At 42.4% G+C, this 246,026-nt stretch overlaps 1 protein-coding gene across 3 annotated transcripts; it reads right to left on the bottom strand.

The window, feature by feature from the left end:
* Positions 1 to 37,885: 37,885 nt before the first annotated feature.
* Positions 37,886 to 233,054, bottom strand: GLI3 (GLI family zinc finger 3). Of its 3 annotated transcripts, XM_010581788.1 has the most exons (15): positions 232,883 to 233,048; positions 180,006 to 180,248; positions 175,576 to 175,578; positions 131,588 to 131,693; positions 107,659 to 107,864; positions 102,428 to 102,574; positions 94,566 to 94,767; positions 77,223 to 77,439; positions 75,652 to 75,768; positions 74,198 to 74,338; positions 48,519 to 48,668; positions 47,763 to 47,927; positions 44,957 to 45,247; positions 41,357 to 41,684; positions 37,886 to 40,178 (listed from the first exon to the last, which is right to left on the bottom strand). In XM_010581788.1, exons 1-15 carry the CDS (start codon positions 233,004 to 233,006, stop codon positions 37,888 to 37,890), a joined length of 4,731 nt encoding a protein of 1,576 aa, XP_010580090.1. In that variant the 5' UTR covers positions 233,007 to 233,048; the 3' UTR covers positions 37,886 to 37,887. The 3 variants fall into 3 exon arrangements, with proteins under 3 accessions (XP_010580090.1, XP_010580092.1, XP_010580091.1); XM_010581790.1 differs by lacking the exon at positions 175,576 to 175,578 and having other exon boundaries at positions 37,888 to 40,178; positions 75,652 to 75,765; positions 232,883 to 233,054; XM_010581789.1 differs by lacking the exon at positions 175,576 to 175,578 and having other exon boundaries at positions 37,888 to 40,178; positions 232,883 to 233,054.
* Positions 233,055 to 246,026: the final 12,972 nt, after the last annotated feature.

Genomic DNA, 246,026 nt, shown 5'->3' on the forward strand with positions numbered 1-246,026 from the left:
TGGAGCCCCTCTGCAGACACCGAGGTAGGTCAGTGAGGAAGGCGGGGGAGGAGGTGCGCCAGAGGAGGTTGATGCCCCTGCAGCCCGTGGTGAGACGGCAGGCTGTCCTCCTGCAGCCCACGGAGGGGAGCGGGGGAGCGGAGGCCCCCGAAGATGGCCGTGACTCCATGGGAAAGCCCGCGCCGGAGCGGCCTGTGACTGAAGATCGGCCCGTGGAAAGGACCCATGCCAGGGAAGTTCGGGAAGAACTGAAGCCCACGGAAAGGGCCCATGCCAGGGAAATTTGTGAGGAACTGCAGCCCGCGGAAAGGACCCACGTTGGAGACGTTTGTGAAGGGCTGTCTCCCATGGGAGGGACCCCACGGTGGAGCAGGGGACGGGTGAGGAGTCCTCCCCCTGAGGATGAAGGAGCGGCAGAGACAAGGTGTGGGGAGCTGACCCCGACCCCATCCCGTCTCCCTGCGCTGCTGCAGGGGAGGAGGGAGAAAGAACCGCGAGTGGACTTGAGCCGGGAAGGAGGGAGAGGTGGGGGGAAGGTGTTCTAAGGTTTGGTTTTACTTCCTAATATCCTTGTTTTGATTTGATTTGTAGTCAATTAAATTGATTTTGTTTCTTCCCCAAGTTGAGCCTGTCTTTTGCCTGCGACCATAAGTGGTGAGTGATCCCTCCCAGTCCTTGTCTTGACCCACAAGCCTGCCTTTATATTTTCTCCTCATCCCACCGTGGGTGGGGGTGGTGGGGGGAGAGTGAGTGAGCAGCTATGTGGTGCTTTGTTACCATCTGGGCTGAAACCACGACAGGTGTGGTTGACACATCTGAGGGGCAGATTGCCATTCAGAGGGACCTGGACAAGCTTGAGAAGTGGGCCCATGTGAACCTCATGAGGTTCAACAAGGACAAGTGCAAGGTCCTGCACCTAGGTCAGGGCAACCCCTACTATCAATACAGGCTGGGGGATAAAGGAATTGGGAGCAGCCCTGTGGAGAAGGACTTGGGGGTACATGTCCTGGTTTCAGCTGGGATATAGTTAACTGTCTTCCTAGTAGCTGGTACCGTGCTGTGTTTTGAGTTCAGTATGTGAAGAATGTTGATAACACTGATGTTTTCAGTTGTTGCTCAGTAGTGTTTAGACTATAGTCAAGGATTTTTCAGCTTCTCATGCCCAGCCAGGGCACCTGACCCAAACTGGCCAACAGTGTATTCCATACCATGTGACGTCCCATCTAGTTTAGGAACTGGGAAGTGGGAGGCAGGGATTCGCGGCTCGGGGACTTGGCTGGGTGTTGGTCGGCGGGTGGTGAGCAATTGCCCTGTGCATTATTTGTACATTTCAATCCTTTTATTACTACTGTTGTCATTTTATTAGTGTTATCATTATCATTATTAGTTTCTTCTTTTCTGTTCTATTAAATTGTTCTTATCTCAGCCCAGGAGTTTGACTTCTTTTCCTGATTTTCTCCCCCATCCCACTGGATGGGGGGGCAGTGAGTGAGTGGCTGCGTGGTGCTTAGTTGCTGGCTGGGGTTAAACCACGACAGTACAGGTGGATGAAAAGCTGGACATGAGCCGGCAACTTGTGCTCGGAGGCCAGAAAGCCAACCATATCCTGGGCTGCATCAAAACAAGTGTGGCCAGCAGGTCAAGGGAGGTGATTCTCCCCCTCTAGTCTGCTCTGGTAAGACCCCACCTGCAGTACTGCGCCCAGCTCTGGAGTCCTCAGTCCAGGAAAGACACGAACCTGCTTAAGTGGGTCCAGAGGAGGGCCACAAAAATTATCAATGGGCTGGAGCACCTCTCCTATGAGGACAGGCTGAGAGAGTTGGCGTTGTTGAGCCTGGAGAAGAGAAGGCTCTGGGGAGACCTTATTGCAGCCTTTCAATACTTAAAAGGGGCTTATAAGAAAGATGAGGACAGACTTTTTAGTAGGGCCTGTAGCGATAGGACAAGGGGTAATGGTTTTAAACTAAAAGAAGGTAGATTCACACTAGATACAAAGAAGAAATTTTTTACAATGACGGTGGTGAAACCCTGGAATGGGTTGCCCAGAGAGGTTGTAGATGCCTCATCCCTGGAAACATTCAAACATCTTGTTGTGGGAAGAAGATCTCTGACTGCCCATGTCCAACCGACCAAATCCTCCTGGATAAGATACTGAGGACGTACTAGAAAGGGATGCATGAGCTGTGCTTCTCTCCGGCTGAAAGGAGCCCCTGCAGGATGTGCAGCTGCTTGGCAAGCCAAACATGGTAGCGTATCTTCCAACTTCCTACGTCATGGCCAAGAGGAAGGCAGCATGGTTAGCAGTTGTGGCAGCTGCTTAACTTATTTTACACCTTTAAATTGGTATTTGGAGTGTAAAGAAGGTGTGGCCAAGGTTTGCTAAATTGGATAAAATAAGGCTTCTACAGTCATGCTGTTAGGGGTGTCTAATTCCTTTTGATCTCAAATGCTTGTGAAAATCAGAGCCTCCTTCCATATTGTGGCACCAAGGCAGTCTGGTTTTCAAATGCAATGAGCACTAAATAGCCCAGTTGAAACTAAGACTCTCCTTCAGGCTGTTTATATAAGCTATCAACAAAAAGCTTCCTTGGTACATGTAAGGTTCCCATTTGTTCATAGTTCTGCTCCTTCCCGTAGCCTTTTCATGGCACACACATATTCCACATGCATCTCAGTACAAAGTGTGTGCATGGACTAATGTTTCCAGTGGAGTCCAACACCCACAGCTTGAAACAGTGCTCATCTTTCAACATGTCATTTAGTAAGAAACCAAAAGAGAGACATATTGTCCTCTTAATATTACTGGGTTCAGCCTTGAACCATGGGGAAAAAAAACCCTTCTATACGTAAACAGAGGGATTGGGGTTGAGCCTGAGCAGACAGGATGGAAGAAAAAGAAGGACCCATCTGTATTTCTGGGACAATAAAATGGTACCAGTGGGAAGCAGGATCTACTGACTACCTGGTTGTTGGGAGAGGGGGCAGAGTTTTGTGGTGGAGGCATGTTATAATAAGAAGTTCAAGGAATCCACTGTGATTCAACAGCTGGTTCAATCAAACCAGCTGAAACTGCCTTCAATACCATCCTGGACCAGATTTTTCAGAAGAATTCAGCAGCTTGGTAGCTAAGCCCTTTTGCAAAACATCTTGCCACTTATTGTCACAATAGAAGCTGCTGGATGCTGACCACTTCAGAGGAGCTGGACCAAACGCGAGATGCCAAGCACTTGAAACTCTGGCATTGAGCTCTGTGGAGAATTTGATCCATTATATGCTGCTCCACTTCAAAGTGGGTAGCAGCTTGTGACAACCATACAGCATCACAGCAAATGTCACTTTTTGTGCAAACATTTAACCCACAGAAAGCGGCTTTTTAGCGTGGTAGTAAATTTCACCCAAATTTCAATTTGCTTTGATTTTTTTTAGAATTTTCACTGAATGGAAAAGAAATATTGGGCTTGGGCCTTTCTGATGAAAATATTTACAAAATTTTTCAGGGTAACTTGGGGTGCAGGAATGACAGAGGAAAGTAGCGTTTCCTCACCAAGTCTTGTTTACTGTTTTCTGATACAACAAAAAGAACATTATTAGGACAAGTTTAAAACCAGAAAGAGATACAAAATCTATTCTTCTGAGATTTTCTGTCATTTTCTGCACAGATTCATGTTTTAACTTTGGGAGAAGAGAAAAGACACACACCTCAAAGGAAAGAGGAAGACAGTTTAGCACAGACTAAGAGCTGCAGTTCAACTCTGCAATCTGGGTTCAGGCCCATGTCCAGCTTTCAGTATAATCTTTCTTTGGGTATTCTTTTTTTTTTTAAATCAAAACCAGGAATTATACAGCTGTTGAGATAAGAATAATTAAGAACAATGCATTTCCTTTTAAAGCTCCTCAAAGGATAACCTCTAATAAGATGAATTGAGCGTCTCATTCAGGCCACACACAAATGATGGCTCATATTTAGTAACAACATTTTTTGGGGCAAAGATAAGCTAATTTTGCTCAAGAACAGAGGGTGGTCTTTAAGCCTTGCATTTGTCAAAGAAACAAGCACTTTTTTATCTATTGCATATAATCTTCCACAGCTCAAGAGGAGTAATGTAGGGGGAGAGACACTCAGGCAATGTATTTATGTTGGAGCACAGGCCTGAACATTTGAACAGAGCGTAAAGTTAAAGAGACAATGAGCTAGACTGTGGAAACCTTGCTTGCGCTCCGAGACTTATGTGTGCTGATGCTGTAGGTGCCTAGCCTTGCAATTAAGTGCTAGATGATCTGTGATCTGGGTGCCACAAAGCTCATCTGGATTTGTAAGGAAACGGAAAAGCAGTTTCTCATAGCTAACATCTCTATTTCTTTTCTTAATGCCCTCTTCTTTCTATGGAGAAGATTCACTACTGATCTACACAGAGCGTCAGCAACATCATCACAGTGTAAGTGAGCCTGCAGGATGCAGGGGGGATCCCTGTGGTCCTCTGCTCCCTCCCCAAACCTGCTGGGATCTGTGCCCTGTGCGTGGCACTGGATGGTCCTGCTCTCACAGAATGCAGAAAGGCGCAGTCAGCCAAGGAATTAGGACCCATGTCTGGTATGTGGTCCCATTACGAGAGTGGCTCACAGTTTGCTCTCATGCCCACAAGTGTGAATCCAGAGAAAAGCAGTGAGGATGCTCCTCAGTAGCCTTTGTGCAGGGTGTTGGAGAGCAGAGCACAAACTAGTGCTGGTTCTCCATGCTCGTGAAACTAGCCTCATTTAGAAGAGTTCATGAGGGAAAGGCTTAATATGCAGAAAAGGCAAGACATAGTGCAAAACATGCCACTGACAGGTTCTCCTCCTCCCCTCGAGACATTTCACCTGAAAAAAGAGAAGTACCAGCTGGAGTTATAAATGATTCCAGCTCCTAATTGCCAAATGCTTCCCCTCTCCCCTTTGTATCTGTTACAGATGCATCATCCACATATGAATGTTTCCTGGAATTTGGTTCCAGAGATTTGAGCCTGTGAAGTTTTGGGGCCAGACTTACTCAAATGGAACTCCCAGGGAGCAGAAATTGCTTCTCTGTTTAAATCAAGAGGCTTATCAGGGAATGTTTTTTTACAGCTGAAAGTCAAAAGATCTGACCAGTCTTCTCCTTGCTATTTGCTGCATAGCTTTCAAATTAAAAATTTAAAAAAAAAACCCAACACAACAAAACCAAGAAAAAAACCCTCTTTCCAGCCCCCTGGTCCTCCAGACAGCCAAGTCTGTTCCTGTCACCACCCTTCTAATTACTGGAAAGACCCCACTTGACTGGAGAGATCAATGCAGGATTGTTTTACACCAGCCCAGATATTTTGCCTGCTTAAGCAGAATCTGAAAGAGTAATAGAGTGATCCATTAGCCAATCAAAGAGCATTCAATCAAGCAGTGCTCTGCATTTATCCAGCATTTTTCACCAGCAGTGATTAAGCATTCATTGATTACAAGCATTAATTAGGTCTAATCACATGCCTGCAAATGAGGTGTTATGAAAACATGAAAATGAGTGCTGTGTTTTAAAATGGATTTGGGCAGTGAAGAAGGAGATGGGCATCTCATGGGAGTCTCAGGAGCCCCTCACGCACAAAATTCATAAAGACAAGGTACTCATCACCCCCCAAGAATCAGGCCCTGCTAGTCCATCCCAAGCAGGGCTGTCAAACATTAAAGTCTTTGATTTTTGTGTTTTTGCTGAACTCAACCACTACTCCGTATTACCCCATTATAATGAAAGAGAGCGCAACAGGGGAGAACAGGCAAGTGAGCCGGAGGCCTGGGAGCACTGAGATCAGTGGCACAGCTGCCCCAGCCAAGGACCACACACTGAATGGGGAACTGCCAGGGTCAGGAGTAACTCAGAAGCAGTTGTAGAGTTTGCCAGACTCTGTAAGATTACCTGATGCGATCTTGCTGTCATTTTTAATCCAAGGGTTGTTTTTCTTCTTTTTTTTTTTTAAAGGCAATTAAATTTACACATGCCTATATGTATTTAATACGTTTTAGCTAAAGGCGAGGTCACCCAGTTTGCACCTTAGGTTGAATGGTAGCTTACAAAAGCTCTGTTAGCAGCTCTATACCTGTCTGTGCTTTCCATACATACTGGGTTTGTATTTGATGCATACGTAGCACGCCTGTAAGACAATGTCTAAATACATAAAAGGGCTTTTCTCTCCCAAGCCTGATCCTGCTTTTCACAACCTCAACCTTCTTGTTTTTCACACTCCTCCATTCCACTCTAATTTCCATTGTTTTATCTCACCCAGCTCTTTCTGTCCCTCCCCTCAGCAGGACACAAAAGAAACAACAGGCAAAGCCTTCATTTTGCAATGTTGCAAAATTGGGTGGGTTCATAGGAAAATATAAAAAAAACAAAAAGGAAACCCAATCCTTTCTCCCAGCACCCATGGCTTGATTCCAAGGGCCAAGAGAAGAAAAGACTGCAAGGCTGCATTCGCAAGGCCTAGGATGGACACCTGGCTGCATGGCTGCAGGGCTGCCAGATTGCTCCCAGGGAACAGCATGAATCACGAGTGAAGCCTGGATCCTCCACACAGCATGCACACACTTAGCTTTATGCACTTGGCCGGTGTCATTCATGTCCCTACGCCTACTCTTCTGCTAAAAGTTAATCAAGGGCAGGGAGGTGGGGAGACCCGACGTGGTTGCATGAGTAAAATCAGTAGGCATGTAAATGCCGCAGTAGCATGATACAGATCACATTCCCATCCCAGTCTAGCCTGCTCCACCCTTCCTCCATGGATGGGGGTGGAAAGTAGATGCTCAGACTGACATTTGCTCAAAGGCTGTTCTTGGTGTTCAACATGGCTTGCACCCCGCATAATTTACATGCCTAGCTTCTTTTGCATGATGCAGCAATCCTTTCAGCACACAGATGGGAAGGCTCACAGCCCTAATGTCACTGGTCCCTGCATATTCAGAAAGACCTACTTAAAAGAACGTTGCTTTAGCCTTGACTTTTCTCTTGCCAGCGTAAATGAGAAGGAAGGTCAGGGGGCGTAGCACCACTGTAAACCAGAACATACGGCCCAGTATGTGGTGGAAAGGCAATCCCTCAACAGGGGTGATAATGATTACGATGGGGCATATTGCAATTAGGATACCGGAAACAGAGCCTTTCAGCAGAGAGGGTGCTGCATTAGCTCCAGCATTAAAGTGGTTGCAGTATATGACAGTAATTTAAGAGGGAAGGGAAATCTGGGCACCAAATGGTACTGCAAAGGACCCTTTAAAGCCTGTGAGCTGTGATGATGTGCAAATGGCAGAACACAGATGCTGACATCCTTGTAATACTGCAGGGAAGCCCAGACCAGAATGGGTCCAGATAAACTGCTGACCTCTTACTCCTGGAGGTGGTCCCCCCTGGACTCATGGGTAAGGCAATGGGCAAAGCAGGTCACGGAAGACCTTGCTAGTGCTGCTGCTATTGCTCAATGGATGAAGTGTTTGGGAAATGCATGCTGTTTCTTGGCATGGTAAGTAGGGTGGCAGCATCTGAGCCTCTGCTTTCTTCTGTCAGTGTTTAATGACTCCACAGGTCTCAGTGGAGTTGCCTCCATGTAAAACTGGCACATCAGCAAGCCAAATCAGGCCTCAACATCTGTAAAGCTGGATAGGTTCACAAGGATTTAATTCCCTCTTAAGTATGCACAAATCACATGGGATGACACTGCCTAATTCCCTGCATTTCTACATAGCACGGTACTGTCCCTATTCACTGGGAAAGAATTTCATATTTGCATTTTCCCAAATGCGGTAATACTGACATTGCTCATCTTCTCCTAACACTCAATAGCAATAACTTTTCTCTCTGTCTCTGGAGAAAAAGGCCCAGATTTTCCATATTGCATTGTACTGTCTATGAGGATCCTCATCCTGGTTCTACCACCTCTGCAGTGAAGTGGAGAGTAAGTAGAAAGTGCATCTAACCATCTGCTTAAGAACCAGAAATAAAAGCAAACACAGGTTTTTGCCTATGGCACTCATAAAGCTGCAGGCCAAGCTGAAGTTCTGCCTGCAGATATCTATTGGTAAGTGCCACCAAGTAAAACAGGCATTGGAGAACACATCAACATCAAGCAATGGATGCGTCAGTTACTGACTCCACCACCAGCTCCAAAGCTGGGAGTACTACAGAGCCATTGGGGACCGGGACTTCTTGTCTCGGGTGCAGTACTAATAACCTGGCTTTTCTTTCAAGAGTCACACTAGTCTCTCCCCATGGATCCATGCTGAGCAGATCTACCAGATCAGTTATTGGCACCATGCGCCACTAAGGGTGGTAGGTCTTGCTCTGAGGGTGCAAGAAGGGTTTTCCCCTTGAAGAGACCTAATAAGTTTTTAGTTGTTTACTTAGAAGGCCGTGTGTCCAGGCAGCCTCAGGAAAGAAGGGAATGTGCAGGAAGTGCGATACACTTTACTCTTTACTTAGATGACAGTCTAGCTCAAATGCAAGAGTCACATTTTAAATGCCCTAGGGTGTCCTTCTAAGTGCCAGTAGAAGGCATGTCCCAGCTCCAAGCTGATGCCTGAGGTCCTACCAGGTACCCCAGAAGTGCCACATGCCCATGCTAAGGCAGCTATGTCTACTTACATGGGTTTCACACTGCAACAGCATTGCCTAGGTGTCGAAGAAACAAGTGGGTTACATGCGATACAATCAGATCATTTCAGGGCAGGCACCTCTGTGATTTAAGGATGTGACCCTGCTCTATTGGTTTCTCTGTCAGTGCAAGAAACAGTCTTAAAGGATAGCATCTGACATTTGCCAATGAAGGGGTGACACTGCTACCCAGAAGAGACTTTCTGAAAGGGTTGTCTCACCAGAGGGTGACCAGGACCTGCGCAGGTGTTACCCATCCACCCGCAGTCAAGCTTGCTGGTCCCCTAACCAGATTTCTCACACGCAGGAGGGCCAGTCTCAGCATTTAACCTGAAGGAGAACTTAAAATTTCTTCTCAGCACAGAGACCCTGATCTGTCAGTGCAGACAGTGGCAGACTCACATCCTCCTGTTTGGAAACTGGTGAGGGGGTCATAGTGCCACATGGAGGCAGAGGTGCATCACTGGGGGGACTGCTGTGCGATGCTATCAACCCAGCCTTCATAAAGGCTGTGTTGCACCTATGGCACAAAATTCTGTACAAACATGTTTGTGTAAGAAATCACACCTCCAGGCCCATGTTTGCCACAGCATGCTGGGGTCGTGTTTCATTTCACCCAGGAGTAAAAGGCTGTGCTGGTCTGGAGCAGGGTCATTCCCAACTGTCAAGAGCAGTAGAGGAGGGAAAGTTGGCTGTGGCTTTTGCTTTGGGTCCAGCTCCCAGAGGCTGTGCAGATCCTGTACCATTAAACAAAGCTAAGCTCATGAGCTACACTTGTGTTGCTATTGTCTTCGCTGCTGTTTTTGTTGTTAATACCTTGGCTGCTGCTATTATGTCTGGTGTTTTTAGTGTGGGAGCCAAGAAAACAGCATTAACTGAACAACCTCAAGACAGCAGAGATTGCCAGGTTGAGAAACCCTCTGATGCTGGGAAACAAAGCGAGCATCTCTCCCCACTTCAAGGCTGTGACCTGTGTTGGCTTTAAACCATGGAAACCCACACAGCCCTGTGGCTGAGTGACAACCATGGTAAGTACCAGTGCTAACAGCAGGTGCTTGGTTTTTATTATATTGTTTTGTAAACCACACCTGCTGAAGGTGAGAGCATAAGCATTGGACAAACAGGCTACTTGAAAATACATAGCCACTAGAACAGGGGAAAAACAGTTGGTGTATTGGGGATTTTTTTAATTGCTCTGAATTATTCGCAATATCAGTGGTTTCCTGTGACATCAAGCTTCTGAACGTTGCCTGATTGCCATAAACTGCGGTCCATCCAATTTTCCATTCCCGGCTACGCCCAAGCCACAGTTCATCTGAAAAGCTGCTTCTGCAGAAGACATGTACCAGCTGGCAGCCAAGTAACTGATAAACGGGGGTGACACAGAGGCACCTGGTACCAGGCTCTCAGCACTGGCATGGATGCACCCATGTGATTTCTTCCATTGAATTTCAAGAGAAATGATGGTAAAACAGCTAATGAGTCAAAGGGAGGAAGTGAGAGCAGAGGCTAACTACGAGTGTGTGAAAGAGAGAGCTCTGTGGACTGCTCTGCCTGTGCCAAGAGCCGGGGAGAGTTTCTGTCAGCTGGTTGGGAAAGTCGAGCAGCTGGAGAGTAAACTACTGTCTTGCCTGCGTATCTGTGTGTCCGCAAGCACCACTGCCCTCTTTTGGGTGGAATCAGACCTGTGCTTCTGCTTCATCCATCAGCACATGCTGCTGCGTCGCCTGGTTGCAAAGAAGAGGGACCGCTCCTGCAGCGATGCTGACAGTGGTCCTCCCCTGAGAAGAGCTGAGCAGCACGATGCCAAGGCGGGGAGGCTCTGCTCAGCAAGGGTGGTGGTTGACGGCACCGTGGCCGTGGCATTACAGATGTGGCACCTCAGTCTGCTGGCATGCTCTGAGCCAGCTGTGGCAGGCTCCTCAGACAGGCTCCAGCTCCCTCTGTAAGCTGTGCCACCAAAGCCGCAGTTCCTTCAGGCAGTGCTTTTCCCCATCTCCGGCGCTGCTGTGTCCTGTCATCTGCCGTGCAAGAGGAACGGAAGAATGGCTAAGCAGTTTTTTGCTCTGGCCTCACTGCAGGCAGGTAATTATTTCAGGTGTTGCACTCTGGTGCCAAGTTCTGCTGAAAACAGTACGTCTGAGACCTTCACCATGGAGGTGTCGAAACTCGGTACGTCAGGGCTAGGCGCACCTCAAGCCGATCTCGCCTCCTTCGTCCAAGCGCTTTGCTGGAGGGCTCCTCCGCAGCTGCAAGGGCTGTTGTTAGCAGAGACATAACTTCAGGATATGGGTCGACCTACTGGTTCAATGTATTTGGTGGCCTGTGTCCAGCACAAGTCAGATCTTGGAGGAAACATGAAATGGTGCTATTTGTCTCAAACAAGAGAACACATCCCTTTGAGAGCCAGCTCATGCCCCCAGAAGTATCTGATTACACTTAATTCAGCTTCCACAGCTACGAAATTTTATCGTGCCCGGTCACAATCTGACAAAGTCCTTACAGTGACCTAGCCATAAAATTTGACTTGATGAGTGACACTTTTTATAAGACCAACTGTTTCATTATGAAACTTTTGAGGTTGGAAAAAAAAATCCCAAACAAATAAGAACATGCCACTCTTAATAAGGCCGTCAGTGCATTTTTACATATCCTCCTTGTAGCAATTGTGGCTGCGTGTAAAAGGCAAGCATGCCTTGTGATCGTGAGAGAGTGGCTGAAAAACATGAGTCACACAGTTGAACCTTGTGACTTGGTAGAACTAAGGAGGTCTCCTTAAAGGCAATTTGTGGAAGAATTGGAGAGAAACGCAATTTTTCAAGGTCAGCCAAAGGCTAATGAGCGCTCTTTCATAGTGCGATTGTATTGCCTGAATTTCTGTATTTCAAAGCCAGTCTAACTACTTTATTGCTGAAGCACTGTAACTGAAGAGGCTGTAATAATATTGACAAGTAATCCTGCCAGAATCTGAGATGGTATTCAGCATAATATGAAACATTTTCTCCTTGCCTGGACGAGTATGGAACAAAGAGTTAAACAAATGTGTGGTTCCCCCGAGTACCACTTATCTTTCTTCCCAAAGGGCATGTGTACAGATGCTTTGTAAGTTGGGTTGTCAACAGCTGAGGCTTGTGGCCAGATTCACATGTTCTCCACCTTTTTGCTTGTGAGCTGCAAGAGACTCATCTCCAGAGGGACAGTTTTTCATAACTTAATTAGATTGGCGCCATTCACGCAGCTACAGTTTCAGGTTGGCTCCGCTTTACTTCTGCTCCAGCTCTCCAGTTCAGGGGATTACAGTAGCACTGAAATTGGTTCTGAACTAAACGTTTGGCAACTACCTCGGGTCAAGGAGGCAATTCGTGTTACTGCTGTTGCTAAATTAGAAATAAATAAATAATCAATGTGTGGCCCTTAATGAGAGACTAAGAATGAGAGACAAAATGTTTTTGCAGCTCTCCACTCTGTGTGTACGTAGGAATATGTTGCATTTTTTTCCCATGAATGAACAACTCGAGTCTAGTAAACCACTTCAGTTGAAGGAGAGCAATCTCCAGTTGCATCCTCTTAGCACGGATTTACACCGTGCTTATTTCAGTATAGCTTTAATCGGCTGGGAATCCGGATGGGCTAACCAAAATCAGCCAAAGAAGTGTTCCTACTGGAGTTTTCAATGGTTTAACTGAACCAGTTTAGGAATGGATTGCAGTAAAATCACTGAGATTTTTAGCATGGAGACCTTAGCCTTGACTAGCTGTGTGCTTCATACTACTAAACTGCAACTCAAGAAAAAGGAGATTTACAAGCAGTGAGTGTAGACTGGATGAAGAGAAAGAGCAGGGCCAGCTTTCCAAACGCTACACATAAAATGGGCGCCTCCTGCCTGCGATGTGCAGATGTTCATTACAGAGAACAATCTACAAGTATGAGTGGGCTCACTTCCACTCCCTGTGAGCCACAGAGACACACAGGCCGCCCTGCCCCCCAGCCCCCAGGCTCCTTGGAATGGCTTCTACTGCACACGGGCCCGCTAAGGTTTTCAGGTTTTACCTGGGCAGCCAGTAGCTGGAAAGCTGCACACTTGTGACTTCTTTACCATCTTCAGTGATGGATTGCAATCCATCCCTAGCAAGCAGTTTTGAAGAAGTCAGCTGATAAATGGCACTTTAACAGGCGCCAGATGGAATAAATTAAAAGGTATCTGGTGAGCCCTCTGTAAAGAAAGAAATACAGGTGTTTGCAGAGATGGAGAAAAATGACCACTCCTAGTAGAGAGCTAATAAGAGCAAAAAAAAAAAAGTGTCTTTTCACATCACTTCTGAAAGCAAAGCAAAACACAGACAAATCCACAGTCCAGATTTTCTCACCTGGGTATAAACAAATGCAATTAGACCTTGCTCTGTCCAACTCAAGATTTTTGGTGCAAAAATTCTTCCTGCCACAATGCTTACGAGACTGGGTTTACCTATTTACTGTGGGTACTGATTGCTTTATGACTTTCACTTTCTCTGTGATATGAGCCATTTGTGAGCTGGAAGCAAACTGCAGAAGTTAGTTAGTTGCCTGTCTGTAATACTGAACAAATACTTTATAAATGGATTCAAGCCTGTGTTTGGGGCAAGTGCTCTATTCGGGCTCTGAATTTTATAGGTCATTGCTGGATCTGCACAAATGATCACATGCATCATCTGCACCAGTGCCTGAATCCTGACCTTAAGAGGGACTGTTGCACTGATTTGGCCGTAGAGGTAGGCAGGACTTTTGTGCTACCCCACTGCTTACCTGGCACACACCTGGTCTCCCTAGGATCTCTCTGTAATCATGGTGGGGGAGGGGAGGGAGGAGGAGATAGGCCCCTCCAGAGGGCAATTCAAAGCAGATGCTTAATTTAGGTACACTGAATCATCCCCTGCAAGAGTTTTTCTCTTTCTCCATGGACTGGGGAGAGGCTAGAGAGATTGGCTGAGTAACTCCGCTGACCACAGTTGGTGGTGTGAAATCTCTCCTTGCTGAAGCCAATGAAAACATCAAGAAACAGAGCCATCCATGACCTCTCTAAGTAATTTATTCACCCTCATTCTTAACACTTGGTGCCAGCTCTCTCATATTATCTGGTTTGAGTTCTCCTCCTTGAACTGTTGCAATGGCTTTCTCTGCTAGATGGAGAAAGATTTAGTAGGGACCATTTCCGTCCTTCATGGAGAAATCGAGGTGCCTCTGAATCTTCTTTGTGATGACAGAAATAAACTCCTCTCCGAAAGTCTCTCGCTCAGATGCAGTTTTGCTATTTATTGTGTGGCTTTTTGGCAGGTTTTTAACACTCCTTTGGCAGTCATGGCTTGCAGCCGCAGCCAGTGCTCCAGGGCCAGAGAGCAAGGCTACAGTGCCCTGTTTCTCCTCTGCCCCCCACTTCTTCTCCATCGCACCTCCTGCTCCCAGACTAGAGCAGAGGGATATTGGCTTGGGGGTTTTCTGCTTACCTACAGCCCAACCATGTATTACAGCCTGGTATTTCTGAAGCAGAGCTCTTTGCAGGATGCCTCTTGAGACCCCTTTGGCATAGCTCTCAGGCAGAAGACGACGCTGCTGAATTTAAAAAGTTATCTGTCTCCTAAAGGACTGGAAGATATTTTGCCTTCTCACATAAAATAAATTCCTTGCCACTCCTTTCCAATACAGAAGTAATAGGTAACTATATCAGTCTTTTCTGCATCAACATTACCAGTTTTGCAATTTCTGTTTGTCATTGCTAGGATTATTTTTTTGTTCTTAATGTAAACTCCTTGTTCTTCGTAAATATGGGGAACCTAAATATGTTCCCCAAAGAAGGACTGTTTCTATCATCAAGGCCCACAACTTCCCTCGCTGCACTTCTGTATTTCAGAGTGTCATCAGTATTGTTTACTTTTTCCTACTTCTTTGTTACATATTTAGTTAGTAATTTCCATTTGCTGCTGAATTTGGATAAGTTTTAGGGAGGGGGACTGACTAACTATCTCTCTTTTATTTTTATTATTCCTGCACAATTTTCATTCAAATTTCTTCTATTTTGATTTTGCATCCTAACTAATTTGGCTTGTAGTTTTCAGAAACTTTGGGAAACCTCTTTAATACAATAGTTGGGTATATTAATCACTACTTGCAAATCTCCTGTCTTTCGCCATACAGAAAGTAATATGCCACAATTAACAGTCCCAACGCAACCAGCCACTTCCAGTTCAGGAATCAATCAATCAGCTGTTATCTGCCTTAATGAGATCCATAGTAAAGTCACCTCATTCTGTGTGCAATTGCTGTGTAAGTATTATCTGCTAGTTTTAGAAACTGTAGACTGTTTTACCACTGTATCAATGGGACCTCAAAAATATTTTTCTCAACCTCAAATCACCTATAACACCACACGTTTTTCTTTCCTGTGTAAAAGACAACTGCTGAAGGAATAAATCAGCCTTTTCTTTTCCTTGGCCAAGTGATCCTGAGAGCAATTTGTATTTCCTCTTGGGTTTTCTCTATGAAAGCAGTCACCCAAATTCAAGATTCTCTGCTCTTAGTGAGTCCCCGGAAGGCGATGGCACCCAGAAAACATTTGTCTTATTGCTTCTTCCATGCCTGATGAAATTACAACATCCTGATGTTGGAGGTTTTTCAGCCAGGCTAATGCCATTTTTTTATCTCATTTCCCCTCGCCAGTTACCCCAATTCCCAGAATTAATCTGTAAGCATCTGAAAAAAAATTGTTCATTCATTGAGTTCGTTATCAGATCAGCTTGATTCATTTTTGTTATGCCAAATTTGAGATTCCTCTCTACTTGCCTTGAGTCACTGATTTAAAATCATGCAGAAAATAAAACCGGGCAGATCCAAGCCCCATGGTCTGAGATGCAAGGCACCCCACCTGGTCTTCCTGCTGCAATGTGTGTTCAACAACACAAACACCATCAGCTTCATACCAGCCAACGCAGCCCCACTATTTTCTGTCATCTTTAGTGTCATGTTCAAAAAGAACCAGAAATCTCTGTCACTATTGTTTGAGTACTTTTCTTCTTCATCCCCAGTCTGGTATTCCTGTACACTTCTATATGCAGAGGATACCTTTGACACAAATAGTTACAATGCTTTGTTTATACAAAAAAAAGTAAACACCACGGATGAAACTTTTTGAAGCATTTCCCCTCTTTTTTTGACCTGCCTAAAGAACGTAAACAGCTTTGGCGCTGGCTGGCAACAGCTAAGTGGTTTATTAAAGTGTATTTGAAATGAATAGTTTTGTACATTGAGTTTCTAAGCTGTTACGAAAGTCCCAGTGAACACCATCTTTCAACATTTTAACAACAACAACAAAAAAATCCAGCCCTACAGACTTGGGGTTTCAGGCTAGGCTTCTTCCTAGCATAGTGATGCACATGCTGCTGCAATACATATGATTAAACTAATCCAGCTGTGGAATAAGATTTTTCCTTGCATTTATCTTTTAACAAATACTTCTAGCCAAGTAAGACTATAACCTAATTGCATGAACTTATAAGTGAAAGAAAAAAAACACATACATGTTTTGTTTAAAAATAGCATAACCAAGTATTTTACTGATTTTGAGATCTATGTAGGCATTTCTATCATTATTTGTACTTTACAATCACAACTGAAATTGTTGTTGATTTTTTCCTTTTACTAGTTAGCAGTTCCCTGCAGTTGTTTCCATGCAAATGATGCTCAATGTGAATAGGAAAATCCAACTTTAAAACTGTCTAGAAAGGGAAAAAAGAAACTGTATGTTTCTTATGGAGTGTGATTCTGCGAAAGTTTCACCAGCCATCTCTCAAACTTTTATGTTTCTAGTGAGGGTTTGTGAGTGATGGTTTTTCGTGTCTCCATTTTGTGCACTCAGGTTTGTGTGCACAAAATCAGGTAAAGAACCTGATTTTTCTGAAGGCACTAACTATCTAACTTCTTGCAGTTGGGTTGCTTTAAAGTGTTTCGAGTCCCATAGAGCTGAAGCAATCAATAACTATTAGCCATTCCATTGTTTTTTTGTTTTTAAACAGGCCCCCATTCGAAGCATGTGAACATTTTTGTTTTCCATTCTTGTTTGAAATGAAGCCAGATACCAAAATCTGGAAGTCCTTTGCAAGATAGGGCTTCCATTCTTCCTGCAGTTCTCTGGTTACTTTATCATGAGTGCCCAAGACAAAGCCGTGAAAAGAAGACAGACGTACAAATGCTAGAAAATTAATTGGGCTTTTCATCGTCCTTGAGGAGTTTTAACCATTGGCAAGTTATGCCTATAGATAGTGGATTTATAGTGATTTACCTTTAGCCTGGCTTTGGCCCCCTTTACCATAGTACCTGGTGCTTGCCTGAGCACCTGGACTCTCGAATGAATCATCCGCACTGGCTTCAGAAGTAAACCTTCTCAGCAAAATAGCAGCAATATCCGGACTGGCCATCGGTTTCTATTCCGTTCAGCCTCAGCTGATATATTTCATATGTTTTTGTAGCTGAAGCTGGGCCAGGACTTCTCTAGCTTTGACAGGAGGGCTAAATGAGAGCAGGGAATTTTATGTGCCTCTTCCCACAGCATTCCAGTAACTGTGCAGGAAGTCATTGATCAATGGGATTTAGGCAACGTGCACAAGAAAGGTACGTGTGTGTGGCCCGGTGGCCTTTGCAGCATGTGCTATGACGACACCACCCTCTGATTCAATAAATGGAGGGATAAGAGACTAGGTGGTAAGCCACACACACCATGTTTATGATGCATCTCTGTAGCCGAGCGAATGCAGTGTGGTCTGTTTTTAAAGCTCGTTCTATAAGGATGCATGTTTCTTACTAACGCTATGGTTTAGATGTGGTCATAGCAGAATGATTTTCCTGGAAAACTGCTTAATGAGTTGTCACACACAGAGGGCGAGTTCCCTGACCTGGTGGCTCATCCTACTCTGGGAACAGGAATGGGATCTGACCTTTGGCAGATCACTTAGGTTTGTCTTATTCTCCTGATTTGTACAGCTCCTCCATGCCATAACCCAGGAGAAGATGTGAAAAGCCATGTCATCTCTTCAGCAGGCTGCAATGCATTCAGGCCATGCAGTGCAGGAAGGGTAAAAGAGCTGATCTGCCTGCACACTTGAGCCAGAGTTGTTAGCAGTAATGGTTTTGCAGGGTAGCTCTGCCCCAAATGAAGTCAAACTCATTCCTAGGATAAGTTTACTGACCTTACTGGAGCTGCATGGAAAGAGTATTTATCCTGTTGTCATATTGCATATGCTGTGGATATAGAGAGTAGGCCAAAAAAAAAAAAAAAAAATTACCCAATAAATGTATGTAATTTGTCTGTAATTGCTTTAGGGCATTAAACTTCCCATGGAGAGGTCTTCCAGGCCTCTCTCTACCTGCCTACATTGTACCAGGAGCTGTTACACTGCAAAGGAATCATCACTGCAACAGTTTGTGTGCATTAGCGTGGAAGGTGTCAGTTTGATTTTTCATCTGTCCTGTTCCTCAGTTTCCCCACTTGGCCACATTGCATGGCTCAGGGTAGGATGCAGCTGTGGTGGGGCAGACAGGGAAGGGGTTGATGTCAGTTCAGCAGCTCTGTTATTGCATGACTCGGAGCATAAACTAATGAAGTAAATCTGTTTTCCTTCTCTCTCTCTTTCTTATCTGTGATTTTCCACATACAGAGGAAATGGAGAGGGGGAGGCAGTGAGAGGTTGTTATCATGCAGTGATGAGACAGGCTGTGGAGAAAAAGATGCTACTCCTTCAGCAATCCCAAATGTGCTCGCAAATCTCAGAAGAGCTGAATATTTCAGCTGAAGGAGTCAGCTATGAAATAATCTTTTCCCCAGACACCAAAATAGTTGTCATTATTGTACAGCATCCACAGTCCATTGAGCTGAATGGGGGCAGCCCGTGCAGAGCTAGTGTTTCAGTCCGTCCACCTGCAGCCCAGTAAATAATGGCAAGGATAGTTTACTGTTACAGAGGGATCGGAATTGCCTGGCTGAACGGTCACAATCCAAGAAAATGTGTTTTAATTTAGCTAAATGAAAAGTAATACATCTGGGAACAAAGAGTTCAGGCAGTACCTACAGGACAGGACACTCTGCCTTGGAAAACAGGATTATGGGGTCATTGTGGTAACTACCTCCACAATAGCTGCTAGTTCAATGGGGCTAAGAGGGCTCAGCTGACTCTGGCAACCTAGAAGCAAATAATGGGACTCAGGGATGGCAGAAGCATCGGCAGGAGCATCCCTGGGCTGCAGCACTAGGTGGTGGTCTCACCACTGGGTGTCCACATCTTAGTGAGAACATGGAAACACCAGGGAGGACCACTGACATGGTGGCTAGGAAAATAAAAGCCTTTTTGTCATGCAAGTGTTAAAGCGTGCAACCCAGTCAGCTTTTCTAAGGCAAGGTTTGGTATGTCTTTGTGACACTGCATCACAGCATTGCAGTGAGGGGACACTGAAGTTACTCTAATTCAGCTGTGACATGAGACCTTACTTCCTAACAGTGGGTAATGCTGACCAGGCAGGAGACGGTAAAATCACCTCGGGGATTACCTTAACAGACATGCCTGAGTCCACCGTAGGAAGGAAACTCTCCAGCATAAGTATGTAAAGTTTGATTTGGATTATTATCTCTGAATTCTCATTCCTGTCCCTTTCTGTCTTGGTGGTGGGAAAAAAAAACCCAACAAGAATAATCTGCTTTCCCTCGATTTGCTCATCGCTGCAGCTCTGCACTGAGACAGTGACAGTGCCCAGCTTTCAGCTTTAAGGTTTTGGGCCACAACAGGCCAGAGGCTTTTCTTCTCCAGTACAAAACAGGCAGTATCACTGTCTTTTCTTCACCTTCTTCTGAAGCTTTGGAAATAGATGGCGTGAATGGAAAGTGTGAGCTGGCACAGTACATCTCTCTCCCTTTGGGACCTGCCTGTGGTCCTGCCTGTGATTGCCACCTCCCTGAAGACTTGCATAGTTCGGGGGAGGCTTGCATTGCCCTGCAGCATGGACTCTGAATCACCTGCCAAAATCACTTGGGCACATTGCATGACCCAGCTCCCTGCTTTGGTCTCTCCTGGTCGTTACCTGTGGCACGGAGCAGCTTTGCTTTCAGAGGACTGTGCTGCCTTAGTCTAGCTGAAGCCTTCAGGCTCAATATCGGCACTGCTGAGCAGCCTGGGCAGCACAGGAGCTCCTATCAGTTGATCATAACAGGCTCATCTTCAACCCTGAGAGCTGGGAGGTCAAAACATGACATTGAAGAAAGCATCTAGCCATATCAAACAACAGGTCCAAAAATGTGGTTTTTCTCTGTGACTAAAGGACACGAGATCTTAAAATACGCAGAGAGGGATTAATGCCACCTAGGCAATATTCCTGGGACAGAGTCCTATTTTATTGCCATTAGCTTTGATCTCTGTGTTGTCTCATTTACTACTTCTGGAAGACAAGGCAGCAGCTGACCTTCTTTCCCTTCAAGGAGTGCAGAAAGATATTTCATGCTACGGCAGAATTTAAATCTTTGCACGTTGCTTTGTCCCACCACAACCGCAGACTGGCCTCACCTACAGAGTTTGCACTACAACTTATATTTGAACTTTTCCAGCTTTGGACCTTGGGTTTTGGATCCACGCTTTAGCAAGAGGAAGGCCAGCTGAGATGAAGGGGTCTGACTCCTGCTCCAGACCTTCCCAAACCGTGGGAGTGCTGCTCTTGCACAGCTCTGATCTGGGCCCATCTCTAAATATATCCATAATGCAATAAAATTAAAAAAAAAAAAAAAAGAAAAAGAAACCAAGAAATAACTGCAACCTTCCATCCAACAGTGGTTGAGTTATTACCACAGTTACATCACAGCTGAAACAGGTGCAAGGAAATAAGCCTCCCAAAAGTTTCTATTCAGGAGGGAAATGACTGAAGAAAGCACAGGGAAAGGAGGAAGGCGAGGCGGAGGTAAGGGTAGGAGCCAGGGGACAGAGCGGAAGTTGTTTCTCTTGGGATGTAGCCAACTTAGTAGCTGTCCAAACCCAGGAGATGTCTTGGATGCTCCTTCTGTTACTGTCTTTGCTTTTTCCATTTTCAGGCTGCCTGCTAGCAGAGTGCATGATAACGCCAGTACTGTGCTGCCCTCTGAATACCCTACTGCCTGGGACCTCCACAGCCCACTGAACCACATTTAGGCCTGATGCAAGCAGACACACATCCTTCCGAGCAGATTTTGTGCAATTTTCAAGGAATCCTTCAAGGACTCATCAGCTCAAGTAATTCTCTCTGCCCCAAAACTATGGGGAAGGGAAGCGATTATGAAAAATCTCATGTTCCTCCAGCAGCTGCAGTCACTTTGGGTGGGATTCATCTGACTAAACATAGATGTCTCCATCTGAGCTAGTCACGCTAGGCTCCCTTTATGGAGGAGAATATGGGGAAATACAGGCACAGCTATGAGTCATCCCCTCCCCAGGTCAGTGTCTAAAACAGGTCAGGCGAATCTTGCCCATTTCTCTTCTTTGCTTGTAAAAGGAGCTGCAATGAAGAGGCCAAGTGTAGGTCTGCAAAGTTAGATGAAGCCCATCCTTTATCTGGTGTCCAAACCAAATTATTTGATCTGGGACCGAAGGGCCAAGCTGTGAGGAGGGCATTGCCAGCAAATGCCGAGTAACCACAGCAGAGTGGGGTAAATTGGCTCAGCCGGAGCTTATTTCACTGTGGGCCAGGAGGCAAAGAGTGCAATGCTGGAAAGGAAATGGCCTAAGAAAAATGCCTGTAAAAGTCACCGTGGGATGTCACCCTAGTGCCAAGACTATGTTTGTTTTGAACCAGAGCATGTACCTCTGCTTTTCTGTTTGCAGGCTAGAGTTACTGCCTTCCTGACACCACTGCAACTCGCTCCGTGACCAGTTACTTTCCCGCTCCCGGCCTCTCTTTCCTTCCCACCTCTCCTTTCCAGACTTCAATACAGCGGGCCCATCTTCACATCGCCACGGAGCATGGGGGTGCTGCTGAGTGCTCACACCCCCAGGCAGGCCTGGGGCAAAGGACGTTCGCCATCGATGGCGAAGCTGTGAGTCTAGGGCACTTCCAAGTGCCACGGACACTTGGGCGTCTTCCAGCTGCTGGCTGTCTGCGCCCTGTGCTGTAGCTGCTGATGGCTCAGCTCTGCCCGTGTCCCCGGCCCAGCCGCCTGGCCTAGCGCTGAGCTGTGTGTTGAAATAGAGGAGCATTTCCCATGCTACGTATGCATCAGGGACGCGTGGGGAAAGGAAGCGCAGCAGTTGCCAGAAGCACCAATGAAATTACTTTATGTTGTTATCTGATAAGAAAAGTAATGAAGCAAAAATGCTTTGAGCATGCCATGAGCCAGCTCCTCTGTCGAGGGATTACTGCTGAGGACCCTCAAGACCTTATGTGCACCCATGACTATAACCCATGAGTAAGAGCATGAAGCATGCACAGAAGGTAAATAAATGGTTAGAGGGAGCTGCTCCAAGTCAAATTCCTCCCCCACTTTTTTCTTTTCCTTTCTCACCATTGAGAGACAAACAAAAGCTCAAGTGATGTCATGGGGCAATGCGTTTGGCAAGTTTCTTGCTGCTGTGTCCCAGTACGCGACAAGCCCATTTACTGTCACTGTCTTTGCATTTGCCAGAGGTGGCACATGCAGAAATTACAGCAGAGCCCAGCCGTACAAAGCTGGGTGCAGAGGAGAGATGAGGCATTTCGGATCTACTGCAACTGGTTCCGCTCAGTGCTAACCTGAAGCTAATGCATGGGCCAAGTGCCAAATTTCCAACTCCCTGCTGTAGGTCATTGACTGCTGGAGGGGCCTTTAGTTTCCCTCCCAGAAAAATCAGAAAAGTGAGTTAATTTGTTTAAAAACAGACAAACAAACAAAAAAAACCCACATGTGTTTACACATATGTGTTTGCACATGCAGGTGATGTACTTTGGAAAGACCTAAGGAGTGGAAGTCCTCAGAAGCTGATGTGGGAATTTAGGACCTCTCCTGAACTCGGGGCTTGGGTTCCTCAGCCTCAGCAGCATGCTGATGGACAATTTTGTGCTGGGGCTTTTCAGACATGCCCCTTCTCTAGCTGCTAGGCAGAACTGGGGTGTTGGTGCCTTTAAACCTGCCAAAGGATTTTGTATCAAGGCAGCTCCTAGCTCTGTGCTTGGATATTTCTGGGAAAGCCTGCTGGGAGGTCAGGAGAGGTATGTTCATTAAGTGCCCTCACTTGGAGTTAAAGGGCCAAGCATGCTTCTGCTTCTTCACCCTGCTACAAGAAGCTCACTGGGACGAACAAAATGGTTAAAAATGCATGATGAGAAAACAGACCGGTAATTGCATTACCCCCAGGGTGGGGTGGCTGCCGGTCACAGGTATCGAGGTACAGCCCTGGGTGAATGCCGGTTCTTGTTCCCTCCCTCCGGCCACGCCACGGTCCCTGTCCGGGAAAATAACGTCTTTGCTCCTCATTCATTAACACCCTGGCTGTGGGATTTGTGTGGTCGAGCCAAGCGGCACCATCTGACCTGCCCTGTACGATTGAAACAAGCTGTCCCAGATAATCACCTCCCTTGCCGGAGGTGCAAGTGCATGGGGTGGGATCCCCAGGGACCCTGCGTGCCTGCGCCCCGTGGCTGGACTGGTACCAGTGCCTATTAATAGAGGAAGGGATTAGGAAGGAAGAAAATCACAGCACTTTCCCGACAGTGCCTAGCTTTGCTCAGGCGGAAAGCCTGCCCCGTGCTGCTGGCTCACTGCAATGCATCCCCCAGTCATTGTACACCTTTCTTTCTATCTAACACCTATACTAGGACATGGGGGGAGGGGTGGGGGGGTGTTCTGGCTGCAGAGAGCTGAGAGTCAAGCCCACGCAGCTCAACCCTCTGTGGCGCACGAGGGGTGTGTTTGCCTCGCGCTGAGGCGACCAGCCCGTGTGAATTTGCTCCAAGGTGCATCCTCTTGTCCCTTGCTTTCAGCAGTTTGGCTAAGAAGCTTGAAGCTTTCCTGGAGGTGATGAGGGGCAATAGCTGAAACCGTGGATCTGTTTCCTCCACTGAGAAATACATCCAGAAATGTTTCACTATTTCAGTCCACTGAAAAAAAGAGCTGGACTGGACCCCGTGCAGCTCTGGGCTTGCAGCGCTCCGAGAGCCAAGCAGGCATGTAGGCACTCTTGCTTTAAGAACTGATTTCCTAAGTAAGTGAACTGTCAACTCCCGGTGGCTAGAAAAATCTGCAAACAATTTCTAGTCACTGAACAAAGCAAATCTTTGTACTGTGCTGTAATAGTTCATTATTAAATAAAGGCTCCTTTGTTAGTCTATAAGAAACGGTGTGTACTCCACCACTCTTCACAATGTGCCTTGGTGTGACTTTGCAATGCCTATAAAATTGTGTTTCATGTCCTGTGAAAAAATGACATAGTGGGTTAATTTCAGTAGGAAAAGCACAGGGTGAAGCAAAGAGCATAGCACAGCTCTGATGATTGAACTTTATTGTTGATGCATTTGATTCATGGTCATATGAGAGGACCCGGACACTGGACTTTCTCTTATTTGCAACAGGGTAAATGAGGAACAACATGAGTGAAATTACTAGTGAGGAGAGTGAGGAAAAACTTTAGCAGCTGCAATTCCTACAAGTTGTGTTACTTACTGGGCTGTCTTTTTGCAGTTCCAGGCTTAAATGAGTCAAAACAGGAATCAAAGGGCGTCAGTGTTTTCCCATCCAGAAAAGCAAATATGTTTCCAGCTCCTTCCCTTCTTTCTTTTGCTCTGCACCCAGCAAGCTCCTGGTAATCTGCCAGTTTTGGCCCTACAGCTGCAGAGCCCTGTTACCCTGCTCAGCCTCGGCTTGTGTCACGTGTTGGTGTCGCTTTGCGGCAGACCCAGCCATGGCACAGGCATGGCAGCCGTCAGCCTTTTGCCTGTATGAGAGGGGCTGGGGTGGTGGGGGGCAGACATGCATCCACATGGACCAAAATGCTTCCCCTGCCCCCAGCTTTAAGGTGTGGGAACCCCCTCTCCCTGCCGGCACGCAGGCCCTTAGGCTTCAACTCTGCTAAACTCAGTGCTTTCCTTCGCATTTCATTCAAACACATTTTGTCAGGCTGTGACCTTTTAACCAAACCTGTCAGACCATCATGTGAGCTTGCATCCTCTGTAGCTTCTTCTCTTGTGATGTTTTGCATGGGGTTGACAGTCCATGAAGAGGGCTGCAGTTTTCCCGCTCCTTTCTTCCCCCTGTCACGCCATCGGGGCCATGTGAGATCCCCAGCGCCGGTGCTTCCCACTTAGCTGGAAGAGGCGGCAGCCAGGGCCAAAGTGGGTGTTGGGCAGACGGCTTCTCTGAGCCCTGCTCACTTTCAGCTCTTGGCTGGACTGTAAAAGGGGCTTTTCCGATAAATGTCCGGCCCAGCTCAGGCTGAGGCTGCTAACTCCCGTTGTGTGGGTGATTCATATGCCATCTAATAATAGCAGCTCCTGGCCATGCCAGCACAATAACTGACCACGGAAAACTCCACACTGCTTTGGGCTGCCGGCCCATCAGCTTTCCCAAGCTGAGCTGGCCGCGGCTGGTGGTTTGCCTTCAAGGCAGCACTGCGTGGCTCAGTGAGAGGCTGCAAATCGCCCCGCGGGTGTTGCTGTGAGCGGTGCTGCTCCTCCGGCCGGGAGCCCTCCGTGCCAGCAGCAGTGCCACCAGCCGGCTCTTCGGGGAGCAGGGGGAAAGCAAACTGCTCCTCCTGCTACTTTACATACAGCAGTCACTATTAATTACCTCTGCTGGCCAGCAGCCAGCTCAGGTAACTGCACTCAGCCTAACTGTCACCCCTGGCCCTTCCAGGGCAAAACCGTGTTTTTTCCTTACTTGCCATCCCCAAACGCTGTTTAGAGCATCTGCAAGAAGCTGCTACATGGCTGCCAAGTTCCTCTTGGCGGCAGAGCTGCTGCTGCTGCTGGGAGGCAGCGGGAGGTTTGCTAGGGATGCCTCATTCACTTGTCTGGATGCTCCCGGGGAGAAGGGATGATGGCAGGGCAAAATAACACTCGTGTCCCCTGGCCAGACTCCTGCACCACCTTCTGTCGTGCTCCTGCGGCACAGCATTTGACCTGGCCAGTGTTTGACCAACTAAAAAGGAAGGCAGGAAGGTGGTGGTGGAGGCTGGAGAGGTCTCACCCCTGGGAACGTGCGGCTGAAGCCTTGCCAGGTGATGGGTCGACAACTTGGGTGCAGACCAGAAGTGGGGCTAAGGAGGGAGGGAGAGGCACATCAGTACCCTGCATCAGAGCCCCCGTTAGTTAATTAAGGATCTCACTTCGCACAGGGACAGCGGTCCGGAGCAGAGCCCACGGGGCGGGAGTGGGATGCCCTGGCCGGCGGGGAGTCTGTGGGCAGGTCGGCTCTGCAGCCGGGACGGCACCGCACAGTGAGGCCGGACTCCCACAGCGTGGCAGCACCGAACTGCTCATGCTGCCACGGGACCTCGGTCGCAAAGATGGCTCTTTCCCTGCTGCTTCAAACGCGTGAGCATCACTGTGGCCCAGGCGGACAACACACCTCTAGGGGAGATGGGGTCACCGCTGACCCCTCAGAGGTGAGCATCAAATGCTGGAAGAGGATTAATGAAAAGCCAGAAAGCCAACATGTGATGGAGACATGCGTGAAACTGAGCGAGATGCGGCAGCACAGTGAGCAGTACTGCGGCACGAACCAGGCACCTGGCTCTGTTCCCGGATGGAAGGATGGAGGCAAGGCGAACGCCTTCCCTCCTGCCATCGAAACCTGCAGCTCTGAGCCGGGCTGCCCACACAAAACATCCCGCACAGGTGCCCCAGTCCTTCCCCACTGAACTTAACTCGTGGGGACAGCGCCTGGCCAGGCTGTGCTGGATGTGTTCTCCTCGGCCAGCATCGCTGCCGTGCCCTCGGCTCCCCGGCTGCCAGGTAGGACCCCGGCTTCTCGGCAGTCATGGGGACAGGGCCATGTTGCCACACCACCCATGCAGCAGCTGGGGGATTTTCCTGGGAGGCAGCTGGCTCGTTTCGCTTTTGCCATTTGTTTACCTTTCAGGAAGGTTTTCCTTTCATTCCTGCCCTGACCTAAGCTAGAGCCGGGGTTTTCCAGCCCTGGGAGCAGGGTGGCATGGGGCAGCTCCCTGCCCCAGCTGTGCTACCTGAAAGCCAGGAGCCAAGGTCCAGCTATGCCAGTACCAGTAGTGGTGAGGTAGCTGTGCTGCTCACCTCCCAGGTGTCTCAGACGTGCTTTTTGGAGCCCTCCTGTATTGCAAAAAGCATGAAATGGTCCCTGGGTGGAGGAGGAAGAGCTAGCCCTGGGGGCCAGCTGCCACAGCCCTGAGGATGTCATACATGGCTGCAGCCTTCAAGGACATCTCTGATTTGAAACTGGGCTGGCCCCATTTTTGCTGAGTGCATGTGGTGGCTCTAAAATGACTAAATGCTGTTCTTTGCTTTGCTTTTCTTCCTCTAAATTTGATGTTTTTGTTGCAGTGAACCAGCATTTACCAGCAAAAAGACTTTGACCAAATACTCATGCTCAGCAAACACACCACAGCGGCACCAGCAAATCTAAGCAATGCCACTATCTAGGGCACACTGGGAACAGCATTTGGGTTTTTGAGGCTCTCTGTTTTTCAGTGCAAGACCAGCCAGGCATGAGCTGACTTTCATGTGCCCATACGTGTCTCTTTTAAAGTGAAGAAATTTGCATCCAAAACTGATGGAAACCCTAAAGTTTTCAGGGCGATGTTGACATAAAACTCATCACCTGGTGTAGGAGTGGGCTGTCACTCTGCAGCCTGCTCTCCTGAAGGAAAATACTTTCTTTGAGAATACGCACAAAGAAAGAAGGATCAAATTCAGCAGTGCTCATATTTAACTGGATAAATCAAAGCCTTTAATACTTGCTTCGGTATTTCATTTGATTTTTTTTGTGACCAGCAGCTCCTCCACAATGAAAAGTCCAAGGAGATTTTGTAATTTCCCAGGCTTTCTGCAAAATGAGGCCCTTTGCACCAGTGCTTCTAAATGAAGCTTGGCAGAGAGGGTTTGCACACAAGCTGCTGAAACTATGGGAGCTGCTAAAGGCAGAGCTGAGCCTGCCGCAGGCAACCCCAGATGTGTTTCAGACAGAAGATGCAAAGACTGTGATCACAGATCCCAGTCAAAGTGGACATCTCACATCTCAAAAGAGGCCCTGGCTTCATCATCAGCAGAGAGGTTGCTGGGCAGAGGAGGATTCTCTGTTGCATTTTGCTGGCCAGTGCTCCAGCCCACTCTTTCTCTGCTGATGATGCTCCAGATAAAGCTGAGCTGGGCACTTTCCGGCTGCCCATGCCAAGCAGAGCTCAGGTGAAGAGCTGATTGAAACCCAAGCTATTTCAGTGCATGAAGGTAAGTAAGAAATGCTATACTGGTTCAAGACTGCACTCCAGATAGCTAAAAAAGGCATTGCTGCCTCCCTAATTGTGTGGCTAGCCTTTGCGCAGCTTCAAGCATTTTCTGTAATTGGGAGAAAACAGCAGCAATCTCCAAGGGACCAGCTAAGGAGAGGAAAAAATAGCATGCAATATTTTTGTTTATCCCCTACGCCACAGCCCAGCCTTGAGAAGAGGAGGGAAGGGCAGGGAGAGGCATCCAAGGCAGGGAAAGGGCTGGATGCAGGGCAGGTGTAGAAGCTGTGCCACTGGCTCGCTCACACTGTGCCAGCCTGCAGCGAGGCCACGTGGTGGGCATGGGTTGGGAACACCACACTGCAGACTTCAAAGTGACACAAATTTGAGTTTAGCAATAAAAGAAACAAGCGTGGCACGGTGCGTCCCCAGTAATGGTGCCCAAGGGATCGCACTTGCTGTCTGGGTCAGCAGTGGGTGCTTGCCTGCTCCAAGGGTGATGTGAAGAGGAGACAGCAGCCCTGGGGGACCGGCCACGTTGCTTCTCCCCGCGTGACTGCAAAGGAGAGCTTGGCATTTAGTGTTGCTGGAAGGGAACCAACCCCGATCCCCACACATGCTGTGGCACACTTGCCACATACTGTGGCCCTGCAGACCTCCACTTTCTGCTGCCCCAGCCCCCGGCCTCACCATGGGCACTGGGACCTTCTCCCACTGATGCTGTGCCACTGGGTAGTGATGAATGCAAGGGATGCAGTGCAGCTGAGGAGGCCTCCAGGTCATGCAAGCAAGAGCCTGATGTGCAGCACCTCTTTTGGGGAGCTTCTGACAAGTACTTATTTGCCACTGAGCTCCACAACTCTGAGGGTTCAGTGCCTGATGACTGCTTTCACACAAGGTATGAACTGGGGTTTTTTAGCCCTCTTTTACCTCTGTAACCCTCTGATGAGAACTCAAGTTCAGCTTCTGCAGCAGGACGAGGGATGGGCAGGGGTAGGGATGTCTCTGACCATTTTTTTTCTTTGAAGCTCCATCCAAAGAGCCATATTCTGGCAATGCCATGGTGTGGGGTCCCACAGCCAAAGCTGAAGGAGTTTACTGAAAGCAATGGACTGGGGGCTGAAGTGGTCAGGAATGAGACATATCTGCCCTTTCCCAGCAAAAGCCTTCTAGACAGATGAAGAATTTAACCAGTGAAAACATTGCCATGACCCTTTGGCACTGCAGGATATGCTGTAGGTCTTCAAAACAAAACTGCCTCAAGGCAAGATAGGCAAATTGAGTTTTTCCTATGGCTTAGGAGTCCTGGCTGCTCATGTCATGGAAATGGGAAGTCTTCCAGCAGCAAAGGTGCAGCAGGAATGATCCTTAGGAGTGGGAAGCACATGTTTCCCATGGTCCTCCCTCAGGAGATGCTGTCTGGAGCTACGACCCTTTCTCTACCCAGCCCTATAGGTGCCTCTGCTTTGGGGTTTTCACTAAGGGTTGCTATAGGTACTTAAGTACTTCTGTGTATCCAGGCCTGAGCATCTCCCTGCTCCCACTCCCCCTCGCTAGCATGGGGCTGGCAGCACCGGGGCTCTGAGGACAGTGGAGGATGCTCAGGTACAGCAGGAGTGGGGTCGTTCAGCTCAGCTAATTAGTGCTACTATTTCTGTCTTTGGCCTCTTCTCAGTTTGTATCCATCTGGGGCTCTTTTCAGTCATTATAGAGCTTTCCACTCTCTTGTTTTGTTTTTTTTTTTCTCTCTCCTCTGTCTTCCAGATTTTTGCCACTGTTTCATGTTGCTGTCCAAGTTATTTGTCTCTTCTGTCTTGCTCCGGTCGTGGGAACATTAGTAATGTTTTTCTGCAGAGCAGGGTGGCTTAGAGACCGCCTCGCAGACCTGACAGCCATCCTAGCGCTGCTGGCAAAGGCTGGAGCAGCTCAGCCAGCCCCTGGGAAACAATCCTGTTTTTATGGTTCATCACCATCTGATCTACCCACTGCTTCTCGCTCCCGTCTGGGCCCAACTGTGCTGCCGCCGCCATGCTCGGCCACGCTGAGCCGGGCCGGGAGATGGAGTCCAGCCCGCTTGCTCCCTGCTCTCCCGCCACAGCCACCCTGCATGTGGCTGCAAAGGGAAGCGTGACTCACATGGGCCTCCCACCCATGAGTAACAGTGTTGGTCTACCACATCTCTGCCAGCCGGGGCAGCTCAGAGGAAGGGTGGCTGCTTCCCCGACGAGGCATCAAATAGGTCACTCCGTCCCCAGGACACGGGTGAAACAGGGGACCAAGATTGCAAGACATGGCAGCTATGAGCAGCCTCGCATCAGATGCAGGGGATGTACCCCATGAAGGGGGCAGGCAAGGAGGTGCACGTGAAGGCAGACACAGGGTGCGGGGATTCCCGTTAAATGCCATCCCTTCCTTCTTCCTTGCCCAAACCCACTCCTTTTTTTCCAGGGAAATGCATGGGGCCACTCTGAAGCCAGCGAGGGAAGATGGGTGGAGATGGTGGGAACACGAGGGGTGGAAACACAGAGCGGTTATGTGCTTCTCGGGGTGGAAAGAGGCCCAGGTTATTAAATAGCAGGCAATTTTAGCAAGAGTTATTAATACTAGTTGTTTGTACTGGGAAGTGGTGCCTAGGGGCTCCCATTGCACTAATCATGTAACAAAGCCGTGTTCCTAACACAAATGGCTTGTGTTTCAGCCTGCAGAGAACAAGTCGTCTCCTTCCCATTACCCTCTCTGAAAAAAAAACCAGTATGAAGATTGCACAGTCGAGCCCACAAAAACTGGGAAAGGAAAAAAAAATGACATTGGCCTGTCCTACAGTGCCATCGCTTACACTCAGTCAGCCAGGTAACTCCACCACCACCTTGGGCCCACACTGCTTGCTTTTCCCCCACAGCTCCCCTGCTTCATCCCCAACCCCGGCAGGTCTGGCCCTAGCATTATTGGTGATTTTGTGTTGCCCTTGTGTTTGGGTGTAGTAATGTCACATCACCTGTTTAGGATAGTGGCGGGGCTGTGGGGTAGGTTTTTCCTGCCTCGCTGATCAGTGCTTTATCTGTCTGTTCTGGTTTTTTTCAGGCTTTGCAAACTGCAGTTCTCTCAGGTACATGTCTTTCTGAAGTAAGAAACCAATTTAATGAATTCAATTAATTCATTTACAGCCTTGGCACTAAAGCACAGACTAAAGGTCAACAGCATCTGCTAATTTTGGACGGTACGAACCATGACTGCCCTGCTATTTTTTGTTTTCCTGAGCACTTGGCATTATTTTGAGTTTTACCACATGGAAACACAGGTCCTCCTGCCCCAGCTGCAGCTTTGCACATGCAGCTCTTCATCAGCCCGGTCCCAAGCCAGGCTGGAGGACCAGAAATATGCCCTGCAGCCCAGCCCTTCCCCTAGCAGTGCTCACCTCTGCAAATGCTGTGGCCCTGGTGCCTGACCTCGCACGGCCTAGCAGCATCTTCAGCTGCGTCCTCAACGCAGCACACAACCATGGTGACAAACAGGGCAGGGGTCCCCATGGCATCTCCTGCCTTCTTGACATTCATCCTGAGGTAGATCCAGCTGGTGGAGGAGATGCAACTGAAAAACAAGCATGCACGGGGATGGTTAAAGGTGGTGGCCTGACAGCATGGTCCAAGAGCACGGAGAGGGGCTGGCAGTCCACGCACGTGGGCTCCCTTATTGGAGCAGGTGTGCAACCCTGCTGACACTTGTTTAGCACGACGCTCTGTGCACGCACATGTGTGCATGTCTTTACTTGGTTAGCATTTAAGAGGTGGGAGTCCCTCATCTCCCACTACCTGCAGGTGGCTGGTAAGGCCGAGAAACACCGCGGTCACCCCTAAGCCCCTGGCGGACGTGCTCTGTGGTCATCATGGATCCTGCTGCTGACGCTCCCCATCCCCACAGGCCTGCTCATTTCCCCGTTGCTCTGTCGTGTTTTTGCCCGAGGTTTGTCCCATCCCTGCTGCTGACCTCCTGTTGGTGGAGGAAGCTGGGGGGAAGCCACTGCCACCCCCCCGCCCCCCCATCCCCCAAAGAGTAAGCTGGTGCTGGAGCACTGCCAGACTCTGGGAGGATTTGGGGTTGCAGCACATGAGATAAGGCATCATGGCCACCATCAGGCCCTCTGTCCTGCTGCAGGGTCTCCTTCACCCCTATCAGACCGCTCTCCGGCCTCTCCTCCTGCCTCACTGGCTTCTCAGCTGGGCATGCTACACCTCTCCCTTGCACCCTTCGTCCCTCCCAAATCTAAGTTCTGTGCTAAATGACAAACACTTAACAATGGCTGAAGAGTGACCCAAAAAATCCAAACCAAAACAACAACAAAAAAGAAGTTAAGATGAGCAAATAACAATGCAAGGTTACCTCCCTTGGCCTCAGGAATGGCTCACCTATTTTGGCCAAGGAAGGAGTAAAGCAGAAGCTGAGCACTGACAACTCAAAAGAGTGGTCCAGGTCTTGCTGAGGTATGAGCAATGAAAACAAAACGTCTTGAAATGAGAACGGCTCAGTCACCTTCAAACTAAGCAGCACTACAGCTTCTTCTGTACTGTTTGCCACAACTAACTTGACATCACCCACGACTGCTATACTCAACAGGAACACTCACTAAGTATGTCCAGCTTTGAAAAAGACTGCATCTAGTTCTTCTGCAAATCACGCAATAACCCACCAGAACGGACACAGGCTAACCCAGCCAGAGGAGCTTCTCCTCATCCTTCTGTGCTTCTTCACAGGTGGCTGAGCCTTTGCAAGAGACCCTCAGTAAGCGAGGTATGAAAACGCAGCTCCTGTCCAAACAGCCCAGAGTCCAATGCAGCTTGGCTTCGACCTCTGAAACAACTGCTCTTGCAGCAGAATTAACCAGGTCGGTCTCTCTCCTCCTTTCAATCATTTTATCTGTGTGACACTGCATTTTCATTTATTTCTCCACCCAGCACCCCTCAGCCATTTTTCTTCAGAGAGAAGGTAAACACCGTTTTGCTTCCCTGTTGGTTTTTAAAATGTGAATGAAGTGAAGCAACAGGCTGGGAAGCATAAACAGAAAAGCGAGCGACCATGAGTGGAAGTGATACACACACTGATTGCAACCAGGCTCTCTGGCCAAATGAAAATATAACTCCCTCCCCCAAGGAGATATTTTAAAGGCTGAGAGCTAAGCACTTAAGTACAAAGGCTTTTGTGTTTTTATTGACATTGTAAGAAACATTTTTTTTTCTTTGTTACAAAAGAGCTAAGTGGTTCTGAAAGCAGAAGTACAGTTTGTATGTACACAGTGCTACAGACCCTTCAGATCAACCTAAGGCTCGAGAAACATCAGATCATAACTGCAGGTTTATCAAATGAAGACCACTAAGGCCCGTTACAGCCGAACACTATTCCTACTGTACGTAAATGTATTTACACATTTTCTTTTTTTTTAAAAAAAAAGGATTACAAGCTTTATAAAAAAAAAAAACAAAACAAAAACAACTGAAAAAAAAATGAACACATTTTTATCTTACACTTCTGCAGGACTGACAACAGTAACTGTTCCATAGGAGACATTCCACCAATCCAAGGACAATAACACGTGAATACCAGAGGTTTACAAGACGTTTTGGACACTATTAACAGTGGTATGTGCTATTAGCTGAATGGCGAGTACAGCCTCATCGGGAAAATTTGGCAACACATCTTGGTCCCTCTCTTTTGCAGGATCAACGCAAAATAAGGCACATACATTGCGAGAATATAAACACTGGTGTTCAGAAGGACGAGCCATTGCGCAACAGGCATGGGCGAGCTGACCGGCCATTTCATCAAGGGGTGGGGGGGAAGCAATGACTGGATGCAAGCAAGCCAGCCAGCATCTTAATGCACGTACCATTTGGGGCCATTCTCCAAGGAGAGCATAACATCATCTGCCATGCGGATGTACGGGGACATCATACTCACCAGCAAAGCCCTGCTGGAAGCCTACTGACTTCTCTGCAAAACCACCTTTCCTCCACGGGGGTGTACCTGATGGATGAACTCCCACTGGTGACTCCCATTCTGTGGAACGTAAAATGGCCTGGAGAAATATGCATGCTTCATGCAGGCTGAGTGAGGCGGATGCACCCAAGGCCAACAGTAACTTATCTGGAAGACCCCCACAGAGCCATGAGAAGAAAAGGTGACTTAGACTCAGGCTGCAATGCTTTAAAAATAGGAATTTCACAACATTTTCTGCATTTTCTAGTACTCTAGGGTGAGCAGTGGGTTTCCAACTGCTATGGCAATGACAGCTGATGGCCAGATACATAAAAGCAAGCTTTGGCTCTGTAACTGGAAGAGCAGGAGAAGAAGGGTGCCAGTAAACGTGAGCAATGTTGGTGGGACTTTCCCCAGACTGCCACACATTGAGAAGGAGGCTGACAAGTGAAAGCTGGTGTCCAGCCTAATAGTGCCATGCTCAGAGACCCCAGTCTACCTTATCAAAACAAAACCAAAACCCAACACAGCTGGGCTGCACTGTATTGCTACCTTCACAGGTACCAAAAACATAAACCAGAAAAGCATGAGAAGATACTAAAAGCTGAAAAGTGACACATGAATGTAAGAAGTGGCACAAACACTTAATGGTGAAAATGATAAACCATTTGCACAAACTCCCTGGGGACATGGTGGAGTATCTGGTTCTTCAATTTCACCAAAGCAAAACGGGATGCCTTTCTGGAGCATGTGGTTTCGGCCGAGACACACTGTTGGCCCAAGACTGGGTAAGTGAGTGACGAAGGTTTGTCAAATCCAGGAAGGCAAATTAGCTACTCAAACAATCCCTTTTAGCCTTGAGCAATATGAATGGCTCCTTCTAAGCTCTGATGGATCACATCTGTTAATAGCCTCCCAGCTTCAATTGGACCAGCAAATACAATTACGAACTGGAAAATTGAGTTTAAAAAAATAGTTTGGTTCTTTTTATATTTTTTTTTTAAATGTATTGGCTCTATAACAATAAAAGACTTCTCTTCCAAGCCACCTACTCCCAAGCTGGTCATAAGTTTCCCTGTTGAAATTGTTTATAAACATGTAATTGATGGCTTAATAAACAGCCAGCGATTGGTTACCGAGAGAACCAGCTGAAACACGTCCAGCACAGCCTTTCCTCATGCATACGCTGCCGTTTCTCCGCAGTGGTGTGAGCCGTATCGTAGCGCTGCAATGTACGGCGAGGCCACCCACGCATCCCTCCGCCGCCGGTGACCTGCCTGGCCGGACGCATCCCTCCTCACCCCTGCAGCAGGGCAGGGGCAAGGGCTGCCTACAGGCAGCGGGTCTCTACAGGGCTGCCGCCGGGCGATGGGAGCACAACAGGGAGCAGCTTTGCCACGCTGCAACAGCAAACCAACCACTTGCCGTGGTGAGCTGTGCCCGATTCCCCGTGCAGCCCAGGGACCACTGCAGGAGGGCTGTGATAGCTGGTCATGGGCAGGGAGGTCAGGAGGGGAACCAGCAAAGGGCAAAGAGCAGGACAGGGGAATATGCGTGCATGAGACAGAGGAAGGAAGAAATGCTTACTAAAGATGCGGAGAAAGACAACAGCTGGATGATGATAAAAACTATAGGATATTTACATTTGTCTCCACTTCCAACATTCCAGCTCACAGTGCAAATCACTTGGTACGTGCTATGATAAGCCCAAATATGGCCTCAGCACCGGATTCCTGTGATGTTTTCCTACTGATTTACAGCTTCTTCCTCTGATTCTAACAGCTGATAATGGATCAGTGTTACCCAACAGCTTCACTGAGGTTGTATTCCTATACATTCCTCAAATACCATGCCCTGAATCAGCTGGTATTTCACCTTTTTTTTACAGTCAAAAAAATGAGTGCTATGGTCTTCTAGCCTGCAGAAATCACCTTCTGGTGCTAATCCTAATTTTGACTGGGCTAAAGTTTATCTTTATTTCAAAATTGACCACACTCCCTTTTCATTGTATGTCTACTCTAGCACCAGCTCCTTACAGACATCAAATCCATGACTGTAAGTGCCTGCACCATTTACATCCTGTAGCAGCATTTTACTAACAGGATTTAACTGAGAAGTCTGGAAGGGCTGGACTTGCATGCAGCTTCTAGGAGTGGGTGAACTTAAACCTTGGGCTTGTAACTGTTCTCCATCCCAACCTGTTTACCCAGGAGCACTGTGTATTCAGGGGTGCAGACATGGAGCCCAGCACAGCAAAAAACATGCTAGAAGAGCTAGCACTTATGGAGCAAATGCCATTCACCTCTACCAGCAAATAGCTTCACGACCACAGTGTGCTAGTTCCAATTTTTGCTGGTGTAACTAAGCTTGGGCATTGACCCACTGGTTTGCTTTGAAAAGAAAAGAAATGCATGTTGGTGTCACCAAGAGAGAGAGGTTGGGCTGGTCTTTTTCAGTTTTAATTAGTTTACCAGACATACTTGCTGTTCCGCTTGTTTCTTTGCTATTTTTAATGGCAGTTTAAATGTCTTAATTTTGTAAAGCCTGGATAAAGTGGAAAAACATTTAGGATTCTCAGATTGTTTGCAATCACTTTGATTTATTTGGCTAGTCTGAGAACTGGGCCACTTGTTTTCTACTTGTTTTACATGCCACGACCATGATGCTCTTGAAGCCGTAACTGTGTGTTATGTCAATGGGTATTAACGTATTTGAAAACATACAATCCATCCCCGAAGCTCTATGTGCCAGAAGGGATGTACAAGACAGTTCTCCTGGCAAAGGAATTGTTACCTTGAATAAGAACCAGTGGCTCAGCAAATTACATCTCAACAGTTTGCATTTAAAAAAACCCCAAGTCCCCAGTATGGAATACTGCAATTTTGTTATTTCACTGTATTAAATACTCCATAAGACCCCGACAGTCTCTCCACAAATGCGGTATGCAATGAAGGCCTTATAGACTACCCAAATCACCAAACATACCCATAATTTTACTATCCAGTCATTTAAAAAAGAAGGCTGGAAAACAGAATACCAAATACTGCAAAAGATGAGAGTTGGACTAAGAATAGATTTCTGGTTCTTCCCTTCCTCTGAAATGGATTAAACATGACACAATCTCAGTATCATTATGCAAGGCAGTGACAGCTATCAGTGTGTGTGTTTACAAATGTGTTAAACATTTGCTAGGCATCAAAGGGCTGATGGTTTTACATTTTTTATTTGCCTGAACCTCCTAATTTCTTGTGCTCCATGACTCTGAAACTACAGCCTAGGGTACCATGGCAGTGCATTTCTAAACTGGTTGTCCACCTCAGTGCGATGTGTCCCATGCATCCAGAAAGGATTTAAACACTGTATGCTCACTTCACATTGTGCCTGGTTATTTTGTGCCTATATGTTTAAGGGGAAAAGTTGCAACAGTTTTACAAGGTCTAGATTCTTTTGAGTAACAGAAAATTGCAAAGTCATTTCATCAGACCTTTCTTTAAAAAAAACAACCCAAAACAAAACAAAAACATGCACTTCACACGTTTACATTGGTTTACAATTAAAAAAAAAAAGAAAAAGGAAGCATACAGACGTTCAAAAAGGGGGAGAGAGAAAAGAGAGAGAGAAGGGGAATGGGTGTGGCAATACTGATTCAAAACTGAAATGGAAGACAGTTTCTCCCTAGAACACTTTAGGGTTTTCAGAGTCCTTATTCCATAAAAGGAATATACTTGAAACACATCCCATTTAGGTGAGATGAGATTGCTAAAATACATACACAACTAAAAAATATGAGTCTTTTTTTTCATCTGTTATCTCCTAAGGGTTTTCTGGGTTTTGTTTGTTTTTTTTTTTTTTTTAAGTCTATTGCATAACAGCAAGAAACTTGCTTTCTTCTGCAAGTGAGGTCAACAAAGAGCTCATGTCCCCAATAGCCATGTTGGTTGTGCTTACGGGCATAGCTGGGAATGTAAGAGACGCTCGGGGAGTGGTGAGGCGTGAGGAATTGCGGGAGAGATTCTGAACGATACTCGGGCTCAGGGCTCCTGAAATTAAGCTGACATGGTCCCCATCATCTATGATAGCATCGAAATCAATCTGCACACCCTCTAGGCTGTTGCTGTCAATGCTGTCAACTGTGCTCGACACTTGGTTAGCCCCCGGGGAAAGAAGCTCAGATGCGTTTGCAGTAGCAGTCCCCTGCAGCAGGCAGTTAGCTTCTGAACCAAAGAAAGAACCTGTTTTCATAGCTTGGTGGCTAAAGCCTGTGGTTTGGTCATATAACTGACCAGAGTAATTCTGCACGTTAGAGCAGAACTGCTGTGATTGACCTTGCATCTCCATCTTAATGGTGTTTACCCTGTATGTCTGGTTGCCATCACTTATATGTCCTTGCTGTTGTGCCAGGTTGTTTCTCAACATGTTTTGCCGTCTGTTGCCACTGTAATTAGAGCACGGCTGGTAACTTTTGGCCACCAACAAACCTGAAGGCTGGCTACCAATGGTGTGAGACACCAGTGGACAACTCTGCGGCCCTTGATACAGGCTGCTTTGTGAGGTAGGACTAACCTGCCCTAGCATCATTTGACCGGATTGATTGACTCCCTGGTAATGAATGCCATCTCCGACTGGTTGGTTTTGCAAATATTCCTGTTCAATGATATTCCTGTTCTGCATCCCATTTGCCATACTGGTGGCTTGATCACTGGATGCCATGGGATGGCCGAAATTTTGTTGGTTCCCACTCACTGGCACGTTGCTGCTTCTTAGCTTCTGCCCTTGAACTGCCATGCCACAGGAATTGTCCATTGCCCCAGACATCATTGCTTGCCTGCCGATGCTTTCACTGTAAGGCTTATTGGGCTGCACACTGAAAGAATTACCGGCTCCGCTGCCAAGAACCGTGTTTTGCTGTAAACTGTAGGAACCATCGTTCTCCACCAGGTTCTGATAGCCATTTTGCTGGGCCACATTGCTTCTCTCCAGGTTCTGCTGCTGAACCATCATATTGTTATACAGTCCAAAGGCCCGCGACTGCTGCACCGCTGAGCGCTGACCGCATTTCAGTTTCGAAGGAGATAAGTCAGAACTTCCTGAGCTTACTTCATTCCACTGAATGGGCAAGTCGCTCTTGTTTGCCTCGGAACCTGCCTGCTGACTGCTCGGTGGAGGGGCTTGGTCAAAGTTGCTGGGGTTGTTGTTTCCTAACACTGAGCTGTGATGCATTTTGTTGCTGTCTAGGACATTGTTCAACAAGTGGTCGTACATGCCCTGGTTCTGGGAATTCAGATACTGAACCACGTCATCTGGCAGGAAATCCTCATCATTCAGACTGCCACCCGCTTCCATCGAAGCAGCCTCCAGGGCGACGTTCTCACTGATGCTTGGAGGACAGGGGGAGCTGAAGCCGCGGAAGACGCCACCCTCAGAACGGGTATAGTTCTGAAGAACAAGGTTGCGCTTTTCCATGGATGGAGGCAAAGCAGGAGGGTTAAAGCTGTTAAGACTGTTGAAACGCTGGACTCTAGGGACAGAGAGGTTGTCGGAGGCCATTCTTACTGGATCACTGGCTCTCCTCGTCCCATTTCCTAGAGCATCATGAGACAGAAAATGCCTCCTGCTGTAACCATTTGCCCCACCGTCACTACATCTTCGAGGGGCATTCACTGGAGGCAGTGGAGATACTCCAGACTCCCTGCAGTCACCCAAGAGTGCCATCCTTGTTTTGAGGCTCATCCTCTCCATGTTAGGCAGTGGAGTTGGTGGGGGTCCACCAGTAGCTGCTGCATATTTAGCTTTCAGCCTGTATTGCTGGGCCGGGGTGAGGCTGAGAAGACTTGGCAGGTCATCACACTGGCTCGCTTCACTGGAGCGCCGGGAGGCATCTGTTGAGATGGGGTCATAGGAGTCTGCAACACTCACGTTCTGCGGTCTTCCCTCCGCCTGGGAGGCATCGCTGGACCTCCGGCTGGAGAAGCAAGGTGAGATTCCAGAGGACCTGCGGCTGCTCAAGTAGGCTGAACTGATTGTGCTAGTATTGCTGTCCCTCCTGTTCAGCATGTTCAACACAGTGATGTCCGTACTTGAAAGTTCATTCCTGTTCGGCAGAATAGTTATGGATCCTCCTACACTGCAGCTGCTGTTCGACTGGGTACCTAGAGGTAAAATTCACAGTTAAACAAAGGGGCACCACCCAGAAACTGGTGCAGAAAACACCCAGTAAAGTAGTAAGGGGAGTGGAGGAAGAGCCTGCATCATCACAGCAACTCATAGCAGTGCTCTTTCAAGAAAGAAGTAGGGATAAAAACTGTGTCCTTAGGTTAAAAGCTAATTCAGAGACTCAAGAGTAACATTTCAGTGTGAATCCCAACACAAAATTTATAGGCCATAGCCACAAACTGTCATCAGCTGGTGTAGTGCTCCAGCCTGCAGTGCAGCTATGCTGACTGATGTGCCAGAAAGACACATTCATAAGGGAGCTTTTTATAGGCAAAATATAATTGAACAGGCATTTACATGGAATGGCAAAATATACAAATTGGAGGCTATTCAAGGTCATTTCTAAGACATCTTGAAATATTCTTGAACTAACTCCTAACAACTGCAAAACATCTTTGCTGGTTTCCTTGTTTTGGTTTGTTTTTAAGCAAACAGAATACATTTCTTAATTTTATGTAGTTTCTTTTGATTGAACGGGTTTCACGAAACCTGAGCTGTCACTGCTGGGTGGAGTGCAAAAACCTACAGGCACGTTGTAGGCAATGTAGAGGCAACAGGGACATACATTTTGGCAATGAGCAGCTCCTTGTATGAAAACAACTATTCAGAGTTCAATCTCGCCTTGCTCCCAGTCATGGATATCTGCCCTTTGTAGCAGTAGTATCTGTACATATGATTATCCATATGTGTGGAAACGGTTTATTTAAAGGGCAGCCCAACACATCTATGCAAAGGGTGCCTTGCTAAGGCCTCATCTGAAACACTTCCATACGATAAACTGGCAGGTATTTATTTCATCTGCCTTGCCTCAAAACAAGACAGGATTATGATGATCTCAGGTCCAAACCTTTAACTGTAGGGAATATTTAAAACATGATGCATGGCTCCCTTTCTGGCCCCTGTTCTGTAAAACATGGGACTATCAGACTTCTCTCAGGGTGGGTAGTAGGACTTGTGATGAGGGGACAAACAGAAAGTGATCAATTTATGAACCATTGTCACAGCTCCCGAGTTTCATAAGCTGCACTACTCTTTTGCAAGGGTTGCAAGATTGAGCTGGCAAGCAAGAATTTAAGGACAAAAAGTGTTACTGCTCCTGTTATGTGTATCTCACCATTTCCTATGAGAGGCGGCAAGGTCGGGGCTTTGGAAGGTGGAACGGGGTTCAGTCTTGGAAGCATTCCATTAACTTGTTTCAACCTTTCTAATTTCACTTGCTCCATCCATTTGGTCCCTGTCATATTCCTCCTGGCCTGTAAGCCAAGTGCTGTGGTGGCTGTGGAAATGGTAGAATCCATGATTGGGGTTTCGTCGATGACACTGAGGTCTCCTACACTACCACCACCGGTCAGAGTAAGCTCGATCCCATTGTTGGAATAGTTGCTGATGGGGGACTGTTCGCTGCTGCATGTAGACTGACCACCAGGGCTTGGCTGAGATGTCTGTTGGAGTGAAGTAAGTAACAAAAGAACATGAGGATTAAGCAAACAATGTTAACAAGAGCACTTGCATCAAATGTGGGTCTAAATTGAGCCAAAGAAAACCAAATGTAAAGAAAAGTTTAGCATTAAATGATTACGGTGATCATTCATTAGGAGGCTTTCTAGATACTGATTTTAACTGCAGTGAATGCCATTGCAAAACTCGAGATTAAAGTCCACTTTAATATCTTGCTGATAGTATACATTATATCTACACAGGACATTTATTTCAGTTATTCCCATAATTGCTTCTACCACTTCATGTCATTCGTGAGCATGTATGTATGGATACTTTAACTTGGATATGTGCTGTTCCCAATTGAAGCTGCAGCTCAATAAACCAAATCAGAATTCAGCCATGTTACGAGGTCTAATTTACACTGCTAGGCTTGCAGCAAGCAAACAAACAAACAAGACTCCAACAACACTGGAATTTGGGTTTTTTTAATTAGACTTGTGGCTAAAGAACGTACGTGTTTTCCAAGCTTAAGGCTCATTGTTACGAGCAGTGGTTGGCCTGAAATGTTGGCATGTAATGAAACAGGGACAGAGCGTCAGTGAAAAAAAATACTAGATCATACTATCAGCGTCCTGTGACCCTAGCAGCACTAGGGTCTAAATTATACTTCCTCTTATACCTAACTTATACCACCCCTGCCCTGAATCAAGAAGGCGATTATCTACTCAATCAAATCCTTTGTTTCATTAGAATTTAAGATTTTAAATTTAAGAATTTAAGCACACAGTACAGGCTGCTGCTAATCTACAGGGATATAAACCCGCCACAATAGCTTCTTCTTTCTTAACAGACAGTGTTCCCTGCTGCTCTAGCAGAATTCTTGCTGTGGGGAAATACGGGCTTGATTTATTTTTTATACTCAACAAGTTCTTGTAAAAGAATGGGAAAATTTCTCTGACAAACTGAAACACTCAGACAGACTGACAGACAAAACAGACAGCAAGACAGACAGAAGTCTCTGGATGTAGTATCCCACTGTAGGTTGTATCAGTGTGATCACAAATCAGCGGGGCATGCAGTATCATTTTGCTCCCAAGAACAGTTTCATGTAAGTAATTCACTTTTGGGGTTTCTGCTGTGTTTTTGTTAATTTTCTTCTGCCAGCCTGTGATTTTTATGTACATTTCACCGACAAATGCTAGCTAGATTTCTGAGGTAGCAGTGATGGCTCTCACTTTTAACATCAGTGAATGAAGACACAGATTCACGGCACTACTGTAGCTTCATATGTCCCTGAGGAGTCTATTAAGATGCAATAACTACTTTATTATTTCTAACTTGAATGATGATATTTAGAATTTATGAGGCTACACTGAGCAAGTTCATTTGCAAATCCTGGCCACGGCACATTTGGTGACAAGAATAGAAATAACAGTGATTATACAGAAGAGAGTTTGTGCTTCTGGACAATAGCTCCATGCCATATGAAGAAGAGTAATAATGGTCAGAAGCCTGTTCTTGTAGCCACGTGTCAAAATCACAGTGAGGCAGGTTACAGAAATAAGAACTGTGTTATGGGGAACATACATTTCTAGATGTGCAATACAGAAAAAAATGGATGTCTCATCTAGAGGGGAAGGTGTGAAGACATTTCTGAAGACATTTCACCAATATAAGATTTTCACATGTCAAGTGTTGCAAAATGCTCACAGCACATTACATTTGGGAATGAGTTTGATGGATTGCACATTACTAAATAAAGGAATGATTGGACAACAGGCAGAAGGCTAAAATAAAGACATAAATAATGTTGCAATAAGAAAAACAGCAGAGAAGTTAAAATGCCCTCACCTTATTACCCACTGTCCTTAGGAAGTTAGAACAAGACATTTAAGAGCATTAGACAGAAAAGACATTGGATTAGTTAAAAAATAGAAAATATATCTTAATTCATACAAGCAATGAAAAGCAGGAAATACAGAATTGTTTTTAGAAGATATTTTTCAGTGAGAAATACTTAATACTATGTAAGCAATCAGCATTAATACCCCTCTCCTGCAAATTTTATTTATGTTAAAACCATCTACACTCAACATGCCTCAATAATGCTACAGATTTACTTAGCTAAGCAAGAGAGGAATGGGTTTTTTTCCTTCGTAATCTATGGTAGCTATCACCAAAGATGGCAGAGGATCTCCTTTAGACTTCAGTGGGAGTTAACCCTGGGGCCTTGGAAGTTTCTGAATTTAGGATTAATACTCCACAGTTTGGGTATAAGCCTTAGGCACAATATAGCAGTTAACTTGTATTTCAGTGAGTAATCACTTTGAATGGGAGCATGATTAACAGTACAAGCAGAATTTGGAGGGCTCATATTTGTAGTTCCCAAGGGTTGGGTCCAGTTGAATTGTAGACCCAGATTTGGAAGAGGATGGAGTGACTGCCTTCGCTAGTTTTAAGCCTTGTGGAGAGGATGGATGGCACACGAAATACAGGCAAATGAAAGAAGAACTTCTTTATTTAAGATAGCATGTCAAAAAATGGAATAAGGTCCTTTCAATGTTCAAGGCTATACTGGTTTAATGAAATACATTAAGGCAAACCAGTGAAAAGACCTGCAGAGACTCTTAGTTCAGCTCAATTTAGTTAAATTGGAATTAGGTTAACTTGGTCAAGTTAAATTAAGTATCAGATTAACATAAGAGGTCACATCACGATAGAGATCAAATGTTATCAAAAGATCTCCTCCTGCTGTTTTAGAAAGTCAATTTATCCTGCTTCAGTTTGATCCATGACCCGACAACCTCAAGCCCCTAAAATCTGATTGTTTCCCCAGGTTCTCCAAAAATTATCATCATCAATACCATAATTTTAGTCTTTTGGACTTGGTTTTTTTCGCATTCTGGTTTTGAGCCTGCAGGATTCACGTTCTCTTAACTTCTGTAAACAGGAGAGTGGAAAAAAATGCCTTTTTAAAAATGAAAACTGTGATTTTCTCATAATATGCTGATTCCAAGAGATGGAGCTTTAAGAGAAACAATTATTGTGAGAGTTGCCAACACTGCACTTACTGCATATTGTACAGACTAGATGTAATCTTTTTATTTGCTATTTCTTAGGCTTTGAAAACATTTTACAATGTAAACGAAAAAGAAAACCTCACAAAACCTAACCTTGTGAGCTAGAGTTTATGGGCTTGAGCATTTCATAAAGGGATTATTAACTGGTTGCAAGAAGAAAAAGGACAAAGGGAGCGGCACAGTGTGTTGCATACCATTGGTTTTTCTGACTTGACCGCTTTCACTTGGAGGCATTCTTCACGCTTTGAGGTAGTGTTGCTGAGGTCCTTCTGCTCACCAATTGCACCCTGAGTCTGATGGCCTGGTGACCGGGTCTGAGAGTGGCTGCCTGGGTCTCTCGGTGGCGGAGGCCTTGGGTGGATATCTCCCCGCTGCTTCTTGGTGACATGTGCCTCTGGGCCATGCACGGTCTTCACGTGTTTCCGGAGAGAACTGGGGTCTGTGTAGCGCTTTGTGCAGCCTGGTATCTTGCAAACATACGGTTTCTGCCAAGACAGGAAAAACACTTGAATTAGATTTAATTCCAAGTGGGACTCCTGAAGAGCAACTTGGAGCACAGCTGGTGTTACAGTTACACGCTTTCACGGTGAATCTGTTATCTCATTTATGGTCTTTACAGTGACTGAATCACAGAATGGTTTGGGTTGGAAGGGACCTTAAAGATCACCTAGTTCCAACCTCCCTGCCATGTGGAGGTACATCTATCACTAGACCAGGTTGCTCAAAGCCCCACCCAACCTGGCCTTGAACACTTACAGGGATGGGGCATCCACAACTTCTCTGGGCAACCTGTTCCAGTGCCTCACCACCCTCACAGTAAAGAATTTCTTCCTTACATCTAATCTAAATGTACCTTCTTTCAGTTTAAAGCCATCACCCCTTGTCCTATCAAGTTGTGACTGCACCTAGTCAAACCTATTAATTCCCCTTAGTTGTGAAGGTACCCATTAATGCTGCATAGTTTACAGAGGGCAGAGCCTCTCATGATATGAACTGGCACAGCTCTGATTTATCATAGCAGAAGAATCAACAGAGCCATGGCAATTTATGAAGACTGGCCTAATTTTCTATCCTGTCCATTGCCCTCAGCAGTTTGATACCCTGTTTCTAATATGCCCAGTTCCTACTCCTTGACATTCAGAGGCAAACAACCCCCTTCAAAACACGTTGGGACATTTGTTCAGGCAGAATTATCTGAGGAAGCATTTTTTTCCTGGCTCCTTCAGATCACCAGTATAATGTCAAAGCACAGGATACAGTACCATAAGCATTTTCACGATGCAGCAATATAGGCGCTACTACTATTAGTGCTGCTAGCATAACTAATCACTCAGTTTTTTTTAAAGCTTGCTTCCTTTGTCTGTGAATTTCTCTAGTTCACTAAGCAATGTAGAATAAAGTAAATTTACTGTCTTATAATTTAATAAAGACTTTGTTCTTGTATTATGAGAAGATTAGAAAGAAGAGTTGAGCCCTTCTTCAATTGCCTCAGGAAACAAAGTATCATTCACTCACTTTTATTACTGAATTGTTACCAAGAAACTACTATTTTAAAGTCTTATTTATACTAGCCCTCAAGAAAAAAAAAAAAAGGACCCTCATGCGGAGTTCCTCAAAAGGGTTCTCTGTCTGCTTACACGTGGCACTGTGGAGCCTTTGACAAATGTAGTTTTTTCATGAATGTCTAAGGCCTGAGCCTGCTTCCACTGATGTCAGCAGGAAAACACTCCCATTGACTTGAATATGAGCAAAAATGTCAATCATGAGCAATTTAAAGTTGATGCTGAGCTACTGAGGCAGGTTTTCTCAAGATGCCATGGAAGTATGAGTCAGCTAGCTCTCTTCTACATGTGTAAGGCACACTTGCATCAAGATATATCAGCTGCTTTTAAATCTGTCTGTAGGTTACCTACTTACAACCAAAATGGCACTGCGAGGAAGTGCTGAATCAGGTCTGCGGTCTCCACAGGATTCATGGCAGTCCATCAGTATACACTGCCTAAGAATATTAGCCTGTGTCTTTGTGAAATAATGGTGAAGGAAATTTTTCATTTGCCCTTGCGGCTGTACCTACCAGAAATGATGCGCAGCAGAAAATTTTTCTTGGTGACTTACTGTTAGACATGAAATCCTGATCTTAAAAAAGGCAGTATGGGTCATGTCTTTAAGTTTGAGAGGATCTTACTCATCAACTAGGCAATAAACAGATTGGTTCAGACACTGAATGAAAAAAAAGCTCAGTCAGCTATTGGTGAGACTTGGTGAACTTCCTTCTACCTTGGTGACAATTCACAAAATTGCTGCTGGGCTTCAGTGCAGTTGTTAGTTGGGCTGCTGAGAGCACACACTGCAGGCACAGGGCAAACTCAGAGACGTGCAACGCTCTCTGCTTCCCTTGTGACTCAAGAGATGCTGCAGGGACCAGGGGACTGGAAGAAGATGGATGCTCCCAGGAGATTCTGCCAGCCCTAGTGAATGCCTGCGACAGACAGCTAGAGAAGGATACAAGCCTTGTGGAAATGGATAGAGCTGCTATGGTTTCCACACCACACAGTCACCATGCTGGTTATGTCCTGCCCTTCCAGTACTTCCAGGTTTAGGCTAGAGGTGAAGGAGTATAGGGACAGGTCAAGGAGGAGAGACTGGGCTCCAAGATATGAGACTGAGACGATGTCACTCCCTGTGTAACCTGAAATAGGGCAATAAAATAGGGACAAGGCAAGAAGAGGCAGGGAAAAACCATCCCAGCTTTTCAGGGAAACCATGTGTTTCCATTAGACCCCTCCTTCAAACCTCTCTTACACTTAATAAAATGACCCGCAGCCTCTCTAGGTGTGTATGACATGGAATGATTGTGCTGGTAAAAGCCATTTAGAACTTACATTCCTTTCAGGTTGCTGAGGGTTTTTGTGCCTGTCCTCTGTAATAAATTGCTATGACCACATTGTAAGTCTGTTCAGCGCCAAATTTTATTATTCTTTTGAAGCTGTGCTTACTTACCTCATTGGAATGAGTCCTGTTTTGGTGCTTGGCCCTGTCGGACGCGTTGGAGAAAGCTTTGTTGCAGCCTTCATGTTCACACACATATGGTTTCTCTCCAGTGTGAGATCTCAAGTGCGTTTTCAAGTTTTCTAGTCTGGAATAGGCCTTTGTACAACCTTCAAACTGCAGACAAGTAAGTCTGGATTAATTTTAATCTTTGGACTTGCAGGAAACAGTAAAAGCTGACCTATAAAAGTTTAGAAACTTTCCAAGCCTTCATAACCTTGCCCAATGTAACTTTGTTTTGATTTGTTGGATTTTAATTTTACCCAGGCAAACCCCATCACAGTTCAAGTTAAAATGCTTCCAGCATTATCTAAATCTTCTCTTACAGGAGAGCACAGTATTTGTGTACATCGTCTAAGACAGAAATCCATTGCAAAGTCATTAGGAGGCTGGTGGCCAGCAATAATACCCAGCTCTGTAAAACGAAGTGCTTTTAAATAATTAAGCAAACTCAGCCCTGTTTAATAATGTCTTTTGGGGCTTCTTTGCACTTTAAACTTGATGAAGTGGGCCAAATTATCCAGTGAATCCCCCTTCCTAAAGCTCTTGTCATCTGGGTGAGCTCGATCAGGAAGCAGACATGGTATTCTCTTCTCCAACAAATGTCTGACAGACAAGAGATCAGGGAATGCAGCATCTGCACTGCTCTGTTCTCTGCACAGCCCCAGCAACCCTGTCCAAGCCTGGAGCTCAGCCCCCTTTACTCACAGTGCATTTGTGTGGCTTTTCCCCTGTATGTCTCCTCATGTGGACCACCAGCATATACTGGGCTTTGAATGGTTTCTGCTCCCGGGAACAGTCCAGCCATCGGCACACAAACTCTTTCTTTTCACCGTGTATGTGGTCATTGTTTATATGCTGTTTGGGTAGAAGAGAGATTACAGCTTTACAGAAATGTAACATCGTCATCAGCCTTACCGTAACTTTGCATTGGAACAGCACCAGAGGCTCAGGTGTGAACCAGGATCCCGCGGTACTGAAAGAGTAAGAAGATTGTCTGCGCTCCAAAGCAATCATGGGGTTCAAATTACAGATCCCATTGGAAGTCCACTAAGGCCCATGAATTTGTTTCTACTGACATCAACGGGCTTTGGATCAGGCCTCAGGGATACAGGCTGTTAAATGCATCCCAGACAATCTCATGCATGGCACCACTTGCATGATTCACATTGAGTAATGCTTTCTCGGATCAGGGAAGCCTTACTTAAGTGCCACTCAACACAAATAAGGTTTGCAAAATCAGGCCTTTAAAAACATGTCCTGCAACCTGAAAAATCAACAGAACTGTAGTTTCCACCAAAACTTTTAAGTCACTCCCCACTACCCATATTTTCTTTCAGTAAAGGTATTGGGTTAGCGTACGCGTTGTGGCAGGCAAAACAAAACCCTACACACTGCAGTAACAAAAAACTCCAAGCACGAAGCATCCATCAAGCCAGCTTTTGCCATTGGCAAGTACAGTTCTGCCTGAAAGTCTCTGGGAGTGACACCTGCCCCAGGCCTGTTGACACACATGCACATGTCTTGCTGTGGCTTCATCTGCGTGAGTGCATCCAGAGAGAGGCTGGGGCTGTGTACCTTTCACTCTTCCAGAAAAGTAGCTTGCTCTGTTCCCTTCACTAACATCCAGTTCAGCAGAGCATTTAAATATGGACTTAATTCTCGCTGACTGTGTTTCTGACCAGAAACGGGCAGATGAATCAGAGCCAGCCTCAAGATTGCTTTGTTTTTTCAAGGTTTAACTGTATGAATTTTTTGCACAGCTTCAGAAAACAATGAAAGCGCCCTGCACCTGGCCTTTCAAAGGTTTATGAAGGCTGGAATTTCAGCAGGAGCTACCTGACTCATCCTCCTGCACTCTCTTGGAGAAACGCTGCCTCAGAGACTTCCCCGGTGCTGTACCTTCTACCACAGCTTGCTAGCTGTGCCACTAGATGGCTGCATTTCTCAGCAAATGCGATTATTCCATTAAGGTACTAGACAAAATCCTTCCAGAGTTTATATTTGAACACAGGACAGGGATGAAATATGTATCTACTCTGTAAGTAGCTCACAGAAAAAGCCAGCCGTACAGAAACTCAGTAGTTCATACTGGAACACAAAGAAGATAATCCCAATCTTTTCTAAACTCCTGAAAAAAATCAGAAAACCAAATAAAATCACTCATGTTCACCATTATGCGGCATCACCGTGGCAAACACATGTGCATTGCCTATAAAAGATGACTGCTCTTTTTCTCTTTCTGAAACTTTATTGCCATTTCTTTAAAGTTGTGATGGGGCACAGAGTGCATGAAAAGAGCAGATGTGCTGGACAACGTACAACATGTAATCTGCAGGAGTTTATGTTTCAAGTGCAGATGTCTAGTCCATTTGTAACTACACACGCCTGTACCAAAAAGCGTACAGATGCCCTGCGCTGTGAAATGGCATTGGAAAAGTCCAATGAGGTTAACGTGCACTCTTCTTTCCTGAATGAGAAAGAAGTAACGGGACAAAACTCAATGCATTGAAGTAATTCTTGGCCAAATTTTTCTGTAAACATTACAGACTGTGAGTTAACATGGTTAAACCTACATGGCCAAGAGGGAAATGAAAATTGAGTGTGTGACACAGGCTTTCCCTTTGATACAAAAACTTCAAGACTGGTTCAATCAGTTCACAACAGCACCTCCCTTTACCTCCCACTGTGTGGACACCCATGGATGCTCTCTTAGAGAAATTCTCAAAGGACACTTTTTCTCTTTGTCCCTGCAAACGAGCTTCCTCCTTGCCCTCCAGACCTCTAGCCTTTATCAGCGTGAGCATCCTCTAAAACTGGCCTTTCTCATGGGCGTAAAAATCCCTTCCTCACCCCCTCCCCAGCCCAGGCTCACTGCAGCAGCTGACAAAGCTTGCCCAGGATGGTGACTTGATCATTCGCCTCTCTCTCCGTCACTCCACTGGCTCACCTGTCAAGTATCTTATGATCACCCTCAGGTCACTGCACAGCTGTGTCCCTCCATACTTGTCTGCCCTGCTCTCTTATCCTATCACTCCTTTCCTATCCCCTCTGCTCTTCCTACAATCAAACCCCTCTTTGCGCCATTTTTTCCCTCATTGCTCTGATGCTCCAAGAGGCCTCTGAGAGCTCACCTGCAAAGCCATCTCATTCTCACTCAATCCCTCTGAGTATCCTCACTTTCAGGTAAAGCCTAGAAGAAATGAGCCCATGACATCATCTGCTAATCTGGGTAATTTCTTTTGCTCCCAGGTGAGCTGCTCAATTGCTTTTTTGCAGAGGGGTGATATTTTAGCAGACCTATAAATGTGCCCAAATACTAGAAGGCTGCTCTGGAAGAAGACACTTGCTAGACATTAAATCAGCACAAGTAAGAGGCCAAGAGCAGAAACCAGCAGTGCGCTCAGGTAAGGAGATTCACAGCATTTGTAATCCTGACCATGTAGGCTCACTTGCTCAAGCTGTGATTTGAAAACTGATCAGTCATCTGCTATGGACATGTAGGCAAAACTATACACATATAAAACAGGACCTAAATCTACATCGGGATTTTTTTATCATTATAATTTGGCAGAAACAATGTACAATATTTACAACACGTTTAAAGGAAGAGGGAGGTCTCACTGTGCAAACAACGTCAATTAGAAAAGTTCAGAAGTTTGTGAACTCTGGCATTCAAGTTCTTTGACTCAGATAATTACCTTTGGATTTTGCACGGTGTTTTTGGCTCCCTGGTCTCTATTATGAGAGGGAATGAATAGTTTTGAGCTTGTAAAACAAAGAACAGTCAGGAATAAGAGTATTATGCAAAGCAGAAGCTTTGGTACAGTACAATAAGGATTTATAGGGTTTCAATTTATAATCTGTTTGTAACCTTATTACACCCATGAAATGTCACATTCCAGGGACTAGATCAGAAGGATTTTTTTTTTTCTGGTGAAATTGAATTTTGATGCAGTTTCAGGGTGTGAAAAGGCTTCTCTTTTAATTTTGTAGACCCAAACCTGCAAGTTTTACTTACGTTGGTAATCCTTATTACAGTAAATAGGCACATGAAAGCCAATGATATTACTCCCTAGTGTCAGGTTTGCTAACATAAGGCTCTGAAGCACCAGCTCTGTATTATTAAGAATTTTTGACCTGAAAAAAAAAGCCCCCATTAAAAGCTGGAATTCTACTAGCTATCTCCCACTGCACACAGCTCCAAAAAGCTGCTAAACAGGAGTCATTTGCAGAATACCAGTCACTTTCATGCCACTTCAATGCTCATTACCAAACCTCAGTCTGTCCTGGCTCATTTTCTTTTCTTTAAAAAATGTTGCTATTATCATTTGGCTCAAAAATACCCTAAAATGAACAGAGGGAGCTGACCTAAATACTGATTTTTGGTCTCAGAATGCCCTGGCTTTGAAGGAGGAAGCTCTGAGATGAATTTCAGTTCCAGAGCAAGAAAGCCACCAAATTCATTGAAATCAAGGCTGAAGTTGGCCTGTCATCTTTACTGGGGAAGCTCAAAAAACAGACAGCACAACCTGCAGTGTCCTGGAAGCATAAATGCTTACATGGTAAGAGATGCTATTTGAAAAGGGAACACCTTAAATCATATGTGTTCTCATATAATCAACGCACACCATACATGCTACTCCGTATTGCAGCAGATGATGTGAGGTAACACTGGAAGTAGGATCTGCAATAATCTTAGTGTTCCATTTCCCTCCTCCATGTGTTTTTTAGAAGAAAGCATATCCTAGCTGACTGCTTGCTACCCATTAACTATTCAATACATAAACAAAAGCCAAATGTGCTCTCACAGTAGTCAAACAGCAGGAGGAAGGCCTCTTCATACTGGTGGAATGAGTTAGGAACAACACAAAAAGAATGATTGTCACCTGCAACTGAGATTGCATCTGAAAGCAAAGTGTTATTTGGTGGATAAAGCAGAAAATATTTGGAAAATCTCCTGATTCTGCCTTCTAACCCAGACACGCTACCCTAGCGTATGCTAGGAGAAAACTGGGAAAAGACCATGCTGTATTGGTATAATGTGCTAAGTTAGTGGCACAACGGAAGGCATATCACCATTGCCAAAAATTGGTTTAATTTCAATTATACAATGACAACTTCGGACATTTATCTTCTCACAATTATTTCCCTGTATTTTAAAGATTTAAAAAGGAAGCGCTAAATAACTTCTCACTAAATCTCACTACTGACAACAAGCAGAAGCAGCATTTAAGCCACTTTCTAGCATAAATCTCCCCCTGGACTGTACTGCCACAGAAAGTCCCTCAAACCAGCAGAGCCACTGCATTTGCTGTGCAGGAGATGAAGTGCGAATGGCGAAGAGGCATCGCAGTGGAACGGCTGCTAAACACAGCTCATCCCACAGCTGCACGAGGGAGTCGCGGAGCCCATGGGCTGCAGAGAGGAAACGTGCAGAGATTGTGTCCGGCAGTAACAGACTGGATAGCTCTGAGACTGGTTTGGAAGGGGATTAGCTGTCCCTGACCCGCAAGTCCTGCAGGGAACATGCTTATTTATGTGTTTTGCATCGGGGATGTAGATTTGTCCTTAAGCCCACATGCAGTTAGAAACAGGAGGAGGGTTCCTGGTCATCAGGCCCATCCCTCGCTGTGGCAAGCGCTGCTACACATAATCCTGGTCACGACAGGAGCAAGCTTCGTCTTCTAAGTACATTGGTGATCTGCTCCCTCTGCTCCCAGTGGAAGGCTCTTCTAGGAACTCACTCCTCTGCTGGTTAGCAACTAATTTCTAGCTTTGATTTATTCACAGCCAATTTATATTCATTTGTTCTTGTGCCAACACTATCCTTTAGCTTAAACAGCTCTGCTTCCCCGCACAGTGTTTATTTCTTTCCCTCCCCCACCCCAACTAACTGACACACAGCACTCCTCTCTCTGCCTTCATTTGTTGAATTAAATAAACTGGTTCCTTCTGGTCTTCTTTAGGATGACCAAGTCCTCTTTACCGCTCTTACCCTGCCTTGGGGCTTGTGGTGTGGAAGTGTCTGTGTTCTGCCTGTCATTTTGTTCCCAGGTTCCTCATTGCCACTTCCAGGAGTTCATTAGTCCATCCCTCCTCAGTGGTCCTCTCAGCCCTCCTCTTCACCTACTCTAGTATCACTTCAGCCTTCTTGACCAGAATAGTGGGAAGTACACCAGAGCTCGCCAGACTTGGCGTAACAGAATTCACACATCCCTGTCCTCACTTAGGTATAAGTACAGATCTCTTCTTCACTTTGGACTTGAGATGATTACCAAAGCATCCTAGTACTTCATAGCTTGTGAATGTACCCCTCCTAACAAGAAACCTTGGGAAAGAGTATCTACTACTACGGCCACAGCAGAGGTGGAGACTTAAGGCCCAGGAAAGCTAAAGCCCACATGCATAGAAGTATTTCAGTCTCTGATTCCCAGTAAAAGTAGTCACTTATTCATGAGTGGTGTGCACACTTTCCAGGTTCTTGACCCACACAGCTTCCTGAGATAGCCGAGTGATTGTAAAAAGAGTATCAGCATTCAGAAAAGTGACAGGGCAGCACTTAAGCAAGTACCCATGCTTGCCTGCTCCCCAGGGATGCAATCCACAGCTCATCACTGCTCCCCACTGCTCCTCGCTACCATTTTAGGTAGTCAGGCAACTAAGAGATGACATCAGGCAGGCCTCCCTACCATCTCATTAACATCTCGATAAAGATTAACTCCACGATCCACAGCAAGATGGACAGACAAAAGCTTTGTAAAGAAGTCAGGATATAAAGGAGGTCCTGGTGAGGCAGGAAATATCCTGCCACAATAGAAACCCCATTGTGATGAGGAAAAAAAACCCCTGCATCTCCATGGAGTGAAATCCCCAGCAGACTTTTTGGACACATTACAATCACTGCAGTCGTGTCTCTCTCTAACCTCTGTGACGCTCTGTTAGAACAACGCATACATTTTAATTTCCTCTTACCTGCTGGAAAATAGGTAAGGATCCCATCTGTCCTTTCCCTAGTAAAGATCATTTGCAGGCACAACCAGGCTAAACAACCACAAGAGACTAATGTCTCCTCCCTGCTGTGCAAGTCAAGAGTACGCTTTTGACCTGGTGTCCTTAGCGTGATATAAGTACTTAAGCCATTTTTAGTTCCTGAGACGGAAGAAGCACTTAAGCTGCTTTAAACCTTTATGGTGGCATAAACGCTTAAGCTGGTTGCAGTTCCTAAAGCCAAGTCGAAGCTATAGCTATACATGAAGAACTCTGCACTTTTGCATAGGCACATGCCCGTGGAGAAGCTCAGATAACTATCTCCACTCCTGCTCCCTTTCCTTTGGATGCATTTATTGTTATTCTATTAGAGTTCCTGTGGCTGTCTTGCATACTTTATGGAAGATTTAAGAAATGCTGTTGTGACAGATCTCTGCTAACGCTGATTAGCAACATGACAATTTATACAATCCACTGATCTGGCCCAAAGCAGGTCAGCACCTCGACAGTCTTGACACCTTTGCTGAAATGGAATACCCACTGTTAAAGTCAGCTGGATCTTAAAAGCACTGCACAGCAATTTCCTCTGTGTATAATGAATGCACTAAATACTCTGTCTGCACACTGCACTCCTCACCTTGCAGTGTTTGATCTTGTCATTCAATCTCAATACTTAATTTTCAAAGTTTTCCACTACTAACAAATGAAGCCCCCCACTCCCCCTAGATTTGGTCATGATTGTAAACCTAAATGAGGACTAGTGGCATACCACATTTCAGTAAGCAGGTATTTTGGGGTTACATATGAGAGAGAAGAGTGTGACTTTTTTCAACAGTATTAAAAAAATACGTACTGCAAATGTTTATAACTCCAGTGTTATAAAACTAAAAAGGTTTTACCCATTAAAAAAAATCAAATCACTAAATAAAGAAAGTTTCAGTCAAAAAGACGGTTATTTCAAAAGGCAGTGAAGTATGTGGAAAACAGGAAATATAACTTACACTATTTTACAAACTTAATATATGAACTCTGTGTCCATGACTGTTAATACTTAATTATAAGAAAAAATTTAGACCTCAGTCAGCACTCCAGCTGAATTCATGCTTGAAGCTCATTTATTACTGTGCCGTTCTGGACTCCCATCTCTGTCCCTTGAGAATTGGCAATAGCAGTCAATGAAGAAATGGAGGGATCAAAATTAGAAGCCCAAGTCAACTGAAAAATAATGATGATTTATAACTTGAGACAGCCCACAGAAGTAGATGGACGGCGATGACAGGCACAGGAGAAGGGCAGCATGGAAACCAATGGCTGGAAGAGAGGATGGAAACAGTAAGAAAGGAGGAAAGTGGCGGGTGGGGGGGATCACACCATGTTCTGGCCACGCTGAGACACTGCATGGTTCTGCCCTGTAACAGCTCATCACCTTTTCTTCGCAAGATGTTGCCGTACTTCCAATATCACTGCCTCAATAGTTCATAAACTGCTTATTCACCTGCCTCAGTCTGAAGGGCTTGGGTTAATCTGGCTATTTTGACTCCAGCGTCCCAGGGAGCAGTCTCATGTGAAGGGCAGACTGAGGGGAACCTCAGAGATGTTGCAGTTGGGGTCAACAGCTGCCTTGGGCCAGCACAGCTGCCACTGGGAGAAGACCGAGTTTACAGTCATATTTCAAAACCTGTTAAAGATCTGGGGCCAGTGCAACACATGGAAAGAGACTGTTCTTGTCTCATGAGGCATACAAGTTCAGAAGCAAGGAATGCACAAAGACCAAGACCAGTCAAACCAATAATAATTAATGAACATTTTCATTTTGTGGAGTTTACTATAAGCCTGAGCAGGAGTCATCTTTTTGCCCCAAATGCTGTTTAACCAAGCCATGGTGAATCAGATGATTTTTTTATGTATGGGCTTGGAGAAGTCTTGTTTTCTAAACGTGAAACTGTATTACTAATAAACAGGAATACGCTAATTCAAAGGACATAACCCAGCAGGACTGTTTCTTTCTCACCTCTTCATTTCAGCTGAAAATATAGGTCTGTTTATTTTTTTTCATCTCTTTGCACTAACAACAGCTATAAAAGTTCTCAATCCCCAAGCTAAAAAAAAAAAGATGTTTTCTTTCTGCTTCTCCTTTTGTTCTCTTGCAATAAATTCTGTAGTTGTCTTCGTTGCCTATCAATAGGTTAAACATATCCAACTTGTATGTTTAAATGCTGAAGACAGAGAAGTCCCCAAGGATACGTCAATCGTTGGCTCTTGTACAAAGAAAATACTGTATTTTGCTCAGAAGAGCTTTCTGTGGCAATTTAAACACAGTGAGACAGACACAATATCCTGGAGAGAGGAAAACCTGCCTTATTACATTCCTGACCCAAGAGAAAGGATCTGCCCTTAGGACATAAAAAGAATCAGTGGGGGGAAAAAAAGAGAAAAGTTATCTAATCCTAAAAATAAAGACAGCGGTTCATAATACAGCATGACCTCCTTTTAATCTCTGATATAGTAGTTATACAGTATGGATGTGATATAATACCAACAGGGCAAACACAGCTTGCTCGTCAGGCTGGGAACCGACTCCCTCGGCCTGTATCTATGTTTCCAGGTTTTGGACAGCTTTTTGGTAGGCTTTGGGATATTCTGTGGAGGGAATGGAACTTATGGGATATTGCGGGGCTTCTTTCCCAGTAAGAACACATCTTGCTCTTGTTTCATTTAATATACATATATTCACGTATACAGTACAGTTAAGTCTGTTAGCAGCAAAATGCAGCTCCATCAAGGGCAATGTTTTACAGCTCTCCCTTGATTTCCTGTGTAATAGCATGCAGCTATAAAGCAACGGGCAGAAATTGCATCTTTATTCCCTAAACCTGAAAGTTTAATAAATGAGATTCTGCCAGAACATCAACATAAATGTTGTGGACATTAATTGTTCCACTTTTACAGTGGTAGGAAAGATGCTTTGATGACTCTCAGCTTTGTTTCTTCTCTGATGTTCTCTTCCATAACTGTCTAAAATCAAGTGCCATCTCTTTCCTGAAGGTTGCATTCTTGTATTACTAGCTGGGAGGTTAATAGGTGAAGCTGGTATGTTACAGGAATTCCAGCTTTCTTTACTCTTTTTTTTTTCTGAGTGTATGGAAATAATTTTTCAATGTATGCTGCTGTGATAACTGGGCTTTGCCAGTTTCTCCAGGGCTGATGCTCTGCATTGCATTTGCCATAGTTCAAGCAAGGTATCACAGCTTCCATATTTTGTGATGTTAACAAAAAAAATAAAGCTCCACCTCTCTCTTCAACCACCTGAATCTGTGACCTGCCCAAGGACAGGGCTAATTGCATTTGTGTGAAGGAGCTGCAGCAGAGAAGTGAAGGAACTGGAAGTGGAAACCACTGGAAGTGGAAACCACAAACCAGATGCTCAAGTCAACTGCTCTCAGATGGGGATGTTTTGGTTATGTCTCTGCCCTCCAAGGGTATGCCCTGCTTGCCTGAGAACTGCTGAAGCAGGGAAAGATGGAACAGGGTTACCATGAGGATGACTAAGTTCTTGGAGCACTGGGATAGAGGAGCCCACAGGGAAGAAGTGCCTCCCCACTGCTCCCGAAAGAGTACAAGGGGCCAACTGCAAGCTGACCACTCCTGGCATTTCTTCCAACCACCTTCTCCTACCTGTCTGCCGTCTGCATTACTTCCCTGCTCTGGCTGCCATCCTGGTCGCCCCCGCCACAGTACACTCCTGCGCACAAGTCCTGCAGTTTGTATTAGCGCTCCACCCTGCTGCATGGATGCTGGTAAACTCTCCTCCAACTTCCACTCACTCCAGCACCTTTCTTGGTGCAAACTGTGCGTGTTTGGATGCACATTTTGAGAGCTGCACTGAGCATGTTAACTGCTACGCTAACAGCAAGAAAGCCTTTTGCTGGAGGGTAATCCCTTCTGGAAAAGGCAACCTGACAGGTAGAACCCCATTACAACTTTCACCTTCACCAAGACTTCAGCAATGCACCAAAATCACTTCAAGAAAAATAACCTTACATATCCATGTTTGGCTCACTTTTACTTCGTGTTTTTCATGCTCTTCACATTCAGGTCCCCAAATTACACCCACATTTTACCTGTCTCCTGTGTTAAGGTCACATGAGAAAAATTTAGGGTAATTTGGTGCCTGCAGCATAAACCAAGAGACTCAAGACAGACTAGCAAGGAGAAAAGCAGAGGGAGAAAGAAGCCAGGCAATATGTGCACCAGTGATGAAGAATTCAAACTTGGCTCAAATGGACAGGGTTGGAAGAAAAGACTGAACAAAGGCTGCTTGCTGAAGGGTTTAAGACCCACTGCTGACTAAGTGATGAAACCGTCATGTTGGCCTTTACGATGCAATAGCAGCTGAAGGTGGTCTTCTCCCAAATCCTATACCGTAGCCCTGCACTGATGATCTTCAGCCTGCTCTGCCTGCTTTCCTTCCTTTTTTCTCCATCACACATGCACACAAGCTCTCCCCACAGGCTTTCTGAGAGCTGGCTACAGGCAGGAGTGCTACAGCTTGAGGTGCAGGAAGGATTCCTGGCTTCAGGAAACAGCTCTACGGCATGACTGCGAGGAGGTGCAATGCCTGTTCCTGCCATAAGCTCACAGGAGAGGAGATCCTCATTGCAAAGAGCTCCACATTCCTCTCAAATCTGTTACACATTCCTCTCTCAACCTAGTCAAAGCACAAACAAGGGCAGAGTTTTTCCTACAGTTGGATGGGGAAGAGGGTAAAGACTGGTCTGAAACCAAACATCTGTCCTTCTCTAGGTCTGAGATTACCAGTGAACATTGCCTAGAAAATGCACTGTCTGATACCTTCTAGAAGTGACTGAATATGGAAGGAGAGAAAACCACTTGAGGCTCACCTTCAAAATTTGCTGCTTCGTGATTTTTGCATTTAGGGATAAAAATTCATTTTACATGCAACTGCTACAGAATTTCCAGGAAAACCAAGTTAAACCACATTAAAACTCCCTCACACTCAGTACCCAATGTGAGCAATGGCTGACTTCTGTCTTTACAAATCTGAACTCACATACAGCTGTGTACAATCTTTAACAAAAACGTACATGAAAAACAGGCCTTACCTTAAAAAAACCCACAAAATGGCCCAGCACTTAGCACTGCTTACAGATGTTAAGTGTAACACACTTAAAAGCATATATTCTATTTCTGGATCTTTCTCACTGGCAAAAGAAGACCACAGAGGACTCCTGCCAGCACACTTGAGAAAGAAGTCATCATAAAGAGGCATTACAACAAGGCATTTCATCTTATTTGCAAATAGTATGAAGAAGGAGAATACCGTCCTGATTTTGTAGGCAGCACACCAGCACACACGAGGCAGAAGAACTAAATACTTTGGATGTTTTCCCACATTGCTGCGGAAGACAAAAATCTATAGGCCTCCTTCCTGCCACCATAACTCATCCGACTTCAATGGAAATCAGACCTGCTGTATATATTAAACCTGAAATTAACTATTCTCCCCCCATATTGTTTGGCTTTGATAAATTCCAGCCATTGCTCCTAGCCAAGATGCACAGATCTTGGTTCTGCGAGCTGCTCTGCTCGAACAGGCTCTTATGGCAGCCTGGAGCCTGTTAAATTCGATTGGGTCCAAACGCACTGAGCTCTCTGCAGGAGTGGGGCTGTAGCAGCTCTTATAGTTAGTTATTGAGCTGTGGGTTCAAACCACGCTTAAAGTAATAATATTTTCCTTTAAAAGAGGGCATGTTCACAAGAAAATAAAATGGGAAGAGATTTCTAATCTTTACATTCCACAGCACAGGCCAGATTGGTGGAGCCAAGAAATAAATGTTCAACAGTAAAGATGCCTAGAGCAGAAAAAAATGGAAGTAAAAAAGTACCTAGCAAAATATCCCAACAACTGTCATGCACCAAATGAATATATAAAGCCAGAGCTGTTTTATAAAAATTGTATGGCTTTAATGACAAAAATCTGTTAAAATTTACACTGCCTTTCAGTGCACGGGTTTGGAAATACACTGCAAGCAGGTTAGTACCAACAGGCTCTTTTGAGTTGAAATGTAACCCTATATTACAGCAGCTTTATATCATTTTATATTACCAGAGACAAACGGCTTAATCCCGTGAGCCAACTTATGAATCTATGAAAGGCTATAGCAAGATAGAATAAGGAAAAGCTAAAAAGTACCATTTTAACAAGATTTTGAAGTCTTCCAAACTCCCAGACTGGTACAATGGGTCATCTATCTAGGCAGGAGGATTAGCAAAATACTTGATCCCTTACAAACAAAGTTAAACCATTGCCTTCTTTCACTGAAAATCCTACAGTCCTAATGGGGCAAAATAGTAAGGTAAATGTCACAACTAAATGGGATCTGCTCTTCAGGGTGTATTAAGCATATGGCCACTAACACTAAACATGTTGACAGGAGTTGCTGCACAATGTGCACTTTGCGTAGGTCAACCTTGGACCAGATTTTGTAAAATCATGCACTTCTACTCTTAGTACTTTGTTAACGATTACAGCCCAGCTAACACTGATCCACTTAAAATGAAAGAAAAGATATTCCTCAGCAGGATCTTCCTGTGTAAATCAATCAGTAAGTCTTTTTAATTTTTTTAAAGAGAGTCCTATGCTTACCACATGGACATACTCAAATTGCCTGTATGATAAAAATACCAATGCTTTGTCTGCAGAAAGAGACTGTTGAATAGCAGGATTTTTTTCAAAAAATGCACTTAGTGTCTCCTTACACATAATCTACAAAAGCTACAGTTCAGATTAGGAGATAATGCCTGATCCACTTTTTGCAATGAAATGCACAAAAAATCCTAAGAAAGCTGGAAATGTAATGACTTAAAAGCGCACAACACTTTTCACAGAAACTACAAAGAAAAATGATGGCAGTGATAAGCATTACCAAAATCTTTACTAAGCAATGTATGTTTTAACATTTGTTTCATCACAGAGGAGATCCTGGTAGAATTAATCCAACATCGGTAGGTGACAGAAGCAGCAGTGTGTTAAAGCCACGACATCACAACTGAACTGGAGAAAGTATTTGGGGCGCCTCCTTCCTAACATCTCTAAGAAACATTTCTAACAAGCTTCAGCATGTGCAACAGTTTATTGCTCCTCTGAGACCTCCCTTGGCTTTTTTCCATGGGACATCCATTTAGAATTTACTTTTCACATCTGTGCTAAGCTTGGTTGTCCCTGTCACATCCTAGCAAAACTGCGGTTAGCAAAGGTCTCTGTCACATGTTACAGGTTAGTTGCCCTTGATGCTCCAGAGAGTGGCAGCAGAGATACCTTCTTTCATCTCTCTCTTGCCATGGGCTAACATATTTTATTCTCTTGTAGATGGTCTGATAGACAGTCTTGTGTTGTAGCTAGACCACAGACATATGTTTGAGCTGTTGGAATGAAAATTGTGCAGAATCTCATAGTAGAACACGGGGGTATCACCTAACAAACTTAGAAAAGAGCCAAGGTCAAATTTTTTTCTGCCCTGCATTCCACCCACTAACTTTAATTGACTTGCAGTGAACTTACAGGTGCTTCTGGTAACTAAAGATCAATCCTAAATAGTCTGGTTTATCTCAAAGATTCATCTTTCCTCCCATATACTGTTGTGGCACCACCTGAATGGGACAGACTTGTGCTGGCAGTCAACCCCAGAAGTCTGCAGGAGTAAACCAAAGGGCAGTCCTGTATCTCTGTAATTCTCCCCCATCCAAAAACTATCAGAGCTGGAGCCTGGCACCTCCAGAATGTGATATAAACCACACTTCTTTATTCAGGCTTGTTTTACTAACCATAAATTTTGGAATCCCTTTGGCAATTAATTTCCTGGCTGGTAATTCCTTCGCTCTGATCCACGCAGAGAAAGTGGCTGCACTGGAGGGAGGTGTGTGAGGTACACACTCTGGCTTTGCAAAATGAAGTGGTCTCTTGATTTAAATGACAGCAGCCAAGCCTGAAAACTTATTTGCTCTGTATAATGAAGTAAGCTAAGCTCACTGTTAAACAGTCTTTAAGCTGAGTGTAATGTGGCAAACGGTCAAATACTGCAGGTAGAGTTTTCTTGGTTATCTGTGGTAATATTAGAAATAGTTTAGACACAAGAAAGATATGCAGAAACTATCCTAACAGCAGTGAGATACAGAAATATACATTGTATGATAACTAGCACTGTAATAGTTTAAAGGATAAAGCCTTTATTTTACTAACTTTAAGAAAAATTACACTAACCAGAAAAAAAAAAATCACTGCATACTCATAGTGTATTAAGCTTCTATATTCTCAGCTCTTGTAGAGAGGTACAAAACTCTTGTAATCCCGCCTAGTGCTGGTAACTGGCAAAACAATCTACAATGCACAGTCCAGAGCTACAGGGATGCCTCTCCCTAGCAGCCAGGCCAGGTGGGCTTGATCACTTTTGACATATATATATTGTTTAAGGTCTTCTGAGACAAAGGGACAGAGAAGCTGTGTGGGCATAATTCCTATTAGTGGCGAAACTCTCGAAAACATTTTGACTAGGTTTCCTTTAGTTTTAGACAAAGGCGCTCACAGGAGGAAGAAAGTTGGTACCGTGCTCACATGTGCTGGAAAGAGTGAGATACTATCTTTTTAATTAACTCAGCCTAAAATGATGCAGTCTTAACTGAAGCGCTCCAATCCTGGATTCCTCAGATCAGGAAGCATCAGAGCTAAATAAATACAGGAAAGCCACTTGTCCTTCACACTCCAGAATGCTAAGCCCCCCCCACCCCCCCAAAACCATACTGGATCTCCCTGGATGCATCCCCTTTCCACGTTGTCCTGACATGGAGGGCCTACCCATAGGTGTACCTTAAACAAGGATCATAAATAAAACCAGTGCCAAGGGAACAACCGAAGAAAAAAAGGACGATGAGCATTTTAGGTACAAATACTTGTGGAGCAAGCTCTTGCCCTCACTGAAAACACTCTGGAAAAGATCCCTGAATTCAAGGGGTGTTGCCCTTACCTGGCAGAAATCACTGCTAAGGTGCTAACTAGAAGCAAAGGACGGACTTAGCTGTGTTGTGCTTCTCTCTGAAAATTTAGTGAGTGCCTACCTGCTGCTGTGCTGCTGCTGTTCTTTTTTTTAGTGCTTTCTTGACACATGTAGGAGAGGATAAAAGCCTAATGGGTGCGAGTGTCAGCACAATATAAATTACTGCAAGGAAAAACTTGATGCATGGCTTGGGATCTGAAAGAGGAATGTCCACCATTGTTTGTGATTATGGATCACATCACAATCTAATAGCAATTTTTATTTAATCAATAATTTCCATGCTGAACAGACAGCCCTGTTACAGAGAATCGACAAGCAGCTACTGATAGCGACAAGGCTTGTTATTAATCTTTACGCTGCCAACATATCAACCAAACTACTGTAAAAAAGCACCACCAAGATGGATTTAGAAGTAGGTCTTTCTTTTTTCCCCCCTTTCCTTCTTTTCTTTCTCTCTTTTTTCTTTCTCCCTTTCTTCCTTTGCCTTTCTTTTCTTTTTAGCTACACAGCCCCATTACCCTTCTCCCTTTCCAGGTATGTAATGTTTCATACACTTTATATTCTAAGTTTATTTGAAAAACCTGGGGCTTGAATTACACAAAAAGGCAATTCATATTAAGCAATTTCACAAATCAGTGGGACCTAGCCCAGTGCTCAGTGTTAGCCATTATAGGCTAATAAATCATACTTTCTCTTTGAGATGTCAATCGCCAAAGTGCTTTGTAAAAATGTTGGCATCTGTAATTCAGCGAAGCCTTTTCATCTTGAAATAAGATGCTCCAGACTGATAACAAGAATAATCCTCTCTTGATCAAAAAAAAAATCTGCATTTTACCAATTAAAGCTGCTGCCAGAAGCCAAACGGAGCAGCACTGAGACTCCACTGTAGTTTATCTCTGCTAAACACAAGGAGGGATACAGTTAGAGCTTTGTTTCATTTTCAGCTTGACTACTTTATCTCACGGAGAACTGCAGCATCTCAGCCCTGCGATACATGTAAGAATGGTATATGCAGACCTCATACCTACAGTGCAAGCCACCAGAGGACCCACTCCTGACAAAACCACCACCCATTCATTTTATAGATTAGGTACCAGACACCTTGAAGAAAAGTCAGGCTCACACAAAAGTTTAAGCACTGGAAAACACTAAATTTGTTTCACCATGATAAAAGGCTAATCTGTTTTTTTTTTTTTTTTCTATTAAGAGGTTACACAAACAACAGAGACTGCAAAAATGAATCCATGCAGCCCAGCCCACTCAAAACCAAATGCAGAAGCTGCATTTGCGCCTCTATTTAGCTTGCCTGTCCCTGCCTCCGTTCTTGCATGCTGATCTGCCACTTCTGTCTGAGAAAAAGCACTTCCACATGCAATAGCTGGGCCAGCACTCATAGATTTCTATTCTTCCAGGCATCTGGTTTTTATGGGCAAACCTTCTGGGTTGAATATGGGCAGCTATGAGGGAGAACATGGCACTTGTGACAAAGATATGAAGATGGGCTGGATAAAATCCTATTCACTGTGAGACAACAAAAGCAGTGCTGAGACAGACGACACCGAACAGGGACTCCAGAAAGCTTGAAGTAGATCTTCCACTGGTTCACCATAGTAACACAGGCTACAAACCAGCAATCACTTAGTCAGCAGTAGCAAGGCAGGAAAAAGCTGCACAGAAAGTGCAGCTCTGTCCCAGTGAATCTGCTTTGTCCTGGCCCATTGGTGAGGACTGAAAAGTACCTGGAGTCAATGCACAACCCCAACCTTCCTTGCAGCTCGGAGGCAGCAAAAAAAGCAGGCAAGGACTTCCCTTTTCTCTCTTCTCCATGATATGCCAACAACAGTCAGGAGCCAAAGAGCCAACTCAGTTTGCAGCTTTACTCTTGCCTACGCATTTGTTGCTCAGTCAGCGTGGGCTCCCCTGGGACTGGGCTGGCAGCTTCTTATCCTGCACTTCTCCCCAAAACTGGAAGGCACCTATGATAACATCACTAACCTGGAAGAGTTCACTAGCTCAACTTTCAGGCAAAATAAACACTTCAAATAAGTATGTATATCCACAAACCACCTAAATAGCGCTTTGTGATTAAAAGCACGGACAGAGGCTGAACGCTGCTCCCTGCCACGCACAGCCCTTTCCGCTCATGCGCCCACTTGTTACGATTTCAATCTAAATCGCTAGAGTAACTTCTCGGGGCACAGGAGCAGCACTGTTCACCGTTACCTACACCAGTGAAAAAAAAGTGCTATTTAAATGTCACGTCATAGTTTAGGAACCTCTTTCAGGGACACCAATTCGAGGACAATGACTTTGGCAACTCATATGAACAGTAGCTGTAGCAGCAGCAGACTAACAACAAGTTTTCCTAATGCTGTGAAAGAAATGCTAATTACAGAGGAATTAAAACAAAAAAATGATTACATTTCTCTTTCTAAATCCCCTCTTAATACTTCACAGATTAGGGTGGATTTATTTTTTTGTAAACCTTTCTCTATGAAAAAAAGAAATCCCCACTTTATTTTTTTTTCCCCTTCTCCTCTGTGATTCATCAAAAGCCAGACTGTAGGTAGGGGAACTGCCAATGCGCTTGTGTAGTGGAGTGCTTAAGAGGACCTGAGCCAAAGCACAGCTGGCCTTTGGGTCAAGCCCAGAGTGAGTAAGATCTCTTCACAAGGCAGCAGTGCTGACTTTTAACACGGCTGGAAGGCAGAGGGCATCACGGTGGCTGGCGCAGAGCAAGGATGTGCTGGGCAAACAGGAGCCGTGCCAGACCCCGAGGGCTACTGAGGCTACAGAACAGCAGTGAGGTCCCTCTGTGGTTACTTAACCTTAAAACCCGACAGCACTTAGATGGTTACCTTTGATGGGGGGTTAAAGACTTGCTTCATTTAAACAAGTCTGTGTTAGGTACCCATACAGAAACCAAGAGAAAATGAACATACACTTAGGGGCACAGATCTGCTTACTAGCTCTCCTACGCCATGTAATGAATTGCTGGCCTATAAATGATGCTACCATTCTGGCACAGCTCAAAACTATGGGTTCAGCAGCCTATAATCCAGCACAGTAAGGTGGTGTCTTAATTATAACTAAGCCTTGAAACAGGCAGCGAGGAAGAGATTTCAAAATCTAAAAACTTCTGGATAGATGTTTCTCATGATTATTTGCTATAATCTCTCTCTCTCCCTCCTCTCCCTTGTTTCCTCACAGCTACAAACGTCAAATATACTGAGGGGATGCACAAACTGGAAAAAACCTTTTCATGGCAGTTGCTTCCCTCTGAAACAACTCCCTGCCTTCTCCAAGTTGCCCCAACCTTCAGCCCAAGCCCTGGGCTTGTCTCACTTGAAGAATGATTTCTTTTGTCCACAGCGTTGCTTCTCCAAGTATGGATTAGGGTCCAGACCCCAGTAAGTAAAAAATAAAATAAGATGAAATAGAATAAAACCACCAACAAAAATCCCTTTGCTGTTGTACATAAAACATTCTCCTTTGTCAGGAAAAAAAATGATTACTATAATGGATTTCATGTTCTTATCTATTCCTTACTCTTTTCAATTTAAAGGAAACATTTCTGAACCTTTCACAGCAGTAGCTGTCACTGCCACGCACAATGAGCCTGTGAACGGGCTGAAGCCTCTCTGTGTTACTGTACTAGAGCCAAATAAAACTATAATGAAAATGCACTGAAAACTGCCTCTGCAAGGAAGAATTAAAAATTAAATAAATCCCTGCACGTATGTGGAGATGCACGCAAACTGGGATGTGTAATTACAGCCCTTTGGGATTGTGAAGGGACTTGCTTCACATAGCTGGGACTTCACCTGCATCACGACCAGTTTGCAAGCACACCTCCAGCACGCAGAGAAAAGAAATCGCTAATGCATGAAGGATAATCTGCCTTTTGGGGCAGCTGTGTGTAATTGCCTCCTTTCAGGCACAGATGCCTACCTGCACAGCTGCGAGTAGCACCCTGTTGGCTTTGGCAGCTCGGGGCTGTTTGCTCACGGGGCAGTTTCTCCTCCTGCAAGCGGTGGGCAATGTGCGACTCTCAGGGTCATCTACAGCTCTGCCGCTGCAGCTATTACTCAGGGGAACTGCTCTCATCTGGCTTATTCTCCTATGGCAGCTGGATCTTTTTTTAGAGAAGAGGGGTGGAGCTCTCTCCAGTCCCTACCTACCACTCTTCTACAGCAGAGGAGTTGAGGAAGAAGTCACAGGCCAAAGGCAGCATGGTAGCAGAGGGAGTGAGACTTTCAAGTCTATTGACTTTGAGTGTCCTTATTTCTGGGCATCCAAAACAACCCGCTCCAAAGAGGTCTAGTCCTTCAGAGAGTGATGTGGTCCTCACCTCCCAATCAGACATGTTCTTCAGTGCTTCGAGGTGCACATCATTGATTAAGGCACCTCCTATCACGACAGATGCTGCAAAACCTGAGCTGGGGCAGGCTGTGGTCACAGCCCAGGTTTTATGTGGGTCTCCATGGATCGCTGGCAACCTTCTGTCGGCCAGAGCTGAACCCACCCTCTTCTGTAGGAGAGGAGGGCAAAAAGGTTAAGAAACTCAAGTCAGGGAACTTCATGTAATGGTTCTTCTGGGTATCCTCAGTGCATCGCGACTACCTTGGGAACACGTGGGTACCTGAGAAACACAAGAAACTTTCCACTGGTGCGGTAACAGAGCCTGGTGGAGCATTACAGCAGCTGCCCTGGGGATTGCTGGGGGAGCGCTCCGTCACCGGGGCTTTGCAAACAGGCGGGAAGACCTCAGCAAATGAAATCCTGACTGTAAGCCATTGCTGTCAGTTTAGGGCTTTTTGATCTCATCTAATCAAATGTAACAACAATGAGAGAATTTTATTGCTGTACAATTACGGAGAAAACACTAACAAAAAATAGCTCTACAGTTCTTCAAGCATGTTTTTGAATAAAAATAATTATCATCAAGGCTACACAGCAAGGGGGATGAGAAATAGGCAGCACTGCGTTCTTCTGATTGCCATTGTATTAATATTTAACAATAACTTCAGTCATTTCCTTGAAGGATAATTTCCTTAAACAAACTTTTATCTTTAGTGTCTAGCCCTTCTGCAATATTTTATTCTTAAACTGATTTCGGGGGGGGGAAAAGACAAACTGCAACAAAAAGCAGATTTATAAAAATATACAATATCTTATTAGCTTCTGGGCGCTCAAGTGCATTTATCACATATTTAAAACAAACTTGAGCTCAGCTAAGCCCAATTATAATATCTCGCTGGGCAGAGAAATTAATTAAACAGCTGAATGATAAAGACCCCAGCAGCAAACTGAAGCTTTAAAATAAATAAGGGTTTTTTTGGTTTTTTTTTAAGAAGAAGAAGGGAAAGAAAGAAACCTTTAATACACTTGTTCAGGCAGTAACATAAGCAATCTCTTCAGGAGTGCAACGCACTGTAAATAAGACTACCTGGCAGGCGAATGCAGTGGCGGCTCTAACGCAGCTCTCCAACTTTGTGATTTGCTAATGTGCCACCCCCCCTGCCGCCGCCTCTTGCACCAACTTCAAATAACCCTGGGATCCTAACAGTGCAGCTCAGCGACTGAACCAGAACAAGGGCAGAACTTGTCAGGATTTAAGAGCTTTCAGCAAAACCCTTCAATTGCAGCCAGTACCCTATTCCATAGAAGGATATCAATTATAGATAGTGACTTGCTTTAGCAGGGCAGTCGGTACTGTCAGACGCTAGATAGACAACCATGAAGAATCATGAATCTTTCTATTAACTGTAAGAAAAGGGGGGGAAAAGGATGGATAGGTGCTATAAATAAGGCAGAGCATCTGAATGGTTTAACACCTTGCCTTTTGGTGTATGTATCATGAAAATTTAACCATGCTGAATTATAAGTGGCACATATCACTTGAAAATAAGAGCTCCTGCTTCAAAATCATTCCAGTGTCAAACCCTTCTGGGTGGGTCAATAACGATTCTTTTATGTAGCTTTTCAGTTATTTATTCATAGCAGCCCAGGTTCTGTTCATAAATTCAGTCAGAAAACATTGTCTCTTGGAGCCTAAGCACACTTTCACTAGTGCCCACATTTCACACTAATAACAGCAGGACTTTGCTACAGAAAGTAATGCAGAAAAATGTGATCAGATGCTGACTATTGTGCCCACAATTGTAATTTCTGCTCTAAAGCTATACCACATATTCGGACACAGATTATCTTTCTATTTACCATTCCATACATGCTATATTACACATCACTTTGTAATGCAGATATTGCTAGAATCTGATTCATCTACAGTTGATTTCAAAGTAAATTGGGTCCCATCATTCCCCAAAAGGTAATAAAGCTATCCTCATGCGACAGGAAGACCAAAATATACACAAATTCATATTTACCTCTTTTGAAACACATGCATACGTGCTTGCATATACACTCTATACATGAAGGGAGTAATGACATCTATAATGTGAACTGTGTGCATTGCGTATTGTGGAAAAGCTCTCCTGAGCTCTGCTCAGCCTGGCGCAACTAGAATTCACACTGAGGTACCTAATACTTTAGGAAACAAAACTAACAGGTAGAAATATACTTCCATCTTTTCCCTAAACACTGCAGTTCCTCTAAGATTCCAGTGCTTTGGGATGCAAGGCTTGGCTAACAGTCTGTTCTGTGCCATCAGATGTTTTGGGTCTGATATCTTACTATTATGCACGGCTACAAACAGTAGCTTTATTCCCCTGAAAGAAAACTCCGCATTCATTAAAAGACTTACTGCTAGCCTGTGTAGATCCTGAAAATTTAGCCTTATCAGGATGTGTAAGAATGCTTTTTAGGTCTTTTTTCTGAAACTCTGCATTTTACAAATTTCTTCTTCTCAGCTGAATTTCCAAAACCCAGGGAACTGGTTTAGAGAGTTGTACAGGTGAAAGAATACTCTAAATGCTTCCAAGTCAAATATACAAATGCATTTTCCTTTCTACTGAATATATGCTACACACCACGTACTCAACGAAGTGGGTGACGGGGAAGGGTCTTCGTGCAATCCTTTGTGAAGGCCTACACAGCTCACTCTCAGTTTCACTATACAGTTCACTTGACTACCCATAGTATGGGCAAGTAGGTGTGTGTATGCAATATGATGTAGTATCATGTGTAGTGCTGTATCACACCCACCCAACACCCTTGAACACGTGACTGTAGCTCTCTGCTCATGCTCATCATCCTTTCTGAGTGCCAGGGAATACAGGGAAGACAGCAGACGTTACCGGGATGAGTCTTGCTAGGGCAATTTAAGCCTTTATTGCCTTTATCTATGCCAGTTGCCCCTGCCTTGAAGATTACTATGCCACAGTAGAAGCAACAAAACAGGATGGTTATCTGTACTTTTGATTACCTACGTGGCAGTCCAGCATCTTATTCAAAAGCCCCTTCAAGCTCGGCTGGAGCAACTGAGGCTCTGCTGAGTCTGCCAGCAGGCTGGGAATCACCCGCAGAGCAGCAGTGCATGCGGCCAGGAGAGACAACGTGGCAGAGCTCTGCTGCACGACTTGAAGGTTAATAGCGTGGTCCTAGCTACAGCCCTACCTGTACACAGGCTAGCTCAGGTACCTCCAGACAGCACTGAACAGCCTGATGTACACGGCCCTGGAGGTGCAGAGTGAAGAGCTCGTGCCCATATCGGGGTCCTTCCTTCTCTTGCGTTTGAGCAGCGTCTAGCACCGCGGGACTCTGGGCTTGACGAGGCCTCCAGCTGCTACTGCAGTGTAAATATTACTGAGTAAAGGATGTACTCATGCCACTGAGACACACGCTCTCTCTGTGCCTAGTTCAGGTGCACACATGTACACGCCAAGTTAGGAACTCATGCAGTGCAAAGGCGCTGAGGTAAGCGCATTTACAGCAGCTTGTATCTACTTGGATTTACTCGCCAGTATTTGGGCAGGAGGCATACACGAGCCACATCAGTGGGGAGATTTTCAAGGACCGAACTGCTGCTCGGGGACTGAACGCTTTCTGCCGGAGTCACAGACCTAAGCAAAACCGGGACTGCCTTCCTGTGAAGGCCTACCAAGACTCAGACTTCATTTCCCTAGTTGCTGCAGGTGTACATCAGAGGGCTCTGGCAATCAAGGGCAGACAAAATATGGGAGAGACAGACCAGGGTGAAGGGCCAGACTTTCAAACAGAGTTGGATGTCTAAAGCCCTTTGCAATTCTGGACAGAAATAACTCGCTCAAGTCCCCACAGCAGGGCTCTGTCGGAGCAGCAAAAGAAATCACAAACCAGGGCCCCATCACTGAGTCACGCTGACTCTTACAGCGTGATTTGTGCTACTTGAATGTGATGGTTGCGATGATGAATTTATTGTCTTCAGGGTATTGAGTCAGGACTTGCACCTCGTAATCTTAAATGCCATCATAACATATCTGAATCCTAAGCCCTGCCAAAAAGAACTCCATGTATCATAGAAACATTTTTTATATCCCCTTTTTATGTCTAGAGAAACCCATTTCAGATGTTGCCATTGTGCAGAAACATAAGAAATACATTTTTTTCAGAGGAGTCTTGCTGCTGACCCTTATAATACAGTCAGATTTGCTATAAAAATCACACCAGAATCAACAAACGCATTTTAAAAAAACCCCAAACAACCAATCACGCTGTCCATTTAATTCACCTTAAACTACAAAACATTAGCTAGTAGCTAACAGGCACAGTGGAATTCAATTAATTTTTACATCTGAAATGTCAAAAAATCCTCTTCCTTTTTTTCATTACCAAGGGCACCTTTATTCTGCAATTCTCTTCTATTTCACATATTTTGGTGTAAATTATTTATCAACATCACTAGGATCATTTCTGAATATTGAGAAAGGTTTGCCAGGCATCATAAAGCTTCAGCCTTACAATTATTAGCAGATATAAAGACTGTGCCTGTGCAGAGCCCCAGATGATGTCAGTTGGTCTGTTTGCATGGAATCAATTGCAAGACCAACACTTGATCTTTTAAATGTGTCCAACCCTTTGCAGCAGCTGTTTATATGGCATTTCTTCCCCAAAAGATACTGTGACACCAACAGAGTCTCTCCTTACATTTCATTTTGGCCTATTAAAAAGTTAGGGAATTATTTGTGCAAAACGTGTCCAAAGGATTCTTAAAAAATGCCACAATTCTGCCATTATTTTAGTTTTGATAGTCTTTCACATATTATTATTTTGTTACTGTTACTACTACTACCTAATAATAACAAGAAACCGAAAATACAGCTTGATGAATAACTGCAACACCAAGAGGCTCTCACACTCCAGCAAGTGAAAGCTGGCATTGCTTTACTAAAGTCAGCTTTGCAGCATCAGTTTACCATTTTGCATAGTGTTTGGAAATAGATGGTGGGGTTTTTTTATTTATTTTGGGTGGAAAAGTACATTTTTCAACAAGCTATTTCAGTAGTACTGGCCACATTTCACAATCGATTTTGCATGATCTCCAGGAAAGTATTAAACAGTTTTCTACAATAAATATGATTCTGACACACTGATCATTTGCTGAAGATGTTCCTCTCTAATCTGTACTAGGAATTCCTTTTTTTTCAGAGTATTTGCTATGTTCTATGATGCCGGTAATTAAGAGAGGTGCTGCTAGCTAAGGAGGTTGGAAATGGGGGGACACTGTACTTGCCAGGTTATATTCTAGGTTTTGACTGTTCATTTTCTAGCTTACAATATTACAAAACAGTAAAAATAATTTCTTTTGGAGAGGTGGCAGAGAGGAAGAAAAAACAAGGCAGATACAACTAATATTTGGTGTAGCATAAAAAAGACCATAGTTTGCTTTTGCTAAAAACATGAAATAACTCAGTCTCCATGCATTTAGCCAAATAACCCCCTTCAGTTTACACTCAACAGTAAATTGATACCAACCCCCCCCTTAGGGAAGGGGAAGAAATCCCCTCACCCATTTCTACTGTTACAGTCCCTTTGAGGAGAAAAAATCAAACTTGGCTAAAGGTTAATAATAATTCATGTCCAGCTTACTATTACTCAATAACTATCAAAGTCTCTAACTCAAAATAGCATTTGCTGGCTTACAGGATCAGAGCCATTACAATCTCTATTGAAGACTTTATTGAATTTTACACTAAGCTTTAGCTGAATGAACAGGTCAAGCACTGTGGCTCTGAGTTTTCTTTATTCTCAGAAACTCATAAACCCCTCTCCAGTTTGCAGCGCTGTTAGCTAAGAAACTTGACTCAGCACAGGGTCAGAGAACCCAACCCCTATGAAAAAGGTCACATAGTTTTAAAACCCAGTTCCTGAATACCATTAACTTACATGCACTAGCTGTTCCTGCGTGTCAAACTCCCGGGAACAGCCTTCCCAGTGGCAGTTTGTCTCATAGACCACTTCAGGCTCCTGTTTGCTTTCATCTTTGTCCCCTTCCTCTTTTACCAGGGTCATTCCTTCTGGCTGTTCCTGGAGAGAGGAAAAAAACAGGGGTGAGAAGAGAGAGGAAGTTCTGAAACTGAGGAGGAAGAAAAGTGAATTTCTTCAGAATTAAAAAAAAAAGGGGGGGGGGGGGGGGGGATTATTTTACTCTCAGTTCGCTATGTTACTCTGTTCTACAAAATACAGAAGCCCAAAACAGGCCTGGTAAGCCAGAAGTCATTTGCAGACTATACGTGTAAAATAAATTTTTCCTCCCCAGAGGTACTCACTGCAGAGAATTTCTAAAAAAAAATCCCTTTACTTTTCAATTAAAAGCAAATCATAAAGGCTTGGCTTCTCTCTCCTATATTTAAGCAGCTTGTTATTTGTACACTTGCCCCTTATTATTCAGTAGCACCACTAGTGAAAAACGCACTATTCAATACAGTTGAATAATTGGAATCTGACTTTAGTACTAGGGTTAGACATAAACTGGATCACCGGCAATCCAAAGTGTGCTTTCATTGTTAATCCAGTGACAGTTTCGCACACTAAAACCTTTCCGAGAACAGACCGGTAATTTTCATGCTACTTGTTCGTCTGTTCTTGCCCACCACGTGTGCATGAAAGGTGTAAGCAGAGGAAGAGAATATTTAATTTTGTTTTTTGACTTTTCACCTTCAGTTCCTCAAGGTGCCTTATTCTCCCCAGCTTGTTATTCGCTGAGGGTAGGAGTCAGATGTTACCGTAAGCATTTGGTTCACATTATGCACTCATGCTATTTTTCCATTTCGAACCTGCTGAAGGATTTAGACAGACCTCTGCTTTGTTTTCATGGATTCACTCACAAGATCGAGGCTCTGATTCTCATCTCCCCCGAGTGACTGTAAATCAGGAGTTGCTCTACTAAAACCAGTGGCATTAACTGGTATAGGAAGTATAGCAAATAAGACTGGAGCCCGACACTGAGGCCTCAGTGCAGTACAGTTTTAAGACCTGGTAAAAAGTCAAGGTGGCATATGTATTTTTGCTGAACAGAAAATACATCCTCAGCAAAGACCTGAATGTCTCTTGTTGACTTTCCCATGGCAAACAGAGGGTTGAGCACGCTCTGACTGATCACAGGAGCCTCTCCATCACCCTCTTTCCTCTCTGCCCTCATTCTGCAACAGACCCTGTACCCCAGCAGCCCCTCACTGCTCACGTTTAACCCTTGCTACCGTGCGCTGAGGCTGCCCGTGTATGCACTAGATGAAGGGCCATACGAGCGCAGGAAGCCTGAAAACACAAGCTATGGGGAGGGCGCATTTTCCCTCTGGCAGCGAGATGAAAGGCTTATGACTGTAACCTGACCGCCATACCTGCACGCTTCCCGCTCCCGGGCTGGGGAGGTCCTCATCGGGCTTTATCTTGGAGCGCTTGTTGTGCATGGGATCTCCAGTGCTGCTCACTGCAGATTCGCTTGTGGGTTTATTCTGCTGTAGGCAGGGTTTTTTTTCCCCCCAAAAGAAGACAAAATTAGACTGTGATAAATATGTAGCTCCAAACAAAAATATGCAGCATCTGCTCAGCAACTTTATTTGGAGAAGCTACACTGTTAATTATATAGGATATGCAATTACATTGTGCTTCAATTACATAGCATTAACTTGTGGAAGAGCTGCATCGCTCAACCTTGTAATGGAGCAGGGAGGGAACAGGAAGGATGGCATTTGATGTAATTCCTTGCTACAAACCAATGCTGTTTTTGTCAGGCCAGGGAGGGGTAGGAGGAACTTGATTTTCCACATAGTGACAACTTCAGAAAGGCAATTTTGAAAAGCAAAATCACTGTGTGCTCATTCAAATAAACACAAGAGAAAGATTTATTTTTCACAGTTGGAAGAAAGGTTTTGCACTTAACATCTGCCCACAAGATCTCAGCTCTTTTACTGCATTTCCCATTATAATGGTGGATAGGAAGAAAAATTGAACACTAGCGTGAGACTCAGCCAAAAAAATCCTAGATGAAGTCCTGGATTCTCCCAAGTCAATAGCAAAACTACTGCTGACATAAACAGGCCAGAATCTTGTTTTTCTCTTACTGTGCTAGACTGAACACCATTATCTACACCTGCAAATGGATCTTGTAGGAATCCAGAGATCTTTTAGAGATATCTGAACTTGCACGGACCCCACAAAAAATCAATATGCTTCCTACAGCAGCATGTTCTGCTTCTACATTTGTAAAAGCTAGCTAGGAGATAAACAGCTCCCAGACTGATAAATAACCTATCCCAGGTCATCTGGAAACAAACAGCACTAGTTAATAACAGGCAAAGCACGAACTGTGATAAACTCTACATTATGGGCCTGATTCACTGCTGCACATGCCCAGCTTTTAAGAATACACCTTGGTTTACTGAAATGATTAATTCAAACTCAGTAAGTCCAATTTTGCACAAATCAAAGAAAAAAAAACTTCAAACCTCTGCACTATCTTCAAGTTCCTCTGTTGCTCACAGACTGAGTTACTCGCACCTGTGTCAGGAGGGCAGAATAGGACCCTGTGTCATATAACAGTCAGCCTGATTTGGAGGTGAAATCTGCTAATCTTTAAAATGTTAGTGTTTTGATGTGGTTTTCCCCCTTTTCTTACTCCCTACCTCTATTAACTTCCTGTGTAAGATCCAGGAGAGACAGCTTGGAATGAGAAGCTGCTGCAGCACACTGAAATATTTATGAGGACTAAAAAGCACACTACCAATCAGGAACTGTGGATACACTCCTGTGATTTATAATAGGGGACTGCAAAAGCTATAGCTGCAAGAAAACTGTTATCGAAGGGTCTCGGTGACAGTGGTGATTAATTGCCATCAAGACAATGTCATTTATTTAATTTATTTCATTTTTAAATTAATGGGGTGCAAAGGTTTCTTCTGTTGTCTCTCACCTGTGTGGACTCAGAAGGTCCAGAGCTGACCTGGACAGGGTTCAGGACACTGGGGATGCCAGGGATAGGTCTCTGGGTAGGAAAAGTTGGAGCAGGATGGATGAGTGGAGGACTGTGTCCAAAGGCTGAACCTAGGGTTTGCTGACGACTTATAATTTGCTGATGCATTTGCTGGAGGGATACCGGTGTAGGAGGGTATGTGAAACTCAGAGCAGGGCTGAATTTGGGAGAAAAAGGAGGGAAGAGGGAGGAAAATGATGAGGGTCGTTACAGTATGGAACCATATAGATTAAACCTTTAAAATATATTTGAAATATTTACATTAGTTGAAGTCAGGTCCCTCCCTCCCTCCCCCTCATATCTTTCTTCGTGCCCCAAAGGAGGATAAATCCTGGTTTTAAATCCAGAGTTGGCCTAGATTTACTAGTGAGTGCAAAAATGATACCATAACAAAACATAACATTTTTTCCTAACATTTACTAGGAAACCACAGAAAGCTGACTGAAATAAAATTCAGAAAAACTGAAATAAAAGGCAAGCAGTTCAATAACAGCTATTTATTGCAATAACAAACTTTATATAAAGAAAAAGAATGGGTGCCTACATGCTTTATAGTACTTTTATTGATAATGCAGTTCCCCTATGTTCACGTGTATGAAGCAGTTCCTTTAATCTTGGCTCATGCTACGCTCTTTCATATGTCTCTAGATCTTATTACAAGAGGAGAGAAAATCAATTGGTTAAATGTGTTCTGAACACCATGCTTGTCATATCACTCATTTGTTTGCAAAGATGGAAAGCTCAGTTCATCCAGAATGTCACCTAAAGAATTTCCATCAGTGCCGTTTGGTTACAGAAACTGATGGATTAACCTTTCCCCCCTGAAATTGGTGATCAATGAGTTTCAATGTAGAAATATTCCAATGGGAAAGCACTTCTCCTTCTTCCAGTTAAACAACATTAAATGTCTATTAAAGCCCATTATGCATGTTAATACCTGTCATCACTTCATTACTTCACCGTATTTCCCAGACTACAGTGACTTTGGAGGAAATTACACTGCCATCTAAGTACCTATTTTGTGGGTAGTGCCAAAGCATTCTTTGTGTCACACTCGAGAAATAAGTGGTGTGGAACTAAATCTTCACACACAAGAGTATGAGAGTCTCCTGGCAATGTTTGCCAATAACTTACAATCATAAAGGAAAAAAAAATATTTCAAAATATTTTAAAAAGGAGGAAAAAGTGTATTCACTGATTTTTTTTCCTTAAAAAAAAACAGCGAACAACCACAGTCCACAGCCATATAAATTTAAAACATCTTAAAAGAGAGGGGTGCAAGCATAATACCTTTTAAGAATCAAGGCTTCTTCTAATGTCAAAAGGGTGGATTTAGTCCAAATTTACAGTCTGGAGTCTTAATTGCTGTTGCTGTTAAGTGCATTAACTGAAAATACCGTGATACAAAAAGCTAAAATCATTTCAACCATTTTAAGTAATAATTCTACAGAAATTCTGTGTTCATTAATCTGACTATACATTTTGTCTGTTTGACTACAATCCATAAAGAGACAGCTTCAATGTGATTACATTACTATTATTCCTGGTGAGAACTCTGCATTACAATAGTTTGCCCATTTAGGACAGAATATCATTAAGAATACCCTGGGAGAATTTTACTGGTCTTTGAGGAACTCTCTTTTCATTTTGCATTGTATTCTTTTTAATAAAGGGAGGCAGAAACGTAGTGAAAACAGTAATTGTTCACAGCAAGAGTTAGGGAGAAATCAGTAATAATATTCAGTTACTGCAGCTCTATAGTCCCTTCTAGTGTTCCTGTAAGCAACCATGAATGATTACAGCACGACTTAGCTAAGGTAGCCACTATGGATGATTGATAGGACATTAATCAAAAGATGCATATCAGACTCAGAATTTGTTCACAAGCTTTCTTCTAATAGCTGATTTCATGTTCAGTGAGCTCTATGCCAGTTTGTTCAATTTATTCTTCAGTGTACAAGCCATTCATCAAAGAACACAATGATTTAACACCCCTTTTCCTTTTTAGTGAACAAACATTGCTAAGTGTAACTACTCTGGCCTGTTCATTAAAAAACATACAATTACAATGTCATACATGAGGCTGAAACAATGCCTCCTTACTATACGCCAGCATTTTTTGCTTTGATATATATACTGTGAGTTCATCTCATATACTTCGAACACTAGACGGCACCATCACGAAGATGCTATCAAATTCACCAAGATCAACAAACGCAACAGAAACAATTTGTATGAAGTATTTTATTTTTCTGTGAGTGGTTAACACCTAGGACATCTTCACCCTTCAGCTGAATCAGTTTAAAAGAAAAAAATAAGTGGACTGATTTCATTGGGAGCTCCAAGCACACAGCAGCCTTGGAAATACAGGAGGGTTGGGTTTTTTTTTCCTTTCTAGGTGTTTAAGCATGCACAATACCTAGCTTTGCAAGTCCAGGTCCAAAACTTTGGTAATATTCTTCAGATCCTACATGGTAAAAAGACAAACTTACGATTCAGCCACAAGACATGACTGACTTAAGGCCTCAGCTCAGAGATGTAGATCCTGCCCATCACTGCTCTGTGACTACAGTTACATGAGAACCTGCACCTAACATTAATTTTTCAACCTATGCAAAGCAAGAGTACAGGAGATGCCTCCCAAACAGTTTGGGAGAGGCAGAAGGGACTGCTGTGATCTGAATATATTTTTATCTCAGCTGGAGGCTGTTAAGGTGCCACTGACTAGAGACTTGGGGACTTGGATGCTGAAGAGGAACCTTTGGCCCCGAGTAGGAAACAGACTGTAGAAGCTCCAAAATGTATGTACACACACAACTTGCACTTAATGCAGCTCACTTATATTTACTGGAGTTTGGCAATATTCTCCACTCAGTCCCTCCAAAGATGGGAAAAGACTGCTGTGTCAATAGGGTATTTTTGGTCAAGCGTGCCTCCTTCACATTCTCTACCCCACATAGAGCAACATAAAAAGTGATGATGCCTACCCAGTGGCAAAATACCTTTCTAACTAAAGGACAAAAGCAGCTCTGCTTTAACAAATATAGAAACTGGTTTCACTGGCCTGCAGTGATGTGCCTTACACCAGTACAGTGCAAGTGCTTAAACGTTAAGTATATTTGAAATTCCCCTCCCTATATAAATAAAAATTACTTCCACCAAAAGGATAGATTTTACCTCATAGAGATGTCCTCTTTCTCTACATATGCTTTAACACCATATGGAGCCTCCAGAAGGAGGATGCTAAGCCAGGCATTGTTGACTTTTGTCCAATTTGAAAGCAAGCAAACTTGCAGGGTACAACCGAGGAGACAGACATCATCTTAGCTAGGGGCCCTGACTGGAAATCAATGACACCCGCAGCAGATGCATTAAGACACAGCTGGACAGATGTGCTAAGGAAAGGAAGAATCCTTATTTCTTTATTATCTTTCTTTTGCCCTGTGCTCAGCACCAAGGGTTGAGTCTGAGGTACTAGGATTTTTCTACGGAGCCTGGCAACCTGCACTCCATTCCTTCTGCCTCCAAACTTCAAACACCTCAGATTGAAATGAAAAGGAGATCATGAGGGAGCAGAGGAACAGGTATCAACTAGCCAGCACAGCTAAGGGGAGTACACAGAAATGGTGACAACAGTTCAGCCACCAGGGTGATTTCTTAAATAGCTCATATAGCTGCCTTCAAATAATTCTCTCCAACTGTTTCTGGAGAGCTCTTCATAAGGCAAGATGACCTGGCTGGGTTTAATGTCACCCTCATGCAAGATGCTGTCACAGGGCAGCCTGGACGATTTTTCTGATCTGAAAAGATCAGAAGGATCTGAAGAGAACAGAAGGTGGCAGGTCTTTCTCTGCCTTTCAGAAACCATTCAAGCTGCTCAACAATAAAGTGGATGTGGGCCAAAAAGAAGAAAAAGAAATCAAAGCTCGCAACATTGCTGACATGTAGCACCCTGTTGGGGAGACCTGGATTCCTGCCCTTCTTCCCGAAGATTTTAACACACTTTGTTCGATAACTCTTGAATACAGGTCATGTGAAGAATCCCCGTAGCCCAGAGGCCCTTCAGATCCCATGGGAACCCTCTGCCTTGACTGGCAGCCATATGCCCTCTTGCTGGCCCCAACAAGCTCACATTGCTTTCTAGCCAGGAGGCCAGCATCAGGAGGAAGGGTGGGCAGCAGCACCACCTGGCCTTGCCCAGCTGATCCAGCCACGTCTGCTCAGAAACATGCACCAAGATGGGACCGGTGTAGCTCAGTAACTGTCTAAAACTCATGCCGAGAGGCAGTAAACAAGACCTGAAAGTAATCATCTTTAGAGTCCAGAACTACTAAAACCAACAACCAGGTTTTTCAAAAGCGATGAGTGGTTTCAGAGGCCTCATTTTGCAACATGTTTCTTTTAAGATACCTTAAAGGGGCTGCATTTCAGACAAGGGGTGCTCAATACCTCCAAAATCCAGATGCCAGAAGAATGCAAGATGCCTGCCCCAATCATTCACATTGTGCAAAACACCAGTCACTTCCAAAAAATCTTGGATTCACAGAAGTGTAAGTGAATTATGAATCTTTTTCTTCCATCTTCCTACTGAGAAATGAAAATCTACTCCACTGGAGGGAATCTGACTTGTATTTCTGTTATAGACTTTTTGTTTTAAACAAAGTAGAAAAGGAAAAAAAGAAAAAGATGAATGCACGTAAGACCACTAATAAACTACATGCAGGTTATCTTTTTAGTTGTTAAGTTTTATGGGGGATAAGGGATAGAAAAACCATGTAATACGTCTGCTTAAGCATTCAATAACTCATATACACTGACAGAAAAGCCTATCAGTGATATCATTTAATTTTCCATACTGTGGGCTTCTGTGTCTGTCAGTCTCTCTCTCCCTCTCTTCTCCTCCTCTGCGAAGTCTCAAACTCCCTTCATCGGAGGTAAAGCAGGGCAGTAAACTACATTGCAATTACATGAGCACATCAAATTTTAAGGAACAGACTTCAAGAAGAAAAACAGACATTATAATCAAAACCAAACTTTGTGGCTACTTTGTGGCTGTCCTACTAACAAGGTCATCCAGTTTCTGGTCACAGCTGCGGAATTTACCACAAAACAGCTGTGAATTCGAGTCAGGAAAAATTCCTTCTTTCCTATACATTGCATAGGCGTGCCTAAGGAGACAGGCTGACGCAAAAATGCCAAGGAGATCCCAGCTCTGTGAATACTGTGAAGATAGTTTTGTTACATCATGATAGTTTTCTTTTCTTCACAAAAACTGTGAAGATAACTATCTTGTGTTCTTGTATCACAAAATACATGCAGTTCTGCAAGATCTGATGCATATAAGTCTTGCAAAAGTAACAGAGTGCTTTCCCCTTTCTGGTTCTGCTTTGCAAGGTGTTAGGAAAACAGCTTTTCAAGCATGTAAACTAGGGGGCGTTCAATGAAAGCCATAGGTGAATGACTTAAAAGAGATTAAAAAAAATCATTGGGGGACTTCTGGAACAGCTGCCCCAGGAAGCAGACATAGCCAGCAGGTTCACATGGGACTAGACAAGTCCAAAGATAACAGGTTCATAAAGAAATACTAAAAGGAACAAGCAAGAGCATATGCTTTGGGATCACTAATCTAATGATTATTGGTGTTGGGAGAGCACAGAGAGAACAAAAGTCAAAAAGCAGGCAGGTTCATGTGCTTATTAAATAGCATCCACTGTTTGCACCATCAGAGACAGACTGTGTGACTAGATAGTATCTAACACCTCTAGTTTGACCCAGTGAGACCTTTCTATGTTTTAAAATATCTTTTTTTCTTTTTTTTAAATTTCAAAAGGATAGATTTGTTTCTTTGGGATATCTTTATTTATTCACATAGAACAATGTTATGTTTACCATATTAAAGTTTTCTTTCCTGTCCTCTATCCTAATTCTTTCTTGCAGCAATTCAAGACCAGCACTTTGTTATTCTACCCAGCACTCATCATGCATCTTCCCCTTCGCAGTCTCTTCCTTTCTTTTCTCTTTTGCATATTTGAAATTATTACTATACCCTCTTCCTGTACAGTCTTCTCATCTTTAATCTGGATGAAATAGGTCAAGAACTGGTCGCAGTACAGTAACGTGTCATAGTGAGACACGTTGGCTCCATCTACATCACCGTGCAGAAGAAGGCTTCAGGCCCTTTGGCCTGAAGCGTCTTTGATGTACGGGTGGTACAGTCACAGCCCAAGTGCTTGCTCCATGAGGGAGGGTGCACCCTGCACTGCAAGGGAGCACACAGGCCCTTCCCGACTGGTAGAAAAGCCTTGGCACTCCTAGATCACTCTGTAGCCTCCATCAGTTCTTCCTGCCATCAGCGACTGACACTAGGCAGACCAAATGATCCAAGTCCCTCCAAAAAGGACCTCAGTTCACAAAGGGAGAGGTAATTTGTAGGTGGACTGTCTTCATGTTCAATAAAGCTGATCATCAAGTATTAGGATAACACCATGGCTTCTTCTAGCTCATGCTCAAGTAGGTACAGATGTCACTACTTTGTCTTACTCTCCCTGAAGAGTTGCGTGAAGACTGAGAGCAAGTGAAAATGAGAAACCAGGGTGCAGAAACCCACTAATACCCATTGGATGAATACCTGCACTCACTGAATTCAATGGAGTTTTTATCCTTTCCTTACACCAGGCCAGGATTTCACCTTTAGTTTTTGATTTGGATTTTCAAAGTCCTTCTTTATTGTTTAGGAATGTTGTTAAGGGGCAAACAAGTACCTTTCCCATTTTACAAATGTACCCAGCTACTCTTCAGGAAAGCACCCCTAATAACTCTTAAATACTTCTGAAGAGGGACTGACTTCAGCAAGTCCTTAAGTCCTGTCCTAAAACCTGGGCCCTACAGACATTGCAATCTTAACTGAATTAAATAATAATACAAGTCATAATTAAGTTAACAGTGATCAAATACTGCTTTTCACATGCTCAGATGCTCTTTTTTTATAAGGAGTAATGTAAGAAAGAGCTTCATTCATCCCACAGTAAACTGACATGTAGGTGTCACTGTCCAAAACGTGGGACATATGTAAGGGTGGCTGGGAGTTGAGCCATGGTTGCTGAGGGGGTCTGCATAAGCTGACTTCATAGACAGAAGTTTATGTATATAATTTGATGGAACTAAGTATATGTGTAATATGCAGCCAGGAACATTGCTCAGTCAGATGTGGAAAGCTGCAGTCAGTCAGCAGGACAGACTCGTAGTCTGACCCCAACAGAGATGTAGAAGAGAGAAAGCCAATGAGTTCTCCTTGGACAGGGTCCAGAAGCGAAGCAGCAGCCAGGACCATCAGACCAACCTGTCTTCCATTGTCTGAGTTGGCAGAAACAGGAATTTGTGTACGTTCTTTGTAAACAAACAGTAATGAATAAAAGTAAGTTTCCAACTCTGTCATCTACTTCTCCTCCTGATGGAAACAACCTGCAAGAGTGACTGTTGACAAATTACTCAGGTCGCATGAGTGACAACGCACTCAGCAACCTCGCAGCCCCGAAGAGCTTTGTGAAACTCCTACTGCTTCAAGTATTTTAGATGCAAAATGAAAACCAAATGGCTTTACAGGAAGGGAGACTTTAAAAATGTAATTCTGTTTGGATCATTTTACCCACAATATATGTAACATTTTTAGTAACACGAAATAAGAGTTTTGCTTTAAATCTTATTCTTTTCCCTCTACTTTCTAACTGACAACACTGAGCTGTGAGTAGACAATGCAGACAAGTCATCAGTTGCTTTTATGGCTTGTCACTTAAGTACAGGGGAAAACCGTATCAAACTGTGGCTATGAAACCAGACATGTGGTGTGATCTTAAAGGCAGGTATGAGACTTGAAATCCTTTGAAATAATTTTTCAAAACTGTCTAGGTTTCATGAATATCCCTCTGCATTTGTAATGTTGACACATTTCATTAAAAATCACTAACTTAGAGACAAGTCATCTAACTGAATTTGTAAAAAGACGTATCCTGCATCTAATAAAGTATAGCATATATTATACTATTTTTTCTTCCAGTTTTCATCAGATAATAGTCATGGTTTTACAATTGTATTTAACTCACATACATCATTGCCTCTTTTTTCACTTTTCTATTACCAGTTTAAAATTAACAGAGTCTGTGGTTTGTACTTTCTCTTCAGCTTACCATATTATCTATTCTGTTTTATCTGCTACGCTAGGTGAAATTTTTCTTCATGAATACATTGCCATATACCAGAGTAAAATGGAATAGTTTCACTGAGAGCAACAGAACCACACTGGTTAACCTTATGTGCTCAGACAGCACTGACAGCTTTGTCCTTCTCACTAGGATATTCCTGTTCAGGAATCCTTAGTATCCAAACTGGACTTTGTATTAACAGTACTTTGCATAATTCATCTGTGCTCCCTCCATGCAAGCTCATGACACTTCTGGCAAACATCATTTTGAATTAGATTCATGGCTAAGCATTTTTTGGTTTCTAAAACTGGTATCATTAATTACATGGAAAGTGCTAATTAATTCTTGCTTTTAGGGTCTGAAAATGAAGTAATGAAGTGTTAAACTACAGCACACTTCTCTTAGCTCCAGAACTTTCCTGGAATTAATAATGTGCTGGCTCCAATGACTTTAAACTCGAGTAACACTGAACTAGTCTGGAGCAAGTTGCTTCAAATTGACTTTTAATTACAAGATCTGTGACATACACAATTACAGGCATACACACAATCACACTTGTATATATGTATATCTGTACATATAAATGTGCATGCAACGTGCACCTGCACAGTCTATACTCTTTATGTTGCTTGACTTCTTACATTATATACTTTCTGAAGGCAGAAATCTTGCCATTCATGTGTATTTGTGGTGAAAGACATCCACCACTTTCTGCTGCAAGATGCAGGTGATCTCCAAAACAATCTCCCTTAATGTCACCATCCTATAAACTATATGAGCTTTCTATAGGAGGCTAGCTGCAGAATTAAATTTCAACAGAGCCTGAATTAGATGCAACTTTCTGTAATACTGATGAATTTCATTTTTATTCACTTTGTCGCACTTCTCTGCCATTCACGCTTCCTGAAAGAGGGTATAAAATGAAGCTATTATGGCATGATAAAGCATTATATTCTCTTCTGTAGGTTAACCATACACAGTACAAGACCACGGAGAATAAAGCTCTGTGCTGCGCATGTGATGTGTCTAGTTATAACAGAACCTGTTTCAGTGGGGTTACACCTGGTCTGAATTTGACTCAGTCTGAACTGCAACTAAGCCTTCATTTACAACATACTACATGCAATTAACTAGAGACATTTTAATGCAAGAAAAGCTTTCACTCACTCAGCTTTGCATCTTACTTAGGCAGATCCCAATAAGAGTGATAATAAAACAGCAAAATACCTGTAATGCTCACATAATTAACACACTTTTTATCCTGTACATCCTATCATAAGGAGCTTCTTGCAAAACATTGCTGAATATATTGTGTTCTACTCTAAATACATCCTTTTTAAGATCCATTTCATTAAGCAGCATTTGATTGTGTCCTTTTACACAGATTTAATTACATAAATATACAAACTTAAAACTTAAAGTTTAAAACAGAAATCAGATGTAAGAATTAAGCAGTTGGTTTTTAGTAAAAGTTAGATACAAATTTTCAGATGAGGTCGTCTGTTTTTTAGTGCAATTGTCAGCAATCTAGGCATGGATTCAAGCAAAGAAAAAATGAAATCTGCATATATGGCAAAATTATCTTAAGCAGCATGGTGAAGAGCTTAGAGGTTAGAGCCAAGTATGCTGATGAATGATCAATACTGATAGCAAGATGCATATCGATACTGAAGGGGAGTCTGAACTAATCATACACTGGTTCTAAATTAGCTGAGCCAACTCACGAGAAGCACTTGCTTGTCTCAATGCAGAATTCAATGGAGGAATGAAAATTTGATCAACATGAACCTATGGCAAAAACATGTTAAGACAAATGGAATGGGAAACAGAACACATAAAATCATGGTGCATTTGAATTGCTGGTCCTCTTCTGGAATATTATTGCATGTACTAGAGGGAGACTGTTTCAGACAGTATCGGCAGAAATGACAATGCAAGAACTCTCTAAAGAGCAGACTGAAAACAACCATTTGCCTCAGAAAGGAGATGAATAAGAGGAGACATAATAAGAATATATAAAATATTGAATAAAGAAGGAAGCCTGAGAACATGAGGGCTCCCTGTCTTATAACTATAAGACATTCTGTTAAATTCAAAACCTGGATAATTTAAACCTGATAAAAGGATACTCTGCTTTTTTTATACAGTGCATAATTAGACTGTTGGGCGCTCTGCTGGAGATACTTCCACTTTTCTCTGTGATAACCTTATACTTCATTTGTATATCTTAACTCTGGTTTTATTTTTCTCTTTGCTTTTCACTCCGTGTTTGCCAAGGGAAGCTGGAGAAATTAATACGTGGCCACTTGTCTCTAGATAGAAAGCAGTTCAGAGAGATCGGCATTGACTAATTATACAACAAACGCTCTATACAAGGAGCTTATATGAGGTGAGGAAAACATTGAGAACCCAATACCTGCTTGCAGAAACACACACTCTTGGTCTTCCTCACTGATATTAATCCACTGCCGCCTAAGCTCCCCCTACAAACCTAACTATCCCTTTCTAGTGCTCTTCGTGAAAGTACCCTCACCACCCTGACGCTCAGCTCTGGGTCAGCCCAGAGCAAAGTGATAGGAGCCAGAACAGCCAGGATCTGGCTGTAATTAACCACACTATGTTAATTGCTCCTTCCTGTTCTGATGACATCAGGGAAGCAGGGGCAGAGCCTGGGGGGGGGAGGGGGAGTGCTACTGCTGTGCTTTCTCAGTTTCCTTCAAACCTTGGAGGAGATCCCAAAGGGCTCCCATGCTCACATGAAACTGAATTTTAACACATTATGAGATAGCTAAGGTCTATTCACAGTTACATCTGCCTAGACCCAAAGAAAGTCTCTTGCAGTAGGCAGAACTACTCCTGAGTTAAACACCTTGTAGCTGACAGGGAATTTTGCTCATTTTCTGAAAACTAACTTTGTAAATTTGGTATCACTGCCCTGCTAAGGGACTAGAAAAATACAGAGGTTCTGTATTTCAGATCATTTAGAACATGAAGTCCCAACCTTCTGTGTTTATTAAAGACCAGCTAATCTTTTGTAAAGGTTTTGAATTGGTACTCTTAATATCATGGGAAGTGATTACCCCCTCTATACTCACTCTAGGCCATGCTGCCTCTCAAAAAGAAGTGCTGCTGAAGTGCAAAGTCTAATAATTGTCACAGGTAGCAGATATAACATTAAGTACATCCTGACAAAAGATTAATAGCAGGGGTGCTGCACTGCAGGACTGAGGCAGGTAACCAAATGAGTAAATGTCAAATGAAGGATTATCCTCATTTGATGCTATTTCATACGTCTCCTTTCTGCATAATCTCTCCCAGCTGAGACCTAAACCAGGTGTTTTCAAATGCACAAAGTAGAAGCTCTACCTGGTGTGCTAAAGGACATCCACTATTAGCTGTCAGCAGGAGCAACATCTTCTTTTCAAGTACTCAGCCAGTAGTCAGGATACAGCATTACACTGCCAGCTGACAATGACAAAGCGCCCGCTAAGTCAAGCCCTATCTGGATTGTACTAAACTATTATTATTTATTTTTTGAACTGCAGTAGTACCCATGTTAAGGACCAAAGCCCTTCTGTGCTTGGCTCTGTAAAAACAGACCCCAAAATGTGGCTCCTTTCAGCTGATTTCACCCTCAACATCCCACAGTGCTCACATAGAGGGTCCTATGCTGAAAAGCTGTGTAAAGCACAGGATGTAATCCTTTAGCTAGAGGATGTACTTTTTTTAGCCAACGCGAAGACCAGCGAGGTCCTGGAGACACTTTCTTAACACAAGTAGCACCTTTGCAAAAACAGGCTAAAAGAGCATTGAGCCTGCAAAATCAAACATACCAGAACTAAACCTGCCTGTGACTTCATGTGCTGGCTCATCAGCTTTTAGTTATGTGACCATGCACCCCTTTTCCCCTCTGCAGGATTCATAACTCGTTCAGTGCACAAGATGCACAATAATCTTCAGTGAGAGACCCTCTTGGTATTTTTCTTCTCCTTGCCCAGAGTACTGCCCATAGGCCTTCCTTCCATTGTATTTAAACCATCAGTGAATACATAATTACTGATACCCTCCTGAGCTTCTCTACTGTGCTCATCACTGTATAAGCTAAGTGCTTCACAAAACAGTAATGCTTTCAGCCTCCCTCTGAGGTGAAGGAGAAGGACTCATTTTGCACAAGAATGTGAATCAAAGAAAGGTGAAGGTAAAAAGTGCCACTCATTGTGGTTGCCCAATTTCAGACATAGAGACCAGATCTCCCAGGTTACTTAACAAGACACAGTGCATGAAATGCTCAAAACAGCTGTCAGTAGCTTCAAGCCATGGCTGTGAGCAATTTGGCTCCTCTGCAGAATTAAGGGCGGCAGGCTGGGCCTCCAGAAGAGAAACTGTATGAGGCTGGTGGTCACTTCCGACTAGTTCAGTTTGGCCAGCATCAGACTGGGGTCCTGTTGCAAGAGCAGGGTCCACCCCAGGCAGCAAACCACCAGGTAAGAGGCTCTCTCCTCTTCTACAGCTTCCTGGGACAGGTGAGGCAGGGTCCTGAGGCTCTGACTGATCCAGAGAGGATGCTCAGCCTGTGCACTGAAGAAGGCAGGGGCCCTGTGAAAAAATACTGTGCAACCCTGAAATTAAAGATGGTATCAAAGCAAAATCACAAGGGGGCAGTACCTTCATTCTCCTTAATGACTGGCTTCTGCATGCTTTATTTTGCAGCTTTTTGTTTCTAGCGCAGTCCTATGTTGTGTCATATAAAAGCATTTTGTCCCAGCTTGCTTAACCTGGACAGTTCCTGGTCTGATTCCTGTCTCCTCTGAAGACTGCTTTCTTTTTCACAAGACTGTTACGGCTGGGCAGACAGTTTAGCCTCCGCAGGCTTCCCAAGGAGGTACCAGATTAACCAGAGCTGCAGCTGCAGGGAAAGGTTCTCTTTCCCCTCTGTGGGCCCTGGACTGGAACATGCTGAATGCTTAGACTACTTAACACATGCTAACAGAAACCTCTTAAGGGCTTATCATTTGGCTGAATGGAACAACTTCTCAAGAACAGCAAAGATCGCATCTATAGCATCTAGGCAACATTCCTGGCAAATTTTAGCTTCTCAGTGAAGAAGTGAAAAGAGGTCTTTTATTTTGTACAGGAAAGTCTCTTCTTCCCTAACTTCCTTCTGACAAATTAGTAACTTTGCTGATGCTTTTTGGAAATACTCAGCATTAGATAGGTATCTGCCATGAAAAATGCTGCCAAGTGTAAACTGGACTAAGTTAAAAGTGATTGGAAACAAGACCTAAAAGTAGAAGGATTGTGTAATATTAAGTACAGTTAATGCTACTGATGTTGCCTAAAATACAAATCCTTCCTGTCTCGCAATTCCATCTAGTGGCCTGCTGAACCGTACCATTTTCTTGCAGCAACTCCTATGAGATTTACCTGCAAGTTTCCATAAGCTGGGATTTTACACTAGGAAAAGTTTTTTCTACCCTTTGATCACTGTTGCAGACAGGATATTAAATGGGATGAACCTACAGTTTGATTCAGTACAGCAGTTCTTGTGCTGAATGCATTATTTACAAGACAGTGAGCTGCAATAAATTAAGTTTTACTGGTAGTCTTGTTGCTATTTAGTCTTGGTACTTATTAAAGCAATGAAATGTGGCTTAGGTTTAATACCTTACATCACTGTTTATTTTGGTGTAACTCTTTTATAGACAGGTTCACATGGGAGAAGTTAAAGGGCATCAACAGAGGTGAGTTGCAAAGCTGGAAAAAGAGCTAGCTCTCTCCCTTTTCCTCCTTTCCACCAGGAAGAATGGAGATGTACATTTCCAACTTTTCACATTGAACAGGCATATTCTTATGAAAAAGAAAAAAATTACTGATTCAGAATCACGTGAAATTTTGGATTATGCATTCCTGGAAAGTATGACCAGGAAGTGCTGAAAGATTCAATCAGCCATAGACTCAGTCACATAAGCCTTGCTTTCTTCAGTGATGCTGGTTCACAAGACTCACTGTTCTACTCCTTAGCATTCTTACTCAGTCTCTGTCCATAACTCACTCCAGTTCCACAACTGTCTTCAACAAAACTATTCATCTGACTCTGGCTTTGCAGGAATGACCCTTAGGTTTGTGATTCTATGTGTCAAAACCATATACCAACCATTTCCAGCTGTGGAGGAAGAGTAAAAGGAGGGAAGACTTACTCCACTGTAGAGACTATGCCAACTTTCATGCACTATTTGCTTTACCAAAGTTACAAGCTATGAAAAAGGAGGTTAATAATTGAAGTGCCATCCCATCTTAATGGCAGTGGGGATAGTACACCTCTACAGAGTACATGTATTTAACAGATGTGGTCCAAAACTGCTGCCAGCTATTAACATAAATCCTATTCCACATTATGGAGCTTTGTAATTGGGATCGTGGTTACATAGATTGCAGAGTTGTATTGCAGAGCTATGATATCATACCTGTGAAATACTATACAGCTACTGAAGTACATCAGAGCTGTGAAGCACAACCATTTAAAAGAAGTGCTTAAAAAAAAAAAACAACCAACAGCCCTTATACTAATACCAAACATTTACAGTGCTGTCACTTTCAAAGTTTGGCAGGCTCATGGTTTCTAACACACCAGTTGTATGCCCCATTTTCTCCAGAAGCGCAAATCCCCACAGCCAGTTTTTGAAGTTGTAAGTGTGTCATTTTTGCTGGAGAGGCATGTCTGAGCCTTGCCAAAAATGGGTCTTTTAGATATCAAGAAATTGCTGTGGGGACTTGCTTCTTTGCCTCATTGCAAATTGAAGGTAGAGGCTGCTTTTAAGCCAGGGACCAGCAGCACTCTTTGTTTGAGTGCCATAAGTGCAAAACCAGTATTTTCTGAGACTTGGGAGGCGGGGGATTTTTTTGGAATACCAAAACGAACTTTTCTCAGTTAGCATATAGCAATGTCACAAATACAAGAATGTTCTGCAGTTGCATCTCCATTTTTTCTGCTGCTTCTCTTAATTTTCTTCTACTCCCTTTTTTTGAAGTTCTTGCTTTTATTCCCTCTCTCTGTGCCCTGTTTGCTTCCCTTTCTTCTACAGCCTCTGCCCACCTCTTCCCTTGCTACTCTGCTCTTCTGCCTCCAGAACAACCATTTTTTGCTGTTTTCTCGCACCTGCAAGTAAAGCGGTCAAGTGAAAATCACAGCATTTCTGATGGTACTGAATGATAACAGTACTTCCTTGGTACAAAAAAAAGATAATTTAGCCACAGAAAGTCTAATCTTTGAATATACAAACTGGCATATGAAAAAAAGCTTGGATACCAAGAAGGATCCAGGGAACTACAGGCCTGTCAGTCTGACCTCAGTACCGGGGAAGATTATGGAACGGTTTGTCTTGAGAGCACTCACATGGCAAGTCCAGGATAAGCAGGGGATCAAGCCCAGTCAGCATGGGTTTATGAAAGGCAGGTCCTGCTTGACCAACCTGATCTCCTTCTATGACCAGGTGACCCGCCTAGTGGATGAGGGAAAGGCTGTGGATGTTATCTTCCTTGACTTCAGCAAGGCCTTTGGCACTGTGTCTCATGGCTTGGACAGGTGTACTCTTCGCTGGGTGAAAAACTGGCTGGCTGGATGAGCCCAGAGGGTTGTGGTGAATGGGGTGAAATCCAGTTGGTGGTGGGTCACAAGTGGTGTTCCTCAGGGCTCGGTGTTGGGCCCTGTTCTGTTTAATATCTTTATCAATGATTCGGATGAGGAGATTGAGTGCACCCTCAGCAAGTTTGCAGATGACACCAAGTTGGGAGGCAGGGTCGATCTGCTTGAGGGTAGGAAGGCTCTACAGAGGGATCTGGACAGGCTGGATCGATGGGCTGAGGCCAATTGTATGAAGTTCAACAAGGCGAAGTGCCGGGTCCTGCACTTCGGTCACAGCAACCCCATGCAGTGCTACAGGCTTGGGGAAGAGTGGCTGGAAGGCTGCCCGGCAGAGAAAGACCTGGGGGTGCTGATTGACAGCCGGCTGGATATGAGCCAGCAGTATGCCCAGGTGGCCAAGAAGGCCAATCGCATCCTAGCCAGTATCAGAAATAGTGTGGCCAGCAGGAGCAGGGAGGTGATTTTTCCCCTGTACTGGGCATTGGTGAGGCCGCACCTCAAGTGCTGTGTTCAGTTTTGGGCCCCTCACTACAGGAAAGACATTGAGTTGCTGGAGCATGTTCAGAGAAGGGCAACCAAGTTGGTGAGGGGCCTGGAGCACAAGTCTTATGAGGAGCGGCTGAGGGAGCTGGGGCTGTTTAGTCTGGAGAAGAGGAGGCTGAGGGGAGACCTTATCGCTCTCTACAACTGCCTGAAAGGGGGTTGTAGTGAGGTGGGTGCTGGTCTCTTCTGTCAGGTGGCTGGAGATAGGACAAGAGGAAATGGCCTCAAGTTGCAGCCAAGGGAGATTTAGGTTAGATATTAGGAAAAATTTTTTTACTGAGAGGGTTGTCAGACATTGGAATAGGCTGTCCAGGGAAGCGGTTGAGTCACCATCCCTGGAGGTATTCAAAAAGTGAGTAGATGGGGTACTTCAGGACATGGTTTACTGGGCATGGTTGATGGTTGGACTCGATGATCTTGAAGGTCTTTTCCAACCCGAATGATTCTATGATTCTAAGTTCTAGCCAAACATTTTAATTGAACGGTACCGCGCATCTATGCTTTACTCTTTGATGATTGTAATGTAGGAACATTTCACTGTCCATTGTATCTATGGCCAGAAGAACCCAAGTGACTTAAGTCACAAACATATCTCAGAGCTTCTTTGAAAACAGATTCCTGAGCACACATATACACACTGTTACTGCTGGTCAGATGAAGTACTTGCACTGGACAATAATATGTGAAGAAGTCCCTTGTGGTTACCTTTCTGAGCAAGAAAAAAAAGTATTTTGTATTTTAAATTAAGCTCCAGCGAACAAACATTATAGAAACTGCAAAATACACATATTCACAAAACAAAACAGCTACTTAAAGATGTGAGTATACAGTCACATTTGCATGTGTGTATATGACACACAAATGAGAATATACAAGATAGGTAGAAAATGCTATTCTTACCTTATTGCACTTGCAGATAAGTGGCCATACGAACCACTGGCTGAGGAACTGCTACGAGAATTATTGAGAATCGTGACCAAGGAATTTGGAGACGTCCGTATCATGGTCTGAAGGTCAAAGCTGTGATCAGATAGGGGAGATATGGACAACGTGCGCTTTCGGCTTGGTCTAGCTGACAATCTCGGACTTGGAAACCTGGCGCCTGTTATGTAAACACAAATAATTATCCACCAGGGTACTTAATCGCATTTATTTGCTATCAGTGATGGGTAGAGGGAGTCGCAAGACACCAACATGCTGTGACAAGCCCACTCTCTCCACTTGTGATCTACTGGCTACGATTGAGGAAAATTAGGAAGAAAAATCTATCTTCCTGTGGCTTACCTCAGGGGAGCTCTGTTTATTAATGTGCAAGCAAAATGATAAATTGCTAAACAAAAGGAAAAGACTTTTATGAGTTATCCCTCTCATTTCTGGTGATTTATGAATCTGATGGCTTCTTAGACATTCACATCATTAATTCAACCATGAGCAATGAGACAGTGGTTCAGATCTGGGCTACCAGGAAACCCAAACTTGGATCATGTTAATACATACAGCCAAAGCTAAACTTGTAAAATACAGTGTAGAAATGAAGAGGCAGCTTTTCCTTTGTTGACCACAATTCTGCCTGGTTGGTACTTGATGCAAAACTAAAAATCAGGACTGAAAAAATACTATGAAGGCCAGCTCTATCAGCGGAAGTCAAATTTGCAGCATTAGACTGAGAAACAGTACGCTTTATTCAAATTTGTTCAGGATCCCATGATATTCTTGTGTTGGGGTGTACAGGGGCCTACTATTGCCAAATTTCTTTAAAACTAGAGATTAAGCTTTTCGAAACAGCAAAGAGAAGACAACCATACATATACCATTTAAATAAATACATATTACATTTCTAGATTTTCTGTGCTGCTCTGAAAATGTTTACCTCTTCTGGTCTGTTTCACCATGTCATCCCAACTCTCTGCAGTCCTGACAGAAGAGATATCACCTTAAAGTTCTTCCCTTTATTTAATTATTTTTAATCTTGGTTGAGACTGAGAAGGAGAGAATTAGCTTCCCCACTGCGTACTGAACTATTTCCTTTAACAGTACTGTCACTTCTACCTTTTTAATCCCTTTAACCTGTGGTAAAGGACTGAGTCCTAATGATCCTGACAGCCAGGGTCATGCAGGTCTTGGGTTCTCCCAGAGTCCCTGACGTTCTCTGTAACTTGCTAACAATTCACAGTTGGCCACAAGCCTCCACTATAGGTCTGCCTTTCCTAATTCTTGCTCATGTCTTGGTGCCCAGGACCATTTTTCAGCAGGGTGTTTAAGTTTACGTGCCTAACATTAACCAGGAGAAGAGCACAACTGACTCCAATTAGACTCACCTCAAGGACAGAGCTGGATTAGAATCTGCAATTATGTTTTCCTTACACACCTGAGTAGGTTGCCCTTCTTTCTGTGCATGCTATCCAAGATTTTCATCTGGTATTAAAAGCTGCCATTTTATTGCTGCTGTGACTGTGTGATCAGATCTCCATCCATAGCCCTTATCCTAAGCTATGCTTAGATTTGCTTCAACTAGCCAACGTGGGTGTCAATTCTCTTTGGCATCTGGCTAATACAGAGTTGTTTTTCCTTCGTGTTCTGTCTCTGCAATAGGCCTTAGCTCATACTGCTTCAGTCTTTCAATGAATATACATGCTCTTGATTCATCATTTAAAACTTAGGCATAGCCATTTATTTCTTCCTAAAAGCTACTACATGTTATTTTATGTAATCTGTTTTATCTCTTTTTATGAGCTTGCTATTGTACTGTGTCTGCTTGATATTTTGTTAGTCCTGTGCTTATGTCTTTCAAAGGCAGAGATCAGCAGCTATGAGAAGCTGCAACATATTTAATAGGGAAATACAAGATATATGTCATGGTAAAATAAAAATAGTAATACTTTGCACTTACACCCTTCATCCACAACTCTCCTCTGCTGACTGTTCAGTGAGCATGAATGAGAACAATGCCTCTGAAGTCACTAGTGGTGACATAATTTGCCTCAGCTGAGGATACAATTCAAGTGCTTTATAGGTGAATAAACTCTGTTATTATGGTTTTACAAGGGGATAGCTAAGTACAGGTGTTCCTGGTTAAACAGCAAGTGAAGGGGACAAGGGAGACCTGCTAGACATTGGCTGACCAGCAAAATTAGATATTACTCAAGCACTGCTACCGCAGTATTCTGTGTTACTACCAGTCATCCTAATGGTGTGCTATATATGACAGCAACAGTTTGCAGTCATGTGAACATAATTACAAACCCCCTGTTTTCCTCAAACTGATGGGCAGAGACCTCATCATGTGAGCAAGAAGGCAGCAGAGATGCTCAGAGTGGACAAGCAGAGCTCCCTCTCTTTTGATAAGTAAGACCTAGTTAAATTTCTGTGTTTACAACTAAGAGTCACCATGTGCTACTGATGGCCGTGTATGAACAGTTTCAAGTGTGATTTCCAGGAGAAACACTTTAGAAAAACTACTTCTTACGGATCTGAAGTCCAGTTTTGAATCTGCACAACTGCAAAGGGATTGCCACTTATTTGATAAATTCATTACAAGCCTGCTAAACATGGACTGATGGCTACTGATGCTAACCAGACAGGGGGTGCATAGGTTTGATCAAAAAAGTGGAGCAACTGTTAAGAATGCTAGCACCTGAGCATCTCTCCTTTGAAGCTAGACTGGGCAATAAAAACAGGAGACAACAGTTATGTTTTGCTGCCTCTGCAATTAGACACCATCTATTTTCTGTGCCCCAACCACCTAAGCGGACTCGTTGGTACTCTTGCATTTCCGAGAGGATGGAACAAGCGTTACCAACAACTGTTCAAAGCTCTTATGATCTTGAAGAGAAGCACGGTCCACCCTCGACAGATCACACAGGAGGGCTTCAGCCACAACACGCAGCAGTCTCAGGCTTCCTCTTCCCCTCCAGGCAGCGCCTGTTTCAAGCCTCACCTAGATCTGGGAATTCGGCAGTCCCCTCCATCTACCTGGGATGGGAACAACCTCCTAAGGGCCAACAGTCTCCTGCAAAAAGGGAATATTTCTGCTTCACAGCGGGAGCCAATGGCTGAGGCTGGGCAAGAGCTCTACAGAGTCTGACCACAGGAGAAGGGGATTCGGTTCAAGGGAGGCCACGACTTTCAAAATTGAAAATACAATTAAATGGAATTACTGTTTTTTCAGATCTTTGTGGTTTAATTAGGTTTCACATGCCTAAAAAGTCTTAAGCATGAGCTGACCACTGGTTACGCTGCAGGACATTTTCTAAACCATTCATTTAGCGTAACATCAGTCTTAGTTAGTATATTACTATAAAAAGGAATAGGTCACAATTTGTCAGTGCCTCTGAATACTTTGAACCAAACTTTTCAGCCTTACCCAGGCATTTATTTTAAAAACAAACACTTCAGTATTTATTTGGGAATTTGAGATGTTCATCTGCTCACAGTGTTCTCCCACTGAAGCATTACATTCCCTGCTCAATAATGCTTTAAAACAAAAAAATGCAGGAGCACTGATTCACTAAAAATCCATTTACCTCTGTGCAAGTGGTGAAAAAAACCCATCAGCTTTGGCAAAACATGCAAATGGAAGCTGACAGTGAAGATTTGTTTAGGAATGTCCCCTTTTTGGAGTAGACATTATAGTAATAAAAAGTCAGTAGTTGATAGTAAAGACTTGAGTGTGCCGACAAAAAAATCCATCAGGTGTCAGAAGAAAAGATCTTATTCCTCGGGTGGAGATCAATTCTAAAATAACAGATATCTGTCTACATCATAAATTTCAAAAATGGAATATGCCATCCAGCAAATTTGCCCATGAATTTGATTTCTGAGTTGAAGTTTTTAGCATTGCTTAATCATTTATAAGGCAATCTTCAGACATGTATCATTTATTCCATCCCTTTAAATCAAACTTCTCTGAACATGTCTCAGGCACTAGTTTTTGTTGAAGGCTGTGAACATGGGAAGTTTGATTTTGTTTTTACATTAAAGCTTTTTTTCTTTCTTTCTTTTCCTTCCAGTTTCTGCTCACAGATGTGTAAACTTTCTTTTCACTTCATGAAAGTTTGTCATAATTTTTGTCTTAGTTTTCAAAATGGTAAGTCTGTCATCAGTATAAGAGGAAAAGGAATGGCTTTGCTACTCCACCCTCATTCCCCAACTGTGCCTGAAAATCAGAAATCAAACCCAATCCGAAGCTTCTCACATTGGCTTAACTCTTCAGGCTGGCCAAATTCTTTACATCAATTGGGTTCCTATCAGTGTCTCTAATGCCAAAGGGGTAGGTCAATGCTGAATACCTTTGAAAAAGAAAAACCTCCCATTCTGAGTGAACATAGGCAAAAGTTAATCAGAGTGAGAATATTAATACTCTCAGGGTCAATCTAGCAGCCTCAGTGAACATGCTTGTCTTTCTACTGAACACCATTTAGAAGCAGAGTAAAACATACTCCCCAAGTGAAAAATGGAGGTATCAAACCCAAAAGGCTGTGATTTTTGGAATTTTTCCAAGTGCTTATGACAGTTCTGGCACACAGTATCTTTACAGCCACAACAAGGAATTTCAGTTGCTGCTACTGTGATACTGTCCCCTGGTTATTTTGATATTATACTTAAAGGTAGCACATCTGACCCTTTTAGATCAAGCAAGAAGACGGGAAGACTTGGTCAGGGATTCTGGCCACCAAAACTGTAGAAAAGCTTCATAGCAGCGAAGAAAATTCTGGTCCACTTTTCAAGCCACACAGGACAGGATGAGGAAAAATGACAATCAAGCATAGAAAATCTTGGCTGTATTCTTCCACAATACATTAGACAGTTCATGGACAGTGAAGTTCAGAGCTTCAAGAAGTCTACTGCTCTTTAGCCAAGATCTAATTTTCTGATTAATGCTTCTCCCACTCATATCATCCCCATTTTGAAATCAGTTTTCCAGCAACACAGAGCAAAACAAAAGGCCCAAAACTGCACAAACTGTATGTAACATGCTTTTCAGCCCAGTGCATGCCGGTGTTGGCATTATTATACGTACTACAGGAGAGGGTAGAGATGCCAAATTACTGTGCTAGATGCTGTACAAACACATAATTAGGAGACAGACTTGCTTCACAGAAGAAGAACAATGTCTTGTTTGTATCTATTTGGTTGTTGTGTGGAATAAATGAGCAGCAGCCTTTGAGCGAGTTGAGTCAACTTGCTCAGAACTTGATAGCAGATAATGAGGGAAACTACCAATCTCTCTTCTGTTTCCTTTGACAAGACTGGGCAAAGGTGAAAGAGTACTTTTAAGATCACCATACAAACCCTTAAGAAGAACAATCCAAACAAATGGCATTGCTGTACTTTGTTATTAAATGCAAACAGGGACATTTTTTTTTTTTTTTAAAAGTCTTAATATCGGCTTCCTGCTAATTGTTTTGTTCCTGTTTCTAATCTAAAATTCTGACAAAGAAGAAAGGGGTTTTCTTTAGCATGATGAATGATAGGACATTCAGATTCCTACTTAATGACAATTAATTTACTGTATATCCATGCAAGTTAAGATAGTTTTAATTAGTTTTTACAAAGTAAAAGGGTAACTTCATACTCTATTTAGATAAAAGCAGCTATTGCCTGACTAAACACATTCTCATCAAATATAGAAGGTGAGCTGAGTGACCCTACCAGGATTCATTCTTATTTTAATTCTCTATTTACTGTTTAAAAATAACCCATTTGCATAATAGTGCTACACATTTTTTGTCTTTAACTCTGAAATAATCCCTAATTGAAAAGTTGCTGCTATAATGAATCTGAAACGTGTGATCTTAATTTTTAAAAACAAACACAAAACAAATTAAAGAGCGCATTTCAAATATATTGTAGCTAAACCTGGTGACAGCAAATATCCTTATTAGAGATACTGTTAGGTACCTTTTATGAATGGGCTGAAGTTATGGGCAAAGGTCAAAACATTTTCCCTTAAGAAGTGATAACATTCTTGGGATGCAAAAGCTGTAATTCTATGTAGATTAAAGCATACACAATCTCTACTAACACACGAAGGTCCTTTACGCAAATGCCATTATTTGTATGAGTACTGCAATGTCTTCTGTTTTTCTTAAGTTTTCTGGCATACATCTGGGTATCTATCTTCCTATAGACTGAACAGACCCATTCAATCAAGTCTGCATCCAAATATGTGGTTTGGTACTGCTACCTACACACATTCCAAAACTCTCTCCCAATAGAAACCAAAAACATTGAAAGCATAAAATATCCCTGCTCATTGCAGGTGGGTTTGGACAAGATGACCTTTAAAGGTCCCTTCCAACCCGAACTATTCTATGATTCTATGATCCTTTTACTTCAATGAAATCATGTCCATTCATACAAGCTGGCTATTTGTCCTCGCAACTGGAACATAGCAGCAGATCTGCATTACCTGAACCATGCATAACAGAGTTTCCATTCTGCAAGGTATTATTAATATGCATCAAATGCATTAGCAGTGTACCTCATCTCTCCCTATTCCCCTCAAAATTCAAATCAGGAGGTATCATATTCTTAAGCTTTCAAGCACTGAAGCCTGCACATTAATTTCTGGTTTTAGTCCAGACTACTTATGTGGGTTTGTTTCTGAAGTGGGTTCAAGGTATGTTACATTACTGTAAAATCCCTATGCATGCTACCAGTGCAGTGAGACTGGTACAGAAACTGAATTTAAAAATCCTTCACTATCAAGGTAACAGAATGAAAATAGTTTCCCTGCCCAGTTCCACAACTATCTGTCTTGCCCGATTCTTGTAAAAATTGTTGGTCAGTCAACTACTTCACACTCCCTGGCATGTTATGCAGGGGTAGCTATCCATATTCTCATGCGTTCCAGAGTTGAACCTCCCAAATCCCACACTCCTTGAGATCCACAGCTATGGCATGCAGCCAACAGCATGGAAGAGAAACTTCATGCTAACAAAGATTTTAAAAAGCTGTAGGACAACAAGGTGGTCTAACGCTATTGTGTTGCTCATACTTTCAAGTAAGAGTCAACAGTCACCACCTTTTATTTCCCTTGTTGGAAGGAACCAAGTACATCCCAAAAAGTATGTAAGCATCTTATGACCAGAGGGGAATGGTCTGCATAATCCCTTCTGGCTGATCAAAAGCAGCAGTAGTGAGCAGTTTGGAATGGGGTGCTCTCTTTTCCTCCTTCACTAGAGAAATGGAGACAGATTAGAGGTCTGAAAGATGCTGAAGTGGGAAAAGAAGGCTATTAATATTAGGGAAAACTAAGTCAGGATCCTTCAGAATTCAGCAAACTGCTTCTCCTTAGAAGTGGTTTCAAAGCCTATCGGTATATGATACACAACTTGTAAGGATGGCTAACACTCTCTGAAAATGAGGGGAGCACGCTCTCCTCACAGAAAAACAGATGTAAACTTTTTATTAACAGGGAGCTCATCAGGGAAATACTCACCCTAACGATGAAAGTGAGTTACTGATTGCGAATAGAAAAGGACATTTTCAAAAGCACTCAAGCCCTGCTGGAAATAAAATTTATAACCTGTTTTCAGGAGCAGTCCTGTTCCTCTCCCTACTTACTTTCAAAGTTTACTTTTAGACTTGACGTAACCCTTGTACATTTGGCAATCAATGCTTTGGCCCTCCAGCCTCATGAGGAGGCTTATGTTGACTCCCACTTCTCTATCTGCGTGGAGGCCTTTTGGGTCAGACCAGGAACAACTCACGTAGTTCCCTTTGTAGGACTGTCTATATTTCTAGAAAATGTCACTTACTATCCATGGCGTGAAGATACTCCATATGAAAAGCACCAGCTCCTGCAGTGGCACCTGAAGGAATGATGTCTGCATATGGGCTGCGCTGGCCTGCCAACAGAGCCATCTGATGATAATATTCAGCTGGACTGACACCAGCATGTGGAGCTAAAAACACAACATAAAAAGGACCGTTAATGATGTAAGATAAACAGGAAGGAAAGTTTTATCACATTGCTGGTTTCTCTGGCTATTAAAACAGCTTGTTTATTTTTTAATATAATGCAATGTCTGCAGTATGCCACCACCGGTCAATGTATTTCAACCAATGATACTGCAAAGACACCATTCAAGAAACAGCAAGGCATAAAATATTAACGAGCTCAGTGATCTCATATTTTTGTATTTATTATTAAGTGACTCAAGAAGTGACAGGCTGACAGCAATGGAAACTAGTATAATTTATTTACTGACATAAAAAAGCAGGAAAACCTTTCTAGAGCTTTATTCCCATTTACCTTATCCATGGCCCAAAGGACTCCATCTCTAAGGTAACAATGTGGCTGAACTTCCACAAGCCTACAAGTTTCTGGAGTCTGCTTAGAGGACAAGAAGATTTTCGCTCACAGTGGCAGTTTATGTATAAGTTTAGGAGTAAATGAGGACAAAGCATGTTCTCAGGACAAATACTAGTTGTCCATGAATAACATAGGGGCAGTTTTCTGGGAGGACAGACTGAAGTCAATGAATGTGGCCATCCCATCCTTCAAAATTCACATACGTGTACTTGACACATGAGCATGTTTGCAGAGTCAAAACCACAGACCATTCCGTCAGCGAGATCATAAGCGATGCAGTCCTCTGATACTAACTTATATTAGCCTTTCTCTCCTGTAAAAATAATACACAAGCTTTCTGTTCCCCTGCAGTTTTCAAGCATGCCATCAACTAATGGGCAACTCCGGACAAACACAAAAATCCACATAATTTTAATATCATCTCATCTCAGCAGGCTTCAGATGCTACAGTAGGTAGAGGGTCGTTTCACGGGCTTGTGTGAGAAGTACTCATAAAATAAGCTGAGCTCCATCTCCTTGATCCCGACTCTGACTTGCAATGTGACCTGAGGTGAGCAGCCTTCCTCTCTGCTCTCTACTTGTCTCACTTGCAAAACAGTTGAAATTTCCTTATACTCTGTTCACCAGAAGATGGTACGTAAGTTTGCCTAAAACACTTCCAGGTTCCTTAGGTTAATGGGCTATACCTCAACAGATTATTTTTATATTCTTTCATATTATTTAATGATATTTTTCTTTGATCCCAGCAACTGAATCTTGAATGGAAACAAAATTTTAAGCTGAAATTCTCTGAATTACCAACTTAACCTGAATGTTGTTACTTACACAGTATTACTAAAAAGGGTAATTTATGTTTACGTTAAGAGAATCAGATCCTAAATGCAAACCTTAGAAGCAAAGAACTGATACTGACACTAAAAGGAGATAAACATGTCATTGGAGTTTGGAGAAAAGTTTATTCAGCAACAGATTTCTAAAGTGTATAATCTGTCTTTATTTTTACCAAAGAAAATGGAAGAATGTGCTTTTGATGTTATAATGTTAAATATAACTAATTTCAGGAAAGGTTCAGAAAAATAAAAGTACATCAAACAGGAACAGGAATGGCATAAAAAACGAGCTGAGATAAATTAAAGGTTGTTGGTATTTTTTCCAAATTACAAACTGATTTCTCAGTTAAATATAATCTACTTCAGCCATCACCACTTTCTGTGAAATTGCAAGAAAAATATTCAGACCAAATTTTAAAAGAGGAGTAACTCACACTGAATCACTGATTTTAAAAGTTTCACAGTAGTAGGTAATCATTGTATCTTTCCAGACACACTTAAAATACTTCCTGAGCTTTCTGACATAAGTGTCTGGGTTAACTAACAATAACACTGGATGCAAACGTTAAAATGAACTGCTGCAGAAAACATAGTGAGCACATAATTGCATTACTAAATGTTCCATATGCTGAGAAATGCTCTGGTGCTCTTTAAAGATCATTCCTTACTACCTTCTTCAAACATAAAAAATTAGCCTACTAAATGATGTATTGCTTGAAGGGTAAATGAAGGGTGAACAGGAAGGCCTGCAGCCCTGAATCTTCTCCTGTTTATTCCTGGGTAGCTTCAGCTTTGTCCCTGTTTTTTTTACAAGGGGAGGCATTTGCTTCTGCATTGTGGGCACTGCCGAGCTTCATTTGAGCAGTCTGCTTTACACACACCAACAACTCAATCCTTACCCCTCCGTGTTTCTCAGGAGTTCTTGGCCACCCCCGGCCCACCAATTCTACTGGGTAAGGTGAAGAGACAAGACAGAAGACACTCTACCCTTGCTGCTGCTGTGGCAGTCATTAATTACAGCTGGCAAAACTTGCAGTGAACATGAAACTGCTCTTCATTATGTTCCAGATTGTTTTGGCTCCTGGCCATCCCCAGATATGTGAGTCGACAGAGCAAGCCCAATAGTACACTGACCTAATTATCTAACTGGCCTAAAGCAATTAGGGTAGCAAGAGAAATCTTGCTATGACTTTCAGAAGAACAACAGCTTCCACGTTTTCATAGTTCAAATGCTACACAACTTAAGCCATGATGTCCATTGTATCATTAGTGCATTATGTGTATGTACCCCTTTAAATCACAGGGGTTTTTTATTTGCATTCTAGTAGTGCCCAAGCCATGACTTGGACTATCTGATCCCAAGAACCTACAACTGAAAAAAACATTTCATTGTATACTTGACTGATCACACAACAAACTATGGATTCCAGAGAACAAATTTAACAGCTTTTCAATAAGCATGTTGTTTTACTGAAATATCTCCAATGCCTCAATCAAGTTAGTGTATTTTCACGAGGTGCTGCTCAACACCTGGGCTGTAGTAACTGATCAAAGATGAGCTGTGAGCCTAGAGGAAACAAGAAGTAACATGTATTTGTTTAAAACCCAAAGAAAGAAGCTTAAGCTAGTAAGTTTAGCTTGTACTTATGAAAGGTTAAGGTTGTGTATACAGTCAACAACCAAAGCTCAGGGGATGAGCATTAAGACAGAGTGTACTCAACTGTGTTGTCCACACCTGAGTGTCTTGTGCCATCTGAAAGCCCGTGGGTATCCAAGCCACCTACATGAGGCTGGCAGGTATAAGACAGGCCTCAGAAGAGAAAACTGCCTTTCTGAGGTGGCAGCTGGAGTTGAGGCAAGGTATTTCACAGACCTGAACTGACACCAAACACTTACACTGTAGACAGATGAATCTTCGCACCATCATAGTTACGACAGAGCTCCAGACTCAGCTGGTAACGTGCAAGTGTCTGTATTTGGGTGAAGTGAATAGTTCTCTAAGGCTCCCCTGGCTGCCGTACCTAGAACTCACTGGACTATAATGGCAAAACAGCACACCAAGATCACAGACAGATTTCTATACTGTAGAGACCTAAATTTAGATGTCAGAATCCGAACCCAAATTCTACCCTGAGACATCCTAGAGTTTCAGAGAGATTACCACTGGCCTGGTGAATACAGCAAAGCACTTCTAGGAGATCTCTTCCCTTCTGGAGTGTCAGTTGGGTGCCAGGTCAGACACCCTAGTGTATCTCAGATAGCACTATGTGCCTATGTATATGCAAGCGAATTCAGCGTTGTGTACCTGAGACCAAGAACGTACACAGGTTAATGTCACATGGTTGTGTAATATGTGGTTTCCTTCCCTCCCTTCCTTGTATGTGCAACTGGAGCACACCTTAAGCATAAATGAAATTCTGCAGGAATGTGATCCGAAAATTACTGAAGGAAAGATGGTAAAGTGTTCTGCATATTAGTTTTTGTGAAAAACCCAAATATACATAGGGAGTTTTCCCAATTTATGCCATTACATTACAGCTCTATCATGTTTTTCCTGTATCAAAAGCTCCAAAGCTCCTTGAGTCAAAATATGTATTTCTGAGCATTCAAATTGTTTCTTCAAAATATTTTTTTTAATACTTTGGCTAAAATAAAAAGGGTAGAATTAGCAAGCATTCATACAACATGCAAAGCGCTGCTAGGAAAGCCCTACGTGCATGCCATATACCTTGACTGACAACAGGTCATTAAAATTTATTCTCATAAGAATATGTGCCCATAACTAATGGATTAACCGTAAAGTTATATGTTCTTATAAGCGAGGATTAATTAGTTATCCGTTTGGATAGGGTGCACTGCTCATTTTTCAAATTCAGCTAAAGGCAGTTTAACTCCGTTTGGTAAGTTTCTGCATACATGGGAAGACCTTTCCCATAGTTATAATAATAGTTTAATTATTTTCACTACATACATGTTTCCGAGTATGTTATATTTTAGCTCTCTTCAGCAAATGCTACAATTCTGAAATGTCAAACTGCTTACTCTATTAGAGAAAAACACACGGCTAACAAGACTGAGCCTTTCTGCAACTCCATTCATTGCTCACTTCAGCAAAATTCCCATTGAAATGAATAGGAAATGTGCCAGAATAATGACAAGAGCGATCGCAGGTGTTCACTTCAACCCAAATAACCTGGAAAGTAATAGCCATGGTCACACCAAGACCTAAAGCATCGGTATTTCAAGTATATTGCCCACCATTTAAACTAAAGGGGCCAGTCCTGATCACTAGCCGCTTCTTCTGTATCAGCATCATTTCATTTGGCCATATCATTGGCTAGGGTAAACCGAAATAATTCTATATAACTTTAACAGAACTATTAACTAAACATAACAAATCAGTGCATGCTTTACATGATTGAAAATACTATTTTAATTAACAAGCCTTTCGCACCTGAAGAACTCCATGGTTATACACTGAGGTACACTCACAAAGAATCTGGCTAGATTCAGTGCAGATACAGCAGATTTCTTAGGAGATCAGAATCACATCCTGGGTCAGCTCCACAAACAAAAGATATCACAAGACATACACCACCCTTCCAGCTTAAATTTTGAATGAGGCAGGGCTTTTTTTTTCCTCTTCTCCCTGAAGTTTCAACATTTGTGAGATGTACAAATGAGCCGTGATCGGCTGATGAAGTATTGAAACATTTATGACATAATGAATATGTCTGACAAACCTGCTGAAGCTGCTTTGAACAAGGGGGAAAAAATGCTGACAAGATTAATATAATATTAAGTTGCTACAATGACAGAAAACAGGAAGCCTGTCTTAACCCACCGTCTGTTGGGCTGAGTCCACGGGCTGCTGAGATCATGGAGAGGGACGGGCTGCTGTGCAGGGACCTGATGTAGTCCATGTAGGGGTTAATGTATGGGTGTGGGGTGCTGAAGGGAGACTCTGATGTTGCAGCAGGATTTCGGTGTGGGGAAATTCTAAGGAACGGAAGCTCCGAGTATGTTGGGCTACTAGATAAGGCAGAAGGCCTGGAAGAAAAAAGAAAGAAAAACAAACAAAAAACCATCCAGGTTATCTATACGATAAAGAAAAATACTGTAAAGGTAACACATTCATTTCTTGAAGAACAACAACTGGGTTGCACATGTAATAACTTCCACTGAAGTCAACTGCCTGGAAAGCAAAAGGATAGGAAATGAATTCTTCTCTGTACCCATTATTAGCAACATTTCTCTGACCAACTTTACCACAAGTTTATATTTGGTTTAATCTTTACATCCCTCAATACCCATTCCCAATGGAGTCCAGCAGAAAATCACTTTAATTAGTGTGAAATATGCACCCTATGTAGCACAAATTAATTCTTGCTGCAATATGGAAGACATACTGACATGCTGAATCATTTGCATCTTCGAAACCACGTGACTATTGGAAAACAGAGTTTTGAGAGCTACACTGTGCCCACTCCCTTCATTTGCCTGCTTATTCTTCCTGAAAGTGCAAGATTGCACATTTATACAGAATTCGTTTCAGAAGACCCAAACTTTGTAAGCCATTAAGACAGCTGGGTCTTTTGGAGCATTTTTTTGCTCATGTCCCTTCCCATGAAAGATGCAGAAAACTTGGTGGCAAAGGAAATTGATGCATATGTTTGTTTTTAGCATGGCACCAAAGACCAATGCCTTTAACAAGACCACATTAATTAACTACCTCATTCTTGTGAAAGGAGAGCTGTGGTGCCTTCTTAGGCTATGTGTATGAAGCTGTGATGAACCAAGGCTGAAAGGCAAGTTCACAGCTGACAAAAGATAAATAACCTGCCATAACCCTCCCCATCATCCCACCCTGTCGATATGACAGCGTCCGGGCTCTGCGTGGAGACCTTTCTCTCACAGCATCCTGCCTCCAAAGGCACTGGAAAAAGTCCAAATTTCATCAGAAGGGGTTGGAGTGCCTGCCCTTGCCAACCTGCTTTTTGGCAAAAGACAATGATTAAGCCTGTCATGCACTTGCTGTAGTCCAACTGGTTGACCTGAACTAAATGCCTTTTTGTCCCTGTTTTTCCAATTAATTTAGCATATATACAGCACAGACACAGGCAGCAGCTGTGAGAGCAGTGAGGGCAGCCTGTTCCTTTGATGCTGCTGGCTTACAAAGAATAATAAAACAAGAAATGTATTTTTTTTTCCTTTAACATACACATACCATGATCAATGGACATAGTTGTTGTCACCTAAAAGGCCAACAGAACATAATATTACATAGGAGCCAATTCTGTCCTGCCATCAGCTCAGAAATGCTAGAGTATGAGCGGGACAAAGATCAAAGTTATGCATTCCTAACACGATGCTGGCTTCCCTGCCACAAAATCCATGAGGGCTCATAAAATCTGGGGAACCAAGATTTTTCCTGTTGTGCTTTTCTCCCTCTTTTCCCTTCCCTATTTGGCTTTTTTGTGTTTCTTGCCCTCCTACGGTTTTCTACAAGGTAAGCCTATTTAGCCTTCCCATATGAAATTACCTCCTAGCTCCAAAGTTTGTTAGAGAGCTGCATTTGTTGCGTGCTAGCAGCAGGTACCGGCAGTGCAATCACTCCTTTGGCACCCGACCAAGTGACCCACACGAAGCCCAGCCACTCACTGGTACACCTTCACCGTATTTAAAATGCACCGAGAACCTGAAACCAGAAGCCATTTTCCACCACTGTGCAAAACAGGCATCTCCTTTCCTCAGAGCACCTTTTGTCTGCGTGGTTTTGAAGCACCTTTGTTTTACGATGGAACTGCAGCTTTACTCTTGTTGGTACAGTGAAAACTGACCAGCCATGAAGCATTTGCTGTCTCGCGGTTCCCTGCCAGGCCAAGTGTGGAAGGCAGGAGCCTTAAAACTCATGGTGATGTAGGAAGCAAAAATACCACAGCTGGATATCACATTACAGAATGAATTTCCCATCCTGGCAGTGAGGAAAATACGGTAGTATAGCAAATTTAATACATGAGTAACAAAGAAACTAAGTTTGGATGTCATTTTACAAGTCATTTTTTTCTAATGCGATCTCAAGTCAGAAAGAGTTAGAAACCTGAAGAGCATGCCGGCAAGCAGGAGTCCTGGCCTTATCTGGCACATATCGAACAGAAAACTGTTTAAAAGCTTTTGCAAGAAGGCTGAAAGTCTGTATCAGCCTCAGTGATTCACTCTCCAGCTGGCCAGCAGCCAAACACAGCCGCAGGAGCAAGATTAAGAGCCAGGCTGTCAGCTTGTCCCTCCAGATCCAATGGGAGCCATTCAAGGACACTGGGACTCAACCACTTCTCCTCCTCAGCACTGCCTCTTCCTCTCTCTGCTCCTCTGAGCTCCTCAGTTTTCCAAGGATGCTAGGGAAAGGATGCCGACCTGGGTAACATCAATTGACAACAGGCATATAAACTGCATTATCAGAGGCAGAAATAAGGAGTCATCAGATTCCACATAAAATTCCCAGCTCTGGACTCTAATGTTTACTAATCTCTCTCCAACATCTGATTTTAATGTGCTGCTAACTTCTCTGCTTACTTCCAGCTTGTACTTTTCTCACTCCGTTGTGTTTCCAGACCCTCCTTTCCCTGCAGTCCCACTTTCCCTCCTGCCTCCATCTGCTCTCAGAGCTCCCACTGTTTGAGCCCTCCTGATTTATTCCAATAAACGTCACATATTCTTCCCTTCCTTTCCCTCCATGATTAAACTTTACTATGAGCACCTTTCGAAAGTAGTGTTTAACTCCCTCCTTCAAACTAAAATGTTAGAAAGGGTGCAGCCAAACACACTTACTAGTAGCTACTGCTTTGCAGCCTCTTTGCATACCAATAAAGAATTACTTTTGTCCTGTAAACAACAAACAGTACAGCCCAGGAGTGGCTCTGCAGACACTCACTCAGTGACAAGCAAATCAAATCTCCAAATGTGGGTGGCAGTCCACCCCCATCATCTTTATTTCACATTTACTTTGTCACCAGCCTTGGCAAATAGTGTTCCGCCCTGGGTCTGAGACTACTATGTGGGACGCAACGAGGCTTCAGCATGAGAAAAGGCAGAAACATTTTCAGTGATACATACTGCTTCAAACTTTATGCCTTACCTGTAAACCAAGGGAAGGCAGAACTTGCTCTGCATCCTCTCCTACACAGGGTTTTTCCTGTTCAACGACACACTGTGGGCACTAAGGCTTCCTTCAGAGAGAGGGACCGAAGCAGATGCACACTCTTTTCTGAATCAGGACCTTTCCGTCTACTCCCAGAGATCCTACAAACTCAACTCAAATTTGACACAAAGCTTATCATACTTTCAATACTTATTTGAAGTTGGAGGGCTCCAGGTTTGGGAGTAAGAGAGATCCTATGGCTGTGTTTTATCACTGCAAATTTTTATCCTGGCACATTAGGCTATTTTATTATTTTCTCAGTAACTTTGATTACATCTACACCCTTGACGCAAAGGAGAAGCAGCAGAGCACAGGGCCGGCTGTGAAGGCGTCTCCTCCTTTCTGTCCAGACTGCCCTCCTGCTCACCGCTAAGGTGCGGAAATACCGTGACTGCCACACAGCTTCCTTATGTAACTCAGGTCTTCCCACTCCCCACTCATCTCCAGCCTGCCAACTCCTCCCTGTCCCGACTCTGATGCTCTGGAGAATCTCAACTACTCAGCACGAGCATGGCGCACACGTGCCGAGGCAGTGAGATCAGTGTAAGGGCAAACAGGTGTATTTTTTCCTATTAGTCATGACACTTTTTTTTGATGAATGTTGCAGAGGTGTCTGCACAGTCGTAAAAACTTATGTGGTCACACCAGTTCAGCAGCTGTGAACAGCATCAGATGTATGGCAAATCACAAAATGCATGAAGCCACTTTTTTTTTTAATGCTTTTTCTGACCACTGCTGAACCACAGGTGAGCTGTATGTAAGATTTCAGTTATTACTCATGAAAACTGTGTCATTTTGTTTTGTTGCTTACAGCTGCAACAGATGAACTCTGCACAAGAAGACTGACCAGCAGCAGGTTTGGATTTTAGCCACCAGAAAAACTGAACAAAGTGCAACTCCTTTTTCAGCCCGTGCAGCCCTTTTTTTAACTGGGGAAGGAAGATCATGGGAATCTGAGAGTTGACATAGCAAGCATGAGTGAGTTATACGTATTTCAAAATGATCTGCATGCACAGATCATTGCCCACTATTAACCTGAAAGGATCACACATTTTTCTATCAGCAGAGAGAACGGGGGTGGGGGGGCTCATACCATATACTTTAGGATGGTTTTTGTACCTAAGCATTAGCCAGGTTTACAATGAAGAAGATCAGATGCTCCAAATTCAAGTGGAAATCCCATCCCCTTCTTTGGTAGTAACAGAGTGGCTAACTTGTGCAGGTGAAATACCGCTGTCTGCCTATGACTAGAGGTAAAAATCCCCAGGCAGGTAAGCAAGCACAGAGCTTGTTGACTACGTGGGCCCATCAGCCACCCTCTCTTCTCAGTGCCATACTGACAGGATTCAGGATCACAATTTCCAGTCTCTGCCCATGTCCCTGGTGCAGTAGGGTGAGGTGTGACAGGTGTCAGATTAGCACCAGATATTAGGATAGAGAAGGCACAGAGTATTCCCTACCTTACCTCATTTTTCCCTTCTAACTTGCACCTTCTCTCCCACCTATGTGCCTGAACTGCTCCTGTGGCACAAGGCAGAAGAAAACCACAGGTGGGAATATACAACTTTCTTGAATTCTGTATGTTCAAAAACCTAAAATATCTGGTGATTTTAAGCCTCTGAAAAATGAAGACTAACAAAAATATTAATAGGTGTTTATTTTCCAACCTGTAACTGTTCAGAAATTTCATAACAAAACTAGAACACTGAACTCCAATTTCCCATTCTCCTTTTTCCCCTTCCTAAGTCACACAGCTTTATCATTCATGTAGACCTAGTGAAAAGCCAGGCAGAGGACCAGACCAAAGTACCAGGAAACCATCTTACATGGATTTATGCTTGTACCTGAGTAAGGGTGGTTAGCCCAGGAATTGGAGGGGAGGGGATAGGAAGAAAAGACACCCAGTTCAGGGTCCTGGGGAGCAGCAAGGGCCAGCTGCTTTCTAAGGGTAGGCAAGTCAGGAGCCAAGGTTAACCCCAGCACAGGCAATGCACTCCATGCCACCAGATCCAAGCTGAGCGACCCGAGCCAGGTGCTGATAACAGGGTCCATCAGCAGTCTGAGACAAGGCGAAGTGACAAACCAGGTCCAGGGGGGCCAGTCAAGTGCAGAAGGAGATAGGGCCAAAGACTTCACAGTAGACAAGCTACACCATGGCTCTGAGGGGTCCATCCAGGAGAACAGCTACCTACAGTGCAGGTCCCAAGATGCGCGCTACCTACAACATAGCTCAGGCAGGGACTAAAGACCCCAGTCTGAGCTTAAAGAGGGCTCCTGGGTGCATGGGGTGTGGGTGGAGGTCCCAGATGAGGCTGTTTAAGGCAATTATGGCCTATTAGTGGCCTCAGGGTCCTCACACTGGGTTTCTTTGCTTTGGAGTCTTTGAATTGCTCTAAGACATGCCAGAATACCAATACAGTGCACATTGTCCCTGTTTTTGCAACTCTTGCAACTGTGAAAAGTACAGGGGGCCCTGGGGCATACTGCGACGCCCACACTTATCAGAGAGCACTCTTCAATAGCAGTGTTTTCTGGAAGCAGATGTAAAGCCGCTCAGGACAGCCACAAAGGTCTGTGTCACAGGAAAATGTGGATGAAAATTCTGAGGTTGGTTTGGTGTTAGAGAAGTGATCTGTCATAAATGGTTTCCAAATAGCTTTAAGCCATGCTTGGGCAAAAACCTCTTCTAAGCACAACCTATCCTTAAAAAAAAAAAACAAAAAAGAAAGAAATCATGGCAATTTAAGCATTTCCTGATTTTAAAGTACACCATAACTCCAGGGCTAGAAATTTTAATGCCAAGTTTTGTCCTGATAAATTTTTAAATGGCTTTCTTATGAATCTGTTGAAAAATACATTTATATTGAAAACAGCAAGTGATCCTTAACTATAACATTGTAAATATGACACTGAGCTGAGGTTACAGATGGAACAATAATCTATCTCACAGAACAAAGCTTGTCAACGAAGTGGGATGAAATACTGTAACATAACCTAATTTATTATTGCCTTTTCATCCATCTTGTTATATTATGAAAGTGTCAAAGTTCAAACCTCGATATTTAATCATTTAACAGTACGTTATTCAATGCTGGAGCAGCATTGATGGCATAACTCTCATACCAATGATATCTACACTGTTTCTCTGATAGCTGTTCAATTCAGCCCTGCCTGGAGAATTGAAAAATGTTAAACTCATTAAACTGCCTATGATCTTTTTCTTTTTTCTTTTTCTTCTGCAACAATCTTCTGATGGCTGCCCCCAAAACATTAACACTTTTATTTCTAGTAGATCCTGGAAGATGAACAAACAATAAGGACTTTCTTGTTATGTAATGACTCCTATTTTAAAGCACATGGCTCAATTCCTTTGGAAGTTATCTCCCATGTTAAATAAGTATTGTTTGTTTAATGCCATAGTTGCTTGTATAGACTGACCCTTCAGCACCAGCAGTCAACAACTGACTAATAAAAGTTTTCTACATTAAGAAAGCTAAGTCTAAGATCGTAAGGCTTGGTCCTGGAAATAAAAGTGAGAACAATTCTAATAGTTGTGACTAGCCCAAATTATCAAGTTACTCCTCACTGTTACAAGTACATACATGGTTGTAGGTGCTCAATAAATCAGGCTCAGGCAGCTAACTATATGCCTAAATGATACAGAAAAATTAACAGTCAAATAATCATCCTGCTTCTCAAAATCTTTAGTTGTTACTGTAGGGTTCAACCCTACATGAACTGCAGTTGATGGGAAACTGTCCACTGATTTAATTGATAAAATCCTTAAGTGATCATAAGCACAAAGTGCTGACCCAATTCTGCTCTCCCCAAGCACCACCAGTAAAGCTTCCACCTACTTCAATGAAAGGAGAGTGAGGCCAGCACCAAGTATTTTTACAATGCAATTCCATGGTCCCTTGTCTCTTTGCACTTCTAACTGAATTTGTAAACAATCAAACTCATAAATACATAGTATGGGAAATCAACAATACCATCTTTTAATACTTAATTTTTTTTCACAAATTGTATCTTAAAATAGGCAGTCCATTCCCCTAAGATCACTCACTGCCTCAAAGCTGCTGTATTGCATTCTTGGATTTTGGAAAGCTAAGCAAATTATTTGGAACACTTAAAGAATTAGAGTTAATTGAATACATAGAAACGTCAGAGCACACTTCATGTAAAAGAGCTCAAGTACTACAAAAAGGTAAGCACTGTTAACTATTTTCTTAGCGGTGCAAATGAAGAAGAGGGAAAACAAGAACTTGCTTAAGTCCTAATACAAGAATGAACCTTGGTTTCCTATACTCCTTTCCATGTTCCAAGATCTAGTCAGTATTTTGCTCACTCTTCCTCCAAAATTCACACTGGAACTGTAGTCAGTATGAGGAAGTAAGTCACAGAATCGGATTTGGTAGTAACCTTCCATTCAGTAGATACATGTAAAAATAAATCATGAATGGGTCAGTGCCTATGCAGTTTATGCATATGAGGAGCTAGATCAGGGTTTAAAGTACACAGGCTCTGGTTTGCTTTCCATCACTTATCTGCTATGCCAGCTTGGACAAGTTTGTTGACTTCCTCATCTGGTGTCTCCCCATCTTTAAAACTGTGGTAAAGCACTCCGAAAGTGTTCAGTATCTACAGTGGAAAGGTCAGACGAAGAGATACTATGTTATTAATATTTTCTCATGGAGGCAAGGACAATGCCTCACAAAATGTGTGCAGTTCTGGAATGTGAATTCCTAAAATATACAAATAACCTCCCTTTCAGTTAGAACAAAATGTTTCTCCCCCATAAAGTTAGGTATCATTGCAGAAAAAAAGAAAACGACACAAATGACTGCACAAGAGATCTTCATGGTGCTGGAAATCATGCACGACAATTAGCTGATGACCGACAGCAGAATATTACTCTGGTTCCCCTTTCCTTCTTTGAGAAGTGTTAACATGAGGTAGTTACAGTTAAAAATTGGCTACATTAATCAAGGCACTAAATTCTTACTCAGTGACTGTATTCCTATTTTTCAACTGACAGACTGCCTGAACGCAGATCCAGCTTTTTAACATACACCCTCTGCTACTTGTAATACTTCATAAATAACCCAACCATCAGCTTGTGGATTCCCTCAAGAAGAGTTTATGCTGTAAAAAGCAATGAATATTCATTCCATTATTTAACATTTTGTTTACATAAGGTCAGCTGTAACATTGGTGACCTTCAGCCCACAGTATTAACACTTGTATTGACTACAGTGAGCAACTGCTGCTTCAGATGCCACTGAGTCAAGGTATATTAATTTCATTACACGAGTCTTGAGTTGGAGTCTTGACACGCGTTCCTTAAATGTGTATGCAGATACAGTTTTGACTGATTTATTTTTTTCTTCTTTACGCAAAATGCAAATAAAACCATATACTGTCTCCTAGTATTTCTCCAAGTCAAGCCCTGGCTTCTTGTTCTCCTCCTCACACAATGGTAATCTCCCCACAGCAGCTTGCCCCTCCTTTTCCTCCTCCTTCCATCTTGCCACCAACCGCTGTCACTGGCCCCCAACACTCCTCCAAAACGCTGTCCACTTGGCCTTTGCATACAGAGCAATCAAGCTTGCCTCTCCTTCCTCCAAATCCCTCTCAGTACTGCTGCAAAGAAATCGGTGACTGAGGGATGATTACATGGACTTACTCGGCAATTTCTTTGCTCGTACAAACAAAGGGTGCAAACATACAAAAACGTGACCGACTACAACTACTCCCTCCAAATGCCACTTGCCTTTTAGGCTTCTGGCAGATGTCCTCTTCCAAATTTTGCGGCAGCTGTATAAGCTTTTACTGCCCTCACCTACCCAGCTGGTGCCCCTTCCAGCACAGGCAGCACATCTCTGCCTCTAACCACTTCAGTGCCTGGTTTCAGTGAGCCAGAGCAAAGTTGCCAGACTGTAAATGGGGCAAAGCCACACCGTCTGACCCTGCTGAGGGACAAGGGATAACCTTCAGAGCAAGGAAAACAGCTGGGGCTGGTAACCAGCTGGAGGTTCTTTTGCCAAGAGGTCCGACCGCGAGCTCTTCCTGGCAGAACTCCTTGTATTTGCACAACACTCAGCAAAGCTCTGATCCTGCCCAGAGCTGTTGGACATTGCAGCAATGTAAACAGTAAATAAAAGTAAGGCTAACAAGATACGCTGTGACTTCCATCGCTTGCTTCTGCTAGAGCCTTCCCAACGCATTGCCTTACTTTGCTCAGTTCACACTGACTTCTATGAACCCTAAGTAGGGTAAGACCCTCTATCTGCATAGCACAGCCCAGTCTCAGTCCTGGCAAATTTTTCCTCCCTTGTCTTCAGCAGGTTCCAAGCCTATTGACTTGTGGTCCTTAATGTATCGAGGATCATGTATCAATGCTGCATTTAATGCAGAACTCATCATCATGAATATAAAACAGATGTGCAGGACAAGCAAATGTTATTCGAAGAAGCCTTGGAAAAGCGTTGCTACACGTTAGAGGAGAGACTTGCCATGGACCTCCACATACCATTCCCTCTTCAAACTATGCTGTAGCACAAAGCGCAGCAGGAAAATCTAAAAGGTCTACAGCATACTCATTACCTGTTGTTATTAGTAACAGACTGGACAGTGAAATTACCAACTGCATTCCTACAGCAAACTTCCCTGCTCTGCAATTCTCTTTTGATGCTCTAGAGGTGGTCTCATTTGCTATTCAAATTTTAGCCTCCTCTTGGTTAAAGGCAGGGCCTGCCATCTCTTGAAGTGTTCAACCACAGCAGCACCACCATATGAGTATGTGGGCATATATGAACCCTTACGGCATTCATGTACCCCTTTCTTCCTTCCCTTTCTCCTTCCTCTCCTCCCGCAAAAGAGGGGGGTCAAAGGAGTGTCAGAAGCTTTCTCACACTTAGTGCTGTCAAGTCAGCTAATTCAATAAACATTTGTTTAACATTTGCTCCTATTTCACTAATGCACTGTGAGAATGAGAAGAATTTTATTCCCCTTCTCCCCCGTCCTCCCCCTTCCTCAGGAGTGCCACTAGCTGTTATCGCAGTGACTAATGTGCTGTATGTGGCCATTATAGTCTTCAACTCTGAAATTACACCCAGGATGAACGATAGGCTCTGCCTGTATGCTGATTGGAGTTGGATGATGATTGATTAGAAGAAAGTCAGACTACGTAGCCATGCAAAAAGAACTGCACTAAGCCACAAGCTTAAACACTAAAGAGCATTTCACCAGCGGCTTCAGAGCTATGAGATGTTTTCATACGAACAACATTTCTCACATACAAGTTTGCGCATTTTATCTTTATTCTTTCAAATCCTGAAATTGCTTGGATAAGAGGGTTTTATATATATATTTATACACATTTCTAAGAGTAGCCTGAACTTTTCGGGGAAATTGAAGAGGCTTTGTGTCAAGTACAGCTAAATCCAGCCTTTCTATATCAAACCCCTGCTAGAAAATTACTGTGCAGATGATAAGGCTGAAAGATATAATAAAAAGTGACTCTACTCAATTTACACTGCAATATTGGTATGACTGAATATTTTTCATTCAGGTGACTGATAAAATCACTAAAGTGTATTGCAGATAAATAAAGGAGGCTTCTGTCAAGAATAAACACCATTAATCATGAAGTCTCACCCTGAGTGTCTGCGCTATGCAACTGCACAAATGCACCATCACAAGTGGCATGTGACCCAGTGCCTCCTTTCTTCCCCTGGCTCCCTGGTGACACTGTCTTCTTAGGAAACTTTTATTTTTTTTACTGCCTTTACAACATTTGGAAGTCCTGTAATATCTTTTCCATTCGAGTTTACGTGCGATTGCAACTGAAATCTAAATTTCAGTGATGATACATTCAGCTAAAAATTGATCCCATGAGACAAAGTGAACCAATGCAGACTGTGGCCACATTGCTTTAAATCCAGCGCTACAGTGAGAAGTCTGTATTTAAACTGGTGAGGATGAGATCTTTGTAATTCTAAAGCTGAAACAAGTAGGAAAATTTTATCAGCTCCCCCAAGCCCTCTTCCTCTTTTCTCCCAAAACCACGTTTTCTTACCAGTTTTATTACTTAGATTTGCTATTTCCAAATAGGTGCTGAGTTTCTTTTTGAACATACAAATACGAAATTTCTCAGCATCACAAATCTACCTGAGCAGAACCTATGGGTCTCCTTTCTAAACTGCACATGTGCTGAAAGAAACTGTTATCCAGCAAAAGCACAGTCATACAAAAAGAAAACCAGACAATTTAGGTAACCTTTTTGTAACCTGTTTTAGAGCAAGTGATGATTCAATAGTGGCCATGTTATTAAGCTGGAATGAAGCAGTGCCCTACACACTAATGAGGTTAAAAAATGTAGTTAGGTCTTCATGTTAAAGGCACTTAGCAAGCAGTTTGCTTGGCAAAGACCAACTGTGTGTTGGAGCAGAGGACTAATCACACAGGCAGGAATCAAATCGACTGGAAGAATTAGGAGACTTGCGGCCCCGAGGAATGTAATTCATGCAGAAAAGCAGTTGTCAGAGCGAGGCCAGGGAACTGTGTGGGAAGAAAGCAAAATAAACAGCTCAACAAAGAAAACAAAGACGCTCAAATAGTGGCTTTTCTAATGCTTGAGTACACTGAAACTTCAGTGGGTGCATATGACAAAAACCTCATCAAAGACGACCTCTATACAAGCAATACACCGGTGAATGGTGCACTGGTTCAAAAACACTCAGAAAATGCCTGAAGGTCTTTAAAAAATAACCTTGAAGTCGTTATGTACAACAGAGACCGTGCACATATGTATGTGTATGCATGAGTGGGAGAAGAAGAAAAATACCCAAATGGTACAAAGCTAAGAGAGTTTAAATGGTTTCTACATTTACTCCTGATTTCTCTTTCTACCGTTCACAGATTAGAAGAGGATACAGCCTGCATGCAAAGAGCACTCCTGCCTATGTGCAGCAATACTCTCGGTGGAAAAATGGCATCACTAATTGGGATCCACTCCTGCAGCGTGAGTACCAGATTACTGCATCCACCAGGGGGATTACCTAACCAGAAAGAAGAGTTTGAGGCTGGTCCTAAATCTCAGTAAAACTCGTGGTATTCATGGGAAGTTCTTCTTGTGATGAGTATGACCCATGACAGTAAAATCAAACTTTGAAATCAACCGATACATGAATTTCACAAATACTCTGTTCTCTCAAAAAACAGTATTTTCAACTAATGGGCTTTTACTCTCATAATTTAATGTTTTTAAATTTTTAGAGAATGAAGCTTTTAGCATTTTTAGTACTTAAGTACCTCTCTCCTCATTTCATTCATTCAGTGATGATTTTTCTAAACCCTCCTTACCTCACACTCAAGAATGCCATTCTCGCTATTGTTTCAGCAAATTTCAGCTTCTCTTCCTCCCTTAAGTCCTTCATACCTCTAAGGCAGGCATTCCTTCTCCCGGCAAAGCACCCAAAAAGCCTCTCACATTACCTCAAATGAACACTCTCCTCAATGTCTGTTCTGTGATGCCAAGAAACACTCTTTTTCCAAATTCAAAACCAAAGCAAAACAAACCCCTCAGCTTTCATTTCCCGTGCCTACTGTAAGTCACGTCCACGATATTACAAAACTGACATTTGGGGGAAGAGAGAAAGCTTTTCTTCAATTCTAATTTTATATGCTGAAATAAGATCTCAGCTATTTAAAACAAAAGCAAACTGGCAATAACAAAAGACAAATTCAGTGACTGAATATCTCTCCTATTGCACTTGCTACCTAAATTTGATTGGGAAGGGAACATTTGCCTAGAATTCTAACTTTAAAGGACTATAATCTTAACACAAACAGTGATGTGAAGGTTCAGCATTAACCATTTCTGTTGAGGTATGGCTGGATTTGCTTCACATCTTTGTATTAACACTAGCAGACAGCCCCAAATAGATATTCACAAGGATTAGTGACTATTACTGAACAGAGTACCAGCTAGAATTTCTCACCTAACACTACTACTGGCAGCAGAAAAAAAACATTAACAGATGTACAGAAATTTCTGTATAAAATTTTATGTATATACATTCCTGTATAAAATATGCACGTTATTTTCTGAAATGCCTTCTCCCTCTTCCCATCCCCACCCCCCCCAGACAAATCCATGATTTGGGGAAGAAAAACCATTTTGAGAGCACACCTCAGTGACAGTACCAGATGTACCATACACGTGTATGCTGTACCCAGGACTGTGAGTCAAGGAGTGACCCTATGAAAACACAACGGCTTCCCAGCTTCTCCAATCCTCCAAGCACCAGTGCAAATAGCAGGCAAGCCACAGGTTAGCACCAACATACATGAGGGCAGTAGGATTCACAGGTATATGAAGCACAACTTATATCAAAGGTGAATGCTGCTAAGTTAGGAGGGCGGAAGAAAGATAATTCTGCTAACAGTCACTTTCTGTATTTTCTCTGCCAGTATTGAAGGTCCAGGTGTGGGAGCTGGCTGGGGTGCAACCAAATTAGAGTGGGAAAATACTCAGTTCTCATGCTGGGCTAAGTTTTGTCTCAGCCAGGCAAGCTTCCTTATTTGATTCTGCAGCCACTGAAAACCATTATGGTGCTATGTTATCTGCACTACAAGTTGGTTCTCACAAAGGTGAATATATAATGGCTGGAACACCATAGCCATCAGAATAAACAAGAGATAAAGACTTCACACTGCTGTTCTTGCTCTACTTGTGTGCAAAACTGGCGTTCAAAAAGCATTTCTTGGGCAAAGCTGTAACTTTGAACAACCTCAAGAACCAGAAATGGGTGGGGACACCGCTTCCAATGTGACTGTAGGGGGAAATAAGTGAAAAACAAGCACTAAGTGTAAAGCAATTGAATGTTCCAGCTGCACATTTTTTAGAGAAGTAGTAAATTCAGTTTTGAAGTCTTTGAGGTAAATGCACTATCTATATGCTGGAAGCACTATGAGTTCCCTAAACAGAGTAGGTAGCTAGGCATGCAGATGAAAACCCCGAGGGGAACAAACTGGCCAACTCCGGACACACCTGCACCAGCAGGACAACCTGCACATTTGCTCCCTCAGCACCTCTGCAATTCAATCTAATCACAGGAGTAGAAACACAGTTCCCAGAAAAGGTGTCAAGATAGAAACCTGACATCCAAGGAACGGTACAGCAAACCAAGACAGAGGCAGCAAGGCAAGCTTTGTTGGTACTGTCTCGATGATGTACGCTGATAGTGATCTTCCAGGGTGAAGCAGAGAACACCTGATTGCCCCTGGTCATTCAGCTCCTGCCCTCCCCACCAAATCTGTCTACAATGTTGTTAAATGGGGCTATTTATGTTGGTGGCCTCTATAAAATGGACTAGACTATCAATCTTTTCTTCCACAGGCCAGGGGAAAAGGCATGATAAATCTAGGCTGAATTTCAACAGGAGATACAGGACTGAAAGATGTGTATCTTTAAAGAGATAGCCACTTAAATCTGATATGTTTAGAAATTCTCCCTCATGTGAGATACTCCCTAATTTTCTGTTGATCCTTAACACCAGTGGTCACAGCACCTCATAAATAATGCTTTCAAGAGGATGACAGGTCAGTTCATTCCTTCAGAAGCTTTGTATTCCTGGCTCATGGGCTTCAGGATGTTTTGCCTCTGTGTCTAACCTCTGGGGGTGTCCAGAAAATTACCAACACCCCTATAAAGTTGACTATAAATGCAGTCATAATCAACTGGAGGTTCAGACCTACACATTCAGTACTGGAAGGGACTAAAGAATATATTCTTGCCTGGTCTTTAATAGCAACCTCATAGGGCCCATCTACAATGAAAGCTTCTTCTAAAATAAGGTCCCAAGTCCTTCCTTGGTCACGTAAAGCATCCTAAGAGCAAAAATCGAACACTGTAACATTTCTCTTTAAATCATTTCCTCTATTAATCGATAACATCAGTCACAAATGTTGGCCCAGCCTACCCTGAGGCACAGATAAAACACCCATTGAGCATATTCCTTTGGGTGGAATTAGGGTCCTGTATTTTTTTCGCTAGCATCATATAATAGAGAATGTGCAAGGGACAGCTAGTTAGTCTCCTACATCTCAGAAGCACAGCCAACACGAGCTTGAGAGCCTGCTTTTTGTTACAAACATGCAAATAAATACACATAGACATATATTATATAGTGGCTTGAGCAAGGGGTGACAAAAAGGGAAACAAGGTATTATTTAACTTCTGTTTTTTCTTCCTTTGGGAAAAAAGTCTGAACTAAATTCAGTCTGTACTGCAAGATTATAGGACATGATGTCTTTGTTGGGGGAGGAGAGAGTTTAAGTCAGGGAAAGATCGCGTGAGAGTATGATGAAGATGCTCTGTGCTCCTACAGTGCAGATGTACTCATTGCTTGCATTTCTTCCAGTTTATACCTACTCTGGCTTTAGGGACTTCCAATTCACAACACAGAAATCTCACCAGTACACTTTAAAAAAAGAAAGCAAAAAAAGAGAAAAAGAAAGAATGCTAAGACTGTAACATTTCAGTTCCCTTTGAAGCAAGATTTAACATGAGTGGAAGAATTGTACTGAAAAAAAGGAGTCTGTCACAGTCCAGTACCTCACAGGCCACTGCAACAAGTTTGACAGCAGCCTCTATAGAGTTGGCTTGCTTCTGGTTCACTGCACGTGAATACCACAGTCAATATCTGCTCACTCGACTAATACTGCTGACTACAGCACAAAGAACACAGGAATTTTGTCCAAGAAACCACAGGCTCAGAGCCTCTGAATGTGCACTATATTTAGAGCTTGCATTCTTTGCAGCTGATAACAGAATGAGATAATAGAAATTTCAAGCTGCAGAACTCTAGCATTGCAGCTATTCTATGTATTTTTGGTTAAATGTTAAATTAAGGTAATGATCCACGTTCTCAATGTTTTTGCCCACAAATATTTTTCCTGCTTGTTTCGTTCACGTTTTCCCTATAGTTTTCCACCTTTCTCAGACTCTGTGTAGCTCCTTCCATTAGCTTTAACTATAAAGATCTCGAATTACTCAGTCCCTGATAAATGCAAGCAAAGATATTCACCCTATTATGTAAAGAGGATGCATGCGCGCACACACACAAATATGCACACTTGTATACACATCTGCACGCAGGGAGCGCCCCAAAAGCTTGAAGTCATGCCTAGTTATTCCTCAGTCTACAGAAAAATGGTATGTACAACACAGTGTCCTGAGGCATGACTTTGCTGGCCATTCATTTTGCTTCCATCATCTCTTAATTCATGCTGGTTTGAAAGACCGCCTTAGGGAACCACTTCCCACTGGCAGCTGAGAATTCATCTAAGCACCATTAACTGCCCAGATGGGGTAAGTCAGTTAAGTGGCAGTGCTGTCCAGTGCCAACAGATACCTTACTGCTGATAAACCTAGGAACTGTTTCTCTGCAACAACATAATCCATATAAAGCTCTTTAAGAATCCCTTTCACTGGATTGGGCCCCACCAGATGAACCTGTGCCACTCTGCCTCTCAGGTGGGGTTCAGGCAACAGATTCCATTTAGACCAGCAGAGAGCATGCCCAAGGACCACCGAGGGCTTTCCCCTCTTTTTTCCACGCTCCGCGTTGCCCTGGGAAGTTGCCCTGCGAGTTGTTGCTACTACCAAGTGACTGTATCATGAGAGGTGGTCAGCCAGCAGCCAGCCAGAGGTAGCAAGCCTTTCTCATCAAGGCTGGGGGCTGCTGCCTCTCAAGCACTTTTCTCGACATAAAAAACAAATGAATGGAAGATTTGGGAGAAGTTTCTACCAAAGGATTTTTAACATAACAAACCATTGTGTTTTACAAGCTTTTCCTTCTACATTAAAAATCTCACCAAAATTTTCCTCTTATTTCAATAGCTGTAACTTCCCCAGCCCTTCTGAAATCAAGCTGGCTGTAAGAGAAGAACAAAGAGCCTCTGTTAACGCAATATTTATCTGCTGCTATTGTTACTCCTTTATAAATCTGTAGTTCCTTGGCATTACAATTAGCTACTCCAGAGAAAATGATTATGTCACAAAGTATTATCCGCCACAGAAACAGATGAATGATGTGAACCAAACGTAATCTGGTGCGCTTAGAGGCAATTCTGTTGACTTTCATGTAAATATGCTTGCTGAAAACAGGGATGATTTTTAGCAGTGAATCCTTATTTGATCTAGAATTTATTTGCCAGCAGAAATTAAATAAGATACTCTTTTCTCAATACTGCTTTTTCCTAGTAGGAAGAGAGCAAATCTGTTGCTGAGACCTGAGAAACAGAATAGTTGAGTGTGCAGAAACTTCAGACTACAGTTTACCTAAACAAATCAATGTAACTGGACTTACGTAAAACAGCTACATTCAAAAATATTTACTTATTTTTGCCCACATTTTCACCTTTTTTTTCAAGTGTCTCTCAATCAAAACTTTAAGAGAATCGCATATCCTTTTTTTCTGAAATTCAATATATGCCACCAATAATTTGCTTTCCAAACTTTTCCCAGTTTCAGATAGTTTTTAGAAAGTCTGTTTCTGAAGGTACTCTGCAAATGCGCTTGCAAAGGAGAATTTATGATTTACAAGTCTTAAGGGAAGAATTACTAAAGTAGTACCAAAAGCGAAACAAAACACCGATTCACTGTTTTAAATGATGCAAAACAACTTACTGAGTGAGAGATCACAGTTCTGTTCTAGACTCAGTCTTCCTCTTAGCCGCTTCGTAAAAGGCCTGGCACTGAATGAAAACTATCTGCTGAAGCTTATGTGCAGGCATCTGGCCATGCTATTTTACTTCTGTGAATTACTATCATCACGCTGCTCTGTCACTAAGAGGCATACTTGTTGCTTGCAGAGCGTACAACACGCATATCCATGGCATGTAACAAACTCTGAATAACCTTAACGAGTCACCAGACCATGCTGCTTCCTTCTCAAGAGACTTGCTATAAAAATCCTCCAGGCTATTAGCAGCTACTTATTCTCCACGCTGCGCTTCACTTCCAGGGACAGGTTTCTTGGGGTGCTTCTCATTTAATACAAGATTTCTCCCTGCTTACAGAAAATACTTTCATGGATGATTTTGGAAAGCTGTAACTACAATCATCTTTCTCATGTCCCAAGAGCTTCCCAGTCTTTCTTCTTCTATGGTTCCTGGCTCAACCATAAAACCCGTTCCAAGTCTTAAAGTAATTAAAGCTAATTCAATGAGTGATGTTTTTCACACTGGGTGGGGCTCCCCTTCCCACTGTGAAAGGATCAATGAATGCTCTGGCAAGCTGCGGGACTCCTTGCCAAGTCCCCAGCTTAGAGGGGCACTGAGGTAAAGCAGCACGTAAAATATTTAAGAGGTTTAAACACTAAGATTTTTAAAAGAAATAAGAGCTTAGGAATGAAAGCGCAAAGCAAAAACCAAAATGTCAGTGATGGGGCTGTGAAAATGTAAACGTCCTATCAAACGTATGGCAAGCAGTTTCTCTCATCATCAAGGATATTTTGTGGAGCCAACGCTTTAATCTTCTTGCATTTGGACATTCCCCATCGTACTGCATGGTCCAAAATCAGAAGCTGATGAAAGCTGAGAGTCTGGGCCTGACTTTCCTTTCCTTTTCACCCTTGTTTAACTGATGTCTGTATAAATTAGATACGAAATAACGTATCTAATAATTGGACTCCCTTTTTATCAACTTGAAGCTGACTGCAAGCAAAAACACATGCTTTGCTTTAGTACCGGTGCATTTACACAGTTCAAAATGTCTGTTCAAGGCATTCATGTTAGGCACATGCACAATTACCTGCACGTGCATCACTTCAGGGCTAGGACTGCCAAACTCGGATGCTGCTAACCTCAATCCAGAGTTAGAAAAGAAGGAGCTTAGAGTATTGTTGATCCTAGGAAGCTACGAGACAGCAGCTTTACCTTGCAGCTTTTTCCTTGCAAGGACAGCCTCCCTGGGCCACAAGCATACAGGTAGTATCAGTGCACCTTCCCTTAGATTTACCTGCTCACACTCCCTTATTCACAGTCCAGGGCTAACGTAAAATGAGATGGCAACAAAGAGACGGAGACTAAATGGGTGAATGTTTTGGAACATGCATGGTGTATCTTGTAGTACATTCAGCCCTGAAACTTTAACTTTCTACCTACGACATGTGCATTAACCGCTCTGAGACGTACACAGGCCACCACCCTGAAGCCACTTCTGATATTGCCACTTGGCAGTTGTCCCCTGCCCCACCTCTGCAGGAGCATGCTTCCTTCACAGCCACATCAACAGCACCTGGAAATACTAGGTTAGGTTGCCTTCAAAGGCTGTCCAACCCAACTTTGAAATGAAGCAGATTGGGAGCAACCTACTAACACAACTCTATAAAGGTGTGGGAATGAATCAATGACCAAGAATGGCAGCTTCCTAAATCACCGCGGTTAAATCCATCTGTAGAAGTTTGCCTCTGCCTTAGGAGCTTTTTTTTTAATTAATAAATAAAAACTCTCATCCTGCCTAAGTCAGATTTTAAAAGTTGTGGGGCTATAATGTTATCTACATTTGCACTGTCATAAAAAGAGTCAAGACATCCTTATTCTTCCTGTGCTCACTGCTAACAACTCTCATTCCAACAAAGTCAATGTCAAGAAAGACATCGGGCAACTGGAAGAGTTAGCCAATAGTAAATTTGTTATTTGGTTCCTGGGGAGTAAAGAAAAAAATAGCATGCTCAAGGTATTAGTTTATGTTCAAATAAATACCCTTATTAGCAGCATGATTTTGAATCACTGCACACAAAACGCATGAAGCATCACACTCTATTGGATGGCCTAGCAAATGTCAAGGACATTGCCATCCAATGTCAAATGTCAAAACATAGTTTAGCTTCAGTTTCTCCTTTAGCACCTTACTTTAGAAATCAGTTTTGAAAATTAAGAAAGAGCTACACAAAAACAACAAAGAAAAACAAAGCAAGAAGTGGGATTACTAAAGCCATGCTTCTTTTAGTATGTTTTAATCAAATGATATTTAACAAGTAATTTAACTTGCTAGTTCAATGAAAAGTAGCAAAACTGAATCACAGTTTACTGTAATATTTTTCTAAAACTAAGATTCATCCCTTGAATTGGGGGGGTGGGGGGGAACACAAGCTCCAGCTCCAATTACACTGTTCATATGTTGCCACTAAAGAACAATTTAAGGTTCATACATCTTCCCTGAAGTATAAACCAAAGATGTACTGTAGAAATTCCAGGATAGCTACACAGTCCTAACAAACAGGTTTTGGTAACACAAAGTGACACATTTTAGTACATATTCATAAGGGTTGGGGGTTATTATTGGGCTGTAATTGCAGTTGTTCTAACACCTAATAAGCCATGGCTAGAAAAACAAAGGCAGGTTAATTTGTGATTTCCTCTACTCATTCAGAGGCAAATTAAGTGTCAAACAGCTAATACAGAACATATTTCATTTTATGAGATTTTAATTTAATTCTGCACCATATCGTTGATGCCTTAATGTAGGGTGGTTTATCTAAGAAGAAGAGCAATTTATAAACCTCTTTCAATTGAAATCTTTAATGATAGGATATGATAGCATAATTACAGCAATGCCTGCTAGTCCTACTACACATAAGCATCTGTCAGAAATTCCATCATAAACATAAACCCTTATTTTAGGGGTTTATAACTCAAATTATAAAATTTGGCTCCAGGCTGAAATTTGGGATACAACAGTTCTGCCCATCGGCAATTAAACTACAAGAATTATACATATAAATACATACATATCTTTAGAGCTGCAAGTACATAAGAGCCCTATAACACCTTAAAAATTCCTCCTTTTTTCTTTTTCACTTGGTCATTGTTCAAAATTACATGCACACACTGTAGGTATCATGTAGACAAGGCCCTCTCCACATTTATTCTGCACTTGTATTATACCTAAACTAATTCCACTAAGGCTTGACAGGTTCTGGAACACATTTCTAAGAGCTTGGATAACTGCAATGATGCCAATTTTTTGCCCCCTTTTTTTATTTATATTCCCCCCCACCCCACAGACACATTTAAGAGCATTATGAAGCTGAGGAGAACACCACTCATACAATGAAGTCATTGATGAAGCCATGTGTAAACGTTTGTATCCTGACTGGTGTTCTTGCCATTTTCTCTCAGAATTCTCAAATAACTTCTCAGACCCTGTTCTTTCTTCTTCTTTTTTTTTTTTTTAAATGGGTGTTGGAACAGCAGTTCAAGTAATGGCTCCAAATGATCCCAAATTTAACACTCCTAAGCGATACTCACACCAGGCTCTGTAAAACTTGCAAGAAAACTGCTGGGTTTCTACCTCATACATACATTAAAACATATTACTGAAAACAGCAAAAGCATGACAAACTTTAACATCTACAAAGAAGCTGTTGGAGTCGAACTGATTTTTTTTAAGTTGCTTAATTGCATATTTACATTTAATTACACCAAGCACAACGGCTCCAAAAGTCCACCACAGCTCATCATTCCAATGGCAACACAAACCAAATGAGAAATTAATGGAAAAATAAACAGCCAGTATCAAGGAAACTGAGTTTAAACTTGGGCTGATATCAGAGTGTATTTCTAAAGCAGTTGCTTGCAGTCGTATCACATCACACTAAGATCTTGTCATCTCTAACAAGCCTCTGCAGGGCCTGATTGAATCACCGCTACACCACAGGGTATGGCGGGGAGCGGGGGCATGCAGCACGCAGTGCGTGGCACCTTTCCATAGGAGGGATGTTGATTTCAGCATCAGAGGGGACTACCACTGAACGCCAAATGAGGCATGAAGCAGGCATTTTCAACATCTTTTGGGGCTCTTACAGAAGTCCTGGCACTTTTAGCAGTGTAGGCTGCTAGTCCAGATTTCCCACTGTCATCCAAAGTGGGGAATGGTGGTCTACCCACCCAAAAGCCGTGCCCACGGGTGCAGAGTGTCACGGTATGGGCTGGGTTCATGGGGCTCAGGCTCCGGAGAGGGCTCAGCACAGCAAGTGCAGCCAGGCAGGATTCCACATGGCACAGGATCCAGAAGCCTCAGTGAAGGCTCACAGGTGGTACCCAGGTTTTGGATGACAGTCCTCTGCTGATGCAGGTTAAAACAATTCCTGGGGCTCCCTATCCCATCTGCCTCACACCGAAGACAAAGGCAAATTCCCCACTAGCTTCAGAAGGGCCAGGATCATCCCCCCAGCTCCCAAAAACATCCAGGCAGAATATTCACTGCACTGCAAAAGCTAGGATTACCATGTAATGACTCTGTCTGAGCCTGCCACCTTCAGCTTACAACAGTTTTCAGCAGCAAATTTAAGCGTGTATTTTGTGATATGGTTGCTGTGGTGTAAATGGTGATGCATCAGAGGAACTCTGAGGAATAAATCACAAGTTTCTGTACTCTCTCTTTCTACAAATACCCACTTTTCCTCTAATGCCCAAGAAGACTGCAACACAGATTTATTACTTACCTCCAGGCAAATCTGTTCTGAAATTACAATTCAGTAATAGAAGACTGACCCAAAAAACCTGTTAGTAAAATATTGTGTGTGTACTTGGGCATGTAGTTAGGATTGTTAATATCAATTAATTCTGCTCACAGAGGAGGACTTGTTTTAAAACAACTTCATTTTTCTTCTGCATATATGTAATTACACAGCTGTAACTAATAGCCATAGCAAAGCAATCTGCCATCTAAACAACTAGCATTATTCTTCAAAGTATTACTTGTGCTTTTCTTCTTGTATTTTCTCAGTATGAGAGGTGATTAGTAGATATGATTAAATGTATATATCAAGCGTTTTAGCAAACTACCAAGACCTGCTTTTTGGCTCCATTTTTTAATGGTATATAGCAGTTTTCTGGACACAACTGTTTTATTCCGCAATGCTGGTATCTGTCTCCCCATATAGAATAAGATAATATTTATTTCTACAGGATTTCACCACTACCACCCTTTTCTAATGCACGTTATCACTGGTACTCATTTCTTTTATCTTTGTGTAAACCATGTGCTCTATCACATTTGCCATTTTGTTTGGGTGACATTCCCATCAATCAACCGATTGCCTGTGCATGCACACAACAGGGACTATGAAAATTTACCAAAAATTTCATTATGCTTCACAGCAGTCACTGGCAAAAAAAACAACTTCGGCATGAGACGAAATTTTAGCTATGAAGAATCCCAAGCCTAATTACAGGCAAAATACATGTTTTGTCTGACTGTATTTCACAGGGTTCAGCACTTTTTAATTTAGTATTTATAGAACAACAGCACACAGAATAAACATCAGCAAAACATACAGGTAACGCTTGCCAGCCACCTATTATAACATGAATTCCTCAGGCACCAGCCTGGGTTTTGCTTCACAAGCAGATAACCTTGATGCTTTCCAAAAGTAAATCTTGCTCTCTAGTAACACTGGCAAAGTGCTCCAGGTGCGTGGCTTTAAGCACTGCAAAGGTTTGTATACTTGCCCGTTCTTCCAGGCAGCTGAAGTGAGGGGAAATACTGAATACTCACACATGCAGAGGAGGAATGGGAGATGGTTCATAATGGTAGCGTCCCTCATGATGTCTTGCATCAATTGGTACAGGAGGGTGGAATGCTGGAAAAAGGTGAGGCGGATCTGAAAAAACAAGCGAGGTTCCTGGATCTGAGTATCTCCAACGACTCTTTAAAAACAACATTCATAAAGATGGAACAGGTATTGAAAAGCATGTGTCAACAATGCTACAACTTATGGGTCGCGTTCCCCTTCCCTGCTGCAGTCAGTCAGGTCTGTCTGAGGAGAGTCTGGCCCACAGTGTTTGCATGAATATGTATTTACTAATTTTAATATTCTCTTTTTATAGCTTAAATGGAAAGGGACGTAAAGAAGTCTTTAATAAATAATTATGTGCCCATATGTGAAGTGTCAGATCAAAAGGAACATCAAGGCTTTCATAAGCATTCCTGATTTATTTATTTTTTATTAAAACAAGAAAAAAAAATCATCCGAGGACCCAAAGCCTAAGGAGAGAATACAATACAATAAAAAAAAGTATATCCTCAGAAATGTACACACAATCCTACAATGGAAAGCAAAACTGAAGCAGCATGCTGACAAATGACTATATGGAGTAAATCAGACAAGAGAGTTAAAAGGGAAATGCAGCTGGGAACGGCTGTGCTGGAGATGCTTAACTGTGTCACACCAATGGCCGCATCCGGAGGAATGTATCTGAGGACAGGGGGACTCATTTCATACACCGCTCTTAAAAAGGAAGGGTGCTTTCTTTGTCCCCACAGCTGGAGACCTGGGGACCCACGGCTGCAGTAAGTTCCCCTGCCCGGTCTCCTCCAGGGCTTTTGCAGGACAGGGAGGTTTGCAGCTGCCAGGGCTCCTGTTCCCTGCTCTTTCTGGAGAGCCTCAGCAACAAGGCTGACAAAAGGGGGAATGTGCCCCCGCCACCCCCACGGGCTCTGCCCTGAGGGGCCAAGTGCAAGCCCGCCCTGCAGCTCCCCACCGCTTCTGCAGCAGGATTGCCTCCCACCTTTGGAGGACACCATGCACACAAACCACAGCTCTCCGCACCAGCACACAGGTGCGATTTGAGTGCCTAAAGGAGCTTATTGCTGACCGTGCTGCCCACTGCTGCCTCCCAAATGCTCAAAATTCAAACGAGATGCTGAGCATCTCCAGCAGCACAAAACAAACCTATCCTGCCCAATTATCACCCGATTGCCACTTTGGATGAAGTCACGTGTTTATCCGACACCAAAAGCTGAGAAGTACAGACATTAGGTCATGTCATGGATTTACTAAAATGCTTCCAGAAAGAAAGAAAACTTCAATTATGCACTGGCAGTAAAACTAAGCCTACTTTGGTTTTGCCTGCTGACTCTTGAAGGTATCTTCTCTTTGTATTTCCTGCCCTTCCTATTCAGTAAAATGTAATTCTCCTCTCAGATGATTTTATCTGTGAAAGAAATTCCCTTACACCAACTAGAGATGGTTAAAACAAAACAAAAAAACAAAAAAAGGGATTTTTTCCCCTTGGTGTTTGTCAAAAGCTGGGTTGGTTTATTATTATATTTTGAAGCAGGAGAAAGAACTAGAGGAACAAACCTCATGGCCCTGAGGGAGTAAACAGAGGGCACAAAGAGGAAATCGCATAAATTCTGAGGAAATATTCCCAATATTTCAGGAAAATCTGGAAACATCTGATACAGCCTGTCCAGCTTCACGGCTTGATTTTGTGAAACATCACCAGAATGTGATCAGCCACAGCACATTTCTGCCATTTACTGACTCAGGGCTTAGGCAACCATAAATGAAAAATAATTGTGGCTTACTACTGGGAGCTGGGAGCTCAAACTTGTGGTAGCTTTAATTCCGGTTCTGCTACACCAACTGGACTTTGGCATGCAATCTGTTACAAGCTTCACTCCCCCTGCCGAGCATTCCTGGGCTTCAGCAGGAGTAAAGGTGGGTCACAGATGACCAGGTATCCCTGTGAACACACTGTCATTGTCCGAGTGGAGGACGCTTGCTGCCACCTCCTGAAACACATTCCTCACCAGCCGCCAAGGTGGAGGAGTGGAAAAGGGGCATGAGAAGAGTGTTTTAGCCTGCCTGCCCTGTTCCCTACTTCACTGGTATTTGACTGCAGCAGCATAAGCTGAAGGGAGGAGGTTTTAAAGCAGATGTCTGGCATTTTACCATAAAAACTCTGCCAACCATTTTTTCAGCGAAGAAGGAAGTCACTCACACCCTCGTAGATGCACAAGTCCTTCTCTGCCCTATGTGTCTCCAAAGAGTGGGTCTGGGGAGCACAGGTGAGATGACAGAGATTTTGTCACCCTTATTCATGTCAGACAGGAGAGGGTCCACGTGGCCAAGGCAAGCAATCCCGCTCAGGACATCAAGCCTCCTCACCGTCCCACCCTCACCCAGCCTGAGCACCTATCTATTAAAAGCAGTCCCAATATTCATGCAGCGAAACAGCATTTAACCCTCCTGAATGCAATCATCTATCTTCCCCTAACTGGGAAATGGAAAATGAGTATTAAACAACCCAAAAAGAGTATTCCCCTTTGTGGGACCTATGCAGTGCAGAGCACCAACAAATTGTATTTAACACATGGGATATAAATCTCCAAGAACACCTTTTTGAGTCCTCTCACATTAAGCTCCTTTGTATATCTTGGTGGCATCTTGTTTGCAGTTTCCATCTGGGGAACAGCCGTACTCCATCACGGCACAGGGAGCTGTCTCCGTCAGCCCTGCGCCGACTGGAGCAGAGCTGCATATCAAAACCCAACATAATTATCCATCTCACAGTTTATTATTTACACATGAGCAATACAGCTGGTGAACATCATAACTCAACTGTATGTGTAATAAGTTACTGCACTGTAGCCATCTCCTGTTGCAACCCTTAAGAAAAACCACATGATGACTTTTCCAAAGTGAGGCTAAAACTGCTGAAGCAGAATAAAGTGCCACTAAACCTGGCTACCTCCTATTTATCATATAATTTCCTGACTGATGGTTCCACAAACCAGCTGCTAAGTGCTGTGTACTCTACTGTCAGCAGACTAACATGCTAAATGGGGGACAGGGAGAATAATGTGCAGAACTAGTGGAGTCAATTTTATGGAGGGAATTCACATTCTGCCATGTTTGGGTCAGCCCTCAACGCAGAGGTAGACAGTAAATTCTACGTGCTTGGGGGTCCAAAACCACTCCACTTTGAAGAGCATTGAATATTTATACAGAAAGACTCTTAGATCAAACGGACACCTGCCAAAGCACCCACCACCCAGGGCTTCACTTGGAATTCACTTGAAACTCCATACAAATGTAATCGGTTGACATGTATTTATATGGAAATACACAGTAAGAAGTTTGCAAAGCAGTAACTCGGGCTGTAGCCAGTTTCACATTGCTTTTTCGTATGCCACCCAGTAACTATTTTATTAAAAGCACCATCAGAATATTACAGGCACATTCTGCCACTATTATTTATGCTGCAGCTGAGTAAAGAATGAGTGAGACTACTCACAGGCTAGAATTGAATCAGGACCTACCTGACTCCTGGCTGTTTGTGAGAGATGCTCTACCTATCTAGAAAACCAAGGGGCAACTTAGTGTAAAAGACAGGATACCTGCTCTGACTATAATGACATTTTCATGTTTCTCATTTAAAGTGTGAAGAACAAAACTCTTACCCTTAGCAAAGAGGAACTCCTCTCACCAAAACGAATCGACAAAATCTAACTTCCTATTCTGCTAGGGAAATTACTTCTTATCATTTGCAACTTCTTAAAAATTCTGGCTGAGATGCAAACTACCACAGCATATGCCAGGCAGTTTTCTTACAGAGATCTGAAGGCAACTGTGAATTGCTGGACCAATCCTTCAATTACATTCTTGCACAGACTCCCTGATGCAAGTGTACAGTACAGGAGTTGAGACGGCCAGATGCTGCCTGTATATTTGGAGCCCTCAGCTCCAATTCAGCAGAAGTATCTGACTCTGTGCTTAAACTTCACCATTTTCAAGAACTTGTAAGGACATGCCAAGGCACTGGAAATACACTTAAGCACATTCCTTATGCATTGCTGAATTTGGTATCTGTTGCCGCCTTCTGAATTCTCTGCTGTCCACTACTGTAAGCTTCCTTCAGATGCTCTCCTGGCTCCTGCATACCTAGCAGGGTCTCCTCAAAACAAAATGGGAAATACAACTGCCTGAAATGCTACAAACTCATCAATTTTAGCTCCGTGAGATTTTCTGGAAAATACGTCAATTTATGCTGACTTTTTGTTGTGTAAAACGTGCCTTTTTATTTCTTCTTCAAGAACCTTTCTTGCCTTCTTAAAGAAAGTGAATAGGATCATCTCTCTCAAATTACAATCACTCCCATACAAGAAAAAAGAAGAGACCTACACTTTTCTCTGAAAGCCAGCAACCTAGGGCTCTGCTGCAGCATCAAGGGAAAGAAACTGGGAGAAGTGACAGGTATGGTCCTTGCTGCTGAACAGCAAACCTGAAGTGAAGTCTGATGAGATGTAGCAGGCAGCAGCAATTCACTGCAAGACTTGGTGGAAAGGCAGACGATGCCAGCTGGCTCAAAGGTGCTGTGCAACACCTTGAGACAACAGCAAAGAGGTAGGCTGCTCCAAAGCTCAGTAAAGTTAAGGATAACTTTTCTGTAGACTCTGTAGTCTCTCAAATAAGCTTTACTCAGTTTGGGGATCACTACATTTGGAAAATTCGGCTGCAGTGGTAAGGCTAGTAAAACACTCTGCCTTCAGCTAACCGACTTACTTAAGCACCTTGTGATTCCTGCCAAACCCTTGAGGAAGACGGCTGCTGAAATGACAGGCTGCATTTTTCAGCACCTGAAGAAAACATTTGCTACTGTAGAAAACGCCTGCATCAGCTTGAACGTGCCCAGTGTGGCCCCAATGCCTGCACCTGTGTCATGACATCAGGGCCAAGCAAACACAGGACTCAAGCCCAACACAGGAAGCACTCATGTTTTAGCAGATCTGTCCCCAGGACGATCAGCTCACCAAATTAAATGTCAGAGCTGAGCCAGGTGCAAAACTATCTCAGATATAACCTCATTTGAGGTGAAATCTCCTTCCCACTTAAATTCAGTAAGGTCTTGATGCTGAACTCAGTGGTACCAAGCTTTCACACCAGATGTAACAGAAACAATATCAAGCAAAATATAGCCTCCCCACTAATGTCTTTTCAATACGCAGAACAGTTTTGAAGATTTTGCCAGCAAATTTCTACACTTCCTTTGGTTCATAAGCTGATCACCAGATGGGAATTTTCTAATATTCAGGTTTGCAGAGTCCCTAAGGGCACCACTGTTTCTTCATGTACATTCGCTTCAACTGATCTGAACTTAATGGTATTGCCAGGTTTTATGGCAAGAATTAGGTTCTTTTTTGCCAAGCAAAGATCTTATTTTGGATTTCTGTTTAATTACAGCTTGTGTTAGGGCTCAGTAAGAGCACATGTTGTCTTTGGGGGGTTTTTTAGTTCTCTTTCAAAAAAGGGTGAGTTATGTTCTCTACGTATGCTTATACAGAGGCTTTAATCAGGAAGAAAAATGACTGAGCCACAGCCACACGTTAATGCATGCACTTAACTTCGTGCACTTTGAAGAGTCTCCCTACGGTGACTGAGGTTGCTGCTTCAGCGTGGCTGGTTGCCATCTGAAGCACTGCTTATTTGCAGGCTGATCCACAGATGGACTACAGCCAGTTATCTGAGGAGGCTTTTCCATGCGTGTGTGTCTGTGTGCATGCACGTGCACACTTCCTATGTGGCAACCATCGTGTTGACATGGACGCGACTGCTCACTATCTGACTTCAGCAAGAAGGAGATTTTAAATTGGAAGAAAAAGCCATGGCAAAACTGAAAAAAAAAAGGAGGGGCAAATAAACAGATAAAGCCAAGAAATGGACAGAGGGAGAGGGAGAAAAAGAATTTTTCATTGGTAAGTCCTCTCCAGTAACACTAAATGTTAATTGTGATAACATACAGTAGATATAACACTGTCAGAGAAAAACACAATTTTCAATCAGATCACATCCCTTCCATGTGTCTGTGTGTATTAACAATGATCAGACTTCCCCTCCCTACCCTCTGCTTGTGCTTGCACAGCTTATACACTGATCTTAAAAATAAAGCATCACGAATTGCAGGCCAACCTCATGAACTAGATCACAGCTCCAGCTCTGTGCCTCTTGTTATGGCTGAAAAATAATTTCTACTTTTGCAAAACCAAAAATTAAGACTTCAGGGCATCTTACATCCCTGCCATCCATTTTACCACTTCTTAGTTTGTAAACTTAAAACACCTTGTGGGAACATGTTTTATTGTTTTTAGTAGTTCCACAACAACCATCATGCCAAATACATGAAGGAGGAGCAGTTATCGGTGTGCTGAAAGAAAAGTGGCTGGAAATTGTTTCATCAGCTGGCACTGAGAGGTCTTTAATATGCCAAATTTGCTGCAGGTATTGGCTAAATAACTGCTGGACTGATTTCAGTTTGAACGCCTTATTATTTCTCCCAGTCACTGCAACTCTGCTATCTGAGGAGCAGGACTGCCTTCTGGAATACTAACTAAACTTCTTCAAGTCCATTCAACTGACTCCAGTGCTCCCTGCTGTTTGCCCATCCGAAAAACAGAAAGAAAAAAAAAGTAGTAAGAGACAGACTTGCAGGGTAATAAACATACTGCATGTACAAAACACCTTGCACTGAAGAGTCTCAAATTCTTTAAGAACATAATTTTGTGATTCATCACAGCCCAGTGACTTACAAATGACTGTTTCCACTGGGACGGACTCACCGGTAAGCAAAGGAAGGACTCCTTGTGCTGCCCTGATCATGCAGTCGTGAACTTGCCCAGTAAGCGGGGTGGGCACAGCATTGCTGCCCCACGGCCCCCCCAGGACACACATTTTCAGAGGAGGAAAGCCACGGCACTCCACCAGCACAGTGTGCCCAAGAACAAACAGCAAATTGGTAGAAATGCACCAGGAATATCCTGCCTCAGTAGCTTCTTCCACCCAAACAACACTGGCTGCTTCATCCTATAAAGCAACCTGAGAAAACCCTCCTGAACACGAGCAACAGTTGCATATAGCCAGCATCTGTACATTGGCCCATGCTTTCAGGAAAAGACAAAGACGATGAGACATCTTAGCCTCATCACCATGTTAGGTGGAGGGAAAATTGTTTCATCTAACGCAGCTGGCTCTTGGTACAGCACAGCTTATCTTTTTCATAACCTCTGGATCCCACGCAGCACTTCTTAACAAACTTAATAATATGGTCTCCGCAAGAAAATGACAAATTGTCCTCTGCCAAGACGCTGACAAAAGAAATCCCTCCCTCTGCCACCTCCAATGGACACTGCAGTGAAAAAATAATTCAGCTTCTGCCTTGCAACGTGCTTGCAGTTTTGCTGTTGCTCCCCCTAACTTCTCGTGCCACCATGCGTCAGTGAATCCTCCACTGCTTAAAAATCCTCCCCAAGGAATTATGGAAAACAAAACGAGCATCCATGTTTAACTCTCAACACCCCCAGACAAGTGGTTTCACCCAGCTAATCTGGAATGCTTCCCACCTTTGATTACACCTGTGTATGAAGGATCACATCCTTAGCGTTTCCTCCTCCACGAGCAGCAAGTAACTGGATGCATAACCACAATATATACACAAATAATTTGTACCTATGTGCGTGTGCATACCCATTTCTGTAACACACAGCAAATTCCAGTGGTTGAAAGCGAGCTACAAAGTGGAAACTCAAGAAATGAAAAGACCATGAAAGACATAAATCCTGATCTGCACTGGAGAAAACTAAAGGAGAAATCTCGCACCAAGGGTCTCAACTCCAAACTACTCCTAAGCAGAGGTTTAATGTGTGCCTCCTGACCAGCGGGAACAAGGAACTGCCACAGAACAGCTTGGTTACTCCCTCAGCTCAGCACAGCTCAAGCAAAGCATTCAAATGCCGTGCTATCAGCTGCACACATTAACTCAGCAATAACAAACATCTGTAAGTTGCAAAGATAAATGTGGCTAAGGAGAGGTAACAGAAAGCTAGAAACTAGGAAAAAAATCTAGAAATATCCTTACATTGCTGCTGATTTGATGTGGGAACAAATAAAGACAAATCTGGTAATTCAATGAGCTTTGGTGACATCCTTAGAAGTTTATAAAGCAGCAGTGTGAGTCAGTCTGGAAACATTATTTGTTTAAATGATGCTTTGGAGACTTGTGTGCCTTTCTGTGTACCAGAATAAAGTTTAAAAGCTGTTTGAAAGGCCAAACCTCGAACAGTTGGGTATCAGTATAGCACGATGCAAATCACTGTAGCTAAACAGATTTCCAGCAGCTGAAGGTCTGGACCACAGGGTGAAAGACTTGGAAATAGGTTATACTTAGCAGCTTTGATCAATTTACGGCATGATAGGAATTAGAGAGGGAAAAGTACAATTAGATCAATTACATCTATTTTTAGATATTAAAACAGTTCAGATTCTATGGGATGCACAATCAGATGAAGACTTGGAGAGATTTCTTTTTCCCTGCTGTTCAACCTGATTTTTAAAAATTTCATCCAAATATTCATAATTATTTAGCTTCGCTCTGTACCATCCTTAGCAATTACTCTCCTTCTGTGGTGTTTACACTCTTCAAGCTCTTGCAGATGAGCAGATAGTTATCACATGTGCTGTCAGGCCACTCAATAATATACATTTATCACATCCTTTAATCTCTATATCCATATTCTAAATTAATCACAGTCACTTGTTTTTCTCCCTGGGTTTCTTCCAACTTGGGAGAGATTTAGTTGTCACCCCTTCACTCTTGGACATCAGGTTTTCATGCAGGCTGACATGACACTGTTCAGGAGGAGGCAGCCTTAAAAACTTATAACACAAATAACCTACTTCTGCAAATTTCTCTTTCCAGCAGGGGTATGTGTTTCTTATACACAGTCTCAAATACCATTACCTTTCATTTTCCCCACTATGAGACAATGCCTTCATCATGCAACAGTTCATTTTTATGCTGGGTACTTTTTGTTTCAGATCATTACTGAAGATGCAAAGAATGGCGAGTTCCCTTAATTTGCCCTATTGACATTTATCCTAAGTGCTCATTCAGCCTGTTTTTGAGAAAGTCATATTGTCGATATTCTAGTCAATCCGAATTAGTTTTTTCAAGCCAAGATTTTGAGACGAATATTTTTAACGAAAAGGGCCATAGTCAAATTACATCACTTCCCTGTGCCCCAGTCTGGTACAGAGATATCCTTTCTGAGACACTCTGATCCTCTTCAGTGAAAAGTCCCAACAAGAGCTGGGACAGTATTTTATCCACTACCCATTATTTCTTTCATTCCTTAAAAAGAGTGGTTCAATTGCCTAAAACTGCTTATTCTTTACTAATCTCTCTCGCGTTTTCCTCCTGATCTTTTCTTACGTTTGTTTTTCTTCACAGGCAACATCATCGTTGTTTCCTATTACTCAAAGGGTGAGAGTATCAGCGTTAGATATAACCATGCTTTTTGTTGGGTTTTTAGGATTATTGTTAGGATCCCCCCATTTCCTCTTTCCCACCAAAGGGCTTTTCACTCTACAGTGTATGGGAAGTTCCTCACAAAGTTGTATCAACACCCTCACCTTCATCCCATCTTGTTCTCTGCAGACACCGTGGCAGGATATGGTCTACGCCCCTCTTGCTTTGGGAACTAAGTGCTGCTTACCAAAAGCATCCAAGCCTTTACATCACCCACTTATAGCTAGCACCACCACTGAGAAATGGGATGAAGGGCACATATGTATGACCATACTTGTTTAAAAAAAAAAAAAAAAAAAAATCAGTTGACAACCTCAGCTCAATTAACGCTTATGGTCCTTACGCGCCATGAGGACAGCCCCAAGTTAGCAGCGTGATGTGTCAAAACCAGACGCTGCACCTGGTCGCATCAGAGCTGCAGAGTATGGGCACATGACTGTAGCAGGCACCTGGCTGCAGAACCAGCTGCAGCATCTCCTGAGCAATCCTGCCCACACTGCATCCTACTTCCATAAGCCTCACTGCTAGGACTCGACTGTCACAGACTGCGTGGGTAGGTCCAGCCTCACCAGGGAGGAAAAACACTCCCACTAATGACAGAAGAGGAAAAATGGAAGAACGGAGACATGAACAGGCAGAGGTATACAAATGCAGTAGCAGGCAAAGCAGCCCATGGCATTAGCAAAGATTTTTCTGCATAGCAACAGCACAAAAGCAAACTCTTCAGGGCAGTTTCCATCTTTACATCACCTGTCTACAGTGCTTACCACAATAGGGCCCCAGTCTCTGACTGAGCTTTTTGGCACTACCATAGATGATTACAACAGCATTGCTTTCTCCAGCCTCCAGTCCAGGCAGACCAGAGAAAAAGTTACATTACCTGCCTATGCACAGCCATGTTCTTCAGCTTGGTGATTAAGGGGCAAGATGGGAGAAAACGTAGAACTAAGTGGAGCACAACCTCACAAATATGAGAGAAGTGGGAAAGGACCATTCTTCTGCACTCCCGGGTGGGTAAGGGGGCACTAAAGAGGAGGCCACTGCTTTTCATTCCTCTCTTTACATCCTAGAGGAGAAGCCAAGGGTGCTCCCACGAAACAGCAGGAGACAGAAAAGGGGAATGATGGCCAAATGAGGATAAGGTGCACAGACCACCATTCCCTGCCACACGACACGCTGCCACAGGAGGCTACAGAAACCAAAAGTTTAAATGGCCTCAAGAGGAAAGTCACAGAAGAGAAATGCAGTAAGAGTGCAAATGTGTAGAATCCACTTACAGACCAGGAAATTCCTGGCACAAAACAATTTGGGGAAGTTGGGAGAATGCCTGGGGGCAAAAGGAGAGTAGAATCACCTGCCATGTTCTTACCTTAACTCCTGGGCATCTGCTTTTGGTCATTGCTGAGAAAGGATAGCAGGCTAGACAGACCTGTGGTGTGGGTCGGTATGGCCCCTCATGCTCTGCGCACTCCTGGCACATTACCCAAGGCCAAGATGGCTGCAAACCCCTTCCCCTGACACTCAGCCGTCACATCACCAAGAGCAGTGCCCAGGCTGCGGGACTTCAGCCTACACAGTTCCATGGCACGAGCATTAAGACTTCCCAAGCCTGTAAACGCCCATCTTTCAGTTGCACGTTTGCACAACATGCTGCACAACAGAGGGCTTTGGTCTACAGCTAACATCAAGCACATGGTGGTAATAAAAATAACTTAAGATGTCTGTCCCCTGCACACCGAGACGCAATCCTCCCTTCAGTGTTTCTGTGTGGAGTTCAGATGCAATCTGGCTACAGGAAATCGGGGGACTTTGTGGGGAACTTCATTTACCCTCCAACAGACGAGGAGGAGACAGCTCTCCTCAGTCCCACCCTCTGGCAATCTTGGAACTTTTCCAATGCATTAAGCATCAGTTTCCCGCCAGTGAAGTGTTTGATGCTCTACTAAATGCAGAGGCACTCGGAGAGGTATAGTAACCCTCCATATGGAAAAGCCGTTTGACACAAAGGTTGGAGGTCAAAAGTTTAAATGTTCGTGACAGAGACGACAGCAGTCCTTTTCTGGTCAATAACATCAAAGGATTTGCCAGCTCTTAATGCTACTATTGTCGCTTGTTTGGATCCTATTGAAATTCTAGCATATTTATTGCACTCCAGGAGCATAAGGACTTTTTGTTTGTTTTAATCTCTATGCTAAACCCAAGGAGTCTGAAGTGTTGTGACTCCCCTCACTCCCAAAGAGAATGCGTGGGGAAACAATGCCAGAGGATGCAGCATTGTAGTCCCAACCAACTTGGCGCTTTCTTCCCCACCAAAAAACATAAATGATGGATGGAAACATATGGTCTTTATTGGACAGGGCTGGAAATCTCTGCTCCTGAACTCCCCACATGACCAGTTTTAATTGTTTTGTGCTATGGCAGGGGGTGAAGAGCGCTCCTCACCATCAAGATCTCCATTTTGCCAGTCATTGTTGAGAAATGTTGTGCCATAGCCGACTAATGCTCCCATTAGGCACAACTGTGGCGGAGCTGGGAACAGCAGTGAGGTTCTCCAAGATGAATTGTTATGCCATAACCACAAAGAGTATCACTTCTCCCAGCCCTCCTTTGCTCTCTGAACTTCTGCTTGCGGTTAGGCAGAAACTTATTACCAGAGCTCTGCAGTGCATGTTCCAAGCATTGTATCAGCCATCGATACCTCGCGCCTTGCCAGGAGCAGGATCCAAGTTCATTTGTTACTACCTTCCTCAGATTCCTGTTCCCCTCTCCGCAATGAGGATTAGCAGTTTAAGTTATGTTGCTGACCTCCATCTGGCTAGGCAGAAACAGATGTCTGCGCACTCAGGCATGATCTTATTTCAAAGTGGGGACTCTGGGTTACTAATGACGTTATAAAGGCAATAGCATATGTTGGCTCTCAACAGTCCATTGTCTAATTGGGATGGTTTTAATCAAATATGAATGTACCCAAGTTTTCACAGCTAATGAATAAATCCCCTTTTTAAATAACGACAGTAATTTTGAGCTCTCCATCGAGGCAGCATCCCGAGGAATGCCTACGTGAGCAGCAGTCATCACCAAAGGCCCGTAAGAGGCTGCAGCAACATCCGCTGCAGCCCAGTTCGTTATTTAAACAGCTCCTAACTGCCCTTCCCAGAGGCAAGCTGCAGCCAGATTGTTTTCCTTCACTTCACAAACCAGATATGCATGGCTTATTTGAACAGCCCGAAAGTTTACTTTAGTCTCTGTTTAAATACTTCTACCACATATTTCAAACAAACAGTTCACTTCATTAAAAAGGCAAACAGCATAGCCACAGAATACGAGCACTTGAGGAGAACCATGCCGGGCAGAGAAATCCTCTGCCCCTGTGTAAACACCGCCTGCTCTACAGCTCCGGGCAGCATCCGGCTACAACGCCACTTCAAAAGCCTTTTCACAAATACTTCACACGTCTGCGTGTAAGTCAACGATAACCCTGAAGAGATAATCTGCAGGGCTGAGAGCCCCGATGACTATCACTACCGCTGCACAGGCGAAGAAAGAAAAGCCAAAATGTTTGCTGCCAGACCCCGGTGAATTCTTAAACTATAATAAACTCGGTGGCAACATCAGCTAAACCTGTTAAACTGGAAAAGCGGTGCTGCTTCGGTAGCCTGCTTTGGTGTAGCTGGCTCCACAAAGGGAAGCGAGTTTTACCCTTAGCAATAGAAAGGTTACTGCAGCTCCGTCGTTATTTAACGGAGTCGTTGAACTGGCACACAGCAGAGAGTTGTACAGAAGAGCGAGAAAGCTGCATAGCCAACAAATCACCAGATAAAGCACTAAGCTGTTTCCTTCTGGACAAAATACACATGGCGGTTTGAATGCCTCAGGAGCGCACGACACGCTCTCAAGTCCCAGAAACAAGTACGAAACGAGGAGGAAGAAGGAAAAAAAGACAACTGGACACGGAGAGGAGATGGAAAGCAGCCAGCGCTGGGAACCTCCCGCCCCCTGCCCCCCCCTCCGCACGCCCATGCGGCTCCTGGGGATGCTTGCCGCCGAGGAGGGAATACACCCTCAAGAGAGCAAACCAGCTCAGAAACGGAGTGTGCGGTCACTCCCTGCCACTTTTCCTGCTTTGTGCCAACTGAAAAGCTTTAATCAAAATACTGGCATTTGCACGTTTGAGGGAAAGGGCACGAGGCAGCTCATTACAAGTGTGGGCACTCTCACTCTCGCCACGTCCGTCGCTACTGTCGTCATCGGAGCGATCACAGCAAGCTACCGGGAGGGACAGCATCTCTTGGCATCAGTCATAAAGCACAGACCCCTTGGTGTGCCCAGAACCTTAGCATAACCTTAAAAAATAAATTCCCAAATATCCATACGCTCTTAAATCCATTCTCAAGCAAAAAAACCCAACGAAAAATCTAAAAATTCTCCAGAATGTTCATAAGCAGGGACTGACTGCACCTGGCTGGACGGTGAGGGTTCACAAGCTGTGACAGTGCTGAAGTTATTCCACTTATCATATAAAGAGAAGAGGAACAGATAACATTTTTATTAGGGGGAATCAAGTATTGTCAAGTATGGACATGAAGGTTAGGACACCTCAGCAACCATAGCTTTAACCTTGCGGTGGCTCAAAACATAATTTTCAGTTATTTTCATTCTCAGGGTGAAACTAACTCCCACTAAGTCAATGACTGTTTTATCATTAATTTCAGTGGAGTCAGTGTAGCCAGTGTAGCCAGCTCTTGCGATTTTATCATGAGTCTTATTTTTCTTTTCAGTGTGTTGGTTTGGTTTTGTTTTAAAGCTCCAGTCTTTTCAGTCGTATCACTAAGAAAGACTCTCAGCTTTCATTTAAAAAAAAAAAAAGCCAAAAAATCTACATGTATGTTTCCAGCTGTTATAGTTGCAGAGAAAAGCTGGAAAATGAGAAACCCCCAGGTTTCATAACCTGTGAGCAAATAAAAAGATCCAACAAAACCACACGTGAGCAGGTATGTAGGTATACGGTCTTTCAATAGGTATGTGTTTTACATGCTCACACACACAAAGTTATTATTTTGAACACCTAAATACTTGGGGATGGCAGGACAGCACATCTGTATTACAAATGGTATCTGTTGGCGTTAAAATCTGTGGGTTTTAACTGTGATCATCTTTAAAGCTGTTAGCACAGGTTTTGGGTAGGGGTTTTGGGTACGCATTCCATACCAGAATTGCACATCACATACCAATGATTTTTTATTTGACTACATAGATGCTTCCTGTACAAAAGGTATTTTTTGTCCTCTCTCATATTAAGAGTTGAGGATTCTTCTGCATTCTGCTTTAAGACTATAATCTGGGTTTATGAGGATTGTTTACTAAAAGACGTGAGGTAGAAAGATCCTTTCTGAGCATTTTAGTGGAAAGGCTGAATATCCTTTCTGAGCATTTTAGCGGAAAGGCTGAATTTAGGATTAAAGTGCAAATAAAAAACCCTAAGTTTCAGCATGAACTAGAGAAAATAACAGTCGTAGCCAGCTCTTTGAGGGGCTATGATAATACAAGCAATAAATTTACTATTATTATTACTACTGATAACACAAGCTGAGCTAATGGAACTAAAATATCTTCTAAACCAGTTCTTGGAGAGCTGATAATATTAACCTTTAGGTGCCAGGAGTTGGGGATTTCCCAGCGTACCAAGCTGGTTGACTTACTGATACTAAAAATAGGAATCCAAACCCTGCTGCTCTTGTGGGTTATGTACAAACAATATGATTTTTTTTTTTTAAGCAACTCTGATCCATTCAGAAGGGTAAAAAAAAAAAAATCCATTTCTTTTGAGATGTTTATGGCCTGAGGCCTTTCTAATACAAAAAGGGGAAAAACAATTTATTTTTTTATTATGCCATTCCCCAATCTTCAACTTGAAACAGACCACTTCTGAAGAAGTTTTTTACAACAATCCAGTGAGTCCTCTGTTGCAGTTTTTTGCTCCCTAGCACATTCAGCTACTACATGAAATTTGCCTGGCCATTCTCATTAAAGCACCTTTGGTAGGAATAGCTAAATTGTGCAAGACTTAACAGACAACATTGTCTATTCCTTTATTGCACATATTTATTTCATATATTATTAATAGCAAAATAAGAATAGTTTGCATGTACAAGTCCCACTTCCACCTTCATCTGATCACCCGAATCAAGGGGTGATGCACCAGCCTGCCCTGGTATTTAAAAAGACACCTCCTAAATTTCATTTCTTGGAGTGATGTTGCTCAGCTTCTGCAAGAACTCACGCCTACCCAAACAGCACATGGTTTTGTTGGGTTGGTGGTTCAAGGTGCCAGAGTTAATCTAAGCTCCATCTCAGGCACCAGCCAAAAGACTACAGGTTTCCTTCCACATCCAGTACACCCTCTTGCCACAAACGGACAAGCCCCATGGAAGAGTCAGTTCAGAGATAAGGAAATCACACATCCTCTTACCCACAAACACAGAGAAGGTACACAGGAGAAGCATTATCTCATCTTTCTCTGCAAGTATTATTTCTGCTCCTTTCTTTACTTGAGCAGTCTCCAATTAGTTTCGTTTCATTTCATCTACCCATACTGCAGCAATAAAAACCTCAAATGAGCTAAAGGGAACAACTCACATAAGCATCTTATGAATGTACTTTAAAGAGTGAAATACGTAACTGAAGAAATCCAGGTCTCTGTTTTAGCTCCACAAGAGATCACCATGGCTTGTCTTTTCCAAGTGTTTAACTTGGGGTGACATCTCTTTGGAAAAAATGACCTCTCACACTCGATGCCCAAGCCCAGGGTCATCCTCAAGAGACTCTCAATCACGCTTGAGTTCAGCAGCCTTCTTGATAGAGGAGTGTGAACAAGCAGCATCAACAATAGCCTGTGCTCCTAGATTCCTCTTGGTGACATTCTCGTTAGTCACAATGAGATGGCAACACTTCACTGATGTTTACAATAATGGTGGCACAAGCTGCTTTTCAGTGCAGACTAAGAGCAAATAAAAGGGGCTTGTCCCTTTCTCGTGTGCAAACACAATCAAGGCTATAAAGCAGCAACAAGTATATTTAGCATTTTCTTCAGTTCACCAAAATGGATCTCCAGACTTGCTGAACAGTCCGAAATGGTTAAAGCAGATGGGAGCTGGAGAGCTGTTTTTCATAGGCCTGCAGGTTCATTAGTACATCATGGGTAGAACTTGGGGGGAACCAATGACAATCGCCAACAATAAACCTTAAACTGGGATGCACTGAATGATCCTATGATGAGGTACAGTAGAAGCTGAGACCAACAGAAGATGTTTCAAAAGGACTAGCAAAATACTGTCTTCTCCTTCACACACAAAGCTGATCTGTTCTGGCAGAAATCTAAGCTACTTCCTAAAGCACCCAGGCTATAAGCTCCATTCCAGTAGATGTCCTGAGGATTTACACGCCACAAGAGGTATGTGACTCGCCTGAAAGATTTTGGGAAGGTCAAAGTGATACAGCAACAACCAGGACTCAAGGGAGTTGAAAGTCAACATTTGAGCACCAGGCAGGCCCTCATGGGCAACTCAGGGAGGGCTGACCCATCATACCAGGCACATGCAGGGACTTCTCAGCTGGCTGGGAAAGCAGTCTTCAGGATGAAAAGCTCCCTTCAGCTACCTCTGCTTCTGGCGTTCGTTCCTATTTGTATCTGATTACAGATTTGGTGTAGAATTAGCTTTTTGAAAAAAAATTCGAGAGTCTCCTTTTCAGACACAGGCTTAAGAGAGAAAACAAAAGCCTCATGCTCCTTCCTCTCCCCCCTCCTGAGCTGCACATAACGGGGTGGGGGTCAGCAAACCCTCTGTAAGTAATCCCCAATTAAGTTCGTTCTTAAGTGAAGCACTTGGCTTATAGGCAGGTGGTGTTTCTCCTGCGCATGTGAGCTCAGCAGAGGGAAATCCCTGGCTTGAAGCTGTGTGCTTTGAGCAGAGAGAAACTCCTTGTTCCCTGGCAGTGAGCTCGCAGGCAAAGAGGAGCGTGAAGACCTCACTGAAACGACAGCTACGTTAAGGGGATGTGCATAAGTCCTGATTTGCACTGATGGTCAGCTGTATACATGTATAAGACTGAAATGAGTCTGACACACTGCGTTGTGTATTCGGTTCTTTAAGGAAAGCATTTCTACCAGGACCAGGGACATTTGGTACATGTATGGAGCAGCCCACTGAGGCTTTACTTGTACGCGGGAGATGCGACCAGCACGTGCAGACATCGGGGAATGGCAAAACCCTCCTGAGGACTGAGAGCTGTGTCTCCCATGCACAAGCCACACAATGACCTGGTACGCTCCCACAGCCCTGAAATGGCAGGGACAGCTAAGCTGTCTCAGGGAGTATCCCCTGCAGCCACAGAAAAAGGCTATGGCCTTTCTCCTCTGCCCTGGCAACCCTCCTCTCCTGTTCCCTCACCACATCCCCCTGCCATTGCTAGTACAGCAGCGACAGTAGCACAGGATGAGGAGCCTGGAGCCACTGACCCCCACGAGCAAAGCCGTGCTTGCACTGTATCCGCCCAGTCAGGTTCACGAGGTGCCTGCAAGAGCGGAGCAGTAGTAATACAAATCCTGGCATCGCAGCTACAGTCCTGGCCTGTTTATTCAGGCAGCAAGCCCAGAGCCAGGGTAGCCTGTACAGTGCCCACCGCACTCAGTGTCAACACCTAAGCTGGCGGGACACCGGTGGGCACGAGCACCAGCCATACTTCTGACTGCGACGGACTCACAAGGTCCATGCTAACCCCCTGGCCTAAGGGTAAGTGGGAACAAGCCTGGCTGCAGACAGCAGGATGCTAAACTAATGCTCCAATTAAGCTCCCAGGGCAGCGGTGAGCAGAGCTAGCACCTCCAGCAGGGTATGGCTGTACTAGGCACTCTTCGACATATACGGACACATTCATCCTGCTATAGAGGCTCATACCTTACCAGCCCTTAGCAGACTGAAGGCTGAAGCAGGCCAGGGAGTTTCCAGCCCATCAAATAAAATATAGAGGTGTCTGCTGGGAAGAGCTTTTCCAGCCAGTGTTCTCTATTTAATAACCCAGTGCCTTTTTATATGGTGTAAACCCCACCATGGAAAAGAGAAAAAGAAAAAAAAAAGTAAAATCAGACTTTGGACATGATCCAAAACCCACATTCCAAAAGCAGCTGAGAATCACTATGGGGACAATTCAGTACACACTGTTTTTCATTTGACAGCTTCAGACTCAAACCCCCAGGCGCTGGCATGTTGAACTGCACGTTTAGATCCTGCCACACTGCTCCAGCCACAGCATCTGGAGCAGTTGCAGCAGCCACTGCTGCCATAACAGGTATTATTTTTGCTGCCAAACCAGCTGGGGAAGAGGTACTGGCAAAGATCTGGCATACGGATGTGTGCAAGGGCTTTTGAACTCCCCCCACCCTTGCTGGCAGCAGCCTATGCCAGTATAGGCGCTTTGAAACAACAGACCAGAACACAGAGAAAGCTGAAGGAGAATCAGGAAATAAAGTAACAGCTAAAAAGAAAAAAATTTCCCCAACAAGGCAGAGTCCAGCATAAACACAGGTTTTAGGAAGCACAGGGAAGAGGATCTGTGTGGATAATAAGCAATACTAGGAGACCTCTGCGAGAAGGCCTCATAGAGCTCATCTTTTGCTGAACTAGGTACAAATCTGGCAGGCAGGAACCGCAAAGAGGAGTAAGAAAGGAGAATGGGAAAAGAGACAGCAGCTTGGCTCATGGATGAAGAGTGAGAGGGAAGCTGGCCTGCTGCCAGGATTTTTGTGAATGGGTGGGTGTGTAGTATCCATTTCCTCTCAGTTCCAGGGGGGAAAAAACAACAAGAGGGTAGGGAAATGCTTCGGGTGATGTTATTTGGTCATGCTTCAAAAATGTGCAACTACTGTCACATAATTTGATATTTTCCTAGTATTATGAGTATTTTCTAGGAGCCCAACTTCTTTCTTAACAAAGGTATTTTTCATCGTGTGCTGAATGTATCCAAGTGAAAAATTCTGAATTTATGAGTATAAAAGACTTTAATGTACCTTAACTGTCTTAAATTCTCATGCTGGTTTCTGCCAAGCTAACATTTTCTTCTTCCAGCATAAAGAGACAGCAAGGGGTGTTGCCAGAGGTCTAATGGGCAATTTCACAGGTGTTGCAAAAATTACAGTTTCTCTAAAGTGTTTGAAGCATAAATATTTTACTGCATTGCTGGCAAAACAAAGAAGAACATCTGATGACGAAAGCAATGAACTAAACACATGAAAAAAAATCAGAGCTCTAATATGGAGAGGTTTGGGATGTTTTTTCCCTAGCTATGTGATCAAGCCTTGCCCTTGCCTTTCATTGTTTGGATCTAGTTTTTCATTATGAATGTTTCTTAATTATAAAGCACGTGAATTGTGTGGTGGAGATATTCTAAGCTGAAATAATCATGTAACATTGAACAGATTACAGCAATTTGGAAGTTAGCTGCAAAACAAAGGAAGCAAAACTGTTCAGAATACATCACAGGACTCAGAGGAGAGACCAAATTTAAGAGAAAGGAGTAGACAACAATTAGAGCCAAGACTGAAAAAGAAGGGCCTAAAATTAGGGTTCGCAGCAGAGATTAAGTTACACAAGTCATAGATTTCCTAAAGTTACAGTTCCCTAAAGTCAACTTGCTAAAGGGAGGCGGGGGGGGGGGGCTGTCTGGCTTCAAGGGGGGAAATTTTCAAATATTTATTATTCAGATACTAATCAACCCCAAACTTCACCATTATTGATAGTTAATTTTCCAAACCTCCTAATACAGGTTTTTTAGAAAGCGTGCTGCTTTCAGTGCTCAGTATGAACTGTAAAACTCCCAATAAGAGGTTAGAATAAGAGAACGGCATTTATTCAGGGTGAACAACAAAAATAAAATATAACTCAGCCCTGGCCCCCCAAAAGGAAGGGGTTTCATGTTTCCCTTAACCAGCAGGATTGCCCTGTGGGGACTCCAGGAGCTGTTTGTTTAGTTTGTACACCAACAGCTTCATAAAAGAGCTTCTAAATGAATGGTCCTCAGTAATCACAGGTAAAAGGGGACTTCTGCTCATCAGCCACAACCCCCAGAGTAAGCCAACCTATTTGAGTCTGTTTCTGCACAACAAAGAGCAAGCAGGGACCAGTGAAAGCAGAAACTCCATTTGTAACTCCACCTCAGCTCCACTGCAGGATTTAAGTAGGAACTTGAGGCCTGCCTGTAAAAAAGAGCAGCCTCCAGCCTTGCAAACTAGTGCAAGCTTGAAAAGTGTTTTGAAGATGTAAAGAAGAGGCTGTCACTTAATAGAGTGTAAGTATTAAATAACGATAACCATTTAACATTCCTGCAGAGCCTTTTGAGTCAACAACTTGTCACCTTGGGCTTGGCTGACAGAAGCATAGAACAGCCACACAGATCAAAGTTCTCCTTCCATCTCTTCAATCTTCCTCTCAGGGTATGAATTTCTTACAAACAATTTATTTTTCTTCCAATATCTTACCTTCAGAACAGGCTATGTATTTTGGTGCTGCCCTGCCACCTTGCATGAATTCAATTTTTATTCAAGTACAGACATAGAAAAGAAGAAATTCCGTTGGCAAGATTATTTAAAAAGAAATATATATTCAGTCCCTGATGGCTACTGATGTTTCTGGCACAGCCTATTTTGTTGTGTTGGGGTTTTTTTTTGTTTTTTTTTTTTTTTTAAATATATATCCATTATCATTATTACAGATGGATCTGGTAAGCTGTGTACACTTAACTAGGGTATAGCATAGATGTTGTCCATCATTCACTGATAAAAATACTCTTATTTTCAGTTCAGCATAAGTTCATTCAACCAGCAGGATGTGACCTTCCATGCTGAACAGACATTATCATGGTATATTGTGAAAGGTGACATCAGTCAGTCTGAGAAGACTCCATGCTTCTAAAGTGAAATGGATGTTTTATTGAGGAAAAATATCTGTAAGGTAGCTGGGACTACAGATACACCTATCACTTTAGACATGTCCCGATAGACTGGTATATCAGTGTGTCCACCCAGCTGTTCCTTACCAAACCAAAAACCTCTGCTCCCATCTTCAACTTTAGTGATCGTTTAACAGCTTTTTTTAATAAATCAATTCCTTATTCCTGTATCTTTTCCACAATATTTGTTGACCTATTGGGACTGGCATGCAATATGCCCTTTACCACATTCCTATTGCATCCTCTTAGTCTTCCCACCTTCTTGTCTGTGTTACTACCTTTAGTTGATGTTACCACTCTGTGGCAATCTTCACTACTTCAGGAGAATTCACATTATTCATGTGTGTTGCTGATATATCTAATTTCTTCTAACCTTCCTACAACAGGAAGGCCAGTTGCTGAGCCTTCTGCTTAGTCCTTTCTCCTTTGCGTCAAGATGTGGCACAGCCTTCTACAAAGCTAATTTGCTCTTTGCCCTTTAATTATTATGAACCCATAGCTTCTTCATATGAATTGTGTCTTGCTACTGCTTACATCAGGGCATTCCCTGTCCTATTGTCTTTTGTTGCTTATTTGTCTGCTGGACATAGACAAAAGTCTAGTGACATCAAGAAGTCTTTGGGATCCTCAGTGTAGAGGATTGGTTTTAACCTTTTTTTTTTTTCTTTTTTTTTTTCACATCCACTTCTTCATTCTTTCCATCATTTCTCCCAGCACTGTAGCACTGCAATTCTTGCTGGAAGCAAAGGCCAGATTCTCAAAACTAACCCATGGATCAGCAATCCTCTCTGCTCTCCAGAGTTCATTGGGCAGGCATCACTTCTGCCTATTCTGCCTTTGTTGCCAGGTGGGGGTTTTGCCAAACACCCTTCCTGACAGTTCCTGTTTCAAAGGCATCCTGGTGAATATGCATTGTGTTCAAATTCCCAACTGCAAACAAATTTTACCTGAATTCTGCATCATGACAATGGCTCATTTCCTAAGCATTGACTAGCAGGCATGCTACAGGCACCAAGACCTATCTTAATGACTGAAGTTCACTATTTCTGGTCAGAAGAATTGGGTTTGTTTCCTAGTTGACCGTTGCATAGAGAAGTACAAGTACACAACTGTATTACAGAACCATAAAGACTATTGAAACAAACTTCTGAGAGATACCACTTGCTATAAAAGCTTCCTAAGGGGAAAAGCTTTAAATTAATTTCTTACTCTTTTGAGACAGATGAGTTAAACATGCAGGTTTGGAGAGCCTGTGGAATATCTGAGATCAGATGACAGCAGGGATCAGAAGCTCCAAAACCACCCTATGATTAATACTTACAAAAAACAGTGAGAATTTGCCATTCTGTCTGCAGAGGAGACCAGGCCAGATTTGAATTCAAGTTCTAGAGGGAAAACAAAACAATCACAAAGTACCAAGGGTAACAAGCCTCAGATCTGTTGGGGCGAGCAGAAGCAATCCTCCAAGGAGCTTGCAAAATGCCAAGAGCATGACCCTGCAAGAGGCAGCAGGAATCATGGTTGTATGTACAGCAGAAGCAAACACAGCTATAGGAAGCATCCAGCCTGTGGACAGGAACAACAAGGTTTTTAAAAGTTTTGGTAAAAGCTACAGAAAAAAGACTAAAAACAGTATGTGTCCAAAATAATGCAGAAGAATTGCTTTGTAAGAAACATTTAAAGGATACTTGGTGAAATAAAGCCCTGAACACAGATGAATCCCTTTTTACTTACAGGTAAATTGGAAACAGAGTTCCACAAGAAAACCTAGTCATGTAAAATGTGAACCACTGAGTAGGAGAACAGCTTATATATATATTTATATACACACACACATATATATATATGAATATGCCCATACAATGGGCATCTGAGAGTTTGAAGACAACATTGCCATCTGGAGTGCTGACGTTTTCATTCCTAGGATGGGTATTCAGTTTCTTCAATGCTGTTTACATCCACTTCTACACATCTTAGATTAGGCACTTGAATGAGTGAGAAGACTGACAGCTAAGTTGACCCATCCAAAAATTTAGTGCTCAGTCTAAGGTGTTTTCTCTATACTGCCAGAAAAGTCAAAGACTCAAGTACCTGCAAGACCAATTCGCTCCATCTTAATGAAGGTGTGTACATGCCACGGGCTGCTCCGAACATTTCCAACTCTCAGCACTAGCTAATAGAAAACCCAAACCTTACACCAGTCACCAGCCTTTACCTCACCTCATTATGTTCATCTTAATTCTTAGACTTTGTCTTTCAACCATTCCTTTCTCAATAAGGACAAACCAAAGGAAAAAAGGAACAACCAAAACACAGGCCATGTAATGAAAGCTGTGCAATACAAGACACAAACATACATGTCCAGAGCAACAGAAACAGGCAGCAGAGGTATTCCCACACCAGCAAGTTGGTTCTGACTTTGTGGAAATGACTAACCACAGGCAGAGCCACAGAAAACACATGGGGCACCTTCAGCTTCTCTCACATAGAAGAGGGGGGAGATACCTATGGATTCTGGAGCATGGCGAGTAAAGACAAAAGAGGGACACATAAAATAAAGCCTGTGAGCCACTACAGAGACCCAAGCTGAAAGCAACTGACAACAAATGCACACGTATCAGTTGCACATGCAGTCTTCCCCTACATGGTGGGGTCTGAATATAGGACATTGGTGATTAAACTTGATCACCACAATGAGGTACATGAGCTCTTTGCCCTAAAGTTTGCTGGCTTATCCACTGTTAAACGAAAGACTCACTGTAGCCAGGTGTTCAGAGTCAGGGTTCCCATTAATTACCATGTAAACAGGCTACAGAGACACTGTATGAAAAGAAAAGGAAAAAGGTCTGACAGAAACAAAGTGAGCAGAAGACAAGAAAAAACAAATAGGAACAAAAGCAATCCAAGTCAGGAATAGTTGGAAACTGGAATGGACATTCCTCACTTCTGCTATCAAGAAGACGTCAGTTCTGCTGAGAGGCTTTGTATACTCCTTCCCAGCTTCTAGCTGGTCTGTAACACAACTCAATTAGGCAACATGGCATAATTGGTGGGAACCCCAAGCATACTATAAATCCCAGGTCACATCAGCATGGTTCTACTATATCTTCTGGGGTTTTTTTCTTGATTACTTCAGAATTTATACACACACACAGGCATTTAATGAATTACTGTTAAGACAAATGCTCTCCTCTGACTTCTTGGGCACCTGATCCTGCTTCCAGAAATATGGATCTAGAAAGCTCATCAGAATAGCCCCAGAAGACACAGTGAGGTTAATCCATACAGATATGCTAAAAGCCATTGACTGCCCTATTGACGGCTTGCAGACCAACACTGACTTCTGTGAAAGACTTCAGTGGGTAATCAGCCCATATGTTGAATTAGGTCATATTTTTTAAGGGGAATACATTTTCTTTCCCCTCCAACTAGAGTTCTATTTCAGTTTGCTAATACTTAGTGCTTTCTTCAACATTAGAAAACCAACAGAATTCATGAAAGATTTTCCTATATTAATTGATTTTAAAATAAATATAAACATGTGTATTGGGGGGGGGGGGGAAGACGGGTAAGGATGTAGCAAACACTTCCTGGTTATTTTTAGCTGGCATAATAGGTTTTATTGCACTGAATTAACCTATCAACTAGTGAATGACTACAAAATCACTTGCTTAGTGAAGGTGAAAGATTGGTACTGAATGCATTCCAGTTTTTTTTCTATGCAGATATGACTGCTACCATGATTTTTTTTTTTTATCTTGAAGTTGAATGACATTAGATTTAACTATGAGAACATAAGAAAAAAAACTTGCTTGAAAATATGGAAGTCCAGAGCTTTTTAACATCTCTTTCTTATTAGTGGCACCTACACAATTAAGGAGGGCAGTTTGGCACAGGATAAACTTAAAAGTTTATCTGCCTTCTTTAGCGGAAACCTTAAGACTGTAGAAATTAAGCAACCCAAGGTGCAGTGAAGCAGTCCATTCTCTCTCAGGCTTGCCCCACTATGTCGTGAGCTCAAGTTGGAGCTCTGAGCTGAGACAGGTCAGACATCACAGTTTGCACAACAGACAAACTGTATGGAAATGCTTCTTTACTTTCTCCCAGATATATAGGCTGCATTAATGGGTTTTTCCTGTAGGGGTTTGGTTTTTTTTTTCCTCATTGCTATAGGTCAAGATGGCCAAAATTGGGTTACACTAGTTTCACTATACAGAGAAATGCAGCATGCCAAGTTTCATCCTCCCCATTCCACCCCAAAACTGAGCAACAGTCACCTCATTTCCTGTTGACAACATATGGTTGTAACCAAGTCATTCACCAGCCCAGCCTTAGTGGTGCTTCTGTGATAAATAGCATGTACTTTTCCATGAGTTCAACAGAAATGGTCAATTGAAACAAAACCTTTATATTTATGAGCTTACTTTGGCACTTGGTTTTCATGTCAGCATTATGTGAGTATCAATAGGGATGCAAAAGACTACAACAGAATCATCCAGCCGACAGGCAACTGTACATGTAACAGCATCCATGAACATCAAGCAGCTAATGTACCGGTTTTGAGAAGAAAGCTTCCTTACTGACAAGTCACTCATGCTAATTCAAGTCCCACACTTGGTTACAGTAAATGACAAACATCTCAGGATCTTACATGAGAGCTTTCCTTTGATACATCTGCAGACTTGTCGTGCTTTTTTGACTTATTGTAAAATAAAGACACGGGACAGGAGGCTTTTGAGACTCCCAAAACATGAAGAAAAATAATGGAACTCATTACTGAGCACAGTTTTGACTTGTTTGAGGTCTGCTTTTGCTAGTGAATGGAACAAATGATGTTACAGGGCAAAAGCTGCCAAGTTTCATTAGAGTACTTCTGTGAAAGTGTATGATCTCAGAGGCTATACATGTTAATTTACAGTAGAGTTTAGATTAAAGTGATGAATGTGTATCTAGTGTACATTTAAATGCAATTTTAAAAGAAAACCAAGCTGGGGCCTTCCTGTTCAACATGCCACTGCAGATTCTCCAGCGTAAAAGCAGAGCACCTCAAGAAGTTGTTACAGCCTCTATTGGCAGAACGACACTGTATTTAATTAAATGTCCACTATAACTGTAAAGTTCATTTCCTAACTCTGGGTTCAGCTATCAGAATACAAGTAGTTTGAACAGTGTTTCATATCTGCTTGATGGGTAAAAGCTGTCAGAAGGTCCTGTCAAACATGAAACAGAGTAAAAGATAAGATGAATTTCCCAGTAAATTCAGTTGCGCCTTTTTTCTCTTTAGCTGGTTACCATTTTGCTGTTTCCCTTCACAGTGAGCAGCCCTAGCACACAGCCCTAGCAGTCGTCCCTCCTGAAACCATTTTAGTATTTTTCTACTCTTTTTACACACAAGGTCATACACTGACCAAGGTACATGAAGTAAACAAGATGAGCACGGGTGCTACGCACTTAACATGGAAGCACGGCAAGTCCATTCTTCAGTGAGGATGTATTTATATTTTTTTTTTTTATCTCCCCATTTATAACACGCACCCAAACCACAGCTAGACTTACACAACTAGAAACTCCAATTCTGTCATTAATTTAATGGAGTACAGGAGCAGGCTTCCTGCTTATGTCTCACGTATTTCCTTTGAAAGGGATAGGTGGTATCAGGCCAGCTGGGCCTGCATAAGGAACTACATGTTACCCACCAAGGGTGAAACACTGCAGAGAGCTTCCAAGTCAAAACCTTCCCGACTGATAACGTACCATCGGTGCAGAGCAGTGGACAGATGATGTTCTGGGGGAGAACACGAAGCATGCCACAGGCTCAGCCCGAGCTGTGCAGGAACAGCTCCCCAGGCTGCACTGACACCTTTGGTCTGTGAGCGCTGGTCCCGGCAGCAGCTGGCTGCCTGCTACGCCAGCTGCGCTGGTTTAGAAAGCAGTGCAACTTCATGGCAAGTAGCTGCATGCATTTTGAGGAGAGTTCACTTTTTAAAAAAAAAAGATCAGGTCTGTTTAAACTGAAATTGAACATTGTACTTGTAGAAACAGGACCTACCAGCATCTGCTGACAGCTGTGCTGATACAAGCTCAGCTCCTCCTCAGTGTGTGACATCGGAAACCGGGGAACAGATTCTGCTTTCCGTTATGTGACTGCAGGTCTACTGACTTCAGCTCTGGTATCTGGACATAGGAGACCAAGAACCAGAGCCAGAGATGCAGGCAGACACCAGCCTAAAGAGCAGGAATGTTACTCCACAGAAAGGAAGGTCTGATAATATCTACCATTCTCCACGAACTGTAGTAATATCCTTGCGTGTTTAGGTGAGAATAGGACTTGAACCATCTAATTAGCTGAATAATGAGGTAATCTGCAGCAAGCTAATGTATAGAAAATAGGTACATGTTTTTAAATGTCAGGGGAGATTTCAGAGGATAAGAGCATGAGTCGTAGATAAGCAGTAAGGCATCAGAACGATACTCGAGTGGTATTTTCTTTTACACTGAAGCCCTCAAGTTAAAAACAAAGGCCAGTAAAATAAGAGGTTGTGTTTACTGGGTCCCTAGACTTGCCATCTAATACAGCTATTCATCAAAATACTGCATGCTTTTTGCATGACACATGTGTCTTGTTCAATCAATGGAAAGCTGCTAAAAATCTCCTAAATATCCTATTCTAAACAACGCTTAGCAGCTACAACCCAAGCCTGATTTTGATTTATTGAATAATTTGACCAGAGAACACCTTAAGTCACAACAACATTAAGTGCAATAACTTTTCATTCCTTTGCTGAACACCATATGAAATTAAACAAAATAAAAATTGACAGCACCAAGTTATCCTGAATCTATTCCAGATGGATTAAGTTCACTGCATGTATTAAATAGAGATTTTAGCTTGGGTTTGACATTGCATTTCACTGACTCCCAAAAACAAATCAAAAATAACCTAGGATGTGTTACCAATTCCATTTTAAATCTAAATATTTCTGATACTAATTATGGAGCAAAGGGAAAATGTCGAAGACATTTCAACTTTAACAGCCCTGCCATTCTGATTAAAAAATATCAGCTTTACATCTGCAAGAAATTTATAAAGTGGACTCTTTACAAATTGTTATGGAGCAATTTGTGCACAGTTAGTTCTTTGTTTAATCGAGAAATCTGCCCAAACCCTGATTGTGTGCTTATTTCCCTAAGGCTGGGAGTGAAGGTTATTTCATTATGCCTTTTGGGAGCAGCAATCTATCTAATACATTTCTGAATTATTCCAGACTGAGCCGAAGCTGAACATGAGAACAAAGCCCTGCTTCCACAGCAGAAAGACCAGCCTAACTCCCAGCTGGGAAGATTTAGGCAGAGATTTATAAGTACAAACACTGAAGAAATTTGCAAGTAATTGCATGTATTTGCTCTCTGTTGTGGTATGCAGTAAACTAATATTTATTAAAACATATCAGCACAGTACTGCTCATTACACCCTTCCCAGTCTCTTCTTGCAAGGTTGTAGTGAAGGTTTGTTTGGGGTTTTTTTCCTTTATTCTTTCAGAGCAAGAGTGCTAACAAAAGGCGGCAAGAAAATCAGGTTCATTGATTGATGCCTGCTGTTTATGGAGGTTATAATGTACACAACCCCTATCTGTAATTAAATAGAATATTATAATTGCTGCCAATGAGCAGACAGGAAATACAGTACTCCCACCTGCTCTATTTATCAAGAACAAAAATCTCCTGGAGAATATGCATCATCACTAACCATCACCTTTGGAAAGTAACTGTGAGATACTCAACCTTACCATTACCTACCTTTTGTGTTTCTTGCTACAGACAGAATTACCCATGTATTTCATTAGTACCTACACACTCTGCAGGTACACATTCTGCAACAACATTCAGTTTAATTATTGCTGTGATTTGAACTGTTGGTTTAGCCAGTACTGGTAAAGCCTTAGGGGGCTGGAGCACTAGTTACTTTGGAGATCACTTCATTCAGTGAGCAGGAATATGGCACTAAAGATCAACACATTTTATTGTCACAGTGGGATCCCCATTTAACTGCAACACAGGTGGGTTTTTTGGAAGAGCAGGATCTCCCTTCACAGTATTTACTTCTTCAGAAGTTTTGTCAAAGCTCAAGTTTGAGCTGAAGTTAAGTCACCTTGGAAGCCATTCACTTTCCAAAGGTTTCCTAACAGGGGGGACACATGGAGAAGTTGCAGCAATACCTGATTTTGGAGAATGCCAGGGATACCCACATTTATTCCACCCAGTGATAGTCTAAATCTGCCTATTCCAAATACAATTTGTTTCAAAAGTCTGTTTGATGTTGCTAGGGGATGGAGGCGCATCTAGCTAACACATCACTTCCAAAACCCTCACAATTTAGAAGTAAAGAAAGGAGTGGCTGTGGACATAAATTTGACTCCATCCTTGTATCCTCATCAGGTAAGGGAACATACATTCCCCACATACCTGGAGCTACAACATCACAGCCTAAACTGATGAGATTTTACAATTGTATTAAAACATTTTGATAATGTGGTATAAGAGGGCACATTCTCTGTTTAAGTTTATTTGAAAGCAAATATTAGCACTTACAATGTCCAACAAAGATTTTCCTATACAATCCTGTACAGAGTTCAAAAGGAAATGTTTGTAACACAGACTTTTGGTAAAAATTTAATGTATAGCTATGACTTGTACTTGGGGTTTTAAGGAATATATCATTAACAAGTACTTAGCATAATACACCAGTTTTATTACTCCTTCATGCAAGATTTTTGTGTAGTTCTTAGTATTTTGACATTACAGCTACAAGAGCAGCGCTTGGGGTTTTCAAACCAATAGTCAGAATTTAGCCCATCTCCTCCTACTACAAAATAAAAATTTCAACTAGTAATTACTCAGGGTTGAGTTAACACAGTTTAAAGTTGATAAGAATAATGTGCTTATTTACTATGTGGGTAGTGTAAGATTCATGACAGCCTTAACTATTACTTTTCATATTTATAAGTGCTGGGATTGTATTAAACTATGAGACAGGTTAACTCCACTGTTGTCACTTAGCAACTGTAACCAGCTATTAAAATTACTGTTTTCTTTGGGGAATTTCCCATGAGGTCCCTGCACTACCTTCTCCATCCAAGTTCCTTTTTTTCTTGTGTGGGGGTACCCAAAGTTTCAGCCTTACTGCACGAAAGCACTTTATTAGGACAACAATTAAGCAGATGCTCAACTTCAAGAGACTTTTTGTAACAACCTGCAATTTGTGGAACACAAGGACATGAGTAAATGCTGCAATATAACAATAAACTTAAGAGTATTTGGTTTTTTTAGAAAAAACTTTTTCAGTAAGTGGGGAAAAAAATGGGCCCATCATGTAAATCTAGCTGTGAGTAGAGCTGGCCAGGCTGATAATTGCTCCTCTGAGACCTGCCCCATTCACTGCACACCTGACAACACCTGCACTTTCATTATGAAGGAAAATTAACCACATGCATTACAGCACAGCCTATTTTCACCTTGGTTACTGGCAAAATACACACAAAGAAGATATCCAAATTCAAGACTAGAAGTTAGGGCCAAGATTTTCAGAAATTGGAACTCTAAGTTAAGCTTTAAGAATGGGATCTTCCAAAATACTCACCTTACTAGGAATTCAGAGTGTAAATCCTATTAATCTAAGACCTGATTAAGTTAGAGAAAACATTTTTCATATTCAAATTGCCAAGCACCCAAGAGCTTCCAAAAAAAAAATAAAAAAATCAACGCTCAGCACTTCTCAAAATCCAGCCATTTATTTACATTGCTGCATCAAGCTGTAGTTTGACTCCACATGGTTCTTGAAGCAATGTTTACAGCTTAAACAGTAATTAACTATCAGACTACTACCCAGTCTCAGTTCTTAAGCAGCTTCATGTGAAAAAACTGTGGCCAATGAAAACACTTTGAAAGAGTGTCTATAAAATGAAGAGTTAAAAAAAATTACTCAGATTGAAAACCAGGCTAGGAACAGAGATCTGAATCCACTTTGAAAGTCTTTCTAGTTAATTAGTAAGGCATTGGCTTAGCACATTAGACAAAGATTTTTATTTGTGGCTTTGCTACAAACTTCCTTGGAGATCTCCAACAAATCTCAACCTCTCTGCCTGTCAGTTGCTACAAGTGGGAAATGGGTCTGTGCATACTGCTTTGAGAGAAAAATAGCACTTCATACAGAACACATGACATGAGGCCTCTCTTAATCAACCCCTGGAGTTTTGTTTCATTTTTTGAAAATATAATGTGGGTCAATGATAAAAACATTCTCCACTAGTAGCTGCTCTATATTGACTTTATGAGAAAACATGTTAAACAAGTCCTTTAGTATCTTAGAAAACTGCTTTCTTGAGCAGATGGAAAGATTTACTTTCCTTCTTCCCCTCAAAAATTATACCTTGTAAAAAAATAGGGTATGTACCAAGAAACAACAAAACAGACAAGAGACCAAAATATCAAAAAGGAATCACTTCTAAGAGAGATATTTTTAGAAGTACTTCATCTGTTTTCTTCTTTTTATAAAATTATAGGATCTAATCCTGAACATAACTTGCAAGCCTTCAGCTGTTTTGGGTGGCATGGGGAGGGGTTTCATCCCTAAAGTCCAAAATCAGTTTGTGTGCTTTAGAGTATGAGGCCCTCAGCCTTGCTGAATGAGTTTTGCCTACCTGCAGAGCCAAGGCCAGACCCCACTGTTTCATACCATACCACCCAACCAAGGAAAACCCGTTTGCTACCTTACACCCAGGACCTGTACATTCTTCCAAAGCTGCAGCCAGTGATCAGATAGACACTGGGGAATTGAGCTGACACCTGTTGAGTGCCCAAACCCTGTCAGAGCTGCTTGAATGACATTCTGATACTGCTCTGCCACCCAGTATTCGGATCCCTGCTATATCTTACAGGCTACGCTTATGCTGTCTTTCCCAAGACTGAAAGCTTTGCAGCACATGCAAGCTCCATACAGCATCTAACAGGACAGAATGCACAGAAATAACTTAAGTTTCGAAGGTTTTCTCTTCTTACAGCATGGACAGAAGACAGACAAGTAAAGCCCATGTGGCTCTAGCTTTGGGAGACAGGGGCCAGGAAGAGAGCATAGAGAGGCTAGGAAAATGGATGGTCCTGTGGATATTCAAGCATGGATGAAACTAAGTCTGGAAGGTAAGGCAGAGTGCACAAGATTGCACAGGAAATAAGGAGAAAAGTTTGGATTACCTTGATGGAAAGAGAAGACCAAAGAAAGAGTTGTGCACAAGGAGACCGTAAAAGGCTCTGAAGGAAGACAATTTGGAAATCCATCCAGCTTTTTTTTTCCTAATCAGACGCTTTGTTAAATATGATTTGGATCTATACTAACTGTTTAACACAACAGTTGGCAACTAAAATTCACTGCAACAATTTAACTGAGGTGAATTCCTACAATTCTCACAGATCACATTGCATTGAATAGACTTGTTGACTATAAGCTTCTTCTTGCAGGGCTAGTACCTACAGTTGCTATGCCACTTACGAAAAATGTATACCTGCTAACAGCATTCAGCTGCTGTATGGCATGTATGTATGCAAATACTCAATACACATACACTGTTGTTCTATTACTTTTTTTTCATTTTCAGATTGGTATTTTCTAAATGCAAATAAAGACAATCCGGTGTAACCATCAGACTTACTTTGAACAACTTCTAGTCCATTCCACACTTGTTAGCCCAAGATCAGTTTAAATTACAATTTTGTTCCTTCCTAATAAAAAAAGGTAAGATTCTACTGCTACTAATACAAAATATGGAACTTACTACCATTTTAAAATTTTAGACTAATGAGAGGTATAAAGCTGCAAAACTGCAAAGAAATTTTTAATATATGCAATACAAATATATATATATACACACACATCTATATGTTTATACACATAGACAGAGGTTTGGGTAGCACCTGCTCTCATAGGTTTATATAAGGACTTACAAGACCCTATTTTTAACTGATTATAACTTTCTGGAAACTTCTTTTTCAGGATTTATGTTTTTGCATGCTTGTTCTCCTACTGAGCAGAATCAAGTACTGTATTTTTGGTTTATGCTACAGCAGGAAAAAAAAAAAAACAAACAAAAAAACCCCCAGGTTTTCATTTTCATATATTGTTTTCTTTTCACAATGAAAGAATGGCTGAACTTCACAGTTTGAACTTCCAGGATGGCTGACCCCCACTGATTACTAGGTACTTCTATTATTTAGAAAACACTAATGCTAATATTAGTAGATGTTACCATGGTATATGTACAAACAGTGCAAGAGCTGGGCATTTTACTTCCCTGTCTCCAAAAGACTTTATTTCTTAGAATCTGGGTAAAGACAAGCCCAGGATTCAGCCCCAAGGCCCAGAAGGCAACTCTATCCATTTCTTGCCTCACTGCAGACTACACAGTTGAATCCTTGCACTGCAGTATCATGTTCCCATCAAGCTGCCTGAAATTAGCACCTCTCCTTTGTCCCATCCAGCCCACCTGTGTTTAGGATGAAGGAGGAGCCAGGGCTCTTTACAGAACAGGTCACAATTTGGCTTAAAGTAGCCAAGCACATTTTTCCACCTGAAACACACTTAACAACTCTATGCTGAACCATTGTTAAACTGCAGCGTTGACTTTGAGAAGATGCTTCATAACAGCACCTTACATTGAAATTACACCAACAGCCATTAAATTCAATTAAATACTTCGCACTGGTAATTTTCATGCATTTGTCATCAGGTGGAAAAAAAAAATCTCACATTCCCAGTATTTTATGAAGTCAGAAACGTAACAGCAACCTTCAGAATAGTTCTACAGAAGTCTAAATTGCTGACAACTAGCTCTAACATGAAATTAAAGAAGGGGACATAAATTTAACATCACATTATTCAAAGTATTTGTATCTTAGAGACAGTATGTATAGATTATTCTATTTATATACATATTCAATATATGCATCAAGACTACAGCTAGAGCGCTCGATTGCATGTGTATATATAAATCAGAGAGGTGTGTCTGTGTATGAAGTTAGGCTGCCAAGAATTTGCCTGTATTTCTTCAGAAGATAGGTCTTTTTGAAGGGATCTAAGCACCTCACATCATGACATATTTTATTACCTTCATTTTAGTTAATCTTTTTTTCCTTAGTTTCTGCTTCTCCCATCCTCCCACCCTCTCAGAATTAGCTATTAAGGAAAAAATTCGTATGGGCAGAATTTAACGATCTTCACAAATACAGTAAAAATTAAATATGTGCATTACTCTTAAATTATGTGCAGTTTGGAAATGTAAGAGTATATGAAGGTCACAGGCATATTTATGGTAATAATGGCACCATACAGTTTTATATAGCCAGCATTAGCTATAGGGTTTCCTATAATATTTTTATATATAAAGAAAACTAATATGCTATACATGCATTACAACCACTTTTCAACATACCATATAACTTCCAAACAGAACACTCAAAAAACCAACCCAGAAGGCTTGTGAAGGCACTCTTTTGCTTGCTTTTTCTTTATAAGGTAAAATCACTACATAACTAATGACCAGGTACTCTGTAGGCAACAACGCACAACTCATTATTGTACCCAAAAGGATTCAACTTACAGCTATTGCTGAGTTTTGGTAGAAATTTTTTTTTTTTTTAATAAAACACACTATCACCTTTCATAATAATCTGAATTAGGGTCATCAAGCTGCTTAATATGGGTTCAGAAGAGCTAAACTTAAGGACTTCTATTGCAAGATAAGAGATGAGTCCCTTAAGCTATTTATTACCCTTAGAGCAGTAAGTCTACTTTTACCTGTCAGGGTCACCGATACTGTTTTCACTTACCCAACATGAACCTTTGTCTTACTTTTACCTCAATCACCATCTTAAAGCTATAATATCAAAATGACTTTGTAACACTTTGTTCAATTAGGGAAATAATGAATGACACTGAAGAAAAAAAAAAATCCAGTTTAGAGTAATGTTCCTTCCTTTGGAATCAAGGCTGCATGCATCTCCAAGACGTAGATCTATAATAGAGTTTCACAGAAATGGTACCAATAACAGAATATATAAAGGAGCTGGAAGGCACTTGCTTCCCATTGCATCACCAAACCCAGGGTATGATTCCCACATGCGTCATTGCTGCACTCTGCCTGCTGCTATTTCACCAAGAGCAGGCTTTGCCCCTTGAAGAAAGTGGTAAATGTTTTTCATAAACAAACCCTTATAAATGCAGATGCATCTTTTTAATAAATTAATCCTGATAATTTACAACATTCCCATATCCTGAACCCTCCTCCCTGAGCAGGATGGCACGAATGCAAAATCCACTAGTGCAAGCACAGGAATAAACTGGCAATGGGATGATTTCTGATTCTGAAGCCAAACATTATCGCTCCCCTCCTTTAAAAAGGAAAAAGCAGGGTGGGCGCAAGAGAAGAAAAGAAAAAGGACTGCCAAAACCAGCAGGCTAAGTAGAGTAACCGGAAGCGTACAATTTACTGCTAATGGTTCAGTGTCTGCACAGGACTGCTCAAGCTGTGCTCAACAAAAACTCAGTAACAGCCAAAGAGGGAAGCAAAAAAAAGGCAAGATGTTTGGTTTTACTTTCTGTCAAATACTGTTAAATATGAGCCACTTAAGAAAATAGAATGAAAGAATGCAATGCTTTCTACAGGTGGTACCGAGGTCCCTGGCTGGGCCTTCAGACAAAACCATCCCCATGTAAACCTTAAAGAGGATTAATCCTCAAGGACCACTGTAATGAGACCTTAAAAGGCTGAACAACAGCAGCCTATCACGGAGGGAAGCAGTAGCCTGCTCCCAGAAGTCTTCTCTAGCAGAGTTACATCAAAGCAAACTGGGACCAGATAGCAGGATTCTGCAAGAATCCCTTATCTCAGCGCTAGCGGATGCTTCTCCTCTGATTGTCTTGAACTGCCACCTGTCCCAGGCATCTTTGAAGGCAATGCTAAGCCTGTGATGGATCTGACCTCCTTGAGCTGAGATTCTTTTATGTCTTTCTTCATTTTCTGCTCTGTTACATTCTTTCCCTGCAACGCACACTACATGAAACAAAGGGAGTTCTCACTCCTTGACTTACTGTCCCCAGCTATTTGAAAGCAAAAAAACAATGTTAAGGATTATACTCCACCCGCAATATGGAGCTATCCTCAGGAGACAAGCCTCTTATTTTTGAGAGTTATAACTAGATGGCTTTTACACGAAGGGACTTTACAATGAGGTTCAATGTTGCTGGGAGCCAAGATATGAAAGCTGCATATCAGAGATAGCTTAAAAACAAAAAGGTTCATAATACTGAAGTATATGAAAAATCATGTTATAAAAATAAACAGGAAAATAACCAGGAAGCAACACGCCTCAGAGAAAACACCGAATTACCGTAGTGTATGCATGCATCCCATATTGCACACAAATATCCTATAATACCAGTGTCCAGCATACTGTAACAGTGCCGAATTTGTCCTAGATTAAAAAAAAAGAGTTGGCCTGTTCGAATAAGATAGCAGCTCTGCTACCTGAGACACGTGCATACACTGACATAAAGCACACACCCAGCTCACACAAAGGGATGTGGCTTTACCATGAATGTCACGCATCAGGGTTTCAGTTTGTAAACAGCGATACACTGGCAACCATGCTCCCACCATCTTCATGACATGTACTTCTAGTAGGCATCAGCCAGAGTTAGAGCTGAAGATGGGTTCAGGGGTTTGTCATTAGATTTTATTCTGATAGCTACAAGCCACAGTGTACAAGTCACCATGGTCCTAAAAAAGCTGGGCTGAGGAAGAATGCTGCTACAGCTCCCACCTCTGGTTTCCCACTCAATCAATTCTGGACCAGTTTTTAAGTCCTTTTCTAAGTGCATGACACTATCAGAAGAACAAGAAGCAAAGCATAGCTAGGCTGAAGAGGATGTTGCCTGCCGGCAGCACCTCTCAGTTCCCTGCACTGATAAAATAAAAGGGTGTCATTAGTTGCAGTTAGGTGGGGCTCATGAAGAATTACGCAGCAGAATGGAAGCAGGAAAGAGAAAGCACCTTCTGCTTTTGAAGCTTCTTGGGAAATCACAGCTAGAATTCAACCAACCATATAAATGGTGAGATTCTGCATCAAACAGCTGAGCTGGATGCTTGATCTCTCATCATTACACAAATAACCAAAGACTGCAGCAAACAAGGAGCAGATATATAGGGTCTGAATGTTATTTTAAAAAGGCATTGCATAGAAAACACTGAGCAGACCACAGCATTTTCTGGAGCTAAGACCTATTAGCAGATGTTGCCAAATTAACCTGTCCTAAAGGCATGTTCAGAAGGAATTTAAAACTGAAGATGACCTCTTCCCATCCGTATGACAATTCCCACAACAGGGTATTGTGCTTCAGGACCACAGAATGATATCAAGGTTAGCACCAGCTTCCCAAAAGAAAATACAACAGTCACTTCTCAACAGCCAGCAGAACACACCATTTCTGATGACTGCATTCCTCTGAGTGCTGGGTCAATACCTTGCGTAGCCTTAACAAGCAGGATCCTTGTCTACATCATTTCTTTAAGGCAGCCCAGAGGCCACCCCCTTAAGATAAGGCACATCAGCCTTGCGCTTTACCAGCCTTCAAGCATGGCCTCAGCAGCAACTGGCCTACATCCCTCTGGTCCAGCAGGACCCTGCATGCTCAGGCAAGCCCCATGCATTAGCACAATACAGGCAACACTCCCACAGGCTGTTTACCAAAAAAATCCCAGAAAGGGAGGCTGGTCAGGACGCAGAAGCATGGCATGCTTTAACCTCCCTGTACAGATCACCTTTTCAGAGCAGTATACACACAAAACTAACATCTATGGGAGGAACCACTACAGCAGCCCATGTCCTCAACCTGCCTTTCTGGTTTATAATGCACAGAGGACAGAAGATGCTACTAACCGTAGGATGTGTGTTAATCTGTGACGTACATGATAAACAACTACCACCTTTGAAGAGATGTGCCACTTCCCCACAAGAACCCAGAAATGCTTTCACAGGCCAGCATTTTGGGTTTCATTCAGGTTTTGTAATTTTTTCCATGAGAGCAGAAAAAGCCAGATGAGGCCTTTGATCTTTATTTATAAGGAGTTTCTTCCAGTTGGCTTTATATGCCTATAAGCTTGTTTAAATTTTCTGTACTCAAGTTAACAAATCAAGAAAAACTGAAAACCCCTAAGAGTGAAAATAAGCATAGACCATGGTCACTGCCAGTCTCAGGCAAAGTAGGGGCATATATGAGCAGGCCATACATCAGACTTTCCAAATCAAACACCCCAAGTACTGGGCAGCTCAATGATTAGCCAGTGATATATGACTAGTGCTCTTCTCCCTTCTAGTTAAAAGAAGAAAAAATTCCACTCCTATCATAGCAGCAATTAATGTTTTCAATATCTGGCACCAATTTTATTGTTAAAATCACTGGTGTTGATGCCAACTCAAATATCCTCCGGCATGAAACGTGGCTTTGGTGCCAACAGCCTCCTATCACCGTACCATGCTAGTCCATCCCGGTAAAGTGAGCAACCACTGTTTCTACATAACAGAGGCCTTGACTCAACAAACCTTATTCACCCAAGTAACCCAATTTCATTTCAACAATGACGTCTAACAGAAGTGAAGGCCAAAGCTGGAGGCTTTCACAGTTGTATCTGCAGGCAGGTTGGTGAAAAAACATACAAATCAAATGCAGTACCTTTTTACACTAAGGAGTGTGACATGCTGGAATGAAATTTATTTCAACACGTTCTACCTCATTAGTTATTTGCTTCAACACTTGGTATGGTGTTACACTGAGCTGTTACCATAATCAGCCATTTATCTGAAAGTATGTCATATGCCATTACTTGTGGCTTGTTACCATAAGCTACTTCAACAGGGGACTGTAGATAGAACAATAACAATGTTCAGCTCTTCATTTGCAAAATGGTAACACGGATCCTTGGGAATTACGATTTTGAATTACAACTAGCACGAGAAGCAGGTAGGATGAAAGGGTAGAATACAAGGCAACTGGGGATTATTACAAAGTTCATTGAAGCCAGCAGCTGTTGATTCATTGAATTCATTGGGTTCTGGATCAGCACTGTTTGGGAAAAATGATGGCTTGGGGCAGCACTGAAATATGAAAGGGAAACCAGAATGAACAGTGGGGGACCCTCTCTGCTACCTTATCCAGTATGAAGCAGGAAACAAGCGTAATTTAGATTAGAAAGCAATTCCATTTTCTGGGGAGCTATCTGTGCTGAAGTCCAAAAACTCGGCAAGACAAATTCTGAAAGGCAATACAAAACATTCTTTTGCTCTTTTTCAAGTGATTGCTCTTATTTTTAAAAGGAATTATGAAGATGATGTACAAACCTGTACATACAAACACTCCCATGCATGTACTGCCTTTCCTGCTGCTGCGTACCAGCCACCACCACACATGCCAATGACCACACGGCAATACGAAACACAGCTACCAATACACTGATACTTACTACAGTACTGGTTCCCTGCACTGGTGGTTGCTGCCTTGGCTGTAAGTTATATGATCACAAATGAAAAAAAGGTAGCCAGTATAACCTGACTGAAGGGGGAAGCGTGCCTGACAGGATCTCCAAACTCAGATGTGACCCACCGAGTGAGCTCAAGAGCCCCAGTTCTAAGTAATTTGAGCAGTGTTTCAATAACAGTTGAGAGTGTACTGTGTAAACTACCCAAGAGCCAGGCTAAGAGGAAGCTAATTGGGTTGCTAGGTGTGAATAAAAGGAAGCAGAGGCTATAGCTAAGAAGCTCTGCTCCTAAGTACTGAGCTCAATCAACAGGAATAAAGCTGTATCCGCTAGTAATCCTGAAAATGGTTCAGCAACCAAAGCATTTAAACTGTCTTAAAAGCAAAGGCCTGTTCAACCCTGGACTCCAACAGGAGGCCAGAGCTGGTGCTGAGAGACTTCCATGGGACGATCTTGAAACTGCACCTTGTCAACAGGAACCACACTCCTTTCAAAACCTCCCTTGATGAGTCCATGGTACAGGGAGAGCAGGTGGTGCCCCCACACTGCCATTACCCCCACTGCCCAGCCTGAAGCACCCTCTGGGACACAACACCCTCCTCCAGTGCCCACACATTCAGGCTTCCCCCTCCCCCCAAGGGCAGCAACAAGGAAGGATAGCAGACATCCAGATTTCAGTGGCAAGCACCCAGGATGCAAGAAAATTAACACAAGGGAACCATGAAAGAGGATCACCTTGTAGATGTTAGCTACTCTGCAATCCAGTTATTGCCACAGATTTCTTCACAAGAGCTGGAGGATAGCAGCAGAGACAGGGACAAAAAAAGAACTGAACTTAAATGTTTATTTTCTACATTTGGACACACTGATTTAAACGCACAGTTACAGAACTGATGAGGATTCAGCTGTGTAAAAACAGACACATACTGCCAATCTTAGACCCCTAAGGTATCCAAGATGCTCATAGAGAGTTAACAGATGTGACACAGGACATACTGAAGACCAGTCTTTCAGGGTGACAGACACAGACCAACTAGGATCCTCCCAGGCATGAAAATGGCACTTGAAACCTCTTAGTCAACTGAATTCCCTCTGTCACGTTGACCAGATGGAAGGCCACCAATGCAAGAGAACCATCTCCCTGGCAGCATAAAGCACTGCACAGCAGTTAAGTACATGGCTTGTAGTCACCAACTTAGGAGAATCTGCTTGAAAATCATGATCACTAAACCAGTACCTGGTTCACATGTTCCCCATGCTTTGCCACAAAGACTTGAGTTGTTGCAGCCACAAAGCTCCTTACAGATACAGGTAACACACATCTAACACCAAAAGCTGCATGAGGCTGAGTTCTGGCTAACCTTTTTTAAAGCTCTAAGCAGCCAAGTCAAAGAGGCTACTTTTCAAACCATGTCCCCCTGGCCAAGAAACGCTCACAGGGCAAAGCACTCATAAAAAGCTGACTGACAGACAGCAACCTCCAGCATTATGGGATGCTTCAAAATTTGCAACAAATGATGCTTATCTTCCTTTGGCCACTAGTTATCTACATACCTGTCATACTTGGCTAACCCCTTGCACTACACAGCCTCAACAGCACAAAGATCACTCTGATAACTAATAAAAAGAGAAAACTAATGATCTTGCCTGTTGAAATGGCAGTAATGAACACAACAGTTACGCATCCGGCTGTGGGGTTTTGGGGGGTTTAGGGGTGGGTGGTGGTGGTTGGGTGGGGTTTTGGTTTTTTTTTTCCAGAGAACACAGCAATGGAAAATACCATATCTCCTGCATGCTAGCAGATCTCTTGGAGGGAAGGGGAAACTACCAAAACTTTTTAACCCAGATTTCATGGCTTTTAAATTCCACCCCCCCCCTTCCAGTTGCTGATGCTACAGAAGTTACCACATAGGGACACAAGATCAGTCCAAACCCACTACAGATCTTGTCACAAAGCTCTTAAAGACAGAAATGTCCACGTATCAAGGGACACAGCAACTTTGAAGAAGCTTTTCATTCTCTCCTGATGTAGGGACAGCTGATCTGCCTCGAGGCTAAAAAGATGGATTACATTATTTTTTGGCTTTTTTTTTCCCCCCAGATTTCTTAACTATGATTCTATGGCTCTGAGCAATGTATTCCATCTCCTTCCATGAAGGCAGTATACAACAAATACATACTGTAAAGCATCTAAAAAAGCTTTAGCTGACAGACCAAATCATATCTGTGAAAGAGGTGTTTGTGCATTTGTCCTTTGTCTTTATCTTCCCTATTCCTAAAAAAACCCACCAAACCCAAAAACCCACAAACAAAAAACCAAACCAAAACAACAACAACAAAAAAAACCCCACACCCCAAAACAAAAAACGTCACCCCACAGCTTACATGCACTTGAACAACCAAAACCAGGAGAGATTTATGGAACCCATCTGCTTCTCAGAAGGGTCCATACCTGGTAGTGCCTGGCAGGTAAATTCTTACAGGTGCCAGAGGGATTTTTTTTTTAAATGTGATCCTGAAGACATTTTTAAAATTTTGAAGTCCAACAGACTTATAGGGCCATAAGAGATCTCATAAATATCCTGTTCTACCCTCCACACAAACAGGATCACCTCTTTCCATATCATTGCCTATAGTTTCCAGCTGAAATTAATACCACTGGTAATGACAAGAGAAAAGTCAGTATTTGAAGATATGTATTCACCTAAACTTAAAAACAAAACAAAAGGAAAAAAATCTAAAAGATCACCTTTTGGCTTCTCAACCACATTACATTTCAAGGCCTTTCATATATTGGCAATTCTGCAGTCTGTCTCACACTGAGAAGAGAGAAAAATCCAGTGGAAGACAAGACATCTCTATGTGCCACTTCTAGCTATAAATCTATGAGTGCAATTGATACTTCCACATAAGAGCATCATGCAGGGGCAGCAACTCCAGGGCTCTCGAGACCCTGCTTATTCCACAGAAGGGCTCCAGAGAAATGGGCAGGAGTACTTGTAAGGAGCAGGACTTCCCAAACACAACCTGGGAGGTTTGGGAGGCATCTTAGAGAAGATATTGCCATTTATAAGCTGCTGTTAAGCTTCAAGGTCTGCAGCACCTTCCTAAATTTGAAACTGAAGTCGCCTCTGACCCTAAGTTTGATTTTGAGAGCAGAAACATTTTTTGTTGGAGGCTATTGAAAGATACTATTACATTTTGGATTTTTATCCCAAAAAAACGGTTTTTGCAAACATGCTAATTTTCTTGAAGACCAACATTTCAGTCACTCAGCTGACACCAGGAATCAGACATTCACTTTTATACTAGAGGCTTTTTTTCCCCTGTAAGTTTTATTAAAAGCTTTAGATTTTACTTTTTTCAACTACCCCTCCTTGACAACACTGGGAAACCACCCCATAAATCACTGTCAGTGGAGAGTTTTGTTACTAGAGCACTTGAGCCCCTCCCCTACAAAATGCTGCAGAAAGAGCTGAAGAACCAGGACCCAGATTTTCAGACGTATTTAAGAGGCCAAACTCACTTTGAAATTGAAGAGCCCCTAAATGTCTTTAAAGACTCCAGCCCTAAATCTCTACAAGGATTTCTCACTGTCATTCTCCTACCGCTCTACAACAAGGCTGGGGGAAACCCTCTAAAAAAGCTGTCCCAGTCTCCTGCCATCCAGTGGTGCTGGGAAGCTTAGAGGTGAGCTAAGAAAAGTGCCTGCTTTGGGACTATCCGAAAGTGCCTTGATTCTCCCTCTGGAGTTCCATAATGTGCCAGGGAGATGACAAAGGAGGCCACCAGCTCCCTCCTCTACAAAGCAAATGGGGACCCCCTTCCATACACTCATCTGCTGGTGGCAACCTGAACTGCTCTCAATGTCCAATGTGCCACATATAGCTGGCCATCATGGTTCAAGCCACGTTGCCATGAAAAGTCATTGCTTTCTAATTATTGCATTTTAAGGCAGTGTTTCCAGTTACCAGTTTGCATTTGCAGAAAAAAAATTTAATTTCCTTTTTTTTTCCCCTCTTCTCTCCTTTTTCCTTTTCTATGGGGAGAAAAAGGAAGGGGAATTCTTGTCAACAGAAATTAAAACACAGTAAATGAACAAGTACACCTAGTGAACCCAGCACTGTATTTTTCTTGGTGTGGTCTTTTGTTCATGTTGCAAATTGATTTTGAGATGACACTAACACTGGGTAATCTAACCTGGGCAGTTATGCAGGGCCTGATCCTTAAAAAGCACAAGTGCAGGCACAGTCAGTGGGAACTGAGGGCAATCAATACCTTTGGAGGGTTAATCCTGTGAAATGTGCAATAAGCAGTTCCCACTTCCCCAGACAGATACACAAGCTACAAAACCAGCAGAATAAATTCCTAGTAAGGAGGGAAGAAAAAAAAACCAAACAAAACAAAAACAGAGGGAGCTCCTGCTTTCAGCTACATTCAGTGCAACGTCTTTGAGATGAAGTGATGTACCAGAAAGAGAATCCTGCCAGGGCCATTCCTGTATACAAGAATTTTCAGGTCAGAGCCAACTGAACTGTCACTGCTTTTTACTTAAGATAATTCATCAGGCTTTACTAATTAGGTACTAACAATTCTCTCAGATGGGCTGTGAAACCCAGGGAAGAATACCAGCAGTATGTTTTAAATCAAAGTGTTTACATCAGGAATGATTCATTTTTTCCATGAGGAATGACTTGAGGCAGGCAGTCTTAGCACTGCCATAAATCTGTGTGGGAATTAAAATTGGGGAAGAGAATAACAAAGGGAAGTGGTTATCCCCACCTCCCTTGCCTCAACCCTACCTCTACAGACAGAATCTACATTAACAAGGGGCTCAAACTACCACTGCAATCAGTGTTTGACAAACACAGGGTTTTAAATCCATTTAAGAAACACTATGCTTAAGCTCAGTAACCTTGTGCTCCTCAATAAAGGTGCAACACATGAAAGGAAACTCCAGCATTTTTGTCATCTGCCCTAAAGCTTTTAAAAGGAAAAAAATCAAGTTTTTAAAAAGTTAAAAAAAAACAAAACCCCTACACTTTCTGAGCAGTGTTTAAACAGTGCTTAAGACATCCGTAACAAAGAAACCAAAATTTTCTGGTTTAGGCCTGTATGTTTTCCCTTTTATCTCTTGGAGGATGGAGGGCTGTGAGCTGAGCACAAAGCCACTCTCATTCTCAGTTGCTAAATGGTTGAGGGGCTCTCTGGCAGTGCAGAAGGGCTGCCAGCTCCATAGCATGTTTCATCCCAGCTGTTTGAAAAGCTGGTCCACTTGAAACACAACCATTATCCCCACCCACACTCTGCAGGAGACCAAACTCCCCCTCAATGAGGTATTTATTCCACATATATGGTAACTATTATTTCCAACATTTACAACAGTCATTTTAATTAGGAAAAAAATTATAACAACAAAAAAGCCTGCAACACACATACACAGAAACATGCATATTTACATGTAGAAATGCAAAGCATTCAAGTTGTTTCTAATAACTGCAGCTCCTGGAGGGGACATGCATTCCACACACAATTGACTTAAATGCTCCTTTTCTTTTCTTGCCATAAAAATATACAGATGTCTTCCTTCAAAAAAATTATTTTCCCTTTTCCTGTGTTACAGGAAGCCTGCCCACACTTTTAAATAGAAAGTGGGTATAAATAGAAGCACAAATTAGGCATCTTGAAAAGTCTATATTTTCCAACCACAGGGAAACTAAAGAATTACTGTGAGTGTTTACATACCCAACTATGTTGAATTAAAATAGTATTTTCTATCCATATGCCCAGCAAAACTGCCAAGAAACTAAGGGAGGGAACAACGGCCTTGCTGATTCTTCACCTGTTGCTACAGTGGGACTGGGTATGTTTACATTATTCAGCCTTCTTCATATGGACCACTATAAGTGTCAGCCTGAATACAGTCACCACTTTGATGAAAGCATGTCTTACATATATAAATGCTACAACTACTATGAAAATTTCAGTAAGCCTGTCTGCTTTCCTATAAATCTAACTAGACATTTGTCTCTTTAGTTGTCCTTCTGTATCACATTTATTAAAGGTAAATAAAAGCATGATGGCTCTTTATATGACATTAATAGCTTGAGAGATTTTATAAATCGGTGAGTACAAATGTACAACTCGCTACAGCAGCAGTGAAGCAAGTCTGCCCATCTGACGTTTTCTGACTTAGACTTCAGCTTTAAGATCACACTGCTCATTTGAAATTAACTCATCTCCTGTTTCTCTGCTGTTGTATGCTGGGTAACTTCTGCTGTTCTGTCAACTTCTGACATCAATGTTTTTCTAGTAGCCCACACATCCTAACTAGCTAGCATTATTGGTCACAATACAGACATAGTAGCTTCATCAAATCTTGCAAACTCTTGTCAAAAGGCAAATTCAATAAAACAAAATAAACTAAATGGAAACCACTCAGACTTATTCTGACCAGCCAGCTCTTTTTCTTCAGTCTGAATCTTCAGTAGTATCAATAACTTTGAACTAGATTTAAGGGGTGAGCTGGCAACTGGTCAAAAAGGCAATCGTCACTTCTAAATTCACAGCATAAGGTTTGTTGCTTGCTTGGGGGGTTCTTTTGTCACACATTTTATCTCTCCCTAGCTGTACTGCCTACAAACAGAAGCTATTTTGCTTCCCCAGTAAGATTTTTTTTTTTTTAAGTGAGATTTGGGGGTTACATTAACAAAACAAACCGTAAGCTATAAATGGTGTCTCCAACCTGCACACTAATATTTCCATGTGCTGCTGCTCATGAGCGGTCATTTGCTCTGCACATTCATGCCTCTCCGGCAGACAAGCCTGCTGCTGGTATGCTGCAGCACATCCTCCTCAGCAGAAAGATGAGTAACTCCCACAGAGCATTTGAGTGGGGCTGTGAGAGAGGAGGAGAAAGATGTACAGAAACCAACTGCCTACAGTGGAATAGAGTTCAAAAGCTTAACTGCAAACTTTTCCCCTAAATACTGATCTAAACTATAAAGACAACAAGTGATCATTTTCTCATAATACCTCCATCATTATTAACAATCAGGCTCTTTTTTTTTTTAAAAAAGGAGGTTGGTGAGACTTAAGGTTGTGCAAGACATACTTTGATCTGCACCCTGATGAGTGAACATTCCCCTTTGCTGCTAGCCCAACTAATGAAGGGATAAAATTAGCTTTTATCCCTGGCACTTTCTTTAGCAAAAAAACATGCACTAATCAGCCGTCCTCACTAATCAGTTGTCTGGCTAATGACCTTTTGCCTTAAAACACTAAAATTTCTGAATGATGTAGAAGAAAAAAATCCCAACACAGACTGGCCCCTCTTTGCGGGTCTTAAGCCTATCATCTGGAACTGGAGACTGGAAGGTTAAATGGCAAATCTGTATCCTGACTAGGTGATAAATCTATAATCAAAAGGCACAAGCCTTGACACCTCAAGATGCACTTCATTACTACACAACTAAATGATTTTTTTTCCCCTCTTTCTTTTTCGTAAACTAGAAGCAGATGAAAAAAATTGCCTAAGTCCCTCACATTTTGCCTGTGGAGAAATCCATTCCACATCTGTGTTCAAGTGTCAGTTAATTTCTTACTTTTTTATTAATGCCTGAGCAGGAATTCAGAAGTTGAAACCATTTGCCTTCCCACCCCCCCACCCCCAACTTCAGGGAACTGTAGCTCGGAAAGAAAATTGGAAAACCACTCCATCAGCCCACATAAACACACACATGAATCCCTAAAAAACCCTCCAAAACAAAACAAAAACCCCAGAAACACAGCAATAAGCATTCCATCGACCCCTCCACACCAAATTCTCACTGTACAAGGCAGACCTTCCTCCTCTTAATATCATACTTTAACAGTGTTTTAAAAGAGCAGATTTTAAGGCCTGTTTCATTTTCCTTCTGTGCCTTCTTTAATGAGGCTTTTTTTCTTCATGTATTAAGAAGGTGGAGCAAACGCAACCCTGGATGGCTGAGAAGGATTAGCAACAGATGGGATGTCCTGCGGAAGTTGCTTTGCAGAGGCCTGTGATAGTTTTGATCTGCAATGCAAGTGCCCCCTGGTTTTTAACTTCAGAAAAAAGATTGTATTACCTCAACCCTCCCCCTTCCCCACCCTGACAAAGCAGTTCTCCCTGGGGATGATGCAAGGCAACAAATAAAATCGCATTAGATTTGACAGCCTTGACAGCCTTCCAACTTTGCATCCCAAAACGAACTGGCAGTCGATACTCACGGTAATGAGGGTCCATGTAACCGTTTCGGGGGTCCATGGTAAAAAGCGTCCCACGGTAAGGTACAGAAGGTTCGGGAAGGTGCGATATAGATCCATGGATCTCCTTCTTGATTAATGAGGCCCTTTCCTCGCTCGACGTGGAAGGCTCTTCACTGATCTTGCCGAGGCCTTGCCCACCCTGCGGCTGCATTGTGATCGCGTTCCTTCTCTCTCTGTGATAGGTCTGCCCAGGACTTTCATCCTCTGCAAAAAAACGAGGGAGAAGAAAGAGAGAAGGGAATGAGAAAGAGCACTTTTAGCCCATTTATAGCAAATGCAATAAAGAAAAGTTCTCCCCCCTCCCCGTCCCCGTCCCTCCTCCTCACGGTGTAAGTTTGTGAGAGTAGGTGCACGTGTGGCTATGAGAGATGGTCTGGGGAAGCCCGCCTGTTCAGAGCGGGCAGCTGCTGAGCGGTAGATCATCGTCACCCATGCGCCGATGCTCCTACCGGCAGGGCTATCAATCATGTGGTAACAGACACAGGCTTGCTGTTTTCTTGCCTCTGGGACAAGGAGACTGGGAGTTTGGGCTGCCTGATGGGGAGGCAAAAAACAATTTGTCACAAAGAGGAGAAGATGAACCCTGCCGGCTGGGCCTAAATCAAACTTAGCCACCCACCGCTGCTCTGCAGCCCAGCTCCAGTCCCTGGAGGTTTGCTTGTGCAAGAGGCTGGAGCCTTGCAGGAAGGTCGTTAGCAATCAGAAGCAAGGTGGGCAACAATAAAATGGGTAAAATTGCTCAAGATACAGCAGCAGCATCAGGCAGGCACAAGTGAGGCCACCACTCTAACACTGTCACCACATAGACACATGTGCACGCTCCACTTCCCTCTTCTTCCCATATCCACACAGACAAACCCAAAAACTCTTAATGAACAAGGGGAAAAGAAACAATTAGGAGGGTCAAACCCAAGCCCTAGTCTGGAGTAAGCCTCTAGGGCTGTGGTACCACTTGTGAGGGGAAAAGGGCCTCCTGACCATGGCTCCATCAGCCTCCCTTGCAGGCAGCCCCAGAACCAGATGCTGAACCAGCCCTCTGCTCCCACATGGATTTTAACCCCCAAGGACCATGTGCTTCCTTCAAAAACCAGACCAAATGGTTCTGTTTCTCAAAAGCCAGATTCATGTTCCCAGGTACATTTCACACATGCTGTGTGGCAGAGGGATTTTGTTAGCTACTGTAAATGCCTTCCTTAAGTTGCATTATTGCTTTAAAATACACAGACATTTCTCTAAACAAGCACGATTGAGGGCTGTAATCCTTGGCTGATACCCATGCTCCAGGTACAGCCTTGTTCAACCACGCTACACATGTGGCTGTACACCAATACATCTTGAAGTAAGTGATAAATATGCTTAGCTTCAGAAGTTGCTCAGCAGTTCTAGAAGTACATGAGGAACCTCAGATTATTAAACACCAGGCACAAAAAAAGGTAACTAGAAAGCAAATGAAAACTCCCCTAAGAAATAAAACTAAAGTACAATTACTTTACAACCCACATGGAAGGAAGGATCATTGACAACAGTGCCTACAGATTGCACTACTGTTGTCAAGAGATTTGAGGTCAGGGCTAAATTTTCTCTTGCACCTTGCCCTGGTGTACACATTCACACAGAGAAAGCACCAGCCAGCAATTCACCAAGAGACTACTTTCACCAAGCCTGACACCAGCATAACTCAACCTATTTGCCTTCCTATGAATCAGATTAGAAACAGGCTCCATACGTATAGATACCTGGAGTTGAATTTTGGCCATTATGTGCATAAACTAGCTACACCATTGCTTTGAATGCAGTGCTCACCAGGCTTCTCCCTGCCCCCTCTCGTCCCAAATAGCAACAACAAGAAAACCCAGCAGCATAGCCTATTCAGTGCTTAATTATTTTTCTATCTCTAAGTATTACAGCAACCGGGGTCTGCTGACTTATCAGCATCTTCCAGGGACTGAATTCTTTTTATAGCCAGCAGTAATTCTCCATACAGAGCATTTCCAGGGTTGTGTCTGAGCAGAAAGAGTTAATGGAAATGGACAACAACACTGCAGAGTTTAAACCCTTTGCCCTTTTCTACTTTTTATTAATATGCACAGGCACCGGTCCCTGCTCTGGATTAGCAGGGTTTAAGGTTTCAACTTTTTACACTGAAGCTGGTTTTAGTTAGCGAACTGCAAAAGGGAGTCTAAAACTTTAAAACTTACATGAGGTTTTTAGAAAGCTGCTTGTATAACTAAAAAATAAAAAATTAGTCACCCCAAAGTCATATTTTCCATCACATTTCTCTCTAGCCCAATTCTTTTATGTTAAATTTCAACCTAGAGTGAACTTTCACTGATGAGATGTAAACTCTTGTAAAAATAGGGGATTACACTCCATTTGAAATCCTGACAGACTCTTAAGCAGAGCAAGCTAACCTGTGCTACCACAGTACAGAAAGCAGCAAGCTGGAGTGATTTGTGGGACTGTATAATCAATCTGAGGATCAGATAAGATTTCAGTTCTTTTACACTTCCATATAAAGATAATATTTGTTAAAACCGCCATCCTGGGATACAACAAGAAGCTGACGTCTGTCTGCAGGCTCCACTTTTATTCTTTCCTTCTCAAAACATGCATGTGTCATGAATCAAGGTACTAGTGACTGCTATAGAACAAGCTCATTTTCCAAATTGCTGAATGAAATTCAAAACCTACTTTCAGTAACTTTGAAACTTAAGGAAAAATGTGTTTTGTTTTAATAAGCTTTCCTTTTTTTGGTTCCTTGGGGGAGGGAGAGGGGAGAGAAAAAAAGCAGTATTTTTCCTTCTGCAACCACCATATCTCTCCCCATTATGAAATTACTGCCATGTGCTGTTAGAAGTCAAACATTTCTGTACATTGTCTGCCATGTAAAAATTTCCCCAGAAGTATTTTAAGTAAACAGGATGGCATTTTTGCAATAAGGCATATTCAACAGCCAAACATCTCGCTAAGCATTTACTTCAGACTCCACACCACTGAGCTGCTTTTAATAGGGAGCAGATGAGAAGCTTGACAGCACCCGCGCTCCAGGACACGAATAGGCAAGCGGTTTGCAGGAGCTCCCCGGGCGCTGAGCAGGAAACTCCTCTTGCAGTAATGCTACTGACTCTCACAACGGCAGGCGAGCCACTCCAATACACCAAAAGGCGAAAACTGTCTCATCTTGTTCTGTTTCAGCTGAATCGTTCAATAAAGTTTTAAGAGTAAGTGCAGGCAAGCTGTGCCAGGCCAAATTATTGACAGAAACATACTGTCCACCATGGCAACAAGTGGGACTCTACAGCAAAAATGTAAGCAAACAGCCCACTTCTCCAGCAGCATCTGCCAAAGGGGTTTACAGCCAAATACGTGACAACTGTTACTGCTCTGCTCACATTTTAGAAGCAGCCAGCTTTAGGGTCAAAAGAAACATCCGATTTACTAAAATCTTGCAGAGATGAATACCAAAGTTAAAGGCACTGATACTCCCTCATCTCCACCTGCTTCCCACTGGTGGGACCCCACTGACTCCAGCATAATTCACCCCACCTTTTGCAGGTGTAAGAGAGAGGGGTTAAATAAGAAGAGAAAAAAAGTAATCAGGCCCCAAGAGCAATCTGCATAAGCTTCTCTTTCTTCATGTATACTCAACTCTTAGCAAGCCAGTACCCTGAGACACGTTACAAGTGCCCAGCCTGGAATGATCACATTAATCCAAGATTTTCCCATCCACTGAGAAATACCTGATTTAGTCCTGCTATTCTGATCAGAAGCAGTTTTTACTACAAGTGCTGAGCACCAAGGAGCACCTCACTTAATCAACAAGCTTTTTCAAAAAACTCACACTGGAGAGCATGCCTGAATAAACACACTTTTAATTGCTCAGCTGATTTACCCAGAAAATTAAAAATCAGGACAAACCAAAACATACTGCAAAAACCCATTAAACTTTCTTTCCCTGTTGAACTTTGATTTTTTTTGCTCTTTTTTTTTAATTGTAGACCAAGACAAAGTAGAAGGTTTTTACTTTAAACCTCTTACAGTCAGCAACTAAAAAAAAAGTTGAAATCTATTGATATACCACACGAAAAATTAAGTCTCAACACACTTCAGAGAGACCCCTACTTAAACAAGACAATACATAAACAGATTTAATTGGGCTGGTGTTAAGTTTCATCACCACATTTCTGCATGCAACTTGCAGAGAGCATTACCGTCTCAAGAGCGATCTGCCGACACACTTTGGCTGGGTAAGAGAAGAGACAAGGTACTTACAACTCAGTCCAAGAGACCCTGGCTGACGCTCCCTCCAACCTCTTCTCTTGACCAAAATTCTCTGGCTACCAGGACATGGGCATTCCTCCCTCTCTCTTCCCTCTCTCTCTTCCCCCCCCCATCTCCCTCCCTCCCCTCTCAGAGGCAGTGCTTCTCCCATTAGAGGAATTAAGAGTGGTTGGTGCCATGCTAAATTTAACAAGCTCATTAGTATTCTTCCTGTGTGCTTCCTAGTGAACTCTCCCTATTCAAGCAGCTCTCTCTAGCTGAGGGGTCAGGCGGCTAATCATTAAATCAAACTAATGTCACCCTATCACAATCGGCCTAAGAGAAGGAGGGTTTATTATTTCAGTTTATGCTAAATAAACGGTTTTACAAATGGTCTCCAAGCAAGGTCAACAGCAGCTTCAATTACAAGACAAACTTAACAAGAGTTGCTATAAACCAAGTGCTCCATATTGACCTAAGCACAAGCTCAGCTCCGCATATTGCCACTAGCAGGATTGTACAGGAATGCATATTGTAAAATAAAGGAAAGGGTAATCTTTTCTTTGCCAGAATTTGTGACTGCACAGAGACTGCTCATTCACCTCTCCCCAACCAGCTTGCTGCTCAGCTCAATTCACCCCACACAAAGGCTGAAGACCAGACCTCAATGGACCGAGTGAAACATGTTCAAAACTAGGCTCTCTATTGTGACTGAATTTCTTAACATCTTTTCAAAAAGCGGAGAATGCCTTGAGGCTAAAGGAAGAAACAGGCTAATGGTGAATTGGGAATACTGAGCAAATTTCAGAGCCCTTTCCTCCTAGCTTTTGAGGTTGAAAGCAAGCTCTTTCCTTTCAAGTTTCAAAGTCCTTTTTCCTCCCGCAGTGTCACAGAAGGATTTGAAAAGAAGGTAATTGTGCTCACAGTCCCCCTGATCAGAGCTTACGTCCTATTTCTGGTATTTCAGAATACTTCTTGCAATAATGGTGCATATAGCTCAATCCCTTAACCGTCCTGCACTCTGCAATTGCTCATTAAATGAACAATTGCTGGTATAAAATGCCTTTTATGTTCAAGGTCTGGATATAAGATAAGCATTCTAGTACTCTAAATTTGGTTTACTAAGGAAACTCTCCATCATTAAATTACAAAACTGAAGTCAGAATATCAGTCTTTCCCAGAAAAGTAGCATTTTAGGTTGCTGTGAGCCAGAAGGAAAGGGGAAGATAGAATGTAAAAAAGATTGACTACTTAGATTCTTAATAGAATAGATACCTAAGTAAGAAAGCAATTTCCCTCACATTTAAGACGGTCTAAGTTTTTGAGACTCGATATTTTCTTCCTTGAAATGATGCAATAGAGCAATTGCCAGGCTCATTAGGACATGCGTATCTGCGCCTTCTTGCATACACACACTGATCACTACTCTGACCACGTTAAGAGCCAAGCAGGAGGAAACACATCTGTAGGACTGTGCCTGCCTTTAAAAATGGTGCATATTGTAACCAAAGTTTTGTTTTGGGTGGGTACAGTCATTTAAATTGGGCACTCTTGGTCCAAAGTTTGTTATTTTCCTGCATTTGGAGCAACTGCACGTGAAGTACACTCTGGAAACACTAACACAGATATGAAGCACAATGCTCATAATTGGTTTTAAAAATAGACTCCAACCATATGAGAGGCTACAAAATCTGTTAGATAACAAGTACAGTACTCACTTTATTTGCAATGCTTAAGCATACCTCATATAAGACTTTTGTGCTTATAAATAGCATACATTAGCTGAGCTTACCACTGAAAATGTATAGATTTATATTCCCATTTGTAATGGATTTTCAGCTTAGTTATTTTCCCATTACCATATGTATAGTATTTTCCAAGAACTGATTTGTGACCTTTGGAACATGAACACAGAGCTCTTTTCTCGGTTTTTTTTTGTTTTGAGAAACCTGTTACATTCTTTTGTTTGTCATCTTTAACTTTCACTGGAAGAAAAAGGATTTATCAGCAAGGCAGAAAGCAGACCCAATCCTGACAATACCTACATAATACTCTGCCCCCCCCCCCCCGTTATTTTCCACAAGCGAGATATGCATTCATTTTTGTTGCACCTACAGCACAACTCAATTCAGTCTTTCTTGAAAGTACAGAGGAAGCCAGAACACAGTGCATCAATACAGTTTCTACGACTTTCAAAACAGAGCCTGATCCTGTGCTCCTCTGGGTTGATGGCAGGGCTCCCACCGACCTGGAGGAGGCAAGACTGGGCCTGTACAAAGCTCACATTGCTCCAACACTAGGTCAGCAATGCATTGCTATCAGCTGAACATGGCTCACAGCCTTTTCCAGCTGTGCATGTAACTCTTCCCCAAGACTGCTGGGGAACCTACTAATGGTACAAAGCAGCTTAAAATTCAGGTAAACTTTTTCAGACGCCTAGATCAGAGAGAGCCTTGTTAATAGCAAAGTCTTTACCTCAATTTCTTGATCATCCAGACAAATGTACACTGCTTGGTGCCTCCCCAGCTGCTCCCAACTAAAGCCAAGTGGCTGAAGATAAACAGACATATATAAAATTACACAAACTAAAACGACCTTTACCATTTCATACAAGCAAACACCTACCAGATTTAACCAGGAGTCTGCATCTACAAACCCCAGTATCAGACCTATAGGGAGATGCTAAAAAAAAAATCCTACTGAGGGAACACAAGAGGTAGCTGCGGACACAGCTACCTACACACAAAGGCACAGGGTGCTGTGGAAATCTCCTTGTCAGTCCCAGGGCTCTCACCTTCAGAAGGCAGATAAGGAGGGCAGGAGGCAGAGCTGGGCTGCCTTGCACCTGATCCTACATCTCACTGATCCTGCAGAACATGGGGAAGAAAAGGAGTAGCATTTGGGTGCAAGCCTGAAGTTACTGACCTGACACTTGAGCCATCCCACTGACTTCAATGACTTCGGATCAAGCCGCAGAAGCTGATGGCTGCAAGCTAGATTCCCATGGCATCCTGTTGGCCAAGTTTGCCTAGAGCTGCCCAGGTGAACAGCCAGCCAGCCAATACACGGAGCCTGAGCCCCTGCAATGCCCAGCCCCAGCCCACGGGGGAAGTCTCAGGGAAGCTAATGGAGGCACTAATTCTCAGCAACTTGCAAGGTCAGACTCCAGAGAAGTGGGAGTCTCACTTTTGAACAAGTCCTCTCCCAGCCCATTTCCACACAGGCTTTAAAATAACAAAAACAAACAATTTAAATCAAAACAGCTGAAAACCATTTTCTCCCTTCCCAAGTTCAGGGCTACATGTTTCTTCCATGGCAGACAGTGGATTATTGCAGTGATACTTAACACCACTCACAAGCGCAGCCCCCAGCACTCTGGTTTAGGTGTTAGTGACGACATTGACTGCTGCAGGAGAAACACTAAACCCTGCACCCAGGTACAGAGCAGGTGGTAAGCTTTTAAGTTTACCTTTACGGGGCCTACCAGGCCCAAATCCTGCTTGCTTTACTTGCACCACAATCCAGGGGATTCAGTGAAACTATTTGCGCAAGTAGAGCAAGAGGGATTCACATCCAGCATCAGAAATGCTCCAACCATTGGGCACAAATGGTCTGTGCCTGGAGAATGTATTGGAGATGTTTGTTAGCACATGGAAATGCTGTATCATTAGCTTGATGAGAAAGGGACTCTTGGTAGTAGAAGTGCTTTGTAGTTCCAGTTTTCTTTCCAGACAAGAAAAAAAGAAAGCCTTAATGCAGAAGTAGAAGATATTTGAAGGTAGAATTAATTGGCAAAATTAACATGTAGTGTGTGATTTCTCCTTTTAAATTCACAGAACTAGAAGGCAGGCAAAAACATCTCCCTTTCTTAGTACAGTAAATTTTGTGGTTTGGTTTTGCTACTTGAGGATTGGGAAACTCACACAAGAAAAAAATCTCTTCCAAAAACAATCTTTTTCATTTCCTGGTTTAAATATAGTGTTCCACCTTACAAAAATCAGTAAAGACTGCAACTTACTGTGCGACAGCCCCAGCAAACTAGAACATTTGCTCCAAGTCTGCTGATCAGGGCTAAAACTCAAGCTTTGCACTTTCAGAGTACCTCCAGGATTATTGCTCTTCTCTAATATCTAGCCTCTTCAAAGAGCCAGCAGACTCAAATATAACTTAGAGAAAGACAACTACGGACATCAGGATCTGACTATTGGCAAGCATTTCTCAGAAGGGAAAAGCTCCTCAGCCTCTTGCAAAACACTCAAAAGGATCCTGATTTGAAAACATTATGAAGTTCCTTCCATTAGCCAGTTATTAGACTGTTAGTCACTGCTTACTTTGAGCAGGCTAATTAGTTACATCAAAGGCACTACAATAAATTCCCAGAAGGGTTTTGGGGGGGGGGGGAATAATGTATTTCTCAACCATCTAATAGCGCATTTATGCCTATCTGAGGGTAACTGCCTCATTTCACTCAGACACTGGGGGACATATTCTGCGGTGCTGTCATTTTCTACCAAGCCAGCAGCAACACCGGGCCTTAAAGCTGTTTTACAAAGCTGTTTGTAGCCTGATATAAATTTGGTTAGCCATGCTTAGAAGCCACAAAAGAGTGAAAGAGGAGTTATAAACCCTTTGGTGCACCATCTCCCTTTGTAACATCTACAGCCCAGACACCTTGGCCTTGATAGAATAAAAAAAAGTTACTTTAATTAGTGTTACATACAGAGTTGATACTTCTTCCCTTTTTCCTTCAGTGGGTTCAAACTGCTAAATGCAATCATTAGCCAATCACTAAGTGGTTTGCAACAACCCAGAGCCATGGCAACCCTTTAGTTTAGATGGCAGATATTACCTATTTCATTGCAAAATTTATTTATTGCTGCATCCTTTTGCACAGTTGCAGTAAAAGTCAGTGTTTCCATTATATCCCTGTACTTCTGGCCTCTGAAGCATACCAGTTGTTTAAAAATATGTTATGGGTTACTCTGCCCTGATTTACAGTGGCTGCAATCTCATTCGTGAACAATGATTTCATCAAGGCCTCAGGGCAAAATTTGAATGCCATATAAATTTTTTTGTGTGCAGATGTATATGTATGTGTATTTCTATACACACATATGTATACACACATGTGGTCACATGCACTCACAAATTCAGCTCCCACTTCCATAAAATCCAACCGATTTCAGATGAGGCTGTGTGATACATGGATGTCTGCGCATAAGCATCCACATAGGCACGCTGGAAACCTGAACACAGAAATGAAATTTTCACATTCCTCATCAGTAGTCTTAAGTAATTCAGAAGAAGAATGCTGTAAAACAAATGCAAGACTTAGAGCGAAGGATGTTTTCAAGCAAAGAAAAAGCCTCCCCAGAAAACTCTGAGGCCTGTACACAAAACAATTTAATGCTTTGAATGATCTTCTGGACATTAGTGCATTAGTTAAAAACTACAGAGCTACTAATCCACAGATATCGTCAAATATTCGTTTTATCAATGCTGCTTCTCCCCCAAGAATTTCATACTCTGAGAACACCAAGCCTGACACCATCTGTTTACCTATCAAGTAGATGCAGTAAGCGTTCAAGTTCAGAGGCTGTCTTCCCTGCCTGGACACACCTCCTTACAAAGGAAAAAAATCTCTCCTTAGGCCTTAAAAAGTGCTTGACCTTCCCAAAGACCAACCTGGGTTTGGTTCAGGTTTTTTTTTACCCCCCTCTGCTCACTTTCTTCTCAGCTGTCTCCACTAAGGAAGATGCACGAGCTCTGCCAAAGATGCACACTGCCATACCACCTCACATAGTTACCGTCCCCACATTTTAGTCATCAAAAATACTACTGCCAGCCACAAGCAAGTGTCAGACTGCGTCCAAGGATGGGTGCATGTGAGTAGTAGGCAAAGGGGGATGGAGAGTAGAGAGCCTGGAAAGGAAGGCGCAAATTCTTTATACCATGATCACCACTCCCCTCACGTAGGGGAAGGAATACTCTTAAAAGCTTTGGAGAGGCGGCTTGCATGGAGTTGGAGAGTTAAGATAATTGACTACAGCTCACTAGCCTGTGGGGTCCCCTTCCCAGGACAGTGGGTTCGTCCTTGCCAGTGCCTCTCTCCTCCCTTCTTCACTTCCCCTGGACACCTCTGGCCAGGCTTTCCAGCCTCTGGCTGGGTCCACCCGCCAGCCTTGCCTGCTATATTTGAGAAGAGGCATGAAAGCCTCAGACACACCAGCTTTTTCCAGCTTCTCAATACAACCCCACAGCAGGAAGAACTGCATGCCAACCAGATCATTTCATGGATTAAAACAAGTTAATCATTAACATTTTTCTGTTGAGTTCTAGGGATGAGCAAAACTGGTTTTTAGACTTCACTTTTTTGACTACTTCTGCATTTGTCTTTCTAACCTTAATGCTGTACAACAGATTTTAAAAGACACTGGAATATTGCCTCAAGCTTCTAACAATCCAACTGCATGCAGGTACTTAAGTGCTTATAACCGTATTATATATTTCCATTTATCATTACGCAATGGACACCTGAGATCAGAAAGGTAGCCAAGTCGGAAAAACAATCATATGTTCAGAAAGAGTCAGAACAATTTTATTAAAGCAGCACCCTCTCTTCCTACTACACTAGCCATGGCAGCTCAGAAAGAGCATTCTTAACTCGTTAATCATGTTTTGGTGGCTTTATCCATGCACGATCTGGCAAAAGGAGATTTCAATGTTTCTGCATTATTTTTCCTTATTATTTTTACCTACTTAGGTTTTCAGGCAACATTCATTTCATAGAAAAATAAACTAACTTTCATCCCCCCCCAAAGTTAAATAAGCATGATTTGTATGGGAAGCAGGTTGGGGAAGGAAAAGGGCACCACCTGAAAAGTTCACTTGGCTATATACAAACAAGCAAAATAAAATATAAATCACTGCACACTGCCCAGGAGTATAATCACTTCTGTGTGCTCAGAAAGAATGCAAAACTGTAGCCAGTAAAGAAGGATCCATTCCAAATCCAGAAAGTATTCCAACAACAAAAGAGAATTACTAAATTTTACTGAAAGGGCCTATTTTTAAAAAACAAAGCAGGACTGCCTCTTAAATGTCCCACTAAGAATTCTAACTATTTCTAAGCATGCCACAGACTTTTTCCCCATCATGGCAGAATCAAAACTAAAACCCATTTTCCTCCATTTCTGTTAATAAGTTTTGTGTGATAAAAAGGTGCAGCACTGTTGCTTTGAACAGAATTGAGGCAAAAATAAAACAGATGTCAGAAAGAGTGCTTCCTCTTGAAAAACAAAGAAAAAGAACCAGAACATTTTTTAAAGGAAAATGCAACCTCTGCAAGCATTTCACACACAACTGTCATGAGGGACTGAACCTCCAAGTTCTTGCACAAGTAAAATTATTATGGGAGAATTCACAGTGGACTCTGGACTTGAAGATCTTTCTGCTTGTCAAATCTCACCCTGGTCTTCCATAAGCCACTTCTCACAACTTTGTCTTTCTTCACTCACCAAATGGGTAAAATACTGATAACTGAATTCATAAGAGTATTTTTATATAGCAAATAAGCACAGTAATGATGGAAGGATTCAAGGTCCACTTGATTTATATACAGAAACATCCAGTTAGATCTGAAGGCAGAATATGTTGAACAGTCAGCCCAAAGCTGCCCAGCAAATCACCCTGTATGTTAAATGTTCGAACTCTGCAAAATGTAGCATGCCTCCCATTTCTATTACGTAAAATGGTTGTCTACAACTTGCACAACTTGTCCACAGATACGTAACTATTGACTAATAACTATTTACCACATCCTTCCATAGGGAAGGAAGAAGTTTTAAAAAATGACAAATCAGAAGAAAACAAACAAATCAATCTTTAAAATGTTACTGCCCTGAATTCACGATGCCTACCCCATTCAACCCTCCTATTATATCATTAGCAGAGAAATCTCACCAAAAACACAGTGCTTCCCCCTCTTCGTATCTAAACTACCTTAAGTTCTGAATTATGGCTTTTAATAAGCTTCCTAAAAAAGTGAACAGCAGCAGTGGACCTCATTTACCACTGTCCCCTACAGACTGCTAAATACTTGAAGAAGCTTTTTTCTGAATATTGGCCATGTTCTTTCTTCCCCAGTACAGGAGAGAAGGTCCATCTTGCCAGCACCAACAAGAATTCATTTTTTTCCTTTATAGAGAACCATAGTCTTTTGGAGCTATAATACAGATACCTCTCACATAATACTGCCATATCTTTCAGATTAAGAATAATACTTTTATGCTAATCTCATTGTTTTGACCAGTTTTACCACAAGTCTTGTAAACATGAAAAACAGCAGAAGATAACCTGTAGTCTAAACACCTTAAGGTACTTTTACAGTTATTTGTGACAATGTTGTCACCTCTGCCACAACCATTTGCTGCATTAACATATCCTCCTTGCAGAGGATATGAGACTTAACACACTTGTCCTATAAAATTCAATTAGCCTTTTTAGATGCACCAGAATTGCAACATCAAAACTGGCTAGCTGTAAAGAAGAAATTCCCATTAGAAAATGCTGAGTTTTCATGGCAAAAAGACTGACAGTCTACAGCATTCTCACAGCAGAATACATATTGGGCCTGCTTGTTGCAACTCCTTTCTAAAGACTAGGAAAAAAATCTTTTCCAGAGCAGTAAGGTTACCACTGTCAGCTGCACTGAACTACGTACTTCCCTCTCTTTCGGGTCTTATCTTCAAAAATCACAGAAACAAAGATGTAAACTTGGACATTAAAGAGTGTTAACATCAAAGTACATGCACTACTTTTGATATTAACCAAAGCCTTGAACCAGCAATCTAACTGGCACAAATCAGGGGTGTCTATGTAATTTCAGAAACAGCTGAACTGAGCTCCCCGCCATGGCCTGCATTTGCTCACCGACTTTTCAAAGCACAGTACTGCTGTATGTTTTTACAACTAGCTGCCAATCAAGCAAGCAGCAGGAATCCAAATTCACTTCTTGGCATCTTCACAATTCATCTGTCCACATTTCTGAACACATGAAGCCTTCTATTTGTTTCTTTTCCTTTAATACATTTTTAAAATTTTAACATCTCCATCCAGAGCAATTCCCTCGCACGAGGGCAAACCATGGCCTGTATCACTTCAGTACCCTTTGGTTTACATAACTTGAGGTAAACAGTAATTCTTAAGTGGAAAAAAATATAGAAGTGCATAAAGAAATTATGTAAAAAGATGCCAATAATATACTTGCATATCACATATCACACACACCCACCACACATCACTCATGTCTGAGTCTGCATATCCCAACAGAGCTTCAAACTATCTCATTGAAAAAGTAAGAAAGAATATTTGTTCTTTCCTAACCTTCACCATTTCCCATGAAAACCTGGGTTTTCATCAGCATTCACACACACTCCCCCGCTTGCTCTTCAAGACGGTTCCAATGCCATCTTCATAACTTGGATTGAGATTTGTCTAGGCCTGAATTTAAAGGCATGACCTTACAAAAGGCTAGCGAACACACTTAAGCTAACATGACTCCTGCAAAACATTCAGGTAGATGGTGGGACAACACTTTGATTTTTAACTTCCCCTTATGCTTTAACTTACCAGCTTAGTTCATATTGAAGTCCACACAAGACTCTCAGAACATGTTATCTCATAAAATGTCATACAACTTTAACCAGGACAACACATTAGGGATTCAACTAGTGTAGCTTATGCACCTTAAGTTACAAGTACGAACTTCAGGGTAAATGGGAAAAAAAAAAAAAGAGATACACACTCAAGTCTGGATTCTTAGCATTTTTGGTACCCTATTAATGTTTTCTACTAATAAGACAAAACCCAGGATGCATGCTGTGATGCAGTAGTAAAACACTGAGCAACACACTGTAGTACATAACTGTACTTAGAGGGACTGCTCTCCTGCATGCCACATCCTTCTTTTGCCTCATTTCCAAAGGAAACAAGGCTAAATAATAACTAGCAAGGGAAGGCAGAAAGGAGTTTGGTATCTACTCTCCATAGCTTTCAAACCCACTGATCAGATTAAGGCATTTTTGTCTGAGGCAGTAGTTTCTATACTGGATCTCTACCAAAAAAAAAAGGCAGCCAGGCAGAGGAGACGCTCTATTACTAGATCCTCCATGGTTGCAGAGTGATTTCTCTTTATCATACAATAAAGTATTTAAGGAGCAAGGTGCAATAAGCATCCCACCAGGAGAAAAATCTTTGATCAGAGACAGCATCTTATTAGACACCAGAGAATCAAGACAGAAAGCCACAGTCTGGATGAAATTCCCAGGAAGGTCCATTCCTACTCCAACCAGCTTTGTGTTTCAAACAGAGCTGCTGATTAAGGCTGTGATTCAGGGCAAGTTTCCAGGATAAATCTTACAACACCAGAATGCAACAGATTCGTATGCAGTTCTGTGCACTACAGCAGCATCTGGATGATTAAGGTGTCCATAGTGTTTGCAAGTTGTTGAGTATTCTTCTGAGGACCAGGCAGTTCTCTTCCACAGTCCCCCTCAACCACTGAGGAAGTCAGTACACAGGAATGCTTTCATATACCCAGCGGGCTTGTCAACCACTCACAAAACTATATGCAGACATGAAGATGGAGACTGACTATAGAGTCTGTTTTGCCAGGGTGACCATAAAATCTGTAACAAACTGGAAGTTAGGAAAACTATGCAGACTTAATGAAGGCTAGCAATTAAAAGTGTGGCCCAGGAGTGATCATAGTCATCTTCATAGAATAGAAGCATGGTTGTAGAAATGTTAGACTTGCATATCAGTAGCTGAGTTTACTGGCAAAACAGCCTTCTCAACTCTTCCACAAGACCAAGACCACTATTCACTTCAATGGAAGTTACAAGCAGGAAACAATGGCAGGACTGGGCCCAAACGAAGCTGGGAAGAAGTTACACCTTAAACCAATAAAATACCTATGGCCCAGCAAGTTGTCTCATTACTGAGAAGTCAGTAATTAAAATTTCAATGGAATGCGAGCAGGCTTCTAAATCATTAGGCAACAGAACACAGAGTGTCAACAATGCGGCTGAATTGGAGGATAGAGAAAAAAATCAACTAGCACTGCTTAATCACCTAGCACTCTGTCCTGCAGCTACTCACCTGAGGAGCACCAGTTAGGGAAGTCCATTACATGATTGCAACTACCTACTCCATAGCAGTAGGTCATTAATTTATCCCTCCTCTTCCCACATTGTAATGTTTCACTTTTAAGAACTTGAGAGTAGGTATGCATTTTTGCCCCAAATGTAAACCAAAACTATGATATACTGTTTATGAAGCATTACACATTTACACACACACAGAGCTATTAGAACATAAATAATACAAGAAAGGATACTTTGAACATCAAGCCCACAAAAGAAAGACATGGCAAAATTAAGGTTGCCTGTGCACCATTAGTTATGACCTCACATGTTTAACTACCATCTGCTTCCACATGCATAGAGTAACATGCCATTTTTGTTCTACAGGATCCCAGCTTCATCCAGTGCACACAGTGGACAGTGTGTGTTTAATAAGCAGCTTCTCACTACCTGGTTCTCCTCCTGGAGTTCAACGTGTGCCCCCTCTGCTCCATGTGCTGTGCTTTATTGAAGCCCAGCTTTCCTGATAGAATTATTAATTTCCTCCTGGGCTTTCTCTGGCACTCATCACAATAATATCTGAGCACGTCATGAATATTAACAAAATGTCTTTTACAACAGTTCTGTGAGGTGAAGAGATGGTGTTATCCACTACCTACACAGACTACCCATTTAGTGTCCCTAGTTGTTGGTGCCCATCTAAAGAGCCTGAGAACACAAGTTTTTGGAGTATTTCGCATCAGATCTACTTTATACAGTTTGTGTTTTCAAGAGTTACCTATGACTGCATTTGTTAGCATGCACAAGTGCTCCCTTTTTGAAAATCAGCTGCAAGTCATGTACCAAGAAAACAAGAAACAGACCATATATTGGTGGTATTAACTTGCCCCAAGTAATCAGACTTCTAGGTGTGCCGTGATTAATGACACCGCAGAAGTTCCTACTTATTTACACTTTCACAGTTAATATGTTTAAAACAGCAGCAGAAGTTGTGACTAAAGATTTCCTCACTTCGGGGGCATTTATAAAAAGTCTCCCTCCTGAGCAGGTATTTTATTATCTCAAAGGTGATTTCAGCCTGTAACATCTCCTTTTATGGTAGCAGAGAGATACTCTGTCTTCTACTTGGTTATGTATTTCAATGAAAATACAGGAATTTATATCACCAAGACCTCCACCTCCCTGACAATGCAGCAAAAGAAGGCCAAGGGGGTGACAGGCTATTATAAGAGGAGAAACAGGGTGAGAGAGAAAAATATTACAGTCACATGTCCTCTTTCTTCAGGCCACCACACTAGGAAAGGATGAATGCATGTGATCATGTAAAGACTGCATTATAATGCACAGGCACAGAGAATTCCATGTTGGCATTCCTGATTGTGATATAAATAATATTCCTTGAATGTAATGACTTGCATATAGCTTCATATATTATAAAAAAAGCAACAAAGGAACAAGCAGAATGGAAAGCTGAATATGGCAGCCATAACAGGTGCTTTTGATTCAACCCACTGATCCCTTTGAAACATCAAGCAAACAAAACACCTTGTAATCCTAGTAAGTTATCATCCCCCAAGACACCCAGGGCAGAAGACAATGAGCTTGTCAAGGGTTCACAGACAGTTGCTGATGACAGCAAATTTTGCATGTTGAACCCCACCCCAGGCTTTGAAGAGGAAAGTTGCTCTAGTGAGAACAAACTTGCTGCTTCTTCCACTGAAACATACTTCCGCTGTTCAATCTTTCACCTTGTTACTTTTAAAATGCTGCATCTTTCCCACTACTATCTCCTCCTCCCAGTCCTATTTGCTATACCAACCCTGCTCTTCACAAACCTCTTATCCCAGATGCTTTCTCTTCAGCCAGTATATGTTAGCTGTGAAATCTAAGCTCTTTGTCCTATTCCTTGTGGGAAGAAGCTCCTTGCTCAGCTGTTCCCATCTCCTCTCTCAATCTGTTTTTCTTAAATCTTCAGTCATGCAGGCTAGTCAGCATGCCTCATTCCTGACAAGTCCCCATCTCTCCCTCCAGGCTCCCTGTCCAATCTCAGCACAGAGCTTAGGCTCTTTTCTTCAGCTTCTTTTTATGGGATCTTTTCTCTCTCACCCCTTTCTCCCTTTGAGAGGACTACCACTCTCCAACCCACATTCAGTTAAACAGAAACTTTCCCCCATCCTTCTCATCATCAAACCTGAACTAGCACAGGAAAACAGAGGTGAGGGTATCTTTTCCATGATATTCAGAACAGTGGGGATCCTGTAGGATCTTCTTCAGTTTCCTCTCACTTTTACTTTATATTGTTAGCATTGCCTTTTCTTTGATGCAGCTGGCTCGTAATAGTGACAGATAAAAACCACAGACCTAAGGTCCACTTGCATGCTTTGCAGGAGGAAGGAAAATAATACTTGAGTAATTACCCCTGCAACTTTCACAGTTGCAGTTAAGTCTGTGGAAGCTGAGAAGTGCCCGTTCATACAATCAGAGCAATAAAGCAGGATCCATCTCACCTAACTCCAATGTAATCTAGTTGTCTAGGCTCCTTCTATCATTAGCTGAGAAAAGACACCTCCAGATGGTGATTCAGCTTATCACATCCTTTGGACATACATCACTGACTATAGATCTCCTGGATGATTAACACCAGTTGGACATCTACCTTTTACAAAGATAAAGGTAGGTAAGGTGAATTCACTTCCCAACTTCTAGAAATACAGGTAATGCAAATTGTTTTTTCATAGTTTTCTGTAGAAGGTACTGGCTGCCATCCAGAAATGATAATACGTGCATCCAATCTTCAATTTACTTCTGCAACTGTTTGGTCTGATTTAATCTTTCAATAACATAAGCAGCCAAACTGAAGCTAACAAATTTCATTCTCTATTTTCATTACAACCACCAAATATTGCAGGGAAATTTGAAGAGCAGTGAATAATTATCACTTTCAAATGATTCATCTCATCTTTACTGGGAAAACTTGAGTCCCAGTGGTGCATGCAGTTGCTTGGGACAGACCAGATCACCTTCTCACTGGCTAGATAAGGAAGCCAGGCCAAACAGTACCAAAACTGGAACAGCAACAGTGAAACAGCAACCAAACAGTATCATTCCTACAAGTGAATATTATGCCTTCTCATCTTGATCGCTTATTTTAATCAAATATATAGTCTACCATTTTGTAATAAGGGGCTATGAGCTATAATCACAAAGGTAAGATAACACAGCCAAATCAATACAGCCACATTTTTCTCAAGTCTAAGGAGAAGAGAATACCTAACACTTTCAGCCTTATATGGCTATGATAGGCATTTTGTAAGACTGGTAGATGGCCCCATTCCCAAAAACGTTCTCTGGGTTGAATGTCTCACTTCAGAGACACCTCAGTATAGACATCTGGGTGCCTGAGATCTAATGGTACTGAATGATCACAAGACCATTTACATCAGTGAATCAGTCAGAAACTTTCAGAGTCTTCTCAAATTGGGCATCTGAAAGTCAAGGCCTAAAACAATATGGACTGTAGCATCAGAAAGTAATTGCAGTCATGATTTACTGATCTACACTGTCTTTAGCAACTGAATTTCAAAAACCAGTGTGAACAACTGGTATCAGTCTGTGCCTGCACAGAAGACTGGAGATGCAAGAGACCAAGATCTCCATGAGTGTTGTACAGCCAGTTACTTCTCTGACTCTTTGTCCATCTGTCTGCATGTATGTGTTTTGACTGTTCAGACTATAAACTCTCCACAGCAGGAACTGTATGTTATCAGATATATACCCACAACTGAGCAAAGTGATGCCTCTCAGAGTGGGTCTTTCAAGGGCACCACAAAAGTGTTTTTCAGGCTGCACAATTTGAGTCTCTCAGAGGTCTACTGGAGAGCCTATATTTAAGCATCAGTTACCCAATGCGCATACAGTTACCTTTGCAAAAATTGGTGTGCTGCCCATTAAGTGTAAACATGGTGAGGTCTCAGTCATGGTTGAGTCTCACAAAGGAAGTGCAAGAAATTCTCCCTTTGTTGTTTAACTGGCATCACTGATGTTTTAACAAAGTAATCTCTTGAATGCAACAGTCAGAATATTCACCCCTCCCTTCTGATTTTCATTTGAATGTGCCTTCCCCCACTGCTGCAGAGGTAGTTTGCCTGGACAGCAAAGGGTTGTAAACTGTTAAGTGTTTCCCTCTACCTCCATCTCTGTTACTTCCAATAATAATTGGGGAACATCACTTGAGTTGAGGGCTGTCTAGTACCACTGGTCTCCTGATCACATGGAGAAGGAAAAGCACATGTACCCTATCTTGCTGAGAACACTTTTTTTTTTTAAAATCCAGGATCCAGTAAAGATTGATGAATTGTACAGTACAATTAATTGTCATTGTTCCCAGATGAGTTATTAAAGCTGTGGAGTAATTAAATCACATCCCGTCTTTCTTCTTACAGAGTCAGGACAACCTCCATGTTAGAGAAACAGGTAGAAATAAGAAGCAGGAAAACCTCTAGATGTCTTTACTTGCAGAGCTTGACTTAAGACAGCTTTGAAACAGCCCACTGCTGGGAGACAAAATCATGGAAGAACTGTTATAAGTGTGGGTGTTTATAAATAAGGCAAAGGGTAATCTTAGTAATTCATGAAAAATTCTCAAGCATTTGTGCATAGCTGGTATAGGTTTAGATTTCACCTTTTGAATTTTAACTTGCATTGCCAAAATGTTTCATTTCAAACTTGGGTGAGGCTGTATTTACCATTGAGGGATAATAAGTTTTAAAACACTGTTGCCATCTCTTAACAGCTAACAAATCTGGAGAGAAAATCAACCACAGAACAAAATTGGGACAAGGGAATTGTTAACAAAAAAAATACTTCTCCCTTCAGCTCTACAAAGAGATCACAGAACAGTTCTTTACTCAAACCAGATTTTAGATGCTTCCTTCCGTGCCCAGTACATATGGCTTGCATCTATTTTTTTCTTTAAAACAGAGTTACATTTCTTCCTGTTAGTAAACATATCAAGGCTTCTATGAGAACAACAACAAAACTTTTCCTGCTTTTAATGTAGATTGAACATGTGTATTTTAAATAAGAAATAATTTCTCTGACCATATGCATAAACAGAATGGTTTAGTAAGAGCTAACAGGTAAAAATACAGCCTTACATAAACCTGTGAAAATTCGTTCATTTTTACACAACCAGCATTTGAGGAACTCTGTGTCTAGCACAAAAGTACTTTGACAAAGACTGAATTTAACTTGACAAGAATACCTCTGGTTACCTTTTCCCCTCCAGGCTTGCTTTCCCACCTTTCTCCTTATTCCACTTTTTTCTTTTATTCGCCACCCCTTTCTTACTTGCCTTTTTTTCCTTATCAAAAAGTCACTGCTGAGTAAAATATAAAATGCTAGCATGTGAGCAAATAATTCCTTCCCACTGCCCTATCACCCCTTCCTCTGCCATCCTGACGGCAATACAGTCTCTTGGAAAGAAAAGTGGGTAGCAATTTTAAGCAAAGCTAACAAATGAAATATCGCAGGTTTTCATGCTTCACGCTTCCAAAGTAACACAGCATTGTGCACCCGCTCCGACAACTGGCTCGGAAGGATTTCATTTCCTCTCCAACCTCCTCAGCTTGTTTCAAATACAATAGTGAATTTGACCGCACATGTAAGTCGCTATGCAAAAGTCCAGATTACTAGTAATGCTATTTGTCCATTTTGCACACAGAGGGTGGAAAAAAAACAAGAAATCTGCATAGAAAAATGTGTAAAAACTGATTCTGCAGTTACATCTTGCTAGTATTAAGGATAAACCCAGCTGGCAGAAACCCAATAGTGAATGAAAGCGTAACAGAGATGTAGAGAGATAACAGGATCTGGGGCAGCTATGCAAATACAGGCAAAAAAATGCTCTCTGCTGTATGAAAACAGCGTACTGGGGGTGGGGTGACACACAGCAAAGAGGAAATCCTACCTAATCACATGGGATACCCTGTACATGCCACTGGACTTCACCAGCAGTGCAAGCCTGCGGTAGAAGACAAGGATGCTGGGGAAGACAAAGTTATAAAGGAGATGATGTTGAAATGCTCTACAAATAAACTCCAAAAGCTATGCACACAAAAGCAAAATATGCCACAGTAATGGCATCCAGCATTATCTTGGTGACAAACAACTGCATACAGCACAAGAAGCTTGGAAACAGCCAAAACAACAACTACATGCCAGTAATTTTGAACAAAAAGGTCTGATGTATCCACCCAACTCTGACAGACTAGTTATTTGATACTAATTGGGCTTTGCTAACAGCACAGCAAGAGGAGGCTGTGCTGTGGGGCTATGGACAGCAGTCATTTATCTAATCTTAACTAGACCTTTGTTATCACAGCTTGGCATCAATATTGTACTGTCCTATGAAAGCCTCCCACTCTGGTATTTCCACAGTTGCTACTATACTGATCACAACGACGTTCTCTGAAGCACCCAATTTTCCCAGCAAAAGGCACATACTAAATAATGACAAGCCTGAAGATCTCTCTTTAACAACCTTTTTCATCTGTCTGTCCATGCATCCAAAACAAGAGCATGCAGCACACTGTTGCAACCTTTGCCCATACCTCCCTCTTCCCATGGCCAAGCTACCCAGACATCACTGCACACAAAAGCATCACAAGAGCATCCTTGTTTTCATGGGTACCGTATACCTCTTGGCAGAACTACAAACTAAATTATGTTTCTTCCCTCTCAGAATAGATACAAATAAACAAGGTCACTGTCTTACCAGGCTTGCACACAACTGTATACCACAGATGTTATCATCACTTATATTTTACTGCCAGGCTTTAAGTCAGCGGTCTTGTCCATATAATAAGTATATTTCTTTCAAAATAAATGACCACCAGCATATCTGTGATGGTAACAAGACCAACCAAGCTGTGTCCACACACCATTTGGAAGGGCCCTGGCTAAACTGCTTGTGCTTTTCTTGAACTCATTTCTGGAAATACCTGGCCAGCTACCCCTGAGGTTTTTAGCAGAAGGCAGAGTGCAAGCAGACCAGTGACAACACACACTGGAATGTCTCACTGCAAGAAAATGGGCAAGAGAAAAACTGCCCAAACAGACATACGACAGTCAGAGAAACCCATCAAAATAAAGGCACGACCATCCAGTAACAGAAAACAGATCCATGCAGTTCTTACGCTCTCAGGATCCAAATCACACCATTGCTTATAAACTCTTCTTAGAAGCTGTAACTTAAATGGCAAGAGAGGAGGGAGGCAGGGTTCAACAGAGGACTTCTTCAAAGGCCCTGACAGCTATCCCTCATTAGCAGAGACGAACATTTCTCAGAATCAAAAAGACAAAATTTGAGGCAAAAGGAAGAGCAAGTTTGGTGTCACAGTATCCATAAGGACATCACTTTGAAGTGTTGCTTCTTTGAAGTACGAGTAGTAACTGCAGAAATGTGAGATTCTTGTGAATGAAACTGAGCAACAAGGAAAAAAGTCAAAATGCTCCTAGCGTTCCTGAAGCATGCTAATAAGCAAGAAACCACAGCTAGGCTAGAATAAGCATACTCCCACTCATGATACTGTAGTACCTGGACCAACATGAGAACAAGAGGGAGGAATTGTTTTAATTGGTACTACCCCATAAACTCACCCTTTTAACCTCCCCTTCTTTCTCCTTTACATCCTTTCACTTCCCAAAACCAGCAAACTAGAGAATATGATTTTACTCTGTCATGTCAGCTGCCAGGACCAGCTTTCTAGGACAATAAATCACCTGGTTATGCATACAGAAAGTTCACATATTATTAAAGCTCACTTTAATGGTGAGGGATAAAAATCCATCCCTTCTATGGCAAAGTCTCAGCACTGAGGATCCCTCAACCAAGAGCACCACATTCTACAAGACTTCTAGGTTTTCCCAGTAAGAGAGTGACAGTCGGCTCCAGGGATGCCTTTGAAGGCCATTAGCAGCATCAGCCAGTCCCCAGTGCCCAGGGTTTGGAGGAGTGCACACTGAGGCAGAGAGAGGTTACACTATCAGTGGCAGAGCTGGAATCACACCACAGCAGCTGCTGTTTGTCAGAACCCCACTCAAAATACTTATCTTCGAACTACTAGAGCCCATGGGGTCAAAAATCTTCATCTCTGTTGTGGCAGTAAAAATTGTTCTTGAACTAAGTCCCACACCTTTTGGCAAGCTAAAGGGCAAAAGATACCTTGATCCAAATGCAATGCTTTTAAGATCAGCATACTTTGTGTGACCTTGTGTGTTTCTCTGACACATACTAGCTTGATATACTGGGTCAATATTAGTTCAGAACAGTCTACATTTTATGCCAACTGCTCTTGCATCGATTTTTATCAAGTCAGATGGAGTTGTTGTATCCAAAATCCAAATGTTTTGTTTTATACCTTTCCTGTACAAATTGTTAAAGGCTTTGCACTGTTAAGCATCTGGCAAAAGTTGATTATGCACGATTAAATCTCTTCTTGCACAGGAGCGTAAGTGGGTTCAGGGCAGCTATTAACATATGCCAAGGTAAAACAGCATCATCCAGTGAGATCTCCATTTGAAAGAACATCTTAAACATTGAAAAACAAAAAGAAAACACATCTTTATCTGTTCAATATTATACCTCTTCATTTAACATCTGTGTTGTTTTAGAGAACTTTCCCACCTTCTTGAGTGAAGACAAAATGCGCAGCCTGATCCTTTAGAAGAGGAAGTTTTCAGCAAGTCTTATGCTTGACACAGTAAGCACCATCTAGGTGACAGCCAAAGAATGCATATTTGATTTATACAAGCCAAAGAGTTGCCTCAGAGTATTAAAAAACCACAGAAGTACTCACATCCCCAGAAATCATTCGTGTCAGAGGAAAATACAGCAGGGTGCCTCAAACTTCTTATGAGGTTGCTCAGAACTTAAGTCATTAGATTGGCTTCAAAACTAACATTCTTAATATTTACATAAAATATCATGACAAGCAACTACAAAAATTACCTGTCCAGAACAAATAACTACATGCATCTTTTAGCTGTGCCTGATGCATTTTAGCAGCTTCAAGCAAGCAAGGAGCCATCATTATGTGACCAGTCAGCAGAGCAGCAGTGAGGACACAGCTGGTCAGCAATGGGTCGCCAGTTTTTTCCTGGAAATAAGCTGGTATGGACTAACAAAATATTTATGACTTGTCCATTCAAATACAGATGACTAGTCACACTTAAGTTGCCACATACACACAGGTACCACTTTCTCCACACCATTAGAGGTTCACAGAGGACAGTGAATAATCCCACATCTTTCTTTTACAGACTTCAGCATGGAGAAAGCACTAACATCTGTATCATAATATTATGAGTACAGATAGGCAGCACACACAATGCAAACTACAAATACAATTCTGTCTACGCAAGTTAATGAAATGTTATGAAATATTAAGTTAAAGGTTTTCAATGGATTCCACAGAAGTCATGTCTTCAGCTTCCTTGCCTCCCAAAGGCATGCTAACAAGCATAAGTAGCCAAATATCAAATCCTCACTAGTAACTCAGTGTTACACACATGTCATTACTCCTCTTTTTGCAATGAAAGCCAAAGGCTGTTCTTCCCCACACTCACCTCATCCAGGCTACAGAGGGTAGCTGTGGGAAGAACTCGAAATTTAAAAATAAAGGGAACTCCTTTTCTGCTTTAGGAGAATAAAGGTTTTCTCCTTTATTTCTTGAATTTATGATCAGTCTCAGCAAGAAAGAGGAAGAACTGTTCCGTCTCTGAAACTACTCCAAATACTACAGCATGACCTCTCAAAAAATACTCCAATTTCAGTTTGGATAAACTGTCTCCATGTTTTGTATGTCAGAGTAAGGGCTGACCTGCTACTCCGGAGTTGTATCATCCCTAGAAACGTGAGAACACAGAAATCATAAAGGACTTTCTCTTGCAGAATAAAACACAGAATAACACACATTTAGACTCATGCACATTTTAGTTAACTATATTGTGTTCATCATCATGTTCCAAGGAATCTGGCAGTAACAGTTTATGAATCATGACACATTTGTTCTATATCATTTCTGTTTATAAGCCACACAGACCCCCATCATGGCTAACAGTCCTACACAGAAGGTGCTCATCAGCACCAGCCCTGTCCAGTCATTTTGGCTTTCATGTAGCTCTTTGCTGTGCTCCTCGCCATTGCCGTACCTGCAGACAATGTCTGCCATACTGACACATCAATAAGGTGAACTGTTCAACAAGTCATATTCCTATCTGAGATCCTCAAAGCTAACAGCTTGCCTACTGACTTAGCCCAAACCAACCTCCAGGATAGCAGCAGAACAAGAGAGAAAAGCTGCTCCACACCTGGATGTGGTCTTAAAGGAAATGCTTATTTTATTTTTGGAACATTTCTGTCAGCTTTTCCCAACTCTTATGGGCAGGACGCTTTTGGGAAAGGAATTAACAGTTTCTCTGTCAGCTTCATCTGGAAAAGAGCAACCAATTAGCACATCAAAATAAATGACAACAGGAACAGAGAAGCAGGCAGAGTATCGGTGAGGGAAATAACAATTATGAAATAACCCTTCATTGTGCCTTTAAACATATTCCACATGGCCAAACTTTGTAGCATCTTTACCACATGTCAGAGTGCAGCCCCTTCACAGTCATGACAGCAATACCAATACCTCAGAATTGCTGACCAGTATTTACAGGAATAATCAAAGTCTAGCAAGCCTTGGCAGAACTTCATTTAAGAAATCCACTTATCTTAATACCAACATTTGGCATTGAAGTAAATGTTTATAAAAAGAGAAACAGTTTTATTTGGGCACACACACTACCAATAAATGAACACAAAACACCAACACATACTGTTTGCTTACTGCAAACCTTGCAACAGTAAAATCTACATCACATTCATTTCTAAACCAAGTTTGAAGTCACACAATGCATACAGCTTGTAAACATCACCATCATGTGTCAGTGAAAAACTGCAGTGCCAGTACCTGCAACCATTTATGTGATGCGATTCACAGATTTTAGTGTGGTTTGTATATGTTGGCATACCTTGAGGGCATGCTCAGTCTTGTGTGGTGCCTGTTTTCATTAAATGGGAAGACTTTTTTAAAAAATACAGCTTTTCAACAGAGCCATGAGGCATCCATTCATCACCTTATCTTATCCCAACCAATTTTTGAACAGAAACATAAAATAAAGGAGTTCTCATTTTGCCAATTGCATAAAGGACTTGGGGATGGTGAATGAACAGAAGGAAAATCTGATATACATACTTTCACCTTTTTTTTAAATGTACTAGCAGCAATGTCACCCATTCCATTCTCTCCATCCTGCACAGTGACTGGAGCCACTTCATTAATTTAGTACTCAAGATTCTCGCTGCAAACTAAAATATCATTATATAGTTAGCAGAAAAAGGGAATATTTGGTAGATTTCTAGCCCACCTCAAGAAAACTAGAATTGCCATTTCCATAAATAAGACTGAGCTGAAGAACAGCTCTAGAAAGCTCTAGGAACACAGAAGGTAGTAAATTCTGCTACAATTACATCAAGCAGTGAATAAAGCATCAGAAACCAAGTAAGTTTATGCTGCCAAAGCAGCAACCCAAGAAAAGCAACCAGGCTAAGAGATATAAGGAAAATCACAGAGGACTTCATGAGTAAGAGAACAGTGGGGAGGGCTGTAGTGAAGATGGGGAAAGAGGCAAAGCAGACACTGGTCTCAGAAGTGCAGGGCAGTCTTAAATGGGGTAAACTTAAGAAATTGAAAGGGAAATGAGAGGGAACGGAAAAATCACCATGAGCATACAAGAACACACAAAAAAATTAAGAGAGCAAACCAGACAAGGAAACAACAGGAACCTGGCAAAGAGAAATAGGAGATCAAACATGATGGACAGGAGAGCTAGGAGATCTAACATGATGGACAAAAGGGTAACTTGAGAAAATAGAACAAGGAAGGGAAGAAAGCTGAAAAGGAGATAAAGGCAGAAGAAATGGAAAATGCCAGTCTTGCCACAGCATACACAAACAGAAATGGCTAGTGAGAAGAACTAGAAGTACCAGACCTGAACTGCAATGTAAAAACGAAATTTAAAGAACTACACTAAAAAAGCAGGAAGAGCAGCACATTATCTTCAGCACCAGGTCCACATTATGCCCTCGGTAAGTCAGGGTTCCAAATTCTGGCAAACTCAGCAAATCCTCATGTTGTTTTTCCTTTCTCTCCCACTTATGCAGCCTTATCTCCCCTCCCTGCATCAGGGCATCATCCTGCACTAGTAACAGCTTCTGTCATCCTCTGCTGGGCAACTCCACTGGGAACTCTGCCACCAAAAAGCTAACGCCAGTTGATTTATGCTGGTTTTGTAAATCCTGCTGTACTTCCATGTTTACCACTACACACTACACCACTCATCACTTGTAGACTTAGGATAATGAGAACCCTAGTGACTCCCAAAATACTTGCAAACTGAGGTTTCCTGTAGTGAGAGTCATCAGTTGAGGCCTGCCTGAAGATTGCCATAAAAAAAAAAACCAAACATGGGAGAAGTTATTTTTGTTTCAGGTTTGTTTGGCTTCCTTAAGAAAAAAATTCTACAGGCCACTTCTTATGCATGAGGTTACTTCAGCAGAATGTCTGCATTTCAACTCAAGCTGTGATCTCACCACCTCCTCCAACTTAAAAACACTCATACAGACTATTTTTGTAACTCTCACCATCCTAACCAAAACACGTGACATCACTCTTTCTATAGGTGTAAAAATGCCATCTCTTTTCCACACACAGTATTGAATTACTTCATTAATCAGACAGAAAGAAACTCTGAGTTTGAGAAGCAGGAAGAGTAGGGCTAGAAGCTGGGGTAATTATCTCCTTTTTTCTTCAGGCACAGGTCTCTCTCCTGTATGTTTTTACCTCCTTGGGGATTTTCTGTTTGTTTCTTTCTAACCTCAGTTATGTCACTCTAGTCTGTTCCATTTTGCTTGTGATTCACCACAGATGTTCTTTCCCCCAAAAAACGCTCACATGCTCATCTTTCTTTCTTTTCCTTGTAAGCTTATGTCTGTCTTCCTCCACCTATTTGTCCCTTACCCTGTAGGGAAGTCTCCTTGTTTCTTCATCTGCCATCTTACACCACTGCCCATTTCATTTTCCAAAACCCTGTGGCCCAGTCCTCCCAGTCCAGGACCAAGCCATACCTCCTGCAAGGACTGCAAAGCACAGGCAGGGGAAGATGAACCAAAGTAGGCAGCAAATACAGCCCCGACCCGCATCTCCCAGGTCAGAACTGGGCTGGTGCCACCACCAACTGGGGGGAATCCATTCCCCTTTCTCCAACAGGGGAGGAGCTCCCCGGCTGCAAAGGCACCCAAGCTTGGGAGCCCTTGCTACCTTTGCTGTCTTAGGAGAGCACAGGATCTACCTCCCACACCACTCTTATCACACGGTAGGGCCCTCCTTGTTTCTCCTCCCTCGCCCTAGCAAAAGGAACATCTACAGCGTTAGCCCTGCTCTGAGCAAGGCCAGTTTGATCTACGCTGCCGCCTCCGCCAACACCTCCAGCTATAATACCTTCTGCCTGTTACCACAGGGACAACACACCATGGAGGCAAAAGGCCTGGGAGGGGAGAGCAGCAGGAGCTCAGAGCCATCTTTCACGGGGATGCAGCCTGCGCACCACCCTGTGCTTCCCACTCCTCCGCTTCCAGGCAGGGGGGAGCAAGAGCCTAAAGACATCTTCCCTCCCGTAGGCAGCCAGTGGAAACCACTGCAAATTGTTTTATTGTCCCAACTCCTCTCCTCCTCCTTCTGCAAGGGTGGGTAAGGAAAGGAAAAAGATCTCGTTCTTCTGGTGAAGTGAAGCAGTGTGATACCTGGCTTCAGAGTAATAAGCAAAGTCCTCTGGGAAGCAGGACAAGAGGCCACATGCCCATCAAGGTACCATCTTAAACGTGTATGTCAAACAACCCTCTCCAAGTCAAACTCGTCCTAAACAGAAGATTAAGTGTTAGATATGTAATCCTCCCTTTACAGAGGAAAATAATGTGCCCTGAAAGAATAAAGACCTGAGTCACATAGCAAGTTGATCAGACTCAGATTGCAACTGGTTTGGTCACCAGCTTTTGCTCCCTACAAAACAAGCCTGCCTCATTTAAACCATAAGAGACAGCTTAATATTTAAGAGCTACTTTTTAAGAAGATCTGGCTAGTGCAAGAGTTCGTTTTATTGCTCAGAAGCAATTAAGGAACAGCATTTACAGGCTGTGTAAAGCTGTACTCAGTGACTGAAAGGCCGGGTGGAGCTGATTACAGCCAGAACAAATCACAATTGCTTTTAAAAAATTTAAGGATCCCACCTCATGCCTAAATAGTCCTGAGCAAGGTCTCAGAAAGCACGTCCAAAGGGCACATCATGCAAAGTACTATGAGCTAAACTGCAAAAACTTGTTTCCACTCTCACTCAAAACCAATGTAAACCAAGAAGAGCCATCCAGTGAAGCAACACCAAGATAAAAATGATCCAAGCATCTGAAGGAGAGTTTTCCCCTCACCCGGGCTGGCTTACAATCAATTAGTGTCATTGTTCTTGCTGCTGACTTGTGACTTCATTGATTCGTTGTGACTTCATTGTGACTCTCACGAAGTTTCATGAGCAAAAATTACCATATGTTTAATAAAGTCTTCCTAGGGCATGCTATCAGTTATTTAGATGCTAAGCCAATCTTAGCTAGTCTGCTAATGCCAGTAGCTCCTTACTGGCACCCAAGCCGACCTTTCCTGTGTTCCAACACAATGGCTTCTACCGCACCTTGATATGACAGCACTCCCTACTTAATTTCCACTCACAGGTTACTGGTCACTGTTTTGTTTTCAGGTCTGGAGACTGAGACTCCTTGTTACAAAACTAAGAAAATATCATTAAAAATCCTTTGTCACTGACAAATGGAGCTGTAGCTGCACTGTAATAAACCAGGTGGAAGATGTTCAGTCCACGCTTCCCAGTAAAATTCTCAGTGAAACGGAGCAAGAAACACCATCTCCTCCTCACAGAGCTGCAGAGCACAGATTCTTCCAAAATCTCAGGATTCATCAGGACAAAACAAAATCTGAAGCCTACACAGCAACGGCTTGATTGTTCAACCTGTTCATTCTGTACAAAAGTGATTCTTTTGGGGGACAAATAGTCCGCATATACCACAGCCAAGGACTTATTTTTTCCTGGTGCTCCTGTGTTTCCTGCAGAACTGGAAGAGACTGGCAAAAAAAAAAAAATCAGAAAATATTTATACTAGCTTACTGCTAGACACAAAACTGAAATACCTGGCATTACCTTGGTTTTAACTTGCCAGTGTAATATAGTGATACCATGAGATCAACTGAACATGGCTGGCACAGTTTTCCAAAGTGTAATTCTTTAATACAACCACCCCCACAGGAGATGCCCTTGAGCATTTTGGGGTGTGTTACACACAAAGGATAATGATGCAACCTGTCTTTTTATTTCAAACATACAGTTTGGTTTGCATTTGCACAGTACCATCCGCCTGCAGCAAATAGTTTGGGGAAGCTGGGAAGACACCATTGTGTTCAGGGTAAGAGCCTAACAGATAAAAGTTTGAGAAGGTGTCAAAACGTTCACTATCGAGTCCCCTTGGGTTTTGGTGGGTTTTATTCCCTGTGTTAAAAAGGAGATAAAAATAAACACATGATGAGTATTTCCAGTGCACTGGCCATCGCGAAGCTTGAAGAGAAGTATCATCAGGCTGTGTGCACTGACACAGCTCTGCGCTACAGAAAACTCACTGATTTCTGTGGAAGCAGAGTTTAGACAACGCAAAGTATAATCCCACACTAAATGCCTGCCAATGCATGAATACCAGAATCTCCCTTGCTCCTCTCATCCTCACAATCCAAATCTGTGCTCTGGACTTCACTGAAAGCAGACCCTACACCCTTAACCCCACATTGCCATTCTGTGACAGACTGACTCCTGACCTCTTTTATTACCACATTCCTTTAAAAAATGAAAAGGATACACAAGAGACACAGCTGAAGTAAAGCCTTACGTCAGGAAAGATCATTCCTGTATTGTGAAGTCTAAGGTATTCTGGAAATCCCAGTTTAACTCAGTCTAATGTTACAATAGCCCTACCATTATGGCTTTTATCAAGCCACACTAAGTCAAAGTAGTCAAAAAAATAATCCAGAAAGATCAAGAAATCAACAAGAAAAATCTGACAAAAAATAACAATCATACTTTAAATGAAATATGACTTCTGTGAAACAAGTATTAATCTTGGACCAAACTCTGACCCATTACACCAGAGGAAATCAGCTCAGGCTTATTATGATGGGACATTAGGAAGAACAAAATTTACTTTCCATGCTTCTTTATTTGAAAGATACAAACTTGGAAAAAAGAGATTTAGTAAGTAACTAAACGGATTGTTTAAGCCCTCAATCTGTGAGCAGTCTATGTGTACACTTAGATTTACACACTTAAATAACCCAACTCCTAGTAGCAGGTGTGTGTATTTCAGGACACACACATTACCTTGAATGTTACAATATTTTGATTATAGCATTATAAACCCAAACCTAAGGAATCTATGTGACCATATGATGTAGCTATCTACTGGTTGAGAATTACTGTAATCAATATAAATAGAAGCCCAGATCTCCAATAATATCATAAATTTGCTCAGAAAAGAAACCTACCTAGAGATAGCTAAAATTGCTGTTTTCTACTCGGAAACACAGGATAAATGGGGAAGGGACCAATCCTGGTCATTAACTACATTCAGTCACCCAAGTACTACACTCCTCTACTAGCAGTCTGCTAGAAACATAACCAAGTCAGGTTATCAGTAATGGAAAGCACAGATCAGCTCTTCAAATATTAACTAAAATACTTCCTTACAACTCTTATGGGGGGTAGGGGGGGAGAGGAGAGGGAAAAGGGGGATGGGGAGAGAGCCTGTGTGTGTATGTATGTAAGGAATGTGGGCTCAATATACAACAGCACTAAATATTTTATCTTCCAACCAAGTTGCTACAAAAGACTCCTGATTAACATTTCATTGCAAAAGATGCACCACTATACTGAAGGCCTTAAAAATCTACATTTAAATGGAATACAAAAAAAAACGTTATACAAAAGCATCCTCTAGGCATTCCCTTCTAAAAGCAGTAGGTTAAAGGTTTGATTTATATAGACTTTAAAGAGGTTATACCTTGCCTTTGTCACATCACAGTTTAACTGTGTGGTTTCACCTCAGCTTCACATTTATGAACTGGATGAAGACAATACCATTTCTGAAGTGCAAATCCAGACTTTTTAAATTTTTTTTTTGTCTGTTAAAAATTCTCTTTGGTACATATAAATGCTAACATCCAGCCTTTGAGGTGTTTCTCTTTTTTTTTTTTTTACCTATTTCTCTGAAAAACTAACACATGCTACAGGTTTTAATTTTATTTTACAGTAAACAGCACATGAAAGTGCTTGCTGGAATATTTATTAGATTCACCTGTTATCATTTTGTTACATGATCTGCAAAGAAAAAAATATACTCACAGTTATGCAAAAGACCATGGTTGGTGCACCACGACCGCAACATGGACTGGTTGCTCTTCACTGGACCCTACACTACAAACAAAATCCTTGGCTTTACTACATTTCAGTGTGTTAAGTGTTTGCACAAGCAATGTTGTCTGAATTATCTAAGCTCTCTACTGTGTATTACCTATAGACTAGTAATTCTCACTCCGTGCAAAATCCAATGAAGCTAAACGCAAGCACTAAAGGTAAAATTCAACACTTTTTAATTAGTTGTTCCATAGCGAAACACAGCACAGAAGGGGCTTGCACAAGAGCCAGCCACCACGGGATGCTAAAGCATTCAAACTGGGGGCCCATCTTCTCATTTAACGCCCAGCATTTACACAAGGAACTGGTGAGAGATACTAAGCAAAGACACCAACCCACAGGAGAACAGCCAACACTTAATAAATGCAAAACACATCACAACCTAAATATGTTAGCCTGAATGTTGAATGACTCCTAATTATTTATAATCAGCAGTCATTAAGAGTCATGCTTTTCCCCACTGATTCCTTCAGTAGAGAGGAGGCAAGCGTGAAAAATGGGTTAGCATCCTTTCTGTGGGCCAATTGCTCCTGTTCTCACAGGGACTCAGCCAAAGCCCATTAGGAAGGCACTGACCTCAATACACAGTGGATCAGGCCCTGAGCTCCACAGGAGTCTCCAGCTTCCAAGAAAGTTATGCTCCACCTGGCTTTATATGCAGAGGGAGAAGACATGGGCAAGCCTCACACTATAGCATCTTTCCCAGAAGACTTTTAAGCTCCCCTTGAAATGCAGTCAGAGGTTAAATACTGCATAAGCGCCAGCTTACCTCCCACATACTTGCAAAGTGGTAACCACCTTCTGCAGAAAGCAAGGGAGGGAGGAGTAATGCATTTATGCATAAACTCAAAACACATGGCAGGTGTGCCCAGCATTGATGTGCCACTGCAGCACACATTTGCACCTGCAGATTGCATGCTCCCACCCTTGACAGAGAACCTATCTGCATAAATGCTGCACAGCTGGGTCCCACAGGGAAGGTAATGGTGATCTGATACAGAAGAGAGCATTTTTAAAGCATTCAGACAGAACTGTATTGCTACCATCTTATACAACCTACCTCACATCAGACCTTTGTTATCTTCAGTGAAGCCCACTGCTTTTCTGCTGGGAGGTTGTCCTACATGGATGAAATGTAGTCTATATATAAAGGCGACTAATTAAAACAGATCCAGAAGTCATCAACCAAATTCTCTCCCCTATCATCCTCACCCAACAAAATAAAACTTCTAACCAAAAGTTCAGTGATGCCAACTGATATATGCTTTCCTTGACAGTGTTGAAGATCCTAAAGAAGAAATCCTTGACAAGCTGTTTGTGAAACATTAGAGAGCCACTATGCAACATTTGTAAACAGATGATCTGGAAAGTTGTACAGAGTTGCTGAAAAACACCTTTTGTATTTTCAGCTACTTACCACAACCTCATAATCACAATGCTTCTAAAACTCCAGGAATCTGCACCATAGGATACTTGATGACATAGCAAATAACTCTTTCACTGATGCAGCAGTAGCAGCTCTCAGACACAGCTCTGGCATTTACTCCCTGAGAAGTAAATATTGACTTAACGGCAACTCCCAGAGCATATGCAAAAGCCATATGAACGATCGCTTCCGCCAGTGCAGACTCACGCATTCAGAATGACACCTGTCACTTTATTCTAACTCGTTCAACCACATAAATCATGAGAGAGAAATCCCCTCTTACATCTGCGACAAAAAGCCAATAGATTCTCTTCTAATTTCATCCAACCTACAGCTCTATTCTTAAATGGGCATTTTAAATCCAACATCCCAGTCCCACCAACACACATACATATAAATGATTCCAGGGTAGCAGCCTGTAAGTAACATCCATCAGCAACCAAAGACCATTTTACATTATGTGGATCTGGGATTTTTAGGTCAGGTCCTTACCTTCAAGCAGTCACTGTTTCAAGTTAATTTTACAGTAAACAGTTGGATTAATGACAGTTTGGAAAGCGCTACACAATGAAATTTCCTTCACCTGGCCTAGTGGGTTTCAGGCAAGGAACAAAAGGGACTTCTCAAGGAAGAGGAATAGACCCCACCAGTTAGGGAGACAGCAAGGAATTAAGATAACATAAGTGATTGCTATACAACCCCATGAGGTGACCTGTGTCACCTCAGCTCAGTGACCACTGCCATTATCCAACCCCGCTTCCCAGCCTCCTCTTCACAGTCTCTCTTACTCTGTCAGAACAGCATCTCTCTGCTCTGCCTGAGAGGATCTTCATGCTAAATGCCTCTATGGATCATAAATACCCTAAAAGGGGTTTTTTTTACTCCAAAATGTACCACAGGATGTATTGTCCCTGTCACTCCAAGCCTCACAGGAGTCCTCAGGGCATTGCAACCCTCAACAAGCACTGTAAAATGCAAATAACTAGCATAATCAGACTCAATACCCAACTGCAAGGGTTTACTGCCAAGTTGAGGGCAATTATTGACATAAAATTAGGCCAGTAGATAATGAAGCTAGATGGCTACCTACTGGTACAGACTTTTGAGAGCATGACTTCATGGTTCTGCATTAAGTAACCCAAGCAGAAGGACACAGTGGTAAATTGGAGCACATGCAGGTGCACCCAACATGTGCTCACTGCAGGTTCCAGTAAGGAATTTGCATGTGCGTTCATAAGAGAAAGGGTCTACCTCCACAAACAGGTGTTTCGGAGTGCTACCAACGTGACAAAGACAAGAAGGTCCAGTGTGCAGTGTTTGCAGATTCACAGCCATCTCATCTGCCCCAACGGTGAATTTACAGTACAGGTCTCAAAAGTGTGAAACTCTCAGGAATTTTCTTTTGCCATGAACAGCTATCCAACGGAGGTAAGGACAAGACCTCAAATCCCATCTTAACTGCAGCACAGCCAAGAGCTGAACATACATCTGCAGAGATAAAATATCAGCATATAAACAAGCTGTGATGGCTTGTTTCTTGAAACCCAACAAGAAGGCAGTGTAATACAGGAGTCACTTACACATCCTTAATTATGTTGGCTCCACAACAAGTTTAACTGTCATTTAGGCAATTCCAAAAACATGGCAATTGCAAAATAGTTTATAACTCGACTGTAACTGCTTATTGTGAGTAATGTACCTTGCATGTTATTTTCAGATGATAGCAAAGCAGAGAAGGGTTGCACCCTGGTTCGGCAAAGGTCCCTAATGACTGTCTCTTCTTAACCCCAGTAAGGAAAGAGAGAGACAGCCATCATCATCATCACCACCACCACCACTCATCTACTTCTGTCATCCCAGAGCTAAAGAGAACACAGGGATACTCATCCTGATATAACATGTTACAAAATACTATTCCCCAGAGGATACAGGCAAGCTTATATAAGCAGCAGTGAAACTGGGCAACTTTCCAGTGAGTTTATCCAACTGCCTGCAGTCTCCCATTTCAAGGTAGCTGAAATGCTGAGCACTGAATATAGTCATTTGATTCACATCCCATGCATTTTAATAAACAATGGGAAAGAACAGACACCTATTAGTGTTTGCTAATTTTTATTTCCTAAAATGCTGAAATGTAAAACATCCTCCTCCTTTCCCCTGCCTACATGGTCCCTTTTAGTTTTAAGTCACTCACAGCATCTCCAGCACTGAAACAAAAATAAATATGTGTTTATGAATAGAAGCCTTCTCAGTGTTTTTAAAAAACAAAAGAGTTGTACCAGATACCAATTTAAAAAAAGAAAAAGTAGAACAACAAAAAAAAAAGTTTAATGAAACCACTGTAAACTCTAAGTGGAACCTCCTTTTCCCTTTCCAGCTCATTCCATCTCTCCCTTTCAATTCCATTCCTTGAAATAAACTGGGATCACATGGTAGTAGTCACATGAGCCAACTTCATACTCTTTGCTGACCTCTTAAGAGAAAGTTTAGATTGGACCCACCTATCTGGGAGAAGGGAACATGTGAAGGAACAATGTTACCATGTTGTTTGCAACATCTGCACATTTTTATTTTTAAGTCTCACTTTCCAGGTTGGATACTGATTCTGCCTGACCTCCAGAACTAGAGAAAGAAAAGCATACAACCTGAAGGGACAGAAAGCTGGGAAACCCATTTTCAGTGAGATCATTTCAAATCTCTTCATGGATTGTGCTTACTATAGTTAACACCCACCTAACTTCAAGGACTCTTTACATTTTGAAGAAGAATCAACTGTTGCTAACTTGTGAACACTCTGCCTTTCAATTACAGCTTGATAGCCTGAGGTATACACACTGCTGCCCTCTGCAACTCCTCCAGCAGAACCAAGGAAAAGCAATTTCACTGCTCTCTTCATTGCTAGAACAAAATATAAGCCCAACAAAACAAAGGATTTTCCTTAGACTTCTCTGAATTTCTCATTGTTTAGGTACGTTCCACATTAAAATAAGTTTAATCCTGCAAGACAGGGGGCTCTCACAACCAGACTGCCAAGGATTTGGTTTCCACAGCAGCCAAAATTCCTGGAAATCCAGAAGCATCTGTACAAGGCAATACTGCATACAGCCAGATCACATCTGAGACCTGCAGATAGGAGGGATGCCCGTCACATCCCGGCCACACATGCTCAGGCAACCTCATTCGCACAGAGGCCTGGTCAGTAAGTCTGACTTATCTGGGACTGCAAAAAGCCAGCAGTCAACTCTGTGCCCACGTCCCGCTCTGTTCTTGCGCTGGGCTGAGGTTCTACCTTCACTTCCCAAAGAACCTACAAATCTCAGAGGGTAAGTGATGTAAATCCAACACAGTATGCCTGGCCAAATGCAAAGACAAAAGCAGCAGCCTAAATCATGTTCAGACACTCAAACAAAAAACTCCTGTTTCTCTCCTTTCACGTCTAACATTTATGTCTAAAGGTAACATTTTCCTCCATAATTAAGAAGTCTGAAATACAATGTTTTTCTGAGATTCACCTATTACAAAAATTCATGTTAAGTTATTCTGTATCAACTACTCTGCGTCTACATACAAGCTCTTACACCTCTGCATTTAAAGTACTGGTCACATGAACAACAATTACTTCTGTCTAACAATGCTAAAACACTGATTTTTACAGGTTCTCAGTCCAACTATGACAACCAAAAAATTAATCTGAAATCTGTTTAAATGACAGCACCACAGTGGAGCAGAGAGTTCTTTCTTTCCTTCTTTCTCTCCTTCGTTCCCTTCTTCCTTCAGGTCCTGCCTTTCTTCCCTTCTTTCACTCTTTCTCTCTCCCTCTCTTGTAAATACCTGGTGGAATTTTTTATATCTTTGCTCAGGGTTCTCATTCACTTATAAGTATTATTTTTTTAAGAGTAGGCTTATTTTTAGCATCTGTTTTGAGCCTTGAAGATAAATGTAGCAATAATTCACAGTCCCCTGAAATATTTTTATTACTTGAGATGTTTTGGTATTCTTCATACTGAGGTTATTTCTCAGAAGAAAAAGTAAATAATTTTGTGGTGCCAAAGGAAATGTATGCAAGGCTTCAATTCTGATTTAAGTTAGATAGCTGAAGAAAAAGGTCTTTAGGAATTTAAATAGCAAAACCAACCTACCTCCCCCTATCCTCTGAACAATCAAAATAAAGTGTTCAAAGCTGAGAACAGGACTTTAAAATTGTTTCCGCTCTTATATACGCAACATTAAACTCTATCATGTCAGCAAACAAAATGGTGTCTTGGAATAGATATTTTAAGCTCAAGGAGACCGTCAGAAGAAGATGCCGATGCACATCAAATTGAAAATATTAAATAAAATCTACCATAAATATTTTTCCTTGACCAATACTTAGAAAACATGGCACTGACTTAGATTGGGACAAATGTTGGGAATAAAGTTGGGAGAAATCCCTTGAGGGATTCCAGATCCATGCTTTTCTGGCAGAGGCACTGTGATCCTGTACCCGTTCTAGTGTTTGAAAGCTGCCAATGTCTATTCACTCTAACTCTTCAGCCAAAACTCTCTAAAGGTAAGAAATAATTCATCATACACACATGCAGAAAAGGTTTAAAATAATGTTCAAGTAACAGCTCAGAAGTCTGGCATTCCTCTAAGCAAAATTGTGCTGTTTTCAGTTTTGCTTTCCAGTGAGAGGTGTGATCCGTTATGAAGGCCCTGAAAATGCCTGTGAAAAACAGAAGAGTTTTATAGCGGTTTGTGACTGAATATTTAAATATCAATTGAAATAAAAGGATTCCCATGCTGCTCCCGTGGAAGTCAATGGCAGCTGTGCTGCTGGCTTCATGATAGAAGCAAAGTTTGTATCTTACCAAATCCCTGAGACCTGGAGTAGTTCAAATTACAAGGAGTCACTCTAATCATCACAACGGCATGGGAACTAAGTTATAATTACTTTTTTCTTTTTTTCTGATCATACAGAAGAGCCTTCAAACAGAACATTTGCAAAAGAAAGCACATTTCCACGATTAGGTCCTGAGACAGCTTCATGAGAAGTTATCTCAACTTTTCAGAGACGAAGGTTATAATTCAGTGACCAAGGGTGTCGGAAGCCCAGACGTCCCGCTGCAGGGAACCAACTAAAAGACAATGGCTTGAGTAAGGAGACTGGAAAGCGACACATAAGATGATTAAGTATTTAAAGCCTGGACTAGTAAAAGTTGCCACGAATCCCTTCAGTATTTCAGTGAGTTGTGGACTGGGGCCTTAAATGAAGTAAAGCTCAGTCTGACCACTAAAGAACAACACGAAATTATGACTGCGAATGCACCCTACCGCGCACCTTTTACGGGGCTAATTTTGTCTCATCCCTGCCTCACTGCAGATCCTGCAAGTCGTGCTCCCCGTTTTGAGCCCTCGCGCCAGGAACGGGCGGACGTTCCCTGACTGGCAGGCAGCAGGCAGCTCTGCCTCCCAGGGCAGCCCCACAAACACGGAGGGGTGAGGAAAGCGCGCGCCCCTCGCACGGGGACGCTGCCGGGGACACACGGAAGCAGCAGGCCGGACTACAGGCAAGCCGAGCGAAACAAGTCGAGGCGGGGAAGCCAAGCCTCCTCTCTCCTGTCCGGCAGCCACCATCCCCGCCGAGGCCTCCTCCGGGCTGCGAGAAGCCGCCGGCGCTTCCAACGGGAAAATCCGCGGAGCCGAGAGGGAAAGGTGCCAGGCGGTGCAGCCAGCTCCTGAGCCGAGCCTGCCCTGCGCAGCTAGGCCTCGCGGTCAGCGCTGAAACCAGCGCCGCAGGGCGAAGGGCTTAACCGTCGCAGGTGCCCGGCACCCCGGGGAGCCTGGAACAACTGGTGGGGTCCGGCCTCCGCCCTCCTCCCCTCCTGCAGAAACACAAATCCGAAAATAAAAGCGGGAAGACAGTTTACGAGGAGCGTCTTATCTGAGTTGAAGTTGGAGCGGGCTGTAAGCTCCCACGGGACATCTAGGTTTACACACTTCGGATGAAACTGTAAATTGAATATTAAACACACATTTTTATCAAATCATATTTCTCCCAGAGAAGGCTGAGGACTGCCTGTTTATTTTTTAATCTGATTCGCTATGTTTACAAGTGGTTATATCAGCCGCTCCATCTTTTTAGTTCTATTCGAATGACTTCGATTTTGTTTTTCCAACACCGCTAAGAAAACTATAATGCAAAAAAAAAAAAAAAAATCTATAATCTGCGAAAAGGCACTCTGAAATCCATCAACCAAGCTGCATCCATAATTGCTTCCCTGGCTTATCAAAAAATGGCTCATTTGCATTATCTGTTATCTTTAGATACCCATCCTGGTCTATAAACAGAGTTATCAATCCCGTTCAGAGGCCAGTCCACAAATTGAAGTTTTCTATAGAGGGAATTAGCTATAAACAAGCCCGAGGCAATTTTCTTTGACAGCCAATGGTAAACCATAGGAAGTAACTTTAATAGTGATTTACAGTTCTTCTCTGGTTTCCATCCAACTTTTCCTTCTTGTGCTTCTGTTCCATCCAAAAAGGAATTTTTCAGATGTTCTAATTTCCCATTCAAGATGCAATCAATCCCAACTCTAGGTGTGTCTAATCCAATTTTTACGGTATGTTCATAGGCCAGCACCAGAGAAAAAGAACTCTCTTTTTATTTTCTTTCAATTGCCTCTGCTGCAATCACAAGACTTGTCATCTCCTGGTGTGAAATGCACAACAGTAGAAGAGAGAGCGAAGGAGATTTGAGAGAGAGAGAGAGAGAGAGAGAAATGAGCCAACCTATCCAAAAGAAAGGGGAAAAGAGATACACAAAAATAACATTAACGTTTTTGAATTATCCTACATACTGAAAGCTTCCATTTACCAGAATAATTAATTAACTCCACATTTTCAAAGCCTGTGCAGAGTTTTTAAGTTACTCATTTAAATCACAATATGCTGTTGGAAGTGGGATATTTAGGAATGGACTCCAGCTTCACACCACCCATCTTCCTCCTCTATACCAAAGTGAAGTCAGATTCAAGTCCTGTACCACTTGCTCATGCACACCTCTCTTATGCACACGAGTAAACCCCATTGCCCGACCTCCAACACCACCGAGAGTCAGAGGACGGCTCCTCCTTTACGAATGAAAGATCTTTTCTCTTAACAGCTCAACATAGGTTCTGGCTAACTCTGAACTTCCAAGAGACGTGCATTTAAAATATTTATTTTTCAATCTCTAATTAAAAAACATCTCTAAGCCACTGACACACACAGTGGATCTTAACGTGCATCACAGGCACAGCAAAGATATAACAGCAGGGGGACGGTTCCTCTCTGGGTAAACTACAGCAAATGAAGGTAAAGCAGAGAAAAACCCGCGGACGACAGAGACCTACATAGATTTAAATCTGTGAGAGCAGCTGCAGAACAGAGGAGAATTACAGCCAAGAGTTTAGCAATTAATAAATATGCCCTGTATCAACACAGACCAATAAAAATGGTTTCCTTTTACATTAAAGAAAAATACATTTATAACTCAGACCATGAAGCCTGTACGCTCTCCTATTCCTCTTCTCTATATATGCATATACACAGGGCATATATACATACACACATATGTGTGTGTGTGCGTGGGTTATTTTTCCCCTGATTGAAAGCTACCCTAATGGGTAGGCACTAATGGATCTGAAGTGATAAGGAAAAGGCGGACACGCAAAATGCTCCAGAACTTCTGTTCCTAATCAATCACCAGAGATCAGTGACATCATTCAAGCCTTTGATCAGAGCTCCCCTTTCAAGCTTAAGAAGGGGGATAGATTGACCCACACCAGCGGAGGGACTGAAGAAACACCTAGGATACAATTCACAGTGAAATATGAGAAGTCACCGGCATCCCTCTTCAGAAAAACTATCCCTTCCCACCTTCCTCAAGGAATACAGCACACATTCCAGAGCAACCAAGCACAAACAACAGATTCATCTCTTTCCCCAATAATTAGAAAACAGGGAAACAACATATCACAAAATCCTTTCAGGTTTTATTTTTGAAGCCTACACACACATTTTATCCTGAGCAGGCGGTTTATTACGTTTGATTGCATTTTAAAATCTTCTCAAGTCCATTAGTAGGAAAAAAAGAAAAAGGAAGGAACTTTTTTTTCCAGAACGCCTGAGCAGCTTTAACAACTAAAGGCTGATGCCCGTTTTTAAAGAAAAAATAATTTTCAGGAGAACCAGCATCACGGCAAGCATTCACTACACTTAGCATCGGCCTTTGTCCACGTCAGGGCATTCAGAGAGTTCGGATCACTAATCCCACTTCAGCTAAAATTGAGCTCCATTGTTTCTCAGTTCATCTGAGTTTCCATGGCACTTACTAAGACTTAAGTGTTATTTACTTAGTGCGGTTTGTTAAAAACAAAAAACAATAACTAAATCTTAACATAAGCATCAGGTTTGCTTTTTTTTTCCTTTTACTTTCAATAAGCTCAAGATGTAGTCAGCATTTTACAGTCTCAGAGGCTTCTTCCGTCTAAAAATCTTCAAGAAAAGCAAAGTTGAAAATAGACCTGAAAATGGTCACTTCGTTGTTTTGGCTTGGTTTTCCCCCATCTGTATTTTTAAAAAATCTAATTGAGCTTCCTGAACAGCCGCAAAAATGTAGTTTATTATCTCCCTCATCAGGTGATCAATGATTTCATTAATAAGACAGATAACAAAACTGTCATATCATCGACACAGTTATGAAAGATGATCCTGGCTTCTTGCTCCATTTTCCAAGGTCTGGGATTCTCTGTGGCAGCTCTGAGTCCATTCAATATTTTCCACAGACAGAGAAAAGTGAAAATCCATTTTGAAACCAATTTCAATTAGGATCCAGAAGCTGTTATCACAGGTGTCGCAGAATGGGCCCGTAAGTGGAAATGTCGCCTATCCATTCTGAAATGAAACCTTATCAGGGGCTACAAAGATGGCTGAGGACAGCCTATCTGTAAATTACTTTTCGTCCTGTGTTAACTCAACCCTAGTTCTGTCATATGGAATTCTTTCCAGCCCCTCGTAATAATCTAATGACTAACTAGGCGCTGCACCAAAACGGCTTTTATTCTGCTCGGGCTTCCCCCGCCGAACGGGGCTGCAAATGCAAATAACCGGAGGCGGCCAGGCGAGCCAGCGTATTTAGTAATATCATTTAAAGCTCTCATAGTTTATTACGGGGAAGTAATGGGCTTGCATTCTGAAGCCTGTCTCCACCCATTGCATTCCTGGTGATTTTTCAATTGCAAACTCCAAGGCCCAGTTATTTCATTAATTCAGCACCCAAGTAGTGAGGCTTTTCTCTCACATCTTTCAGTCTCCTTTTAGCAAATTATCCCATGACGGAGGATTTATTCAGTCAAAGACCTCGGACTTTGAGAGGCAACAAAAGAATCAAGAGACTTTCTGGTCCACCTGCCTGGCGAATGATGAGGCAGGGTAAAGCCTCCCCTAGAGAAACCAATCAAACCATTGTGTGGCACAGTCAGACCTTTTCAACTGTCAAGCCAGGAGAGCAGGAAAAGAGATGAAAGAACTCAGGATGAAGCTACCATTTACAGAACCATGTGGGAATGGTCTCCGAAGATTTAATAATTGGGATGGAACTCAACTTTCTGAAAACTAAAAGAAAGAAAAAAAAAAAGAAAAGAAAAGAGAGAGGAGAGAAAGAAGGAAAGAAGAGAGACTGGGAGGAGGGGAAAACACTACCGGTCAGGCCCAGAAAGAACTTTTCTACAAAATCCTCTGTTGTTATGTATGAACCCCTACACTGGAAAAGAAGAGAAAAGCAAGCACATGACGAGGACAGAGAGAGAGCAAGAGAGCGAGCACACAGTTTGTAATACTAACTTACATTTCAGCAATTTATCATCTCATTTTAGGAAAAACTCTATCAGTACAAATCTGGTCTATTAAGCAGAACAAAAAAATCCCCTTAGTTTGGGATATCTGGGTGCATTTTCAAGCTATTGCATGTGTAGGACTTAAGTTTTTGCATTTCCACTTGGCTGCATGTGGAACATGCATGAAAAGTCATACTAAATGAATGGAAACCAGCGTATTTTAAGCGGCTGGCATGTGCAAAGAATGTGCACACACAGCTCCTGTGTAGCAAGACTCCAGCTGACTGCAGGCACAAGATTAGGAACTGCTTTTTGATAATCTGACCCATAAAGCCTTACAAGCCAAATTTTAAAATCATCTGCAGAAAACCCAGTATTTCCTGTGTGCTCTTCTTTTCCAAAGTGCCTCTGCGCATTTGAAATACACATTCATCAGTAGGTCCAGATCACATTTACAAGTAAATCAACGTTTTTCTGAATTGCCAGCCTTATGAACAAAAATAGAATCTGCAAATTAAATTGTGACCACTTGCAGTATACATCAAAGGCAAAGACTTTTAATAGGAAATAAGATAATAACACAGCAATAAAATCCATCTCATTCCCTCTTAGTTGGGACAGCAAAAGAATGCATCTCCCTCCCCTCCCACTCTCACCCCAAAATAATGAGATATGGCTTGGAAAGAATATAGAGAATGTTTTTTTAATACAGTACCTTCTTTACATAATCACATACCATACTCTAAGCACACTTCTCCCACTTATTGGCACATGTATTTAGTAACAATTTCTATGTAAGCAGAAGCTGAGGTTTTATATCTTCCAAAAAAAAAAAAAAAAAAAAAAAAAAGAGAAAAAGTAAATAGAAACATACAGAGCAGGGATATAATCAAATGCAACATTGATGCCTGATTATTTCCTTTTAACTGGAGACAGATAAGAAATAGAAAACATCTAGAAGAGAAAAGATGAATGCCATTTGAAAACCTGTTAAGTAATTTAATTACTTCAACTGCCTTAATTTACACAGCTCAAATCATAAAGCCAAATACTGTGCCTGCCAGAGGGGTTGCCTGGTTTTAAGTCAATTAGAAGGATTTTTAAAAAATCTTTTTATTTGCTTTAAGAAGAAGATCTACTCCATGTAGCTCCTTCACTTGCAGATTCCCAAGTCTGGTCTCTTTTCAGAACCCAGGAAAACTCTCAGGATGCAAGAGTTTTCCACCTTTATTTTTTTAGTGCCCTTCCAACGGTCCCCAGCCGCCTGGCACCCATGTGTTTGTTGATACCCATTTCCAGCGGCTGGGAGGAAGATGCCACCACTTGGAGCAGCAGTGCTGCTACAGAGCCTTGCCATGCTGCCATGCAGCCTGTCCACTTTGGTGGCAGGGGCTGGCACAGCGGTGCAAGGTCATTAGGAGGCCCTTTCTCTTTTAGGGTATCTTCCCCAGAGACCAGCACTTAACGGCAGTGAGTGAGCCCTTTTCTGGAAGGCTAATAATATCACTGAAGCTTCAGCTGCCAGCAGCCTTTTTCCTACTAAGAATCAAACCTCTTGGTTGGTCCCCCCCATCCTCCCCAGTACTGTGGGCTGTAATGCCTGAATTTTTTGAGGTCTGATTGATACTGGACTCCTGCAAAGCACAAGCTATGGAGCATGGTACCACGGCCACACTGTAGAGACCCATTTTAAGCCTTTTTATTACTATCACTTCTTACTCTATTTCAAAACCCAGGTACAATTGTAATATGGTTGCTTGGGTGTTTGGGGTTTTTTTGTTTGTTTTTCAGGAAAAAAACCTCCCCAGTGTATAATTCCTTAAATTTAACCTCCACCTTGTCCAGGTGGCAAGGTTCTGCTGCTAACTAATGTTTTCTCCTGATTCCACCTCGTGTTATCCAGCAGGATGTTAAGTCATTACTTACTGATTACAGTGATTGCAGGGATAAGCCACTCAATCATCTCTTTCTGGAACTTGCAAAGGGATACAAGAGGACTGACATTTAATATCCCTTATGCTATTAACCACTGCAGGGAGGGGAGAGAAGGGGGGAAAAAAGGAGGGAAATCTCGGCAGAATTAATGAAGCAATACTGTATTGCACTTGCAGATCATTGGCTTTATAGCAGGGTAAGGGTAGGGCTGGCTCACTGAGGAACAACACTAGAAAATAGTATCAGGCAGAATGAATTATTACAGTCCACAATAAACCCTAACTTGATGACTGAAATTTTATTAGTAAGCATAAAGGACCATGGGTGCATTACTCCAAATGAACATGTATTTAATCATCTACTCACATCAGATTACAATATACCAAGACATGCAGTCCTCACTTAATTACAACCTCCAATACTTTTGCTTCCAATACTTCCAACCATCAGGAGAGCCTATCCTCCCCAAGGATAGGTACCTTCTTTTAGTTTATCCCCTTAGAACCTGGCCACAATTATTAGAACAGAAGGGTACACAAAACCTTACCAGTTCAGGTCTTTGCCCTTACTTTTCTGTGCTACCATGTATGACCATTCTACCCTTACTTTTCATGCTGCTGTATGCCACCGTAACAGATAGGAATTACTTGCAATACTTGTCTTGCTGAAAAACAAAACCCTCAGAAAAACCTATACATTGAAGTCATCCCTTCCAATATCTAATCCTACAGGATGTTGTTTCCTCCTTGACCTGAAAATGAGAAGTGAAGAGGGCCCCTCCGTCCCCTTTGACTTCAGGAGAGGAGGAAGGCATCTCCTGATCACTTTGTAGAATCAGGTCCCATATAATCAATGCAGGACTCAATTTGCAGGCCACTAAAATAGTACAGGCAATGTTTCTTGATACCTAACAACCTCTTTTGAACCCTGACCTCTCAACGGGACCCTGAGCACATCAGTCCAAGACGGGGGCCAAGCATGAGGATTATGATTAACACCTATTTTATGGTGAGCTTGAAAGCAAGCAGCAGGACAAGAAACCAACTGAAAGTTTAAACAGGAAATGTGATTCTTATGGGGTTGGAGACTGCTGAATACTTCCCTCATTCAACTCTGAAAGAACTACTAGGAAGAAAAAAAAAGGAGACCTAGATGAAGCTGGCTCTTCTTCTGAAAGAATCAAAGTGGACGCACGAACTTCCTCTCATTTATTCATCTATCAAGCTTGGTTTTAAGTTACATCATCATTAAGATGATAATTTCTGCTTTCTATCACTTTAAAGTATGTTCTCAATAACTATCTGATTCTGATAAAGGTAGTCAAGTCCACAACCTACATACGTTTATAATTAGCTTTTTTTTAAGGCGGAGTAATAGGTTAATAAGAAATATCAGATTACACTGGGACAAGCTCATGGGTCAAAAACTAGACAAAACACATCAAACTGCAAGTAAGTGCTTGCCTGTCAGACACTGCAGGAGCCCCTATACAATAACTGCATTGTTTTAATGCAACATTAAAAACACCAGTTTAGAGCCAAAATGTGCAAAAGAGGAAAGCATTTTAGTCACCGACAGAATTCAGAAGCCAAACAGTTAGTAAATAAGGGTTGAACACAGCATTACAATCTCCTAACGTTCTCCAAGCAATGCTGCAAAGTGCACTTTTGCCTTGTAAAAGTATTAATTCAGCCCTCACAGAAATTCCCTGTACCTCTTAGAAAATAAAGTGAAAAATAAATTATATCCATGCTACAGATTAAGTGAAAAAAATAAATCACACATAGCTGAGGGCTGTGTCAGGTTAGCATGCAGTTTTTTTGGTCAACACCTCTTTAGGAAGTACTCTAACAATAAATCTGATTCACCTGGAGAGCAGAGCATAGGGTCGAAGTGGCCAGCCTGGTAAAGCATTAAAGCGTCTGCCTAACTGTAAGCGTGCAAATACCCACATTAGGGCCATCAGAGCTATTCTGGCGCCTAAAGCGAGGCATTCGCTTGAGTACTTGCTGGACAGGAGTTCAAGACTTTACTGCAGTGCCGGGCCTCGGGAGGGCTGGCGATCCCCGTGCCAGGGTGCAGGAGGGTCCTGCACCAGCATGGGCAGCACGGCTGTGCGGGCAGGGGAGCCAGCGTGGTTTTCTGCTCCGGCACCGCAGTGCTCAGCCTGACGTATCGACTTGGCGTGCTGCGGATCTCAGCGACAGCCGATATGCCAGGCGGTGAGGCACGGCGGCCGAGGAGCCAGCACACGGCTCACCCCGCCAGCCCCAGCGCTCGCTGGCAGAGCAGCACGGAGGAGCAGCCGAGAACAAGCCTCCATGTCGGCGTTCATCACACTTCAGCAAGGCAGGTCCTTCACTTCACCGCGCAGACTCCTGCAACGCTTACAGTGCTCACCTGAAGATTTCTTTTTAATCCTGAGATTACTTGAAGTTACAGGAGGTACTGTATTACCCAACGGAGGTCTAGCAAGGCAGGTTTCATGACCCCCAATACCAGGCGAAGGCTCTCCAAGGGCAGCACAGAACTAATTTTAATGAGTTTATCAATGGATACCTGTCTTCGGAAAGCCATTCCTTGCACAACTTGATAGAAACCTGTGTGTGCATGCAGCAGCTTTCAGGATGATGACCTAATTCCATGCACTGACATGGCATGGAACAGGGTCCTACTGCTTTGTCTCCAGAAGAGCGGTAGGGATGTGAGTGGGAGAAGACAAGGCCTGACGACACGGCACTGTGGTAGCAACATGGTCCGGGACACTGGCCTCATTACTCCAGTGTAATACCAGTGACATGCTCATGACATAAACAATGTATTTATTTGTTGTCCTTATTACTTTGCCAAAGCAGATCAGTCTGAGGCTATCAAAACACACGATACACAAAAGGAAGCTTACTTTACACCCTAGCACAAACTTTTTATTTATACAGCCTTTTGTGAATTAACATATCCATCAGCAGTTTTCTTTAGCAGTTTTCCTCCCCCTTGGATATTAGCCTAGCAGTAAATATAGCAGTCAAACAAAGGAGCAGTGAAACGAACAGTTTGCAAAGAAATGTATCCTAGTAAACTGCGTGCAGTTTGGTTGAGACACACAGAATGAAACACAAAGGAGAAAAAATCAAAAGCTTGCAAAAATGAATTCAAAACAAAGCAAGAGTGGTCCCAAATTACAAACGCCCACTGGGCATCAAAGTGCACCAAAGACTTTTGTTAGTCATTACAAATTATGATTTTTTTTATTTTTTTTTACTTTTTTGATTACATGTACTTTAAAAGAAGTTTTAATTTGCTCCAGCACTAAGACCTTCCCCACATGTTTCGGCCTGGAGCACATTTTAATGGCTTAAGTTATAAATCCCTGAAATTAGGGGTTTATAATGGAAACGCTGGCAGGCCCTTATCTAACACAGTGCAAGCATCTTAGCAATATAGTCAGAGTTTGTAGTTAGGTGAGTGCAGCAGAAATCTTTTTTGTATTAAGTAATGACAGGAACTCAGCAGAAGTGGCTAACAGGTCAACTATGGCCCATGCTTGCTTATTGTCTGAGTCTACAGTGCAGCTGGTACCTTCCAAGGGGCACCCACAAGTCTGGGCCTCATAACGTGCATTGTGTAATTAGGGTTAACACACGAGCTGCCCTTCCAGGTCACCCTTCCCCCTTTCTTTCCTTTGCACCTAGGTTTACACCAATAAACAGGCTCTTCAATAAACAGTTTGCACATCATATGATTAAAAAGTTTTCCATGCTCAATATTCATTTTAAGATAGATTCTGCTACTGAGTGTGTTACTCACTTTCGGGAGCTGTTGAAATAATGGCATTTTCTTTGTTTCTCCATGATTGTAAGCTTTGCATAAAACCCGTAACAAGCAGCTTTCAATCTATTTATGATCCAAGTTCTGACTCCTTCAGAAGACAGCAGAGCTACTGAGAAAATATGAGTTTCTACATCACACCTCAGACAGCTGTCACTCAAGTACATGTTACCCTGCAAACTTTGCTAATTAATGTGTTGTCCAGAAGGAGAGCAGCACTGCTATTAGACGTGCTTATGAGGTGAGATTGGTATGACAGGCAGATGTTGCTCTGCAGTGACAGCAGTCTTCTGATAAAAACAGTAAGGATCATTCTGTCTTTTTGTTTTTTTACGGGTACCTTACCTTGTTTAGCAGAGCATTCAAATGCAAATCACAACCATTTAACATTACCACAGCCCTCTGCAAAAAAGAGGCACTGAATCAACAAAAGCTGCATGTTTTGTAGGAGTGGTGTCCTAGATCAACTGACGACGTTCCTGTAGTAATACTCATTCCAGCACTAAAAACAAAAGATGCAAATGTGATGCAAGCTCCAGCTTTCATGCAAAGTGGTCCTTGTAACCAAAATTCATTATCATGACAATCACAACTGCAAGAAGCAAAACTTTAAAACATTGCAACAGTAGAACTCATGTTTAGGTTCCTAAAGTTTTGTATTAGTGTTTGTTTTGGTACATGCTCCATGGAGTCTCTACACTAAGAGGAAATTTTTCATATCCAGGAAGGAATGGAATTTTTTATCCCTTTGAAGCCCAACCCTGTATCTCTGGAAAGTCGTTTGCTTGGTTTTACATGAAAGTAGATTAGAAACCCAAACCTTGGAGATCCTGGTGACTTCCCTAAATACAAAGACTAACAAGACCAACCCTTACCCACTGAAGACAAAAGTAACTGTCATTACCTTAACCAAATGCAGCCTCAGGCCCCAGGACATGTACTACATTAGCATCTCATTCCATTAATAGCCAGTGACAAAAATTTCTAGTCATTCATTAGACTTAGAAACATTCTAGTTCTGGGGAGTTTGATGCCCCTGACATGCACTAATACACCACCTAGATGAAGCAGGTAGTTAAGAACTAATATTACCGTTAAAGCTGATAGGTGGAATAGAGAGAGAAAATTATTTGACCGTAGGGTAAATCAGTGTCAGAATTAGGCAAAAACATCTTGAAGGCTTTATTTTTAGCCCTCTAAATCTAAATGTTTAATGATGTTAAAGCTAGCCCAAACAGTCAGAGGTATGTGCCAATATCAAGTTTGAGTACAAACCCCTGACACATCAAAGAATACACATATGTGTTTAAGTGTGCATCTGTTTGAAAAGTTGGGCCAATGTGGAAAATCCTATTATTGAAAAAAAAAAAAAAATACAATGGGGAGCTCTAATTCAGCTAATGTGAACCACTGTAATTCTATTGATAGCAACGGATCTGTGCTGACTTACACCAGCTGAGGATCTAATTTCATATGCCTTAGAAAACTGATGCAACTTCTTCCACAGCTACTCAAAAGTTTCTATACTCTCATGGGGATCAACTCCAACTAGCAGGTCAGTAGGTGCTGAGTTTGCTTTGAATCTGAAGTCTAGTCACACAGAAGGATACTGGGACATGTGCCATCTCATTTTTACTGACCCACAGGGATTCCCCTCTAGTATGGGTGTAGGGTTCATGTATTTTCTGCTTTAGTCTAGTGGGAGATACAGGTTTCTTTGAGAAAGCAGAAACCTTTCTTCAAGATATCAAAGTGAGAACCTGACCTGGACCACAAGCCCAGATGAGTGAGCGTGATGGAAGCAGAAAGGGTGAACAGAAATCGTTTTGCCAGGAATACACCAGGACTCCAAAATATGCAGAAAGACATCTTCTGGTTTTAGCCATTATTAGACTGATTTGCAAAACCAAGCTGATCTGCAGCTATCCAAAATCCACAGGTCTAAACTCTGCGCACACCTTTTCAAGCAATTTTCTTTCCTAATGCAAAGGAGTTTTGCATTAGTAGGGACCAGTACACTCAGCCCTCTTACACTGAACAATGAAAGGGCCAGGGCTGGGACTACACACTCTCCAGAGAGGCAGAGAATATGTAAAATTGTCAAGTGAGGTAATCTCTGGGGAGAATTAAGCAAACTACTCCAGTTTTGCAAATCTACAAGCTGTACATTCACAACTTTGAAATGAATTCACGGGAGTATACACTCTTAGCTTGCTGTTTTGTCCCTGGCCATTAAAGTACTTCGGGGAGGTGGGGGTAGCCCTTTGCGAGGAGCAAGTTTATTTGTAAAAGAAGAGAAGAAAAAAACCTTTGCCATTAATTTTGACAGAGCTACTTCTCTCTCTTTTGTAATAACTAATTATCTAACTAGTGTAAGAGATTTCAATGGCCAAATGCAAAGCGCTCGTAAGCCCTGCCAGGCTAATCAAGACAATTTCCAAAAGGCCAAAAACAGGAACTTCCTATAATAAATAACTTAGCGTATTTACATCTCAAATTAGAACATCTGGAAGAAAAAGACTACGCCTGATGCCAAAACAGGCCTTATTGTATCCTACCACTTTCCACCACCACCACCCCCCCTTCATTTTCTTTAGCCTTTCCTTAGAACAAATACTGATCCAGGTGCAAATGCTCAATTCACAAGGAATGCAGTGAACATAAAATTACTGTAGGTTTGGCTGCTAGTAAATCCCTGCTGTTACTCACCATTGGAAGTTGTGCTGGAGGCAACAGCTTTCTCACTGACATCTGTTCGACTGGAGCATTTCACGATGGAATTCTCCACTTTTTTCTTCTCCGTCGTGGTAGAGCTATGGGACTGCGCCTCCATGATGACTTCTCATTACTTCAGCTCTCCTTGTACTAATACCTGAATGAAACAAGAGAGTCATAAACTTTAAATACTATACGAAAGCTTAGCCCAAAACCTCTCACACCTCTCACCTGAAGAAGAGCCTGCAGCACAATTGAACTAGCAGTCCACAGGCCATTTCTGGATGCCCATCAAATCATGTTTGCATGCATGAATTCCTGAGGAATTTAAGGAAACACTAACACCAAAAATAAGCATGTTTGCCTTTAAACAGCCTCAGCATCACAAACCACTATGCTGCTTAATGGGTAGATCCATTTTTTTCAAGCCTGTTGGGTTTTAATGCACCCAGGTGAAAAAATCCAGTATTTTTCTCCTACGTCCAGAGCACTCTGGAACAATGCAAAAGAAATCAAGACAGACCTTCATGTTGACTATAGAAGCCAAATATTTAAATTTCAACATTCACACTACCTGAATACACTGCAGCAAGAATTATCCTGGCTAGCTCTACACCTTGTCCTACTTCTGTAAACATCTCTCACTTTGTTTGTTCAGAAATCTAACTCAAACAAAAGTGCATTGGAGCAGCACCCTGAAAACCACAGGGAAAGGCAAATATTATTGCTGGTGGCAGATAATGAGATCACTTTCTTTTGCACAAAAACGCTGAAAATGGAAAACTCCGCAAAGGTGTGTGGCTGGCTACTCTGCCTTTCCTGGCTGTTCTCAGTGTCATCTCCAGTGATACATTAATTTTATACCCCGCAGAACACTTCTCCATATTCTCAGAGCTTTTACATTCCTGACATAAACCCAAGAAGCCCACAAGCTTCTGAAAGTGTTAACACTGCTTGCGCAGCAGTATATCCACACCAGGCCCTGAGACTGCAGGGATCTTGGGCTGTGAAGGACACAAGCTTTTGCAAGCACTGGTCTGCAGCTTAACTTGACGCACGCCAGTCTGTAAAGCAAGTAAGCTTTACACAAATCATCCAATATTCAGCACACACCACGCTTAGAACCACAGTACCTGGGTACTTCGGTAGTTTGAACATGATCCTATGCAACAACAAAAAGTAATAAAAAATAGAGTGTTTTCAGCTTTGAGCAGCACTGCAGTCATTAGCTAAAGGGATCTGAAACGGGAGGAAGTTGCACTGTTCTGCAACAACATTTGAATTAAATAAAAAAACCAAAGGCTCCAAAACAAGCCACAAAGTAAACTATAATGAAGTATAATTACATTAGCAACCTGTTTCCCCAATTCTGACAGTCAAAAAAAAATAAATAAAACAAACCCCCAAAAAAGGCTACAAAGCCAATTCATCACAAACACAGCTGTCTAGTAAACCTTCCCCTTCCCACCTCCCTAGTAGGAGTTCTTTTTAATAGCACAATAAAACACTCCAAAGCCTCATTGTTATACAGTAGGGATCAAAGAAGAGCCCAATCACTAAATGAATCATTATTTAGCTAGGCAGCACAGCCAGGGAATTGGACTAGATATCAGAGACACTCTGCCATTGACCTAGTGGTCTAACCTTTGGCAAAGTGTTTTTCTTCCCTCGAGTTTAGTTCTTGCTAAAAACAGGAATAACAAAGCTCTGCATGCAGTGGAAGAGTACTTCTAACAGCACTTTCAAGATCTATCTGTGAAAGTGCTATAAATATTATTGTGATGTGTGAAACGACTTCCTACCAGAACACAAAGGGGAATGCCAGGTGTCTTCAAATAGGAAGCAGGAGAGATCTAACAATACACAACTTGCAACAGCCCTCACCTGTACCCAGCAATGCACTAATCTCCTTGAGGAGAGATCTCATACGAGCTTTGCAAACTGCACCTTTCCAAATTTCTCATGTGCTTTCTCCTCCTTCCCCCTCACACACCTCATGCAAGAGCATCGACAGCTTTGGTCACTTATCATGTATATCAGGCTGTTCAGTCCCTTGCATTGGCAGAAACTGGGGGCACAGCTGCCAAGCTGTTCACCCCACACTGACAAGAACATGCTTGTTTTCTCTGCACAGCCCTGGCCACGTAACACCAAAATCTGTCTCTACCCAGCCTCTGGCCACTGTGTGAGTGAGTCCTTCAGCATACCCTCTTGTGACTACCCTCCTTTGAGTTATTTATTATTCTCTAAAAAGAATAACTTCCTATGCTGTCTCTGAAGGAATTTAAAAAGCTATACATTTTCAGTAGTGGTTATTTTTCTTCTGTTTTGCCTTCTAAGGGCCAAGTCTGCTGTTCAGGCAGCATCTTCATTTACATCAAAGAGTTTGACTTGGAGAGCTTGGAGGGGGAAGCTGCAGAACTTGTCCCCCATTTTCTTCTGTCCTCAGTTCACAAGCCTGTTTCTTTTGGCGAAAAGACATGAAAGATAACAATTATGCTTCCCACTCCATTAGAAAGGAAGAAACCACATGCTCTGCCCCCCAGTTTCACAAGGCCAGTGGAGTGGCAAAGGTCACGAAAATGATGACAGGTACCTACAGCGGTTCCACCGCCTCTTGCCACACAGATGGCTGTGCAGATAAGAGCAAGGAGCCATCACTTACCTCCACCTCCTTCCCCTCTCCACCATGGCAGGACGGGACCTCCATTACAATCCGATCCTACCTCTGCTCAGAAAAGGAAGGAGATGAAGGTGCTGTAAGAGTTAACACAGCTTTCATCTCCTAAAAAGCATCCTTGGATCATCTGCAATTCAAGAGCAACATGTGTCTGCTGAAACTGGCATCCATCCATTCTCTTTGCTATGTTTTTTCTTTCCCCAACAGCCTACCAATGAGATTTTTCTGGTACTTTGGAGTTTTCTTTAACGGAGGGAAGACTAGCAGATATAATTCCACATTTCCCACCACTCTATCACTTTCCTCGTTCATGCTACCTAGCGTGGACAATGGTACGGAACAAAGGCCTAAAGTAGCAGCTTAAAGTGAATTTTTGGTCAGAAAACTGCAGAATTGGCCATGAGCTAATATAAACATCTGCTCTTGGTACCTGTTCTGGTTCATGTCTGCTTAGTTTACACCCAGAAGGCTGCTTTTATTCATGTCAGCATGGAAGAGGGAATACTGCAAGAGTGAACTTTCTTACTCTGCTCTACACCCTGCAGCACGAGCCAATGGCCCCAGCGCTGCAGACGTTTCCTCCCGTGCCTTCCCTCCTCCACTCCCAACCCACGCACGTGTGGCAAGGGCGTCTGCAAGAATTCCAGCAGCTCCAGTTACACTCCAGTGCTGGATGAACTACATGGTGCTATGCATGGCTGGGAAAGTAAGGAAAGCCAGGAGAGATGGCACGACTTGTAATTAGTGGTACGTGTTTTGGTATGTTTTTCCACACATGCCCAACAGGGAAGCGCTCAACTGGAAATCAATATGGTGCCCCAAAAATCTTTTTTTTCCTGAAGGCGAACTTAAGCCCAAGTTGAAAACACAAACCAGACACGCATGTCTTCTAGAATCATTCTCCTTAATTTTGGCTGTGATTTTTATTTTCTCTCAGAAATTGTACTGAAATACGAGAATTGCAGTCTATCAAAAAAAACGTCCAGGACAACGTGAAGATTTCTTTCCACTGGCTGCTAATCCCTATCAAAAAGCATTCTGAAAATGAGCCAGCCTGACATCATCTTCACATTAAAATACAAAGTGGCTTATATTATGGTGTACATAGCTCTCCCCAGCATGTGGGTCAGCGACTTCCCTGTTCCTGCCCCCAGGCCTGAGACAATATGTATCTATTCCGCAGAAAGGAGCTCTGCTTTCAAAAAAACCAGAAAGCTAGTTTCTGTCGGCTATCCAGCATCTCCATGTGCATATGAATGGCAAGAAAATGCTATAACAGTATAGGGGCGAAAGCCTGAACTTTCATAGGTAAATAGAGGGATAAACATTCCTTCCTGAAAGCAAACATTCATGGTTTTTTTCCCATTCAACCATGCTTGAACCTTTTGTAATTTCCCTAAAGCCTGAACCCACTGCACAATTAATTCCAGATCCCCATTTTAAACCTAATCCTTCTCAAAACAGCAACCTGCCTGCAGGTGTATCTCTTCTTTTTAAATCATAAATGTAAACTTTCACCAATTGCATATTAAATTGGAGGAAATTTAGGAACAAGCTACTGGTATGAACTAGTTAAATGAGGAAACCCATTTCTCTTAAAAGGAGTGTCAACAAATGACGATATGTTGGAAATGTATTTTGAACAAAAAAATTCTTTCAAGCAATTTGAAATTATATAATTTCTGGTCCTTAGGTATGTTGGTCATAAAATTGGGCCTCACAGTAGTAAACATAATCATATTAATATAGTGGGGAGAAAAAAAATCTTTTTGTTCATTTACTCACAGTGCCAACTAACCAAAACAAATAGAGCAGCCCCTCTGCCTGGAAGAGCAGGAAACATGACCCTTTCTGAACATACACTTTGGTATTCCAAGAGATCTTCAGCTCTGTGCTCCTTTTCCTTTCTGAGTTACTTTTTAAATCATTGTATTTGTATTGCATATGTTAGTTTTGAAGACCGGATCATGCAAATATTTATTCATAGGAATAGGCTCACTGACTTCAATAAGACTAATTGCTTCAGTCTAACCGCTTGGGCAGGAATCAGCATCTAAAATTCTCAATTTGTATGTTAGACTGGTTTTTGTTTCTTACAAACGTAAACCTTCTTCTGCCTTTATTGCTTATATTTTTTAAGGGGGTATCTTTTAATGTGTTGGGTTTTAAAAGAAAAAATAAATAAATCCTTCCCCTGTTTCATTCGATGCTGCTGTAGTTGTATTCAATTCATTAACAAGTGGTTTGCATCCGCTGAGAAGAGCTGTCTGAAATAGCAGTGTCACAGCATTCATCATCATTACATCAGCAGTAGGGAAGTTCATACTGATTGCTATCAGCAACCAGAGTGCCCCAATCAGCATGCAAGCAAACATAGCATGTTTAATTTTTCAGAAATTACTCTGGGTAGTTAGGGTGTTCATAGGTACTACTTTGATCCACACTACTGGAAGCAGTCTTTGGGGATACAATACATCTTGAACAGCACAACTGTATGAAAGTGAAAAACACAAGGGGAGGCAGGAAGAACAATCGGGAAATTACAGTCTCTCTCAACCATAAAGGACCCTTTATCAATTTTATCAAAACCGGTTACACCGTTCCTTGGGATTATTTAAGGATAAGAAAAAAAAAATCTGTCTTGTTCAGATACATTCAAATGCAAAATTTACATGAGACAATCTTATGCTATTATACAGGAGCTATTTCACACTGATTTATACAGGCTTGATTCAGGTACATTTAACTTTCAAAACCCACCTAGATTTCAGCATTGCTTTCTATCAAACCTGCTGGCAAAGCTGCACTGACAAAGTTACCCCTGACAGTACTTGCTGAAAAATACGCAAGTGCTCAGACATTTTAAGAAATATCTTCCAGTCGTAACATTAGCCTCTTGGTACATCTCACCATTTTTACAATAGCTATAGGAACTAATCTAAATACTATATATTTTTAAAATAGTTTTACCTTTTCTCAGTTCTTTGTAAGCTAAATCAGAATTCTGCAACCCCCATTAACTACTCCTGGGCAAATTTTGTTCAGATTCTTCCCTGTTGAGACAACTAGTCACAATAAGACTAAGACAAATATAAACTGCACAAATAGTAGTCTTATATCCACTATACATACAAACCACAACAAACCATTAATAAATTGGGAAAAAAAGGTATCTTATACTTCGCTATACTTATCTCCGTTTAAATTACATGCATGACCTATATATGCACGATCTATACATGCACTAGTTGCTAACCACATACTTCCCCTACATCTGTTTTAAAATGCAAAGTAAAATTAGAAAGAAAGAAAAAAACAAGCAACCCACACACCCCCCCCGAACAGAATTAGATAGATGGCTTTGTTACTTGAAATTAAAAAATACCCCAAGTTATAGGGCACCACATGTATTAATACAATCTTTCCAAATTCATTACTATCTCCTGTCTTCTCCCGTGTTACATTCCTTTGATTTCTTCCCCCCATAAAGACTGAAAAACAACTAGACCTAAAGCCTGGTTAATGATGATCTGATCTGTTCCTGATAGGTTAAATAGCTCGTGGCAACAATAATGCAGGATCACAAACACAAAGGCAATCGGCTAGGCAAAGCAGTGCTATTAGCATCCTCGTGATTAAGATCCTAAGTGAGAAACTCTTCTACGGCATACACTGAACTACTGATCATGTGTAATAATTGCTCAACTCCAGAGGAATTACATTTGCTTACATCTTTCTGCTACAGATAAGCTGGATTACCCAAAGTTCTGAAAATATTTAAAACATACACATACAGTAGGATCAGTAAGTGGCACTTTCTACTGAGGCAGCACCTCAGTTGCTTTTAATACATATCAGCCACATACTCTTACAAGTAGATTATCTCTACTTTTGTTACAGGATTTAGAAAGCTGTTAAGTATAACCCCAATTAAATGTTTTCACTATTACTTCAACAGATTAAACTCTGTATCTAAATAAAACAGCTTTCCACCAGGAAAGAAGTGATTCATAGTTTCTTACCCAGTAAACAGAGTTTAATGGATAAAAACACTGAAGGATTCAGGTCAAACTGTCCACATCCAACCAGTTCATCCCTCACAGAAGTTGTTTGGGGACATGCAACACAAAGCTGAGGGATACAGAGCCAGAACTTACAACACATCTTAGTGGCTTTACAATGCAGATATGATGTATCCTCTGAGGTAAAAACTTATAATCCATTCATTACCCAAGAGTCTTTAGAGTAAGTAACTGAGCTTTAAAATGGGAAAAAAAAAAAAACAACCTAAAAACCCCGCCAAAACCCAAGCCCACAACCAAAACCAAGGAACCAAACCAGGTCATTAACTCTGCATCTAAGCATTTGTTATTTTAATCACATGGTCTTGGGTTTCTTTATTCCTCATTTTGTCTCTCTTACAAACTATCTATAAATACAGACAATGGAAAGAACAAAGGTTATTTCTTAAAAAATAGAAAGTGCCACGTATTTTTCAAGTCTCCAAATCTGTAAATATATTTGAGGAGGCAGGTGCGTTTAAAACGAGTAATACACTTAGCCTTAAGAAATCAGAACTCCTGCCAATTAAACTGCCTAATATTGTTAGAGAATTCAGCGTAAGCTGTGTTACTGCTTGTTTTGCAATCCTGCATGTCCTTGTGCTTCAAACTCTGCAGCAGGAAAAACTCTAATAATTATGTCAAAGTAAGATTAGCTGTAAAAGAATTAGCGGGGGGGGAATCTCCTGTGGACTTTACTGTTTGTAGCAATAGGTTAAAATGAGCAGTGGCACTTCAAACTTCCCTACCAAGTCTACACTCAGTTTTGCCCCATCTTTCTTCAGGAATGCAGCAGCACTAAATCCAAAACAAACTTCAGTAACAGCACTGTGACTTCCTTCTGTAAAACACTTGTTTTATGAAACCTGAATTAGAGCATTCATATGCTTAAGATTTGAAAGGACAGAAATATGCAGGGACGAGGACAACCAACAAGACTTGCTGTGCTGATAACATACCCTATGGCTTCCTCTTCTGATACTGTTACTAGCACTAGGAACACTTATGGTGATGATATAGGATGTTTTCTTCTTTCCCTTCTTGCCAGTTTGTCAACAAACAGCTTGGTAAAGCAAATTACAAACATCTGTATTGGGTGTGCTTTGCATCACGATTTATTTAGTTCATCAAATAAGAAGTCACTACAACTGCCACAGAAAAAATGCAGAAATACTCTAATTTAGAGCACCAGCACTAAACGTGAATTCCAATGGCATGACCACTTTCTTCACACTTTTTGCTTCTCATCAATCCCAAGAGATGAAAGTTTCCTTAGAATCAAAACTAGATCTATATATCAATGTCAATCTATACAGGAACAGAGCTGAAGGAAGAATATATTTAATGTACATCTACTGCGAAGATGTGCCTTCTGTTTCCAACTTATGATATGCAAATGAAAGAAGAAAAGACTGTATTCCGTATTTTACAATTAGCATTTTAAAACAAGATAAAAAGAATGCTTCTGAAAGTGCCGTGTTTTCGTCACCAGTCCCATTTCTGGAAGCCTGTTTATCTCCTCAGCATACTCTCAGGTTAAGGGATGCCTTCATCCAGAATTTCACATTCTAACCTAACACAGATGTTTTAACACATAAAAGAGCTAGGAAAGCTCCCCATATCCAGGAAGAACTTCAAGTGTGAAAGGTAGTTTATAAAACTTTATCTTCAGCTTTTACAGTTTACTTTAGGTTTTACACCTGTCTCATAGTAGCAGTAAAACTGCATCATGATTCCTTCACTTTTTTGTAAGTCGACAAAATACAACAGCACAACTCTGAACTGCTGCAGTATAAATTACTTCACAATCCACTATCCCTGTTCAAATAGTGTAATGATAGAATTATACAGCTGTCTTATTTTCCCAGAAAAAACATCCATAGTGAATTGAAGAGCCAAGCAAAACCACACCAAACCACATGTCCTGTTAGTTAAGAATCGGTAGTGCTAGGATTTCATTTTAATATACGCGCCTCAGAACAGCAGACATTGTACTGAAGTGACACTAACTTGATCTGTGTTTCTGACTATTCGGTTCCAGGTATTCATACATCTTGTCTAATGAAGGCTTCATCCTCTCGGCAGCTGGATGAAGTATTCTTTACACGCAGTTGATTTTCTTGACATTAACAGATTTGTATGTAAAGAAAACAGAGTATCATACGAAGCAGCAAACATAGTTGGGGGAGGTTCAGCTCTAAACCACCAAAAGGTTACTTGGGTCCTTTAGCCCTGAGAAAATATCAGATACCAAAAAAATACAGCAGCATTTTGAGCATCATTTAAAAAAAAAAAAAGGATTGTCTTGGTAATCAGTGCAAAAAATAACTTGACATTAGAGTGGAAAGTTCAGCTAAGAAAATTATTCAATCAGATCTCTTGGTAGTGGATTCTGATATTATCAGTTCTGACACCCAGCAACTATTTAGAGACAAACGCATTCTATCCCAATTAGTTCATCCCTTGTTGTAATCTAAATAATCTTGCAGGCATTTTTAAGATCAATGTATTGTCTTGTTTCTTGTTTTGTTCTTAAAAAGAGAGAGAAACCAACTCTTCAGATCAGCAGCCAATTTAATACTCTTTCAAGGTAATGCAGGTACAATTTATATGTACAGCATATACCACAACAAAACCACAGTATGATGCCAGCACAATCTTTAAGAAAGTTTTCCCCTATATCTCCGCAGAAAGCGGCCTTGAAAGAAAGGAGGGATTAGAGTGAGCTGGAAGGTAGGGAGGGGACTTACCTCAAACCCAGCCAAGCGGAAATCAGAGCAGTAATTCTACAAGTCGGCAGAGTACACTTTTAGATCTATAATGGTGTGAAGAAGTGCTGGGCAGCATTGCCTGAAGGCAGCACTAATACACTGATGACTAATGACTGGGCCATGCAGACAATGAATTTGGGGGTTGAAAACTAACAGAAACCGTGCAGCACCTTGACAAATGGGCTTTCAAAATTTCATTCACTGAATAACCTTTAAGCACAAAATTGGCTCAAGTTCTCTCGGGAATAACATGACACATGTTGTTGGACAATAAGTATTTTCCTTTTTAATTAAAACTATTACACCAAATACATAAACATGATTACAGTGAATAAAACATAAGTTAACTATTTAGCAGCTAGAAAAGACCGGACCCAGAATTTGAGGTGCAACACCGTTCGTTCAGAAGGGTCAAACAAATCCTAGGGTTAACTACCTGATTCACTGAAATTCACCCTTGGCAGAATACATTTTCCCTTCTTTGACACTTAAAGGAGAATGAGAACTTCAAAGGTATGTTTAATGAGCTGCTACAAATACAATTGGTTAAAAGAGGCTCAGAAATTATGTACTAAAAGCTGCATTGTGCTTAGAATTACAACTGAAAAAGTCTCATTTTAAAGAGCCCAAAGTCAAGCCCCCATAAAACAAATCAAGCCTCGTATAAACTTTGTAACCTTGTGTACTGACAAACACATTAAAACAACAGAATGCCTCTTTACAGGAGCTTTTCCTCAGTGCAACTCGACTTCCAATTTGAAAATAGCAATTTTGGCTATTTTTACAGACAGAATGAAATATCTAAAGTGTCTCTAAATTAACAAGTACCACTTGCCATAGACAGCATCGCCTTTAGCAGCTCCTAAAAACTTCAGAAAAGGATCTTAAAACAGGAAGCTTAGTGAGCTCATAAAACTGTTGTTGGAGCCAGGAACACATAGCATATTTAATCTGAAAACTGTGAGAGTCTACAATGATTTCAGCAAGATCTGAGGCATGCCCTCAAGGTTTGCTGGGATCTGGGATTAGGGAGTTGATAAGAACCCTCTACTGCCCATGGACATGTTTTTCTTCTGCACTTAAACACAAATGCATAGAGACGTTTGACTGCTGCTTGGCGTTACTGCTCAAGTTATATAAAAGCTTTGCAGCTCCTTTTGCTGTCAATATATCAAAGTTTAAAAAAATCATCAAAGTGTGAAATTTCATTTAAAGTCTTTGCCAGTCTACAGCTCTATTTCACAGACCTATCAAATAAAAGTAAAGATGAAAAATGCACTCAAAGAACTTGAAAAGTTTGCAGCAGCACCCATGCCCTATTTTTGTTTATTCTGTCTCATTTTATTTGATTTTAAAGTATAACAAATCAATTCCCTTATAAAAATGACAAAGTCTAAAGGGAGGACGTCTATAAAACCTATGGTTAAAAGACAACTTGAAATCATTATTACAGCTGAACCTTTTGTTGAATAAAAAGCTTCCTCTGTAGCCATTTTAGCGTTTTAATTGCCTAACTGCAAGTTGGCAGAAAATTTCTTGAATCTTCCAAAACAATCAGAATGACTACAGAATATGAGTGCCAGAAAAACTAAAGCCTTCTTCAAAGTATTCTTTAGCTAGGGATTTACAACAATTGCATAAAGAAGAAAAGTCTTGACTTTTAAGATAATCTACTATAGTCTAAAAGCATTAACATTCCATTACTAAGGTTTTCCTGAGGATTTCATGACTCATTGATTCACTTTTCCTTCAAGTCTGCTTTTTCTTTGTACATTACTGTCTCCATATAGTTGAGTGCATGCAACACTGATCATTAAACTGCTTCTTTCCATAACTCCAAATAAATCCTGCTTTAATAACCATCAGATTCCTTATTTATCAGGCAAAGATGACTAACTTTTCACTAACACTCTAAAACACAAAAATATGCCATTCCTTCCTTGAATACGCAGGATGAAATTCAAACACGCTACCGAGTGCAGGTAATGGAATAGCTTTCCCAAAAACGAGGCAGGAAGTGTAACTGGAACTTTTATGGGTCAGTACCAAATGCACACATTTATCTTGTTAAAAAATTAAGTAATCTGCAAGATGAACAAATTTTAATGATATCTCAAAACTTGAGTATTTGGTTTCTCTAACACCGATTCCAAAATAAACAGAAATTATTTATAACCATTGATACTTTAATTTCTTAGTTACAAAATGTTTTTGCGTTTGAAAATGCACAACGTATCTTTCACAGCTGAAGATTACTTATAGCAGTAAACACTGTCTTGGCCACCGCACGCCTTCTCAAGCCAAAAACATTACTCCACTTAAGCAGGAAAATGCAGGTGATGTCTTTTGTTTAGTAGTACTTCCGCAGAAATGCTTTGGAAAACAGCATGTCCTACTGAAAACCATGTGCAATTATCGGAATGCAAGAGTGCATTCATTTAGGCACCTTAAGCCATAGTTTTACTTCCACTGCTGCTTAAAAGAATACATATACACTGAGGGAGTTCTTTTCTTACTCATTCTTCTTACTCATTCAAAATCACATAATCCTGCTTTTAAAGAAATAATCCTCCCCCTTAAAATAGCCTTCTCTCATAGTTACTATTATTTATGTATTTAGAATTGGGCTATACACCAAACTGGAAGTATTTACATACTAGCTAGTTAAACCCAAACCTTCATTATATAAACAAACTCTCAGGAGGCTGCCTACAGTTTACATTGCTAAACTCATTCACCATTACTTTTAAGATACATTTCCTCCACTGAAATACAGTGGTGTGGACACGGCAGTTTTTACATTTTAAGGTTACTTTACTTTTAAAACACGGCATTCGTCTTCCTTCAAAATAATCATGACATATGTAATTAAGAAACTGTCAGATCATTATTAATTTTTAATAAAGGACCTAAATGAAATAATTATAGGAATCAATCAGTGAGGCACCTTTCCAAATTGCAATGCAATTGCACAAATATTCAAACTACTTAAGGCCAGTTCTTGCAAATTTCCATCCGTAATCTCGCTGAACACCACATCAAAAACAATTTTGTAACACAGAGAAACTTGGCGATTTCTCACTATTCCACCGACTTAAACGGTTTCGAAACAGATGCCCTCCTCATGCACAGAAAGAGGGGCAGCCGTGCCCTCTTAAAAATGTTTGTTGATTTCATCAGCCACATATCTCAAGGCCTCTGAAAAATTGCGCTTCCAAGTTTTTCTGTAGCACACACAAAAGAAATGAAGTCTCCACGCTGAAGCTTAAAAAATCACGTTTATTGAGCCTTGAAAATCAAGCGGGAAGTTGCAAGGGCGCGACGGCGATGAGTATTTTGCTGCGGGTTGCTACCTAATACTTCTTTAGCGAAGCAGCCTCTAAAACGTGACACTGTGTATCAAACGGGCAGCTATCCCTACCTTTGACTAAAAGGCTCTTTGAGATCCGTACAGTCCATCATTTCAAACTGAAGTGGCAGCTGGAAAATGTGGAACAGCTGGCAAGGAGCTGAGAGAAAATGTTTTACATAAATATATCTAGACGCAAACTGGCAGAAGGCCACGGACACCGTACCCACAGGACCGGATCAAAACTACGCACCAGAGGGCTAGAAAGAAAATTTGG

This window comes from Haliaeetus leucocephalus, unplaced genomic scaffold, assembly GCF_000737465.1.
Source record: "Haliaeetus leucocephalus isolate CR32 unplaced genomic scaffold, Haliaeetus_leucocephalus-4.0 Scaffold808, whole genome shotgun sequence".
Taxonomy (NCBI): Eukaryota; Metazoa; Chordata; class Aves; order Accipitriformes; family Accipitridae; genus Haliaeetus; species Haliaeetus leucocephalus.

Coding starts and splice junctions, on each gene's coding strand:
- GLI3 (XM_010581788.1), bottom strand. CDS start 233,006: ATGGAGGCGCAGTCCCATAGCTCTACCACGACGGAGAAGAAAAAAGTG. Junction 180,249..232,882: donor CTCCAGCACAACTTCCAATG/GTGAGTAACAGC, acceptor GTTTTTTTGCAG/AGGATGAAAGTCCTGGGCAG. Junction 48,669..74,197: donor CGCAGGAACAGCTAGTGCAT/GTAAGTTAATGG, acceptor CTACCCAAACAG/CATATAAACAATGACCACAT.